Below are 288358 nucleotides of genomic sequence, written 5' to 3'. Positions count from 1 at the left end.
CCCCAGGAGTATAAGGGTGTGCAAATCAATATTGATAAGGACTGTTAGGTAGGAAAGGAAGTGAGGGGCGGATGTGGGAGAAGTTGCCATGAATGTAAGCAAAACACACTGTTTTAAATTCCCAAAGAGTCAATAAAACATCTTGGTGGCACACGCCTTTAATTCCACCACTTGGAAGGAAGAGGCAGGCAGATCTCTAAGATTTTAAGGCCAGCCTGATCTACACATTGGGTTCCAGGACAGCCAGAACTGTACAGCAGAACCCTGTAACAAAAAACAAAAACAAAAAACAATAAATAAACAAATAAATAAATAAATAAATGTAGTATGATTTTTTCTTTGGGCTCAGAATATATATATAACATATTTATATGCGTATATATATATTTACATGTACATACATACATACATACATATATGTATATATATGTATACAGCCCAGGGGTAGACTGCTGTCCCAGCATGTGCAAAAACCCCAATTTCAATCCTCAGAATGATATATATATATATATATATATATATATATATATATATATATATATAGTCTCAGTTCCAAATCATTTCCTTCCTCTCTTAATGCAAAGACCAGAAGACCGCCATCCAGATTCATCCAGCTCCAGCTACTGGATTATTTCTTTTCTTTTTTTGATATGGCCTGCAAGCTGAGAATGGTTTTTACCTTTTGAAATGAGTGAGGAAAAGAAACCAAAGGAAATGATATTTCATGGCATGAAAATTATATGGAATTCTTATTTCAGTGTCACAAGTTTTCTTGGACACAGGCACCTCGCTCAGCTACCCCGTGTCTGTGGTCACTCTCCCCCAAGGGCCGAAGTGATTGGCTGCAAGTAGAGGCATGTTGTTATGGCTCGCGAAGCCCGAAACAGTTGTGTCCGTGCCTTTGTTGAGAAAACTGTCTATTCTTGTCCTAGTGGGTCACACCCAGTAGTTTCCAAAGCTTTGCTGGAGACAGTGTTGCCCAGGAAGGACCCACTTCTGTTTGTGAGGCTGAGCAGACTTTTCTAAGAATCTTTGTGGAGCCTCACAAGTCTCATTTCCTCATAAGGTGAAGACGATGGAACATCCAGTGAATGTATTTCCCTGCAGCTGCCTCGGAGGTCTCCCAGTGATAAGCGAGAATGAAAGGCCTGCCTTTGGCTGCTGCCCTGTTACTTAGGGAATCATACCTCTCAGGGAAGTGGGAAGAAGAGCACAGAGGATAGATGCTGAGTCTATCATGGGGTGCCACTTCAACTCGAGACAGGAGAGCCTGCAGGGGCATGGTTTGCGGTGGAGGCATGCGGCAAAACCCAAAGCTCAACCCTGTGGAAGGACGGCTTAAAGGGATAAGAAGGGAAGGGGATGGGAAGAGGGTGTGGCCAGGGAAAAGGGGTGGGGATAAGGCCTAGAAGTTCATAGATGCCTTGGGTTGGGTGAAGATGACTTTTACCTTGCCTGCTCCTTTGTACCCTTTTGTTGGGTGAAGTACTGGTGACAACCCTCCAAGAACAATTTAGGAGTCTAGAGGCCTAAGAACGCTTGGGTCAGTCCTCTCCCTGGAGTTACAGAGGGGGCCTCTCAGACATGCATCAGGGCCATCAGACTTAATGGCCAAATTCGTCACGTTATCTCTGTTTTTAAATAAAGATGTATTAGAACAGAGCTATGCCTGATGTCTATGGCTGCTTTTGTGCTATAATGACTGAGCTATCTAAAATAGTGCCCAACTAACCCCCCCCCCCCTTTTTAGGACACGGTTTGCTAACCATTGCCCTTGATGCGGTTAGAGCAGAGAAGCAAGGAACAGAACAAAACTGGCAGAGAACTTCTGAGATAGTCCAAGATCTCCTTCCACAAAAAAACCAAAAAACCAACCAACAAACAAAAACCATAGCAAGACATTCAGAAAGTTCCCTTGCTCCTAAAATAGGCATCACATGGCCAGAGAGCAGCAGTTCCTAACCTATTGGTCACAGTCTGTTTTGGGGTCCAACAACCCTTTCACTGGGGTCTCTTATTAGATATCCTGCTTATCAGATAGCTACATCAGGATTCCGCACAGCAACAAAATGACAGTTATGAAGTAGCAATGAAAATAATTTTCTGATTGGGGGTCACCACAACATGAGGAACTGCTGTACTATAGGACTGCAGCGTTAGGGAGAGCGAGAACCTCTGCCATTGAGCGTCATCTGATCTGAAGTCGAGGGGAGGAGGACGGCTTTGAGATGAGGGCTCTAACAGCTTGGCCTTGGCAGAATGCTAAGTATGGCTCTCAGGTACCAAGATGAATAGAGGCCAGGGGCGAAAGACCGGTATCCTCTCCAGATTGAGGATATGCGTGGACCGGAATGCCCGGACCCCTCTCTTAGCACCTGGTTTCTACGCCTGAAGCATCCTGAACTTCTAGGATCCTAGTAGCAACCCCAGGAAAACGACGTGTCAAGACGAGGGACCAACACATCAAAGAGAGCCATCTTAACCCGGATGTCACTGTGTAGTAAGGTTCCTGCCATGGGAAAAAATGTCGGCTGTAGCTACAAATTAGGTTACAGAAAACTGGGAACTTTTACATTTGGTCCACCAGCTAGGAAGAGGAAACGGACGCGGCCAACAACGAGAAATTGGAAGTTGGTTTGCAGAAACTCTGGAGACCTCAGCAGTTTAAGACACAATGGCTCCTGAGTCTGCGACTCCGCTCTTCTTTTTAACTTACTTCCTACTCAGCAAAACAACTTAGACCTGTCCTCATCAGCCTCCTCTTACCTTAATTCCGAAGGTATGCTGTGCAGGTCCACATTTACCCAATAGGTGGCGCTAAGACAGACGTCGCAAATTCTCATTATCTGATGATGAACGAGCTAGGCCCCAATTAAAGTCCCTTCATTATTTCTACCCTCTGGTCTAATTGAACTGTTACTAAGTAGGTCCTGAGTGGTTTTACCTCCAGGCCAACTCTCTCTCCCCGGAGTGGTATCATGGAAAGAATTCCAGAGGAATCCTGGGACATGGATTTTGGCTCTCCTACTAATTGGATGTGTTGGCCAAGTCACTTAATCTTCCGAGTCTCGGGATCTTTGTCTTTAAAAATAAATGAATTGGACTTGTTGTATTTTTGTTTTCCAGGTTTTCTTTTTTAAAAAGAAAATTCTACACACTAGGAGACACCACTTCTCACCAAGCAACTTAATACACTCCAAGAAAAACAGGAATTCAACAAATGGGATCTTTGATATGAGGCTGTGGGGAATGTAACCCAGCACAGACTACGGAAGGGTTATTTGGCCATGTGTAGCAACAGTCCTAAAAGTGTATTTACTGCTTGGCCACCAATTTCATGACTGGGAATCAAACACAAAGAAATAATTACAGATGTATATAGCTAAGAAGACATTCAACAGAACAGAGTGTTCGATCCTTTGGAGGCCTGGCGTATCTTTGCTCAGCTGATTTTTAAATGTTCTTGTAATCTTTAGAAATATATTACAGTTTTTGTATAAGAAAACAAAACAGGAGCTGGAGAGATGGCTCAGATGTTAAGTGCACTGCCTTCCCTTCCAGAGGACCTGAGTTCAATTCCCAGCACCCACACGACAGCTCACAACTGTTGTAACTCTGGTCTCTGAGGATCCAGTGGCACCACGTGGTACACAGACATACAAGAAGGCAAAACACCCATAAAAATAAATAAATAAAGTTATTTCTTTTGAAAAGCAAAGCATAAAGTGAGCGGTGAGAGGAAGCAGCAGAGACTAGGGTACACTGGATACTTTTATGTGCTGAGACCCAACCTAGACACTTTTCTTTAAAAACATGAACACTAATTCTATGGGAAAATCTCTCATATGCCTTTAATCCCAGCACCCCAGAGACAGAGATGGGCAGACCTCTGTGAGTTTGAGGCCAGTCTAGGCTACTTACTGAGTTCCTGCTCAGTCAGAACTATATAGTGAGACCGTATCTCAAAAACAAAAGCAAAATCTGCTAGCCATCTCTCAGATAGATAGGGAGTTCAAGGTTTTGATGAGTCAAGCTTCTTGTTCAGTCGCCCAGTGCTGAACAATGGGAGAGGAGCTGTGTCCTCCACGTTACAAGGACCAAAGGCCTTCAGAGAGCCTAGAATAGAGGCAGAGGGAAGAAGAAAACACCCGTGGTAACTGACTCTGCCCCGCACTCAGAGTTGAGCCCTTTGGATCTGGCAAAAAACTGTTGCCCTTCCCATGGTTTTGCCAATCCTTTGTGCTGCTAAAAATGGAAACCTAAATTGGTCTGTGGAGACTGAGGCTTTCTGCTAGGAACAAGAAGTTAGCTGGGCTTTTATCTGTGGGAAGGAAATTCCATTCTGGAAGAGGAAGGTCTCCACAAGGAAACCCTCAAGCTCTGGGTCTACCTTAGTAGACGATGGGAGGGGCTTAGACGGTGGGCAGGGCTCTCACATTCATGGATTTGGGCCTTCCTCTGGTGGACAGAGGGAAGAAGCTGTGGCTGGTTAGCACTTAGGGAGAAGAGTGACAGCCAAGGAGAACCCAGTGTGGAGGTGAGGAAGGAGAGCTTTGTGTAAGACACTGGGAGCGTGAGGGAAACAGAGGGCCCAGTGATGGGGGATGGGGTCGTAAGCAAAGACTGGGATGTGTTTGGTCACGATGGTGAGCATCAGTTGCCCCTAGAGGACAAAGGTTCACATCTGAGGTAAGCCAGAAGCCTTGGGGAGAAGGGAAGCACTAAGTCCATGTTAGACATCAAAGAAACCATTCAGTTGGAAAACATTCACAAATGAATAAATAGGACAGCTATGGCCACACTTCTTGGAAGAGCACTGGACTCCGTGAAATCTGATGGTTTGGAAGTGGGCGTCATGTTTTTAGCATCTTCTAGAAGAAAACATGACCTCAGAAGATTGTTATGGAGTCAGGGATAGAGGTTTTTCTGATCTTCAGGTTGAACCCCAATATCTGACTCTGGGTTTTTATTATTTGTGATACACAGGGGCATGGGTTCTGTGTGATTATCACATTTCAATGACCAAGACTTACTCTAGCCTGCAAGTCAGCTAAAACCATGCAGCAGAATGTTCCTAACAGGGCTCACCTGTTGTGGGGACTCTCAAACCACAAGCTGTTGGCCTATGCCAGCGGGCTAGGGGATTACAACATTGCATCTTGTCCTAATGGGAAAAAGGCTTCCCCTCTCCCACTGACTAACTGGCTTGCTGTTTTTATTTCAAGATCAGTATCGAGAGAGAGAGAGAGTGATTCGGAGCTGTGTTCGCTCCTTGGATGTGAACATGACAGAAAGAACAGCCATATTAACCAAAAGAGCAGGTGGGGGACTAGTGGATTTGGCTTCTTCCTGGGTGGCCCAGTCATAGTGGGCAAGGGGAATGACTCTGGTGGGAAAGACTATTCACACTGTACCATCTGCAGACATCTTGTCACTGCCTTTCTCTTATGTTTGTGTCAAATGGAGTCCACGCTTGTTATCAGTCAGTAATAGAGTGTTCTAGAACAGCAATGACAAATACCACAAACTCAACAGCTTAAAGGAACAGAAACATTTCTCCCACGTTCTAGAGGGCAGAAGTCTGAATCCAAGGGTCTGGCTGGAGGCTGAAGAGGAAGGCTCACTTTGACTTCTCCAAATTCTAGCCAGTCTCACCAGTCCTCAGCATCCCCTTGCTGCGTCGACATCCCCCAGGCTCTGCCTCCACCTTCCCACACCCTTATCTTCTCTCTGTGTGGGTCTCCTTTACCTTCTCAGTTGTGGACTGAGGGCCCATCTAGATACACCGTGATGACCTCATCTCGGAATCCTTTATGTCATTACCTCTGTAAAGATCCTTTTCCAAATAAAACCATGTTGGTTGGGTTATGTTTAGACTTAAGTCGGGCGGGGGCATAAAATATTTTTATATTTACTTATTGTGTGTGTTTGTGTGTGTGAACACATGCAGACATGCCATACCACACATGTGGAGATCAGAGAACCACTTACGGGAGTCTTCCCTCCTTTGCCATGCGGGCTGTAAAGATCAAAGTCAGATTATCATCCTTGGCAGCAAACTCCTTTACCCACAGAGCCATCTCACCGACCTAAGAGAGTCTTTCTTTGAACTAAAGTGCTTGAAGATTCTTTGCAAATTCAGACTCCGTTCTAAAGGGCAAATGGTGGCAATACACCCAAAGCCACCTCAGTGTAACCAGAGCTTCACTGTGGCTGGAACATGGCCAGAAACCATTGCAGCTGCCCAGACTCCACTGTGTTCCCATTCAGCCCACATCAGTCAATCTCAAAGTGCTGGGTGGGGAATCTGCTATGGTTTGACTGTGTCCCTCCAGAGTTCATGTGTCAGAATCTTAGTCCCCATGATGTCATTTGTGACTTTATATGAAAAATCGAGGGGTTGGGGAAATGGCTCAGGCTGTAAAGTATTTGCTGTGCAAACATGAAGACCTATGTTTAAACCCCCAGCACACATGGAAAAAGTCAAGCACAGCAGGGTGTGCCTGTGACCTAAGCTCTGGGGAGGCAGAGACAGATAGACTCCTGGGGTACTGGCCAACCAACCTAGCTCATCTCTGAGCTCTAGGTTCAGTGTCTCAAAAAATAAGGTAGAAGGGCAATATGAGAAGACACCTGATTTTTATCTCTGGATTTCAAACACAGTGCCTATCTATCTATCTATCTATCTATCTATCTATCTATCTATCTATCTATCCATCCATCCATCCATCCATCCATCCATCCATCCATCCATCCATCTATCTATCTATCTATCTATCTATCTATCTATCTATCTATCATCTCTTTTTCTTAAACACACACACACACACACACACACACACAAGTGTGCTCGTGGTCAAATGCTCAGCAAATGCCAACACCATGATATGATCTTGGGCTTCCTAACTCCCCAAACTGCAAGCCAATTAAGATTCTGTTCTTTAGGGGAAAGGCAGGGAGGGGAGCAGAGAAACGTGTAGAGCTTAATAAAAATCAATAAAATAGAAAAAAGATTCTATTCTTTAAAAATTTCTTGGTTGGTCTCAGATATTTTGTTGTAGCAACAAAACAGATCAAGTGGGGGGGGGGGTTGAAAGAAAATGACCCCCAAAGTAGTGCTACTAGGAAGTGGAGCCTTGTTGTAAGAAGTGTATCACTGTGGGGGTGGGCTTTGAGGTCTCTTCTGCACAAGCTTCCCTTAGTGTGACAGTCAGCCAACTTCCAGTTGCCTGCAAGAGGTAGCACTCTCAGCTCCAGCACCAAGTCTGCCTGCATGCTGCCATGCTCTCTGCCATGATCATAATGAACTAAACCTCTGAAATGATAAGTGAGCCCCCTCAATTAAATGTTTTCCTTTATAAGAGTTGCCGCGGTCATGGTGTCTCTTCACAGCAATAGACACCCTGACTGAGATAGGTCCCATCTCCCACCTCATCACCGCACGATCCTGCCTCTTCTTTAGATGCCAGGCCACCAAGTTCCTCTCTCGAGTCACAGCAGCAACATCCTGCAGATCTTTACCTCTGGTCTTTCCCTCCCCCAATGCACCCTCGAACCCCCAAGCTAAGCATTCTTCCTAGGTGAGTACTACAATTTCTCAAACTCTGCTCGCTGTCCTGAGGACGCTGTCCAGGACACAGCTGCCCTCATGCCTCAGTGCCTTACACTCCAACTGTCCTCGTCCTCTGTGGGACAGAACCCAAGCCCACTGCCTTGCTTTTGGGGACTGAGGGATCTGCCCTCCCATGCTCGGTTGCATATGTTTGAGCCCCAACTTCCAGATCTCCAGAATGTGACCTTATTTGGAGAGTAGGTCTTTACATGAAAATGAATTTAGGATATCATAATGACATCATCCTCTGCCACCTGGGTGGGCCCTATATGCAATGACAGATGTTCTCACACGGGAAAGACACATATTTGACACAGAAATGTGCAGAAAGAAAGGCCAGTGAAGGTGGACCAGGGCTTAGGGAGATGCATACTCGGATGGAACTAACAGCGGCTGGAAGAGGCGAGGAAGGATTCTCCCAAGAGAAGGAGCTGACCTTGCTAACAGCTTGACTTTGGGTTTCTACCTCCAATATTGTGAGAAAATAGATTTCTACTGTTTAAAGCTACTTGGTGCATGGCCATTTGTTAAACAGCCCTTAAAAAAAAACCCAATCCCCATAGGAGATCATTTTTGGCCCCCAGTGTTTTTGTGACTATCTACCAAGTGCACAGGAGATTGAGTGTATTAAACTCCAGCTCCCAATGGACTACCCAACCAGAAGAGGTGCACCAGAGGCCCCTGGCCAGAGGGGGCGCCTTTCCCTTATCCATAGAGAGGCACCTGGTGATACAGAAGCATGCCTCATTCTTGGGTGTTCTTTTAGTTTTAATTTACTTTCTTAAAGTTTACTTTTTTTGAACTGAGAAGATGAAAAGGAGCAGGAACGGAGAGGTCATTTTTCCTGTCAGTTCCTAGACAGTCAGTCCTGGACGGACACCACATTTTCGTTCTGCTGTAGAAGATGTGGTTGCCCCCAAGCTGCTTCTCTTCCTGCAACTCCAAGGCTTAGGGGACAACGGCCCCAGCGCCACCATCTCTACTTCAGGAAAGCTTGTGGACAAACTGCGTGTCCAGTGTGGAGAATGTGGCGGAGAGATCGTGTGATTTCCAGAATCCCTTGGAAAGAGCGAGGTGGGAAAAAATAAGAATGCAGAAAGGAAAAGATAGTGGTGGGTGTTTTTGGGGTCCAGATGCTAGACCATCCCTCCAAGCAGCCTTCCTCTACTCACTGGCCACCAGCGACTTTGGTTCCTTCTTCTGCTCTGACAGATACGTTCATTCTTCTGTAGGACGGCTGTCTCTCACATCTCTGCCCCTCCTCATCTTGGAAACAAGGACTTCTCATTCATGTTCTCATTCCCTACCACAAAACAGGTGCTTGAAGGAGACCCAGGGAATGGATGTGCAGGTGTGAGCAACTGGCTTTGCCTAAGGCAGAGGGAAGGCACTGTCAGGGTGGCATGCAGTGTCCAAGAATCACCGAATAAAGGCAATTTCATGCCTGTCATAATCCTGCTTTAACCAGCCATCAGACGGAATTGAAGAGGGACCAAAATGGAGAACATCACAGGGATATTAATGTCTTACAGACACCCTATCTGAGCCCCTGTCTTTATCTCTCTCCTAATTGAGGCATCTGTGCCTAAGGATGTTTCTGTTTGGTCCAGACACACGTTCCACATGTCCAATGGGATGCAACGAACTGCATTCCACACAGACATACACATGAGCTCATGCAAGTCCCAGGGTGATCATCTGGTCCAGATTGAAGAGAAACTTGCTGGATGGAGAAAAACACATCGTGTATCAACTTAATACCAAACAGATTTTATGACGGGCTGGAGCTGCTTTTGATAATCCACTAATGTATCAGGAGGGCTAATGAACTAAAAAAGAACCAACTAATCAGTGTATCTTTGAGGTCTGGATAACGTTTGTCAGGTCATGGGGATGCTAGAAACACAAAAAGTCAGAGAGCTTAGGGGAGCTTAACCAAAAGCTCCCCTGCCCCCAACTGCTAGAAGCAATCCTGTCTACTGTAGCCAGTGGAATATTTTGCCAATTTATGAGCACAGACTTTTTTATTTTCTGGCTAAAAGTCAGGGTGGACTTTTCCAGAGACAAAGAAAGACTATGCCCTCTCTACTCCCATCCCTGATAGACAAGGGTGACCATGGATGCCACAGAAAAATGAGTCAACACCTGACAGTTTCCCATGTGACTGTCTCAACCCCTCAGTGACATCCTCGTCAGCCTCATCAGTGAGTGTTCCCCATGGGCTGTCACTCACCCACAGAAGCATTTCAAGGTGATGCCTCAGGCTGCACAGCATCTCTCTGAATTGAACACACACACACACACACACACACACACACACACACACACACACACGTGCGAGCGTTGCTCTGATGCTTCTCCCAACACCCCCTGGCTTTATAAGGGATAATGGAATGACGGAGAAAAGAGTGACTTTGAAATCCTGGTCCACCCCTTGCTGGTTTGAGCTGTGACAAAGCTACTCGGCTTCCCTGGCCCTGGTTCCTCACTGGAAAATAGACATGTCAGTGATGAATGGGCTAAGATTTGGAGCTGCTATCGAAAGCCAATTCTGGCTGGAGTGAGAGAAAACAGGTATGTGCAGGGTCAGACACTGGAGAAATGAGCCCAGTAAAGTGAGGCTGGGTGTCTTAATCCCCGGGAAAGGCAGGGCTTGCACAGTCTGTTGTTCCCAGCGGCGGGATCCGCCATTCATTGGACAGCTTCAAGTTCTTGTGGTTGGTCCTCAGAGGGAAGAAATTGAGTGGCCTGTGTCTCCCTGGCTTTCTGGGCTAAGAGCAGGGCAATCCCTGTGGAACAGCAAGTACCAAGCTGTAACCACTAAGATTGAGGTCTACCTTAAATGCCTGCCCAGAGAACACATGGGATTGTGGGACACACAGGAGTTTAATACGGTTTTATTGGCTTTAGTTCTTTAAGGACAGATGTTAACCCGGGGCAGGGAAGATTTGTGAGGGTGTCTCCTGGGAGAGGGATGGGAGTTGGCACCTGGAAACAAATGGAATTCTGTTAGATTGCCTCAGCACCTGAGGAGAAGAGGGGAGCACTCTGGCCCTCAGATGTCAGGGATCCAAAAGGCTCAGCTTCCTGAAATTAATTCATTGACAAACCCCAAGTTAATGTCACCCCAGACAGTCAGTTGTCCCTGTATTAGACTCCCTGATTCTATTTACTTTGCTTTTGCTTTTATATAGATTGCTATTGTTCAAGTATATATATATGTATATGTGTGTGTGTGTGTGTGTGTGTGTGTGTGTGTGTGTGTGTGTATGGATGTATTGTACATGTGTATGATTTTTCAAGACAGGTTTTCTCTATGTAGCCCTGCCTGTCCTATCCTTGAACTCACTTTGTAGACCAAGCTGGCCTTGAATTCAGAGATTTGTCTGCCTCTGCTTCCTGAGTGCTGATATTAAAGGTGTGTTACACAACTCCTGGCTAAAGGGTGTTTCATATTGTTTGGGGTAGGCGGGGGGAGGGGGAGGATAGCACAAGTCCCAAACTGGCCTCCATATCACTGGTCATCTGATCCTCTTACTCCCAAGGCTAAGATTATAGATGTGCATCACCACGCCCCAACTGTGTGTTGTTGGGCCTTGAACCCGGGGCTTTATGCACTCTGCCAAGACGGAAGAGCTACATCTTCCATCTGCACACTGCGTCTTGTGTAGATTCGTTCTATTTGAAAGGCTCGCTCATGTTTATAACGCCTTCTGCTCACTCTTGTTCCCCTCCCTCCCAATCCCATCAGCACCTCCTCATCCTTACCAGTCCCTTCCCCAGAGTCCTAACTTGGTTTTGTTTTGTGACCCGTTGTGACCGCTGCATTGGAACTGTTCCATCGGAGCCTGACTGAGTCACCGGAGAGCACAGAACTGAAAGTTCCACTCTCCCTGAACGTTAACAGTAGGACACAGTTCAGCGTGGGTGGGAGCTGAGCTCCTTCCGTCTGTACCTGGATGCAGATGAGCCTATTCTTGTGCAGGCCCAGCGCAGGCCTCTGCAGCATGTTATTTCATACGTGCAAAGACGGTGCCTTGCCTGGGAGATCTGCATTTCGGGTTCTCTCCCTCTGTCCTCTGTCTCTTAAATTTTTCCCTCCCTTTCTTCTTCAGTTTCCCTGAGCTGTAGCTATGGTGTTTAGGGTTGAACTTTCATCTGCCAATTACTCTCAGTGTGCCATGTGGCTCTGAGTCTCTGCATTTCCCACCATTAGTTAAAAAGAGACGCCTCTCTGATGAAGGCTGACGGTAGCCTATGTCTACAGTATAAACCTAAACACACAGAAGGTGCCTGTGTGAATTCGCTAAACAGTGTTCAGTTAACACCCCAGGGCCATGTGGCTTCTGCTTGTTTTTCCCAGGTGAAAGCGTGCACCTGGCATGGATTCTGTCCTGTGAAGCAGGTCTCAAATCCAAGCCGACAGTGGTTGGTGTCCCCTCCAACAGTAGTACCACTCTTGCAAAAATGAGCACGTCTTTCCTGGAAGGTTGTACAATGTGCAGAGCCAAATCTCTCGCTTGATGCGTAAACCTGCCACCTAAAGAGCCACGGAAGAGGTTCAAAACAGCCTTAAGTGGAAGACATCATCTCAGTAGCTTTGTTCACCTGGGATGTTTTAGCACAAGCTCCCCTAATAGGCTCTCATCAGCGTTACAAGGAGGTTCTCATTATACGGTGGTAGAAAGCTAGCTCCTGACAACCAAGGCAGCCATGCTGCTGGAAAGTGTGGTACTAACCTGATTAACCTCCTTCTAGTTAGGAAACCAGAGTCACAGATAAGAACCCAATTCATTGTGTGTAAGGGTTTCTTCTAGGGGGCACTGGTTCCTTAGTGGGAGAACTGTTTCCTAGGTGAAGGGGCCACGCATTTTCTCACTGCTGCTTCCTTTGTCCTATGGTTGGCAAGTAGGCGTTTAAATGTGACTCTTTACTTGGAACTTCTCTGGGTATGTAAAGAATTCCCCATCTTTTTTGCTCAGGATGTAGGCAGATAAGGAAGTGGTAGAGACTCATAGATACTATGTCTCTATTTGGCTGGTGTTGGGGAAAACACCCGAGCTGCTGGCCAAAGAAATAATCCCCTGTGCAGAGTGGGCAGCCAGATGAGTGTATCTTCAGAGGTCATCCACTCCTGCAACTGTCCCAGGTCAGAGGTGATGGCCATAGGGGGAAATCCCACTTTCAAAGGTTAACAACTGGTGGCTTAAGTAGAAAGTTCTGGGTATCAGTGAGTGAGTAGAATATTGCTATATAAATACGGAAAAAATATTTCAAGCCAGCTAATATTCTTAAGTACTAGGTACTGCCCGGTGTGACTCATCATTATAACGAACAGTAGTCACTCATGTTGTTCTTTCTCCATTCAGGTGCTGGGCACTGTTTTCAATATGTGTATTTTAATCTTCCGAGCCTGGATGTTTGCCATCTATTGAAATGCAGAATATAGGGTAAGATATAGGTCAAGGAAGGACGCGGTAAGTTATGCTCAGGCAAGACTTCAAGAACCTGCAGAAACATCTCAAAGGGAGCAGGCCCTGCATCCGAGGGAGTGGCGGCAGGGCTAGAGCCATTGGGGTGGTATCTTTTGGACAGAGGTGTGAGCCCTAGCTTAAAAGATGGGACCAGTTTCTTCCCTCCGTGGATACACACCACTACCCTTCTAGGGTCGGCGTTTCCTTTTTCTGTCTTGAATCCCATCTCAAATAGCAGATATTTTGATGAGCAAGAGGTCGTGGAAGAAAATACTGGGACTTCCTAACTCAAACCTTAAGAGAACAATCAGTTTTTCATCATTTCCTCTTTGACCACAGTGTGGGATGCAGTGCCATGCTACAAGGAAACCCAGGCTAGAATCCTGATAAGGAATAGCGTTGTCTTAAGCCACTAGTCTTAAGTAGTTCAATATGCAGTGAGAGAGACACGGGAATTAGTACCTGGTGTGGTCTGAATGTTTCCTTCAGGAGTTCCATGTTGAAACTCAGTTACCAGGGAGATGTTGTCAAGTGTCGGGGGCTCGAGAAGACAATTGGGTTACAGGACAGAATCCTAATACGTGGAATTAGCAGTCCTTTGAAGGGAATGGGGGAATACAGCAAGCTCTTCTACTCCTTCAGCCTATCACAGCACAGCATTCATCTTCCGCCTTCTGCCTCCTGCTATGCGAGGTCATGGCATCAAGATACCACCCGGAAGCAGAGACTAGTGAGTACCTGCGTACTCCTTGATCCTGGCTGGTTGATTCTGAAATGTTTTTTTTTAAAGAACAACACTTCATTTCCTATTTCTTATTATGTTTAAGTTATCATATTCTAAATAAATATAGTTTTCCTAACTTATGAAAAAAGTCCAATTTGTGACTAAGAGGAAGAGTGTTTTGTTTATTTGTTTGTTTGTTTGTTTTTTCAATACAGGCTTTCTCTGGGTATCCCTGGCTATTCTGGAACTCTCTGTAGGCCAGACTGGCCTTGACCTCAAAGGGACCCACCTGCCTTGCTCCACCTCTCAAGTGCTGGGATTAAAGACATGCACTACCATCACAAAGCAAGAGGAAGAACTTTTAATGTGTTGGTAAATATGTCCAAAGGTCACAGAGCAATCATAATTTTCCCACTGATCAAGGTCGTCTGGGCAAGGTTCACGTATGTGGGGACTTTATGATGTGACAGAACTCTAGGACTGAGAAATGTGTGTCTCCGTGTTTGTCACCCTTCAGAACAAACAGATGAGGAAAAGCTGTTGTACCATGTTACCAAAATTAAACAGAAAATATTGATACTATTCTTAATGAGCTGTCATCAATTATATTAATTTTTGTAAGACTGAGAACACGCAAGTTCACATTTCAAGAGATATTTTGGCTCAAGGCGGCTACAAATCAGGAAGAAATTCTCCAAGTAATATTTCTGACCAAAAAAAAAAAAAAAAGCTTTATTCTTTTTTAAAACACAAATCTTCACCGCATCGCTACCCATTTAATTCAGAAGCGTCTCGGAGTGGCTTCCATTGTTGTTTTAAATGTCCGCAGTGAGTGAGTTTGGTTAATCAGCTGCAACGGCGCAACCAGATACCACACAGGGAAAATGTCATGGCGGCAAACAGTGTATGCCTTCCGTGGTCTCTCGGTCATCTCCTATGGCATTTCAATTCCCCACACAATGCACTATTTATTGCCCCCTCTCCTTCACCGTCACAGCCTGTAGACACGCTCAGCAGCCTGAGACTGAGGTCTCTGCCCTCCCCAGTCCTGCAGAGGCGTTTCTCTGTAGATGACGTCTAATGCGGAAGCCTTCCCAACAACCATCCCCCGTTTCTTATGATAACCACGCAGTGTATGTGCGGATATATTCATAGAGATATCTCATTCTAAATACGTAATATGTTTTTATGAGGGGGAAGTCAGTTTTTAAAGTGTGTGTGTGTGTCCACACAGGTGCTATGGCCCATGTGTAGCAGTCATAGGGAAAACCTGGGTGTCTGTCCTACCTTCTACCTTGTTTTGGACAGCGTCTCTTATTGTGTATTGTTGCATATACCAGGCTAGCTAACCTGTGGTTTTCTGCATATTGTTATGTTTAGATCACAGAATTCCCCTCAAAACCAACTATGAGACCGAGTTCTGTATGTAAAAGCAAACAGCCTTTATTCTTATAATTTGCATACTTGGACTGTCTGTGTGTCCAACGTATTGGAATGATCGGAGAGCCCCGAGCTCACTTGGGGTTGGGTTTTTGTAGTAGCAAAGGTGAGGGTGAGGGATTTCTAAGGTTCAGGACCCCTGATTGGCTGACATTTGTCTGGGAGTGTCCTGGTGAAAAGCGAAGGGTGTGTGCTGGCAGGTGATCCTATCTACAATGGTTGGAACATTAGGAATTTCCTTTGGATGGTCTGTTTCTGGGTGGTGCCTGGGTAGCCTCAGTTTGTGGTCTTTATCAGAACCAGGTATTGCCTCAGGGCAAACTACTGAGACTCTGGCTTCTATTGAGCTTGTCTTGTCTGGGTCCTACACATGTAGCCTGCACCCATACACCTACATACTTTAGATCATCTCTAAGTTACTATGATACCTAATACAATAAAAAGTGCTATGTAAGTTACTGAGTTGCTTAGGAAACAATGGCAGGATAAAGTCTACACGTGTTTAGTGTAGATGCAACCATCTTGGTCCTGGCGTACCATCTGAGAGTGGCTGAATCTGTGGGTGGAGAATCGTTGATTAGAGGCCAGTACAGAGCAGACAGAAGAGGGAGATGATGCTCAGAAATAGCCTGGCTAGCTACTCAACATTTGGGTGTGGTATGATAAAATGTTTGCCTTATATGAACATATTCCCATCAACAGGCAGCCTGTGATTGGCGGCAACTCAGCAGCTGCCATTGGCTGAGACTTAGCTATCTGTTACAAAAGTGTTCTCATATGTTACAGTGCAATCTGTGTACGTACTAAGTCATGTTGTAGTTTATCATATAGTGACCCTAAGCGTGGAGACAGCTTTAGGCCAGATTCAGTGTAATTTCCCGGCGACACGGATTAGCGGTGGACACAAGTCTATGGCCTTATCACCCTGAACACATCTCCCCTCGCCTGATCTGAAGCCACGCAGGTTTGAGTATGGTCAGTGCTGGGACAGGAGAAAGAGCACCTATGCAGCTGTCTAAGATCTTCAGGCTGGCGATGAAGCACAGGGAGGCTGAGAGCAGCTGAGCAAGGAACTGCTCCATTTTCAGGCAGAATTTAGAGGTGATAGTTTCAAAATGAGACTGTTGGAGGGGAGATTTTCAAGTGATTTCATATTGGCTGACCCTCCGGGTAACAAGATACTCTCAAAGTAAGAAGAAATGACCACAGGGTAACGATCCATTTCAAAAGCTACCTAGAAAACACAGCCTCCAGGTGGAGAACAGATCAAACATATGGCTGTCAGACGGTTGAAATTCCAAAAGTTTAAGTGGTACCTATTAATCTCTGTGTTAGAAAAAAATAAAATAAATAAGTATGGGAACTTTCCAGACTTCAAAGTATATAGTAGTATCACTCTGGAAAAATTTTAAAGATTTATTTATTTTGTACCTTTCCTAAGGATTTGTCTGAACGTATGGATGTGCAGGGCATCTGTACAGCTGCTCACAGAGGCCAGAAGATAGCACTGGATACCCTGGAACTGGAGTTGCAGGCAGCTGTGAGCCACTTGATATGGGTGCTGGGAACAGAACCCAGGTTCTCTGCAAGAGCAGCAAGTGCTCTTGACTTGACTCCAGCCCCAACTCCCATTGATTTTAAAGACAGGATCATGCAGCTTAATCTGTTCTGCCTCAAAAAACCTGTTTGGACATTCTGTTGTGACATGAAGCTCAGGGTAAATATGAGCAAATGTCTATTCCTCTCAGATAAGACTAAAGAAATGATTCCTCTTGAATCTAGTTTGGCAAACGAATAAATTTATTATTATACCTGTAGGAACGGGAATGAGATGTTTCTTACAGGGGTGAACTGATCCCCTTGCCTCTGCCTCCAGAGTAGCAAGCGCCATCACGCCCAGTTTTATGCCGTGTTGGGCATCAAACCCAGGGCTTTCCGCATGCAAGTCAACTACTCTACCTATCCCAGCTCACACAGGCATGATCTTGTGGAGGGCTGTCCATGGCTAATCACAGCTGTTCTGATAAAGATGGCGACAGCAGCAGGGCATGGTGCTGGTTTAGAACACAGAGACCTTGCAATGGTTTTTAAAAGATGTATATCAGCTTAAACTTGAAGAGACAGATAATGGAAAATTAACAGAGATGCCAAGACCTCAGACTTCCTCCAAGCAGGGTCCAGGCCGAGAGAGCTCCTCAACTAAACACATGGGGCATTTGTTTTCTTCTGCTTGGCCTGGTTTGGGGCTTTTTTGAGGCAGGGTCTTACCACATAGCTCTGGCTGGAACTCAAGTGACCCTCCTGTCTCTGCCTCCTGAGTTCTGAGAGGGCAGGCGTGTACTGCCACACCCAGGTCACATGGTATTTCTTACAGGAAAGGAAGGGCAATTCAGAAAGGAAAGCCAGGAATCTACGGGGAAGAGCCAAGAGCCATGGAAAACTACTCACAGGAAGCAGAAACAGGCAGTCAATCCAGGGACATTCTCTGGCCCGGGAGTCAGAGCGACTGGTAACGTGTGCCCAGTCGGAGTTCGGAAATGCTAAGAACAGTGGTGCTTGCCCGCCTTGGGTGCTCTAGACTTTATTGCTTTAGTCTGCATCCTTTCCCAGAACTGTTTCTTAGTTTGTAGTACAACTTGCTGCTTTGATCCAGGTCTCGATGCCTCCTCCCAAGTCAGCATCAAGGAGCAGAGCAGAGGGTGTCACATCATAATGATGATAGCCTCGGCTTGGCGCAGACACCATCACAGAATGAGAATTTAGACAGGTGTGAGTTCGTTTTGCACATGGGCGTGTTAACCACTGTCTCAGCCAGAAGGTTAACTGTGGCAGATTATTAAATATGTCTGCCATCCATTCTCTCCGTGTGTATGAAATGCCACATCTCATAAAGATGTACCTCTCTTCCCTGGGCAACTGTCTCGACCAATGCGAAGCAGGAGAGCGGACATCCAGGAGTTTCAAATCTTTCTGTTTGACAAGCTCCGTTTAGAGCTTCAGGAAGCAGGACGAGGAGACCACATAGAGCGCTTTAATTAACAGGCTGTCAACTGTCAGTTCGACATGAGCTCCCAGCCAGTGGCCAGAACAAACTTCCAGCTGTATGTTAGTAAGGCTATTTCTGAACAACCATTCCTCCAGCTTCCTAGCCAATACCACAGACCGAAGAGCACCCAGTTGAGCCACAGGATCTTGGGGACAAGAATTTGTTGCAGTTTGAAACCACAAAGTTTTGGTTGGTTTGTTGTGGCAACAGGGGACTAAAACAGATAAAGACGAAAACATGGGGACCGGGGCAGAGGTCCCCGAGAAAGCATGTGAAACGCTCAGATAAGAGAAACCTTTGGGGAGACTGAGAATCTCAGGTAGCTACGAGGGCAGCTGAGACGGCAAAGCTGCTCAGAGAGAGGGGAAGGGAGCTATCAGTGACAAGCACACATGAAATGGGAAGATTGCCTCAAAATGAGAGACTTGAGCATCAGCCGTCTCTGCAAGCTCCAGAAAGACGAGGAAAGGTGTGGCAGCCAGCCCTCATCTTTGGTAAAGTGGCATCATCGATGATCGTTGCCAAGCAGCGTTGGCAGGGCCATGGCAGCAGAAGGCTGAAGACAGAAGTTGAAGCACCTAGCAGGAAAGGTGACTTGAGACAGACAGGAAACCTCAGGTGCAGGCGCCTCTTGTCACCGAGGTTCTCTAGAGGAAATGAGGGTAGTAGGGCGTTTGACAAACGGGGCCACGGGGTCAAGGGGAGCTTCCTACTAGCGCCTCGATACTTTCTGCTCCACCTGCAGGTTTGGCTTTTGGTAAACGGCCACCTTCAGACTGACGTGTGGCTGCGGCTGGGGGTGGGATGTGGATGTGATGGTGGTGGTGTGTGGAGCGAGGAGCATGGTGCTTGGGGTTCCGATGTGTCATCGGTCACTGAATAGCTCCAGCACTGTATTTCTTCAGGACCTTGCTTTTCCCCCTCTCTAGAGCAGACACCCTAGAAGACATTGAAAAGCCTTCAGGTTCAAATTTTTGTAGATGGTATAGTTGTATTTTTCCCTCAAAGTTAAAATCTAGGGTGGTAATATGAGCTGAATATTCCATTTTCTCAAACAAATGGCTCATAGCTACCACTGAAACTACACATAATAATATTCTCGTTCCCAGACCAGAACCGACGGTGTAGACCTTTGGTAGAGAGTACTCAGTCGGGCGCTAGGTCCCTCCTGGGGGCCTCCAAGGGACCAAAGCTACACAACATCAGTCACTGCAGATTTTTTTTTTAACTTTTATTCTTCTCTCCTACAATTACATCTCAGCTACCATTTCCCCTCCCTCTACTCCTCCCAGTTCATCTTCCACCTCCCCTCTCCCCCAGATCAACTCCTCCTCTGCTTTCCTTCAAAAAAGAAAGCAAGAAAGGAAGGAAGGAAGGAAGGAAGGAAGGAAGGAAGGAAGGAAGGAAAGAAAGAAAGAAAAAAGAAAAGAGCAGGCCTTCCAGAGATACCCACCACACATGGCCCACCAAGATACAAGACTAGAGTCCATTCAGAACAGAGAACCTTAGACATTTCCAACATCAACCAGGCCTAGCAAACTGAAACAGGGGAGCTGGAAGTGGAGGTTAGTAAGCAAGGATAGTGTCCTCAGAAGATGAGAGGTCCTTCACTCACGTGGGCTAAGGATCTCTGTCATTTAAGGTATTGAAAAGGCAAATGTACATGCCAAGACCTTCAGTACCCCTCTTCCCAAGGGCCAGCGTGCTCAAGCTTTAGTTTTCCCTAGCTATTGTCATTGGAGGCTATCATCTGCCTCAGTTTCTTTGATATTTCTGATTTATACTTTCATTTCTTTTTTTCTATGGGACATTTCAAAGTTTTGATACATTCATTTACATATGTGTGTTTATGCATGGGCACACGCTTGCCATAGCACGCATGTTGAGGTCAGAAGACAATTTGCTCTCTCACTCCACCGCATGGGACCCAGGGATCAAACTCAGGTTGTTAGGTTTGGCAGCAAGCACCTCTACCCACAGAGGCATCCTATGAACTCCCTTTGGGGCACTTTTTTCCTAGGCACAATTAAGAATCAGTGGTGGTCTCATCAAGCAATATCAATGTTTCCACCATTGGGAAATGTTCTTAGATGGGGAAAAGCTGCTGAGAGGAGGCCACCACATCCTGGTGTTGAGCTGCATCTTCCCAAGATGGAAGAGCAAAGTACAGGGATGCCAACAGCAGCTCCAGCCTGGTGTGTGGATGATTAAAGGATAAGGGTCCAGGGAAAAGGCTAGAGTGGAGTACACACCATCAAGAGATGGCGCAGTGGGGGCGCACACCTTCAATCCCAGCGCTCGGGAGACAGAGGCAGGCAGAGCTCTCTGAGTTCAAGATCAGCCTGGTCTACAAAGTGAGTTCCAGGACAGCTAGGGCTATGCGGAGAAACCCTGTCTTGAAAAGCCACACACACCACACACACACACACACACACACACACACACACACATGACACGCACACATGCATGCATACACACATACCACACACACATACATACACACCACACACACACACACACATGCACACACACACACACACACACACACACACCATAACACACACACCTTTATTTTCATTTGTCGCATCATAATTGTAGGACTAGTCTAGTCGGGTGCAACGTAATGTGTTGATTTATGTATATGTTGTCTAATGATCAAATTGGGGGCAATTAGCCTATTGTCACTAACATTTATCCTTATTTGGCAGCGAAATACTCAAAATCCTCTTCCGGTTTTAGAACATACGATTCCTTATGATTGACCACAGGCACGCTGTGTGCGGAAGGGCAGCGACACAAGACCCTTCCAACCGAGCTGAGATTGCCCCCTAGTCGCGAGTCTCTCTCTTTTGTTTCTTACAGCATTTCCATCTCAGATGCGACCACGGGTGTTTCTTTTCTGACTTACTACACGAGCTCAGTCTGTGCAGACACGGCGAGGTCAGGGCCTCACTGACTCATTCACCATCAGGTGGGCTTCTCAGATGCTGGTGACAGAGCAAATGAGATTCAGTGTTAGAAGCTGAAGGCACACGGAGGCAAGAGTCTGGCTTTTGTGTGTAGAAGCATCTGGTAAGATGTCAGCTAATTTCACCTCAGGAAAATTCTGGTCTGTCCATTTTATATCATTCCTGAAGAACCTTACAGGGGAAGAAATATACCTTCCCAAGGTGTGATTGAATGAGGCATAGAGCCTGGGGCCTGGGATGGAAACACCACTGAATGTGGCTGGAGGAGAGGCCAGCCAGGCTTCTAACCATTCCAGAGAGGGAGACAGTCCTCAATAAACCCTGGGGCTGACGGCAGCTTCTCCAGGAATAAGGAAATAAAATCAATTGTGTGGGGCAGCCCTTTGCCTTGCTCCTGGAGTTATTTAGTGCACTCTGATCCCTATGGATGCACCCCAGTGATGGACAGCTGGATGCCCACTGCAGATGAGGCTTCCCTAAGGTGCTTGGGGGACATGCCTACTCAAGATGGAAACACCAACGAAAATATGGCAAATATGCTGAGTGATTTGTACACGATTAAGCAATGTTTAAACAACGCAAGAAATGGCCACGCCTCCTCTGCAAAGACCCAAATGAAGTGTCTAATAAAAAGAAAATAACCCATAATCCCATTTCTTTTCTTACTTACAATCCTTGTAAGATTAGCAATAAAACACAAGCTTTTCCAAACCCACTCTACTGAAACTACATTTAAAAATAAAGCGTTCTTTCCTCACTAAAATGTTGTCTCATCCAATAACTACTGCAAGCAGCGAATCAATTCACCCAAGACTTCTGAATTTCCATACTGCTAAGTGTTGCCAAGTGGACTCAGTTATTCGTGTTTTGGGCTTCTTTACCCCTTCTCCTCCCTGAATGACACAGAGAGGACAACCTTTCTTTTATTATTGGAGCCATTTTTTAGAGACACTGAGAGGACAGACAGGGGAAGACAGGCAGAGACAGGGAGGCCTTTTATTGTTTCATCATGGGGCGTAGGGTGTGAGAGTAGCCTGAAATGAATTTGCCCTTCGTAATGGAGAAAACCCACAAATACAAATACTTACCACATACAAAGCATCCACACATGCTGTCTTGCTAAACCTCATGTCCCGAACAGTTGACTTTTAGGGATTGGTTGTTATCATAGGTTATATACTGCTCCTCTAACTCAAACATATGACTTATTACCATGGGTCACACACTGGAGATACGACGATATGAAACATGAACCCGGGTACCTAAAGGCACATATGAAATTTTCATTACACCCTTCTGGGGTAGATAACTACTATTGCCCTGTTATTCACAGGGTGGAATCCGGCTTGAACTTTGACTCAGTCTGTCTTGCAAACCCAGCGGTGCGAGCTCAAGAGCTGTCCTTACATACAAGGAACCTGGAGAAGGAACTCACACTGAGGGATAGGAGGACTGGTCTCAGCTGCAGATCTGTTGTTGCTGGGATCAGCAGAAGGTGGTGTTTGCTAGTCACATCCCTGAGTTCACTCACGGGGATTTCTGTTTGTATCTTCAGTGGTAAGCGGTGTAAAACTAACAGCAGCAAAGACAGACAAGCCACGGGGGTGGGGGGGTGTCATCCTAAAGCTCATGTATACTCATGGGTCACAAGTGACAGATGTCCCTCCCACCTCCTTTTAGGGCAGATAAGAGGGTCCTCCGCCCACCCCTTTCTCTTTTTCTAACTGGCCCCAAACTTGAACAATTACCCTTCTTCCAGTGAGAATGGAAGTTTACCCTAGATATCCACCCCATCCCAACCTGGCGGTAGATTTACTGGCTACAAAGTGACCTCATACCCTTTGCCATTGGTGGGTTCAAGCTGAATACGGGGGTACGGGGACTACCCCGTCCTCTCTATCCAGAAGCAACCTCCGCTCTCTGGATCCCATCACTGTGGCCTGTTCTGGATTTGCTCACGCAGTTACCAAATTAGAGTAAAATTGCTGAGTGGAGGAAGCCAAGAGAGTCAGAGGAGAGCAGGGGAGCCCTGGAACTCATCCACCTGGAAAGTGCTCTGGCAGACACTGTCCCTCTCCCAAGTTAGTCTCCCCATCTGCCGTATATTTGAGCCTTTTTATAACTGGGCACCTGGCCATCTAGAGTGAAGAGATGGCTTTGAAGTTTGGTGGTCTATGGAGCTAAGCTCTGGTTGGTGAAATACAAGCAAAGCTATCATGTGACAACCTCTTGGAGCCTTCTCTCTAAGACAGCTCAAGGATATCATCTATACCCTCTCTTCTTTCTAATGCCAGAAGCAGAAAGGCACGGATTGGGTCTCTAGCCACTGTTACAGCCCATAGGGGTCCTGCAGCTTGAGGAAAGGGCGGAATAGGAGCTGGAAGGAGCCTGGAAGATGAAAGTGTCTTCGTATTTTACTGAGTCCCGTTAGGACAGAAACCCCAAACTCCGTCTCTGGCCTCGCATGTGTGGAAGAGAAACAAATCACAGCTAAGTAACCTATTTGCTACTTTCCTCATTCCTGGGACAAAATGCCTGACAGGACCAGCTTAAGAAAGGAGAGGTTTACTTTCCCTCATACCTTCTGAGGAGACAGTCCATTCCCACGGGGAAGGCTTGCAGGAGTGGGGGACGGAAGCATGGTCAGGACATGGGTCAGGAAACAGAGCAGGCTGAAGTCTGAAATGGCTATAACCTTCCAAGGCCTGCCCCTGGTGGACTACCTCTTCCATCTAAGCCCCGTATCCCAAAGGTTTCACAACCTTCCAGAACAGTACCAAGAGCTAGGGGCTAAGAGCGCAAATGTGTGAGTCGGTGGAGGATGTTTCAGACACACAAAAGAGATGTATGTGAGTTTGAGCGTGTTTCTTGCATCCTGTACCGATCATATGTTTCCTTATCTTCTACTCTATCACCTGCCAAAAAATAAAACATTTCGTTCTTTTTGAGCCATATTTGATTGAATTTTCTATTCACTAGAAGCCAAAATCATAAAACTAATATATGGAATGAATACATGGAATGAAGCAGAGTTATCTTCCACTGGGGTTTGGAATCACGTAGTAGTTTGATACATCAATGATGGACACATTAGAATAGAGACGAGATGAGTGAAGGTACCCAACATTCCCCAGCGGCAGTTAGCAGCTAAAACTAAGGGAGGAGGGTTTGGTATGTAATTGAAGGTAGAGCACTTGCCTAGCATGTCCAAGGCCCTAGATGCAACACCCCCAGCATTAAAATAATAACAACAAAACCAAAGCAAACATCCCAAGCCTCCTAAAACCACCACCCTAAAAAACTAAGTACAAACCACATAGTAATCAATGTTGAAACTGAAAAAGGGATGATGTGGGGGTTAATGTCTGGTATCTCCAAGTCTTCTAAAATGTTCAAGAAATGCATTCCATTGACTAGAAGGGATAAAAAGTAATGGAATATGCTTTGTCACCATTAGATGCGATTGTTTTCAAGAAGCAGTTGATGAGGTTAAGGCTGAATTCCACACCAGTGAGGAAATAAGCTCAGAAAGGATTCACAATGGGCACCAGTTCGCATAACAAGTTTCACAATCTGAATCAACACCAAATCCCAATAAAAGGATATTTCGGCGTCATGATGTTTTCTTAATGAATGTTCCTGCCTTCTTCTAAACAAATACATCCTTGCTTTTTGCCAAGAATTTTTCTAGCAGTGGATAAGAAATTAAGCCATATTTACAGCAACACCCACTTACCCAAGATAACCTATTAGGAATGTTGGTGCCCGGAAGTTTCCTTCTAAATACGAATTCTCCGACTCTACAATCCAATCCTTCACTTTTGTGACAAATTTAAAACTTTTTATTTTTGAAGCTTAATCCACATATCCTTTTCAAGAACAAATAAAAATACATGAAATTTAAGTTAATTCAGTGATGGGATGGTCTAAATAATTCTTATTGTTGAATTGTTCAGTCTCAAAAAACAATAATCTTTCCAGTGTGAACCAGTTGGCCTCATCTTTGGAGCCCAAGTAAATCAGTAAACCTGGCAGAGAAAAGACACACATTTTTCCAAGGATGGGTCAGAAAATGTGTGATTTTTTCCCCCTGCAGGCTATTGGCTCACTCGCTGCAAAGAGAAAATTCTCTAGAGACTCTGAAGCACAACTGAATAATATCTAAGCTTGGGTGTTTATCAAAACTCTGGCAAAGCCAGGCCAGAAACGACTCTTCTAGAGAGGCTGCCAGCATTTGCTGTCTTCATAGGATTGGACTATCTCGGGAAGAGTGTATTCATGACTGGGGCCAGCTGGATCTAACTGGAGAATGCTGGGAAAGTGGCAGACAAGAAAACAAGAGGGACGAGTGTGCGCTGCTCGGAGCTGCAAGAGAGATGGAGAGTGCAGGGTCTGCTAAAAACCAAGTTGACTTGTTCCTCCCTTTCATTTCCTGGAAACAAATCCAAAGAGGTTTATCCTTCCTGCTTTCGGTAGGGCTCCAGAGAAGAGCCCCCGCAAGGCTGCCCTTCCTCATCCTATCATTGGCTCCTAGGCAGTAGGTTAGGGCTGCAGTATGCTGTGTATCTACCTCAGCCATTGCTAAATGACTGTGTGTCAACAAGCTGGAGGAAGCCGTGAAGCAACCTACAGTAAAGAAGAGTCTAATTATGAATCTTCTTCCTCTGAGCCACATACGGTGACCCTCAGCCATTTCAAAGAGGTGAGCAATAAAGCAGTTTGGAGAAAAGGATTCTGAAGAGCCAGTGAAGAATATTAATCTAACTCTGTGGGAAACACAGTTGATCAAAGCCCATCTCTTCCAACCTCCTCCTTTTGTGTGTGTTTTTGTGACACAGGGCAAAGAGGGAAACAGTATTTTCTAGACTCCCTTGCAGCTAGAGTTCTGGCAATCGTTTGGATTTTGCTCAGTAAAATCACTGTTAAAGGATTTGAGGTGGATGGTGAGAAGAATGCCGTTTATCTCTTGTTATTAGCATGAACCCGGATTGCACTCACTGGTTTCTTGGGAGGTTTGTGGCAAGGTTCAAACCATCTATCTTACAAGTATGAACCATTGTAGACACGAGAGCTGGCAAGTGGTGGGCTTCCTGATCATGGCACATTCCTGACCTTATTGGTGTCTTTTATGTCCTATTTACCCTATCTTCTTCTTCTTTTTGAAATTATATTCATTTATTTTTATGTGTGCAAATGCTCTATCTCCTTGTGTGTCTATGTACCATGTTCTTGCCTGGTGCCCTTAGAAGCCAGAAAGCGACTGAGCTCCCAAAGTCCAGTTGAAGAGTGGAAAGAGTGAGAATATGAGCAAAGAGGTCAAGACCATGATGGGTACACCCACTGAAATAGTCTACCTGAGCTAATGGAAGCTCACCAACTCCAGCCAGACAGGAAAGAAACCAGCATGGGACCAAACTAGACCCTCTGAATGTGGGTAGCAGTTGTATGACTGGGCAGACTGTGGGGCCACTGGCAGTGGCACCAGGATTTATCCCTACTGCTTGTACTGGCCTTTTGGGAGCCTATTCTTTTTAGATGGATACCTTGCTCAGCCTAGATATAGTAGGGAGGGCCTTGGACCTTCTCCAAAGCAATGTACCTTAACCTCTCTGAGGAGTGGATGCAGGTGGGATTGGGAGGAAATTTGGGGGAAATGAGAGAAGGGGAGGGAGTGGGACTGGTATTGGTATGCGAAATGAAAAAAAGAGATAGCTTTTTTTTCTTTTTTTTTAAAAATAAAATAAGCCAGAAAAGGGTATTGGATCCTCTGGGACTAGAATTACTGATGGTTATGAGCCATGTGGTTTCTGGGAATCAAACCTAGGTTTTTTGGAAATGCAGATAATGCTCTTAGCCAACTCTCCAATCCTTATTCTATCTTTTTGCTGTTATTTGAGACAAATTCTTCCTATGCAGACCAGGCAGGCCTTGAACTCACAGATATCCACCTGCCCCTGCTTCCTGAGTTTAATCCACCTGGGATTAAAGGTGTGATAATAAAGTGTTTTTAGAAATGGCAGCTATGGAAGGAACTTGCAAATTTGTCAATTAGCTTCATAATTATGCAAGATTTACTTGCTGCCCAATATCCCTGTGTTGCATTATAGCATTAACGGTTAATTAATAACTACTAAACTCAGCTTTCCTCATAATTATTTGTCATTTCTTAATAATCCTATAAGCTATCAAATGTTTGCTAATATAGCTGCTGTGTGTGTGTTGACATTGTCTCATTGTGCAGCTACGGTTGGTCCAGAGTTTGCTCTGTAGATTGGGCTGGCCTTGAACGTCCTGTGTCTGCTTTGCTGGCTATGGCACTTGCTTTGGTTTTTGCCCTTGACCCTGAGCCACATACTATAGCTCAAGGCCTGATCTACGCACCCTGAGCTACAGTATGGTTCACGAGTCGAGCAAGGGGCTGGTGATTGATTACACAGAGACACGGGTAACGCCAAGAATGCTCCCAAGAATGCCCCTTTATTGTGTTCCAGGGCAGCTTATAGATGGTCTCTTTGACTAATGACCACGCCCTAACTCTCAGCTGCAAGACCACCAGAAACCACTCCCCTGCCATCAGGTACTCCTGAGGGTCTTGTGCTCAGAGCAGCTGCAAGCATAGGAAAACAAGTTGCCCACCCCAGCAGGCAGGGGGTCACAGGAAATTCAGAGCCTGGGGATCCACAGTCCCCAGCAGCATACCTCTCCACAGAAATGCCCACTTCTAGTTTAGGTGTGGGTAAAGGGAATGAAGAGTGAGGGTGGAGTAGGAAACCGACTTAGGGGAAAGTTTTACCCTGCAGCCTATTTCTGAACCCACGACCTGTGAGGGGAGACAAAATGGGAGACAGGAAATGAAGCCAAGGTTCTAGCAAAGGAAAAGGTCCACTTGGTGTGAAATGGAGAAGCCTGGATGAAGGCAGACTGAGGCCTGCAGGAAAGGAGCTGGACTGAATGGTCCGGAGCTAGGGAAATCCAGAGAGCCGAGGAATGAGCAGAGCAGCTCTAGACAGGTTCTTCAGGTTGCTATAGTCAGCTGCTCCTTAAGTATTGGGACTCTTGAAACAGTCGTCTATACATGTGTTCAGTAAATCCAGCATTCCTTCCAATACGTCAGTCCCCCTTGGAAGAGCCAGGTAGTTCGTGTCCCCTTGGGTCCTCTTGGGTCCCAGTGTCACTGTTATACCTATCTCAGCTTCCTTGTTTGCCCCACGAACCCAATGTTCTGCCCTCTCTCCCTTTCTCTGCTCAAAGGGATCATTCAAGACACCATATAACTGACAGGGAACAGAGACAGCACAATGGTTTATAAAATAAAGCCATAGAGTTGATAGGGAGTCCTTTTCTCAAAACTTTCTTGGCTACTGTAGCCCTCAAAGAATTCTCTTTGGTCTCCGCTGTGGTCTGCATGTCTCCAGGGACTGACCTAACCAGAGTGGTGAGGGATGAAGAAAGGGCAAACATGCCAGCACATGGACACAGAAAGCTGGCATCGGGAGGCCTAGGCTATTGGATGGAGAAGCCAGGGCACCCTGAAGTCTCAGCATGCTTATTATATACAATTAAATAGGGAAGCAGGGGCATTGTATATGGCTGAACAAGGAGGAGAAGTTATTACATCCACTTAAGTAGGGAGAGTTATTACACACAGTCGACCAAGGGCAGAGGCTTGGCTGATCTTGGAAGGGTCAGTCTCTGCAGGGGAGCAATCTTCAGGTCATAAACATCTGAGGGGGGAAACGATGGGGGACACTTTCTGGACACTCCGTCAACATTTGCACCCAGACCCAAGGAAGGCTTTACCATCCCTCTGAGCCTCACCCTGTGGGGGCGGAAGACTTCTCTTTCCCATAGGTCTGAGGCCATCCTCAAATGGTCATGCTGCGTCAAACAGTACACATTGACTCAGGACTTCGGATTCTCCCTACAGGTGTCCGTACCATTTGTACCCAGCCTTATTCAACCATGTCATCAAGACCCTCCTTGATCTCCCCTGCCAGGTTCATCTCAGTGAATTCTTTTTGTTTTGTTTTGAGTTTACATTTTTTTCCTTCCTCTTCACCCAGCAAAATCTGCCCAGATGGCGCCTTCATTAAGCAAGATGGTCCATTAAATTGATTTGTCCCCTAAGCGACTCTTGGCCATTATCTCCTCAATCAGGGTAGAAGATAGGTTTTCATTTGTCCAGAAGCATGACAGAGGACACCCAGAGCTCAGATGGAGGGAGACTGTGTTTGTCAGCTTTCCATCATTGTAACAAATATCCAAGCTGGTTCCCTTACCTGGGAAAAAAGATTAATTTACCTCACAGTTTCAGTCCATGGTTGCCTGGTTTACTCACTTTAGGCCTCTGGAGGGGCAGAATGCCATGGTTGAAAAAAAAAAAAAACAGCTGGCCTTATGGTGACCAGGAAGGAAAGAGATAAAGAAAGGGCAAGCCTGGACCCCTATGAACCCCTAATGCCCTGCTTGAGAGCACACCCTAAGCGGCTTCACTAGGTTTCACCTCCTGAGACTTCCACCACCTCCTAGTAGCATCTTAGACCGGTGACCTTTGGGAAATATTTAAGATCTAAATCGCAGCAGTGGTTCTCTTTGGATGCCTCTCATTGAGATGGTTGGAGAGGAGCAGAGGCCAGATGAAGGAGGACTACGCTCACCTTCATCTCTGAAAGACTGAACATGAGCAGGCAGCTCTCATTTACTTTCCGCCCAGCTTCAGTGTGTCCCATGGTGGGTTAAGAGTCTTTGCCAGATCTTACAATAAACAATCTACAGAGTTGATGCAGTGCCCATCAAAATCCAAGCAAAATTCTTCACAGACCTAGAATGGTACTCAACTTCACATGGAAAAAAAAAAACAAACAGGATAGCCAAAACAATCTTGTACAATAAAAGAACTTCTGGAGGCATCACAACCCCTGACTGCAAAATCTACTGCAGAGCTACAGTACTGAAAACAGCTTGATATTGGCATAAAAACAGACAGGAGGAATCAGGAGCTCAAACAAGACCGAATCGAGACCTGGATATCAATCCACACACCTACAGACACCCTATTTTTGACAAAGAAGCAAAAAATATAAAATGGAAAAAAGAAAGCATATTTAACAAATGGTGCTGACATAACTGGATCTTAACATGCAGAAAAATTAAAGTAGATCCATATCTATCACTATGCACAGAACTCAAGTTCAAATGGATCAAAGACCTCAACATAAAGCCAGCCACACTGACCTTCATAAAAAAGAAAGTGGGAAGTACACTTGAATGCATTGGCACAGGAGACCACTTCCTAAATATAACCCCAGTAGCACAGACACTGAGAGAAACAATTAATAAATGGGACCTCCTGAAACTGAGAAGCTTCTGTAAAGCAAAGAACACGATCAACAAAACAAAACGGCAGTCTACAGAATGGGAAAAGAGCTTCACCAACCCCCCATCAGACAGAGGACCAATCTCCATAATATACAAAGAACTCAAGAAAAGGGTCATCAAAAGAACAAATAACCCAATTTAAAAAAATTGGAGTGCAGACCTAAACAAAGAACTCTCAACAGAGGAATCTAAAATGGCTGAAAGACCCTTATGGAAATGGTCAACATCCTTAGTTATCAGAGAAATGCAAATCAAAACAACTCTGAGATTCCATCTTACACCTGTAAGAATGGCCAAGTTCAAAAACACTGATGACAACTTATGTTGGAGAGGTTGTGGGGAAAAGGGAACACTCCTGCATTGTTGGTGTGAGTGCAAGCTGGTATAGCCCCTTTGAATGTCAGTGTGGCAATTTCTCAGAAAATTAGGAAACAACTTACCTCAAGACCCAGCAATACCACTTTTGGGTATATATCAAAGGATGTTCAATCATGCCACAAGGACATGTGCTCAATTATGTTCATGGTAACATTATTTGTCATTTGTCATAGCCAGAACCTGAAAACAACCTAAATGCCCCTTGACCGAAGAATGGATAAGGAAAATATGGTACATTTGCACAATGGAATACTACACAACAGAGAAAAATAATGACATCTTGAAATTTGTGGGCAAATGGGTGAAGCTAGAGAACATTATTTTGAGTCAGGTAACCCAGACCCATAAAGACAATTATCACATGTACTCACTCATAGGTGGTTTTTAAACATAAAGCAAAGAAAACCAGCCTACAAATCACAATCCCGGAGAATTTAGACAACAATGAAGAACCTAAGAGAGACATACATGGATCTAATCTACTTGAGAAGTAGAAAAAAACAAGATCTCTTGAGTAAATTGGGAGCATGAAGACCTTGGGGAAGGCCTGAAGAAGGGAGGGATGAGACAGGGAGGGGAGCAGAGAAAAAATATAGAGCTCAATACAAATCAATGAAAAGACAAAAGAAAAAATAATAATGCCAATGTATTTGCTATCATAACAGAAATGCTTAGACCCTACTGGTTTAATAAACCAGGCTTGCTTGAGGGCAGAGGATCCATTCGAAGTGTTTATCTGGTCTGTTCTTTTCCACTCCAGAACAAAATCTCAGCTGAGATGGTACAGCTCTCACTGTCATGTTTAGCTGACCAAAAGCCTCTAGGACCTGTTCAGACACTAACGAGGACTTCCCAGTGCAGTGACCACAACCTCAAAACTGCAGGCTCTCACCTGCTTAACCCTTGCCTGCCCTTCCACAAGCCTGTACTAGGCAAATACCTGCACTGGGCAAACAGGCCTAGATTTCTCCATCTGTCTCCCTCCGTTACTATTTGGTGATTATGGATCTTGGCACTCTAGCACAGAGGGCAACAGAAGGCAGAATAAAAGACTTATTTATGAAGTTGCCATAGGCATTGGCACCCCCTGGCATAGTGGGCACACATAGCTAACTCTTAGCCTCCCATCTCTTTGGAAAGCCATCTTCTAAGCAACCCCAGGGCAAGCTCTTCCTGTCTATGCAATTCCTGTCCTTAGCTGGATGAATGACACATCCTTCCCTTAACCCTGATTTCCATCAGCCAACACCTTTCCCTTGGGGTAAGGGAACAACTGTCATTTATGTCCCTTCTGGCACTGCTGCAGTTCCCTACCTAGAGTTCCAAGGACAATTCCACAACACAACCTGGGCAGAGAAAAACATTCTGCTGATGAGGTGCTATGGGAGACTTCATGCTGAGGTCAGAGAGCAATAGAGGAAAAGGGCAGGTGGGCCTGGCTACCATGAGGCTATCGTGGGTGAGTACAGGCTCCCATAGGCTCATAGGGAGTGACTCTCTGAGGAGGCCTTGTTGAGTAGGTGTAGCCTTGTTGGAGGAAGTGTGTCACTGGGGGGGTGGGCTTTGAGGTTTCAAATGCTCAGCCCAGGCCCACTGTCTCTCTCTTATAGTGATATTCTATTTGTGTGTGTGTGTGTGGTTTTTTTTTTAAAGATTCATTTATTTGTTATGTATACAACATTCCTTCCATGTATGCTTGCTTGACAGAAGAGGGCACCATGTGGTTGCTGGGAATTGAACTCAGGACCTCTGGAAGAGCAGTCAGTGCTCTTAACCTCTGAGCCATCTCTCCAGCCCTCTATTTGTGTTTTAATAAACAAAGCTTGCCTATAGATTAGAGTGCAAAGCTAGCCACACTAGTCAGCCATGCAGGCCAGGCACACACCTTTAATCCCAACAGCCACACTAGTTAGTCATAGAGGCCAGGCGGTGGTGGTGCACGCCTTTAATTCCAGCACTAGAGAAGAACGTAAGACGGGAGGAGACAAGAACTCAGGCTCTCAGTGTGCAGTCTGAGGTCTGGTGGAGAGCACTGTAATCTGCAGTCACATTGAGGACTGTGTTGCCCCTTTGTTTGTCTGAACCTTGGTAGAGGTAAGAACTCTCTAGTGGCTTGGCCGCTTTGCTTTTCAGCTTGAAGCCCAATATCTGTCTCTGGGTTTTTATTAATCATACTTCAATCTCTTTGGGCTGCCTGGTGATCCGAATGTAGAACTCTAAGCTACTTCTTCAGCACCATGTCTGCCTCTATGCTGCCATGCTTCCTGCCATGGTGATAATGGACTAAATGTCTGAACTGTAAACCAGCCCTGATTAAATGCACTCCTTTATAAGCGTTGCCATGGTCATGGTGTCTCTTCACAGAAATAGTAACCCTAAGACAGTAACTAATCACGGTGATAATGCATTTGTATTTTAGTAAATAAAGCTTACCTGAAGATCAGAGAGTAAAACAGCCACCCTGATCAGTCTTACAGACCAGGTAGTGGTGACACACACACCTTTAATTCCAGTAGCCACACTAGTTTGCCATAGAAATCGGACAGTAGTAGTGCACACCTTTAATCCCAGCACTAGAGAGAAATATAAGACAGGAGGAGACAGCTCTCAGTCTCAGTCTCATTCTAAGGATTCCAGGAGGCAGGATCACCATTTTGAACTGAGATAGAGGTAAGACCCACCAACTTAAAAGCAGAAAGGCTGTTTTGCTTTTCTGACCTTCAGGTTGAACCCCAATATCTGTCTCTGGGTTTTAAATTAATTATGATACAACTAATAACTCTTACCAAGATAGGAATCCCTACCCCTCCTAGAAGGCTGTTGGGAAGCTCTCTTCGAAAAGGACTTCCAGTTAATTTCCTCCCATGGGCCCCATGATTGCCACCCACAGAACTTGGGTAGATCCAACTATCTGCTTTCAGTGTTGGTAGATAGAAGGCAACTGGCATAGCTTCGGGCTTCCAAACTATTATTGCGAGAGTCGCACACAGGCCTGAACCCCAAGCTCTAGGGAAACTATCTGTGCGCGCAGCTTCTCCTAACTAGCTTCTGCCCCTCCCTGCTACAGGGACAGAAACTCTTGGCACTCCCACAGTGCACTACTATGCTCTCCATCCAATGTTTCCCAAAGGCTCCCACGTCAAAGGTTTAGTGCCCTCACGGTAGTGTTGCTGGGAGGTGGCACAAATGTTAGGAGGTTGGGCTGAGTGGAAGGAACTAGGTTGTTGAAAACATCTCTTAAAGAGGATATGTGGACCGTGGGGGACGTGACCACTGTGCAATGAGCATCTTTCCTCTGCCGTGTGCTTCTTCCAGGATGTGGGATCTCACTATGGGCCCAAAGGCAACAGGGCCAAGGAACTTTGAGTTGAAAACTCTGAAACCATGAGTCAAAATTAGACATTCCTTCTTTGAAGTTGATTTTCTTAGCTATCTATCCCAACCCTGGAAAGTTGACTGCCACACACACAGGAAGTTTGTTCTCCACTGGTCTCTCCTTCGGTCTCTTTTCCTTTTCTTATGCAGCCAAGGGACGGCTGATGAGTTAAAGCTGACCAAACAAACTTCGCAATGTCGTGGCTTATCCTGCAAGGTGTTTTAGACCTTCGCTTCAGATGTGGCTGCTACTGTCCCTGCTGTGCTATTCTCAGCCTTGAGGGTTTGTGGGAAAAATCTCTAAGATAGAGACCTCCCCCTTTTAACATCCTGTCTAAAATAAAGCAGTGTTGTGAACTGAAAATTTCCAAAGACAACCATTCCAGGGGTTTGAAAGATGAGTCTGCAGTTAGGAGCACTTGTTGCGCTCAGAGGACCCGGGTGCGGTTCCCAGAACCCGTAGAGTGGCTCACAACCAACAGTCACTTCAGCTCCAGGGGATGTGATGCCCTCTTCTGAACCCTGAGAGCGCCAGGCACACCTGTGCTGCACATCTACACACGCAGGCCAGACACTTGTACATGTAAACATTAAATAAATCTACAGTTTTAATAAATTAAGAAGTCGAAGGTATAAAACTCTACTAATGTTTTTAAAAGAAAGAAAGAATACCATAGCAAAGTTAGTATGTTATTCAGTTTAAAACTTTTCATCATATTCTCATTCAATAAAATGGATTGATTCAAAGTTTCCTGTCTGTGCCGTCCACCCTGAAAAAGACATACAAATCCATGTTGACAGGTTCCATTAGGTTGGCTCGGGCAGAAACACTGACAGTCTACAGTGAACAGACAGATATCACAGCAATGGCTGGGCAGGGCGCAGAGCTTCCGCATACTTCCGCCTACAGCTGGTCTTCATCGTATGGATGGCAAGGATGCTGAGAGAAACCAGTTGAAGAAAACCTCACCAAACTCCCACTGACTGTGAGTGAGCACTGACTTGAGGTGGGGAGGGTCACGCGCTCCTCTGTTGTTGAATCCCGGTCTACCGTTATGAGATCCATCAGTCAGCTGAGACGGTGCATTGATTTCTTTGTCGAAAGGACTTTCCACTCTGTTCTATACAATGCCACTTTCTTCCAAAATGGAAACAGCAGGAGGCATTCTGTCGTTGGTCAGTACCCTTGCTCTGTGTGACTGCCACACACATCCCTTCACAGTCTTTCTTGGCCACAAACTTGAGGACACACAGATCCCGAGATCCCGACTTTGATCCCCAATATCTCACTTAACTTCTTTGAACCCCGAATTCTGCCATACCTTCCCCATTTCATGTAACCTGTACCATTCCTGACAAATCAAGACCTGCCATAATACACATTATATACTATATGATATAGTTTGTGTTAGTCAAATTTAAAAGAAAATGCAGTTCAACATTGCACGTGTGTGCTGGCAATCTACTACACAGCAGGCATTAGGATCGTAAGCTGGAGGACCAACAGATGGTTCAGCAATAAAATCGTTTGTTCTGAAAGACTGACAACCTAAGTCCAATCCCCACATGGGAAGAGAAAACAGACTTCCAAAAGTTGTACTCTATCAAGTGTGCCCCCTCCATGCATGCATACATTAAAAAAAATCTTGATGGAGCCTGTGATATGGTTCCCCAAATAAAGTACTTGCCACATCAACCCTGATAACCTTGCTGATCCTCAAAACCCACACAGAGGTAAAATGATATGGAAGTCCCCTTTACATACTGTGATTACCATTAATGAATAAAGAAAACTGCCTTGGCCTGTTGATAGGTGGGGAAAACTAAACTGAATGCTGGGAGAAAGGAGGTGGAGTCAGAGAGAAGCCATGTAGCCCTGCTGGACACTGACGCTGGAACTTTACCTAGTAAGTCATAGCCTCGTGGCAATACACAGACGACTAGAAATGGGTTAAATTAAGATATGAGAGTTAGCCAATAAGAAGCTAGAGCTAATGGGCCAAGTAGAAATTTAATTAATACAGTTTTTTGTGTGGTTATTTCGGATCTGGGCAATGAGAACCAACAAGTGGCTCTCTCCTCCTACAGTAAAAGGAAAAATAGAGATCACAAGATGACACCAAGTTGTCCTCTGACCTCCACATGTGCACTGTGGCACATGCATCCCTCCTGAACTCACATCATGTGCATACACAATAATGATAGAGCTTCCCATCTACTGGGAAAGGGTAGCATGGCCAGAGAGTTGGGAGTCCAGACTGGATTCTCTCCTTAGTACCTGCAGACAGATGGATAACCTTCACCTCTGTTGACTTTTCCTTAAAGCAGATTTGAGACACAATCTTGTGAAGAGGTGTGCCTAACAACTTTAATGTTTATGGCAATAATCCCTAACAATGGAGACAGATGTTGGCCTCTGATATGATAAAAATTAGAAACGTAGACTGGCTGGTTTTATGTCAACTTGACATAAGCTAGAGTGTCAAGAGAGGAAGGAGCCTCAGTTAAGAAGCCTCCGTAAGATCCAGGTGTAAGACATTTTCCTAATCAACAGGGATGAGCCTAGCCCACTGTGGGTGGTGCTATCCCTGGTGGTCCTGGGTTCTATGAGAAAGCAGGCTGAGCAATCCACAAGAAGAAAAATCAGTAAGCATGCTTCTGCATGCTTCCATGGCCTCTGCATCAGCTCCTGCCTCCAGCTTCCTGCCCTTCTTGAGTTCCTGTACTGATTTTCTCTGATGATGACCAGTGATATAGAAGTGTAAGCCAAATAAACTCATTCCTACCCAACTTGTTTTTTGATCATGGTGTTTTGTAGCAGCAATAAAAACTATAACTAAAACAAAATACCATAAAAGTCTAAATTACAACCACTTAGAAATATATCCTTGTTTGATCCAAAGCTCTGTCTGCTGCTGAGATTCAAACACTCATCCATTCATGTTATTGGCTGTCTATAATGTACCAGACAGTGTGATGGAGCTGGAAGACAGAGTGGAAAGAAGAGCTCACAGGATCTCAACCTTAAACTGGTGTGGTGACTCACACATGTAATCCCAACATTCAGCGGGAGAAACAGTATACTTGTCTTGAGTTTGCAATGTAGCCTGGGCTACATAGTGAATTCTGGACCAGCCTGAGCTACAATGTCAGAGACTTTCAGGAAAAAAAAAATAATACAAAGAGGGAAGGAACTCAGCCCAGACCTCAAAACATGGTAACCAGCAGTCGTCTACGGAATGAGAGCCACAGGTCTACCAGACGTTTATTTGTGTGGATGGAGGCACCTCTTAGTTCCTTGTTCAGTATTATTCATCTGCCAGGTGGGTATAGGCGCCTGCCTGGCCTGTGCTCTGTTGTTGTTCAGCCAGCTGTGGCCCTGTGGGTGTGATCACCTGGTGGAAAACATGGCGGTGTCCTCTGACGCAGGCAGGCTGGCCTCTCACACGGTGGATAGACTGGGCCCACGTGTTGACGTGGTCTGACTTGACTGAGCAGGTGTGAAAGATGGAGAGGGGTCAAAGAAGAGCCTGCTGAGGCCCAGGGGACGGAGCGGCCACCCGTGCCAGTCTAAACACAAGGGACCAGGTGGAACAGCTGACTGGTCCACTCTCTCAGCACTGCCTCTTCTGACCTTGAACGACCTCTAGTTTCCACTAAGTTTGGTCATGCATCTTGCCTTGAGGAAAAGCCAAATCAGGCTCACGAACTAATTTATCTTTCCAGATTTCCTCCTCAGCTTTCAAGAAAAAGGAACTCTTTTATTGGGCCTCCCCACCTCTGTCTGCCTCTCCTGTGACTCTGCCTCGCCCACTCGGAAACTCGCCCACTCTTTGACACCACTGCTTTCTCTTGCCCTTTCATGAGGTAAGCCAGTTGCCATCGAGACCGACCAGAACAGTCCACTGAGCGTGGCTTTGGTGCTCCCTACACCTGAGCGCGACCTCTAACTGTGTCAGTCAGTGAACAAGCAACAGCTCCCGAAGTCTCAGTTTCACAGTCTATGAGACGGCCCCAGCCTCTACCTCATATGCTCACTGTGGATTGAGTAGGATGCTACAAGGAAAGCCCCCAGCAGGAGGGTGGCTGCGCTGAGTGGATATTCACGAACCTCCAGTCCTTGCTTTCTACCTGACAGGTATTTTGCTCCACTGTCTCATGGGTTTTCTCTGACACTCCATAGAACGCCAATCTCCCAGTCTTGGGCGGTTTCCTTCCCCATGGCCAGCTGTCACAGGTACTCTCTTAAGAACACTGGGTGGCCCTTCACAGCCCAGATCAGGACATTTTGATGGCCTCTCCAATGCCAACCTAAGGAAAGTTCCCACTCTGGTTGTTTTAACATCTCAGCTTTGACAGCTCTTCTCCTTCCCTTTGGGAAGGTGTCTCCAACCTTCCAAACCAGACGAGTGACTGACTCCCCCCACATCCTCCCAAGTCTGCCCTTATGTTTAGGCTTCTCCCTGCCTACAGTGTCAGCCTCCACCTTCCTTTCTGTTAGCATTCCATCCATCCCGCCATCCTTTCATGCCTATTTTGTTTTCACCGTACCCATGATGCTTTTCTGGATCGTTAGTTAGCATAAATTTTCTGAATCTCCATAGAACACTGTAGCCCCTTCTCTCACTTGGCACTGTGCCAGATGGGTTTTTTGGGGGGGGCGGATTCCCTTGTTTCTTGTTTTCTTGAAGGAATTGATTTCTTCGGGAGACAAAGAGCAAAATTTTACTTAACAAAGTAGTAGTTTATTTAAAGCTAAGCAGAGCACTCCAGTGAGCAATAGGTGTGGGCTGCCCAAGGCAGCCTTTCTTCACAGCGTAGAGATAACACTGTGGGGCTCAGCCTACAAGATTCTGCACTGGATTTTAAAGAAGTTTTATGAACATTTCATGAATATTTAGGGAGCTCTAGGTTTAAAATAGTGAACTCTGTAAGGAAACCTGGCTGCCCCATCCCTGCAGCTGCCAGGAGGTGCAAGCCCATCTCCCTACAGTCCGGGCAACTTGAATTATAATTGTATGTTAACCAGTGCTATGTTTGCTCTTACCTGTTCAGCTTAGCCATCTCATAGTCAGCCACAAGCCATTTTATCTATCTTCTTCAGAGTTTCCAACCTTGCCCCTAACATTTAGGGCTGGCAAGATGGCTTACTGTGTAAAGGTGTTTGCCACCAACCCTGATGACCTGAGTTCAATTCCTGGGGGCCCACATAGTGAAAGGAAAGAACCAACTCCTACAGGCTGTTCTTTGTTTTCCACACGTGTGCCCTGTAGTGTATGCTATGCACACAAACATTCTCACGTTCCACAATACACATCACCTTTAGGCTACTGGTAAATAACTTCAGTTTTGTGATACACAGATTAAAGATGTGAAAGGGACACCCAGCTACTAGATACAGCATAAGGCCTTAACAAGCCAGAGAGGACTTGGTTTCCTTTCTTCACAACTTACAGGGAACTTTTCCCTATTCGGAATGGAGGGCCCTGCGATCCTGGCTGCAAATGACTGAGATGGGTTTGCACCTGAGGAGAAGGCATCTGTTTCACAGACTGTCTTTAGACTGCATTTCTAGTAGGTGTGGCGCGATTCGCATTGGGTGAGAGTAGTTTGCCTTGTGCGGTGGCCGTGGTCTCTCCCCGCTGCACTGTGGAAGCTGAAGCATTTGTGAGCAGCTAAGCAGCAAGAGAGACTAGTCAACAGACACAGAATGGACCAGGACACAGAGATGCTTTTAATTTTTCAGGGGAGACAAGGACAGTTAAAGATGGCAGGTGTGCCATGGTTTAGAAGGAAGATTGACATTAGGATTCCTGGGGTGCCCTAGCTGTCTTCTCTAGTCCCCACGGGATTTAGACTGAGACGAATGAATACAGAAGAGACAGAGGTAGAGAAAGAGAGAAATGAATGGATGGATGGATGCATGGATGGATGGAAAGGGAGAGAAGAGAGAGAGAAGGAAAAGCTCAAATACATACAATTGATGCAGCAACGCAACAAGGTGATCGGCTGCCTCCTAGATGACCTTGCAAAGTCTCCAGGAAGCGATGAGCTCCCTGGGCCCCTTGTACTTCATCTGATAGGGTGATGGATCTGCCGCCAGCTGGCTACCCTGCCTTTTCACCTCTGAGTTGTATTTCATCAAAGCGGTTCTCCTTCCAAATCTTGTCCTGCTGCTTATCAGTAACTTGAGAGCCAAGTGGGCAGAGACGAGTGTACACCCAACATGCTGCAAGCCCGGGGTGAAAATCATCTGGAGGGAAGGAAGGAGGGAAGAAGGGAGGGAGGGAGGGAAAGAGAAATAGAGAGAGAGAGAGAGACTTACTGTCATTTTATCAATTGTATTGCGCTTTTTATTATTTCCTTTTACTTGAGACTCAGTCTCACGCTAGCTCTGTCTGCCCTGAAATTTGCTGGTGCAGAGCAGGCTGACCTCAAACTTGCAGTGAACCCACCCCCACGTGCTGGTATTGCAGTCGTGCACCCCCACACCAGCCTCCTCCTCCTCCTCCTCCTCCTCCTAGAAAGAGTAAAGGAATCTCAAAGGCACAAAGTATTCGCTCAAGACCACCCAGGAGCTAAGGACGACAGCCCTCAGACCCAGCGGTGGCCCTTCCTCCACTGTACTTTGCAGCTCCGTGGTTCTTTCACAATCTGTCCTTCGGATAAAGCTGATGACTGACAACTATACTCCAGCTTTTCAACAGTCTTTTAAATTCCCTAATCCATAAGAACTCGGTGTTCACCTGGGCACTGTGGTGTTCTGAGCTGGGTATTGGAATTGAAGTGATAATTGAGTAGCACCCAAATTAGGAAACAGAGGTGGTGCATATTTAGCGTTCGCGTGAGTGTTACTTCGCATGCCCAGGAGCATTAAAACTACATGCAGGAACTCAGCTTGCCATGGAATGATCAATCCCTGTTCTCTCTGTGTCTTCTTCGTCTTCTATTTCTCTCTGTCTGTTGTCTGTCTGTCTGTCTGTCTGTCTCTTTCTGTTTCTCTTTCTCTCTCTCTCTCTCTCTCTCTCTCTCTCTCTCTCTCAGATGAATGAAGGCCAAAGGCCAAGCATTGGGTAGGTGGAGGTCCTCATCTTTCCATCTCCTTTGAGACAGTGTCTCTGTCCTGTGGAAGCCAGACTGTCTGGCCATGAGTTGGAGATCCTGTCTCTCTCATCTTCAACTGGAGCTGCGCTAGGGTTACATACTCTTGTACTACTGTTTCCAGCTTTCAGGGGGGTTCTGGGGTCTGACCTCAGGTTGGCAGGCAAGCGATTTTAACCCATGAGCCATCTCCTCAGTGCTGTTTGACCATTTTTTAATCTTCTGTGCCCCTTGCCCTTCTTATTTAATAAAAAATAAAACCATTCTTTCTTGAAAAAATACACATTCCCTTATTAACTTTGAGCCTTCTCACCTGGAGAATAAAATGATTCCCTTTTCTTAGGATCAATAATTGACCCAGGCATGAACTTTGCCCAATCAGAATTATCTTTGAATTTTAATCTGCAGACACATCTATAGATTTACAAGCAGTCACAGACAGTTCAAAATGTGGGTGTGTTCACTAAAGCTCTATTTATGAAAACCAAGGAAGAGCCAGAGTTGGCCGTAGTTTGCTGACCCTTGAGTTATAGAACCAGTTGCTCTCAAAGCAGTTCAAAATGACGAGTGCCCAGGGATTCCAGCTGACTGACTGCTTGCCTCGAGTGCTCCAAGTCTGGGCTCTATACTCAACGTCACGTGCCCATAATCATGGCACTTAGAAGGTGAATCAGAGGATCAGGAGTTCAAGGTCATCCTCTACTACCTAAGGAGTTCAAGGCCAGCCTTGGGCTACATCAAACAAGCGCTGATATTAATATAATAATTTTTAAAATGCCAATAAACTGCAAGTAGCTCTCTGGGTCACAAACCATTTGCGCATAAATAGATCAGGCCGGCTCTGGTATCTGTAATATGTCAGAGTCCCAGACTCTGTCTCCCTGCTTTGCCATCCATAGAATCATGTCTTCATATATGTAGTCAGAGCTACTACCACGGCCATAGTCCAGACACCGGAAGGGTGAAAGGGTTGGGGAGGAGAAGCAAGGGAGAGACACATTCCTTTCTTTTACAGAGGACGATCAGGAACAGCACACAGCACTCCCTGTTGGTCCAACCTTAGTAATAGGACCATCCTTCATAACCACAAAAGGATGCTGGGAAATGGAAACTATATTCTGAGCAGTCTGTGGCTGCTCCGAGTTGATGGTGGACCCTGCACTGCAACGCTGAAGTCTAGGTGGTGCATTCCAACACCTGACACTCTTAAAAGGAGGATGGGAACAGCCCCAGAGTGCAATGACTGGCTTTCCTCCACCCTGACTCGGGAATGGTTTAGATACTGCTGCTAGCTCTGAGCAAAAGGCTGCTTAACCTCTCCTTGGAGGACGTGTGCGGCATGCATCGGAGACAACAGTCAAGGTGGTATCTGAAACAGGGGCGAGCACCCTTCCTGAGGAACAGGTGCCCGCAGGTGGGTCAGAGGGCACTGGGGAGCCTCACCCAACTTCTAACAGTAGGGTAGCAGGAGAGCCAACAGCTTTCTCCTGGACAGCCTGTGTCGTGGCATGTATCTATCACATGGCTTGCATCTGCATAGGCAGAGCCCTGCTTGTGTGTCCTGGTCCCACTTGTAGACTTTAAAGCCTATAAAAGGTTAGAGCAAACACCAGCCTTTCTAGATGTGCTCGATCCTCTAAGAAGACATCATCTAACCCTCCCCTTCTGAAGACACCAGTGGGGCCTCTGTGAATGTCAGGAACTAAGCATTTGAAATTCAAAAGAAGAATATTGATAGTTCCTGGCTTAAAGGGTTGGAAGGAGACACACGGCAGCCAGTGTATATTGGTTTTTGCCTCTAGCTCCTAAATCTCACTTCCACTGCCCTCTGTGGAAAATTCTCACATGTTTGAGGTGCAGCCTTCTCTTTATCAAAGAAACCAGAAACTCCTCTCCCTTTTTCTTCCATTCCTCACAGTGTTGAGGTAGTCATATGACTGGGTCAGCTGATCAGATGGTCTCTTTTCTCTTGATGGGGATATAAGAGACTTAACCATGGCTGTAGTCACAATGTTAATGGCAGGTCAAGCTGATACCAAGCTCATTTTCCCACGCTGCTCTACAGTCTTGCTTTGATTTGGGGAGCCTCTCATGATCTTCCAGTTAGTTTATTTTTTTTCCCTTAAGATGGCCAGAACTGGCTTCTGTGCTCAACAACCACACTCCTTGAATACAGAACTGCTGCTTCTGAGTACAAACTCAACAAACCTTCTCAGGCTACCTCCTCAAGAGAGGATTTAGGGTAAAGGCACAGAGAGTCACATGGGAAGTAGAGATAGAAGCCTAGAGAGGTAAGCATCCAGATTACAGGGGATTCTTCGCTGTCTTCCCAGACTGAGCTTAACTGTAGGTCTGACTTACAGGATGTGTCTGAAGATAACTGGGACAGTGGTCCCCTAGAGGTCTTCTAGTCTTGGGGAGTGCTTCAGCCAATCATGCAAGTCACTTCAAAGCTGAGATGCTGCTTCAGAACTTCCCAAAAGAGCTGGCCCTCCTCTGCCAGTCAGCCATCAGCCGCTGGCTTCCTGGGAAAGGCCTACAGTGTTCCCTGAGCTAAGTTTCCTCAATGAAGGTAGCTCCCAAGGATGAGGACTGAGGGCCCCTCTTTCTAGAAGGTGCAGGCGGGGACAGCACAGGGAAACACCTGCTCCGTCAGGTCTCTCTGTGGTCCCTACCCTTTCATTTCAGTCCTTACTGCTGAGGCCCGGAGTCATCCAAGCCAAATTGTTGATGATAGGAGGCTGGTGTGATCTGGCCTCTATCGCTTTATCTGAGGTGGCCTAGGAAAGTTTCTTGGCTTCACACTCAAAAACACCTAATTATCAGCTCTGCATTCGAGGAGTTTGGTTGCTGACCACAGAAGTCAACTCTGGACACGTTGAGGGAAAGAAATCTGTTTATTAGAATGATGTGGGCACTCTCAAATTCACAGGTCAGCAGCCATGCCAAGGTTGGTCCCCCCAACCCACTCGGTTGTGTCTCGAAAGAAAACAAGATCATAAAGGAAAGGCCGTATTCTTAAACCTGCTAGTTCACAGGGTCAGTGCGCAAGAGGTCACGGGGTTAAGTCCTGTTGCTGGACATCTGAGATGGCATGTCTGGTTTATGATCCAGGTAGAAATTGCATACACTGGGAAGAGGTATGTAAGGTGGAGTATGAATGTCTATGTTCGATAGACTATACATATAGATTATATATATTTCAGTATGTGTGTTCTGGAAAGCAACTTTGTCTACCTGGAAGTACCTGGGAAGGGTTCTCATAGATTTAAATTAGGCCTTGAAGCGTGAGCTCAGGGAAAGGCTACGCCCACCAGTGAGACGGTCAGTGATTTCAAGCAGCGGGAACCATGTATGCAAAGGCTCAGAGGTGAGGAAAAAGCTGGGAGAACCCTAAAGGACCTGGCCGTCTGCCACCCTGTGGGCTCTTCGCCTCTTACCCAGGTGCCTGGGAGGCGTCTTTGGCAGCTGTCCAGAGGGAACCCTGCCACGGTTAGTCATTGGAGGCACTCCCTGTCCCCACTTTCCTTGAGCCCGTGCCCACAGTTCCCCTGGGCTAAGCCAGGCTCCGCCTGATCCTGTTTGACTCCTGTGGTCTGCCAGGATCTCCACCAGGGGTGGCACGGCCCGGGGCCCCCAGTGCCTTCCAGATGACAGCAAGGTCCAGGTCGGTACAAAAGGCTGGTCTCTTCTCCTGCAGGTGAGGCTCCCGCTGATGTCAGGCCAGGCTGCGGAAGCAGGCTGCAGGTGTGGCTCCTGAACAGAGCTCTGCTTGTCCTCTCTCAACACCAAACATAGAAGGACTCCCAGAGGGATGCGAGGTTTCCATTGACAACCCAGAGGGGAAGTTCGCCGACTTCCAAACCATGGTGTGAATACAATAAAGGAAACATCTAGCAAAATTATACAATAACAACAACAACAAAAATACATCAGCAGATTTGCAAGCTAACAACTGGTGGGCATTTACGGAGCACTGAGCGTGTGCAAGCAATGGCTTTTAAGGAATTAAACCATGGCATTGTTACAAAGACCCTGAAACACAGGCCCTACTGAAGAGGTTAAGTAGCTCAGGCAGTCTCCTCTCCTTCAGGTTGTTTTAGCCCGGCATGTGATGATATATAAAACGCACTATCTCCTACAAGTTATTGACACAATGTTCCTTCATCAAGGTTGTCTCAGTTCAGTTTCATGTTATAGACTAGGGTCAATGCAGATGTGTATTCCTCCCTGACAGACAAGGACACAGATGCCGGCTCTAAGGGAATTACAAACCAAGTGAGTGCTGAGGTTGGCAACTCAAGTAGGCATCCTGATTCTTACTCTGGTCATCTTCCTACTTTACTCTCTAGTGGATTGGAATGTGTGTGTCCTGAAAGCACACTAAAGATCTTCCCAGGGGCTTGCTCTAGTTTGCCTGTTACTGTGATTAAAAAAAATTTGACAAAAAGCCACTTTGGGAAGAAAGGGTTTAAGGGGTTTATTTTATCTTACGTGTGTATTTTATCACTGATGGAAGCCATGGCGGAGCTCGAGGTGGGAACCTGAGGTGGAGGCCACAGACTAACACTGCTCACCATCTCGCTACCCCTGACCTGCTCACTTGACACAGTCCAGGCCCACTTGCCTAGGAGCCGCACTGCCTACAGTGGGCTGGGCGCTCCGTGTATGTCAATCAGTGAAGACGTTCCCACAGGCCAATCCAGTGTGTGCATTTCCTCAGCTGATGGCCCCTCTTCCTAGGTGGCTCTCTCTCTCCTTCACCTAAGTTGCTTTTGGTCTGACTATTTCATCACAGCGACAGAAATGAAACTGGAATGGGAACCATTGTAGGCTTTTAGATTTCTTTCACATCGAAGCAGCGGGATTTGTCCAAAGAACAAGAGAAGGCCTACGTTTTGCATCGACCTAAATATATTCACCTGTACTTTCTTGTGTTTTCCTCTGAGGTCCGAGGTTGCGTGACTTTCAGCCTTCATTTATCCTGGGGGTTAAGTCTTCTGTGAGGAGTGAGGAGGACACAGCCCTAGCAAACTCGCGACAGAACCAGCGTGACAAAACCCTCTTCATTTGATGTGGCAGACAAGGCCACTTGTATTACAAACACGGAGTCTGCACGGGATCCGACTGTGGTGAGAGACACACAGAGTAGAGTTCATCCGTGTTGATGTCACTGCCTTGTATTTTGTGTGGACCCTCAATTCCTTTGTTCCTTTATGACACCCAAATAGAAGCTGGGGAGAGGTCATTCAATCAACATTGGCTGACTGTAACATTCGCTTGTCTGTAAAGACCTCCTGTTGGTTTCTTGCAGTTTAGATTTACCGTCAGCATGATAAAGAAGCCCAGACAGTTGGAGCTTCTGACTCTCTCGGGTCACTGAATGATGAGATATCACAGAGTTTTTCAAACTGGTTACATCCCGGTGGTAGACTAGGAACTCAACTTAGTTCCTAGTTATAAAGGGATAATAAGCACTTTATAAAAGAATGTTACAGAGGAGGACAAGGTTAAGAATCCCATGGTGTCAGAGTAAGTACTGACTCAGGAATGTGCCATACTATGCTAATTACTTTACATCTCGGAGGCCAATATCTGACAAACTCGGCTCATGTTTTCAGAAAGTTGAATCCATGGTCATCTGACCCCACGCACTGGGGCAGAGCATCATGGTTGCAGAAGTGTGTGCTAGAAGCTTTGCTTTTCGGTGGCTTGGAAACCGAGCCAGAAGGTGGCTGGCACTCTGCTGCCCCCAACTCTTTATCTTCTTACTCTCTTGCTACCTAGGATGGTGACAGCACATTCAAGGGAAGTCATCCCCCTCAGCTAATTCTCCCTGAAATCATCCTAATAGAAACATTTAGAAGTGGGTCTCACCAATCTCCTAGGTGACTCTAAACCCAGTGGAGCTGACATGTATGTGCACATGTGTGAGTATTCCAAAATATTCAGACATGACCGATCCAGATAGAAACTGTCATCAGCTTTGGGGTAAGACTGGAGACAGCTAGTCTGGTAGGCTGAATAACGGCCCCTAAAGACATTAGGTTTTGGTTATTAGGCTTTATACAGGGCTACTGTATAAAGAAAAAAAAGGCCTTTGTCCATGTAGTTAACGGACTATATGAGATGGAGATTAGGTTATACTGGGTTACAGGAGTGGGGTATGCAATCTCAGGTGTTCTGTTATTTTTGCACATGTGTGTATGTGCAGTACACATGTGCATGTGTGCACTGGTGTGGAGGCCTAAGACTGACATCAGGTGTCTTTTTTAGCTGCTTCCCACTGAACACCACTAAGGCACAGTCATTTGCTTGGTATTTCAGCCAGCCTAATGAGCCAGAGTGCCCTAATGTTCCCTGTCACTGCCGCTTGTGTGCTGGGGCTGGATTGTATGTAGGATCCTGATCCCGGTCCTCACACTCATGGGGCAAGAGATACTGACTCATCTCCCCAGTCCTATGACATTCTTATCAAAGAAAGGTGAGGAAAATCTGAGCCAGGCAGAAGTGTGGCCTGTTAATAGTTAGGTTGGGCCCAGGGAAACCGACTTCAGGCTTAAGGCCTCCAGGACTGAAAGAATGTATTTCTGCTGTTTCAAACCACCGAGTTTGCAGGAATTTGTTATAGTACCACAGGAAACAAATACCTCCCCTGCACCTTCCTTCTGGTTGTTTTTTGAGTAGTTGGGGGACGTCCCAGAGGAAGCACTAGGACTTTGTCGGGAGGGAGCTGATGGGGGGATGGATAGCTCACTCAGTCATTCATCAATCCCCTTGGACTGTTTCTGTATTTTCCCACCTGCTCAGCTGCCCTGGTCTAGGCTGGCAAGCCTTCGGTGCTGTTTGCACATGTGCAGCAGTGTCTGGAAATAAGGTCATGGTGTGGGGTGGATTCCTTCTGTGGGTGACTGCTCAGAAGAAGGTCACTGACTCAGATAACCTAGAAGAGGCTTTGACAAACTCTTTTTTAGGTCATCGCCACCCTGTCAAGCCTAAGGGTTTAATATTCTCATGGAGGATCTATGGACTGCCAAGATCCCTTTGTAGACACAGAAGAACTTATGGACCTATGGACCCGGGTTTGAGACACTCGGCTAAAAGCTTTTCCTTCTAGGACATGCCAAGAAACCTGTCTCTTACACCTTAAGCCTCCACTGTGTGGGCTCACTTCTCAAGGGCTCTACCCACCCGTCCTCTCTCCTCCAGTTGTTCTTGGCACCTTCTCACCACCATATTACCACCCACACAAGGTTTCAGAGGAACCCACCCTCTGCTGTGCAGGCTGGGACCCACCCTGGCCACCTGTCCTCACCCTGCGCTCTCCGTTCTGTTCACAGACTTCTGCTCCAGCGAGTTCCCAGCCCGCTGTGGGCCAGAGACTCGAAGCACTGAGTTACTCTGGTCCTGGGGTCTTAGAAGCAATGCTGGTTGCTTGGGCTTATTTGTTTGTTCATTCGTTTTTGTTTTGTTCTTTAGCTTCTAGTTTTTCAAACAAACCAAACAAGAACTGCCACTGAGATAGAAGCAATGCCTTCCTCTGAGACTTGCACTTGAACCTAAAGCACCCTTGTCTTCACTGAAAACCCTTGTCGGCGTTGGGCCCTTTCTGCCCTGCGCCATCCGAGGTGGGTTGCTATTGATGGTGGTTATGCCTCTCTCGCAGCAGAAACAGCTTGAGCAACAAGCCCCTGGTTGCCTCCCAAGCCTTCCCACATATTTCTCAACTTAGGTCACACCTGAGCCAACTCTGCCTTGAGTCTGCCTGAAGTGGCTTCCCAGAGCTGAAGTCTCTGCGTGCCCCAGCTGTCCTCTGAGGAAAGACCATGTCCTGCACATTCACAGCCAATCATAATAGCGTCGAACATTACCCAAGCTTCTAGGCCTTTGCACGCTGTCATATCCCTCCGCTCACCTGACCCTGACACCTTCTCGGGAATTGTTTGTGTTTGCATAATCTCATTTTATAGGTTAAAAAAAAACCACTCAAGAGTTCAAAGGACTCATTACACTACTGGTATGGTGAAGAGCAGAGCTGGCCTTTGGACTCTATTTCCTGACTCCACATCCTATTCATGGCTCACTTCACCTCTTTGCCCTGTGCTTTCTGCACAGTAAAGCTAAAACTAAAGAAAGAGAAAAGAGATACTACTGTCTGTCTTTCCAACAGGGCTGTTAGCCTGAGTGCTTAGAATCATCCTTCCCCTGAGGTTGAATGAGTCTATATAGCAGACTTCCTCCTATGGGTGAAGTAGGTGAAACCTACAAACCCAGACTAGAATATGAGTCACTGAGACTATCTCCCTGGTACTTTGCGACTTCTTCAGTCCTGGAGAGATTGATGGTTGAATTTTTTTTTCTTTTTTTCAGATTGAAGTGTGATGTTTATTAAGTGGGTTATGGAAGGGAAGGGAACGGGAAGAAGAAGGAGAAGAGCAGAGACAGAGAGAGAAGAGAGGAGAGAGAGAGAGAGAGGAAGGGAGAGAGAGGGGGAGACAGAGAGAGAGAGAGAGAGAGAGAGAGAGAGAGAGAGAGAAGGGAGAGAAGGGAGAGAGAGGGGGAGAGAGAGAAAGAGAGAGAGAGAGAGAGAGAGAAGGGAGAGAGAGAGAAGGGAGAGAAGGGAGAGAGGGGGAGAGAGAGAGAGAGAGGAGAGATGGGGGAGAGAGAGAGAGAGAAGGGAGAGATGGGGGAGAAAGAGGGGGAGAGAGAGAGAGAGAGGAGAGAGAGAGAGAGAGAAGGGAGACAAGGGAGAGAAGGGAGAGAGAGGGGGAGAGAGAGAGAGAGAGAAGGGAGAGATGGAGGAGAGAGAGAGAGAGAGAGAGAGAGAGAGAGAGAGAGAAAGAAGGGAGAGATGGGGGAGAAGGGAGAGAAGGAAGAGAAGGGAGAGACCGAAGCTGCCTCTCTGAGAGGAAGATGGAAAAGTGATGGTTGAATTCTTAAGCCTCACTATTTTGAATTCAATCCTATGGATCTCAAAATCATGAGATCTGGAGTCAGACACACCAAGATAACAAGCTCATTTCACGACTGGCTGCGTCTATTCTTTCTGTACATCTTCACCTATTTAGAGGACAAGAACCCGAACCACCATTCTCAGAGATCCCTTGTTCAAAAGCTTTAGAGAATTTCAAGATGGCCAAAGACAAACATTAAAAGGGTATTGATGGGTACAGAGGTTCTACCTCCTTTTTCTCTTGTGCCTTCAATGTGCCCTTCAGGTAGACTCAGACTCATGTTCAAATCTCTCCCAATTACTGAAGAAAAATGAGCTTTGCCTCACAAGGATGGGTACACACAAGTCACGGATTTGGCGGATCCTTCCACCCTTGTGGAGAGCTGTCTGCATCACTGTGTCACGAGACCTTCACCACAACTCTTGTCCCCATTCAGAGACGTGAAGCTGGCCTGTGGTTCCATCGCCTGTGGCCTATTCTCAGTGGAAGTGATAGGCACGCAATTCAAGTACAATCATCCCACCAAACAGATGGAACTATTATACAGCTGAGGAAGGTGAAGTTCCGATGGGCGAGGCAAGTACCTATTCGTAGCCATAAATGCTGCCAGTAGGCAGCCAAAGCCTGGTCTCCAATGGCTTTCTCTCACCAGGATCCTTCGTAGACCTGTCCAGGTTCTTCCCTCTGCCCTTGAACCAGGAACAGAATGTAAGTGTTAGGAGGAAACCTCCATTGCTTGTTGAGTGTTGGGTCCTTATATGCTGACCTTCATAGTTCCCAGAAGAAGGCTGTTTATAGGGTTGACTCTGCCCAGCAGAGGACCTGAGATGAAAAGGCCAAGTGTGTTAAATCAGAGTCATTCAGAGCCATTCTTTACCATCCTTCTTGGGGAAGAAGCTCAGACTCGGGCCTAATGTCATAAGCCAGGGAACCAAAGGATGCTCTTCCCTCCTATTGTCTGACTCCCTGCATCCCTCTCACCTCCACCCACACCCATCTTCGCCTCCAGGCTTGGCATGCAGTCCAGGCCTGCCTGGTAAGCCCTTGCCTGTGACTCGCTTATCCTGGCCTCTAGGCCTCTGGCCATGGTGAAGAAATCAGAGCAGAAATTCTCATTGAGTGACCCAGAAATGATGACTCTGGGGACATTCCAATATGTATGGAGGAGGTAACTTTAGAAGACACAGCTGGATCTCCCAAGGCAGGCTGTGTGTTCCCTGGTTGCCACTATCCCAGAGGCAACCAAGCCTGTATAATTTAGATGATTTCATTAGCAAATTGTCCTAACCGACCCTTGGACAGATCACGGCCATTGTTTTCATTATGAGCAACAGCCTGTCAATTCTTTTCTCTTTAATCTTCTTTTGTTAGTCCCCCCCATTCTCTCTTTCCTGTGCTGCAGGAACCCATCTTGCCCTCCACCCCTGAGCCTTACCCCAGGACAACTGTTTTACTTTGTTTTTGAACTATGTTCCTTTGTGCCAGGCACTGCCTTATACATTCTCACACATCAATCTACTATTTGAAAGTGACCACAGGGTCACTAAAGGGACATATTGTCCTTTCAGTTCCACCCAGTAGTAAGCTTGCCCCAAACTGACACCAGCAAAAATGTGACTTTGAATAAGAGCGCATGACTCAAGCGTGCGTGGCCTGGTTCTGAGGGTGACAGGGTGAACGCGGGATCTGGTGTTGTCTCTCTGGACTTGGTTCTCTTTCATAGGTTGATTCCATTCTAGGGTTTGCATACCACACATGATCACAAGATGCCAGTAAGCGCCAGAGCTATCCCTTCCTTCCCAGGAGTTCTCAAGGGCCCAACTCAGTCCCATTTCTACTGATTGGCCTGACGGGGCCGTACGATTGTTACCAGCATCCTGTTTTGCTGGATGTGTGTCGAGTGCTACCCCTGAAATCAGAAAAGAGAGCCACGCAGTGAAGAGAAGGCTTAAACAGGGTTGTGCTGCTAACTGCTGCCCCCGCCTCACCAGTTGGCAATGTCTGAAAATACTCAAGGAAGGTTATCACATAGAAAGCTCTATTTTCCTTATTCCTAATACCTCTAAATAGGTACCTATTTAGGCACTGCTAATGGCTCCTCTTTTTGTTCCAGGTATGAGCACCAGTGACCCAAGGCAGTGTTGATACGCTTGCTGCCCCAGGCTTCAGTTGCCTTGTCTATAAAACACACACACACACACACACACACACACACACACACACACACACACACGGTGTGGTGAGACTTAGTGGAAGTGTAATGCCTGCAGAAGCCACCAGCTTTCACTTGGCACTAATGAACTCCAGCGCCCGTCTCTCGTGTTCAGACCCGTGCAACCAGTGCTGGCCTCCGGGTTGAAAGCTTATAGGAGAAAGAAGGAAACTGAGAGATCAGAGCTATTCAAGGAGTCCCTGACCATGCCTCAAGAGTCAGGGAAGAAGCTGGGAGTAGAGCTTCAGTAGGACCCCCGCCCCGTTCACAAGAGCTGAGTTTGGGAACTGACCCAACCCCATGACGATGGGGAGCGGCTGAAGAGAGCTCAAAAAAAAAAAAAAAAAACACAGCAACTCGCCTCACCTCAGAGCCCCGTCTCCTGTGAGAGACAGTCAGAAACTCCAACCAAATAAGGCCCCAAGCTGGGTGGGAACTTGCGTGCAGAGTGTTTATATAGATTAGAAGGTCTCTGTTGACTCACAGTTTAAACCTCCGAGGCTTTGCAGTTCATCAAAGCTTAATGCCCCGTTTCATGATGTTCCTTGCCCTTTGCTGAGTGGCTCCGTCAGCTCTTAGAAGGGAAACTTTCCCCTTCAGGGTACGTTTACCCTGTCCTGAGTCTGAAAGCCCCCGCCCCCTGTTGCTAAGGGCATCTGTTCTCTGGGCTCTGGAGCGGTGCAGATGTGGGAAGTCACCACACCGCATCTTTTGTTCTGCTCGTGGGGCAGCCAACTCTGGAACAGCTGCGGAGCACTCCGACTCCCGGCGGGAAGAAAGGGAAAGACGAACCAAATAAAGCCTAGGATGATGTGCCAGGACATAGGAGGCGCCCAGAGGCGGTTCTATTCATAGGAAGCTCACTCTGTGCCCCCCCCCCCCCCCCCCCCGTAGCCAGAGTTTAGGCTGATGGGGAGCGATGGTCTTAGGAACTGCTGGTGAAGGCCAAGGAGGGATTGTCTCAAAAACGATCCTGAAGATATGGCTTTGCCCAGTGTGAAATCCCACCAGAAACTTCTGCACAGAAGGAGGCTTCTGGTTGGGGAAGAGCTGGTGGATCGCGGAGGAATCTAAACTGCAAAGGGTTTTGCAATTGTCACATTCCCTGTCCCACTAAAAGTGATTGTGATTCTCAAAACAATGCGAAGAGAAATGGAAAGACAAGCAATAACCTGGAAGAAAATAATTATGAACCAAAGTCATGCTGCCATGATACTTACTTGCTTTAGGGATCATGGCCCAGTGGCGTACAGGAAGCAAATACATAAGATAAAATAATGGTAAATGATCAGCAAAAAAGTCAGACGTCTGTGGGATGTCAGCCCTGTTAGACTGCATAGTCAGAAGTTTCCTGTAAAGTTGCCATTTAAATTGAACAACTTGAGTTCCGTGAAACGAGAGGAAGGGCAATCATGCGAGGATTCAAAAGGAACACTTACCATGAAGAAACAGTGGCAGAGGCAAAGGCAAAGGCCTGGAAGCAGAAACAAGAGAATGAGCAAAATTGCTCTGTCAGAGCAGGGAGGGGTATCAGACTTGCAAAGCTAGGTGAATACAGGAGCAGACACAGGAGGTCTGGTCCTCTGTGGTATTGGGAGGGGGAGCAGCAGTCTGTATTCAAATGATAGCGGCTGATAAGCCTGTGAGAACCCTTTGCTCACTGCCCTGTGAATGGAAGCACCACAGAGTTCTTAGTTGAAAATAATGAAGTTGATTGGCTGGTTTTACTAGGAAAAAAAAAACAACAACTCATTTTAAAATTATATTGTAGGCCAGTGAGACCACCGGGTGGGTAAAGGAGCTTACTGTCAAACCCGAGGGACCGAGTTTGATCTCCAGGACCGACATAGAGAGAACCAACTCCTCTTTCAAATTGTCATCTGGCCTCCACAGGCACACTGGGACATGAGCACATGTGCACACACAGAGAATAAAATAAATAAGTGTGATAGCTTTTGTCCCAAGTAATGTTGGACAGCTCGTAGATGTTTTGAAGGTTCTGAAGAAAGAAAGGAAGGAGGGAAGGAGAAGAGAGGAGAGAGAGAGAGAGAGAGAGAGAGAGAGAGAGAGAGAGAGAAGAAAAGAAAAGAAACAAAAGTACAACTCAGGGTCAAGGGTAAAGCCAATTCCTTAAGCCACAGAAGCATCCGAATGCCCCCGAGGTAAGTGTGTGTGTGTGTGTGTGTGTGTGTGTGTGTGTGTGTGTGTGTGTGTGTACGCGCAAAATCCCTGGGAGATTGCCTCAGAAAGGATTTTGGCCAAAGCAGCCTTCTTTAGGTTTCTCTGAGCACCCGTTGGTGCCTCCCAAGTGGCAGAGCCTGGGCCACCATCTGAAACCCAAGTTGCAAAGCAAACTGGGAGCTTGGGTTTTCTAGGTTTTTAACTTCTGGGAGTAAGGCTATCAAAGGTGGAATTTCCCCAAACTTAAGGAAGATAGCTTTACAATATAGAACTAGAAAGTCAGAAAGGGAAGGGGGAAAACCCTCAGAATGGAGCGAGAACAAATATAAGTTCCAGTGGCTGCGTACTGGGAGGGCTCAGAGGGAGGAAAGGGCGGGGGGGGGGGGAATGATATGCTATAAATATCATTTAAATATCAAAAAAAATTTTAAAGATATATAAATTTCAATTAGGCTCTGGCAGTGATTCAAGTGAGGCATAACAGAAGGCTTGATGGGCCTGGACAATGTTACGTGATAGGAGGGTTCTCAGGGCAGGGCCCGCCGCCAGCAGCTTCCGGGTCTTCTGGGAACTTTACTAAAAATGCAAAAAATGTCAGGTCTCAGCCTGAACTCGTCTCTGAATCCTGAAGAAGGAGGGGCACAGCCACTGTGACACGCGTGTGTGTGTGTGTGTGCGCACGCACATGAGCATTCACGCATGTGTATGTGTGTGTCTGTGTATCTGCCTACCTGTCCGTGTGTGTCTGTCTGTGTGTGTAGGCCAGTGGTGGATGTTGGGAGTCTTTCATCGCTCTCTGAGAAAGGACGGAGAGGGAAAGCTGAGGACCGGAGAAGGAAAAGGAATCTCACACACAGCCCTCACACAGAACACAGAAGCCCCAGGAATTCCAGAGCAATCAACCATTGCTTAAGGCCTTCCTCCTTTCCAGACATAAACCAGCAATTTTCTAGGAATTTCACAAGAAACCTCATTTACATGATAAGGACAGGTTCACTAAATCCCTTGTGCTGGCCTAAGGACCCTGGCTTTACCTTATCAGATTCTGGTTCTACCCCAGGCACCTCCGGAGCCATCTTACTTATCTCACTTGCAAAAGGAAGGGGTGGGTGGGTTCTTAGCAACCTCTGAGATGTAACTTAAGAGCAACCAAAATGCTATACGTGGTTAATGATTGGACAATTAATTACTTACTGTGCCTGTTCAGCCCTCCGCAGTAGATCTTACTTTCTCCAGTTCTCCCTTAAAAAACACGTACCACCTCCAACGCACACTTAAATTGTCTTGCTTTCTTCCTGAGTGCCTCTCCTTCTTTTAACCCTTGTGCTTAAGCCTATTTTATATACCTTCTTATATATCTTTAATAAAACATCCATCTCTGCCTCATAAACTGGCTAATCCTGAAATTCTTTTTAACAACGAAGCTCTAAGTTAAGGTCCCTTAAAAATCCAGGAAACCTTCTCAGGCTGCTGAAGGAGTCAGCACGGCGGCCTGTCTCTATTCCCTCACTGTTGACATTCTCCACCTTATTTTGTGAGACATGGTCTCTCATTGAACCTATAGCTCACCGATGTTCCTAGGCTGACTGGCCAGCAAGCACCAGGGAGTCTCTTCTCCCTGTCTCCTGAGCACTAGGATTTCAGGACTGGACCACAGGTCCAGGTATTTGACGTGAGCACCCAGGACCTTGTGCTTGGGTGACAAGCACTTTCCCAACTGGGCCATTCCTCAGCCTCTGCAGTTGTCCCTAGAGGCCACCTACAAAGTCCTGTATGCTAACATCTAGTGCAGGGAGAGGTGAGGATACTTGGAAGTTCTCTACAGACCTTCTTGACGGATTTGACATGGAATTGGAGAAGACAGCAGGATCAAGAGAACACCTAGATCTTTCCTTGAGTTATTGATTAGACTCCTGTACCTTCTGTCAAGCTGGACAGACTAAAAGGAGCTAATTGGGGGGGACGAAGGTTTGAGAATTCTTTTATGGAAATACACGGTTCGTTAGGTACAGGGTGGAGCGTGAGAAGCAAGTGTACAGCTGGATGAGTGTGGGGTTTGGAGGAGAGATTTGTGCTGGGGAGAGAGGTAAGGAGGAATCAGTATTCAGACGGCACTTAAAATTGGTGATGTTGGTAGGGAAGGGCTTATGCAAAATACGAAAATGAGATTTGACGTTAAGAGTGTGTGCTGGACTCTGCCCAGAAGACTAACGTGGGGAGGTCAAGCAAGTGTGGCTATCAGCTCGTAGTCTGTGGTGTCAGAGAAGCAAGAAAGGGTGTTTCCAGGGAAAGGTCAAGGTTCACACTGATCCAACAAGAAACAAACGGAGGGCTCAGAAGCAGCGCAAAGACAGTGTTGCTTCTGACAGTCTGGGGACGGTGGAAGGTGCCAAGACCCACTGCCCTTCTGAATCCCTTCCCCTGCCTGAAGACCTAAGAGAACCCATCTCCCACAAGAGGAACTGGAGTTCTGAGCCACAGTCTGAGCATACAGGGAAGGGAGGCTCCCTGCTTCCAGTTAGGAAACTGTTCTAGAGCGGAGCAATGCCAACCTGTGTTGTCCACAGAAGACCTTCCTCCAAAAGAAAGTGACTTCTCCCTCTGGCAGCTAAGAAAAGGACGTAGAAGCAATTTTCCTTTGTATTTCTCCCCTGGGAATACCATGTGGCCAACTCTATAGACACATGAGGAGAAGGGCACAGTCTCCTCACTGGTTCCACCGTGAGAGTATCCGCCGGGAAAGGTCTGAAGTGGATAGAGTCAGAATGAAGTGAATGACTTTATCAAAGTCGAAGAGTTCACATCAGGTGAATTGTGGAAAGCTGAGAAAAGACCCAGATTGGAGGCCACTTCATTGTATTAAGTTTGTCCTTAAGAGGTCACCATACGCATCTACGTGGAGAGAATCGTTCTAAAGGATTCTCTCTACATAGTGAACATTCACCTAGCTGGATAACCGTTCTTAAAGCCTATTCTTGCCAAGGCCCACACTGGACGACCTTAGAGAAAACACAATCTCCTTGTGTTTTCCAAGCTGAAGGAAACCAAAACCAAAATCTCTCCAAGGATTAACATTATGCCACGTGCCCTAAGACATTAAAAAACTAAAACACAGCAAGCTCCACACACAACAGTGCTTGCAAGATAAAAGGCAAGGACAGGGACAATGATGGCCCCATCTTAGAGAACGAAAGGTTTCAGAAGGCCATTCTCTTGGTGAATGACTGTAACGTCTTGATGACAGTGTCAGGAAAACTCACCCCACCTTTGCTCTGGGCCCTGCCACGCTTGGTGAAAGTACACACTGCAACCTTGAGATGCTGAGATGTGTTTCCTAACCCTTACTGACAGCATCCCAATGGTAGACAACTCGTGTTCCCCCTTCTGATCAGCCCTGAGAACAATGCCAACCATTTCCTGAAATGAAAGCAACTAAAAATACTTTTTGATGATGGAGATGGTGCAAGTTGAGCAACTCTAGGCAGAATACGGAAACGATACCAAGAAGCACCCAGCCAGTGAATCGCACAGCCCACCTGGCTTTCATCTCCCACAATTAACCAAAGACTCAATATTTGGTTTTCCCTTTTCCTGGGGCCGCACTACATCTTGCTGTGTAGACTCAATCTAGGAGAGAAAAAAAATTTTAGTCAGCCATGACTAATGGCACATGACTGCATCAAATGGTTGCCAGCAATTTGAACAGCAAAATAGCATAATCTTTTCTTCTTCATGAGCCTCAGAGGAGCTCCAGTGTCTCAATGAGTGTTCCCCATTTTGGACACTCAACCATCTCTTTCGTATATATGACCAAATGTTATGATTGGATATATATATATATCATCCAAGGTCCTGCTTGCCTGATGCCATGGTACCCAAAACACTCTCCTCTCGGGGTATGGCCCATCTCCAAAGGAGGCCTCAGCCCTGCCATGAAGAACCCTCTCTATTTCTTTGCAAATAAATTTTTCCTCTTTGCCTGTCTGGAAAAGGTGGCTCGGCAGCCAACTCAGTGAGCAGTTCTGTGACTTAGGAACAAATATGTAGCAGGGTTGAGTCTCTCCAGATGTTGAGCTAAATAAGGCACAAGAGGATTGCCTGGATCCAGCAACACTTAAAGCCAAACTGGGAGCTGAGGGGACAGCAGAACACTCAAGAGGATAAACATGCAAGAGTCCCCTGCCTTATGCCACAAGCCTCACAGAGGGCAGGGGTCAGGATAAAGAGCCTACCCACCATGGGATTAAACATGACTGTTTACTGGCTTCCACTGCCCCACCCTGCAGGAATACGGTCGAATCCCGCACTATTGAACTCAAGAGTGGTTGTTCAACCATGTTGGCTGATGCAATGTAGACAGAGCTGACACATACCCTCCAGTCCGTGGTCTGCCATCGTAGACTGGCAATATTCCCAAGACAGGCTGCCCCGGAGCCCAGAGATCTAAAGAAGTCAAGCTGACTGGAAGTGTGATGTGCGAGCTACTGTTTTCAGATCGCTGTTATAGCTACCCGACCAAGCCTTGTCTCACAGGGAAGCCTGGGGACATCGCAGAGCTGGTACTAGGTAGAGCCAGAATGGCTCCCCGCTAACATTAACACACGCTTCACAAGGCCAAGGGTTACGCAAGTGTTGTGCACGAATCATCTCCATAGTCACAGAGAGCCTGTAACTTTTATATAAAGTTCTTACCCACATTTTGGATGAAGGGATGCCACAGCCTGTCTTCTGTTACTTAGCAAAATACCTGAAATCAGATCATGTGGAAAGAGTAGAGGTTTATTTGGCTTATGGCTCCAGAGACAGGGAAGCCTGTGAGTACTGTGCTGCCCTGTGCCTAGTACCGGGTAAGGGCTTCTTACTGCATCATAACCTAGTACGGGGTGTCACGTGCACAAACAGGGCAAGTATGTTCCTGCCCATTTATATTTCTCTTCCTATAATCCACTAATGCCATGTTGGGGCCCCACCTTCACATCCTCTTCTAATCCTAATTACCTCCCAAATGGCTCACCTCCAACCCCCATTAACATATGATTTTGAGGATTAACTTTTAGATGGTATAATCAAACCATAAGAAGAACATTTCAGCTCACAGAACTGGTAAGGAAGATGCAGATGAACCTAACCAGATGGCTTGTTATCACTAGTTTAAGCTCTTAATGACTAAGTCTATTCTGTGTCGTTCTTGGAGTTGAGAAACTGAAGGGGTAAAGTGAGTTTGCTAACCAGGAGGAGACCATCAGATGGTACACTCATACTTGGAAAGTCACAAGAAAGATGTCATCTGTCCCAAGTGATGACCAGTCATATGTCAGACCCTTTGTGTGTGAACCAAAGAGGTGGGAGGGACAGAGATTTTCCCATTGCTCTCTTAGCCCTGTTCACCTCCTTCCTCAACATGGAACTCCTACAAACCTGTTGACTCACAGTTTCCAGTCTCTCATGTCACTGCACAGCTGGAGACACAATGTGGGTGGTACCTACAGGACATAGGGAGACACAATGTGGGTGGTACCTACAGGACATAGGGAGGCACAATGTGGGCGGTACCTACAGGACAAAGGGAGACACAATGTGGGTGGTACCTACAGGAACACAGGCAGACACAATGTGGGTGGTACCTACAGGAGCAAAGGCAGACACAATGTGGGCGGTACCTACAGGAACACAGGGAGACACAATGTGGGTGGTACCTACAAGACATAGGGAGACACAATGTGGGCGGTACCCACAGGAGCACAGGGGCAAGAGAGGGTAGAATCTTTAGAATACAGACCTTTCAAGAAAGAGTGAACTCAGATAGACAGGGAGGGAGGAAACTGACCATGGTAGCATGCATTTGTGTTGGGGGCAGGGAGAGACAGGAGAAAAGAAGTAGAGACAGGCAGATGATTCCTGGGGCTCTCTAGCCAGCCAGACTAGCCTAATAAGCAAATTCTAAGTAAAAATGAAAGACCCTCACACACACACACACACACACACACACACATACACACACACACACACGCGCGCGCGCACGCGCGCGCGCGCATCACTACATAGACATGCACAAAAATAAATAAATAAATAAATAAATAAATAAATAAATAAATAAATAAGAAAGGAAGGAAGGAAGGAAGGAAGGAAAAGCTTAAATCTCTCTGGAATGCCTTAGATCTGAGCTCAGGGTCATACTTGGCATTGACTAGCTTTGGCACCTTGGGCAAGTTGCTTCTCTCTCCATATTGGTAAGAGATAATTTTGATGACTCATTCAATTTGTTTTGGAGGGGAAATGTGATCACCCAAGTTGTGTGTATGGCCTAACACTCCACAGTACCTGATGAGTGTTAGCAATCTCAGAACCTATCAGGAACTGTCGTGTGCGCGTTTTTGTCACACCTGTCCTGCCCTTTGTGTCTACCCACCATGTCCTTCCGCTCCCAATCCATAGGAACTGCTGGCCTCCTGGACAGATGTGTTTCCTGATATGACCTGAAAACAGGTCTTGTCCCTGGGATACGACTCGGAAATAGATTGTGAGGTTGGAGAACAGGGCTACATTGGAGGAGTGTTAAGGGTTTAGAAAACTACACTACAGTTCAGTTTTAGAAAACTGAAGAAATATCTTTGCAGAAGAAAATGCATCCCGCCCCAAGCACTGCTCTAGTGTGCATGTGAGTGACCGTCTTCCAGGATGCCTGCTCAACTCATAAGGAGGAAAAGAAGAAAGAGTCAAGATCCCCTAATCCCCCTCAAGGGCTCATGGCCAGTAGTCTAAAAATCCCCTAGGTCTTTCCTCCCGAAGCTCCTACCTAACCTGTCAGCAGAACCGCCATGGAGCCCAATCCAGTCTCTCTCTCTCTCTCTCTTTCTCTCTCTCTCTCTCTCTCTCTCTCTCTCTCTCTCTGTGTGTGTGTGTGTGTGTGTGTGTCTGCATGTGTGCGTGTGTGCAACTAAGTGTGGAGGCCAACATCAACCTCAGGTGTTCTACCAGGTGGGCTAGGGTGTATATGAGCCCCAAGATCTGTCTGTCTCTGTCTTCCCAGTCCTGAGTTTATAAATGTATGCATCATGCCCTGCTTCTCTTTCGTTTGTTTCCCCTCCCTCCCTCCCTCCCTCCCTTTCTTCTTTCCTTCCTTCCTTCCTTCATTCTTTCCTTCCTTCATTCTTTCCTTCCTTTCTCTCTCTTTTTCTCTCTTTCTTTCTTTTTTTCCTTCTTTCCTTCTTGTTTGTTAGTTTGTTCCCGAGACAGGGTCTCACAATATAGTTTGGATTGTCCTGGAACTCACCATATAGACCAGGTTGGCCTTGAACTCACGGAGATCCACACGTCTTTGCCTCCTGAGTAATGGGGCTAAAGTCATGTGCCACTATGCCTAGCTTGTTTGTTTATTTTGAAACCAGGCTCTCACACTTGCATGAGAAGCACTTCATCATCTAAACCATATCTCTAGCACTCCAATCCACTTAACATTCAATGGCCCTTTGGGGACCGTATCCATTCTATAACAATAGGTAGGAAGCTAAAACTGTGGGCTGTAGTTCCTGACCTGCAAAATGGGAGGACTCATACCTGCTTGACACTCCTGCAAGAATTACGAATGCAGATAAAAAGCATTCTTCTATGGAGAAAGTAGTCACCCAATAACAATTGCTGCCACTAATGGAATCTGCTACAGTTTGAATGCCAAGAGTCCCCCTAACCTACCACCGAAGTCCATCTGCTCTCCAGCATGATGCTTCTAGAAGGTGGAGAACTTTTACTGCACGAGAACAGATGAATGTGCCCTTGACTGGGACTGTTGGGACCTCAACTCCTGCTGCTGATTCACTTCTCAGTCACAAGATGAGCAGTTTATTCTACTCAGTATTTCTGCCATAGCAGACGGCCTTATCACAGACTAACGCATTGGGTCCTATCTTCCAGGGCAGATGCAGGTAAAACTCTGAACCCTGATCAACTTCTCTGGGGAAGCCACTTATCTCAGGCATCTGTTAACACGATGGGCAGCTGATCTGCACCGAACTAAGGTCAGTCTGGCATCTGACACCGTGAGTATCAGCTGGGCAAGAGTCATGTTTTGCAGGGCATGGTAGTGTGTGATCTATAGCCTCACCTGAGATGCTGAGACAGGAGGATTATCAGCTCAAAGGTTCTGTTGAAGAAAGAAGAAAGAGGGAAAAAAATCTCTTTAAAACAACTGGATATAGGTACTGAGAGATGACCCTGCAGTTAAGAGTACTTGTTGCTTATGTAAAGGACCTTAGTTCAACACACACACACACACACACACACACACACACACACACACACAGTGGTTCACAATCATCTGTAACTCCCAGGCACTCATGTGGTATGACTTCATGTATATAACATAAATCTAAAATTTTTAATTAGAGTTAATTAGAGTCTTGGCCATGAGTTTAAGAACCTGTCCAGTTTTTTCCATCATTCCTGTATTTTATATTTCTTCAGAAAAATAGAACTAGAATTTCTGATTAAACCTAGGTTTTCATGTGGGTGGCATTTATTATTATTTATTTAGATAATTTATCAGCAATAACTTATTAGTAATATATTCAGTTATTCAAGAATAATGAGAATACTTTAAAATAAGATTATACCTTAGGAAAATAGAAGCCAATATAAGGCAGGCTATTTTAAAAATATGGCATTGAATTTGTGCATGATGTTTGCCTCTCCTCCCATTGAATCTGCTTCTCAGCTCCTGACTTGGACTTGATAGTGCAATTCACTTCCAACAGGACAATAGCAAATGAAAAGAAAGAGAAGGACCCCTAAGTTTGCCTTTTCTTGCTTCCTTGAGATCATCACGTAAGAATGCTTACCTGAAGAAGCAATGTGGAATAAGAACAGACCAGAAAGCTAGTCTCTGAACAATGATCCCAAAAGAAACTAGCAAACAAACCATTCAGTTAATCCCGGCCCACATTTTTGAGCCAGAGTCATGAGCAAGTATAGTGGTTGTTTAAAACAAGTGTTGAAGTGGTTTGTTCTTCACAAAAGATAAATGATACATAAGATCAGGTTGTTTTATAAGGACCCCTGGGGTCCTAATAAATCCTCAGGTGAGTTCCACAGTCCTACTTGGGGTTGTTAGTAAAGGTGAACGGAAGCCTGGACCAATGCCACTCAGTGCTCCAAATGGATGGCCTGTGGACCCCAGTCTCAGTGTTCTCCAAGGTCTTCTCAGGCCTGGCTGTTTTACTAGCGCTCTGATCCAGTGAGCTTCCCTGGTAGCCTTCAGGCAAATTCGATTCACCCTTGTGCTAGCTGGAGTTGGTATCTGTCACTTGAACCCCATCCCCTGTTCTTGGTTAGCAAACATCACCTTCAAAGAGCTGTGAATGCTCTAGAGGAGATGAAAAGGGTCAGCAAGTGACTGAACTCCCTGTGTCCAGAGCACCAAGATTGTTTTGCAGAGGAGGGAGGGAGGAGGAAGTTTTACCGTCATGGGATGTCCCGAGCAGGAATCCTACCAGCTCAACTTTCCACTCAATTTTCCCCTTGATCCACAGACTCAGCAACTAGAGAGAGTTCTGCCAACACAGTAGACTTTGAATTATTCCTTGTTAGCTTGAATTCTAAAGCCATGTGTCATCTGCTAGGAAAAACCAGTAAGCAGGTCCCATTCTTCACCGCTGCCCTAAAGCTATCCGGATGCTTGAAAGACTGAGGAAGTGAAAGTCACTTTCTCCGATACCCCAGAGCACAAATAAGGTGAATGAGTGGTTTTCTTTGTGACTATTTTGTGTATGTGCATGTGTAAATGTAATGAGAGTATATGCATGCATGTGTGCATGTGTGCGTGCATGTGTGTGATGTGTGCCTGTGTGAGTGTATTTGGATGCAGATGTGCTCATGTCATGGTACATGTATGGAAGTCAGAGGACAACTCTGTAGAGTTGGTTCTTGCCTTCCACTCACACATGAGTTCCAGGAATGGAACTTGTGAAGTTAGTTCTTTTATCCCCTGAGTTGTCTCACTAGCCCGAAGTCTGTCTTTTAGAGGATTGCTGCTCCTTCTGCCAGGTTCACAAGCTTCCAGGGATTCTCCTGCCTCCATCTCCCACCTCTCCATAGGAATTCTGGGATTACAAGGGTGTGCTACTATGCCAGGCTTCACACGCATTCTTGGCACACACATTCAAGCTCAGGTATTGGCACATGTGTGGCAAGTGCCTCACCCACTGAACCCTCCCCAAGCTCTTCCTAGTGACGATTAGGACTTGGTGGCTCTGTCTCTTTTAAAGTTCAATCACTTTTGGGACACAGGTGATGGAAGGAAAAGCATTTTCCAGATTGTTTTTGCTTCTGCTAAGGAAGAACCAGTTTAGAGAAGCCCTCAGGAGAAACACTGCAAAGAGAAAAGAGGGGAGCAGCAAGAAGACGACAATGAACCAAATGCTCTTAACCACGCAGTCATCTCTGCAACCCCCAATCTGGTTTGAAACAACCATTGCGCTGGCCTGTGATTCTGTGAGCCAACCGTTTGAGCTGGGCACAGTTGAGTGACTCATCTGTCTGTTTCTCTTGGGCTCATTCTTCAGGTTGTAGTTATCTGGTCCATTCTTCAGGTTGTAGTTATCTGGTCTGTTCTTCAGGTTGTAGTTATCTGGTCTGTTCTTCAGGTTGTAGTTGTCTGGTCTGTTCTTCAGGTTGTAGTTATCTGGTCCATTCTTCAGGTTGTAGTTATCTGGTCTGTTCTTCAGGTTGTAGTTATCTGGTCTGTTCTTCAGGTTGTAGTTGTCTGGTCTGTTCTTCAGGTTGTAGTTGTCTGGTCTGTTCTTCAGGTTGTAGTCTTCAGGTCCATTCTTATTCTTTTAGTCACTTTCTTACATAAAATACAAACAAAAGAAATCAATGTTTGTTCTCACTTTACAAACGGGGAAACAGGACAGATGGGACTAAGGGTGAGGTCAGAGGTCACAGGAATCTTGATTCAAGTCTATCAGTCTTGTTGCCAAGCTCCTGATTTTTCTACTTTCTAGCAGTTTTTTTTTCAAGAAGAAAACAGTAGGAGCTGAGTTGGGGCATGGGTGAATAGTGTCATACCCCTTAATAAATGATTCCACAGCTTCCCCAGGTATCAGGATGTCTATTCTAGCACCTTCCAAAGAGACAAGGTATGTCAGAGATATATCTGTAAGGAATACGTCCCAAAGTCTCTCTCTCTCTCTCTCTCTCTCTCTCTCTCTCTCTCTCTCTCTCTCTCACACACACACACACACACACACACACACACACACACACGCAGGGTGGATTCTTTTAGTGGGTAAATTTGAACCGTTTCCTTTCTGGAATGATACCTCAGAAACTTTAGTGTGTTTGCAGAGTACCGTGACTGTCACGGGGAAGGATATAATACGCCAGCAGTCAGATGATGCCCTAGGTGACTGTAACAAAGTGTCCCTAAAGTACAGAAGTAAAGTGCAGGGTGGAGTTCACTTCTTTTTCATTTGTCCAAACCCAGAGCAGTGACCCAAGACTGGCAACTCATATCTTCTGAGATGATCCTCAGCTCTTAGGTTTCTCAGGCAGGGCAAGGTAAGCTGGACAAAGCTAAAAAATATGGGCTATACATATCTGTGCTTCATTCCATTGGCCTGAATTTGACCACATTGACTACTATATGGATCTATGACCTGCAATGTCACTCAAAGATCCATATGTTAAAAGCTTGTCACTCAGAGTGGTGCTACTAGGAAGGGATAGGACCTTTAAGAAATGGGGCCTAACACGTCTTTAATCCCAGCCCTCGGAAGCAGAGGCAGGCGGAGCTCTGTGAGTTCAAAGGCAGCCTGGTCTACAGAGCGAGTTCCAGAACTGGAAATTATTTTTAAAAAAAGTAAACAGAGATACTGTTTTGGGGTTTTCTGTTCTATGCTGCTGACTTAAGCCTAGCACACATTCAGCTTGCTAAGAATGACAACTCACTGCCACCTCTGCCTTTCAAATTTGAGGAAAACAAGTTCATAGGAGCTACTCTTTACGAGTAAAACCCAGGAGCTGATTGTTAAGAAAATAAAAAATGATCTCTTCTTCTGTGGGGAACAAAAAAAGAAAGAAAGAAAAGAAATGGGGCTTAGTAGGAGACGCTGGGTCATTGAGGACATTCCCTGGAAGGGCCCTAAGGACCTGGTGTCTTCTTGTTATCCCAAGCCATAAAGTGCGTGGTCTGATTTGCTTGCTCTGTTACTGCCATCTTACAATTCCACCAGTGGCCTAAAAACAATTTGTCCTCCTGATCACAGACTGAAACTCCTAAAACTGTGAGCCAAAGGAAACCTTGTCTCTTCATAACTAGACTTCCTTAGGCATTTGTTATAGTAGTGGATAGCAGATCAGCTCCTGGATATTCAGGATGCACACATATAAAGCAGACACGCGAGAGGCTGGGAAAGGCAGTCTTTAGTTAGATGTCTAAGAGTCTGGCTGAAACCCCTGAATCAAGACTCCTGCGTTGTAGTATCAAAATTCAAAATTCACAAAAGGATGTGCAAACACTAAACCATCAGCAGTTTCCCAAATGTGTCTATCTAATATATATATATATATATATATATATTATATATACACACACATATATGTATATGTATATGTATATATATGTGTGTGTGTGTCTTATTATATATTGCATCAGCCAGGGTAGGAGATCATGCAGCATCAACACCCCCACCACCTCATGCTAAAACGAAAGATCAGCAGTTGGGTTCTTAGACATACCCATGGGAGGATGGCCTAGATGTCTACCCTACTCTTTGGGAATAAGCTTGATGATGATCTTCAGCTCCTCTCTTGAAGGATGATCGACCACACAGATTAGACATAAGCCACCCTGCTAAGACCCTCCAAGATCATCATCTCAGCCAACCCAGAGTCAGCTGCAAGCGTGCGATGGACCCAGGTGAGTCAAGGCCAGGCTGATGACTCACAGCTAAGCAAATGTTTGTTTTACGCTTGCGTGTAGGGTGGCATAAGACATGCAAAAGCCAGCATAGTTATTTAAGCTTAAAGTGGATTTGCTAAAAGGTTGTATCCTTGAGAGACTCAGACACCCTGTGTCTTTGCCCAGATCACACCATGGGAACTGGTTTGCCAACTATACTGTTGTGCCTGCCACTGGGGACATCACTGCAGCTGCACCCTGACCTGGGCTGTAGCTGCTGCCACAGGGGATAGTGGCCCCAGGAAAGCAAACGGACCTGTGATTGCTGCCACCTAGCCACAGAAGCAGGTCATACCCAGGTGAGTCATTCTAAGAAGTATCAAACAGAAAGGAAAGGGCACTGAGTCAACAGAGCCATAGGCCCAGGCACGGGCATTTACCTGCTCACAGATCATAAGGAGGTTCAGCACAGAAGTCCTAAGACACGGGCAAAACCTTGTCACCAACCCTCACTGTGACATTTCAGTCACCTCAGCGCCATCCAAAATGCAAACACAGCCTGTCCCCTCATATTGTTCCAAATGGACTGAGAGAAAAGACTAGACCTTTATGTTTTACTTAAGGTTAATTGTTACGAAATATTAGTTGAAGATGTTTTACAACCATTTATGCTGTGGAATGTTTGTGTCATGATGCAAAGATGTGTTGCATTCTTTTAGGCTGCATTTGTTTAAGTCTGTAAAGCTGTGCTACTTTGCCTATCTAAAACACCTGATTGGTCTAATAGCTGAACAGCCAAAAGCTAGGCAGGAGCAAGAAACAGGCGGGGCTGGCACACGGAGAATTAAATAGGAGAAATTTAGGCTTGAGAGGGAGCAGGGCGTGAGGAAAGGAGAGGAGGGCGCCAGGGGCCAGCCACCTAGTCACACAGTCAACCACGGCAGAAGGAAAGAAAGACATGTGGAATAAAGAAAGGTAAAAAGCCCGGAAGCAAAATGTAGTTAAAGAGAAATGGGATAATTTAAGTTAGAAAAGCCGGCTAGAAATAAGCCAAGCTAAGGCTGGGCATCCGTAAGTAAGAATAAGCCTCTGTATTTATTTGGGAGCTGGGTGGTGGGCCCCTAGAAGAGTAAAACAAATAAATAACCACAGTTAATCACGTGACAGTGTCCAGGCACCTGGCGGTAGTGTCTCGTCTAGCAAAATCTCTAAACCACCATAATGTTTCTGACAAAAAGAAGCTTGTGGAAGGAAAAACAAAGTGATTCAGTGCACTTTGGTAAAGTGGGTGGACTGGGGCTTGGTCGCCTTCTCTGACTGGAAACATTCAATAAGAGAAGGCTGAGACGGCGGCAGTGAAGAAGGCTTGAGGAAGTGCTAGCGAGGTAGCCGGTGCTGCTGGCGATACTCTCTGACCCTCAGCACATGCTCCACTCACTCCACAAGGGGGACATAAAGGGAGGAAACGGAGTGCTTGAAGGACTGATCGTTAGTGTCTCCTGAAAACAGCAATTGCCCAAGAGGCCCCAGGTAATCAGCCAACCAGTTCGCCTAGAAAGGGTTCTGCAGGGGGTGGTGCTGGCCATGCTAACACTGGCAAAGCCCCCAGGAAAACCAAGGCCAACTGGTGACCTCTCCCAAGGCCAGTGATCTACATTGTGCTCCCTAGAAGGAGCGATGGAGAGCCAGGGAGGTCTGACCGAGGTCCTACTGCTCAGTCATTCATCTGTCCTCTTCAGCTGGCCATGTCTTTGAAGTCCCTTAGTGTTTCTTTCAGGCCTATGACACGGCCTTTGCTGGCCAGGGGAAGGTGAAATCACCCTTTACAATGGTGATGATGAGCACCCATGGTCTACCAAGTACTACCTAGAGCTAGGTGCTTTCCGTGGATTCGTTTATTTACGCTTTCCTATAGACCTAGGAAAGAGGCAGCACTATTGTCCCCATCTTATAGCACAAGCTGAGCCATATAAGGGGCTTAGTAACTCGACAATGTCACATCACCCTTAAGTCACAGGTCTATGCCATTGTGCACAGTTAGGTTCCATCCACAATGGGTGGTCCAACGGTCATGGCAGGGTGCCTGGCCTATGGATGGAGAGTGCCTTGCAATTGGCTTCTCCCACCCATCCCCCATTCCAGATGAACTATCAATTGCACTGGCAAGTGCTAGAAGCCTGGGGGACTCAGAAAGGAACAGCTGTGCAATGCCAGGGTGACACCAAGGAGAATATCAGGCTATAGGTCAGTAGGACTTGCTACCTGTCATCCCACATCACTGTAGCTCAACTATCAGAGCCACAAGCCTGGAAATCTGGCCAATGATGAGTAGGCCTCCAGCTAGGATTTGGAGGATCAAACACTCACTCAGCGGTTTCAAGTCAGCAGAAATAACTGGCTAGACTTTCCAAGATATCCTCTCCACACAAAAGCAAAGCCAATTGGCCTAAGGGAGCCGTAGTACCTTTTAGCCTCTTCCTGCCCACCCGCCCCGTAATTTATTTCTAGGCTACTTTTTATTTTAAAACAAAACAAAAACAGGCCTCAGGTTTCAGGATCTGCTGAGGGAAAAGCAGCAAAAGAAGTGAGGAAGATTATCTTGTTTGTTCTAATAAACACCCTCTAGCATCAAGAAACTTACTTCCTGACCCTCCGGGCCACACTAGGAAAAGGGCTTGTGTTTGCATTTTCCTCTTACAGGGAATGCTCAGTTTCCCCCCCTTTGACACTGACACTTTCACTTCCTTTGTTAGGGTCAAGCAGCCAACACACGGGTGGACGGGTGGACACTGCCTCTTTCCAGGGTTCTCGAGACCTGTTTCCAGAGAAGCCTAGCTGGAGAGTTTCTTTTCGTGATGACTGGGCTATTCTACCCACCACTGTTGAGGTGAGTGATTATCATGGATACCTTTTCTATGCTTCGGTTCAAGGCTTGTGTGTGTGTTACTGGGCCGGGAGCTCCCAGGCCCCACACATACTAAACATTCTACCATAGGTTTCTGCTCTTGGTTCAAGGAATAAGCAAATTCCTTTTTGATGTTCCTATCTCAGGATGTTTGGAATAACCATTCTCTTTGCCATGAAACCTCTGTATAGAATGTTCTATGGTCTCACTATCTCTCTGACTGGACCGGACATGGCACAGCTGAAGGAGGGGAAGGGGCTGCAGTAGCTGAGCTGTCTGTTCTCGGAGAGACTTCTTTCTCCCTGGCTCCCGAAGCCAACAGCACAGCCTCTGCCTCAGAGTCCTTCGTTCCCCTCATGCTGCCCTTTGAGACAAGCTTCCTTCTCCTCTATGTAGCCTCACAGAGAAGCACCAGGAGTTTTCTGGAGCCAAAGATACCCACAGTCCCTCAGGGTATGTATAGGGTAGATGTTTCTTTTTGATGTACATCTCAAAATGTACACCGGAAGGTGAAACCAAGGAAGACGGCTATTTGCCTAAAACCGGCCCCTTTCTTGAAGCCCTTGAAGCTGCTGGGCTAAACGAAGGACAAAAAAAAAGAGTTGACCTTGTATCTGCTCTCCTCAAAATGTAAACTAATCATGATATTCTAGCATCATTAATTCATTCATTCATTCACATGTTTACTATACAGTTGCTGAGTACCTACTGTATACTGGGTGTCTAGGAAGCAAAGCAAGTGTCTCCCAAGCAGTGAGGGAGTGAAATAAGAACACTTGAGAATGAGGGGTGAATTATATACAGACAGAGCAGGCAAGGGTGAACTACAAACATGGGTTATGAGTGCATACAAAATGATCCTGGGGTCTGCAGCATGGGTATCAGAAGGAGCGACTGACAGACCCCTCTACTGAACCTCGCTGTGATTTATTCTTCATGCCAAATGCCCATCTTTCAACATTGAAGCGACGACATTTAAGAAAAGCCAGGGGGAAAATGAATCTATGTTTTAAACAATGGAAAATAAAATCCAAAAAGGAAGTATAAGAAGCAGAAGAATACACACTGCAAAGTTCAAGGTCATCTGAGTGAGGTAGAATTTAGCAAATGTGAGTCAGAGCTAGCATTTTTGTTAGCTACGTTTTCACTAAACATAGTGAAACCCTAAATTTTAGTGACCTAAATTTAGGGTCACTATGGGACCCTAAAATTTCCTGAAGATTAAACTCGGCCTTTTGTTTTACATGATGTATGTTTAAGCAAGAGGCAGGGCTCTCTGAAGAACTGGTACAGTGAGGGATGCACACCTTTAATCCTAACACTGAGGCACAGGCAGGCAGGTCTCTGAGTTCAAGACCCACCTTGTCTATGTATCTTATTCCAGTCAGGGCTACATAATACAACCCCATCTTAAAAAAGAAGAGAGAGAGAGAGAGAGAGAGAGAGAGAGAGAGAGAGAGAGAGAGAGAGAGAAGCAGATTTGCGTTTAAGGTTTGCTGTCAGTAGCACTAGGCTGCAGACAAATCCTTACTGCTTCATTTCTTTGAGCCTCAATTTTACCTGCTCCTAAACTGAGGGTAATAACACTCTCCACTGGAGCTCAGTGGCTCCAAAGATATGAGATGTTGTGTATAGCTCACTAATGAGGTACCCAGGGAATAGCGGGCCGGGGTAGCTATCCTTTGGGTGGGGTTGGTGGTTTATAATAACAGGATTGAGTGGCCTGAACAGGACACTGAGATGCAGAGAACCTGCTCATGGGTTGTGACTCTCCTCTTAGTGACTGCGTGATGTTTTTTTTTTTTTTTTTTTAAAGGCATTTAGGCTCAAAATCCTGAGTTGCCTCATGCGTAACAGTGAACACGCTTGTTCCTTCCTAATTTTATTTTGATGTTCACTTGAAATGACTCTTAAATATAAACGTCGCGTATAAATCTTTCCATACTAGATAGCCTTTGAAAATTAATCTTGTTGGCTAAAATTCACTCTCCACCCTAGACTGAGAGCGTACACTGTAGAGCCGGGATTAGAACCGCGGTGGGACTCTTAGCACTCTTCAGAAGAAGACTCCAAAACAATCACGCATTTTCCACATACACCCCAAATTCTACAGTGAGGGTGGGGGGGGGGGCGGGTGTCTCAGCTCTGAGGAGGAAGGGAGCACTGAGCAGGCTTACAGTGAACAGTTCTGGAGGACTGTCCACCTAAGGGTGACAGAGCAGAAGATGAACAACCACGGGTTTCAGGTATTCACCAGAGAGTCAGCGTCCAGGGCCCACGAAGGCAGAGGAAGAGGAGCGGATGACCTGCTCTACTTCCGCTGAGCTTGACAAAGGAGGAAACCGAGGCTGAAGAAGAGAGGCTGCTTATCCCCCCGAGAAGATCCTTCTGCCAAGTGCGAGCGCATCTCCCTGGCCCTGCTGTTAGTCTTCCTAGGGGTGTACAGTTTGGGCTATATGATCTCCGCAGCGCGTAAGTGGGGAGGAACAGAGAGCAAGCCCAAAGCTGTTGGCTGAGCCACAAAACCTTTAAGTAAAAGACTGCAAGGCAGCAGGGGCCTGGAATCAAGATCTCAAGCTTCCTCCTACCCTCTGCTTTCGTGATCCCATGCAGGAAGCATGCAAACATGGGTGGAACTAAACATCTTGCCAGGTTTGTGATATATACAAACAGCTCCTGACTCACAAAGGAAAACGGCAAGAGAGCCCGTACATCCAAACAGCTGCCGCCATCCGCTGGCTCCCCTTACCCAGCAGCTGCCGTGAACTGTGTGGGAAAAAAAAAAAGCAAACAAAAAGAAAGAAAGAAAAGAGAAAGGAAAGAAAGAAACAGGAAAAAAAAATTTGGACCACTTGCAGATTCCACAAAGTTAAGGCAGAGGACAGGAGGAAGCTGTGGACACGGAAGTAAGGAAGGGAATGAACTCTTGGGATCCATCCTCCACCGCCCTGGTGACAGGGCTTGGCTCAGAAAATCCCATCCCAGGGCAGACGGCTCTCCCTCTCCCATCCACACAGCCAGGAGCGCACACAGGTCATATCCTGGCCTCACAGTGGTTTAGGAAGAAGGAAGGGAAGGACTTAATCAGAATATCAGATTTCTTGAAATGTTACTCTCCTTTATGACAGTTGAAACATCTACCTCATGGGTTCATACTAAAGAGAAAATTAATCAATAAATGAAGTCCTTCACACTCTGAGTCTAGGCACATCACCAGTCTTGAAGTTTTTTGAAAGAAAAAAACAATTCTTTTTATAAAGACTCCTATTTTACAGATTGGTAAATAGAGGTTCAGAGAAGTCACATGACTATATAGGCCTTGTAAGTTAGAGGTGGAGCCGGGTTTCATATCTAGGTCTTTAAAAATCTCACGACCTTACCAATGGTTGTAACGAGTCCTACCCATCCAGTATAGGAGATTGGGGACAGGTGATAACAAAGTAACAAGACTCTATCCCAACAGAGGGTTTTTCCTATTAAATGACAACTGTGCTCTGCTGTACTGGGGAAACAGGAATTCTGCATGGAGAACAGGGTAAAGTTAGTGCAGGAAAATCTGCGAGTGCCGGTCTGTAGCTGAATTTCTGGAAACAGACCTGTTCTGTTCACGGGCGGGAGATGTGGGGAGGAGGGAGATGTGGAAGAAGGAAATTTGGAAGGAACCACTAATAAACTCTGTTCCAGGTAAAATTTCATCTCAATCTAACCACACGCCCCGGAGACAGAAAATTTTGTTTCTCCACCTACTTCTTGCCACTCACGCCTCCTGATAACTCATTAGCACCCTCAGGAGGAGAGGGATGGGTTCCAGGCGTGTTTGTGGGTCTGTTGGAAGCCTGACGCTTCCGGCCGCCTTCTGAAATGAATTCCGTCAGAGAAACAAGCTGCAGGCGCTGTATTTGCAATCAACAGGACATGTAAACTCCCCAGGTTTCTTTGAGGGGACAGTTTGGGCAGCCGGGAATAGCAAAATCCAAAAAATGTCAGAAAGAGATGTAAAAGTCGCCAAGACCCTTGGTGAGTGTGGGGTGCTCCCCAGTGCAGCTCAGAAAGTGCGGGGGTTACGGAGACTGGAACAGAGCTTGGAAATGAACTGTGGGACTCCAGCGCTCGACAAGTTGGGAACTGTGCCGTGGGAGAAGCCAGGGGAAAGACCTGCTTACCCTTCAATACTGAATGAACTCACCTTTGAACAGAGGGTTGTTTGCTTTTTTTTTTTCCTGGCAAGCAGAGTATCTATACCTGTGGCTTCAGGGATTTTTGGTTTTTGATCCGAGGAAGGTTTTTAGTGAGAGCTGGTTGCCGGAACTCTGAATTCTGACTGCTGGGGTTTGAATCTGGCTTTCTGTGACTAAGGCTAGGTTCTTCGCTGACTCCTACGTCAGTGCCCCTGTCTTTATCATGTCCAAGGAGAACGTATTCCTTACAGTGCTCCTAGGGGGACAGAGAGTTCATGTGTGCAAAGTCCATCCTCTGACACGGGCATGGGGCAAACTCTCCATTCAGATGTAGCTCTTGCCACCCGGACAGTGAGCTGGGAAGCTCTGGCCTCTGGGAACTCCAGGCAGCAGCGATGTGGATGTGTTCGAACTGGTAATTCTCAGGGACAGCCAGCTAAGCAATTTCTACAGTTGAGTCACGTAAACACATTGTGTTGTGTCTTCACCTGTAAGGGGGCATTGGAGGCTGGACTTTAAAGCTTCTGTTGCTATCACGACTGAGAGACTTGGAGAATGACCTTAGAGAAAACTTGTCAGTGTGCAGTAGGCCATTGGGAAGCGGGTGTGGGGAAAGCAGGGCAGGGACTGGGAAGTTCAGCAAGCCAGGCTCTTTCCTCTAACAGTTTCTCAGTGTGACGAAATTCCAGGTTTTCATCGCCAACAGGTAAAGACACCAGCTCCCAAAGCCCAAAGTCAAAGGAAAACTCAGCTGAGTCGCAGGGAACAATGCCTTCTACAGACCCATGTTTTCTTGGCCCCGATTTCAATTCTGGTGGAAAAAATTCCCGGAGGCCGACGACAGCTGAGCTCCTAGCCTGGAATTCACAAGTGGAGAAGGGGAAAATTATACCCTGAGGCTTGGAGGGCGCCTGCCTGGGCAGCCTTCATTCACATAAAGGCGGGTTAGGGTGCCTGCCACCTGTCCACCTCCAGCCCGTGTAGCCAGGATGCCCGAGTGAGAGCGGGGTGTGGGCTCAGATGCTGAAAGGAACCTTCAGACAGTAAAGAACAGAAAGAGGTCTCTGCATCACCTCCCACCCCTGCTCCTCTTCCCTGCTGGATGACCTTTACCCCCACCCCACCCACCTCTCTCTCTCTCTCTCTCTCTCTCTCTCTCTCTCTCTTTCCAAAAATAACCTTCAGGAAAGTCCCATGTCTAATAAAATTGTTGACCTTTAGGACTGGTCAAAGAGTCATGCCATGAAGGGAGTTCCCTAGGGTCAGCGTCCCCATCTGGGTTCCTTTAGCCTACTCACCTCCACTCACTGGCTTACAGAGAGTAAACGCAGTGTGCTCAATGCACCACCAGACACCATTTGCTAAGGATGCCCATTGAGCAGAGGTTTAGCTGTGAACCCTGTTCTCTTATTTCCCATGGAAGGGCTCCACCCCCAGCAGCCCATCCTTACAGTCCCTCTACCCTGTCTGAGACTGTGGCTCCCCCTGGCATGAAAGGGGAAAGTGTCGATCATCTTGGGGGCCTCACTTTAAAAGCCAGAGGTGCAAAACTTACGTCAGGATGTCACCGTCTCGCTTTTACTTCAGCCTCAAGTGTAAGCTTGCCGGACCAAAGGCAGGATGCCAGTTAAACAGGAATTGCCACGGAGGCAACTTCTCTAATAACCTAAATATTTCCTGGGGTAGACTTACATGTTGTACAATGATATCTTAAGTATTACATGGAAAATACTTTTTTTTTAAAAAATGTCATTTCTAGGACATTCCCGTTTTCACTGGGCATGTGTGTTTTGTATTTAAGAAATCCAGTAACCATTTTTAAGAATAATTCCACACCACTGACGTTCTGAACCCTGCTTTAAAAGTGGGGAAATAGGACAAGGGGAGACTTTCTGTGAGCCTGGAACCACTGCGATTTTGAGTGGCTGGGTAGACAGAGAGAGAGGAGACGTTCCCAGAGAAGCACTTATTGCAGGACCAGTGGTAGTTGAACAAAACCACTTGAGGACCCCAGCCTTAAGCCACAGGATGGATCAAATGCTGTGGAGGACTCCAAGGCACCCTCTAAGGCTTCTCAACCTTCCTAGTGCTTCGGTCTTCTAATACAGTTCCTCGTGTCATGGTAACCCCAATTACACAATTATCTTCACTGCTACTTCATAACTGTAATTCTACTATTATTATTAATCATAATGTAAAATCTGTATTTTCCAATCTTAGGTGACCCTGTGAAAGGGTCTTTACCCACAGGTTGAGAACCACTGCGCTAAGGAGTCTGGGGAGTCCTTGTACGCCACATTTTTAAATAACGTTGATTCTCAACGAATGATTGAGTTCCCACGGTACTTGGTAGCTGATAAGCTGCTCTCCCGAAGTCTCTCAGACTCAAGCACCTTCCACGTCACATTGTGGCACACAGAGGGAGGGCTGCACCCATGCAGAAGGGCGATGACAGATGAGGTCACGGCACACAACTCCACAGGTAGCTTCGAAGCTGAATGTTGTATTCATCTAACGCACGAAGGAAACAAACGCACAAGGACTGGAGAGATTGGCTGGCTGGAGAAACCAGCCAGGCCTCTCTTGGCTGGCTAGCCTTCCAAGCTCAGCCTGTGCAGCCTGACGCCTCGCTTGAACCAGGCTGTCCTGCCAGACCTTAGAGATAGCTCTCTATGCCTCCTTCAGTGTTGTGTCAGGGAAGCAGTGGCCTTGGGAAGAGAGGAGGAAAGGGTGTGCTGTGAGACACTCAGGGGAGTATGGATGACCATCTCTCCTCCCCTGGAGAAAAAGTGCTCTTTATTTTGCTTTCCTTCCAAGCCTGGGGACAATCTGAGTTTGCACACAGGATGCCGAATGGGGTGTAGAGAGCTCACCAATGTCCAGGGGCCTCCAGGCCCTGAGGATAAATTTGCCATAGCTCTGGGCATCAGGGGACATCTTCCTCCCCCTCCCCAACCCGAGAATGCAGCCTTTCTCTCCAGTTCCTCAGACAGAGCCGCGGGAGGGCAGAGAATGGTGAACAGAATGATTTCTAATGAGCATGTGTACCGAGAAAGTCAGCTGCCTTGTAATTACCCCTTTTTTTTTCCTGACTGAGTGATAAATCCTCATTGTAGAAAGGTTTGAAGATCCTGAAAATTCTACCCATTATGGGTGAAAATTACCCATAATCCCCCCTCACAGAGATAGCTACTCCCCTGAGATTATGGTGTATTCCCTAAGAATGTATGATGACTATAATTGCTCCTATGTTTCATCTGTTGCTTTGCATTCGGCTTTCCCAAACCTAACAAATCATAATATTCCCCTCACGTCGGGAAATGCACGTCAAAGAGCCCATAGGCTTTGGTGACTCTTCAGGGAGACACTGAAAACGGTTGTCATTTATTTAACCATTCTCTTACCTGGACTTTGACATTGCACCCAGTGTTTCTCTGATAGAAGTAACGGTTGGCAAGGACTCAACCTATGTCTTTGTCAGACCCTTTGGCACCTGTTCCTTCCTGTCTAGAAGCTAACCTAAAATGGTATCTGTTCTGACCCAAGGGTAGGCGTCGTCTCGTGTGTTTAGTCTGGACTTGCTCTGTACAAAGCTCCATGTTTTCCAGAAGTTCCTGAATGTCACCCTGGTGTTTTCTGTCAGGGCAGAGGCTGCGCTTTCATCCGCTGCTGTTTTAGCTGGCAAATGCGGCTCTGCAGTTACCGGCCTGTTTCTCTGGAAGCGTTCAGGTTGCTCAAGTCACAGCCTGGCGGGAATTCTGTTCCCACAGGCAATAGCTACCAAATTTAGCTTTTAATCAAATCTCTGTCATATCATTTATCAGTAAGACACGGAAGTTAAAGGCTGGGGTGAAAACCTGCTAGCTCAGAGAGGTTAGTAGCAACCGGTTCTGTCTCTGCTAGAGTCTCCAAAAGAGAGTATCCTTCGGCTCAGTCAAAACAAAAATCCCACGCTACTCTAAGCCCCTCCCTACTACTTCCTGCATCTCTCTATTGTCTTACAAACACCCTACAACTCTCCGTGATTGCTTTCCATCAACTAGTTGCTAACTCAGCCTCCGGACCCAAGGTTGATTGTATTTAATGAATGCAAATACAAACTCAGGGTTCACAGTGTGATCAAATGTCCCATAGCAGTACAAGGTGAAAAGCCTCTACAGACACTTCTAGAACAAGTCCCAGTCAAGCAGAGGTACCGCTGTTACAGCAGAGTCTCAAGGCTGACAGGCCCAGGCTGGTGAACTCAGACTTGTGTTTAAGAGACAAAGAAGAAACCCAGGGACCAATTTCAGGCATCAGAATACTCACTGCACCAGGGCCAGGATGCTACAAGTCTTTAGGATGTTGCTGCTAGGAGTTTTCACGGGACCACTGCTTGCTGATTTACTTAATGACAATGTTGGGCTCCAAATTCCCTCTAAAAGTCAGCCTTAAGTGCTCTCAACTTGGACAGGGCTGGCCTTAAAAATAAACAAATAAGTTACATAAGCCCAAATTTTGGAGACTCGGGTTCTGGAAGCCAAGGCTGGGGCCAGGATAAAAGAATTCACCAGCCATCTTGTGGTTGGGCCTCACGTGCTGTTTGCTGTTCGTAGGGTGGAGCAGTGGGGAGATTTGGCTTCCAACTTGAATGCCAACACCGATTAGGGAAAAAATAAATAAAACAAGCGTAACTGCTGGCAATGATGCCAATCTTTCTGTCCTTTCTCTCCCTCCCAGTGTTGGATGTTCTGGGAGGTTCTGTGGTCTTTGAGAATATCATTTTTTTTTTGTTTGCTTCAGTACTGGCTGCAGTTGGAGGAAGTGAGGTGATTGTGGTGAATTATTTTTTGAAGACTTTTAAGGCTTCTCTGGGAAGACAGATGTCAAATTCCTCACCGTCACTGGGGTGAATGGAGCCACCTGTGTCCAGGGCTCTGGTAGGGCGCGGAGTCGCCCTGAACATCCAGAGTAGTGTGTGCAGTGCAGTCTCCCAGGAGGCCACTCATGCAATGGTTTGTGCAACACGAACCTGCAGGTCTTAGGAGAGGGAAGTGCTGAGGGCCTGGTGGAAACCATCAGGCAATGCTGGGGCTGGGATTTGAGGACAAAGTGTCCCCACTTGGTTATTAGCACAGTTAGGGGGTACTAGAGTCTTCAGAGGGTGGGCCTAGTCGATCATTGAAGGCACGCCACTGGGAGATGGATCGGGATAGCCGCCCCTTTTCCTCCTTGCTTTCTGGCTGCCACTAAGTGAGCAGCTTTGCGGCCTTGCCACAGATCCAAAGCAGTAAGGCCAACTGACCATGAACTCAAGTATCTGAAACCATGAGCCCAACAAACCTTTCCTCTGTTCATGTTGATTGTTGTGGACAGTCTGTCCCAGCAACAGAAAGCTGATTAACATAGGCAGCTATAACAAAATACTGTACTAAGTGGTGGCACACGCCTTTAATCCCAGCACTGGAGAAGCAGAGGCGGGTAGATCTCTGAGTTCAAGGCCAGCCTGGTCTGCAGAACAAGTTCCAGGACAGCCAAGGCTACACAGAGAAACCCTATCTCAAGAAACCAAAAAAGACAAGAAAAGGAAAAAAAAAAGGGGGGGGGAGCACACAAACAGATAGCCATAATAGCCTGAAAATGCTGATGTCCATCCTGGAGTACGGCAGAGCACTAGAAAATGCTAATGTCTGTCCTAGAGTTTGGTAGACCATAAGAAAATGCTCCACCTCCATCCTGGAGTACAGTAGAGCAATAGAAAATGTTCCACGTCCATCCTGGAGTTCGGTAGAGCACTAGAAAATGCTAATGTCCGTCCTGGAGTACGGTAGAGCAAGCACGCCCTTGTGTCCTGAGTAGGTCCAGTCAGTATTTGACACCAGCTAGCTTCCTGGAACACAGGACGATTGTGGCCAGGGAATCAGAAGGATTTTCCAAAGTCGGAGAGTGTGATGGTTTTTAAAATAGTGTCTGGATTTGTATAAAGCTACAGGCTGGATCGGAGCAAGTTCCTACTGTGAACCTCTTGTGGGGACAAGGTTTGTCAGTTTGTACAGATAACTTCTCCCGTGGAGAGCACTGCACACCAGTGGCTACGTTTAATATGATGACTTGTGCTTCAGAATAATGTGTGTTTATACCTCTAACAAATGGAGAGAAGTTCCCAAGTGTTAACAGTGACTATCCCAGCTGGCAGAATTACAAATGATATTTTTCTCCCCTTTGCTTTATTCTGTATTTATGAAATTTTTACAATGAGTATGCTTTAATAGTCAGAAAATTTTAGGGTTTTTTATATTAAAAATACTCTGGTGTTATTCAATTGGTACAGATAAGATATTGTGAAGCTTTTTAAAAATAAAAAAGAGCTGGGTGTGGAGACTCATGCTTGTAATACCAGCGTTTGGAGCACCAAGAATTCAAGTAACCAAGAAGAGGACCATGAATTCAAGACCAATCTTGAAGGGCTACAGAGTGAAGACATGTCACTATGCCCCCCTAATACACACACAAAGGGAAAAATTACATAGAAACAATAGTTTAAAACTTTTTAAAAAATGAGATTAAAACAGCCAGAAAATAGTGTTCGTTGACCACTTGCAGTCCCTGAGGAAGACACTCAACTGTGGCTTTTCAGGCATTACTGTCTTTTTCTTCCCAGTTTCAGTACAATGAGACTATTATTATGCCAGAGCATCATGGGTGGATGAGGGCCACAGAGGTTAAGTGACGTGTCCAAGGCCACGCATGTCACAAGGAGAAGAACCAATATTGGAAACCAGGACATCTGCCTTCCAAGGTTGTAGGCAACTCAGTACGAGAGGCAGACTAGGAGTCATCAGCATGGTGGTGTCTGGATTGGGCCTTGAAGACCCAGGATTCAATGAAAGACCCTGGAGACAGGAAGGAAATACAGCCGAGAAAGAGGCAATAACAGCCTGGTGGCAGTGCTAGACACATAGTCCCCCAAGGGTTAAACATCCCTTATTCAAAAAAACAAAGAACTGGAATGAGTGGGTGTGTAGCTCACTTGACAGATTGCTTGCCTAGCAGGCACGAAGCCCTGAGTTCAATCCTCAGCACCACACGAACCAGGCCTAGTGGTGCTTGCCTATGGCCCAGCCTTACCTACTTTAGTTCAAGACCAACCTGAGTTGTATGAAGCGCTGTCTCATTTGCTACCTGCAACTGTGGTTAGATGTGATGGCTGAATGCTGTTGAGCATCTTGCTTCTTTCAAAACCATAACCACACCATCCTTTTCTCTCCCCCAAGAACAGCCCAGAAAGCACACCTTAGCTCGGTGTGCAGCTCAAAGGAAGGAATAGGTGGGGAGGTACTGTGCAGTCTGCAGGGACCTTTGCCAGCTCTCAGAGAGAGCAGCCCTTCGCCAGCTAGGCCACACTGCTCTGCTCTGCGGGGAGCCAGGCCTCAGATGCATGCTAAAAGGATAAATGGGCTTTGTGGAGACAGTCTGGTGTGGAGAGAGGCGGAGAGAGAGCTCTGTGCCACTGGGACCCAGAGCTGCTGCAAACGTATTTGTTTAAACTAGGCTTTAAAGAAGACCGACCAAATTCTCCTTGGCTAACTTTGAACTAACTGAAGAGGAGGCTTCGACTAATGCTTGCATCTGTAATATAGAACACGCATTTCAGAACAGTGTGGCGTTCTTACACTGCAACAACCACCAGAAAAATGTGCCTGCTTGTCCTTCTGCATAAACACGGACTGAGTGTCTATAACGCGGAACTCTTTGAGATAGGAATGAGCGAGTTCCCCAGGACTTGTTTATCCAAACCAGTGTGGTGCAGACACAGGCATGGCATGACTGAGTCAATGCTACTGTTAGCACAGGCCAAAGTGGGGATCTTTATTTTTTTGTAGGTACCCTGACATGATATCTTCTCCCCCACTTTCTTCAGTTCCTCAACAGCCTACCACGGCCTGCAAGTACCTCTGCCCCAAAACTCTAAAATTATCCAATGAGTGAAAAATGTGTTTTCAGTGGTAGCAAAGGTTTGCCCATGCGTTTCCAGAAACTCTGTATCACCAAGGTTCTTGGAGGCTGGCCTGGCATCCGCATAGGCTCATATCCAGAAGAGCAGGAAAAACAAAGTTTAGTTGCAGTTCCTGAATTATAACCTGCACACTGCTCTGCCTCAGACCCACACTAAATGATTGATGGGCTTCATGGGAACAACATTCAAGGTTGGTGTGGAGAGAGGCAGAGAGAGCGTTGAGTTTGATTTGTGTGCATGTTGTTTGTTTTGTGTTGGGAATTTAATCTGGAGCCTGTGCATGCTGGGAAAGAGTTTGATCACTGAGTTATGTCCGCAGCCGATCTGATTTATCTTTTGAAACAAAATTCAGGAGAGCCTCAGCTGTTACCCTCGTATATTCTGACACATGCTCAAAACTGCTACTCGTATCTCTAGATCATAATGAATATCCTCCCCCACTTCTCTCAGTATTCCCTCCTTCTGCTGCCCAATTTTTATAGTTTACTTTGTACAGGCCAGGGAAGAGGGAAGAATGAGCTCTCACGTTCTTGTGGTAGCTGTCCCCCTCATCCAGTGCTGTCCCCCCATCTAATGCAGACGTGTCTTCCAGTGCTGTCCCCCATCTAATGCAGACATGTCTTCCCAGTGCTGTCCCCCCATCTAATGCAGACGTGTCTTCCAGTGCTGTCCCTCCTTCTAATGCAGACGTGTCTTCCAGTTCTGTCATCCCCCCCCCATCTAATGCAGACGTGTCTTCCAGTGCTGTCCCCCCATCTAATGCAGACGTGTCTTCCAGTACTGTCCCCCATCTAATGCAGACGTGTCTTCCAGTGCTGTCCCATCATCTAATGCAGACGTGTCTTCCAGTACTGTCCCCCATCTAATGCAGACGTGTCTTCCAGTGCTGTCCCCCCTTCTAATGCAGACGTGTCTTCCAGTTCTGTCCACCCCCCCATCTAATGCAGACATGTCTTCCAGTGCTGTCCCATCATCTAATGCAGACGTGTCTTCCAGTACTGTCCCCCATCTAATGCAGACGTGTCTTCCAGTTCTGTCCACCCCCCCCCCATCTAATGCAGACGTGCCACTGCTGGACCTGACCTAGTTCTTTAGAATCAGCTTTGCTCCGCAGTTCTGTCTTGGTTGATTTACTTTGCAGTGCTGGGGACTGACCCCTGGGCCTGCTGTCACATGTAAGGCAAGTGCTTTCGGCACTGAGCTGGACCCCAGCTCTACCTTTGATCACCCCAACAAATGAGATAGCTAGAGGGTAACAACTTGATCTTTGTGTGGAAAAAATGCAGTTTGGGGAAACTTTGTATTAGCGTATCTTAAACCTACATAGTCATGGGCTTCCTAAGGATAGCTTCACACGTGTCTATTTTTTCTATATTCAGCCCTGTTGTCCTGTCCAATTCCTATCTCGCTAAGATTCTTCCTCCTCCCACCAGTCCATCTACTTTCATTCATTCACTCATTATTTATTTATCTATTTTTGATAACCTACCAGGCTTCATTAGAGTTGCTTACAGAGTCCCGGGTTAGTGGTTATTGTAGGAATATGGCCTTCTGACCAGTCATTGTCTACAAAGCTGAAGAAAATGTGTTTCCCTCCTTTGGCACCCATTCCTAGTTCCTGATACTCAGGGAGGTGTAGAGCCCATGAAACCCTGCACGGGAAGACTTTAAAATGGATTTAAGCCTGGTCCGTGGTGCATGGGTACCTGGCCACCTTCTGTGTCCTCCCACCAAGACTCACAATTCATCCAAACACTTCAGAGGATGTGGCAGACGTTGCTTAAGAGGAACGATGGCCATAGCAATGGAGACCTCTGCACTGGGTCCAAAATGGGAACAAGAGATTGAATGTGACCCCAGCTATAGCAAAGTAGAGATTTATAGCCAAAGAGGGTGGAGTCAGCGGGTATGGGGGGAGGGTTTGGAAAGGGAGCATCAAGGAACTTATCTTCTTTAGACCAGCTTAATGGGACTGCAGCTGGAAGGGAACTGGAGAAATAACCCATGAGGGTGGCCAGACTCCAGTGGCTGGGAATTTTGATAAACTGATGTAGCAGGGTTCTATACAGACAGTGAGGAAGGGCCAAGGTCATGGCTCAAAAAGCAGAGGACTAAAAATGGGCGGAATGTGGCTTTGATCAAATGAGAGCATCGAGCCAGGGCCAGGCTGTGGGGCTGCTGCAGCTGAGTATGCTGGCATGTCCCTGAGTCACTCTAAGGTGGTGACGGTTTGTCCGGAGGAAGGATAATAGACAGCAAGCAAGCTGTCTAGGCAGAGCTTGCTACTGCTGTCTGCGGGTGTACTGCGAGTGTTTTAAGAAGGGGGTACATCTTGCAAGCGGGCTCCTTCTGTAACCAGCAGGATACCGAGGGTACCTTCCACGCTCTACTTTCTTGCCTCCTCTGTTCCCAGCTTCTCCCTGTGTCAGAATCTTCAACAAAGTCATTTGGGAGACAGCGGCCAGCGATGTTGGGGAAACAGCTCTTCCGTGGAGCTGCCCAGGGCCCACTTTGTTTTCCTTGTTGCTGTAAAGCAAATCACAAGGGCATTTCTGCCCAGGCCAAACATCTGAAATTAGAATTATGAGGTCTGATGCAGGAGGCCAGGAAAAATCATTTCTTGGGATGGTTTGATGCTTTCTGGTTTACAGCTTTTTTTACCAGCGACCTGCAATAGCAATTACCCAGCCTTCCTCAGCTCCTCCATCTCGCCTTCTGAATAAGCCGTTATACAATGACTCAGAGACCATGGCAGCCTGTGTCAAGAGGGTCACTGAATTCAATTCTCTCTCCAACTCAGCCCTGGCTTCTTAGCATCTTAGCATCCCCACAAGTAAATGCAATCTGCTTTTGGGTTGGACAAGGGCTGGGTACAGAAACAGGACGTGAGTTCTGAGGGCATGTTGGGACAGCGGGAATCTGATGAGCCTCTGCAGAGTGCAAAGGATAGAGTCATTTCATCCTGCTTCCCTGTGAAAAACAGATCAATGCAAAAGGAGTCCCAGTTCTAGCGTGTATTAACTGTGTGATTCAGGAAGTTTCCGGATAAGAAAATCAAAGCTTTCTGTGCCTTGGTTTCCTGGTAACATCAGCACCTATCTCATGGTTTATGCAGCTTATAAAGTAATTGTAGTATGGATGCTGTATGTATGTTTGATAAATACACTTGAAAAGAATTGTGTTTAAGAAAACCAAGCAGAGTCATCTAAAGGTCCATATTGACTGGTCATGCCCTACTACTCTTTCTTGTGACTACTCTTTCTTGCGGAGAAAGTCAAACTGTGGCACTTTGAGGCCAGCTTCTGGGGTCAAAGTCATTTTCTCTCACATTTTCCTGGAAACTAAGTAAAATTTGAAATTTTTTAGCACTGATACTTACTTTAAAAAGAGGTGCAAAGCAGGGTGGTGGTGGTGCATGCCTTTAATCCCAGCACTCAGGAGGTAGAGGCGGGCAGATCTTTGTGAGTTTGAGGCAAGTTTGGTCTACAAAGCGAGCTGTAGCCAAAGCTGTTACATGGAGAAACCCTGTCTAGAAAAAACAAACACAAAAAAGAGGTACAAAAACTGTAATTCTCATATGTTGCTTAGACTTGACTTTATCTTTTCAGTTTCAAATTAAATGGCTCCAAAGGTTTGAAATAAGTTAGACCATTTGATAGTCAGAAGGAAAGCCCATGGATGTTTTAGGTGAAACTTGTGGATTTACTAGCCAGGTAACACCCTAAGAATTCACTGCCCATAATGAACCAAACAACAACAATAACAATACAAAAGAAAAGACCACACATAGAAGCTTTGCTCTTAAGTCAGACCATCTCTTGTCAGAGACCATTTATTATTTATTATTGCTTATTTCTGAGTGCTCATTATTTACCTTTACACTTGTGGTGTCATTTTCTTATGTGAGTCCCTCACGTACACCCTTGTATGCCTGGCCACACTTTTGTGCATTTTGGAGTTTACCTGTCAGTCCCATGTTGGGCACCATTAGTCAGAGATCATTTTCAACAAAAATACCACTTGCCAGAGAAGGAGTATGGAGATGAGAAAATGTTAGTAAAGAATATGAAGATACGAGTAAAAATAAAACACAAACATAAGACAGTATTGGAAGGGAGTGTCAGTAAATACCAAAATTGCCTGCATTTAATTTTTCATACACTTGTATACACCAATATCAAAGGAGGAAAAAGGCAACAAAAGACTTCTTTAACACGATACAAAGGACAACAGTTAATTTCTTCACTGCTTTGAGACATCAAGTCATTAGCATTCTGTTGTTTATGCTGTGAAGCCACCCTAAACCCAGTATCCCAAGGCATCCACTCCCAAGCTCAAACCTCCTGTTACAAAAGAAGGAGCAGAAGTCTGCTTGTACATCCTGACTATCTGTCAGGGTGGAGTGGATCTCCCTGTATGGGCATCTTAAAGTCAAAAGAACCAAGTAACCACACCCTAGGTCAGGATGTGTAGCCCTGGTTGTTATCAACAATTTTGTGCAACCTCAAATTCTCTGACCTTCAGACAAGGTGGAAACAGGCTCACATTTTGGGGCCTCCACAGTCTCTGTCTTTGCATCTTTTCATCTGTCCTTTTGTTTATTTTCATTCTCCCTCAACATTTTAACCCAGCATGTGTATTTTTGTGGTAAAGTATTTTGCTATCCATGCATCTCACTCTGAGATGCATGAGTCTATGGTCTTCTAATTGTCTATAATAACATTTACGGGGCAGCCAGATGGCTCATCAGGGTAAGGCCAAGAGTGACAACTTGAGTTTGATCCTTGGTGCCCATGTGCTAAAAGGGAGAGAGTCAACTCCCACAAGTTGTTCTCTGACCTCCACATGTGTGCTATGAAATGAGCATGCCTGTATGCATGTGCACATACACATACACACACAAGGGGGAGATGAACAGAAAAAGTTTTTTAAAACATTTCTGTAGGTTTAAGTATTGCGAAATTATTAGTTGTACACAGTTGACAAAACCTAGCATAATTCTTTTAAGCTTTGAAACACAGCCAGGCATTCTTCAATGATGAGATACATTTGGAGAAATATGTTGTTAAACAATGCTGACATGAAAATATCAGCGTATTGTCCACAAACATACGTAGTCTAGCCCATACACACTTCTGCTATATACCCTCACCTCTTGTTCCTAGGATGTGAACTCCATCCTGCATGCTGTGGCATATGGCAAGAGCTTGTGCATCCAAACGTCTTTAAGAGTGGGTCAGGCACAGGAAGAACACCGAGTAGTGGGGATCTTTCAGACCCGTTAGCAAGCTCAAGAGACCATTGTTGCATACACAGTCCATAGGCATTAACCAACATGTCAGTAAGTGGTACGACTTGAAATTATACTAAAAGCAATTATCAGTGCACCTCAGATACAGATGGAGAGACCTCCTTGAACTGGTTCACATGTCCAGAAATGGCTGTTGCTGCCAGAAAGAGCAGCAAACTCCTGTTTCCCATGAGGGGACTGCAGAGATCTGTCAGTCACAGAAGAGGTTGGTGAGTCAGGAATGGGTCTTCTGGTACTCCTTCTGCACTATGTACCCCAAACACACAGTTCTCAAGGGTTAATCAGTTTGATTAGGTCATTCTCCATTTGCTTAAAGTAAAGAACCATCCAACAATTTTTCAGTCATCTTTCTGAGAAGCCTCTGAAAAGGCCACAATGGTTAAGGACCTAATCCTTCTCCTCGGGGACACCTTGTTAATTCTGTCTCAAAACCAGTTGAACAAAACAAATGTTTTATTTATGTTTGCCTTTTATCAGTGTGTTTCACTGATTTGGGGGACGGGTAGTTTTATTCTTTTTGTTCTTGTCACATCTAGGAGCAATTGGTCTGGTTCATCCAACTGATAACTGTTCAATCACATGAATTAATTTTCAGGCCAATTGGCCAAATTATACACAGCTCTTTTGTCATTGGAAGTATAGCTTCATTTCTCGTTTTATTTTAATATTCATTTTGAAGAACATTCTAGAAGTCACTGAGGAGAACGTTTCAACATGCATCATACTGAATGAGCATCAGGTTCACACTGATGGAGGCTGATGGAAGTGAGCCTGTAAATACAAAACTGGACTCAAGCATTGCTTCCTGCTATGTAATTTGCGAGAGAATGACACCCTGTGTTACAAAATCATGTTATTTAGAAGCCAGAAATGTGGTAGAAGGCAGGATATTCTGCCCTCAAGCTGGGAGTGTTCATACAACTCTGTGTGTAACTTTGGTGCTAAGTAGGAGATTGTGTTCAAAGTCAAAAATGCTTTCAATTGCTCTACCCTCGGATATTGTTTACCCAATAAAGTTATTTAATATAAAAACAAAACATATATGCATCACACTGAGACTAGTTAGGGCAGCATTTATCAACACTTAAGAAGTACAGAATATGTAATTTCATAGAACCAGTCTTAACCAATAGCACACACTATGGAAGATAACAGAATTTGTTTGTGTGCCATTTGTGGGCAGGGGGGCTGGGACCTGGCTCAGTGGGTAAATCGCTTGCTACATAGATGCAAGAGCCTGAGTTTGAATCCCCAGGAAGCCCATAAAGTAGGAGAGGGGAGCGTCTGTGACCCTAGAGTTCCTGTGGCGAGGTGGGAGGGAGGCAAGACAGGGGAGTCTGCAGAAGCCAGGTAGGCTGGTCTAGGATGCAGCACAGACCAAAAGGCTTTGTCTCAGACGAGCTGGAGGGGGGGGTAAGACTGCCCTGAGGGGTTCCCTCTGACCGCCATCCAAGCTCCATGCTCACACACACATCATACAGATCATAGGAGATTTTTAAATTCTTCCCATTTATATGCTTTCTCCAGGGTATCCTGGGCATTTTGGTGATCCCAGGAAACAGACTGGTTATATTTAGCAAGACTCCGTTCCATTCACTGTTGCCAGCTGTGTCATCAGGACTTCGGAGAGAAGGACAAATTCTACTGTTAAGGAATTAGACTTTTCTTAAACACACAAATTCCTTATACACACACACACACACACACACACACACACACGGGTTAGCGGTGCCATTTCTAATCAAATTCAGTCTTGGGGGCAGCGTTGTAGCATGAGGGCCGGCTTGTTGGGGTATCTGTTCCCACCCAGTACCCCACAGTAGGCAAGCCACAGAGAAAATCACACACAGGACTCCATAAGATTATAAACTGATTGACCCATTAGCTAAGGCTTCTTGTTAACCCTTGTAACTTATATTAACCCATTATTACTATCTATGTTAGCCACACAGCTCAGTACCTTTCTCAGCTGGGCAGGTTACATGCTGCCTCTTTGGTGGTCTAGGCAGGAATGGCAGAGGGAGCTTCCTGCTTCTTAGAATATTCCTGTTCTCATCGCTCCACCTCTACTTCCTGTCTGATTGACCCACCTATACTTCCTGCCTGGCCAATCAGCGTTTTATTAAAATACATAATTGACAGAATACAGATAATTCTCCCGCACCATTTCTCTCTTTTTTTTTTCTTAAACAAAGGAAAATACCCATAGTTCATTTGTTGGGAATGTAGGTGTAGTATTTCAGGCTACTTCCTGCTGGTTGGGGGTGCTGATAATCTTATGGGGAACTAAAGAAAATTATCATCAAGTCCTGACTGGAGTATCCTGTGAGTCTTGATCACTGCAGGCAGCAATCCTGAATCTGTTTTGGATGTAGAACTCTGTATCCAGGCCATCTGTTCCAACCGGAGATTTCTCAGGTGGTCTTCCTTGATCATACCTGATTTTTCTTAACTCAGAATGAATCCACAGCCTCTCATTTTCTGTGGAAACAAAAGCACAATCTCTTCTCCAAAGTAACATAACTTTTGACTTCAGTTTTGAAGTCAAGGTATTTTCAAAGTACCTATCTTGGGTTAGTTCAGCAGCATTTATAAACAAAAGTCTTTTAGCAGCTGTTGCTCCTTCCTCAGCATTCAAACAATTCAAAGAGAGCATAATAGCATACAGTATCAAGATTCTCTGTGTATTGTCCATCTTTATGTGGCTTTATCTCAACATCTATTTCTTTTATTTTTATTTTTAACTTTTGGCTTTTTGAGACAGGTTCTCTGTATATATCTTTGTCTTGGAATAACTCTGTATACCAGGCTGTCCTTGAACTCACAGAGATCCCTCTGTCTTAGCCTCCCCAGTGCTGGGATTAAAGGTGTTTGCTACCACACCTTGAACTCACAGAGATCTGTCTGTCTCTGCCTCCCAGGCATTGGGATTAAAGGTGTGTACCTCCACACCCTGAAGTCACAGAGGTCAATCTACCTCTTCCCCTTGAAGTCACAGAGGTCAATGTACCTCTGCCTCCCAAGTGTTGGGATTAAAGGTGTGTACCACCACACCCAACCACTCTCTTTCTTCTTTACTTTAAGAACTTTAACTTTTAGCCTGCATATATTTTTAACACACTGTAAACCATTTAGAGGTTTTCTTTGTCTTTGAATCTCTCTTTTTCTGACTACATGAATCTTTAAGGAGAAGAATAAAGCCGTGGCTTTGACGGGCTAGATCCAGCCCATTCCTTAGCTTTCCAGCCTCATGGCAGAGGTACTATTGGAGTCATTTTTATTGTCACAACTCTACAGTGTTTCAAGGTCCCTGCCAGCAAGCAAGCTGCAGCATTCTGCTCACAGACCACATTCAGTCGGACTGCCTGCCTAAAAGAGTCAGAGTTTGCCCTGGCAGGATGGCCCAGAAAGCCAGAATTTTAAAATGATGCAGCTTTTTTCCTGCTGTGGCTGAAAGCCGAAAAGCATGCGTTCAGCTTTCACCAACACCATTTAAGTGTTTCGTGGCAGGACCTCTTAATGAGCTGCAGGGTTTTGCAGCTAAAGCTGAGTCAGGACGCCTCTCTTAGATGAGAGTGCTTGCTTGCCTCTATCAAGCAGAGCAGACCTGAGAAATTGCTGCTACCAAGAAACCATGCACAATTCTGTCATTTTGTTCTAGAATTACTTCCCAAGCTGTCTCAGGTTTTATGTGGATGCAGTTATCCACGTTGGGTGCCATATGTAGCATGAGGGCCTGCTTGTTGGGGTATCTGTTCCCACCCAGTATCCCACAGCTGGCAAGCCACAGAGAAAATCACACGCAGGACTCCATAAGATTATAAACTGATTGGCCCATTAGGTCAGGCTTCTTGTTAACCCTTGTAACTTATATTAACCCATTATTATTATCTATGTTAGCCACACGGCTCAGTACCTTTCTCAGCTGGGCAGGTTACATGCTGCCTCTTCGGTGGTCTGGGCAGGAGTGACAGAGGAAGCTTCCTACTTCCCAGAATTCTCCTGTTCTCATTGCATCACCTCCACTTCCTGTCTGGTTTTCCCGCCTATACTTCCTACCTGGCCAATCAGCGTTTTATTAAAATACATGATTGACAGAATACAGATAATTTTCCCGCACCACAGCGTTAGTAGTTTTAATGATGGCTGTCCATTAAATGTCACCGCCTGCTATAGGGAGCATGATGTCCTAGCACTTTCTGTGGGATGACAATAGACTACCATGAACTAATTAACTACCATAGAAAAGAAACGCGTTTCTTATTGTCCATGCTGAGAAGTGCAATTCCAAGACGTCAGCTCCTGGCGAGGGTTTTCTAGCTCCACTGCCCAAGCAGGAGAGTCAGGTGGGCAGAGGAGCACGTGTGAGCAGGGTGGCCAGGGCGGGAACCTGCACTGCCGCCATGGGCAGCATCTACAATTGATACAAAGCAGTAGCTATAATCGATACAATCCCATTCATGAGAACAGAACCGTAATCACCACCCCCTTAGCTCCAGCTGAACACTGCTACATGGGGAAAAGGCTTTCAATACATCAAGAGAAGGGGACACATTCGCACCACACTGCTGGGTACCACTCATCCTGCATCCCACCCCCACAAGAGAAAGCTGAGTAGTTTGCCCTGCTGTGTCTAGAAAGAGCCGCTTCTAGCAATCACTGCTGGCTAGGCTTGGCGCCACCGCCGTCTCACGCATCCTCCTCGAGAACAGCAAATCCTTGGCAGTAATGCCAGTCTCAGATATGTGGCAACGCCCAGCGCCTCCACTCTACAACCTGTATTCACAAGGAACATTGCCTTCACCGACCAAAATACCTAGCTAAAGCTGGCCCCAAGGGAAATCCAAGAAGGGAAAGCCCAAGTCCTAGGCATGTTTCTGGGACTTTACTACTTACACCTACTTACATGAGGAGTCTCTGGATAGGTAATTCAAATCGCACCCAGGTTTGCTAGCCAGGAGCCTGTCACATGGTGAAGCAAGGCACCGTGATGACATGAGGAGTGCGTTGGGGCAACTGCCTCCTTCTCACATTAAGGAAAGTAGACAGAACCCTGGCAACCTGCATGAGAGCAGACGGGCCTCTCCTTCGGGCCTAGGAACAGGTATCAGAAAGCTGTCCTTACCCAAGCACCATGGTTAATTATCAGTAGGGGAAACCTCGGCCGGTCCACATGTAATTCTCTTGGAGAGAGGGACTTTTTCTTTTACTTTTTTTTTCTCCTTTGAGTTCTTTCTTTGAGAGAAAAATAGTCAGAAGCTACGTCTAAGGTAGGACGCCAAGCGATGCCTGGGGTGATGAGCAATGAGCAACTGCTGAGTGTGTTTGAGGTTTTACACATCAGTCTTTTAAGAAGTAGCAATCACCCAGGAAATGAAGGAAATGGCTCGTGTCGGGTCTATCACTCGGTGTTTCTGTTTCTATGTGGCCATACTTGCAAACCAAGGCCCCTTTCCCACGGGAACCCAGCAGGACCCATGTCGTCTTCCCTTTAGTGAGTGGTTTCTCCTAGGAAAACTCATTGCAGACAGTGTTCAGGGTCACCCAGGCACCCCTTCCTGCCACCTGAGCAAATCCAAAGCAAAGACTCAGCACAACTCATGTTGTCTCTATCCCATGGAGCTCTCCTGCCAGCTAACTGTCCACTGGGAACACTCTGAGAGTCAGGGGCCCAGCTGCTGACTGCTGGAGAGAACAGGCAGGCAGGCGCAAAGGTGACACTCATCTGTAAAGTTTGGCCTAAAGGCTCTTCCGTACATAGAAGACTATAACTTAGCTTGATGCCCAGCATTGAGACCAGCATTTATTGGAAGTGTCCAAGTCCCAGCCAATCACAAGCAGCCCAGAGAACAGACTGTGTTCAAAGTCTCTGAATCTCACTCCATTTTCTGCACATCACTTCTTTACCTCTGGCCATAAATACGGATTTATGTGGTTGGGAAGGACATTCTAAGGTTTTATTTTATTTTATTTTATTTTATTTTTTATCTAAACTGATGCTTCATTCTAGAAACACAAAGATAGTTATTATCTGTCCTTTAAAAGGTGCTGGGCCAACTCTGGGAGCCAAACTTTCTAAGGACACCATCTCTGAACCTGCCGTGGACCTGTTTTCTCATACTGCTACTCCCAGAACATGTGTTTACCCAACTTTATAAACAGGGCCATTTAGTATGGGCTCTTTTGTAATGACATTTTTTCACTTAACACAATGTTATATTTACCCTAATACTTTTATTAAACGTATGAATCCTTTCAACACAATCCAGACGTTGCCATTAATCATCAAATTTAATCATAGAAAAAAGGCTCTATAAAAATCCATCTATCAGATGATAATGCAGTATTTGACGAGCCATAGCATTTGCTACTTGCTCCTAAAAGTTATTAACATCCCATGGTCACATGTATGTCACACGTGTGCATGTACGTGTACATTATATATGTAATTATATGATTGGTCCTCACCATGACTTTATGAGGTGAGTCTGATTACTGTCCCACTGCCAGATGAGGAAATAGACACTCAGGAGCCACAGGGCTGGACTTGGGGGAGGCAGTCTGAAAATTCAATGTATTTGGCCACAAAGCTTGAGTTTAACCACCACACACATTGCCGCTCTGGCTTCTATTCTGTAATATGCAGACACGCTGTGGTAGGCAGAACACATGCCTCCCCAGTCAGATGTCCACACCCTGATTCCCCAGAACCCATGAAGGTGTGACAAAGGGAACTGGCAGGTGGGGACACAGATCTTCAGGCAGGGACAATGGTCCTGATCATCCCGGTCAGTACAGCGGCTCTCAGCAGTCTATGTGAGTGAAGGGGGTGGCAGGAAAGGCAGAGTCCGAGGATGGAATGGCAGAAGCAGACCTCAGAGTGAGGCAGTTGCTGGCTTTGAAGATGGAGGCAGAGGCCACGAGCCAAGGAATGCAGGCGACCACTGGAAATGGAAAAGGCAAAGCAAAAGATTTTCCCCTCGAGCGTTCAGAAAGCAGCGAAGCCCTGCAGGCGCGTTCACTCCGGTCCGAGCAGCCCCAAGCTGGGCCTTCTGGCCTCCCAAACTGGAAAACAGTTTGTTGTTGTTGTTGACTTCAGCCACACTGTTCACAGTAAATGATTTCAGTAGGATGGGGAATGAATCCAAAGAGCCAAGTGCTGATAAAAGGCATGGATCAGAGAAAAGATGAGCCTTCCCAAGACATTTTGTACAAGCCGACTGCAGCTGCCCACACGGCCAGGAAGCCCTCTGAGGGGCTGCGAGGCAGCAAGGGCTCTCGGTTCCGTATTCAGAACAGCAATGCCCTTCATCGGAGTTTTCAAATAAGTCAAAGTCATCCATGAAGTCTCAGTTTCGCTTTCATGAAGTTGACTTTGGTCGCTCGTTTTATGGAATTTCCCCCTGCTTTGTCTCGGGGTCAACATTTTTTTTTTCTAATATTCAAGAGTTTTCAAAACTTTCCCTTCGTTAACCTGTTCCGCTGGAGACCAGTTCTGCCCTGTAGCTCTCTGTACAGCGTTGGAATAGATTTCATTGCGATCACTGGTGTCTCCTGCAGGCTCCTTTGCCATCCTTACCTAATAGCAGTGGTTGCTGCTGCCTCGGCCTCACTGAAACCAGAGGAAGGTTTTGAATTAAAAACAAACAAAAGCAAAAAGCCTCACCATGTAGCTCCTGTCTTCAGATTCTGTCCCTGACTCCCTGTTGCTCTCCAGTGGTAAACCTGACACACAGAGCCACGTGGAATCAATTGCCTCTCATCTTCCCAGGCTTACCTGTTTCTCCCTACTCTCTCATGCTCAGGTCTTATCGAGCTGCTCATTGCTCAAAAACTTGGCAGGTTCCCCCTGCCTCTGCATGGTTCACTTCCTTTGCCAGGGGCATCAGTTTCTCCCTCTCTCAGTCGCACTGATTCTAGCCACTCCTTCTTTGGTTCACTGATTCATCTTGCTGAACTGGTGGACAGCAAATGTCTGCCTGGAGCGTTCTCCCTGCTTGCTTTACAGCCTCCCGGCCTCTGTGATCTTTCTCTAACTTCTTAGACAGACATTGACCCATCAGAACCTCTATCAACTGTCTCTTTGACAGTGGTCTTTCCCGTTGGACAACGCGGCCGTGTCAATCTCACGGAGCTGGTACTATTCACAGCGTCGCGTCAGAGGCCTCTGAGAGTCCTTCCCCAGTCCCTAAAAGACCCCACTGACAACACACAAGTTTAGATACATAAGAAAATACTAATGGAGTCTGAGATAGTAACAGTACCAATGACTTTGAAGTGCATACATAAGAAAATACTGATGGAGTCTGATATAGTAACAGTACCAATGCCTACAGAGTACATAAGAAAATACTAATGGAGTCTGGAGTCTGATATAGTAACAGTACCAATGCCTATGGAGTGCATTCATAAGAAAATACTGATGGAATCTGATATAGTAACAGTACCAATGCCTATGGAGTGCATTCATAAGAAAATACTGATGGAATCTGATATAGTAACAGTACCAATGCCTACTGAGCGCATACAAAGTGGCAGCTGTCTGCCAGGTAGTTTATGTATTTCTTTAATTCAAAAACTTTCCTATAAGGCAGGCACTATTTTGTCTCCATTGGTGGATGAGGAAACTGGGTTTATGAAGATGAAATTGTATGCCTAACACTGCCCAGCCCTTTAGTAACAGCCTCGCTGGATCAGACGACATGGGAGAGCTGAGAAGAACCACTGTAGTTCCTTGCGTTTCTCTTTTCTTGCCGTTTGTTGCCATGTTTTAAAACGTTTCTCTGAACTGCCAAAGTGACCTTGGCATTGAGTGTACTGGGTTCTAGGAACACATGTGCTCACCTAGGCAGCCATTCTTCAGAGAAGGGAGCCTGTCCCTAAGCACAGAAGAACATGTCTTCCTGAGGCAGTGGTTGCTATCAGTATTCTCGAGACACATCTCCTGTCCTGACTGAAAACACCATCTAAACTACCCTTGCGCCTGAGACACATCTCCTATCCTGACTGAAAACACCATCTGAACTACCCTTGCGCCTGTGTGAGCACCACCATGAAGCCAGGCACAGACAGTGAGTTCCCAAGGGACTCTCTTGGCTCACATTCCTGCTCCAGCAAGGAATTATCTTTCTGAATTGATTCGAACATTTGTCTCAGGCTTTTATATCATCCCAAGAAGCTAGGGATATCTTACACTGGTTCAATCCCCAGTGTAACAAACCAAGAAAACAGAAAAGATTAAAAAGAAAGTTGGATCTAGGATAGAACTAAACAGGATTGGCAAAATAAATAAATAAAGTTGGATGTGTGTCTCACAAGATCTAACAAACATAGCCTTAAGATCAAGAAAGAAAGGAGTGGTAGAAAGAAAGGAAGGGAGGAGGGAGGGAGGGAGGGAGAGAGAGGGAAGGAAGGAGGGAGGAGAGAGATTAAATTATTTTAAGAAGTGAATGCAGTGTTTTTCTAAAATTTGGGAGAAAGTGAAAATCCAGAAAGATTCAGGAGTGTCAGCTGAAAAAAAAAATTCTATGCCAAAGTTTGGAAATAATTCTCTGGACTGAGTGTTGCTAGCATGTGCCTTTAATTCTAGTACTCAGGAGGCAGAGACAGATGGATCTCTGAGTTTGAGGCCAGCCTGGTCTACATAGTGGGTCCCAGGACAACCAGGGCTACTGTCTCAAAGAAAAAGTAAAAGAAAGGAAAGTTTTATTTGATGCTTTGTGTTTGGTTCATTTGGTTTTTTGTTTGTTTGGTTGGTTGTGTGTGTATGTGTGTGTGTGTGTGTGTGAGAGAGAGAGAGAGAGAGAGAGAGAGAGAGAGAGAGAGAGAGAGAGAGATCTGTTCTGTGAAATATCAAACTACCTGATATCCCCTGAATGTGTACCCAGGAGAAATGAAACTATCTGCATGAGAAGTTGTGCCCAAAGGGTCCCAGCAGCGTGATGCACAACTACCTCAAGGTGGAAATAGTGAAACCTTCATCCGGTGATGGAGGATGAATGAATGGAATGTAACAATACAATGGCGTCTTCCTCAGCACTAAAGAGGATGAAGCACTGGTGCCTGCTGCAGCATTATGAACCTCGGAAACAGTATGCTAAGTGGAAACAGCAGTTTTCCCAAGGCCCCATAGTGCATGATTTGTTCTTGTCAAATTCCAGAAGAGGCAAATCTTCAGAGACAGACAGAAAACAAGTTAGTGATTGTCTGAGATAGAGCGAAGAGAATGGCTGTGACTGCTGATGGGTCTGGTGTGGTAGGAATATTCCTTGATTTAGTGTTATAACTTTTTACACATCTCTTAAATATAACAAAAATGCACATCTGTGTATGTACATAGACTGTACATAATATACAAAACATGACAGATAGTAGATAGATGTTGATAGATAAATAATCGATGGGTGATATATGGAGGGATAGATAGGAAGGTAGATGGATGGATGGATGGATGGATGGATGGATGGATGGATGGATGGATGGATGGATGTAGACAAATACAGCCATGTGAATATATCAGCTGGGAAATTTCAGTTATCTGGGGTTGGAGCTACATAACTTCTCTTCCTTTTAGACAAGGCATGCACTTAGTTTTCCAGTCTCTTCCACTCCTGTACCCCAACTCACAAACTCTGTGCACTTTCTCACACAGGTTCTCAGAGTTGGAAAAGATGTCAGTAGATTGCCATCCCGCCCTCCACCCAAGCCACCTGAAAAGGCTCCTCCTTCCTGATATCTCAGAGGTTCTGCACATGAACTCTCTCGCCTATTATTGTCGTTGTGTTATCACTATCACCACTGACAGCATTTCTATGATGATTCCAAATTTATAACCATTTGAAATGCTTTCTCTTGGGTGTCATCTGCCTAGGGATTGTCTATCATTGTCCTCATTCCCAAGATAAGCACGGTCAGGCTTGTCCAAGGAGGTAGAATTCAACTCCCATGCATTTTTGTAGGAAATACTTCAAAACCACACAAAATGAAATCATAAAACAGACACCAACACTGAGATGCAGCTGGTATGTGGCTGCTCACCCAAGCATCCTCAACATCACAGCTTCCTCATTTAGCCTACTCCAGACTCTGCCATCCTGGATGAGCCACCATTGCTGCTCTGTCATGAGGAACCCTTTTTCCATCACGATAAATCCATGCACAGGAAGATCCCTGGACACACAGGAGCTATATTGAGGAATCATGACCCAAACTGAGGAATGGTTTTCACTTTGGTGTTGTCTAACACCTGCACATGTTCTGTACCTCTCTGTCTCTCTGTCTGTCTCTGTCTCTGTCTCTCTCTCAGGTGTGTGTGTGTGTGTGTGTGTGTGTGTGTGTGTGTGTGTGTGTCTTTTCTAACACTGGCTAACTGTTAACTGTCTTTACAAAAACTCCCATCAGATTTCTTAACTGTTTCATTACACGGGCTGATTGGGAATAGTTGTATGAATAAGTGAACCTTAACCTAATTGGCCATTGGCAAGGTATGGTAAATGGTTTGAATGTTCCAAGACTGGTTACAGCGGGGGTTTCTGTTCAGTAGCTAGAGAGTGTGGAGTAGCAGGAGCAGTTCCCTGACTCCAGCATCCGCTTGCTGTGGTCCAGGTGCAGGTGAGCACGTCTGGCCTCTGTTCTGGCCTCTGTACCATGCAGGCAACCACACAGGCTGGACCCTCTGCCCTGGGCCTCGCCTGCTCCTGATGTGCTCCCCCATCCAGCCCAGCTAAGCAAGAGTCACCGGAGGTCAGGAAATTCTACTCATTTCACGAGATGAATGTAATCAGGAGCGAGAGGGCTGAAGAGCCAGCTCAACGTGAGTCATTTGGCTGAAGAGAACATTGTCAGTGGTCCTAGCAACACACTCCACTGCCAATAGCCATTTCATTTGATCTCTGAACCGATGCTCAAACCACAGGTTTCCTGGGCCTGCGGCCTCCCAGGAAATGGAACCAAACAGCGGCTGATTCATGCTTCCTCTCAGGGTGACAGGAAAAGTACCTGCTGCAGAAAGTGCAGCCAGCCTTTGCAGGCCCGCCCGAGCTGTGGCTTCAGCTCCTCAGAAGTCAGGGGCCCTATCAGTCATAGTCTTCCACAGAATGGGGGAGATGGCAAGGGCAGGGCAGGGGCATTAGCATTCATTGAGTACCTATGTTAAGTCAGCTTGACTGTACCAGGCTCGCGCTCTCTCTCTCTCTTTCTCTCTCTCTCTCTCTCCCTCCCTCCCTCCCTCCCTCTCTATCTCTCTTTCTTTCCTCCCTTCTCTCCCTCCCTCCTTCCTTCCCTCTCTCTCTCCTTTTCTCCATCCTTCCATCCATCCATCCCTTCCCTCTTCTGTATACATGTTTGTGCTGAGGTTCTAACTCCCTGTCTTTTTCACACAGCATCTGTGTACTTGGACTGACTTCTGACTACACCCACAACCCACATTTGCTTACTTGTCTGCTCCAGGAGAGCAGGACTTTGGACAGATAATAAATATAGATGGTATTCCTGCCAGATTCATGATCCGTTAACTCATTTATTTCTCACAACCTCATAAAGGAAGAGCAATAGTCTTCATTTTCCAGATGTGCAGAGAAAGACTTAGCTTACCCATTTGCCAAATCCCAGGAGGCCGTGCAGTCCCAGGCCACCAGCCTGACTTTCAACCAGAGAGACTGCTGCTTAGGTATTTAAGTAAATGAAAGGTCATGCCCACTTCACAGGACAGGACACTCAAATCCTTATTAAGGTACCCCAACTATAGGACCACCTAGAATTCAGGAAGCTATTTAGCCATAATGCTAGCATAACCTTGTCATTAGTTCTTAATGTGTCAAAGAAAAATATATAGCATATAATATACCATCCTAGCTGCTCCTGCGCATACAGTTTATGGCACTAAGCACATAAACTTTGTTGTGTAACCATCACCTCTTTTTTGTGTTTATATTTTGTTTTTTCAAGGCAGGGTTTTTGTGTGACAGCCCCAGCTGTCCTGAAACTCACTACGTAGACTAGGCTGGCCTCGAACTCAGAGATCCACCTGTCTCTGCCTCTGTTTCTGGGATTAAATGGGATTAAAGGTGCACGCCACCACATGCGGTTGAAATCATTACCTGTTTAGAACATTTTCATCTTCCCCAGCTGGGACTCTGTACCCCCTTAAAAACCCCATTCCTATACAATCTAAATAAGACAAACCGTTATCATGTGGATAAAGGAGAGGGGCAATTGAGAAGCCTGCCTTTGGAATGTGCCCCTCTTCTCTCCCATATGATGGATGTTCTTGTGATGTTGGAGATCTCAGGGTCTTTGAGACCCAGAGGGAGGAGCAGTGCTTGTATTCCTTTTGTCTTGTTGCTGTAACAGAATGTCTGACAGGAACTTAAAGGAGGAAGGGTTTCAGGGGATTTCGGTCATTAGACCAGAAGCCAGGATGGTGTGGCTATGGGACAATTCATGGTCAGTAGAGATGGTGGGGGGATCTCAGGTGAAGCTGCAGGACAGAGGGGGCAGGAATTCCCTGAAAATGGGCTCTCAACCCCAGATCTACGCTGTGTATGAATTTCCCGATCGTAGACCTTCTATCTCTACAACAGGACCTCTGCCACAGACCTGTGTCTTCAAAAGTCTGACAAATGTTTTCTTTATCAGGTGACGAGGATGCTGTGGAATCAGATAGCAATGCTGGTCATACCACCCGGGACAACACTGAAAACCACAGAACTCTGTGCCCATGGGGGCAGGGGTGATATGTGAACTCATTACCTTTTATTATTAATTTTAAATATAGTTTAACTATGCTCCAATGAGTATATGGGCAATACAAATTGGACTTGGTGGTTTGGGTTTTTTTTTTCCCTTTGGTGGGGGATTATGTTCCAAGAGTGGAAGAATAGCCCTGGTAGAAATTGGAAATGAGTGTAATCAGGGTGCATTATACGAAATTCCTAAAGAATTAATTTAAAAAACGCAAATCCAGGCCACTGCTCTCTGGACAGTCTTTTCTTACTTGTTCTTGTCTTCCATAAATGACTTTGGCTGAGCCTGCGACCTGGGAGTTAATCCTGGTGCCAGTGGCTGGGGTTGGTGCCTCCCGCCCTCCAGTAATCTCCTCACATCAACTTTGGGCAGTTGTCCCTTTAAGACTTTTTAAATTGCATTTTTATTTATATTTATGTGTGTTCTATACATGCATACATGCTGTGGCATGTGTGTGGAGATATGAAGACACCCTGTGGGAAGCTGTTCTCCCTCCTTCCATCGTGTGGACACTACGGGTCACACTCAGGTCACTGGACTTGGCAGCAAGTTCCTGTACCTCTTGAGTCATATTGCCAGCCCACAGTTCTCATTGAAGCCCTGCCATCCTTTCTCCACCTCAGGGGCAGAGGCTAAAGATCTGACATGTGGTGCATTTGCCATTAGGAGCTTGGAACGGTGCAGGGAAACAGGTTGGGGATGTGGTAGTAAAAACCTAGGAAATACATTTTCTAACACAGTTCCGAAACAGATTTCTCCTTTGGAAGGGATCACAGGCACTGTCCACAGCTTCCTCAGTTTCTCTGCTGTGAGTAGATTAGTGTCTGGTGTGCTGCAGCCGACTGTTTGTTCCTCCGGACTCTGTGTGATTGGTAGTGATGTCATTGCTTGAGGACCCTGGATCAGAGAAAGACAGCTGAGTCAAACAATGTCCAGAGCTCCTGGATGCCCCGAAACCTTAACCTGAGTCATTGGCTGCCAATGTCCATGGTATTTTTTCCTTATGGTGGTAGGTACCCACAAATCCGCAGGCTGTCCATGGTATTTTCTCCTTATGATGGTAGGTACCTACAAGTCCCCAGACTGTCCAGACAACAGCCAGGGTGCTCTTACACCTCAGAAGCCTCTGACCCCTGCCTTTGGTCATGTTGCTTCTCTCTGATCTTCTGGTACCTATGTTTCTCCTCTGACATGGTCACAGCAGGCAGTAATCTTCTCTTTTCCCAGCTACGGCTACACTGTAGGTAGTGTGAAGACAGATATCACTCCTACCTCTCCTATGTGATATATGTATGATGTTCCAAAATCAAATAGTACAAATGAAGGAAGGAAGGAAGGAAGGAAGGAAGGAAGGAAGGAAGGAAGAGTATCATTTTCTGTCTTTATTTCCAAGAACTTTTTCAGTGTCTGTCTATACTGTAATTTCAGAAATAATGTTTTAAGAAACTCATTTAACTTGTTACCACCCATGTCCAGAGTCTAAAGGTCCCGTTACCCCATAGGCTCTCTTTCCAAATGCCTGGTGCTTTTCTAGATCGGTGACTCAGACGGTTGACTGATTTTTGCCTCTGGGGTCTGGTTCTGGTTCTAATTGTGGTCCCAAACGTAGTGCAATTAGGATGCTGGAGATGGAAAAGGGATGGAGTGACTGTGCTTTAACTGGTGACATAGCTGAGCAGGTATTTCCTAACTCCTTCTGTGGTACTCACGGGTAAGAAGCATTTGCTCTTTCATGACAGCTCCCTTCTCATGTGCCTCAGCCTCTCTCCCCTCAGGGAGGTACTGGTGTGGTTCCAGGGCTGGCACTGGTGTGGTTCTAGGGATTCGGTGGGCTTTATACCAATTTCCATTTTCACCCTCATAGTTCCATTGCTCTGGAGTAGCTCTCAGTGCAGTGGATCGGATGTTCTGTGATGACAGACATCACCAAAAGTCAGCATTCCTTACATCTTTAAACACAATTAACTCTATCTCATTCCTACAGCCCAGAAAGTCAAGAGCTATCAAATTGTCCCAAAGAATGTGATTCTTGCTCAAGTCACACAAAAACTCACATTCAGGGCTTACGCCATTCAGAAATTCGAAGGGCTTCTATCTCCAACCATGGCCCTTTCTTCCTTTCTTTATTCCCCCCCCCCCTTGTTTTAATTTTTTTAAAACGGGATTTCTCTGTGTAGCTTTGGAACCTATCCTGGAATTAGCTCTGTGGACCAGACTGAGCTTGAACTCACAGGGATCCTCCTGCCTCTGCCTCCCAAGTGCTGGGATTAAAGATGTGCACCCCACTGCTCAGCCCCCACTCTTCCTTTTAATGATACCAGAGAATTGGGAAAGCACAATGTTTTGCTTTTTTTCCCCAGCAGCGATTTGATTAGCAAGTGTTGATTTCAAGCCCTTCCCAAACAGCTTCCTCTCTTTCTCCAGCTCCTCCTTGCTCACCTGACTCATTCCTTTGGGGTTATTCCGTCAGTTCCCCTCCCCTACCTCTAAGCTGAAGCTTGGGCTACCCTAGGCCTCCAACTTCAGAGTCCCATCTTCCCTCATGGTATCCATGAGCTCATCTGCACCGCAGTGGAGGCTGAGGTTTTCTGTCCCACCAGTCAGCCCTGTCCTGACAGCCCACTCCCAAATAACCACACAAAGATTTATCATTAATTGTAAATGCTTTACCAATAGCCTGGTTTTGTTACTAACCACTTCTTACATCTTAAATTAACCCATATTTCTTATCTATGCCCTACCACCTAGCAGTAGCATTTTTTTCAGCAAGGCATGTTCATTTCTGCTTCCTCTGCATCTGGCTGGCGACCCCCCACCTTGTGACTCCACCCTTCTTCCTCCCAACGTCCTCTCGGTTTGGCTCTCCCACCTCACTTCTTCCTTCCTAGCTATTGACCAGTCAGCTCTTTATTAATAGTAAGAGCAGCACATTCTTCACAGCGTACAAAGGGAGTGTTCTACAGAACCGTAGCACTAAAGGCCAGTTCTAAATCAATCTTTGCATCCCGCTTCTCCCCTCAGCTCTGGACCCGTGAAGCCAACCGTCTGCTTGACATCTGATAGACCCCACGATGGTTTAATGTGATTTGTCCTCTGTGCTGGTCATTGCCAATTTGACTAGGTGTAGAATAACCCATAAGACTCATCTCTGGGCATGTCCGTAAGACTGTTTCCAGATAGATGTAACTAAGAAGGAAAGATCCACCCTGGATATGGGCAGCACTATTCCATGAGCTGGAGGTCTTCCTGAATAAACAGGAATAATGCGGCCAACAAGATGGCTCAGTAGGTAATGGCGCTTATTGCTAGGGCCGACCATATGATTTCAGTTCGAGGAACCTACGTGGTTAAAGGAGAAAAGGTTATTCTCTGACCTCCATGGTGTCCCAGAGCACTGAAGGAGAGTCCTGTGAGTATATGTGGGACTCACTGTAACAGGGAGAGGTTTGACTTACTGTCTTCTAAGGCGTGGGCCAGCAAAACCACACAGGACGACATTCTGGGGAGCAGACCGAGGAGGCGTGGCTTTCATCTCCGCAAGGCTAGGGAATGAGGTCTTCAACACCTGGCTCCTCTAGCTTTCTCTGCCCTCACAGATCAATTCAGATCACTTTGAAGAGTGGTTGTGTGTGGCAGTCATGAGACTGAGGTTCTGGACCTGCAGTGACCTCTTCCTTGTGTGGCCTCATCTGTGTTGTTTAAACTCTCTGGGCCTTGAGTCTTTTTTTTCTTTTTCTAAAAAAAAGTGATTACATTGGGTCAGGTAATATGAGGATGCTTCCCAGCCCTAAGAGTCATGACTAATCTTTTTTAATCCCCAAGACAGGGTTTCTCTATGTAGCACCAGCTGTCCTGGAACTTGCTCTTGACTAGACTAGATTGGCCTTGAACTCAGAGATCTGCCTGCATCGGCCTCCCAAGTGCTATGATTAAAAGTGTGCACCAAGTCTGCCTGGCAACTAATCTGTTGTTTCTGTTGTGGAAGCAATTGAAGTCACCATTGTGCTTTGGGAATGCTGATAGCAGGACAAACTATCTTGTGCAGAGGAGAGGTGAAGGCCCTTGAAGGCAGGACCGGAAGTAGGGCTTGGAGCATTCTGCTGCATAGCCTGGGAGAGATGGAGACTGACCGAAGAGAGGAGGCCAGCCCTGCAAGTCTTGGGGACTCGCGGATGAGCTTAGCATCTGTACTGGTACCAATGTGCTTATGGGCATGGATGACTCTGCCAGTCATCTACCAGGTGTGGGATTGCTGGCTACCTGGTTGGGATGGTCTTGAAAAGAGGACAAGATGGCCGGGGGAGAGATTCACTGTTGTATCTGTCTTAGAAATGGTACATCTCTGCCATGAGACCAAGAGCAAAGTCCCACCATTACCACCCACTGCAAGATGTCTCTCCTCGATTTCCTCAGTGTGGACATTGGGGGTTCGGTTAAACACAGCACACGGAGTGTTCTAGTCAAGTGTGGTCGAGAGTCAATACTCAATGAATATCAGTAGAGCTCATACTTCTTTGCTATTGATGTGTGGCCTAGCTCGCCCCTACTGAGCTGGGCTAAAAAGTAGTCCTGGGCCTTGCCCTTGTGTCACTGAGACATAGTCAAAAAGCTGTGGGAATCTGGCAGCCTAGGAGCTGGCGACCTTTGCAAAGGGATGTGCCAAGATCTCAGCCTCCCTGCCAGGGGTGTCTCTAGAGGCAGTGTGGCAGTGTTAGGCTCACACAAAGGCCAAGGGCTTCCACCGGCCACCATGAGCTCAGGGATGGGGTCAGCCAGCAGGCCCTCAGAAGACACACGCAGCAGCAGCTCTTTGCTTGGTCTTTCCCAGGCAGTGGCCAGGGTGTGCCCAGCTGTGGAGGAGACAGATCGCTGTGCCAGCTGCTGAAGTGCAGGACAGTGCCTCGCCCTCCTCCCAGGCTAGGTGAGGCCGCATGGGGTTCGTAAGGCAAACAGGTGGGGCACCTTCAGCAATGGAGCCAAAAGCGGATTCCTCTTGAGCTTTTCTTGCCAGCCTTCCCCCTCCCTGACCCCCACAGGCCTCTTTAACAAACAAGAGAAAGTAACTTGGGTCTGCAGGGAAGATTTGGCTTTGTTTTGACAGAGCTTGCCCCTGGACCCTAAGTTAATCTAAAATGAAACACCAAAAGTTTGCTACTGATGTTCCTTAAAATTTCCACCCCCTACTCCCACCCCTTGTGAGATTTAGGATGTTCTAACATGCTTGTCTTGACTTTTCATTTTCCAAAATGGACTAAGTTTGGTTTGGGAGTTGTTTCAGTTTTTTTTTTTTTTTAGTTTGTTTGCTTGTTTTCGCCGTTTTGAGTCACAGTGAAAGCTGTGTAGGGAGAGGGACATGAGCCTTGGGGTATCCAGGTCCTCGCCTCCCTCCTTCCCTCCCCTCCGGAAGCTCACCAGGCCCGGATGCTTTCCGAGAGCTCATGTGTAACTTCCTTGACCAGGGAGGCCAGGCTCTGGGCTGACTTCTGGAAGTGTCTCTGGAAACTAATTCCCAGGCAACATGCCAAGAAAAAGATATGCATGGTGAGGAACTGACATAGTTTTTTAACACCACAACCCGCATATTTCTGCAGCAGCAGCCAATACAGGCTGCCAAGACCAATATTGATCTAGTTCTTCATCCAATCAACAAACGCCATTGTTTATAAGATGTCATTTTTCTTGGTTAAAGTTCAAAGTTAAACTCCAAGGATTTTCAAATCTATAAAAATAAGAGGCTTTCATACCCTCAAAAAATAAAAAAAAAAAAAAATCCTGGCCAATTTTCCTCCTTCATGGGTTTTCATAGTCATTAAAAGAAACTTAGCCAAGCAAACATTTTTTTCGGTCCTCCAAGTAGTGGTAGTTTTTAAAGGAGAATTATTCTAAAAAATCCACGTAAAAGTCCCCTAAATCTTTATACCTCTCGTGCATGTCACAGTTGCCAGCACAGGTGACTGAGGCTTGCTTTTCTGTCTGCAGGCTGCCCACCTGCAGAGCATCCTGACATAGACTCTCCTTCCCCACCCCCTACCCCCGTTCTCAGTGTGGAAATGATGGAGTCTTTACTAAGCCCTTTGGAGGAAGAATGGTCCTGTGGTTCCATTTCTGATTCTGAACTGGAAAATCTTAGCAAATGAGTGGCAGACACATGAGACTTTGTGAACCAACCCTTTGTGGTTCTCCTAGATTCGAATAAGTATCCACTTTTGGAAGCTGGTGTCAGCAATGACTGTTCAGGTTTAAAAGGTGAGGTTAAGGTGAAAAAAATACTGAGATCAACTTGGGCTGCTTCTTCTTTTTTTGGACTTTTGTTTGTTGTTTGTTTGTTAGATTGATTTTTAATGGTGTCAACAGAGATCATACCTTCTTGGCATCTGCCTTCCCTCAAAGGACCTGGCCAACTTGTGTGTATACATGGTACTACGTGCGGCGTAATTCATGGATTGATGTTGTAGTGGTTTGAACGAGAATGTTCCTGCATAGACTCTGGCATTTTAAACTTGGTCTCCACATTTGGAGGCACTGTTGGGAAAGTTTAGGAGGCATGGCCTTGCTGAAGGAAGTATGTCACTGACGGTGGCAGGGGTGGGAGGCTGGGGGAATTACTTTGAGAGTTCAAAAGACTCCCAACATTCCCAGTTTGTTCTCTGTTTCCTGCATGAGGTTCAAGTTGTAAGCTCTCAGCTTTCAGCTCCAACCAACATGTCTGCCATGTTGCCCCTGCCGTTAGGGATTATAGTTCTCTGGAACCATAAGCCCAAAGGAGTTGCCTTGACCACGGTGTTTTATCATGCAATAGAAAAGTAAGCAGTACAGGGTGGGTTCTCTTTAAACATTGATCCGCTCCTTTGGGGATGTCGTTCAGTTCACTTTTCTGCTTGGGAGGCAGTGGACTTGAGCATAGTTTTCCTATTCATGACCCCTTTTCACCTGGAAATTTTTTTTATAAGACCCTGTATACATAGGCATATAAAATTAGTATACAAAATACTACTAATAAATTATTAAAAATTATTTTAAAGCAATTCTTTGATATGTATATAATTTCACCATTTGTTAAAGGTAGGGAAATTTACATATTAATGAGATGGATGTGCTTGTTTAGCTTTAACTAAAGAATTAAGCGTTGTATAAATTTGATACTGCAGGACAGAGTGCTTCTTCAGTGCTTTTAAGAGTTGACCGATATTTTGATTTTATAATCACTAATGCCGGGAATGCTGCTTCACATAAACATCTCATATAAAAGGGCAGGAGCATGTTTAAGGGCATTTCAGAAATTGTTGGAAGTTCTGTCCTAATTGCGAGCCAAAATCCATTTTAATGAATTTTTTATAAAGCTCAAGTAATCAAGCCCAGCAGCGATGTTTGAAAGCAAACATTCTGAAACAATGCAATCCAAAGCTGTAGTCATTCGATATTTACATGTTGAGGAAAGATGATAGGAAAACATTAAGCCTCTGCTTTCTATAATCAGACTATCGTGTTTCTAGAGAGGCAATAGCTTCAAGTCAGTTCAAACACTGCCATTCCCAGCATACAACTGTGTTCAAGAGTCAGGGTGCTCCAGGTAGTGTTCGCAGGTATCATACTGTATGACCGTGTGTTTAGAACCAAGGCTGCACACTGTCACATACTACACCAAGGGCGAGTGTTGTCACAAACATCTCAGATTCATTACACATTTGATTTTGAATTAATTTAGGTGGTGTAGAATACTGCTTTAACTATGTAAAGATTGTTACATTTGTTTATGTTGCGTTGTTTAACAATGTAAAGATGTGTTTGCCTGCCTAAGACATCTGATTGTTCTAATAAAAAGCTGAATGGCCAATAGGTAAGCGATAGAGGGCTGGCAGCCAAGGAAATAGGAGGAATCATCTAGGCTTGAGAGAGAAGAGGGAGAAAATAGAACAAGGGAGAAAGAGAGGAAGACACCCGGGGTCAGCCAGCCAGGCAGCCAATAGACAGACAGACACAGAGTAGGAGATGCAGACTGAAAGAAAGGTAAAAAGTCCCAAGGCAAAATTGTAGTGAATGGAGCAGCGGGCTGCCTTCCCACCCTCCAGCTCACAGCTAGCTTTATCCGAAATAATTACATGGAAACTGTATTCATTTTAAACGTTGCTTAGTCCATTAGTTTTAGCCTCTTATTGGCTAACTCTCACATGTTGATTAACCCATTTTTAATAATCTGTGTAGTACCATGAGGTAGTGGTTTACCAGGAGGATTCTAACCTGCGGCTGTCTCAGAGAGGAGAGTCATGGCGACTACCTCACTTCCCTTCTTCCCAGCATTTTGTTCTGTCTACTCCACCCACCTATGTTCTGACCTATCAGGCCAAGCAGTTTCTTTATTAATTAGCCAATGAAAGCAACAGAAATACATAAGACTCTCCTACATCACAAAATGTAGATGAAGAGAAACAGGTTAAATTAAGTTATTAGAGCTAGTGGGATAAACATAAAATAAGACTGAGAATTTATAATTAATAATAAGTCTCCGTGTCATGATTTGGGAGCTGGTTGGTGACCCAAAAGAAAGCCTGCAACATTTAGTTCTGAACATGTGTTCAGAAATCTTCTGATTGTTGCCAGATTCTTTTCAACTGTCACATTTAGTTATATGAACTCCATATGGGGTCTTGACCCAACATTTAATAAGCTGGAGGTTAGATTATAAACAGAAAATGAGTCCTTTAGATGAGGTTTTCTATGCACAGACGTATGGTGGATTCTGAAGAAACGGGCAATCCATGACTCTGTGCACATATACACAGAGATGGAGTTCCGGAAGGCACGGAGATGCATCAAATATATGTGCCACCATGAAGCCGGAAGCCAGTTTGCTCATTTCTCACTCTGGTTCTGCAGTTCACATCGGAGAGAGCATTCCAGCTTGCCAAGTGCTTTATACCATTAATTTCCCCACAATCCTCAAGACAGCCCCACAGGTGAGCAGTCCTACAAAAGAAGGAACAAAGATAGGAGATCATGCATGACTTCACAAGGTCATGCGTCCCACATGGCAAGGCCAGCAAACAAGAGCAATGCTAATAGATGTTATGTTTGTTACATGTGTGACACTCTCCTATGTGTCATATATGAGGGAACCCATTTCTGTTCTCAGAATAGAAATCTTCTGAGAGATGCAACATCTTCCCTCCTCACCAGAGGCGACTAAAGAACAACCCATTGAGTCACTAAAAAGTAGCAGATCTCAGATTCAAATTCAGGTCATTTAAACCTCAATGGTCTCATCCAATGGTAACTAAAGTCCCAGACCCCAGGACAGCCATCTCTCTTCTTTTCTGGGCAGGAAATAAGACCAATCCATTGATCAAGCAGCAAAATTTCATGAATAGCCACCCTGCCAGAGATGTCACCATCTGTCACAAAGAACAATGGGCTCCCTGTGCCAATAATACATTCGAGAGTGGTACTGCTATTAAGTAAGAGAGAGACAAGCTCAAAGGGTTTTTAATTGTCTGAGGATGCCTTTACCACAAGCCAAACATCCCATTATGGGAAAGCCAGTTATCTGTTACTTCTATCAATTAGCAAGGACCATGATTTGCACAATTTTCCTGCTTAATTTTAGTCACCCTATAATCTGTCTTTTCTCTGAACTCTTGCCATGCGCAGTTCCTAGGACAATATTATATGGAATTACACTGAGCTTTGTGTTCTTACATAATTATTCTGCGCACGCCCATCCTGTCTCCCCAAACAAATCCTGATGCACTCAGCAGCCAGGATCTACATTATTCGTCATTCCCGGCTCTTCAGCCTCAGCCTAGCGTGGCAAAGGCAAGACAGAGGGTAGGCACTTAGTATCTGCCACTTAAATGACAGGCCCTGAATGAGTTCTCCGTTGGTCTTCAGAAGTATCTGCACCCATTCCACTGGCTGACTGAGAAATATATGTTTTATTATTGTTTCATTACAATTAGAGCTGTCAGTTTTCATATGGAAAAAGACTGTGCTGGTAACTGTTTAACAATTAGCATATTGAGGGTATTTTTAAAAGGTCTTGCAGAATTCCCCATCACACAAACGAGTGCTCTTATCATGACCTGTTTCAAGTCACTGGCATTTGTCCCACTCAGCGCCTGAAAGGTGAACACTTGACACTGTGATACGAGTAGCTCTGAACATTACGTTTTTCTCCTAAAGTGTGATTTTTGGGGAGTGAATGTGGTAGCTTTTGATTTTCTGTCTCAAAAAAAAAAAAGTCTTTCCTAGTAGTAGATTGTTTCCAGTTTGGTCTAAAATATGAGGGGCTGGATCGGGCTCTGACAGTTTGAAAGACAAACCATACAATACAGTCATCATTCACCTGGTCATTCCAAAGGTGGGTTGTAGATTTTATGTTCAAATGGATGAGGCTAAAAAAAAAATTAGTGAAGTTGAAAATTACTGTTAAGCCAAGCAAACAGCCAGAGAACCTTCTGTCTCTCTTTCCTCCCCTCCTGCCTTCTCCCCCACCCCACATCAGCATTTTATCGCTCTTGCTCAGTTCACTTGGGTGGTCCATGGTTATGAGGTCATCACTGAGGTAAGAAAACGCTTTTGAGGCCAAGGACCAGCCCAACCTAAATTCATGCAATAACCTCTTACAAGATATAAACCACTGTTGGAAGGACTTTGCTTCCGGTCCATCTTTTAGAAAACCCTTCTCCTTCCATTTTTCTTTCAGGGTTTGTGAGGATCATAATGTAGCAGGAAAATGACAGCTCTTGGCACTGGACAGAGAGTCCAGTACGGCGGACCGTTAACTTCCCTAGACTGTTAACTTCCCTAGCTGCCAGTTTCTTCCCCTCCTCCACAGGCTGCCCCCTCTCCTTTATCAAAACCCTCATTGTGGGAATTCTGCTTGGTGTGGTGCTGATGGTGGGTAGGGAGCGTAGAGAAGGGCTGTCCATCTGTGGAAACTGACTTCTTCCGAACAGACTGATGGAGCCTGCTGGGCACAGAGTGCTGTAGAAGACACTTTCAGTGGATTCGGAGCCGTTTCCACTGCATCCAAAATCCATTGCAAGGGTTGTGTATAAGAAGTTGGAGGACATTAAACGTTTTCAAAAGAAAGGTAATAACAGCCGTTTTTGTGGGGATGGTGAGATGGTTCAGTATTTCAAAGTACTTATTCCTCTTGCAAAGACACAAGCTTGGCTCACATCTGTAGATACAGTTTTGGGGATCTCACACCCACTTCTGGCCTCTGTGGGTACCCTACTCCCTTGTGGTACACATTCATAATTGCAGGCAAGCACTCATATATAAAATAAAGAAATTCTTTAAAAATAATTTATATTTAAAATATCAATGAGACTTTTAAATTTTAAATTCATATAGCAAAGCCCACTTTTTTAAAGAGACGTTGTCTCACTTTGTACCCCTAGCAGGTCTGGAATTTTCTATGTAGACCAGGCTTGCCTAGAACTTACTTTGTAGACCAGATTGACCTCAAATTGACAAGGGCCTCTGCTCCCAGAGTGCTGGGATTAAAGGTGTGTGCCAGGATGCCTGACTAAAGCCCATTTTCTATTGATTATATTTTCTTCTTCTGTTTTGCTTTCTGAGACAAGATCTTGCTATGTAGCTCAGGGTGACCCTGAGGTCATGTTCCTCCCAGGTCAGCCTCCACGGTGCTGGGACTCTAGGTGGGAGCCCCCAGGCTTAGCTTCAATTGTTTTTCAAACCCTGAAGCAAGCTTACTTTCTCTAACGCCCCTTGTGTCTAATTCAGTGACCCGTGGGGAATCCAGCTAGCAGTCCCATCCACCTGAGGGCTTCTGGGGTAAGCAACTTTCTCTGTAGCTTCAGCTTCTGCCCATTGTTCCCTATGGGTTGCTGCTTTTGTTCTGTATTTTTCCTCTTTAAGTGTATCCTAATCTCCTTGCAAGCAGAAGCAAAGTGTTTCACTTCCCCAGAGGCCCTTGTGTTTTGGGTGGAATCCCGTTCTCTCCAGAGTGGTAACCTGGGCATTGCTACTGCAGTCAGCGGAAACGACCTTGCTCAGGGTGTCTACAAACCCTCCACAATCTTACAGGAAGTGTGCCTACAATAGTTGCTTTTCCATGATGGTGGCAGGCTACCTAACAGAATCAACGTAAAAGAGGAAGGTTTATTTCAGGACTTAAGTGGCTCCAATACATCGCAAAGGGAACTGTATCGTAGGATGGGCAGCCTGAACTGTGTCAATGGGAGTATGAGGCACCTGGGTACCTCATGGTCTTGGCACTCAGCAAGCAGACAGCATAGCACCTGGCACCAGGGTAGGCGATAACTCATGAGGCTATTCCCTCATGGCTTGTTCTTTCCAGTTAGACCCCGCTGCCCTAAGCTTCCAGAATCTGCCTCCCCCTTCTAAAGAACCACCATCTGGGGACCAACTGTGCAAACACATAAGTCTGTTGGGGGCATCCTTACTATAAGCAAAGCGGTGTGGGTGTGCCCACTGGTATAGTACATTAATCTGTTTTATGTAACAATAATGAAATACCTTGGTTTGGGCAACTTCAAGGGAAGTTGTTTGTTTCAGCTCATGATCCTAAAAGTCCCGTGTTTAAGGCCCATCCATTCTGTCCCTTTTGGTGACAGAATCCAAAGAAAGGGGAGTGTCACACAGTAAGAGATAGTAAAGACCTATGCACAGATTCTGACGCCTCTCCCTTTTCTTAGAAAGTCCTCAGTATTAATCACAAAGCTCCACCATGATGATTTCTAACCTTAAAACTCCCCCAAAATCCCACCTCCACACACCAGAGTTGAATTAATATCTTAATATAGCAAATGGAAATGACATTTCAACATTTAAGCCCTTGGGAGACACAGTCAGACCACAGCAAACGTTTATTAAATTCTTGAACACATGGGCAATCCATCACTCTACTTAGATCCCCACCCACCATTATAAAATGACACCAGAATGAGTGCTGGGCAGCCAGCAAACCTATGAGGAATTCAAATTATAACTCAGAAAGAACGATGTACAACATTGTATTGACGGGGATTTCTTGGTAGTTATTTTATTGGAGATGCATTTTACATAGCATAGATCAGTTCCCCCAAATCCATCAGATTTTGATATATTTGCCAAGTTGTGTGACCATCACCCCTTGGTAATTAGCGTTAGTTAAGAGTCCCAGCACAAACACAGCAGTGACAGTAAGAGGGGAAAAGCTTTGCCCTCCAGAAACTTACTGAAGCAGCCACTAAGTAAGTGACAAGTAAGTTTACACTGCTATGGGTTGAATTACATCACCCTCAAATCCATACACGGAAGCTCCAACCCCTCCTATACTGTAGCATGAACTTATTTGGAAATGGGATTACTCCTGATACAATTAGTTAAATGAGGTCAGCCTGAAACAGAGTGGACTCTCGTCCACCATGACTGTGTCCTTATAAAGTGGGAAAATTCAGGCACAGTCAGATACATGTGGAGAGCATTGTATGAAGATGGGGGTAAAGGGGGTGTTGGAGCAGTCGCCAGGGGTTTCCACAGAGAGCAAGCAAGCAAACACTAGAATCTAAGAGCAGCACACAGAATACCTCTGTCCCTCACCAACCTCAAAAGGAGCTAATTCTGTGCCTGTCTTAATCTTAGACATCTGGTCAACCCACTTTTGGCACTCTAACAATCTAAAATATAACTAATATATACTCTTGTTTCTGCTGTAGCTTCCAGATGATTAATCTTTTTATCCCCACTTTTTTTTTTCTTTTGGAGACTTGGTCTCATGTAGTACAAGTTGTCCTTAAACTGACTATATAGTCAAGAATGATCACAAAATTCTGATCCACTTGCCTCTACCTCCTAAGTGGTAGAAATACTGGTGTATTAGTTACCATGCTAAAATACCACAACCAAGGCAACCCATAGAAGAGAAAGGATGTTTGGACTTATGGCTCCAGAAAGGTTAGAGTCCATCATTGGAGGGAACCGTGACAGCAGGAATGACAGCAGGAGGAAGGAGCTGAGGGCTCATGTCTTCAAACACAAGCACAAACCAGAGAGAATGATTTGACAGGGAGCAATCCAGAGACGTACTTCCTCCAGCAAGACCACACCCCTAAACCTCCCCCAGCACTAGCGGAGTGTGAGAGATTTCTGCAGTATTGCCACTGGTGGGAAAGAGGACCACAGAGAGGTGAATGAAAACTTGGGACAGTGCCAGTTCTGCGGGCACTGGGACTGACCCTGTGGTTTATTTTCCTCGCATATTGAAACATAGTAGAACTTGTGACCTGTGACCTTCGCAATAAGAATGGATTCTATTGGCTGATAAAGAGATCTCAGGGCTACAGCCTAGAGAAGGATCTGTGATAAGCATAAGGGTCGATTCTATTGATGGAGGATGCAAAATACGTGGGGCCCCTTTCATAGGGGCGTGTCTAGTCACTTGAGAGACAAAGCTCAGGATCAGGGCCTAAACAATGCTCAGGATTTGGGGGTTTTCAGGAAGCCTGGCTCACAGAATAGCAAAGCACCCCTGGGTTGTTTGTCACCTTTTCACTCTGGCATTCCAGGTAGTCGACTAGGCAGGCAGCATTCACTTCTTTCCACTGAAGAAAATAGGCCCCTTGAGAATCCTGTTGTTTCCAATGCTGATTCTAAGTTGTACTTCCTGTAGCTGGGGATGAAGGGCTCGAATTCCTGAGCCTGTGGAGGACATTCACATTTAAACCACCACAGCAGGTCCGTGCCTCCACACCTAGCTTAGGCAGTACTGGAGATGCACTCTGAAGACGCAGTTAACCAAACTGACTGGTGGGAATGGTGGCAAAGGAGAAAATGAGATTGTCTTGGGCTTTTGCGAACAGTTGTATTCTTTACCAAGATGCAAAGACTAGAAAACCACAGACTTCATCGGGGGTGGGGGGGGATCAAGGGACTGTTTTATCCATGGAAAAATTCAAAAGGACTCTTCAGAACTTGACTGAAATGTCTTTCCAAATACATTCTACCTGCTTAGGGTGGAAGTGAGCCTCATTTAGCATTTGCAAACCATTTCAACAACCCCTGAGATTCTAAGGGTCACATGTGGTGAAACGGGAAGTTGCTCTACTTTGGATGGGTCCCCTCCACCATACAAAGGCCAAGTTTGGAATCATTCCTGAAGTCCTGTGTTCACGGAATTGAAAACTGAGTCTCTGAAGATAAAAAGAAGGGTTAGATGAGGTCATGAGGCCTGGGCCCTCTGATGACATTAATAGCTCCATTAGAAGAGGGAGAGAGACTGGAGTCAGCACACTTAATCTGTCTCCATTCATGATGCCCTCAACCATGCTAGGATGCACAAAAGAGGACTCCGACTGGTTGCTGAGCCACACCCCTGGCTTCTCCGCTTTCAGAATCGTGAGCTAAATAAACAAGTTTTATTAATTGCCTGTTCTCAAGCACTTAGAAACACAAAGCACAGTAACCCAACTTGAATCCTCTAATTTTTTCATGTTGAGGAGAGTGGTCCCCATATTTGGTAGTGCCTCTTAGTGCATCTATCTCCCCACTCACACTCGCAGTCACACTCACCGTCTGCTCACCTCCTCAGTGTCTTACACTCTATCAGGAAATGCTTTGGGCAGCTTGTGGGCTGAGCTGGTGTCACAGTCTGCCCCAATTGAGCATCTTCAACAGCAGGGAAAAAAAAACAGATCTCAAAGAGGCCAGAGGTCTGATAGCAGGTGTCAGTGGGACACCTTGCCCCTCTCTCGAGGCTCCTTTCCCTGTCTGAGCTTATAGTGGGCCCATGTTCCCTCTGCTCCTGGCTGCATTGCTCCATTCCCGGCTGCTGTGTGCATATGGCCTCTACTGAGTGTGAATCCCATCTTTTGTCCTATTGAGAAGGCACTTAAATGGTGCATTTAGGACCTACCTGGCTGATCTCAGATGACCTTATCTCATGATCTTTAAGTTGGTTTTTGTTCTAGTTTCATTTTGTTACCAGAGTAAACACCCTGACCAAAGGCAATCTGGGGGAGGCATAGGCTCATTTCCACTTACAGGTTATAGTTCAGCATCGAGGGGAGTCAGGGCAGGAACTTGAGAGGCTAAAACCATGAAGGAATGCTGCTTGCTGACTTGTTCACAGGTTCATCTTAGCTAGATCTCCTTTACAACTAAAGACCGCCTGTTCAGGGAATGGGGTTGCCCTCAGTGGGCTGGCCCCTTCTACATCAATTAACAATCAAGACAACCCCACCCCCACCCCCCCACCCCCCCACACACACCTAAAGGCTAGTCTGATGTGGACAATCCCTCCGCTGAGACTCCCTTCTCAGATGACTCTTGTGTCAAGTGGACAAAGTTAAGTAGGATAACTACATCTACCAAGATTCTTTGTCCAAACCATACCACATCCACAGGTCTTAGATATACATACTTCTGGGGAGCCAGTGTCCAACTCCTCCAAGTGTGTCCAGGAGATGCAACCCCTTTATTCTGAGATATTTGGTAACTAAGACCAGAAGAAGGAGTATGAAAGGAATTGAGGGGAAAAGAGGAAAGTTAGAAGACCCTGAAGAGAATACAGAGCCTCCCACGGTACGTACCAAGTCAAAGCATGACACATGGTAAGACCAAGGGAAGCTAAACTGAACTCTACTGTGGAACCTCAGGCTCTGGGGAGGTATTTGAATTTGGAAACAGTGGAAAGCTATCAGATTGTATTGACCTGAAGGCGTTGGTGTACATTTGAGGGGCAGAATGGGTACTTCGTGGAGAACGGAGGTGAGAGAGGAGAAGTGGGGTTAGCCAGGCCAGGTGGGGTGTTCATTGGAAGTCTAAGAAATACACGGTGCTGGTCTCGACCAGATGAGCGGCAGAGCTATTTTAGAGTAAAACGGGTCGGTCCGAACACCAGACTTTATTGGATCTCGTCTCTCCCAGACACATATTTGATTAGTCATATTGAGGAAGGCAATATGGAAAGTCCGTGCTTTATTGTGGCCTGAAAAACCATTTTGAAAAGGAGTCAACCTTTCTAAATTATTCCAAAGGACTCCAAGAAGGTTTTGTTGAGGAGGAGTTCAGAGGAAACTTATACTGATTGGAGCTAAGCTCACTCTGAAAATATCCCTTCCTTTTCCATTCGACTGTGTGCTCTTGTGGCCTTGAAGAGCAGCCCTGGTGTAATTTGGAAGTTTTACTAGCCTCTGCATGGAATATGTGGCTATGCGGCTAGTTCAAGTATTTTCATTCTGTTATTTTTATGGCCTGAGCTATTTTAACCAATAGCCCGGTGCTAGACGGACACAGGCAGACCCCAGAAACCCAGTTAGGGTCTTTAGGAATCTGAGTGCCCCACAACTTGCAAGGATGTAGTTCTGCCCCCCAGGGTTCAGCACAGAACATCTGGGCTCCACAAGGAACTATGGAGTGGGCTCCTAAGCCACGGTAGAAAGAGCATCCAGCATTTGGTGATGCCATTTGCATTCAATGTAAAACTTGAAGTGGGTGGAAAATTTGCTAGTTGGAAAAAAAACAACAAAAATGCAAACCAAGTATTTGGTATTTTCACCCAATTCCTTCCACTATGACATATAACTTCTGAATTTCCACCTCCTCCTCACTAAGAGCCAGCCAGCTCCGTGACCAGACAACCTGGGTTGGCACTGAGCTTGTAGTACCATGGATTGAGTTCGTCTGCCCTCACAGTTCCCTCAGAGGACAAAGCCCAGGTCTCTGGATGTGTGTGACTCTGCAGAGTGTCAGCAGTCTGGACATGCTGGTGTGTTCTGTCATTTCTCCTGCACAGGAGATCTGGCCTCAAAGGCACTGGGAAAGGCAAGCAAAACAAAGCAGGGCATATCCTTTTCTGCCTCGCTGAAATGCTGCAGGCTCATGCTGATGGAAGTGCTGGTGATCCAGCCTCTGTAAGCTTTCTATGGGGAACTGGGGAGCCATGAGCAATCTCACCTCCTGACCTTCAGCAGTCCCCAGCTCTGCATCTGGGCCTCAGCTCTGCTGAAGTGAGGATTTGAGTTAAGAGACTCCATGGTAATCAGGGTGCCCGTCCCCACCCAGCTACGTGCAGACAGGGCTCCTCTCTGCTCGTGGGGAAATAACCACAGACAGATTCTGGATGATGTAACCAAGAGAGAATCGAGCAGATGATTCTAGCGACGGAAGTGAAAGTTGATCCCAGCCCTGTGGCTGAGCTTTCGGAAACTCCCTGTGAAGCACCCTGGAGCAGAGGACCCAAAGGCATGATCCTGCTCACATCCCTCCCCCCTATTCCAAGCAGAACTTCACACCGAGAACACTAAGGGATAAGTCCTTCCAGAACACATTCGTAAGCCCAAACAAGGTCACAGCACTGGGGCTTGGTGGATCCTTTTTTGCTCTCAGGGCTGTTGCCACTGCTGTTAGATGTGGCTGCAGGGCAGTTCCCTCTGGGCTGAACCTCTTGTCACTTGTGCTTTCCCTGCCATGGCATCCAGTTTGGTTTTTTTATACAGTGGCCATTTATTAACTCTCATGGTGGAGGAAAAGTCAGCTTCGACCAGGTTAAGTGCCTGGAGAAGTATCCACATGGGGCGCGGGACTGAGAGGCCAAAGAGGTGACATCCTAAGGAACCACAGGCCTCAGCACAGAGGAGGAATAATGCCCTTGCTTCTACTGGGTACCCCAAGAGTAGGCTCTTGGGGAACTCAGAAACAGCTGGAGAGTGGATGTCCCTGCCTTCACCTCTTCAGGGGTCTTCATCCTTTACTCCCAGCTTGAAAGATGCAGAAGGTCCCAAGAAGGACTTTGGGCCTTCATCTTTTAGTGATGAAAATCATGGTGTTAGATAGAATAGGTTTAGGGGAAAAAAATAAAATAGAGGAAAATAAGGGTGGAAATTCATTGGGTCAAACTGAGGAGAGAATTCTGGGCCTTTTGCTGTGTCAGTAGAAGGAGGTTATCTGTTCAGATAGCACTAGATATGGTGTTGGGGTGCTAGACATGCGAGACATCAATCTATCTGTGATAAGCAACAGCAAAGGCAGGAAGACTGTTGGCTCTTGGTATCAGAGGAATTGTTCCACGTTCACTCCATCCTGTTGTGTTTGGGTGTACTGCAGCACAGTGTGTCAAGCTAAGAGTGTATGGTGTATGACCAAGGGACCTGCTTGTCTCACTGCAGCCAGGAAGCAACATGAAAAGAAGAAAGAAGCTGTGGTCCTATTATCCCCTTCTGGGGCATACCTCCACGAGCAAACTTCCTACCACTAGGCTCTCACTCCCGAGGTTTCATCACACCCATAGCACCCTAGACAGATAAGTCTTTAACACATGGGTCTGCCAAGTATCGCTAGTCTTTTTTCTATCCCACCTGTCAGCTCCCAAATAACTACATAGAGACTTTTTTATTAATTTGAAAGCTCAGCCAATAGCTTAGACTTGTTCCTAACTAGTTCTTATAATTTAAATTAACCCGTATCTTTTTTTGTTGTTGTTGTTTTGTTTTTTTGAGACAGGGTTTCTCTTTAGCTTTGGAGCCTGTCCTGGAACTAGCTCTTGTAGACCAGGCTGACCTCAGACTCACAAAGATCCACCTGCCTCTGCCTTTTGAGTACTGGAATTAAAGGTGGGTGCCACCACCACCTGACAACCCATATCTTTTAATCTATGGTCTATCTACCACGTAGCTTTTACCTCTAACCCATTTTGTGTGTCTGACTCATTCCACATCTGGCTGGCTTCTTGTCTCTACCTTTCTTCTTCCCAGTGTTCTCTCTGTCACAAAAATGCTGCCTAGCTATTGGCCATTTAGCTTTTTATTAAACCAACCAGTGACATATACTCACACAATGTAAAGGAATATTCCACAACAACCAAGGGCATTCCATATGCAACCTAAAGTACAAGATGATTCAAGGATGATGACACTTGTGTTTTCTCAGCCCCAGGGTACTTGGGGAAAATAGACAAGGCCAAAAGTACTCGGCAGGAAGAGACTTTCTTAGTATCCATGTCACACAGAGGTGTGAGCTGTTTCTGCCTCTCTGCACCAGGTTACCAGACAAGCAGCCATATTCCAGTTCCTCATCTGACTCTATACCTTCATTATTTGAAATTTCTAAGCTTCAGGCATTAGATAAAGGGCAGTTGGGAGCATCTAAACTCCCCAAGCGTAAGAAATGAGCATGCGTGACTCCCTGTCACAAAAATGTCCCTGACTCTTTACATGTCTTTGAAATGCTCAACCACTCCTGAAACAGGTAGATGCTTCTATGATACACGGTCTACACCCAAGAGAAAAAAATACTGGAATGTATCTTCTATTGCAACTTTAATTTTTTTAAAATTTTGGCTAAATATTGACTGCACTCTTCCATTGGGCACTGTTGAAAGCCCTGAAATATATTAGTGAGAAAGAGGCAAAAGTCACAGCCTTATTGGGCCTTGCTGCAGCTGGTTTAGGGGATTGAGGGACAGTACAGTATAAGTGTTAGACTGTGGTCAGAATGCCTCCTGCCTGGGTCCCTCCACACAGAACAGAGAACAGAATGGTTTGCGTTGAACTGCCTTTCCACAGCCCAGACCTGTGTTTTTCTCTGAGAACCTTCATACATTCAGGCAGGACCACAGTTAGGATGGCCATCTCCATCCTTAGAGAAGAGGAACCCGAGGATGAAGGGGTTAAGATGTTTGTTCCAGACAGTCCACCCAGTACTAAGGGACAGAGCCAGGAGCTGAGCATTGCTGGCCAGTGGTTAGGTCACTATGAGGAAATTCTTCAGAGGCCCAACGCATATTTTGGCCCTTATTCCTATAGTATCTAGAAATTGCATCATCCACTGGGAACAGAGTATGTTTACTTGATTCTTGTGTGTGTGTGTGTGTGTGTGTGTGTGTGTGTGTGTGTGTGTATGTGTGTAGTGTGTGTGTATACATATATACACATTTTTCATTATTTTGTAACTAGGATAAACATTTTAATGCATCAATATTCATAGTCTTCCTCTTCTGTTTAGAATCTAGGCAGGAAAGATTCTAGTTTTCTGGGTCTTCTAGAAGGTGACTCATCAAAGAGAATCCCATTAGCAGACAAGCAGAGAAAGCTGAAAAGGTCAAGGAGGCTGAGATATCTTCAGAACTAAGATTAGCATGGGCCCATGAAGACAGGGACAGTATGATCCTTGCGTCAGAAATCTGCAGCAGATCTTGAAATTTGAAAAGTGAGAAAAGGAGACAGTGAATTTGGGGATGAAAGGTCAGCACGAAAAAGAATGCCTGGAACCTGGTAGGGTGTCAGTCCATGCTCGCTTATTGCAATGTTGAGTCAGTCAGCAAACGTTTGATCCTGTAGAGCAACATGGCCACCTCAGCAGTGGCTTCTGAAAGCAGCAGAGTTAGGAAGTCTATCCATAAGAGGCTTTGCGGTACATAAAGCACACCAGCCGTTCCCTTAGCAGACTTAAGTAGTAAGAACTTGATAAATTCTCACATAGTGGTTGTACTTTCATTGGGGCCATTCTTGGGGATTACAACGACAGGGTTTGGGCCGTACACGGGCGACATCTTGATGGACAGATACACTATGAACTCTATGAAATGCAAAGCACAAAGACAAAGGAGACACCATGACACCCAGGACGTTACACACAAGCGGACTGGGGTAACATCTGCCTCATCTTGTCAAGAGCGGAGAGAGTGGAGCAGAGCGTGCAGATGCTCAGAGGGAAGAACGGTCAACTTCTTCTTGAAGAACGGACAAAGAAGAGGTTCGGAAAGGCTGAGTTTAATTAGAGGAGCCAGTGCTAGCGATAGGTGAGCTGTGTGCTAAAGGGCTGCAGACTCGGTTAGAGTTCCATCCTGAAGGTCTCCCTCAGGCCCCAGTGTTAGAGGCTTCAATCACAGCCTGTGGCACTCTTCAGGGAGATGGCCCTTTCAGTCAGTGGATTCCACTGCGAAGAAGTTAGATCTTTGAGAACATACTCTTCTAGAGGATATGGGGGTTCGGCAGTGCTGGCGCACGCCTATGATCTCAGTACTCAGGAGGCAGAGGCAAGAGGATCGCTGTGACATCAAGGCCAGCCTGGGCTACAGAGTGAGACAACCAGGGCTACACAGAGAAACCCTGTCTCAAGAAACTAAAAACCAACCAAACAAACAAACAAAAACAAAAACAAACAAACAAAGATAAGGTAACCCAGTTTCCAGTTTCCTTCCTTTCTCCCCAGCTTCCCGGATGCAGCCAGCACTCTCTCCACTGTGTACTTCTGTCATGACATGCTCTGCTATCATTGGCTCAAAGCAATGAGCCACCCCACTGTAAGCTGAACCCTCCCAGACTGTGAATCCAAACAATTTTTTCTCTTTTCAAGTTCATTGCCTCATAGTTTATCCCAGCAACCAAGATACAGGACCCAAAAGCTACTTCAGTCTTGAAGCATTGAGTGCTTCTACCTTGGTGCATGCTCGCTAAATAGTCTCCCGATCAGGGCAGTAGCTCGATTCAGTAAATCGAGAGTAACAGGATTCTCCAGAAGTGGTCATGGGATGTTGAAGCCTGGCCTTACCTTCACCTGGAATGTCAACCTTTAAGGCATTTCTGGTCCTATTTGTTATAGCTCTTCTCACGAGTCCCAAAGAAAACCCTATAAAACTCACCACCAGTTTCAAGACCCCACTAAAGTAAGATATGGCATACAAGAAACAGTGGGAATTAAAAGGCAGTAATAATAACTGAAGCCTACAGTTGATCTAAACAATGAATGACAATGGTTAAATATTTCAGATAAATATCTGTCACACAAAAGAGACATAAAATATAAATGAAGTTCTTGATATCAAAGTTTTAAAAAGTTGAGACTATCTTTGAGATGAAAGAAAACAGAATTGAAGAGTGCGGGGCTGTTTGGTGGGAATGGAGGCTAGATGTCAGACACTGACGAAGTTACTCTCTTTTGTTCTGCTGGCTATGATGCTGGGGATTGAACCCAGATAGTGCATGCTAGGCAAGTACTCTGGCACCAAAATATGCCCCCAACCCTGAGTCTTTATCTTGATAGACAATAAAAGGTAAAATGTTTGTTTAAAAGACACAAGGAAAACTTCATTGCATTAAGCTAAGGGAGAGAAGCTGCATGGTCTACGGTGTTAATTCCAGGGCAGTCTGGGAAAGGCACCACTAGGGAACCAGTAGAGATATCTCTTTTTTTTCCTGGGAGAGAGGAGGAAGATAAGAACATAGAGGATTTTCAGCCCAAAGAAACTGTTTTGTATATTACAGAAATGTTGTAATGATATCCTCACCTTGCTTTTGTGGCTGTGATAAAATACGCTGACAAATACAACTTACTGGGAAAGGGAGTTTATTTCATCTTAGAGTTCCAGACTAGAGCCCATCATTTGGGGAAGTCAAGGAAGGAATTTCAAACAGCCAATCGCAGTACTTTCAAGAGTGTCTCAAGCGCAGAGAGAAAGTGAATGAATATATACTGGTGTACGTGCTTGTGCGCAGCTTAACTTCTCCAGTCTTAGGCAGTTCAAGACCCCTGTAGGGAATATTGCTGCCCCTAGTGGACTGGGCCTTCCTGATTGATTGATGAAGATAATCCTACCCAGACATGCCAGTGTAGACCAACCCAATGCAGACAATCCCTCACTGAGACTTGGCTCCCAGATTGTAGACTGTGTCTGATGGACAACTAAAGCCATGTATACACAATGGTATATACATGACATATGCCATATACATGCATTTATCAAAATCCATGGAATGCTCAACATGAAGAGTGAACTTAATATAAGCAAAGGATTTTAGTTCATAGTAATACGTCAGTAATATTTCATCAGATGAAGAAATTAGACATCAGTGAAAGCATTGGTAGTGAGAGGAAAATAGGGAGAAAGGTGTGGAAATGTGAAAACTAGTTGCTGCTCGATTTCTTTGTAAGCCTATACCTCTGTAAAAAAATGTTTATTAAGTTAAAATAATCAAGGACAAACAAGAATAAATTTGAAATAGGTTGTTCTCAACAGTCATGCCACTCCCTAAGAACAGAAAGAACAAAACAAGAAGTCTAGGGTAAGCCAATAAAAACTGAAAGGAGGAGTTTGCCCCCCCCCCGCAACCTCTATGGGTCTAAAGGGAGACGGAGAGTCCTAATAGCTCTGTGGTGCTCATCTGCGTGACCCTTGGGTCAGCCCTAACTAGATACTTTCTAGGAGCCTATAGGCATACAGTTCCCAAGGCTGGCATGAAGAAGCGTTAGCCTGCTCTTTTCTATGGTCAGCTTCTTCATCTAGAATACCAGGCACAGAGTGGTCTGGTTAATTTTATGTTGTGTTTAAGAGAGGGTTGTCACGGCTGCCATTCAGAGGCATCCAGTTTTCTCAGAATTAGGATGCACGAAGTGGTTTAGTGAAAAAAAAAAAAGCTGAATGCAATTTCAGTTTGTTTAGTGATAGATCCTGAGTAGAGGAAAGGCATGCCAGGATTCAGCACATATCGACTGAGTATCTTTTCAAGTATCATTTCCTGTTCAGAGCTGCAGAGACGTTGGGACAAGAGTGGTATATGCACCCATCTTTTGTGACTAAGGTAAAGCCCCGTACATGGCTCTTTTCCTGACTCCCAGGCTGTCACTTGTGCTACCCATCAAGGTGAATCAGAGTGTGTTTACCAAGCATCATGAGAATAAAACCCCTTCTGCTGCAGTCATTAGATCAGTATGATTAGCAGCCACATAATTCAACTTGGTTCCTTTCCTGCGCCCTTTGTTATAACAGAGACTTGGGGAGTTTCCTAAGTCATAGAGTTCAGGACCTCAGTCCTTCTACCGGGTTGCTAAGGGAACCCTGTGGTAAACAGAGCTGCTGTTTAGGTCCAGTACTGCCTGGTTCTAGCTGTTGTGGCTTGGCCAGCAGCTGAACATCTGTGTATCGTAGACGGATCATATTAGTGGCTACTTCACAGGAGTGTTGAGAGGCATGACTATGAAAACACTAACAAGTCAGACATGATGGCACATGCCCATATTCTCAGCACTTGTACAGCTGAAGCAAAACATTGTCGTGAGTTTGAAACCAGTCTGAGCAACATAGTGAGTTCCAGGCCAACCCAGGTTATTGTAGGAGATGCTGTCTAAGAAGAAAAAACAAAAACGAAAAGACAAGAAACAAAGAGAAAATAGAAGGAAGGAAGGAAGGAAGAAAAGAAGGAAGGAAGGAAGGAAGGAAGGAAGGAAGGAAGGAAGGAGGGAGGGAGGGAAGGAAGGAGGGAGGGAGGGATGGAGGGAAAGAAGGAAGAAAGGAAAGAAGATTAGTAGAGTTGAAACGGCTCAAGATGTGAGTCCACCAGGATCAAAGAGGGTCTGGCCTTTTCCTCTTCTCCATGAGGCGAGCGGAGCTTCATCCAGTCTGAATGCACCCATCTGTCCTTTTGCAGCTTGAGTTGCTTCAGCGCATCTGCATGGTGAGCCCCAGCATATGAGGACATGCCCACAGCTCTCAGACTCCGCAGCTTTCGGTGCAGATTTGCACCTGGAAAGCTTTGATCACCGCACACATGCAGGCTGCATACTGGCCGGTGTCTCCCTGCTGGCCCCTTCCTCCTCTTGCTGGTTAAATTTCTCAAGTGTCCCAAGAGAAGACCCCTTAGCATCCCTGTTCCTGCTGGCTTCTATCTCTCGGCCTTATGTCAGTCTGAGCAGGATGAACTATTCCCTTTCCCTCCCCCTGGACAGTTCACTGTTTATCCTGTTATTGTGTCCCTGCAAGTTACTGGGAACACAGCTGCTTATTCTCATTTTCTCCCACTTTCTCTCTCTCTCTCTCTCTCTCTCTCTCTCTCTCTCTCTCTCATCTGGAAGAGGGTCTTGACAGTGTCTCAAATGTATGCTTGTAGGCGCAAACCTGCCACAGCTCAGAGTGCTGACGTGCTCTACACAGGCAGCCTGGTCGCAGTTTCACCTGGGTTTGGCTCTTCAGCCGTTGATCCTCATTTTGCCGTTTTCCCTGGTTACTGAGCCTCAGACCAGCTCTTTCTGGTAGTGTTATTCGTTTTAACACACACACACACACACACACACACACATCTGTGCACACTCACACCCATGCACAGAGACTCTCAGCATCTCTCTGGCCTAGAATTCTAGGAACCATGTATCTCCATTTTATTGCCCCAAGCATTTGTCATTAACTGTTGCTTTGTTTTGAAATCCATGATTTATGCGGCTTTCAGCATTCCTTCCAGTTCATAATTTGTTCGGTATTTCAGAAAGCTCCCAGTTCCAGCCTTTATTTTCTGATTAGCATCTTACTTTCAAGATTTTGGAAAGCAAGAGAAGACAAGCAACACCAGCAACACAACCTGCGACTAATCAATACAATTCTAGGTAAGGCTAGAGTCTTAGCAATGGAATTTGACAAAATGCAAGGAACTGTCCATCTTTGGGGACTGCTGGGAGGGGACACCAGGAGCAACCATCTTCCTCCATTCGCTGGGTCTCTGGATAGCTTGACTGCGTGGATGCAGACCGTTCTCCGTTGATTGACGGTGAACACGGCCCAGCAGGACTTCCTACAGAAACTCTCTGTTACCTTATATTTTGAATACCCCGTCTGAATGGTTCCTTGTTTGAGCCCAACTTCTTTCCCCACCTCTATTAACTCAGCTTCACAGGGGGAATCAGCACTTAATAAAACAACTATTGGCCCATGGTCCAAGTCACAGGAGTCTTACGGCTCTTCTTGACTTTGTTTTTCTAAAAAGTACCCGTGACTGTGGCCAAGCAAATCAGCAAATACCCATGGGCTCCCTCAGGAGGAATTAAAGCGAGTTAGGAGTAGGGTGGAGAGCAGGCAGGGAGCCCGAAAGAAACTTAGTAAGTCTATGCTTCTCTTCTCTGCCCTTTTGGTTAGATTTTTCCAGAATGTACTGGAAAGTTCTGTGGTATTCGTAGGGGGCCTGTTGGCCCCTTGGTTGAGTTGGAGAGCAGCGGAATAAGCTCAGAAAGGGTGCTCCTTGAGATTTTTTATTCTTGAGATTTTTGCTTCTAAATTACAGCACCCAAGCCCTGTCATGAATGAAGATTTTCATATCTGGGTTCTGGTTGCATGACGTCTGTCTTCCACTGCAGATTCCTGGCCTCTGTATCAGTAAAGCTATTAGCTGGAGATTTGAAGCAATCGCACGTATGCACACACACACACACACACACACACACACACACACACACACACAGAGGCACAAGTGTGTGCGCGCAGTGTGACTCCTGCATTGAGAGGTACTTAATCCAATAACGCTCCCCTTTTTACTCCACTTCCTGGGAGGCAGAATAAAATCATGAAGAAAGACGCAGGGCTAGGTGTAACTAGATGTGGGCACATAGCCCAGATCTGCCACTTACAGCAGCCGTGCATCCTCTGTGAAGAGTGAATTCCTAGCCAGGTTAATAGTGCGTGGGTTTAAAGATAGTAAGAGCAGTGTGGAAGAGCAATGAGGTAAGTGACGTCACCACGGGACCAGTTTAGAACCCAGACAGCTGGACGGCGGGGCCCACATTCTTGGCAGCTCTGCTGCATCACTCCCTGTAGGATGGACGAAAAGACCATCGTGTGCTTGCTTATAGCAGCTCTGCTCTCCCCTGCCGAAGGCTAGAAACACCTTGCAGAGCTGGTTTTCCTAAAGTCCTGTGCATCACAATTCAAGGGGAAAAGACTTTTTCTGAATCAAAGCAAGATGACCTCGAACTTCGGATGTTGTGCCTCTGTCTCCCAAACGCTGGGGTTACAGATATGAGTACAAACCCACGCCTGGTTTATACAAATGCCAGAGATTAAATTCTAGGCTCCATGCATGCTGGCTAAGCACTCTACAAACTGATTCACATGCTCGGCCCATTTTTGTTCATTTGTTTTTTTAAAATCATACTTCCTGGCTGGTAGCTTGCTAACTGTTACAGGGATAGATTGGAGTACAGTCAGCGCCTGCTAGGGTTTCCGCCTTCTTCTACCCTGGAAGGATGGAGACCAGCGGTCCACAGACAGCGGTAAAAATTAGAGAGAAGTTACTAAGGCAGCACCTCCAGGGGAGGAAATGGGCCAGAGTGATGGGAAAGGTCAACACAGTGGCCAACCTTTTGTTTTTAACTCATGTGCATCCAAATGTAATGCTAATAACAATAAGAACATATAGCATATTAAGCAGTACGTGTCATGTGCTGGGTGTTTGAATGTACTAATGGCTTAAACAGTCGTCTAATTCTGTATCCTAGGCATTTGTTCCTGTGTATAGACGAGGAAATAAACCTGGTGAATTTAGTAATACCTTTATTCCCACATAACAAATAAGTGTCAGTCGGAGGTTGAAGTCGTGTTCTATCCTCTAGCCTTTGCTGCCCATGCGGAACTGATTCATTACCTACAGTCCTTTGTTTCATTACATGCTTTTGATGTTGCATGCAACCAACAGCACATTTTAATTTCCTTATAAATAAATTCCATTCATCTCTCTTCTAGTTTTTTTCTCCCCTCCAAATAGCCATTGGCTCTCTGTACTTTTCTCTGAACATCAAAATGGTCCGTTAACATAATTCATAATTTTAAAGAATGGGAAGTATAGCTTTGGATTTTAGTGCCTTGTAACAAACTATTGCTATGTTTGGATGATTTAAACAAAGTGCTTCATTTGGCTGTCATATCTATTATATCCCCCAGAGATGGCAAGGGAGGCACAAATGCGCCCCTCCCCCAGGCATCAGTCAACTCCATAAACATCATCAGGAGTGATGGGCGTATTGCCAAGTGGTGAGGGAATCTCTGGTGCCCCTCCTACCATTAAGTAGCTGTGGACAAATGGCTTGGATCTCTATACGCTTTGTCTTCTCCTTTGCTATCCACGATCCCTCTATTGTAGGGCTGTCATCAGGATTAGAAACCACGCACATAAATAGTTAAAAGTGAGTCCGCTCTCCTTTGTTTATTGTTACCTTCCCAGGCATCATTTAAGGTCGGTATTATTGCCACTGCATCAGTTAAAGGAGATAAGGCTTATAAAGACAAACGGTTTGATCTAGGTCCCACACAGACAGAGACCTCTGCTTTTCCTCCTCCGCACACTTGGCTCCTGTTGTACACACTGTGGTTGAATGAGGACAGCGCTTTTGACCGTGTCTAGGATCCTGAAGTGTTGACGAGCCTGGCTAGCTGGGATGCCCGCTTCCCCAAAAGCGGACTAGAGCATCCCCAGAAACACGTTTGAAAACTGCTGATGGAGGAATATGATGGCGTATAGACTAGAAGACTACAAGCCGGCCATGTATCACGATACACGTGTGTCATCATAAGGCCTGCTGGCTGCCTTTGTACCCCATCTGACCAAGCTCATGGAGTCGCTTTTCTTACCCACTTACAGCTGAGTCCAGTTATCTTTCTGGAATTGCACTCTCTGCCTTCCCAGACCCCTCGGCTTCGTTAAGATGTTGCCCCTTGTCTCCATTTCCCGTATGTCGTATTAACTCAGCGGCGGCCACCGTCTTCTGGCCTTGACTTCCTATTCAATTTTCAAAATGCCATTTTCCTGGGAGCCCCAAGGATCCTCTGCATTATTTTAACTCCTTTTCAGTTTCAATCTCTCTCTTCAAAACCAAAGTCAGAGCAAATAAAATAAGCACAAGTTATACCTCTAATGAAAAGCCCGGAGATCAAGCAAGGTCAAGGTTTCATTGAGACAGAAAACAAGAATCATCTTCAAAAGGAAATTGGAAAGCAGAGCTGTGAGGGCTATGAGCTGTGAAGCATCTTTTTTTTTTTTTTTCAAAAATCAAAGAAGGACAAGTAATGAGCCACGGGTTGTTCTGTCCCTATGGATTCAAGGAACCTTCTTATTAGGTCACACAGAATATTATTAACAATAACAAGATGTCTCTACATAGGCCTCATTTTCAAAGGATGTCAGAGCTCATGGCCCCAAAGATCATAATTGCTAAAACTAATGGTGTACTCCAGTCTGGGATTTGGAGGTGAAAAAAACACAGCTTAGAGTCGATAGAGGCTTCCTGTTTTGAATTTAGAAAAGTCAGTACAACCACAAATATTATTAGATGTGATGTTTATGGAGGGCTAAGAATATTAACCCAGAATGTTAGATTATCCAACTAAATGTTGGTTTGTACAATTCTAAATCATTTAGGCTACTGGACAGAATACTCATCTACGGTAGTTTCCTCTTCATTTTCTTGCCTAAAAAGGGCAATAGTGAGAAAATGACTTTAACCAGAATGTTCAATACGCATTCATTAAAAACCTGTGGAATGACAGCACTGGGCAAAGGCATTTATAGTGTACCCAAAGGAAACGGAAGATGAAACATACATGCTTGACAATTTAGTCCATGACAGAAGCATCAAACTGTGACAGGAGAAGGAGAGACTAATTTCCAGCAATGCAGCAGGACTTTATGCTCACTTCCTGGCGTCTCTTGGGACTCAGGGACGTGCCATCTCTCTAGGGGGAGTGTCCCTAGACAAACTCTATCTCTATTCTTTTCCACATCACCTCTTAGCTTAACATGTAATTTAATTTATCCTTGTTCAAACACTCAGTGCCACCTTTCCTCCATCTCCAAACAAGCCTTCTTAAGATCGGGGATGCTTGCAATTTATCCACTGCCAATTCCTTAACAGCCAGTGTTTAGCACATAGTAGGTGTTCATGGAAGCGTGGTCAGCAAAGTGCTGGGGTGAATTGTGTGTCAGAGTAAGTTTTGGCATGAGAAATTCAAGCTAGGTATAGATGGTCAATGTTAATTAGGAAAATCTTGGAGGAAGTACAGTGTTTCGGTTTTCAAACCAAAACCAATCAGTTTAAATCAAAAACAGCAATGAAAACGTTGTTTTTGAATTCTAGGCTGAATCCTGCTTCTGTTTTGTGACTAGAGCAGCATACTTTAACCTTGATTTACATGGATGTCTGAAGTACTGATGCTGGGGCCAAAGATGTGTCTCTAAATGAGTTTAAATAATTTTAAAAAATCAGGAAGATTGTATGCAGGCTTTTCTGTCCTGTCCGTCACTACCAAATACCCACACAGAGACTTAAAAGTTATAAATGCTCAGCCAATAGCTTATGCTTATTACTAACTAGCTCTTATAATTTAAATTAACCCTACCTTCTGCCATGTGGTGGTACCTGCTTTCAGCATGGCATGTTCATCTCCTGCTTCTTTCTCTACATCTCCTCAGGACTCCCCAGACTCAGAGCTTCTTTCCAGCATCCTCCTAGTTTGACTCTCCTGCCCAATCTCTTCCAGCCCAGCTATAGGGCAGTTAGTTCTTTATTAACGAATGAGAGTACCACATATTTACAATGAACAAAAAGATTGTTCCACAGCAGAGGATTTGCTGCATTGGTTCCTTTGTGCTACGACGACAATGCCTGACAGAAACAAATTAAGGGAAGAGGGGGTTCTCTTCTGACTCAGGATTTCAGGGGGCCTCAGTCCATGATCATTGCAAGGCAGGGAAGAACAGCGCACTTTATGGTAGCAAGTGAGTGCTGAAGGCTTTCCATGTCACAGGAGACCAGAAACCGAGAACAAGGAAGGTATATAACGTTCAAGGCCTACCCCTAATGACCTATTTCCACCAGCTAGGCTCCACCTCCCTCCTAAAGGTTCCACCATCTCCCAACATAGAGCCAGAGCCAAGGAACGAGCATGCAAAACATAATACGACAGGCAGCTTTTTTCGATTCAAATCACAAATTTTATTGTACTCTTTGCTCGGTCGCTCCTGGCCAACCCTGAAGCAGCAGAGTATGTGGAGGGTCCTTAGCACACTCATCCTTGTGGATGGGATATGATTGGGTAGCCTTCAAAAGAGAGGTCCCTCTTTTGCCCCTGCTAGGTCAGCTGCCTGCTCTCTCTGGGCTCTCAAATGCTACTGGAAAAGCTCTCTGGGGCACCTAGCCAAGCCTGCCTGCTCCCAGTTTAACACATACTCAGAAATGATGTCTTCCTGTCCCTTGCTCTTCAAGCAAAGAGTCTGCCCCCTCAGCCTCCTGCCAGCTAGGACTAGATCCTGTGAGCTAATTCCCTGCGGGGTGGGAATGACAGATTGTTGGCTGGGTTGACCTTTTGTTTCCCTCGCCAGCCCAGTGAGGCCCCTGGTAGGGAAACTTGGGAGGAAAGAGAACTTCTAAATAGCCAGTGCCTAGAATCTGCCTGAGCTTTTAATATACTAAATTATGTCATCTCCAAGCAGGTAGATGAGATTGCTCCCTTCAGAGCTGTTGTCAGAGGTAAAGTGTGAACAGGCTCAAAACCTTTCTGTGTTATCATATTGCCACAGTGGGTGAATAAGGCCAGAAATAAAATTCTGGAGTCTGAGGCAGACTTCGGGAGCAGAATTTCAGAGCATGAGGAGAGAAGACCTCTCTAAGCCCTGAGTGAGTTTGTGAGCTTAAGGGGGTCCACCCCTCTTACGGGTTCCATTTCCTCATTTGCAAAAGGAGAGAGTGTAAGAGCAGCTGCGTTCCTGGCTTTCTGCTGGTAAACCAGTCCAAAACGTAGTTGCGTAGATCAATGGTCACCCCTCTAGACCCAGAAGTTGGGAACAACTCTGGCTGGAAAACTGTCCCTCGGGGTCTTTCATGAGGCTTCAGTCAGATGTCACTTGGCGTCTGCAATCCTCTGAAAGACCATGTGGAGCAGCAGGACCTCTTTTAAGGTTCTCCAGCCACTCCCACACAAGCTGACTTCTCTCCAGTGGCCCCTCGACAGGGCTACTGCTAACAAGACGACACCAGCTTCAGTTAGCAAGTGGCTTAAGAGAGGTGGGTAGCAGCTACCTTAAGGCTATACAGTCCCCGCTGGGAAGTGCCATTGTTCCCACAGGCAAGCCCTAACCCTTTGCGGGAGGGACCGCATAAGGACCTCTCCGAGTCTTCTATGACAGTGTTTTCAGTTGTGGGGAGGACTGAAGGAAACAGCCTGTGTTAAATGCAGTAGTAAACACCACCTAAGGGTTATTACCGACCTGTTAGGCACCTACCTGTTCTCAGGTGGGTGCCCTGAGTTATCTTTTATTGGTTTTTAACAACCAGCAGCTACCTTGCGAAATACTCCACCTCACATTAGAAGCCAGCATTAAGAAACCCCAAATTCACAAAGTTCAGACAGAGTAACAAACACCAATTCGGGTCATTCATGGAGCTATTACTTCCTGGGTACTGCGCCGCTTAGAGCTGGCAGAAATTCCCGAAATCTTGTTACTCCCGGAGAACTCCTAAGCAGCCACAGTAACAACAGACGTCCCTTCCCATCAGCAAGTGTCACCAGCACATGTCACCTTTAAATGGTGTCCAGTTTATATTCTGCAAATGGTTCTGAGTTTATACCATGCAAAATGCTACTTCAAAAAGAGTAATTACAAGGTATAAAAATGGTGTTTTTTTTTTTAAAGTTTTGTTTTGTTTAAAGTTTTATGGTCAAATAAATTTGAAGAGACTGCCTAGTAAACCCTTTTCTGGAGACTTCCATTGCCTGCTGCGCCTGGTGTTAAAGGCTCTAGGAAGTTCAATTAGAAGTAAATACCCATGTTTAGTAGTCTTAAACACAGCCTTTTGCTGCTTCTTAGAGCCTCTCTTCTCTGTCTCAGTCCAAGTGTCGGCCTTCCACCATGGAAGGTGGGAGGGAGGGGTAGGGAGAACAAGGGCTTCATAAGGCTAAATTACAGCCTCCCACCTAGATCTGACCTCAACACAGGGAAATTCTCTGTCTCTGTGATTCTCCGCTCCTATCATGCTAGCACACACAACGTGCACTTGTTGGGTCATTGAGTGTTAGATAACGAAGCTGTCTAGCCTTGGGTTTGGGTTACAGAAGCTGGGCAGGGGTGGTGCACACCTCTCATCCCAGCCGAAGCAGGCTGATCTCTGAGTTTAAGGTCAGCCTGGACTACACATGAGGTCCAGGCCAGCTAGGGGCTACACAGAGAAACCCTGTCTGGGTAGGCTGCGGGGGGGTGGGAGAGTGGGGAGTTGGAATCTGGACCTGCAGCTTGACCCTTTGAGTTCCGGTCCCAATCTTAGCTCTACCGTAAGGAGCTTTTTGACCTTCTTCAGGTTCCTTGGCTCCCCAGGCTCAGCTCTTTGCCTATGAAACAAGGAGGGTAATTGTGATTCTCCTAGCTTTCACAAGGGGCTAAAACAAAACTAGGCATGTCCGGTGCGGAATACGGGCTCGGCACATGGCAAGAACGCTAAAGTTTAGAGTGTCGTTCAGACTGCTGGGGCCAGAGGTTACTGAGCTGCTAAGTGACAAAGTCAGTGGGTAACAGGCTGACTCGGGTCAAAGGCATGCTTGCCTCTGTCGAGAGAAAGGAGCTGCAGGCATTTTCAGGGCAGCTTGAGAGAGCAGCAGTTGGAGGCCGGTGGGTGGGGTCGAAGGAAGATATTTAAAGACAAGGAGGCAGGTGGCTGGGCAGATGGGGGCGGCAGGGTTTATACACCCAGGACAGCCGGTACAGCGAGTGACAGCGGCTGCAAGACGCCAGCTTTGTCCCCACAAAGCAGCAGGTGAAGCCACAGACCGTCCACACTCCAGATACCCCGAGAGAGCCCCGCCAGAAGCAAACACTTGGCAGGGATGGGAGGCCACATTTGCCTTTTTCAATCAATCAGCCAACAATTGAAGACAGTCCTTGAAGCAAATCTGTGCCTTCGCCCCCTGCCTGTAAGCCAGGAGCACACAGATAATAGTCTCCCTTCTGAGACTCCTCCGCCCTCCAGAAGCCAGAGGCAGCGCCGCCATGCTCATTCACACAGAAATGTATCTGACTGAGGGGCTCCTCTTTCTACTTTGCCATCATGGCAGACCCGCTTGGGTTTTGTATACCGGCCAAGTACTTTCCACATCATTCAAAAGTCTGTATCTGCTGCCTGAAGTAGGTTTAAGGAACAATCTGAGATTTCTTTCTGAATAAGCACTTAGTTGTACTTTTTTTTTTTTTTTTTTTTTTTTTTTTTGCTTTTCTTGGTTACTAAGGAGAAACAGTGACAGCAAGCAAACGTTGGTAGCACTTTGTGCAGAGCGGCACAAATATCTGTGGTGGTGACTGAGCAAATAGAAGTCACATTGTCAGGCACACAAGAGTCTCATTGAGGAAATCTGCGCTGAGACCGGCAACAGGTTGATACTTTAGGCTCCACTTAATCAAGGAAAATCCTTAGAAACTTGGCCCAAGGTGACCTGGATCTGCCCTAAGAGCCAGTGCCAGCTGTGGCTCCCAGGTTGAGAGAGACAAGAGCAGGCAGGGAAGGGAAACCTGGATAGACGGGAGCTTTGTTTACAGACGGGAGCTTTGTTTACAGGAAAATCTCCTCCGTGTAACTGTCCCCCTGGTAGTGTTACACTGTTTCAATCTCTGTTTTCAACCTTGGTCCCTTGAAAGTCAAAAGATTTTTTTTTTTTTTAAGGAAATGTAAAATGTAGTTTACAGTCCTGCAGTAATTTTCTTGTAAAGGATGTTATCCTAAGGAAAATCAAATCCTCTCTGGAGAAATTTAAATGGCTGAATACACAGAGTGAGTCCCCATCGGTCCTTCCTGCGAGCCTTGGCAGGTGACAGTGTTGGCGAAGCTATCTGTCCTTCCTCACTCAGAGTTGTCAGCTTTAGTAAGTAAAAATAGAGGGCAAAAGAAAACAAGAAAAGCATGCAAGCAAAAAATAAAAGAGTTGCCCAGTGAAAGTGAGTTTCAAAGGAATTACAGGAAATTCTTAATAAAACTGTCTTCCAAGCGTTACGTGGGACCTGCTCAGAACTACTTGTTTATCTGAAGCGCAGATACCCTACTCTGTCTTGTTTTTCATAGGATACTTTTATCTGTTTCTTCTCTCTTCCTTCTCACTTTTTGTCACTCACTTAGAGACCTGGCTCGTCTCTGCTTTCAACTTACTTTATGTGTCGTACTACTTCTGTCCCTGAACCTGAGGCAGACTTTAGAAGAATCCATCCAGGTTTAGGATTACAAAACAAGGCGTCAACTGAAGGATTAGCCTTAGTACCAGGACTAGCAAGCCCCCAGTAACTATGGAAACGGGGAAGGGTATGGATGAGAGGTAGCTGGGAGGGCATCCAAGGTGTGGCTTTGGTGGTAGAGTCCTTGTCCAACATGTGTGAGGTTCTGGGTTCTGTTCTCAGCACTAGAGGGGATCGGGGGGCCCAGAAGCCTGAGAGATCTGAAGTTGTCTTTAGTGGTAGGGCACTTGTCTGCTATGAACAAGGGCTTAGGCTCCCAACACTATCATCAATTAAATGATTAATTAATTGAAGTGATTAGGTCAGAGCATGTTGGAATGGGCTCTGCCTTAGTAAGGGAGTGTATGGATGTAGAGACATCTGTTGAAGCCATGCTATTTCAAGAGTGGGCCTTTTGTCCGTTCTCACCGAGCCTCTTCTAGAAGTCGTCACAGACAGTATGCATTAGTTTGGGACTCTCCGGCTTCTTTAGTACTGCTATAGATTGGGTCTTGAAGGTCTTCCGGAGCTCCATATGTTTAGAAGTATGATCCAGAGTGGTGCCACTGACGTTGACAAAGATACAGGACACATGCAATCCATCACACTGCGACACATGTAGACCGAGGAAAGTGGGAAAAGCAGGACCTCCAAAACAAATGCTCCTCAGTTCTGTGCCTGTTGGATCCCCACTAGACCTCAGATCCCTACAAGCTGTAATGGTGTCCTTTCTCTGTTCTTTCTCTAAGCCACAGTGTAGCGACTATGTGTGCTATTGGACCTGCTGACTGACCGGGAGAAAGGGCGGGGTAGCTCAGGACAGTGCCTGTTCTCTAAAACTATCCAAATATTATCTACTACCAACAGGACAGGCTTTTTTGTGTGTGTGTGATAGGAGCTCAGTGTAGGCTGGCCTCTACCACGTGATCTTCTCGCCTCAGTCTCCTGGTTGCTATAATTAGGTTCTGAGTCCGCCGTACCTAACGCAATCTCTTCACAATGCGTTTTTAAAGTAAGTAGGGAGGCCAGCTGTCTTTATTAATCTTCTCTTACACAGAAAAGTTTGCTCAGAGTAAAGCAGAAACTTCCAACAAATAAATGATTGCTACACTTTTGTGCTAGACTTCTGCTACAATAAATATGATGGTATACAGATATAGAAATATGATTATAATATATATTAAATGCAAAAGCAAGATGCTCTCAAGTAAATTGTTGGGATTATTGGTCTCATGGACTCAGAAACATTTTTCCACATAGTCTGTATACTGAGTCGTCATTTCCCCCACCCAAGACAGGGTTTCTTTGTACAAGAGAGGCCTGGAACTCACTCTGTAGACCAGTCTGACATCTAACTCACAGAGATCCTCCTGCTTCTGCCTCTTGACTGCTGGGACGCACCACAACTACTTTGTATATTTACTTTTTATAAAGAAAAATCTGTGTGGATAGAGGATAAAAAGAATTGGATAGAAATTTACCTGATGAATAAGAGCCTAGATCCCGTGGCTTTCGCTAGTCTCACAGAGAGCATTTGTTTTGGATTTCCTATTCTCTTGACAACTTTTGGGTTTTCTTTTTGGCCTTTTCATTTACCAGCTCTTTAGTGGGATTTTTCTTTTTACTTGATTCAATAACATTTCTCCATTAAATGGGGAAAGATTTTATTTCCATAATATTTTTCCAGTCCAGCATTTGGATTGCATCTCCAGTTATTCAAATAGGTTTCATTTCCTACAGCAAGATTTTAATGCTTTTTTCAGACAGATCCTAAACTTTTGTGGGTTTTTGGTTTTTTCTTTTTCTTTTTCTTTTTCTTTTTTTTTTTTTGGTTTGGAGGGTTGTTTTGTTGGGTTTTTTTATTTTTTACTTTTATTTTATTTCATTTTATTTATTTATTTATTTGAGACAGAATTTCTCTGTGTAGCCTTGGGTGTCTTGGAATTCTCTGTTGACCAGACTGGCCTCGAACTCACAGAGATGCACCTGCCTGTGCCTCTCAAGTGCTGGGTTTAAAGGTGTAAGCCACCACTGCCCAATTAGGTTTTGTTTTGTTTTGCTTTTTCTAAACTTTTCTTATTAAATATGCTCACAATGCTCTTTTAAATTGTTTTTGTAATTTCTCTGTATAACCATTACTCATATAAAGAGAGTTTGTTGATTCAAAGCATATTTATCTCGTCCTCGCGCTGACAAGTTGACTCTAGTATTCTTAATGGAGTCACTTGAGCATTCTAGCACAGTCAAGTAATAGTAATTTCCCTTTTCTTTTATTTAATTATTTATTAGTTGTCACTAGGGAGACTTGGCACAGTGCTGTGTGGTGGTCAGAGGACAACCCATGGGAGCTGGTCCTTTCCTTCCATCCTACGGGTTTCAGGGATCAGACTCATAGGGTCAGGCTTGGCAGCAAGGGCCTTTACCCACTGAGCCTCCTCACACTCCTGCCTTTTCTTTTCCCATCGTTGAAATCCTAATTGACTTTTCTTGTTTTATTCCAGAGTTAGTACCTCCCCATAAGTCAGAATGATAGTGACGACATTTGCTTACCCATTATTGAAGTCAGGAGTGTTTGCCCTTGGAAATCTATAGCCAAAACAAACAGTATCTATAGCAAAGAAGAAAGCCAGCTCTCTCTTGTGGGGATGCAACAATACCCTTATTTAGGATGTATGATAGTGAATAATACCCAAGAGCTAGAAATGAAGATTTCAAGAATTTTTCGTTTCTTGCATTCTTAAGGAAGCCATGGGCTAGGGGAGCCAGGAAGAATCTAATGTATCCATAATAGCAGATTAAGAGTTCAAAGATTAAGAACAGCTGGGGAGAGCAAGCGAGCAGGGTTCAGCAAGCAGGATTTTCTTGGGTAAAAGCCAGAAACCCCAGCTGGGAGGTAACCACGATGTCAAAATAGTTTTCTGCAGAAGCCAAAACGGGAATGTGAAGCACAGATAGGAAAGAGTCTCGAGGATTCGTAGAAAGTCACGACAAGCAGCTTCTAGACAGTCCTCCAAGCTTCCAAAACAGCTGTCATCCTCCTGGAGGGAAGTGGAGTTTGCTACCAAGGACAATGCTTTGCAGCTTGAGTGAGTAGTCAATACATTTTTAGATGAAGAAGAACAGATAGAGGAGCCACAGGCTCTCCAAGGAAACCAGCAAAGTCTAATATCAAAACAGATGACTTTTAAATGTCCCTTTAAATACCCATTTTATTGAACTGTAACCGCCATGCAGAAAAGTGTTCAAATTATACAGCTCCATAAACCGTTACTCATGTGTGTCTACCCTCACTTAAAAGGATCACAGAAATGCCAAAGGTTTCTTTTCGCTACTTTTAAACTCTGTAAATAAAGTCATGTAGTATATACTTTCTCGCACCCAGTTTCTTTTGTTCAACATGTTGACCAAATGTGTGGCTTCCTCCTTGCTGTCTTGTGAAGCAGTAGTTGGTTTCTCTTACCCTTCAGGGTATTTGGTCCTGTGATTATGCCACGGCTTTTTATACATTGCTGCCCATTGCATTGCTGGTAGCCTTTCGGGTGTGCCCTGCTCTAAGAGATTTCATATGTCTTGGGAAGAACATGCAGAGTATGTCTGTACTTTTAAGAATGACATTGATGGGGCACAGGTATTTTTGTGTTCAGCTTTCACGGCTGTCATTGGTTTTCCTAGTGGTCACACGTGATCCTGTTTATGGGGATTACAGCTGTTCTTCCGTCTCCCTAACCTTGGTTTGCCCTTTGCATTTAGCCATTCCGGCAGATGTGCAGTGCTATCACATTGGAGGTCTTTTTTTTCTCTCTCTCTTATTGTGTGAAAGAGCACATGCCACAATGCTTGGTAGAGGTCAGAGGACAGCTTTGCAGAGTTGTCCTCTCCTTCCACCTTTACGTAGCTTCTGGGGCTCAAACTTAGGTCACCAGGTTTGCACAGCAAGTGAGCCGTAAGTGTGAGCCCATACATTGCAATTTAAATTTCACTTCCCCATGACTAGAGGAGTGAAGGGAGTGTCGGGGGGGCTAGAGAATGAAAGCATGGCCCACTATACAACGCCTAGTGACACAAATGAACCAAAAATAAAGCCCACAATGTTGATTTCCTGAGACTTTTCCAATACAGTATTTCAGGATAGGCAGCTTATAAAAGCAGACACTTGGGGGGTTGGAGAGATGGCTCGGTGGTTAAGAGCACTGGATTGCTCATTCACGGGTCCTGAATTCAGTTCCCAGAAATCATATGATGGTTCACAACCATCTGTAATGAGAGCTAGTGTCCTTCCTGTAGGCACACAGGCAGGCAGAACACTGTATACATAATAAATAAATAAATCTTCAAAGAGAGAGTGAGATTTAAAAACAAAAACAAAAAAAAAAAAACGAACACTTGTTCAGTGTCTCACAGTTCTGGACACTAGAATCCTGAAATCAAGCTGTTTGTAGGGTCATGCTCTAAAACCTTAGGACGCCCTTCCTTGCTCCACCTGATTTAGGCAGAACTTCTACAACCCTGGACCTTTTTCGGCTTATTAACACATCAAGCCCCTCCTCCTCATCTCATGGAATTATCCTGTTTCTCCTCCCACATGGTTATCTATGTTTTCTTATGGATAGATGTCATCATGGCATAGAGACCTTCCCTATGCCAGAAGGAGTTCATAAGTAACTATACTCCCACAGTCCTTATCCAAATCTGGGCACATTCTGAGGTTCTGGGGTGTGATGGTCACTTTTAACTATCAATTTGACACAACCTAGAGTCACCTAGAAAGAGAGCCTTGCTCAAAGAAGGGTCATCTACATAGGATTGGCATAGGATATGTCTGTAGAAGAAAGTCTTTTTTATTTGCTTGTTTTTGTCTTTCTGAGACAGGGTTTCTCTGTGTGGCCCTGGTTGTCCTGGAACTCATTCTGTAGACCAGGCTGGCCTCAAACTCAGAGCTCTGTCTGCCTCCGCATCCCAAGGGTTGGGACTAAAGGTGTGTGCTCCTGCCATCCAGCTGAAGAAAATGATAATTAAGTTAATTAATGTGAGAAAACTCAGCCCATTGTGGGTGGTGTCATCCCTTAGGGAGGGGTCCTGCAGCATATACTAGTAGAGGGGAAAAAAACTGGGCATCACAAGCAAGCAAGAAGCATGCATGTGTTCGTTTTCCTTCAATCTCAATTGTGGGTGTGATGGGGCTGTCTGCTTTGTGCCCCCGCCACCATGACTTCCCTGCTGTGATGGGCTGCAACCTGGAACTGCGGGCAGAAATAAACCCCTTCTCCCCCAAGTAGATTTGTCGGGATATTTTATCACAGCGACAGACAGGAAAACTAGAGCAGGGGTTAGGTTACACCTTTGATATCTTGGAGGTAAGGATTCAACTCCTGGTACCTTCCTGCACTACTTAACAAGTGAGACTATAGCCCGCAGAAATGTTCTCATACATTCACTACTGTACATGTGTTTGCACACATGTGGAGATATATATACATATATATTCACACATATAAATGTCTATTGCCTCATTTTTCCTCTTAACATCCTACTGTGATAAAATATATATAGCACCAGATTTATCATTTTAAGTGCTTTTATATGTACAGTTCAGTGACTTTTAACATATCCATAATGGGCAACCTTCTCCACTCCTTTCAAATTTATCACAAACAGAAACTCTGTACCCATAAAGCAGTAACTGCCAGTTCTCCTCTTCCCTGGCTTTCGGTAGCCTCTATGCTGTGTCCATCTCTGCACATCTAACGGTTAGTTTTACACGCCTCATGGAAATAGATGCGTGTGATATTTGCCCTCTGCCTGCCTTATTTCCCTTATCCTGGGATTCAAGGCTCATCATTTTGTGATTGATTAATATTCCATTGTGCACATATGCCACACTTCGCTTATCTGCTCATTTGGTGATGGACATCCGGGCTGTTCCCAGCTTTTCAGCTCCAAAGAGCAAGGTAGCTATAAACAGCTGTAGACTAGGCTCTGTTTGGCTCCTGTTGCCAAGTCGGACACGTGTCTTTTGCCCCTCAGTAGATGTTGGCATCTTCTCAAGCCAGTATAAATAAGGTTAATGTATTCTTTGAGCTAATTGCTTTGTGTTCCTTGGTATGGTGTGAGGGAGACATCCCATGAAGAGAAACCTTCCCTTCCTTGAACCTCAGACCGTTTTTAGCACAAGTGTAACTCTTCTCAAAATGGAGCTTGTTAAACAAGTGGTAACATAGATTTGTAGGGCAACAAGTTTCCTTCACACTATGAATTTTTATCATGCTTGAGATTTTAAAAATATAGTTGCCATTGTTAACTAGTCAGCTTAATGACCAGGCACTAGTGGACCCGGTTAACCAGTGTTGGTACCACCATTTGCTATTGTGGGTTTTTGGTTTTCTGGCTTTCTTGGGTTGTTTGTTTGTTTGTTTGTTTGTTTGTTTTTGAGTGATGTCTTCCCAAGGGGGTAACACAAAAGATAATAAATCTGAATTGTTTCAGACTAAATGGTATCTCCCTTAACCAAAGGAATGAAGCCTTGTAAGTAGAGAGAAGAGAAAAAAGTGTGATGAAGCTGCATCAGAGGACTCATGTGGGAAACCCGTGATGATCCTTGCCTTCCGTGCATGACAGGCAAGGTTCAATCCCCAGCACTGCCAAAAAGAAATGCGAAGAGAGGAGGAAGAAAAGAAGGAGAGAGGAGGAAGGAAAACCAAAACACATTGAGTTAGGGTTACAGCACCCACATAAAAGCCAGGAGCTGTAGTGCACCCTGTAGGGTGCAGTGTACCACCCTGATACTGAGTGGGAGTAGGGAGGGTGACACTGGCTCATCCCAGGTCTAGGCTGGCCAGTCATTCTAGTCAAAAGGGTAAGTTCCCAGTTCAGTGGGAAACCCTGTCTTAAAACATAAGGCGAAGAGGGTAACAGAGGAAGGCACCCAATTTTGACCTCTAATGTCAGTACGTGCATACTCAAGAAAGCATACACACACACACAAGCATATACAAATTACAAGCAAACCAGAAACCCTGGTTCATGGACCACCATTCAGAAGGACTACTGTGATTGGCTACAAAATTCCTGTAGATTTTAATACTTTTGTTTGAATGTAATTTTCAGTTCTTTTTTGTTTCTATCGCTGCCTGGTTTAAAATCGTGAGCATAAGGAATTTGTAAATAGTTTTGTGTTCACTTTGAAGACTTGCTGAATGGAGTTACTTATTATTTTCGTTGAAGAGATTCAGGCATTGCCCAATCTAAAAAAAAAAAACAGCAGGTCAGTGCAGAAAATCCAAGCCAGGGTCATCATGATGGAAAAATGTCAACACAAGCAGCAAGAAAAGCACTTGGCTAGAGCACATCAGATTTTGGACTTGAGTGTGAATTCATATATAAATGTCTCTTTCCATTAAAGCTAGCCATGACCAGGTCATAAAAATGGGCACACTGGAAAGACAGGACCTCAGTGCAAGGCTTGGTTCCTTTCCTGCCTTGGCTGTACTAGCACTGGACTTCAGCTGCGTTTTCTCTCGGGTTTGATAACAAAGCCAAGCTTGCATGTTTGCTATAAGGATTACATCTGACATATTTAAGGCATCTGGGACATCTTGGGAGTATTCAGTGACAGCCACTGATGTTACAGGGACATCTGAGCTGGAGGTTCTTGGCACGGTCCCTGCGTTTTATGTCACGCTTAATACTTTTCCACATTTGGGGAAATATTCTGAGCTGGATAACCCAGGACAGTGCATGGAATCACGGTGCAAGCTGCCAAACTACAAAGGAGACAAAGCTTGAACTCTGAGCTTGGGCTCTAGCTCGCCGAGTGGGTTAGCAGATATTTCTGCTTAGCTAAAAATTTTTGAAAACAGCTATTTCAACCATCAACACAAAAACTATTTTCCAAGCCTTCTGCTTTTTTTATAGAGTATGTTTTATTGATTGGCTTCCACATTGGCTTTCAATCATTGGTTATGATTGAAAAAAAAAGTCACTGAAATGTGACCATTTGTGGAGAAGTAAACATGTTATCTATACGTGAAAATGAGCCACATCTACGTTGACTTCGGAGTGTAAACCGAAAGCTGGTCTTCGAGTTTATGAAAATTACGGAATCTGTTGTTTTCTTATACTTATTTTTCTACCCAGTGTGTAATAAGGGTAAATATCCTGGAACCTCAGAATTTACAAACAGGAATCTTATTTTAAGCAGACACATGGCCTAAAATAATGTTGATACAAAATGATTAGAATTGTTTTTATTTTTATTTATTTATTTTTTATAGTTTTTTTTAAGGCCTTGGAAATCTCTTTTCTTTATAAATCTCACTCTCATTGGGACTCTCACCTTAACAGAAACATTGCGTCCCAAGGTTGGGGACATGTCAGCTGTGCCTTCCTTAAATACTGAGGACTGTCCCTTTCTCCCCACCTCTCTGCAGTAGTGCTGCATGTACCCAGTACAACAGTACAACAGCATCCTAGCAGCTTTCTTGCTTCCACCCTAGAATTTTCTAACCCATTCTCCACACAATAGTTGAGATTGGGCTTTTGGAATTATAAACCAAATCATGCCGTTGCCTGTTCAGCACTCTCCAATGGTCTCCATAGCATGCAGAGCAAGATCCATGACTGCTACCGTGTGCCCACCGGACGATCTGGGCCACGCCTTCTTTTCTCGCCTCTGTCCGAACCTCTGCACTGGTCCGTCACAATGCTTCACATGCATGCTCTCTTCAAACGCTCCAAATATGTCCCCACATTGGACTCTCAGTTATGCCACGGCCTCTGCCCAGAAAGCTCTGCGTTTCTCTGTCTTGGTGAAGTAGTTCCCTGTCAATGGCCCCTTTGGTTCCTCAGAGAAGCCCTCATTCCCTGCACAGGCCGTGCTGTGCCTCACACTGTTTGGTTTGCTTCAAAACATTCAGTATTCCGACTCCCTCTTTATCATGTTGCTTGTGCTGTAGCTCTGGCCCCTCCCACCCCCGCTTGAATACAGGCTGTGGAAACGTCACACACGTCACTCAGTGCCTTGACACCTGCAGAGAGCAGGCTTTCAAACTGTGATTCCGTGAATGACAGTGGAAACCTACTGTGCTCTAGACCTGGCTTGGTTATCAGCAGAGTAGCCTCTTGGAAGTACTTAGCTTTCTTGAGCCTCAGTTTCTCTTTCGGCTGTGTAAGCTAGACTCCGTGGGGATTTGACAGTCCTGATTTTACATCCCATGGCTTGCGTATACTCTCGCCCTCTTTCGTCCCATGAATAGTTCTAAACCAGTTAGAAATATTTCTGCATAAACATGGAGATTCTAAGGATGTGTGATGGTCTCTAGACGCTGAACTGTCATCAGAACCACATGTTGTACTGTTTATTTTCCCTTGCCTGGCCAACCCCATTGAAACCACACCCTCCACCCTCCACTGCCAAGCCACAGCCCAGTCCTGCTTTTGGAAGTAAAAATGGGGTGGGAGGATCTCTGATTGCTGAAATGTAAAATTCAATCATCAATCAATCAATCAATTAATAAATGAGCTGCCCAGACTCTTGACTAGCACCTCGTTTCTGGGAACATTGGGGTGTGATTGACAGGACTAATGAGATGCCTTCGTATGAAAATGTCTCTGGAGACAACAGGGAAAAGTGATATGAAATTTAAGAGACAGTAGTAGCTCTCTGCTCATCTGGGGTTTTGCTTTCCAGGGTTTCAGTTACTCGTAGTCAACCACAGGCAAAGATATTATATGGAAAATTCCAGAAAGAAACAATTCATAAGTTTTAGATTTTTGAACTATCCTGAGTAGCATGATGCAATCTTGCACCACGCGACTCCATCTTGCCTGGGGAATGGATCGTCTCTGTCAGTGGGCTTGTGCTGTATGCTACCCTCCTGCTGGTAACATCCCAGTTAGCAGATGGACGTTTAGTGCTGTTGGGGAACGTTCCAGTAACCGCTAACCTACTTCCCGTGGCCCCGCAAGAGTCATAACACAGAGAGGGCCCAAGAACATACAACAGTGAAGGATAAATTAACTGCTGCTATATGGCAGTGCTGAGGGCATATAAGAAAAAACTTCAAGTTCTGTACAGGGTTCAGGCACCTCTGGGGTTTCAGACATTCATAGGGGTCTTGAAACATATCCCTGCAGAAAAGGGAGAGTAGTTTAATCAATGACAGACAATTTCTAAACTAGTTATTATATCCAGTCCATACATAATAAAAATAACTACCCTTGTACTCACTCCACTTGCAGCCACTTAGTTTAGAATAGGCCATTTAGAAATGTCCGCTTAGAAATAGCTTAGGGATTCGCTGGCAAGGCGGTACTTAAGCTGATATTAACTCGTCATCTGTGAAAAGCGACCTCAGGAAGTAGAAAGGGAATCTTCACGGTTAGAAGAGTTGAAGTCAGTTTTCATTATAAGAACAGATCTAAATTTTCTCTTAAATGCATATTGATGAACCAAGACTTTAAAACAGAAAACTAAATCAGGTTGATAGTTCGTGGCTGTAATTCCTGCATTTAGGAGGCTGATTAGGCTGATGAGGAGGCAGGAGGATTATCATGAGTTTGAAGCCAACCTGAGCTACACAGTGAGTTTCAGGACAGCCTGGGCAACAGGGTGAGACCCTATCACAAAACCCATCTTCTTTTAATAATGATAAATATAAAAGCTAGGTGTCGGCGGTGCATGCCTTTAATTCCAGCACTTGGGAGGCAGAGGCAGGCTGATCTCTGAGTTTGAGGCCAGCCTGGTCTACAGAGAGTTTCAGAAAAGCACAGTAGTTCCAAGACTACACAGAGAAACCCTACTTTGAATATATATATACATATATATATATATATATATATATATATATATATATATATATGCAAACCAAGAAAAGCATAATGGCAATATCTATGTGAGCAGGAGTCCAATGCCTTGGTTCAACAGTGAGAAAGTTGGAATTCACAGGGTTCAAAAGGCAGGCCAATGTCACGACACTCTTTAGTGGTAGGATGGAGCTAAACCTCTGGTCTCCTACTGGTAGTTCCGTGCATTTCTCCTTATATTATTTTGCCCTTCCTACGCCCATGGATACCAACAGCTTCCCACCGCATGTGCCAGCTATGGTGGGAAATGGTCGGTTTACAAAGCCTGACTGTGTTAAGATCCTATGAGGTTGACTATCCAGTTAGAGCCTCACGACTATAGAGAGTTGAAATGGAGCAGATCCCTAGCCAAAATCATTTGGGGCTGTCTTCATTCCCCTTACCAGTCATTCACTGTCCATCGCTGACTCTTATCCCTTCAGCTATCAGGGAAAACCTTTGGAATGCATTAACCTGGCAGACTGGTGTCTCGCACCGACACAAAGGCTAAGCAGGCCATTAGGCAGCAGCCAAGACTCACTCAGCCACTTGGTTTTGCTGTAAGGCGCCAACCTGACACTCCCACCGATGCAGTTGGGAAATGCCTCATTTGTACCAGCTTTTGTTCTCTGGCAATAAAAGTTCATGTACACGCTTCCGCGTTAGAATGTGTTACTCTTGCAACCCGAGTCGGTGTTCCCAGGCCATGGTCACCCGTGTTTGTCTCAGGATGAATGATCTCTTTGAGGTGACTTGTGCTTTGTGTTGACATAACCCAGTTGCAGAACATGGCAGACTGCAGTAGAACGTGATCAATGCATTCTCTGAGAAAGTCGTTGGAGAGTTAGTCATTAGGAAGCTGGAATAGTCATTACATGCCTAGCCCCGTCACTGGTCATTGTCCTAAGTGTTTATGTCAGATATTACACTGCATGTGTTAATCCACTGTCCTGTTTAATACCTACAATAGTTCTTTTATATTTGTCTTTTTGTTTTGTTTTTTCGAGATAGGGTTTCTCTGAGCAGCCACGACTGTCCTAGAACTCACTGTGTAAATCATGCTGGCCTTGAACTCACAGAGAATACCTGTTTCTGCCTCCTGAGTGCTGGGATTAAAGGCATAAGCCACTACTGCCTTGGCTACCTATAGTAGTTCTAACGGGTAGGTTATTTTCTGACAGGTGTTTGTCTAAGTCCACTATGTCTACTGTTATTTATTCTCAGAACAATGTTGAGGTATTATTGAAGTATTGCTGCTATTCCTACTGTACCAATGAAGTGACCACTCAAACTCAGATTCAAGTGTATGTTTTTAAACCATAAATAGCCTTCTATATGCTCACTCCACACTAACCCGTGAGTCTCTACTTTTCTGCCCCCAAATTCTTAGATGTAACCACCCATGGCTAGCTTGCCTCATCATTTCCCTGCATGCTCTGCTGTCTCAATACTAGCTGCTGTAACTAACTAATACAGTTAAAGACAGGGAAGCCAAAGCAAAGAGACCAGGATAGGGATCACCTGCAACTCAAATGATCTGGTTTGTCCGGGATTTGATTTTGATAGATTTGACTTCGAAGGACTTACCAGATATAGATTGGTATGAAAAGATAATCTCTAAAGCATTCTGAATTCAGTTCTTAATAAGAAGCTGCAGAGACATGTTTAGTTAGTGGGAAAGTGAGGAAGCACAGGCCACACAGCCGGGCCTTAGGACCAGTCTTCCTTTTCCTTCATGTTGTTGTTGTATGACAGCTCTGACCATCATCCCATGATAGTCTAGTTGTCTACCTACCTCTTATCTTTCAGATAATCAATCAATTACCTTCTTTTCTTCGTCCTCCCCCTTCTTTTTCTTCTTCCTTCTCCTCTTCTTCTCCCACCCGCTTCCTTTCCTGCCTGTCTCTAGTCCCTCCTACCCATGCTCCATCCTGCAAGGCTCATGGTCTAATACTTTAATAAAGATAGAACCTGTCTGGACCTTTTAGCTATAGCCAACAATCACATAGAACATAGGTGACCATTATGTCAAAAAAAATGAACCATGAGTGTGCAAACACTTAGCAGAGTTTGTCTGCATAAATACCATTCTGTTTGTTATACTCTAATAGCCCCAGTCTTATTTAAAAATTAAGCTTGAGGGTAAAACTTTAAAATAAAAGGTACTGCCAGCTCTTCTCTCATTATAGATGTTGCCAGTGTAGATTATTCAGTACTGAGCATCATAAACTCCTTTTTTTTTTTCTTTAGTTTGTCAAGACAGGCTTTCTCTGCATAACCCTGGCTGTCTTGGAACTCACTCTGTAGGCCAGGCCTCTGGCCTCGAACTCACAGAGATCTACCTGCCTCTGCTTCCCAAGTGCTGGCTGGGATTAAAGGCGTGCACCACCAGCCGGCTCACATCCTAAACTCTTGATCCTTCTCCATCCTCTTACTGAACCAATACCTCATTGATTGTATTCTTTTGTTTTGTTTTGTTGTTTTTTGAGACAAGGTTTCTCTGTAGCTTTGGAGCCTGTCCTGGAACTAGCTCTTGTAGACTATGCTAGCCTCGAACTCACAGAGATCCACCTGCCCCTGCCTCCTGAGTGCTGGGATTAAAAGCCCTCTGCCACCACTGCTCAGCTGATTTTATTCATTTTAGATGACTCAAGAGTACAAAAAAGGAACCGTCCTTTCTATTTTTACCCAGAAGTTTGGATAATCTGACATTTTTAAATGATCAGGAGGTGCAGTTGTAAGAAGTTGCTGTTTTATGATGGTGATGGTTTTCAAATCAATAGAAATAGTCCTACCTTTTTGCCTTTTAAAAAGTGTTTCTCCTTCAATTACTACCTTTTACACCTTTGCATTTCCCCGGGACTCTGGAAATGCTAAATCACTCTCTCAGCTCCCCTCTCCTTCTCCATGGAGCCTCCCTGGTTTCTCCAATCTGCCCTATCCTACCTTGGGAAAACCACCACCACTCCTTGTCTGTGCCATTTACACACCTGATCACTATGATTGCTTTTAGGGAAACTTAATATTTTACCTGTTTATAATAAACAACTCACGGGCAGAGAAAATTCCCTTGTCTTCTTCCTTTAATGATTTAAGATAGTACCTTGCACATAAATGGTAAAAGAAAAAGGGTTACACCAAAAAAGACATTATCATGGCCAGCCTACAGATACACCACTGGAAAAGCAAAGAAAATATTAGTTGGACTTCTACCCTGGAGGAAGCAATACCATGCAAAATAGCAAAGAAAGAGATTGTTTTAAAGGCAGAGGTAGAGAGAAATTAACGAGAAAATAAACCTCTAAGGAGTAAGATAAGGGCCAAGCAGGAGATGAGATAAACAGAGAAACAAAAACAGTTTTTAGTTGTTCTTTTTGGTTTTGGTTTTGTCTGTTTGTTTTAAGGGAGAGAGGATGGAGGCCGAAGAAAAGGCCAGGAAAGCACTTTTATAATCCCCTTCAGTAAATATGCTATGCCAACCAGAAGCACTAATTTGGGCTTTGGGAAGTAGAGAATGGGGAAGCTCAATCCCATGGCCAAGGTAAGAGAACTGAGAAAAATAAATAGTGGGGAAAGGGGAAGAGGAGAGGGAAGTGGCCGGATCCTTTTTTGGTTATTGAAATGATTCCAAATGCAATCAGTTTTCAACAACTTTGCAGAATCAAAGGGAAAAGAGAAAACCGCAAGGAAAGGAACTTGGAGTGCAAGTTCTATTTGTGTTGTTACAACGGAATATTTCACTCCGCTCTCAGGTCACTTCCACTTTCTGCCTTACCCTGGTAGCAGCAGCACAGACCCAAGAGGCACCCGCAGATGCAGAGTGCTCTGTCACACCAGGCGTGAGACACAGGGATAGAGTGGGGATTCGCACTCAGAGCCGGAGGTGCAGAGCAGAGGCAGAGGCTAGCCTGGCTTGTGGGAGGCGGCGGTTCTAGCCCCAGGACTGTTGAAAAAGGAAAAGGGGAAAGAACCGCAGGGATTGTTTTAGCGTCTGTAAAGGTCATCACGTGAGAACTTTCCAATCCTTTTAAAGCTGAACTTCTACACGACAAACCGAGCAATGTCTTATGACGGCCCTCGGCTTTCCCCATCCTCTTTTTCAAAAATTTTCACAGAACCATTTATTCTTTTTTTTTTTTCCTTCTGGTTTTTCGAGACAGAATTTCTCTGTGTATCTTTCTCTCTCTGACTGTCCTGGAACTCGCTCTTATAGACCAGGCTGGCCTCAAACTCACAGTGATGTTCCTGCCTCTGCCTCCTGAGTGCTGGGATTAAAGACGGGTGCCACCAGGCCCAGCTCACGCTTCTTTTACCTAAATTGAAACTACACAGTGAGGTGCAAGTGTAGTTTCCTGGGCCTTTAGGCCTTCCTCAGCCAGTTCTCACCGGCTCTCCAGAGCTTTCTGGGAGAACTCCTCCTTCTGGACCCGCCCCTTACACTGGCATTCAGCAGGAGACCATTCTGGAATCACGGCTTTTTGAAGCATTGCTATTCCTTCCTTGGGGCGTATTCCTTCTCCCGCTTGTAACGGTTAACCAAGGGCAGCTGTCTTCCCAGGCTCCACCTGCCACGAAATCCCCTCTGGGGAGCCTCATGGTTCAACATCTCCTGCAGTCTCTGGGCTGCGTAAGCTTCACTTGTTCAAATGATCATACGGTCTTCCCCTCAAAACATGTTCTCCTATGCTCCTAGGCCAGCATTATCGGCCACTGAAGTTCCCAGAATCCTCTAAGACATTTTTAGACGCTCCTGCAAACAGACTCGAAGTTCTCTTTGCCCAGAGTCTCCTTGTTAGGTACATCTTGACCTGTCCACTTCTTTTGATCCCCTCTGTCTTCAGAATTCCCTGGAGACTTTGTTTCCTCAAATTATGTCAAGTCCCCAATTTTACACTTTTTAATTAACCCTGTGCCTCACTTTTGTGATATGTATATATCACAAAATTATTTATATTTATATATTTTTCATATATGTGAATTATTTATACAGCCTATATGTTGACAGGCACGCAAAGTTGCTAACAACAAGCAGTAAAACACAGAGCACAGCTGCTCATCTAACTCACTAGTGCTAGGTAGGGCTCCGCTTATCTGTTCAGCTTTCCTGCGCGGATCCAGGGTGAGCCCAGACTCTCCCTAGATCATCAGCCAGCTGCAACACAGCTGAGAAGTGTAGTCTGTCTGTCTACCTGAGCCAAAAAACAAGCAGGTTGTGAGGGGAGCAATCTCTCCCTTACAGTTCCAGTGACGGCTACACTTTTTTCCCTCTCTTTATGGTTTTTTGAGACAGGTGTCTCTCTCTGTAACTCTGAAGCCTGTCTGTCCTGGAACTAGCTCTTGTAGACCAGGCTGGCCTTGAACTCACAGAGATCCACCTGCCTCCCGAGTGCTGAGATTAAAGGCGTGCGCCACCACCACCACCCCCACCCCGCTTTTTTTTTTTTTTTTGATACTACTGTATCATTAATGTCCCACCATACTTTAAACTCTTCAGGGACAAATGTGGTTTTATTCATCAATGAAGTTTTTATGATCTTCTTGGGAGTGGGGATGGAAGGTCTGTTGTGTTCTCTAATGCCAAGGGTTCCAGGCTGTGAGGTAGCTTGTCCAGAACCTGTCTGGAGACAAAAGCACAGACGCCTGACTTCCCAGAGAATGAGAGCTGGTGCCACTGAGTTCAAGGTCAGCTATCTCCGGTTGAGTCTGGGTCAAAAGTATTACCGGCAGAAGGGCTTCTTATCAAGGGTGTTTCCAAGATTCCTTGCATAATCTGAACCTCTCCCTCGGCTCTTCCTTGGAAAGCCCTATGGAGAATCTCTAGTAACCTTAAACCCAGTGCCTTCTGATCACAGAGGTGGTCATTTTTTTCTTTTCTCAGAAACTCAAGGTAAAGCTGAAGATGGGGAGTGCTTTCTTCCCAGGCCTCAGTGGGGTCCAATGGAGTGCCAGATCAACCCAGTGAAGTACATAAGAGGACTTCCTGCCCCCCATCCTACTGAGCGTGTGTGTGTGTGTGTGTGTGTGTGAGAGAGAGAGAGAGAGAGAGAGAGAGAGAGAGAGAGAGAGAGACAGCATCTCAATAGCCTGATAACAAACTCCCAGTTCAGGATCTGCCTTGGGTTCCAGCAGAATCATCCCTATGTTCCTTCCAAGGTCTTGAACACATCTAAAGAATTAGCTTACGTTGTGTAGAACTGTCGGTACTCTGTGGACACCTGAGTGCTAGGTCTCAAATGGCTAACAGAGGTGCCTATTAACATATCAAAGAGAACCCTGTCCACCAGACTCTCCTGGCAGGCATTGCCCTGTCACAGAGATGCCCTGGCTGGCACACCCTGATCCCTACCCTAAACTCTCCAGTCAGGGACTGGGCTGGATTTCCCATCCCCCCAGTTTCTCTGATTCCTATATAAGTCAGCTATTTTGACTATGGAGGTCTCTTGGCTTCTTGGCCTCTTGGTGACTTGGTCTGCGGCTCCTCTCTCTCTCTCTCTCTCTCTCTCTCTCTCTCTCTCTCTCTCTCCTCTTCCTCTCTCGCCCCTGCCCACCCCCCCACACACACCATGGCCCAGTTCACTCTTTCAGATGTCTCTGCCTGCGCTCTCTCCCTTCTATCTATAAAACCTCAACCCCTTAAGAGCAGTCGTGGGTTTTTTTTCTCCTTTTCTCTCTTTTTTTTTTCATTCACTGAGCAAGAAAAAAAACAGTTTCTGGGTGCATCCTATTGCTGGAGATAGAGGAACAAACTTCTAAGGCATGGTGGCATTGTGGGGAACTACAATTTCAAGAGAGGAGTAATAGTTGCTTACAGAAGTCAAAAAAAAAAAAAGAAATAAACACTTAAGAAAGGATAAGCCCCTAAACCAGTACATCATATTCCAAGAACTTCGAGGCAGTCTGAAGGTGCTGGTGCACATACGAGAGGGACGGGGGGGATGAGGGCGTTAGGATCTGGCCTGCCCTTCCTTCTTTGTTTTATTGTGGGTCCACGGAGAAAACAAGTTTTGTTTCTTTGCTCCTTTATCCTCCCTCTCCCCACAAATATTCTCCTTCCCTGTGTAAGGTTAGGAACCAAAAGCATCAGTATTGGAAATTGCTCTATTTTGCTTCATTTCTGGGCCCTGAGTCATTCTCCCCAACACCCGGGCGCCCTAAGGGAAGAGTCAGAGGAAATGATGTCACTCGCTTTGGTCCCTTTTTGTGAGCTTTGGGTTTTTTCTTTGGGCCAAAATTTTAACAAATCTGTTTTCTAATTAGCCAGCAAAGAGTGCCGGGGGAAATTAAGATGTGTGCCCTCTGCCTCCCCTTCCTTCTCAGTCAAGTACAGTACAGACCAGCCTCAAATCCCTGTGCAGCCGTGGATGACCTTGAACCCCTGATCCTATGACCTCTACCTCTCAAGGGCTGGGATTATAGGTTTGTGTCTATCACCCACCATGCCTGGTTTAGAAATTTTTTTTTCAAACTTTTCTTTATTTGGAATAAGAAGCCAAAAAATCAGTCTCTTATCTAAGGTCAAGCCTGGCTGAAAGAAAAGGACACAGCAGCCAGGTGGAGGGGTGGGTCCATGCAAGGGGTGGGGCGCTCAAGGGGTGTGGCCACGCAGGTGAACGTACACACCCAAGCCTTCTGTGTCATCCATTCAGCAAAGCTCTTCCTGTGAGATAAGTAAAAAGAAAAACCCCACGTTTGAGAAATGTGTCTTTGGCAGAGTTCATATATTTACTTGATGAATGTATGTTGTTTTGTTTTTGTTTTTTTTTTTTTTTGGTTTCGTTGATTGGTTTTTATGGAGACAGGATTTCTCTGTGTAACCCTAGTTGTCCTGGAATTTACTGTGTAGACCAGGCTGGCCTCAAATTCAGAGATCCACATGTCTCTGCCTCTTGAGTGCTGAGATTAAAGGCATGAGTTACTACCTCCCAGACAGTCCTTGGACATTTTGGACACTACCAGTTCAACTCTGCATCACTTTTGCTTTCTTCCCCTATGATATGTAGCTTCTCGGGCTCTTCTAGGAGTAAATCAGTACTTGGAAAGCTAAGCATGGCCTTGTTGATGAGGGTTGGGAGTAGAGTGCTCTGGAAGAGCTGAGCCAGGTAGACAGTGTAACGCCCCACACCTCAGTCGTGGTGAGTGACATGTACTTCTCTCCCTGCGAGGGAGCCACAACCTGTCTTGCCTTGTCCCCAACCAGACTTCAGAGAAGCCTCACGGGCTACATGGGCTGATGTTTACCCTTAGGAGGGACCCAGACCCTCAATAGGGAAGGACACACTTGTCAAAGGCTGAACTGAGCATGCTTGGAAAGAGGAAGACTCTGGCCCTAATGCACTCTACTGTTCCTTGGCCTATGCTAGCATGGGATGTCCATTAAATCCCCCACCTACTCCCTATTCTACTTTGAACAACTGACTCAGAATCTTTGGATTGGGACCTCGGAGATTTTTTTTTTTAGTTCATTTAACTTTATTTTATATGCATTGGTGTGAAGGTGTCAGATCCCTTGGAACTGAAATTACAGACAGCTGTAAGCTGTCATATGAGTCTTGGGAATTGAACCCAGGTCCTCCTCTGAAAAAGCAGTCAGTGCTCTTAACTGCTGAGCCGTCTCTCCAGGGCCAGATTTAAAACAAACAAACAAACAAACAAACAAACAAATATTTAACAAATATTTAAGACACTAGACTTCTGCAAACCTGACCTTGTCTTTCTGAGCACACTTCCTACCCTCTTATCAGGAGTAATTGGTACTGGGCATTTTACCTAAAACCTGGTGTCCTCTGTGAAAGCCAGCCTTCTCAATTTGGAAAAGTCTAGGAGCCTTCAACACACAAGCCATGACGTCCACTCATTTATTCTGTGTGGTGTATAGTCACACCATTATACATTGTGTAACCACACATGCACACATGAACACGGGCACAATGGGCATTTTCCTGTCTGTGCACACACACCTACAGTAGCTTCCAAGCCCCGGTGTTGCTGGTGCCTGGAATCATTAAATGCCTGGCATATCTACCACATAGTTTGAGACAGGGATTCTCACTGAACCAGGGTTTGCAGAGTTGGCTAGACTGGCTTGGTCAGGCTAGCCCCAGAGATCCTGCTGTCTCTGCTTTGTGGTGCTGAGATCACAGGCGTCAAGCACCACAGCCAGGTTCTTAGACAGATGCTCAGAATCCAAGGTCAGATCTTCATGCTTGCACATCAAGCCCTTCACCCAGGGAATCATCTCCTCAAACCCTCCTGCTACAAAACTGCTTGTGTTGAAACTCTGTTTCTAGGTAAAAATGAAGAAATGTTAGTCAGGAAGAGAAAATGAAAAGGCTAATTTTCTTTTCTAACACTAATGACCGATTTGGTAACAGATAAACCTGTGGTTTGCCTCCATTCTTTTCAGAATGATTCATTCAGCTCGGTTCCTCAACCCACCTGCTTAGAAACAGGGCTTCCTTTCCTGTTCTTACAGCGTGACAGCCATGTTTGAAATCATGAGGAAGGCCCGATACCAGGAGAAGGGTGACAGGCAGATATCCTGCTCATGATCTATACAATGTGGTCATCCTTTAAAGCCATACACTGCACAGTGAGCAGGTAGAATTCAGGTAGATTTGTGATATAAAGCACCCCCCCCCCCACCACACACACACACACTCCCAAGAGAACAATTCCTGCTAGGTTAGAACTTAGTGGTCCCTTCCCTGAAGGCATTAAATGAGTTTGAGGTTTTTCTTTCCTTTCAAGTTTTTCAAAGCAGTGCAGCATTGAAAGGGAAGCTTCACCCAGCAAAATGCACATGAAATGAAAATCGGCCTGCTTTTCCCAAGTTCCCTCGTGTGTGAGACCACCTTCGCTCGCTCCCACTTCCCTTCTTGCCCATTGCCTCGGTCTCGTTTTTTTTCTTTAAGTTCCCCATGAGTTAATTCACATTTCCTGATTGGCAAACCCCCGACTCCCACCTCCTTTTTCTTGGGTAAAACTTCCTGAGTTGACATTAAAGAGAACTCTTACCTCATCAGAGCTTTAAGGCCTAAAACGGCATTTAGGTTTAATTACACAAAGGCCCACGGCAGTTACCACTTTGTAAAAGTCAGGGGACATTTTCCCCCACCCCACACTCCTTGCTTTCCAAGGTTGGCTGGAGACCTTAGGTAGCAACCAGCAGAGCAAAGAGGGCCTTCCTTGGCTGGAAGCAGGAGCAAGATAAGTCTTTTCAGGCCTGGGAAAAGAAGCCTATGGCAGAGAGAGGCAGAGATCTCCGAGGCCATTTCGGAAGTTAGGAAAAAGAGGGCCTAAGCGACATTGATCTAGGGTTCCAGTTCCATTTCTGTTGCTGTGATAAGGCCAGCTTAGGGGAGAACACATTTGTAGCTCACAATCTGAAGTCACCACCTATAACTGCAATGAAGTCAAGGCAGCAGGGACTTCAAACAGCCAGCCATAGGACATCCACAGTCAAGGAAGAAGAGAAAGGACGTGCTCACTCGCTTGTTTGTGCTCAACCTGGTCTCTCCACTCCTATGTGATCTGGTACCTCTGGTCTAGGGAATGGTGCCACCCATAGTGGTCTAGGTCTTCCCATATCTATTAACTGAATTAAGACAAACTCCTAGCTGCGTGACGGTGGCGCAAGCCTTTCATCCCAGCACTCGGGAGGCAGAGACAGGTGGATCTATGTGAGTTCGAAGCCAGGCTGGTCTACAAGAGGTAGTTAGTTCCATGACAGCCAGGACTACTACACAGAGGAACCCTGTCTTAGAAAACCAATAGATAGATAGATAGATAGATAGATAGATAGATAGATAGATAGATAGATAGATAGATAGATAGATAAGCTCTCTACCTCCAGACACACCCACAGGCCAAGCCAATGTAGACAGTTTCTCACTGAGACACCATTCCCTAAACTGTTGACAATGAAATCTAAATTCAGGGAAGAAGTACCCTGGAGCCCGTCTGTTCCCAGAAAAACTTGCACAGTCTGTGCCTGCAGCTCTTCATACAGTCGTTATCCCACCTCCTCGGCTCTCTCCTAGGAAAGGGGGAGGGCTGGTCTCCAGAGTCAGACCACAGCCTGTCAGAACTCGGGTCACCAACAGCTCTCACCTCTGTGAAAACCAAGCACAGCCCAGACACAAGATTTCCATTTGTATTTTCCTGGGACTGCATCCCACCTTTCCTTCTCTTGGCCATGCTATGTCCTCTGTGGTTGGGGGGAGGCGTTTGTTCGCAGTCCACTCCTCCACCACGCAGGGGTCTTGACTGAGATGTAGTTCTCCTCCTCGCACACAGATCCATCCCAGTTGTTCCCTCCTCCTTTTCTCTGATTTATTTCCCTTTGTCGTCCCCTAACCTTCTTTCTACATTCATTCACAGGTTTCTTTGTGGCTTCTATGCACTGCCCTATCCCATACACAAACTCAGCTTTGAAAATAGCAGCCCCAAGAGCAAGAATGTGGATCGCTTTACCCATTGCTATATTCTTAGTGCCTAGAAAAGATGTGCAATACTGTTCTGTAGGTATTTGTTGGACAATGGGAAAACTGGGAATAGAATCAAGGAAGAAGATATGGGGAGTGTTTGTTGCTTAGTTTTTACCCAAAAGAGGGCTTTTCTAAAGTACGCAAAGGGGTAGAGGCACTTGGGTGGATAGGGAGATAGTTAAATTGCCATTAGATGTTTGCAATTAACCAACGAGTTCATGACATTTCAAGGGAAGAAACTGAAAGAATTCAGTTCACATAACTTACTAGAGATCAAACAAAGAAAAGACAACTGGTGACCTCAGGCATGGCTGCCAGAGTCTCCCTCTTCCCACAACCAGTCTCTATGACTTGTGTGGGGAAAGGCTGCTGTTTGGACTTCCTAAGCAGAACCTGCTGAAATGCTCATGACTAGGCCTGGCATGGCAGCATACACCTGTAGTTTCAACACCCATGAGGCTGAGGCAAGAAGTTCAGACAAGCTGGGGACAAAGGGAAATCCTGCCTCAACAAAGAGAAGGAAGGAAAACGGGTGCAAGAACTGTGTTCTAATCCCAGCTCTGCTGGGACAGATTGCCAGGTGGGAGTAGGCAGGATTCTGTTTTCCCTGGAGGTGGCATCGAGCATTCCTGAGCTATTTCCTCCTTCCCTCAGCCTGGCAAGGTAGTAAAGAAAACACTGTTCATGATGCTGAGGAAGAAATTAAAACCAGTAGGATGAGGATTCATCATGAGGTTAAACTATGAGGCAGGACAGTGGCCGGGAGGAAAACCACTCTGGCGGGAGGTGTCTTGACAGATAACAGATGTCACCTCCTCTTCTAACCACAGTTCCTATGGCCCCAAAGAGATGCTAAGAATGACACACTACTGTGAACGCTGTTGTTAATTTGAAAAGTTGACTTTGGGGTCTGGGTGCATGTAGCTCAGTAGTAGGTGTATGCTTAGCCCAGCATTCGTAAGGGCCTGGGTTCAAGCCCCAGCACTATCAGTAATGTCACCAACTCCTAAAGTCCTGCACTTAAAAACACTTTTCCTTCAGGCGACAGAAACAAAGCTCTAGAAAGCAGGAGCTGCCACCCGGGCTTGGGAAGTTCTGTGTCATTGCACAGGCTGGGCTGTCTGGGTGTGAGTATGGATACTACGTCTTTTGGTGAAATTACCTCCCTGAAGCAACACAATCCACAGGAATCTATAAAGACTATCTGTGGGAAGTCTACGGTGACGGGCAGGGGTGGGTGGGGGGTCCAGATACCCACTTGCTTTGCTTTTAACATGTCCAAACTCCCTTGATTTCCCACCCATGGACTTGCTTACTAGCAGAATAGAGTAATTTAAATGAGAAAAATACTTATCTTTGACTCATCATATATAGCAAGTATTTGATTGACGTTTATTGATGTGGTGGTTTGAATGAGACTGGCCCCCATAGGCTTATAGACTTAAATACTTGGTCATCAGAGTGTGGCACTATTTGAAAAGATTAGGAGGCGTGTCCTTGCTGGAGTAGGTGTGGCCTTTTTAGAAGGCAGATAAATGTCACTTTGGGATTTCAGAATCCCAAGCCAGGACCGATCCAAATGTAGAACTCTCAGTTCCTTCTCCAGCACCATGTCTACCTGCAGCTGCCATGCTTCCTGCCAATCTGATGATGGACTAAACCTCTGCAACTGTAAGCAAGCCCTAATTGAATGTTTTCAATTATAAGAGTTGCAGTGATCATGGTGTCTCTTCACAGCAATAAAACACTGACTAAGACAACTGAGTGCACTATATTAAAGGGGGGGGAACAACCTTGGGGGCTAGGGATGGATGTAGCTCAGTTAGTAGAGTACTTGCCTAGCATGCCTTAGTACCTGGCTTCCATCCACAGCACCCCATAAGCTATACATGGTGATACATTATCTGTGATCTAGCACTATGGAGGTGAAAGTAGGAGAATCACACGTTGAAGGCCATCCTGGGTTATATAGCAAGTTTAAGACCAGCCTGGTCTATATAAAACTCTAGTAAAACAAAAACCAAACAAAATAACGACAACAAAACCTTGTCAGGCTTCGTGTCCCTGTTGGTGCCTTTAGAGAGACCCCCTTTCCTTTGTGACGAAGGTGGTCAGATAGCTCTGCCCTTCTTCAGTCTATGAAGCTGCATATGATTTACCTTCCTAGTTAGTACAGTGTATTTGTTGGTACATCATTTTCTGCAAGAAGCCATACTTGACAAGATTTTGTTCTAGTCCGCTCTCTGTAAAGCTAACAGTCATGAAAACCAAACACAAACACTGATGGAATTGACAAGTTCATGATTTAGGGATTTCTGTCAGGCTGCCTACACCAACCAGGCACGAGCCTCTCTTCTCTCCTGGGACCAGTCTTGGGCTCTAAGCCTGAAGGCTGTGGGCCAGGGCTTGCCAATAGCTGGCCTTTGTGGGTTTCCCCTGGGAGTAGGGAAGGTCAAGTGTCAGCCTGGCCAAGCCATGAGTTCCCAAGAAAGTCAGGCCCACGCCATGGAAATTGTGACGTGTGAGCACGTGCACCCTTAAAGGACGCCAAAGGCCTGTCCTCCTCCCCAGGATGACAGTGATGAAGGACGGACTAGCCAGTCACTGTTGGTGTACTGTTTATCCTTACCAGCTCTTGCTTCTCCCCTCGGAGACGTGCCCTACGACCCTCGCTCCCAAAGCCCGGAGGAAGGGTTCTGCAGGCATTGTTAGTCTTTATATGCATTCATTTCCCCAAAGGCATCCATCGGGCTTTTAAAAGCTGGACTCAGAGTTGTGTTAACTTTCCAAGTTATTTTCATGTGACGTCTTCATGTTTTCCCCTTAGCTGAGAGAGAGAGAGAGAGAGAGAGAGAGAGAGAGAGAGAGAGAGAGAGGAGTGTGTGTATGTGTGTGTGTGTGTGTTTGTCTGTGTGTCTTGGTTTCCAACTGAGCTCCTTTGCAGAGTATCTACTGAGTACCTGCTGTATGCTAGGGACTGTATATAAATAAGACAACCACAACACTAACATTCTAAACAGGAATTCCAAAAAAATCCCTAGGTTTTTTTTAAAATCACAACTTCAGGTTCGTCTTCGATTTTTCATCGAAAGATAGGCTGCTACATGTAACTTTCTAGCAGCAAAAATCACAAATCTCCCCCAAATATGAAAATGGACTTGCCCAAAAGAATTCATTCAACTCACTAACTCATGAGCGGCCCAGTGATTCTGGGGGCATAGTGAAGAACAGATGCAAACGCATGAAATCAGCCATGCTGAAAGGAATTATAGTGATACATGAACCGCTGGCTAATAGCGTGCAGAGCCAAACGGGTAACGTTTCAAGTTGTCTACCCAAAACAATGAGATAAATTGCATGTGTGTTCCCAGGACAAGAGTCATAGGAGCTGCCACGGACAGAACATGCCTGCCCCGCTAACAGTTTTCTACAAGCTAATGTTTTTCTCTCTAAAAATTATAAAAATAAGGTAATCTGACCCAGACAATCAGAGGGGTACACCCTCATAGGCTCAAAATTTTCCCAGGAAGTCTGTGCCGTAGCACCTCTGATTCCACTGAAGGATGTCCAAGGTCTTTTTCCCAACTCTTGGTTATTTTCCCGATGGACTTTACAAGAGAAAATTCCACTCTGTTCCGGTTCCTGCCGCCAGGAGCTTGTGTGTATTAGGCATGCACCCCGTCACTGAGCTACAGTCCCCAGCTCCTTCCTTCCTTCCTTCCTTCCTTCCTTCCTTCCTTCCTTCCTTCCCTCCCTCCCTCCCTCCCTCCCTCCCTCCCTCCCTCCCTCCCTCCCTCCTTCCTTCCTTTTTTCTATTTACCTTTGAGGCAGATTCTCAGTAAGTTGCTTGGGACTCTTAAATCTGGGATTACAGGCCCAGCTGGTTTGTATCATCAAAGAGCCTCTTTTGGGAGCTGCGCTTATGTGACAACCAGTGGACGTCAGGAAGTTTGGTGGGTGGGAGGTGTATAGAATCTCCACAATAGAACTCTGGTTTTAGGGACACCAGGTGGTAGTGGAACACGCCTTTTTAATCCCAGCACACAGGGGGGCAGAGGCGGGCAGATTTCTCAATCGAGACCAGCCTGGTCTACCTAGGAAGTTCCAGGACAGCCAGGGCTACACAGAGAACGGATGTATTTTCGATTCAAATAAGCATTTAAGAAATGCAAATTACCCTGGGTGGGGTGGTCCACACCTTTGATCCCAGAACTCTTTGGGAGGAAGAGGCAGGTGGATCTCTGAGAGTTTGAGGTCAGCCTGGTTTACATAGTGAATTAAAGACAGGCAGAGCTATGTAGAGGCCCTGTTTCAAACCATTCTCCCCCCACACCAAAACAATATTTCAAATTATGACATATGAAATCAACTTTATTTAACATGTTTTATATTAGAATAGAAGTAAAGGTTGGCTGTTTTCTTTTCTTCTTTCTTTTTTGACTGTTTTCAGAATATAAACTTTTCTCTTTTGTTTTGCTTTGTTTTGTTTTTCAGACAAGGTTTCTCCGTGTAACCTTGGCTGTCCTGGAACTCACTCTGTAAACAAGGCTGGCCTCAAACTCACAGAGATCCACCTGCCTCTGCCTCCCCAGTGCTGGGATTAAAGGCGTGTACTATCATTGCTTTCTTTTTCTTCTTTTTAAAGACATGCTTTCTACACATGGAGGCTCTTTGTACATTTCAGTGTGTGTGTGTGTGTGTGTGTGTGTGTGTGTGTGTCCATGGCATGTGGCGGTCAGAGGACAACTTGCGGGAGGTGGTTCTCGCTACTCTCCGCTAGTCGGAAACTTGCCAGCCTCCTGCCTCAGCTTCATAAGCAGCTGGATTACAGCCTGTGTCTCTTGTCCTAGTTCCCTTTGCACTGCTACAATAAAACACCAGGGCCAAACGTGGGGAGCAAAAGGTTTACACAGTTTACACTTCCACATCACAGTGTGCACGAAAGAGACCTAACCTACTCCTTCATTCATTGTGTGTTAGTTAGATCGGGTCAGCCTTACCACAGAGTGTGTGGAATGACCGGCACTAACAATTCCGGAGCAATCCTGCTTAGCCATTATTTCCCTATTTAGGGAATCAACGGCATTAACATCTCCATTTAGAAAGAGGAAATGGGATCAGGTGGCTTTTGTCAGGATATTCAGCAAATTCTTTCTTAAGGCAGGGTCTCATTGTAGCCCAAGCTGACTTGGAATTTACTACCCAGTCCTCACTAGACTGGATCTTGTCGCATCTGCTTAACTCAGCTTCCCAAATGTTGGCTCGTAGGTAAGAACTATCACACCTTTATAATTTGAATTTTTATTTTCAACTCTCAAACAGAGGTTCTCAATCTGGGGATTGTGACCCCTTTGAGGGAGGGGGTTTGTATATCCGATATCCTGCATATCAGATAATTTACATCACGATTTATAACAGTTGCAAATTTACAGCTATTAGCGGCGATGAAAATAGTTTTATGGTTGGGGGTCAGCACAACAGGAGGAACTAAAGGGTCGCAGTGTTAGGAAGGTGAAAAGTCACTGCTCTTAAAACTACTTGGGACAGTTTATAAACTTTTACATAAAATGTGGGAAGGGCTTCCAGGCATGTGAGTTGATCGGATTACAACACCTGACCATGAATTTGGTTCCTATTTTTTCTGGGGGGGGGGGGGGAGAAAGAAACAGTGGTAGGTGACAGGGATTTCCCTTTCTTACAAGCGTGAGCCGCAAACAGTCCTTGTCTGGATCTGGAGTCAACAGGAGCCCTTAGTCAGCAACTTCGGTCATGCTTACTACAGCAGACACTCCTTATCTGTTAATTTTTTATTCATTTTACATACCAACCAGTTCCCCCTCCCTCCCCTCCACTGCTCCCCCCCACCTCTCTTCCCTCCCCGCCCCACAGAAAGGGTAAGTAAGGTCTCCCGTGGGGAGTCGATAAAGCCTAGCACATCAAATTAAGGCAGGATCAAGGCCCTCCCTACTGCATCAAGGTTGAGCCAGGCATCCCACCATAGGGAATGGGCTCCAAAAACCCAGCTCATACACCAGGGATGCATCGTGGTCCCACTGCCAGGAGCCCTACAAACAGATCAAGCCATACATTTGTCACTCATAAGCAGACGGCCTAGTTAGGTTCCATGCAGGCTCCCCGGCTGTTGGTCCCGAGTCCATGAGCTGCCACGAGCTTGGGTCAGCTATCTCTGTGGATTTCCCCGTTATGATCTTGACGACTCCTCGCCTTGCTTATATAAGCCCTCCTTCTCTTCAACTGAACTCCTGGAGCTTGGCCTAGTTACAGCAGGCATTCTTATACCTGAAATAATACCGAAGAGCATGTGCTTTGCCCATCATTTGGTAGGTAAACTTGAACAAGAGATTGAGGAAATACAGCCTGGGCTCCGTGTCTTCTAATTGCTTTCTAAACTGAGAAATAATTTGAGAGAATACATCTGACTGGGTGGCTAATCTTGCTGCCGGGCCATCCCAAGTAACAAAGAACTATTAGGATTTATTTAACTTGGCATCCTCTATTAAGAACTTCTAATTCAAATGTTCTCTATCACCCCTTTAATTGATGGCTTTGGATATCTGTTCTCATGAAACAAGGAAGGCTAGTGGACTGCTATAGGAAAATGCCAAACTATAAATTGGACTACAAAAATTCTAAGTGTGTGTGTGTGTGTGCGCTACGATTTTGCAACTTTACGAAGGAGACACCAATTTGCTCTTTTACTTTAGTCTACTTTGGCCTGCAGTGAGAAGCAACATTATACTAAAGCCTTGCCAAACATTTTCCCCTTAAAAGGAATTTCAAATATATCCAAGCTTCTTGCTAGTGACGACTTGAAACCAAAGCTTCACGTCCCATGTTATAGGATCCTGGGATGGATAACGATAGCCTGAAAATGAAGGGAAGGCAGGTGCAAACAGCTGTCCTTTCGGCCAGAAGAAAACTCATATGGAGCCCCACAAGCAGTATGCCCTCTCTGGAGCACCCACAGTCTGTCAGCTTCACAGTTCACCAAAAAGTACACCCTAGACAGTCCCCAAAAGTAGATGGTTTAATATATTTTCTCTTAGATTTATAGTGACTACAAATGTTCCTATTTATTTTGGAATCTCCTTTGTTCAGAATGGAATTCTAAATGAAAAAAACATACATACTGCTAGCTCTTTTCTTTTTGTTTGAGGCCAGTCGGTCATCTTTCAAGGATATAGGCAGATAATAAAGATAAAAAAGAAAATAACCCTTCATGAAAAAACAAAAGAAATTCCCTTGAACACAGTTTGTCTTGAGCAAATAAGTATTTGTTTAAAATGTTTTGCTTTCTGCTGATGACTTCTATGTTGATAATTTATGGTTGAGAAGAGTTGCAGAGAAGCAAATGAATGCATATGGAAAAGGCAGAAAATGAACATGAATCTTTCTGGAATAATCCAGAGTCCAGAAGCAATCAGGGCTGAAGAAGCTGTTGTGGAGAAGCATTGTATCCCCATTCGTATCTGGGCTGTGGGTTAATGTACTGCTAATAGACTTATTCAATATGACCTTTTAAAAATGATTTATTTTTTGTAATTTCACTCATGTACTTTGATCAAACACCCATTTTACCCTCTCTTATTTTTTTTTCCCTCCAACTGAACACACACACACACAGATATATATTTAGAATTTTTGTGGTCCAACTTATAATTTGACATTTTCCTATAACTCCCTCAACAAATCTCTCTCCTAATTTGCTACCTTTCTGTTTTGTGCCCTACTGTACTTAATCAGGGTGGCTTGAGGTGTTGAGCATGGCTATCTACTTGAGCAAGAGCAACTTACCAGTGACTGTACCAAGAAGTCCCAGTCTCCTAGCAACCATTAAACCATTAAATGCCTGTATAGCTCCTCAAGGAAGGGAGGGGTTTCATGAGCCTTCCCTCCACCCACGGTAGAGTGTTGATGCACCCAGTCTTATGCAGTAACAGCTGCTGCTCTGAGTTCATGTTTGCAAAATCCATGCCATGTCTGGAAGGCGGAGTCTCATAGAATTCCCCCTCAGGCTTATACCTTCTTTCTGCCCCCTCTTCAGTGCTACGTTCCCTGGCTTTTGATGGGTTGATACTGATGCCCCATTTAGGGCTGAGCACTCAACAGCCGTTTATTCTCAGCACTTTGACCAGTTATGAGTCTTCGTATTAAAATTGCCACTCACTGCACACAGGAGCTTCTCTGACCAAAGCTGAGAGCAGCACTAATCTGTCGATCACCTCCTAACACACACACACACACACACACACACACACACACACACACACACACACACACAATTAAGGGAGAATTAAGAACTTCAACTGGCACGGAGAAATATATTCTGAGGAAATGCGTGAATTGAATAGTCACTGGGAAGACAAGCTGGCTATGGTCCTCCATTCAGAGGAAATAGATGGTAGAACACGTAGGTACCCCTAAATTTATGGTTGGAAGTTTTATGTTTCTTTTGTTTGGTTGGTTTGGATTTTTCTTTCTCTGTGTAGCCCTGGCCGCCCTGAAACTCTCTCTGTAGACCAGGCTGGAAATCCACTTGCCTCTGACTCCCTGGTGCAGGGATCAAAGATGTACCCACACCTCCCACACCTCCCATACCTCCCCCAACCCCCGTTTGCTTTGTTTTTTTAAAGTTTTACTTTCTTGCCCCCTAGCCTTGTTGAGAATTGTCGATTTGTGCAGTTTTAATGTATACCATTTGATGGTTTGTTGTGCATGTATATTGTGAAATAATTACCAAGGTCACATTAGTTAACAGATCTGTCACCTCACAGTGGCACTGAGGACAACTTCTCCCTACGCCCTTAGCAAATTTCAAGTGCACAACACAGCCTGTTTACCTCTGGTTACTACGCTACACCTTGCGCCTGAAGAACGTGTTCATTTTCTTTTCTGTTTTTGCTGTATCTTTGAGACAGTAATCTTATTTTTTAGGGGGACAGGGTTTTTCTGTGTAGTCCTGGCTGGCCTGGAACTTGCTCTATAGACCAGGCTGGCTTCAAAGTCACAAAGATCCACTTGCCTCTGCCTCCTGAGTGCCAGCTAGGCTTAAAGGCAGGCACCACCACCGCCCTGCTGAGACTGTAATTTAATTAAAGTATTTCTCCACATCTTTCCTCCCTCCAAACCTTTCCATATCTACCCACTCCCCCATCCAACCATTCCCACTTCACCCCCTCTCCTGCAAATTCATTAATTCTTGTTTGTTGTCTAAGGGAAAGTGTGTACCTTTGATAGCATCTGCCCAGCGCCCTCAGCCCTTCCCACTGTTCTTTTACCTTCTGTGTCTCTGAATCCAACCTTTTTGAGCCCTCAGGTAAATGTTGGACAGTATTTGCTTTCCTCTGCCTGTGTTATTTGTGTGTTATTGTGGTTGTGGATGTATGGTCTCATATAGTATATATAGGTTGGCCTTCAGTGTTGGGATTATAGGTGTGTGCCACCATTCACTTAGTATAATGATTTCAAGGTTCATCTTTGCCTTTTCTTTTCTTTTCTTTTCTGTTTGTTTATTTGTTTTGAGGCAGTGTTTCTCTTTGTAGACCTGGCTGTCCTGGAACTAGCTCTGTTGTAGACTATGCTGGCCTCAAACTCACATAGAACTACCTGCCTGTGCCTCCTGAGTGCTGGGATTAAAGGTATATGCCACCACCGCTCGGCCATCTTTGTTATTTCAAGTATTAGGATCTCTGATTGCATTGTTTGTTAGGGTTTATTTGTTTATTTTTTTGGTTTGGTTTTTATACAAGGTCTCACTATATATTCCAATCTTACTATGTAACTCAAGCTGGCCTGGAGCTTAGAATAATGCTTTTACCTCCTCCACCTCCTAAGGGCTGGGATTACAGGCTTGAGCCCCTCATGTCCTGAGTTTTATAGAGAAATAATATTCTACTGTGTGTGTCATATCTCACCCTGTATGAAGACTTATATAGTAATATAGACAGAGAAATGATGTACAGTTGTTTGGTCTGGGGTGTGTCTGAGTGTTGCTGTGGGTTGAACCCAGGGCTTCATGTGTGTTAGGTAAACTCTCTCCCACCAGCTACATCCCCATCCATATGGCACAATTCCTTTCTCTCAGCTTACACAGCGCTGCTCGTATGTCTTAACTACCGTGGACTAAACAGCAGTAAACTCAGAGGAGCAGCTGTCTCTTTGAAATACTGGTTTTCTTTCCTCGGAATACACAATCAGGAATGGGAAATCTGGGTCCTATGGCACACAGCACGTTTGAATTTGTTCCTGGATATTTGGTGAGGTCAGAGCATAAACTACGAGGGGGAGAGTGGACAAGAAACCCGAGGCTGAAAAGATGGCCAGAAACCACATCTCAGAGGGTCTCACAGGCCTATTAAGGTCTTCTACAGGGGCCTCAGAAATCAGTCGGGTCTGAGCAATCTCCCTGTCTTCCCTGGCCACAGATGCCCAGGCTGCTCAGTCTCCGCTCAGCCAGCTGTCATGATCTACCCTATCTCTGGCATCTGGAAATGTGCCCTGGACTCCCAGCCTCTTTGTTTCCTGTAAAACACATGGTCTTTTTGTTAACAGATTCTCAATGCTAATTATCTGACGGCACAATGCTTGGGAGATGACAAAAATAATAGACACGTGTATGGGAAGTTTTAAATTTAAGGGCAACATGAAATCTGATGTTTCTCTCTCTTTTTCTGTGTGTGTGTGTGTGTGTGTGTGTGTGTGTGTGTGTGTGAAGGTGTTGGATTTTACTGTGAAGTCAGGCATTCCTTAAACCCTTCATTTCTGGAGTAGAACCAGAAAGAAGGGGAGATTCTTGTCTGTTGAGTTCTTTTGGTGGGGAAGGGAATCACCACAGCTGAGAACATCTTCTTTCAAGCTTCTTCTGGGGCTGGTGGTCCAGGCAGTGAAGCTCCTTGGAGGTCAGGCCAGTCATAAACTCTACTCAATCTGTATAGCCAAATTCATTGTCAAGCCTGGAAATACGTTTAAAATAGTTTTATTAAGGACAGTGCCGGTCCCATCATCAGAACAAGAGGAGTGGAAGTCACTGCTAAATTCTCAAGACATAGCCTGGCTCTCAGTGTAGACCAATGCGCCCTTTAGGAGACCTTTCCACGCTGTCTTCACTACCTCCCCCGCCCCCGCAACAGATTTATTTTTATTTCATGTGCATGTGAGTTTTACCTGTATGTGTGGGTGCCACATGAATGCCTGGAGCTCAAGGAAGCCAGAAAAGGGCATCAGATTCCCTGGAACTGTAGCTATAGTTGATTGTGAGTCACCATTGGGTGTTGGAAATCAAACCCAGGTCCTCTGGAAGAGCAGGCAGTGCTCTTAACTTCTGTACTACTGCCATACCTATGTCATGAGCCCCCAAGACTCTCAGGAATCTGAGTTCATATACAAAAGCAAAGAGTCTTTATTGAAAGCTTGAGCTTCGGATCTCTGTCCATTCCAACACAGCAGTTGGGTCAGGGAGAGCCTTGAGCTCAGCTATGGCAGGGTTTTTAAGGAGTAAAGGAGCGCGGGGGTGGGGGTGGGGGTGGGTGGATTCCAGATTCATATGAGGGTTGAACCCAAACAGGGAATGGTCCTAGCATTGCTATAAGGAAATTAGCAACCTATATAGAAGTTAGGTAAGCTACTTTTAATGTTCTGGAGCATTTAGTGCTTGTTTGTTTCAGCTCTGATTGGTCTCCCCAAAGGTATAGTCTGTGGCTTTCCCTGGTTATTGCAATGGGGAGGCCTAGTCTCAGTATCGTTAGTTTGCAGCCTGTCATGGCTGAACTGACGTTAAGTTAAGCCTCTTTAGCCACCACTCCAGTCTCTTCACTACCTTCTTCGGAAACTTTGTCTAAATGTCAGGTCAGATCCACAATGGACCCTATTGGAGCAGACCCATAATTGACCAGACCAGTGAGTTTACCAGTGAACTCAGTTTTACTACCTAGCCCCCAGCCTAGTCAGTGCCAGCAGCTACCAGAATGACATTCCAGTCATTTCCACAGGGCCACCAGTAGTCTTCTACGGGCAGCAATATCTTAGACCATGGTTATGAATTTCTTCATGATGCCAAAATTGTCATGGATGACTGGCTGGGAATGCTGAGAAACTGGCGGTACAAAATGCACCGTTGGTGACCATGAGGAGTTGATCACAACTTGTGTGCATCTCAAACACAGACATCAAGGGACAAAATGTTGGATCTTTGGCCCCACACTTTCAAATGAATGCAGCTTTCTCCATGGTAGTAGAAATGCCAGAGAGAGTTCCCCAATGTATTCAGCACCATCATCCCCCCCACCCCCTGCCTGTTTGATGAAGGCTGGGTCTTACTTCTTAAAAGATGCACATGGGTTTCCCCTTGAAGACAGGCTTCCTGTCCTCAGCCTTGGCTGTGCCATTATACTCACCATCGGTGGAATCACATTAGGGTGTTATATTGTACAGTTGAGATCAATTAAGGGTCACTATCGGCCACAATGTCCCCTTTGCTGTAGTCATAGCGGTGCTGGTGGTGACCAGCTCCCCTTCTGGGCGATTCTGCTGCTCTGAGCTTGGGAGCTGCTCAACAGGAGAAGATCTGATTGTCTGTCAAACAGGGAGTGGTGATTAGACAGTTCTCATTTTCCAAAGATCATTCCAGATGTCCTGGAGAACTGGGGGTAGTGACACATACCTGTAATCCCAGAACTGAGAAGTTAATGCTGTTTTTTGTTTGTTTGAGACAGGGCTTCTCTGTGTAGCTTTAGAGCCTGTCCCTGGCACTAGCTCTTATAGACCAGGCTGGTTTCGAACTCACAGAGATCCACCTGCCTCTGCCTTCTGGGTGCTGGGTTTAACGCCGTGCGCCACCAACACCCAGTGAGAATTGAGAAGTTAAAGCAGGAAAACTGAGTTTGCAGCTAGTCTGGGCCTAGTGAGACCCTGTTTCCCAAAGGCTAAAGCAGACATACTGTGGAAGACGGACTGCAGGAGTAGAAGAAGAATGTGGAAAGGTCAGAACTCCCTAGTAGGTCTACTCGAGTTGCCCATGGGATGAAACTAGAGGAACGGTATAATTATATAATGGCGGTAACACCTTTCACTGCTGCAGAGCTTATCAGACAAGGATAATTGAGTAAATGGGTTCTTCCCACTTAGACCCATTATCAGAGCTCCTGAATTAATGAGCCCGGTAAATCCAGAAAGACAGATGGAGGCGGTGCTCCTTCCTTCACAGAGGTCTTTTCCTTCGGATGGGTTGAAAGCTGAGTTTACAGGAACTGTTTGAGTCCTAGAACTGGCAGTTTCAGTAACGCCACCTTTAGAACAGAAAATGTGAGTAATCCTTAGCATAGCGATCTCCCACTGCAGTTACAGGAACGCAAGGCCGTCACAGTCACAGCCTACCTACCTCAGTTCTGTCAGTGCCCCCTTTTGTTTTTTTACAGCATTAAGTAGTTGGGAGGAGAGTTTAACATGGAGCTCCACTATTGAAGCCTGGAGCTGTGGATGGTGTTCTTATTTGGGGACTGTGTTAAACTCAAAACTAGTCAATAGTTTAGCAAATAAGGGCAAGTAGTATTTCTTCTCTTTTCTAATGCTTTATAAAAGCTCCAAGGAGGTTTGTCATAGAGAACAGTTAAATATCTCCATCCAATACCATTTTTTAAATGTTTTTATTCTATTTTTTCCTAAGTAGAGTATTTTCCTTTGCACCTATGATAAATTTGGTATTTGCCGTTGGTTCCCTACCACACCCTCTCTGATGATTAAGGTCAACAATAAAATAAACCCTTAATTCGGAGGCTGCAGTTCATTCTGTTAACAAGAGACAGCCATGGAAAAGAGCCCCGGTGCCTTCCAGATTGGGTTGTTATTCAAGCAGCGACTCAACGCGATCGCTTTCTTGGCGGACTCCTCAGCCCGAATGTAAGATGTGTTGTGGGCAACCGTCTGCTTATTTTCTTTCCTAGACAAGTGGTTAGCCATGTTGGATATCCTGTGTTTATGGAATTCCAGAAAGGCTATGTCATAGAAATCACTGGTGTGCGCGTGCGAACGCGCGAACGATTTATGGAGAGAAAGTGAAGGGAAACTGCTTGCGGAGAAATCCACCCGAGAGTGGTGCCGCCCACGAGGTGTTCTCCAAAGACGCTGGCCTGCACTTCCAAGCGCTTTATTGGTTGTCTACTTCTTAAGTAGCAGAAAGCAAACAATAGATCCAAGTGTCAAAAGCTGAGAAGCCAGGACAGAAAAGTCATGAAAACCAGACACGCCAGTTTATTGTCTATCATTTGAAACGTTTTTTTTAAAAAAAAAAAAAAATCTTGAAGCTGTAATTAAATGCAAGGAACCTTAACTTATATTTAAAAGTTCACTGTTTCCCATAAAATCTCAGAGGGCTCCCAAATTAGCATCATCATAGAAAATAAACAAAGACCACAAGGGAAAAAGCCTAGAATTTAATAGAAAGAAAGAGTCCTTTAAAAGCTTTTATACTTTTTTTTTAAGTTTTAAAAAAGTCCTGCTGCACTGTTCATTTCAGTGAACTTGACTTTGTGTGAGGAAGGAGACAGTCTTAGCAGTCCAGGCTTTTGTCTGTGATTTTAGCATCACGATTCACACGAGCACTAAAGAAACTGTTTGTTCTGGTTTCCATAAACCCGCTTAATGCCTTAATTCACCTGAACCAACCACTGACTGCTACAGGCCATTTTGGAACAACTTTCCCTAATTATTAAAGGTAGCATGTGCTTCTCATTCTTTCACATGCTGATCCTCGGAACAAAAACAAAAACATACCTCTCTCCTGTTTTCTATTCACTGCTGACTGTTGTAATGTAAGCAGGGCCTCTTTAGGGGAAAATGAAAATGGAGTTTAACCCACAATTGAGTCTTACATCCTGTGGTCTTGGAATTTTAAAATTTCATTCAAAACACACATTATAAACAAGCTCTCCCAAATGACCATCTAGAGAAGAATGTGGCAGAAATCCAGAAACAATTGTAATATTTGGACCAAGCATGAGCACAAATAGCCAGTGTGTGTTTTCACGAGGGGATTATGGTTTGCTGTTTCACGAACCCTACAGGGGATTTGTAGATGGGCAGAGCTAAATTCCATGTCTGCTGAGTGTCTCCAGAAGAAAACAATCCCTTAACAGTTACTGAAGAAGAGCTCATAAAAGGAGCTTCTTTGTTAGAAGCTGTGTTGGGTATGGTGTGTGTGTGTGTGTGTGTGTACACGCGCGCACGCGCGCGCGCATATGAAACTCAAAATCTTATGCATGCCAAGTGTAATGGTCTGTCCTGTCCCTTTAAGAGACAAGTCACGCCCCCCCTCAGCTGAGGCAAGCTGATCTTCAGCTTGCAGCCTGAGTTCCTTCCTTTCTGTCTCTGTCTCTCTGTCTCTGTCTCTGTCTCTGTCTGTCTCTCTCTCTCTCTCTCTCTCTGAAGCAGCTTCTGTCTCCCTGCCCGGGACTCACTGCCCCTCGTGGGCTCCTGCGTGGGACTGGCTGCCTTCGTGGCCTGCCATGGTATTGGGACCCGCTGCCCGCTGCAGCCACTCGGCAATCCACCACATTTTTACTTGAACGATAAAACCCTACCACTGAGTCACATTCCCAACACCCAAATAATCTTTTTAAAATAGCTCATATTTGTTGACTACAAACATCAGAGGAAACTTCCTGGCTTTTAAATGCCCATCAGTACAAGCTCAAAACTCTATGACCTGACACCCCATCTTTAGCACAACTTTGGAGACTGATTCAGGGGAGAAGGGTGATGGAGGAAGGACCACAGACATTATTACATCATTGAGTCACGAACATAGCTGCAGAAGCAGAGACACAAGTAGTGTCATTGAGAGCCCTCCTAGCAGTATTCAGGAGGTCGGGTGCTGAAGGTGGTTTCAATGAAGATGAAGTCCGGCCCTGTAGCAGGGTCAGGCCACAAAGAGCAAAGGTGGGTCGAAGCTGCAGAGAACCTCTTAAGTGTGCACACTGCCCTACGGGAGCAGCTCATCTCTAGCCCAGAAAAGGACTGAAAAGAGGCACTAAAATACTTTCACATGCACGCGCACGCGCGCACTACCGCAGCAGCATGAGAGGGAAGAGCAAGAAGCCAGAATCATTTCAAAATGGCTCCACCTCTTTACCGCCCTAGCAGAGTTTAACGTGCCGATACCTTGTGATCTCATTTTAGCCCCCAGTAAAATTTAGTGGTCTGTGAATTCATCAGCTCTTCAAGATTTGTTCGGCATTATATAGAGATTGACCCCAAATCTCATACCTAATTTTTAATAGCATCAACACTCAGAATAGCTCTGCAGCAACTGATAGGACCGTCTACTCTATAGTGAACTGCCTGTGAGTCGACCTTCCCACCTCTATAAAGCTTCAGTTTCGATTTTAATACACGATTCTGAGAAGCCTGGGTGGACTAATATAGCATCATAGGCCTTTTGGGTTTTAATCATCATGAAAATGCATCATATCACTGGGAGGGATAAAGAAAAATAGAGGTGGTTCTTAGGAGCTATGAAGCTCGCCAGGCACAAGCAGGAAACAGTAAGCGGCTTCTCAGAAGACGGAGCCAAGGTTGCCTTAGAGTGATCTGGTACTTATCATGAAAATGATAATTATCTCTGAATATTAGCACTGATGATGTGTGCCCTACGAGGCAAAAGGGAGTGGGCTACAGTACAGTCGTGTCTGAACCAGTGCGGATCTGTTCTGCCAAAACTCCTTCACACAACCCACTCCTCGTACTGCATTTCTTCGTTTAGTTTTATGTAGGTTATTTAATGCAAAGGCAGGCTCTGGGAAGCAGTAAAATGCCACAAAGGGGTTTTGGACTCAGAAAAGATTGTTTCAAATTGTCTCTCTGTCTCTGTCCTTCCCTCTCTCTCCCCTCTCTGAAATCCTGGAGCTTGAACCCAGGACCTTATCTCTTACCAAGGAGCGAGCTCTGCACAGGTCCAATATGTGTCTACATCTGACCTGGGTAGCCTGGGGCAAATCAGTTGAATTTTGGATTCTTATTTACCTTTCAAATAGGGATAAAAATATCCCAATTGCAGAGCAGGGATTTTGTGTGTGCTACAAATTCAAGGGAATGCGTATTACAAATGCTCATGGTTGCTATTGAGGCAAATAACATTCCTTTTCCTGCATAGCTTACACCAAAGAACAGCAAAAATATTTGAATCTATACTTCTGAAAGAGTCTCGTATCCACTGAGTGTGGAGTTTGCCAGGGGATTGAAAACTGAGGGCTATTGTTTTCGGCTTGTAGATTTGACAACTCTCCTATTGGAATTCAGACTTTGGTCATATTAACTGAGTCAGATTAATTAATTTACTGTTAAGTAAAAGAAATTTTTACAACGAAGCCAGTGGCCGGTGTGGGTTTCCCTCTCTCCCGAGCATTTACCATTGCTGTTTAATTTTTGCAAGGCTTTTTATCACCACTGAAAATCCCTTACATACGCTGTTCTTGATTTTCTGTCTTCATATCTGAATTCTTAATGCAAGTTCCCCAAGGACAGCCTCTCCTCCAGTTCAGCCCTGTCCTCCCCAGTTCCAGACTTATAGTAGATATTCAGTAAATATTATTTTCGAGTTAATGAATGGCAGGGGGAAATTCAATAAGATGAAAGGGAGGTAAGCTAAATGAAGCCATAAGGTTCTCGAATGAGGTGCATATTTGGTAAAACTGCCTGGCAGTCAATTCAGAAGGTTGTTCTGAGATAGAGTGAGTTTATCTGGTCCGTGACCTTAGGCAGATATCTTCACCACTAACCTTTAGAGAAAGTCACCCTAAAACATTCAGACAGAAAGGGATTCCTGATCTACTGACTGCTTTGTACCAGACGTGTGAGCTAAGTATCACTGTTACTATCCCAGCTTACAGATGATCTCAGGACTTACAGCGTATAAGCAAAGTTCCCAACAGGCGTCAAGTAAAACCTGACTTTCTTCCCTACATCACAATCTTCTGCTGGGTTGAGTCTAATGACTCAATGTATTTTTCAGGTGTGTGTGTGTGTAAATAAAACACACACAGTTTTATTTTGTTTTCTCCTTTGGATTCTTCGATTGCTGTAGGTGAAAGTTGCCTATTCTGTCCTGGGACTGACTGCTAGATACCAAATTGCTTATAGAATAATCCTGGAAGCAGGGTATGGTGGTTTAGGGCCTTTAATCCCAACACTCAGGAGACAGAGGAAGTTCAAAGTCAGCCTTGTCTACAGAGTTGGTGCCAGGATGTCGAGGCCTACACAGAGAAACCCTGTTGTGAAAAACAAAACAAAACAGACAAACAAAAATATTCCTAGAATGGTATTTACAAAACTCATCATAGGATTTTCTTCTTCTGGGGCAGAGCATGGCCGGAGTCTGACTTCTGTGCATTGAATGTTATCAGATAAAGGACAATTTTAAACTTTCATTTCAACTGCAGGGAACTGTAGCTCAGGGCTAGGGAATTTGACCAACTTGTGAGGTCTTAGGTTTAAACCTTGGCTGTGAAATACACAAATGAATAAATAAATAAATAAATAATTGAGACAAAGAGCAAAATATTCTTAGTGTGAGTGTCAATAACACATGGCACAAATGTAGACTATCAAGGAAAAAGAATTTAAAATGAAATAACATTGATTCTGGGCACTTGAAGTTAAGACACCATTTTTAACCAGATCCCAGAGACTTTTCTGCACATGAACCTTTGAACTGAGCTATAGACAACTCCTTGTAGGCCAGTTGACCTTTGACATGTGTTAGCCTCTCTAGACCACCTGCACGAGGAACTCCGTCCCCAACACTCAAAACCTATGACCATGTATGTTCAAACCCTTCTTTAGAAGGCAGCTTAACTTCTGCCAGCACCAAACATGCTTTGTCAGCAGAAAGCGATGTAGTCCCCAGCCCCATGACCGACAGATGTAAGCAGTCTTGAGTTTGTGTTTTTCTACATTACAACCCCAATTGATCCCAAAGCAAAGAAAATGTATTTGATCTCAACTAGGCTGGTCTTGTTCTAGGGGAAAAAAACCAAAACAACAACAACAAAAAAACCATCCAATTCTAGTAACCAAAAAAAAAAAAACAACCAAACCAAAGCCTCACTAAAGGTACACATAACGTTTACTGAAATGTATATCTTGCATGTCTTCTATTTTTGTTAAATCTAGCAAATATGAATGTTTTCTTCTATAAATTTAAATTTTCCATGTGCACATATTGTCCATTTAAATGTAACTGAGATTTAAAAAGTAAAGTTTTGTGTATGTGTGTGTTTCCTGTAACCGTGGGATTGTTAGAAGCAACATTGTCATAAGACTGGAACTCAGTGGAATGAGTGGAAGTTAAAAGATACTTAAAAAAATAATCATTAGGACTGGAGAGATGGCTCAGAGGTTAAGAGCACTGGCTGCTCTTCAGAGGTCCTGAGTTCAATTCCCAGCAACCACAATAGCTCAAAATATCTATGATGAGATCTGGTACCCACTTTTAGTGTGTAGGCACACATGCAGGCAGAATTCTGTATACATAATAAATAAATCTTAAAAAAACATTAAAGGGCTAAGTTTGCAAAGACAACTTTTAGAGCCATGTGCACTGGTGGAGGGTACAACAAAGAGGAGAAAATTGGAAAATATACTTCCTAAGAAAACTGTAGTCAAGGGTTCTCTTTGGGTCTGGAGCCTCAAAAGAAGAAAACAAAGGTCTCTGGAATCCAGAATATTTAACTTCCAGGCAGAACCTTAAAGGCACTGTTGACTCCATCTTCTCCTACTTACCTTCCACATTTAAAAATAAAAGAATTCTGCATCCCATCCATTTCCGATGCCATTCCTTTTTTGTTCCTTCCCAGAAGCAACAGCTTCCAGAAGTAGCCTAGACTGGTCTTCCAGGGAACTTTAGCACAGCCCGAGTAATTCCCCTTCAAATCACCCCTCCCCCAGTCCCTCTGGGCTGTACTAAAAGGTGGCAAAGAGAAAGGACAGTAGTAGGCCACCCATTGGGCTACAGAGAAAGGTTAGAACACAGCATTCAAATTGGAGCTCTCCGGAACCATTTGTGAGCGTTTAGGAAATGTTACTTCATTTCTCTGGGTCATAGCTTCCTTCCTTAATTTCTCTGAGCCATAACTTCCTTAAAGGGGTTGCAGAAGTCTTAGGGATGAAGAAGGAGCCACAAAGATCACGTCGATTAAAACTACCAGAATTAAGGTGGTAATTTATACTCCCACCCATTAATTTTTCTTATGATAAGCTGGGGAGGTGATTCAGTCAATAAAGTCCTGGCCAAGAGAGCTTGAGGTCTTGAATTCTATCCCAAGCACCCACATAAAACAGCCAGGTGCCATGGTGTGTGGCCAACACCTGTAATTCCAGGGCTGGGGAGGCAGGGAAGGAAGGATCCCTGGGGTTTGATAAGTAGCAGGTCTCTCCAAAGCTGTGATCTCCGTGTTCAGTGAGAGACTGTCTCAGAAAATCACGGCGAACAGTCGAGGAAGAAACCTGAAGTCCACCTCCAACTCCACCTGTATGCACGTGCACAGGCATCGCACAAACAAGACCATGCCACTTATGAAGTGTTAAAGAATCTGTCTGGAAAAGGATCTCAATTTTAGTGTGAGGATCAGGGACAGACCAACAAAGTGATGGCTGTGTTGTGGGTTTTCTGTGAAGTTCCTTTCATTACTTATTGTCCCTACTTGGATATTTGTATCAGCGCACAGCTCACCTAGGCAAAGCCTATGATGACACCGGAAACAATTTAATTGAATGAAATATAACTATCCCCTCCCCCTCTTCTCCCTTCCTCTTTTTTTTTTTTTTTTTTGCCTGTTCTCTTAACAACTTTATTAAGATGTATAAGCTGTATAGCTGAATGATTTAAAGTACATATTCAGGGCTAGGACCTAGCTCAGTTGGTAGACAGCTCACTGAACATGCACAAAGCCCAAAGTTCAGTCCTAGTGCTGGATAAACTGGGTGTGGCAGTACATGCTTGTAACCCCGGGGCTCTGAAGACAGAGACAGGAGGATCAGAAGCTGAAGTCAGGTTCAGGCACAGAGTGAGTGCCAGCCTGGGGTTTGTGAAACACTGTTTCAAAAGACAAAACAAACAAACCAGCAGACGTGCACATTCAGGGACCCTTAGTGTGTTTCCCACAGTTGTGCACTTGCCATTACAGCCGATGTTCACTTCTTCCCCCGCCCCCACTCACACCCTGCACCCTTTGGCAATCACCACCTATGCAGACATGCTCAGGTGAGACAGCCGGTCTCTTATCTATCTCCTGTCTTTACAGCTTCTCTTTTTCTAGTGTGATTATGGAATCACACTATACAGTACCTTGTAATTTGCTTCTTGCTCTAGAGCATAGGTTTTGAAGTTTGTAATGACTAGCAGTAATTCACCTTTTTTTTAGTAGCATAGTAGTCTATTTCTGGACACCCTACGCTTCGTTTGTGGATTCATCGGTTGGTGTGCATTTTCAGTTTCACACATTTAGATGTCACCAATAAGGCTACCATGAACATTTATGCTTTTGTATGGACATACATTTCATGTTTCTCAGTTCTCCTTGGTTACATACCTGAGCGTGAACTCCATGAGTCATTTAGAAAGTCTGCCTTAGCCTTTTGAGGAACTGCCAGTGTTTTTCAAAATGGCGCATCACTTTCCATCCTATCAGCTGGGTATGGGGGTTTCAATCCTTGTCAGTCTTTGGTCCTTGTTATTATCTCTTTTTTCTTTGTTGCTTTCTTAGTAGGTATGAGGTGGGTGTGGTTTTGATTTCTATATCACTGATGATGTTGCTGATGGCATGAAACACTTTAAAAATATGTTTAATGGTTATTTGCATATTTTTGGAAGAATTTCTAGTTATGTCCTTTTCTTTTGGGGTACTAGGAATTGACCTCAAGGCCTGGCACACAAGAAGCAAGGGTTCTATCACCAGTCACACCTCCAGCTCCACTTCCTTTTCCTACTTTTTTCCTCTCCTCTTCTCTCCTCTTCCCTCCTCTCCCCTCCTCTCCTCCCCTCCCCTCCCCTCTCCTCTCCTCTCTTCTTCCCTCCTCTCCCCTCCTCTCCTCTCCTCTCCTCTCCTCCCCTCTTCTCCTCTCCCTCTTCCTTCTTCTGTACAGGGATTAAACCTAGGGCTTCCTGCATGTTAGGCAAATACTCAACCAACTAAGCTATATTCCTAAGCTCTCCTTGCCCACTTTTAAATTGAATTGTCTTTTTAAAATGTGTGTGTGTGTGTGTGTGTGTGTGTGTGTGTGTGTGTGTGTGTACCACAGCACTAATGTAGAGGTCAGAGGACAGCTGGAGGGAGTCAGTTCACTCCTCTTACCAGGTGAACACTGGAAACTGAACTCAGGTCTTTGGGCTTGGTGGCAGGTGCCTTTCCTCACTGGGCTATCTCACCAGTTCGAGTGAGAGTTGTCTTTTTATTATTCGGTTCTAAGAACCTTTTACTTATTTTCTATACTAGGCTCATATCAAATGAATGGTTTGTGTTTTCACTTTCTATTTATTTTTATTTTGTGTGTAGTATATGCATATGTGTGGGTGCACTGGTGTGTGAAGACCAGAGAGTGTCACGTGTTTTCTTCAATCTTGCTCCTCCTTTTTCTTTCTTAATGTGTAACTAAAAATGTTGACACATTTATTTTGTGCTGGTATAGTTCTTAGAGTAAAAATTGAGTAAATAACACCGGTATTATTTTGGCATACTATAAATCTAAGATTCTCTCTCTCTCTCTCTCTTTCTCTCTCTCTCTTTGAGACAGGGTTTTTCTGTAGCTTTGGAGCTTGTCCAGGAACTCTCTCTATAGACTGGACTAACCTCGAACTCACAAAGATCTACCTGCTTCTGCCTCCTGTGTACTGGGATTGAATGTGTGCTCCATCACCGCCTGGTTCAGTCTATATATTTATAGGGATATGATTTCAGAGCTGACCACTTGGTATTAAATCGCCAACTAGAAGGCTCTTACCTAGGGAAGACTATTTATCCCCCTCTATTCTTGCTAATCCAGGGCATTCCTTAGTGCCCTGGAGTTCTTGGTCGAGGACTGAGGCCTCATGAGCTTTCCCCCTCCATGTTAGCATGTCTGATATTGGTGCCATCCTGTTCATGTCTTGTTTAAACAGTCAAGCTGATGAAGCCTCATGAGTGTGGCTTCTACCTTACTTTGTGGACAACACTGTTCTAATTACTAATTCTCAGCTAGACTGACTGGCCAGTGAGCCTTCAGAAACAGCTTGTTCTTCATTGTCCCAGTCCTGGGCTGGAATCACAGACTCCTGGCTTTTCACATGGGGGCCATGTCTGGAGTTGGGTCTCAGGCTTGCCACAGGAAGCACATTACACCGAGCTTTCTACCTAGTCCCCGTTTTCCTGTCTTGAGAGCATCCTTCAAAGCATAAAAGATTCTAATTTGGATGAAATCCAATCTGGATTTTGCTGTTCATTGTTGTTGCTTGGCTTTTGTTTTGGGGATAGGTTCTCACATAGCACAGGCTGGCTATGTGTTATGTAGCCCAGGTTGGACTGAAATTCCTGATCTCTCTCTTTCCCTACCTCCTAAGTTCAGGGATTGCAAGTGGGTAACATCGTGCCCAGTTTTATTATTAGATGTTTTTCACATGATAGCTATTAAACCATCGCTAATCCTGAGTAATGAGGGTTTCCAAATGCTTTCTTCTATGAGTGTGTGATTGAGAATTTATGTTCACATAGGGTCCAATTTTTAAGACTTATTTTTATTTATGTGTATATGTTTGTAAATGCTGTGTGTGTGTGTGTGTGTGTGACTGAAGGAGGGCTTTAAATCCCCTAGAGCTAGACTTAAAAGTGGTTATAGGTTGGCCAGCACGAAAGCTGGGAACCGAACTTGATCCTCCTCAAGAGCAGTTGAGCTGTCTCTCCAGCCCCCAGATTCACTCTTTTGTATATAGATAGCCACATAATATTCCTGTTCGTTTATAATAAAATGATTCACATATCTATAGTCCCTCAATAAAGGACTGTCTTTGAGTCATAGATTCTACTTCTAAGAGTAGAATGAGCATCAGTTATATTTTCTGAGAGTAATCTGTGTAAGGAAGAATGCCCCTTACTCTAGTTTTGTCCCTAGGATAGACCGTGATGACTGATGTCCTTGAGGAGGCCTCAGACAATGATGATGCAATGATACTTATAAAAGTTCACAAATTATATAACAAAGCATGCATTTATTATTTACTGCAGTGTTGGGGATTGAGCCCAGGGCCTCATGCATAACCAGCCGTGTACTCTACCACCACCCAGTCACATGCCCAGCCCTGCCTGGCATCTTTTAGAACAGAAAACAGTTGCAGGTTTGGCACACATCCTTTTGGAAACCCTGTACTGCGTAAAACGAAATACTTCTGCATGTAACCTGTTCTTGAGAAGTTATCTTTCGGTTTTTACGTCCTACTCTTTTTGCCTAGATTCTATGATTATTGTTTATTTTGGGAACTTGGAAAGTACCATGCAAATATAGATATAGCTACGCTAGTTAAAAATAAAGGGCTTAGATTTGCTGCTGAAGGAAAATATGATGCTCTCTGTAGGTATAACTGCTTGATGAACACCAGATTTGCATTTCATAAGAACATTTCTGGAGAAATTGAGAGTACATTGAAAACTAGGAGCCAAATGCTTTTCCCAGACAGTAATTTATAACTCTCAGTGAAGTCAAAAGTAATTCTGAGGGTAGAGTTTAGGCCACGTGTTTGGAAAACTGGAAGAAAAAAAAAGCATGAATAAATTTCCAAATCTTTCCAAAGTACTTAGAAGGGAGGCAATTTGTAGTTATGAGCTTGAGAAATGTTTTTTCCACTGGTGGAATATTCCTTCCACTTCGGTATAATTTATTTTACCTTTTACAGGATGCTAATCATGATAAAATTTAAAGAATCACTTAAGCAGCAAAAATTACATAGGACCATACCAGTTACAAATCCTAACACAATCCTTAATGATTCTTTTAAATCAATTCTCTAATGCATTTTCCAATGCCCTTATCATTAGAAGCTGAAGGTTTTCAAACATGCTTATTATATGCCAGGATGTCTGTGCTCATGGTTTATCCATAGTTCAATCGGAAATTACCAGAGACTTTTCCTTTTCTTCTTTTGTCTTTTGTTTTTACAAAAGTTTCAAGAACTCCTTTTTTTAAAAAAAAAAAAAATCCCTATTTGTAAGCCGAGTGTGGTGGCACACGCTGTTAGTTCCCAAAACGGGGGCAGTGGCCGGTGGATCTCTGAGTTTGAGGCCAGCCTGGTCTACAAAGTGAGTTTCTAGGATGGCTAGGGCCACACAGAGAAACCCCATCTTAAAACCCAAAACCAACCAACCAAACAAACAAATATCCCTATGTGTTGAAGCTGGAGTGACGGGCTCAGATGTTAAGAGCATTTGTTCCCCTATGGGCACTGGGCATGTTCGTGGTACACACACATACATGTAGGCAAAACATCCATGCACATAAAATAAAAATAAATCTAAAAATAGCGGGGTCGAGGTGGCACTCACCTTTAATCCCAGCCCTCAGAAGGCCAAGGCACGCAAATCTCTGAGTTTGAGGCCAGGCTGGTCTACAGAGTGAGTTCCAGGATGCCAGGGATATACCGAGTAACCATGTCTTGAAAAACAGAAAACAAATCTAAAAATAATTTTTAAAAATCCCTACATGTTGATGTCACGACAATTTAAAGTAGTTAATATCTAAAACTAGCATAATGTCAACAGCAACTATTGAAGGCGACAATACACAACTCTGGTAGTGATGTTTGAGGGGGCGATAGGTTACTGAGCTGAGCTTGACAGTGAGAATTTCAGAGGAACTATTTGTCATTGCTTGAATAGATGATTTCCAAAGCTAAGCTTATTACTCAGTCTGTTTTGGACAAAGATGTTAGCCACAACATCTGCAGGTGGATGCTTACCATCACTACACGATATACCAGCATTGAACCTTTCCAGTGGGCTTGCCTTGAAACTGACAGAGACCACCCTATATTCAAGATAGAAGCTTAATAGTAACACAGTCCATAGAAGAAAATGGAAGGTTTGGTTTTTTTATTATAATAAAATAATAAAATTATATCTATTGTTATAACTACAGCTAACCTTTCAAAAACCCTTTCTTTCTGTGTGTGTAAGTGATTGTGTCTTTGTGTTGGGGGTGTTTGTGCACGTTTGTGTTTGCACATGCATGTGGAGACCCCAGGTTTACGTCAGGAATCGCCCACTATTGCTCTTCCACAATCTTTCTTGTGGACGTCAAACCCAGCGCTCACCTGGCCAGCTTGTTCTGGGGATCCCCTTGCTCTGCCATCAGAAGCTAGAATTACAGCTGGGCCACTAGGCCCACCTGGCATTTATTTGCATGGGTTTATGGGGGATCCAAACTGTGATTCTCATACTGTCACGACAAGCACTTAACTGTGAAGCCAATGTCCTAGCCCCAGAGTCGACTTTTCAAAAGCAAATGTGCCAACTGAAAAATGAAATGCCATGACCTTACCTAAGGTCAATTGTTTCTAGTAAATTGCTTACCGTTATCTAACTTGATGCATGCCACAGAACACTCATCTAAGGGTTCAGGAAACAGAATGTGGAGAAATTCCCAGGGTTAGAAGCTTCCTGTGGACCTGGTAAGTTCATGAACAATTTCAAACCCTGTGTTCCCTGTTTGCAGATTAGGAAAAAATGAATCTGTCCACAGTGGGCTGGCTGGTTAGTGGTGAAGGCCTTGGCCCCAGCTGTTTCTTCAGACTGGATATTTAACACTAACATAATGCAAATCCCTTAACTAGTGCAATATATGATACATGACAAAGAGGGAAAGTCTGTGAAGTTATAGAATTTTAATATATGTCTCTATGAATGGGAAACTGGAATTTTATGATTCCCATGGTATTATTTTTTGTTTAGTGTTAACTGCCTTTATATTACTAGCATTGCAAAAAGAATAAAACAGGGGCTGGAGAGATGGCTCAGTGGTTAAGAGCAGTGACTGCTCTTTCAGAGGATTCAGGTGCAATTCTCAGCACCCACCTGACAGCTCACAACTGTCTGTAATTCTAGTTCCAGGGGACCTGACACCCATGGCAAGATACTAACACACACACACACACACACACACACACACACACACATATTAAACACATCAACCACACATGTAAACATTTTCTTCCCATTAATTTGCTGTTGAAAGCTCTGGCAGATTATGAGATTTGTACACACACTTTACATACATTTGATCCATTCATGCTGTACTTAGCTGGAGCAAAAGGCCTGCTTTCCTACTTGGCCTCCCAGCATAGCTGCACCTTAATAAGCCGTGCAAAAAAATGCAAACCAGGCTCACAAAAAAGACAAACTGCTAGGGTCAAAGACTCTTGTAAAAACTCAAACATAACTTGAAAGAAAGCATGGGCATTTGCTTTCCTTTCTCAGACTCACCTGAAGCCTGTTTCTCAAGTTCATTTTGTGACTCGCTTCCAGTGCTCTCCTTACTGTTGTCTTTTATCCGAAACAGGGCTTTTGTGTGTAGTCCCGGCTGTCCTTGAACTCACTCTGTAGACCAGGCTGACCATGAACTCAGAGATCCACCTGCCTCTTCTTCCTTCAGTGCTGGGGTCAAAGGTGTGCTCCACCGCTGCCCGGCTTCCTTATTCTTTTTTAATCTTGGAGTTAGAGCTCATGATCCTTAGAGAACTGCACAGTCTGATACCATCTTTTCAAGCTCTTTCAACCTTCTGAGAATCTGATTAACATACACTAGGACACAACAGAGATGCTGCTGTAAGCACAAGGATATAAGGATGAGGGAAAAATAGGCTATATGTGTACATACGTGTGTGTGTGTGTGTGTGTGTGTGTGTGTGTGTGCGTGCGTGTGCGCATATACACACACTTGAAAGCCAGTGCTTGACATTAGCTGACCTCCTCAGTTGCTTCCCATCTCAGGGTCTCTTTCTGAATGTGGAACTTGCTGATTCCCTTAGACTCTGACTAGCACACATGTTGTTCTGTCCTTCCCAGCTGGGATTACCTGTGTGTGTGGGTACTGTGGTATTGAACTCAGATCCTCATGATGTCTGGCAAACTAACTGAGCTATCCCCTAGCCCCAGGGAGTCTTCTTTTATGCGTGTTGTCGCCATCCCATGTGATTGACAGCTGGATGCCCTGTTTTATGTATATACTCAGAAGTACCCCCTGGCTACAAGGGTTTTCTCTCCATTACTTGAGGCATGTGAGTCTTTCTGAAATGATACTAAACAACTGTCATTTCTGAATGGGCTATGCTAAAGAAAGAAACTACCACTTATCTGGATAGTTAGCTATCTTAAAATGGGTTTTTGAAATGCTCACGCGACACTTTGATGTGCTTAAGGATTTCGGCAAGAATGCCAGTCGTGGACTGGCTCTCATGGCATTGCTCACGTACAGGGACCCTGTGAATCCCCGGAACAACTCGGTGAATTGGGCACTATCACCTACATTTTACAGGTGAGAGAGAGGTCTTGGAGGTTAGACCCATTCTCTAATGGCTTATAGCTCAGAGCTCAGTGCTGGGGGTACGGTTCATTAATGTGGGAATCTTAATTTGACTTGATTTTAGGTTAAAAGCACCATCAGCCTTGTTGGGAGGCAAAAGGAGGCTTGGGGAGGCTTGGTTCACACAGTGAGCTCCAGCCAGCCAGGACTCCATAGTGACACCCTACTGAGACAGAGGAGGAATAAAAGCAGTATTGAAGGTGACCTGTGTTAGTGAGCTACACCTGTTTCAACTGCCCACTGGACCTTTGCTCTTCCAAACTCATTCCTTTCTTATTTAAATGTTTCATTTATTGGGTTAAAAAAAGAAATTATATGCAATCACTCCTGGAATGAAAACCTCTGGGGCGGGGGAGGTGGTTCTCACACTTTGTTAGAAATACCTTTTTCAGATATTTAATCGCAGCATTTGGAGGCAGAGGCTGGCGGATCTCTGTGAGTTCAAGACCAGCCTGGTCTACAAAGCAAGTTCCAAGACGTGGCGAAACCTTGTTTTCCCCCCCCCCCCCCCAATAAAACAAAACAAAAAGACCAGGTGGTGTTGGTGGTGCACATCTTTAATCCCAGCACTCGGGAGGCAGAGTCAGGCAGATCTCTGTGAGTTTGAGGCCAGCCTGGTCTACAAGAGCTAGTTCCAGGACAGGCTCCAAAGCTTCAGAGAAACCTCAATAAATAAATGAAGGAAGGAAGGAAGGAAGGAAAGAAGGAAGGAAGGAAGGAAGGAAATACTTTTTTCCTTTTCTTTTTTCCTTTTTTTGAGGCAAGGTTTCTCAGTGTAGCCTTGGATGTCCTGGAACTCACTCTATAGACCAGGCTGGCCTCTAACTCAGAGATTTGCCTGCCTCTGCCTCCTGAGTGCTGGGATTAAAGGTGTGTGCTACCACCGCCCAGTTAGAATCACTTTCAAGCTGGAGTTGGCCACTGCATCAGCATGCCTGGCATCTCTGGTACAGTCTGTTCAGTTATACACACCTGCTCCATGACACAGGCTACTAAACCCACATTTAGAGTTTCAGCAATGCACACTAAACTTCTTTTTAACATGTGTAGGTAATTTGCCTGCATGTATGTATGTGCACCAATGAGCTTTATGTCTGAGGAGGCTAGAAGAGGGCATTATCTTCTATACATGGAATTACAGAGAGAATTGGGAATTGAACCCAGGGCCTCTGGAAGAAGACCCAGTGCTCTTAAGCCCTGAGACATCTCTCCAGCCCCCTTCCCACCCCTTTACAATTAAAACCTTTTAACTTTGGGATAGATAATATTGGATTCCATTATGGTGATTCCAAATAAAATTTATTTTTGCTAACTCTTCTCCTCCTCTGGCCTCCCCGTCCCCATGACCTTGCGCTTCCCTACTACCCGCCCACTTTGATGTCACCGGTATCTTACTGCCTGCCCCTCCTCTGCCTCTTCAACTCCTCCTTTTCTCCTTTCTGATTTCATATTGTATGCCCACACTTATACCCAGTGATATGCATATATATAAATGTAAGCTAGGAGCCACATACGAAAATTTCAATATTTGCCTTTCTGAGTTTGGGTTTGCCTCACTTAATCTATTTTCTAGACCCAGGAAGAGAGTCCCAGTATTTATCATCAGAAGTGTTGTAATATATAAGTAGCCTAACAAACGGGTTAGTATACTTGTAGCATAAACAACACAGAGTTGTATGATTAACACATAGGTGCAAATATACCCAAACAGTTTCCATAGAGACTGTATTTTTAATCCCACAAGCCACCCACAAAAACATCTATTTCTTTATTGTCCATTTACAGCATTTTCCTTTCCTGAGGGGCTCACATGGAAAGCAGGAAACTCTTAAGTATCGTTTCATTTACTGGTCTACCTCAAAATGGCTTTTTTCCCTCCCCCTTTCAAAGCATCTTCTTTTCAGCACTTAAAATCATCTCTACTCTGCCCTGTGAGAGACTCATTATCTCTCCTCCATACCCCTGCAAACACTGAGTATCAGGCAATGCTCCAGGAGCTGAGGCTTGAAGGATGAGTAGAAGTGGTCAGAGTCCTTATTTCCAACAGTCGTTATCATGAGGAGAGTTGGACCATAAACAACACACCAAGTGTCATCGGTAGTGCTTCCGATTGTGATGCCTTGAGAAAAACAAAGAATGTGAGAAGCAAGAACCATGGCAATCACTCTAGTGAAGGGTGGCCAAAAAAAGGCCAGGGTACAACATTTACCTAAAGACTTCAAAGGAGTCTTTCTTCCTCCTATGTGCGTAAGGGGAGAGCATTGCAGTTCATGGAAAGGGCACAGGACTGGAGTTGAAGGTGTTTAATGTGCCCCGGGAGTTTCAAGGAGGGCAGCAGGCTAGAGCTTTCAGTAAAGGAAGAGACTACTGGCTGGAGTCAAGGAGGTACAAGAATTTGGCAGTGAGCCAAACGCTAAATTCTCAGAGTCAAATGGGAAAACCACTGGAGTCCTTAAGAGGATGATGAGGAATGACCCACTGAGAAGAGACAGAGGGAAGCACGCATGGAAGAAAGGAGGATCACTTAGGAGACAGCCTGTAAACCAGGTGGGGAAACACGAGTGAGGCACGGCACTAGCTAAGGAGCTAAGGAGGTAGAGAAGGTTAGGATCTAGGTCTGTTTTGAAGATACAGCACTGTGCTTTGAACATAGCTCACCTGGGATCCCAAGTTCATTTGTAGTCTTGGTCTCCAGTAGTAATTTGAGAAGTGGTTGAACTTTTATGAAGCTGGGTAATTAGGGCATCGAGTCTGGCAACCAAACAATGATCCCTGGTACCCACATACTAGGAGACAATGGGTTCAGCAAGTTGTCCTCTGACCTCCACATGTATGCTATGGCTTGTGCACACCCACACACATAAAAAGGTTACCTTACTAAAATAAAAAATAGTCCTCTGTCTTTGGTTTCCAGCCTCCCAGTCGATGTGACCTCTTCTGTAGGCACATACTTCTGCTATTGTGACACCATCTGTTAAGGAGGACTGTTCACAGCCAAGCAGATGTTAGCGTCACGCTCCTGCACCCTCCAAAGCTGTAGCAATATTATCTTCCTTTCCTTACATATTGCCAATTTGAAAATAGACTAATAGATGTAACTAGCATGATTTTTCTTGCTGACTCAATTCTGGGTGAGCGATAAAAGGTAAAAGTAATTTCAAGGTCCTCCCCTTAAGTGAGAGCGAAGGAGTTGCCTTTATTGAGAAAGGAAAACACTGTAGGTGGAGCTGATGGGTTGAGATTAGGTTTATGACTAACAGGGTTTTCCAGCATCTCTGATGGCCACAGATCCAGCATTAGTGTCACAAACCTCACCACATCTGCACATCCTTGGGTTGATGGCTCAGAGGACATATTTATAGGCTTTTCCTTCTGCTCTAGATGAGGCTTGCTCTGACACAGCATATTAAAAGGCTGTACATTCCTTTTTACGTGAAGTGAACAACAAAAGAAATAGGCAAACCCACATCACACACCCCTACAAACCTTCAAAACTCAAAAGCTTGATTTTCCGTCCATAGTATAACCAGGAGACATTAGCTATTGGGGGCTCGCCGTCCTTTAAATGTCAAAACGCAATTCAAGTCCATATTTGTGGGTCTATGACGCCCGCCAGTAAGACATTAGTCCTATACAGTGCCAGTTTGAAAAGTGACTAACTGAACAATATTCTGACACCTCTTGGGCAAATAAATATTCTTGAAAGAAAGTGTGCATGGAAAACAGCAGCCACTAACGTAACTGATGAAATAGTACCTAAAATGGGATGCTTACTACAAAAAGCATAGAAGGCGGAAGGAAACAAAGCTGGCATTTTAAGTCATATGGGGAAGAGGGGCGGTAGAAACTGGCTTTGCTTGTAGAGATTCCTTTAAAGCGTTAGGAACAGACTAAGGGAAAGATATTTCAGATCGTGTCCTTGTAAGACAATGCAAACATGCAACGTAGCCAAGTTCAGTTTTCCCGGAGCCTTGCCCGGTTCACAAAGCCAGTAAGACAACTGTACAGAAAAACCACCCATTAGTAGTTAAGGGAATCTAAAGTTGTTGTAAAGCAAGTGGAGTGGAAGCCAGACTAGGTGACTCAGATGCATGACTCAAAGCCGACACGGGGGCTGTCTGTCAGCTCTCAGAGGCGGGGGGCACTGCGTCTGGCACATTTCAGGAAAGTACCAGGCTCGGGAGGGCGACAGGAAGCCTGCCTGGCGCGTGCGTGAGTGTGCCAGGGCGGCCTCCGCCCGCCTCTCCCCGCCACGCGCCCACCGCCCCGCCTTACGGGCCAGCCCGACCCTGCCTTCCACGCCCGGGCACGCGCGCCGGAGCCGCACGAGACAGACACCTGTCGGGCCCCCGCTCCGCGAGATTTAGGGCGCACCCCGAGCCGCCTGAGGATGGGGAGGGGTGTGTGTGGGGGAGCCCGTTCTCGCGAGGTTTGGGAAATTTCCCACGGCCAGTGTTGTGTCTGAGCCGAGCGCTGGAAGGCGGTCGGAAGGAGGTGTAGCGTGAGACTCGGCTGCCCGCATTGCGCACATGCGCAGTGGCTCAGGCGCGCGCCGCGCCAATCCTGCGGCGCCTCGGAGCGGGTTTCGGGCAGCGGAGTCCAGTTGTCCGTGTTTTGTGGCTCCCTGCGGGAGGCAGCCCCGGAGCTGGGAATCTCTAGGAAAGGGAAGGGCCGGGAGGGGGTTGGGGAGGGGGAGCGGGGAGGGAGGACAACAGGTAGGGGAGGGGCGGGGCTCGGGCCTGCACCTGGCTGGGAGCTGTCGCGAGCTCGCCGCGGGGGACAGTGTCAGGCCACCGGCGGGGAGGCTGCTCTGCAGTCCCCTACGCGCCGCAGCTCCCGCGAGCTGGCCAGGCAGCCTGAGTTCGGCGGGAAGCTCGCTCCCGAGTGCTGGGGCTTGAAGGGTGGCTCGGAGCGGTGGCTCTGGGGAGAACCATTCGGGGACTATGATGTGTGGCTGCGTGGTGGGCATCTGGTGTCGCCTCTGCCCGAGGCTGACCTCCTATTGCATCGGGGAGAAGCAGCAAGGGCCACAGAGCTGACTCCCCGAAGATTTCCGTCTGCAAAGCACGGGCAAGGGTCGGGTCACGCTGTAACCATGCCCGCGTCCCCACGTGTGCGGGGAGCGCAGGGGCAAATGAATGGAGACAGCTGCTGGCAGGTCCCTGGGTCCGGTCTCCGCCGCTCCGGCACCTGATGCCGACATTAGCATAAAGGAGGTGTCCAATGGACGGCTGAATGAATGAATAGGGCTGGGAACCCGCCGTGAGCGGGAAGCCACTTGGAAAACACCCACTTGAGGAGGCGTCTCAGCTAGGCCTGTGAAACGCTCACATTTTCCCAGGACCCCTCCTCCCGGCCCCGGGGCCCCGCCTCCTGACCCCTCCAGTCCTTGTCCCCGTAGTAATCCCCTCCGGTTTTCCTCAGTCTCCACGTACGTCCCCCGATGGCGCGTCTCAAAACCCGGATAACCGGAGCGCTCCCCATGGACTACACGGAGGGCTCGCCCGCAGAGGAGCGGCCTGCGCATGCTCCATCGCCGGGGTAGGTTTCCAGGGAAGGCTGCGAACAGGATCCCCTAGTCCGCGGGCGGCGCGAGGTGGCAGGCTCCCGGCGGCGGTCGAGCGGGGAAAGGCGGCGCGGGGGCCGGGTGGCAGCGATCAGCGAGGCCGAGGGAAGGGGCGGGGGAGAGGAGCAGGGAAAGGCGGCGGGGGGAATCTCGCGAGGGTTGGAGTTTTGGCGAGAGTTTGTGGAAGATGGCGCCTGTTGTGACAGGGTAAGTCTGAGGGGGCAGCGAGTGCTGGGAACCGGGAAAGTTGCGGGCGTCTGACTGCCCGCGGCAGGCGGCGGGTCCGGGCTGCGCGGTGCGCCTCAGCTCGGGATGGGGGGCGCGGGCGGCGACGCGGTGTCGCGGGGCGGTGCGGGACTCGCCGTGCGCCGCGGTGGAGCGGGCTCCGGCGCGTGAGGGCGGGCGGTGACGAGGCCGGCGGCTGCGGGCGGAGTGCGGTCGGCGCGCGGGGCGGTGGGCGCCGTGCCCGCCGCGCGCCCCCTCGGCGGGCCTGGCCGGGGAGCCAGCGCAGCTTTGTTCCCGGCGGCCCGTGTCGCCTGTCCGCTCCGTCGCTGTCCCCGGAGCCCGGGCGCTTTGTCTCCGCGCGCTGCCCCCCGCGACTCTGCCCCCGGCCCTTTGTTCCGCCGCCTTAGGCGCTCGGTGGGAGCCGCTGCGCTCCCCGCATCCCGGCTGCGTCTCCACTTCACTGTCCTTCCTCCCGTGCCCCTTTGTTGTCTCCCTCTCCTCCGGAGCCGGGTGACCTGCCACAGCCGAGGCACCAGATTCCTGCCCCTCTTTCTTCCATTGTCTTTCTCTTCTGTATCCCTTCTCACCTTTTTCTGTTTGGTCCTTAGTCACCCCCAGAGGCTTTGTCTCCCCTATCTAGTGGCTCACTCGCCTAGCATCCCCTTCCTCTCGCGTCACTGCTTGCTTGATTTATCCACTGCCCACTGTGTCTGTTGAACTGTCTCAGCCCCGGGGACTCCATCTGGTGCTTCTAAGTGCGCACAGACTCTACGGTTTGCTTTTGTTGTTGGAGTCTGGTAGATGCTTGGGGAATAACTTAAGTTTGCTCCTCCGCGCCCCTCCTTTGCTTCGCACCCCTTTCTTTCGGGATCACCCCAACACCACCCCCACGCTCCCTCCTTCTCTCCCCCGTGCGCTGTTCTCCTGGGATTAAAACGACTCCGATTTTCTTTGCCATCGTTCTGGACCCGTGATTGTTTTGCTTGGTAACAGTAGTGCTGGAAAAAGAGCTAGATTCCTGATGGTTATTGCCTTTCATTATTGCTTCTGCTGGCTCAGGCCAAGGGCATCTGTGGTAGCGTTGCACTTGGGTTACCCGAGGATTGATGAAGGGTATATTGTAAGACTGTTAGAAGTAGGCGCAGAGGTATTCCTTTTTTTTCTTCTCCTGTCGGTGTTCGAGAATAGTTCAAATATTCACAGTGGATATTCATTTGGTGTGAGTAGGAGGTGAGTGAATTTTGATGTTGAAAACTTGTGAATGTTGGGGTGGAGAATTGTATTCCCCCCCCCCACACACTCCACCCCCGGAATCTGGATCTACAGTTTAATTGTTTTCTTACTCCTTTATAAGGAAGAGACATCTCGCTTTTGGTAAATGGTTTGCCTCTTAATTTAAATTAGAGTTTACCATTTATGATTGTTTGAATTTGCAGTTCGTGATTTTTTTACTTCTGAATGTGTGGCACCTTGGGATCAGGTGCCGGAGAGCAGAGGGCAGTTTTGGTTTGATGAATACTGACTGCTTTTAGGATCTTTGTGGAATACATTAATTACAGGCAGTCAAAAGACAGTGATAGCTTTTAGTTTGGTTACCTTAAAGGTACTTCCTTCTGTTACAGGAGCTTTAAGTTATTTTCAGCTCTTATTGTTACGGTGATGTGAAGCTTGGGGTGATGACTAGGGGGTGTGGTGTAGGTTATTGTATACTAATGGCCTGAATTATTGTGCTAAGATTAATGTATCAGGGTTGTTAATACTGAATGTATTGTTCAGGAATTTTTTCCTGCTAGTTGGATCACTACGTTTAGAAGATACATTGCCCATAGAGTCATAGGCAGCTTCATCTCTTTAAAGTTGTACACAAGGGCTGTTGATGAGGTTGTAGAAGATGAGGTCTAAGGAATGTTGGCACTTTGGAAAATGTTGGCACTTTTTAAAAACGTGGTGATTAGAATTAGTAGGCTGAATTTTTTTCAGGGGAAATTTTTTTTTTTTAATGAATGATACATGAAGTTTTCTTGTGAGAATTTTCATTTGTCTCCTACTTAGAACATAACTTCTGAGGTTAAAATCAGGCGCACACTGGTTCTGACCTAAAAAGCACAGTGTAAATGCTTTGTAATAATGGAATGTAGTTTGCTTTGAATTGTGCAGAGGCAGGCAGATCTCTGGGAGTTCGAGGCCAGCCTGTCTACAAGAGCTAGTTCCAGGACAGGCGCCAGGCTCCAGAGAAACCCTGTCTCAGAAAAAGAGTGATCACATTAAGACACCATAAAGTGAGTTTTACAATTGAGTTGTATGGTTTCTAAGCATGGGAGACTTTATCTTAGCCAAAAGGCTGAGAGAAGTGATCATTTAAGAATTTTAATTAAATAAAAGACAGTGCCTTATCTTAGACAACAGTATATTTGGAAATATACGGGATGGACTGTGGCCGGAAAACTTTCTGAGTATTGACAATTTTAGCTTTAAATTTATTATCCCCAATGTTTGTAGGGAAACTGAGACTGGTTTGTCGTATTTTTTAGATTTATTGCACACTTCTAGAGCAGTCACAGTTAAATTTATGTAAAAGTTACTTCTTGTCATATACTCTCAGATTTCTCCTATTTCTTAAATGGATAAGATAAAAAACAAAGGGTATACTGCTATTGCCAGATGTAATTCATTAGATAACCCTTGGTATCATGGATGAGTAAGGCATTAGAAGAAAATGATTATGTTTTAAAGTTCTTAGATGTTATTAATTCTGAGGTTCACTTCATTTTTAGAAATAAAACTTGGCTTGAAAGCTTTATTTTGCATTTTGCTTCCTCCCAATACTACATTCATGTTATTTCAGCTAGGGGCAGTATTTTCTCATGGATTGACTAAAAGTTGTTATTTTTGGCATCTGACTTTGTGATTATTTCCAAGTTATTCTATTTCCTCTGCCAGTTTCCTAACTCTAGAATGGGAATGGAATAACTTGCCACATCTGCAGAGATGCACCCTGGGGTTTTCAGAACCCCTTTGGAGGAACAGTGTGCTTAAGATCTAGGAACTGTTATTGAAATGGGCTGATGTGAGTAGGTCATATTTTATAGGAAGTCAAGTAGGAGGTTATGAACTAAGTTCTTGGCAAGTTATAGGAGTGACAGTAGAATGAAAAGAAACCCAACCATGTATTATAGTTTGTATAAAAGATAGATCTTTCTTAAAAATTTAGAGGGAGAGGGTCAAGCAAAATAAGCTTGTGTAAGAGATTGAAGCTCTATTAAACTGAAGTGTAATGACACAGTGTAAAATCATGGGATGCCTTTATTGATTTCTGCATGTAGTAATACTTTTTAAAAGATAGTAAAGAATGTTTTCCCTGTACTCTTAGCCAGGTCTGTTAATAGTAATGACAACTTTTATATTTGGCCTACATTTTTTGATGCTTTGTCATATGCTTTCAAGAATATTTTCTGACTACTAGGACGTAAGTTTAGATTTGACTCTTGGTTTTAGGGAAGGTTTGTTTCTTTTTTTGCACTTGCTACCTACTGATGAAACCCATTGCTCCTTTGACAGCTGTAGTCAGGTGTCATCTGGTCCCCCTAGCAAGGTTAGGCTTCCACTTAAGAGTGCTAAAAACCTTTACTTCTGAACCAGTGAGAGGAGGTTGCACCATTCAGCCTAGGCTGGCCTGGTGGTTAAGATACTCCTGCCTGAACCTCCCCAGTCCTGGGATTACATGTGTGCACATAGCTGAGCCTTTCCTTCTTTCTAGTTACTAAGAACTCATAGTTTTACCGCCTAAACAACCCCTTTACTCTGTCTTGTCCTTAATGCCATAATACATGCTGACATCACTTCTCACCTATTTTTACCACAGGCCGCTTTCCCCTTCTAGATTTACCTTTAGATTCTCTAGCTTCCCCATGGCTAGAGCAGTGTTTCTGAACAGTGAATCAATCACTCTAGTTTAAAAAGCTTTCAATAGCTCCCCCTACAGCCCTCACTAAGAGAGGCAGCAGGCTAGAGGACTTTGAGGTCACATTTAAGCTTTGCTCTCTCTGTATGTGTTGGATTCCAATTCTGTTTTCCTTTTCCTTTACATCTCTGTAATAGTATCTGGCCTATCCTTTCCTCTTCCATCAATTGTAAGGTTATTCCTAATTCAGAGGGTTGTGAAGGTTAAGAGAGATAATAGTTGAAAGCGTTTATAGAATTCAAGGTATATACTTAAATCTTTGCTAGTGTTTCATAGCAGGTTCTCCATAGTTATTTATTTCATAGATGCCTTCTTCATCTTCAAAGCTCATATTTAAGAACATGGAGTGTTCCTGCATAGGCTCAACAGTTTAATGCTTCCCTAAACTTGAAAAATAGGTTATTCTTTGAGACTGAGGTCAAGAGACTAGTCTAATGAAGATATATTGGGCTAAGTTCCGTGCCCCTGCTGTGTTATTAAAAGATGGATGTAATTCATTTGGAAATATGTTACTAAATTGTAATGTAATTGAATTCAAATACTGTTAGTTACTTGATGACAGATACCATTTTCTATTAATCATTTATATATCTCAGGACTTGATAGGGAGTAGCCAAAAAATTTTTTAAACAGAAGACTTTACATTACTTTGAAACATGAATATACTGTGACTATATATATGCTATATATATACTGAAGTTAGTATATATAAATTTCTCATATATATATAATAAAGATACTTATGTATCTCTCACTTATAATTCTGTTAAGAAACTGATGCTGATGAACCTAAAGGAATTTTTAGCCTTGAGCTGTCAAATAGTATTAGAAAACATGGTGAGGAGCTGGGCAGTGGTGGCACATGCCTTTAATCAGCACTGGGGGAGGCAGAGGCAGGCGGATCTCTGTGAGTTTGAGAGCAGCCTGGTCTCCAAGAGCTAGTTTCAGGATAGGCCCCAAAGCTACAGAGTAACCCTGTCTCTAAAAACCAAAACAAAACAAAAATCCAGAAAATATAGTGAGGCTTATGGAAGGACATTGGGGCATTGTACACTGCTGTAAATTGTCCAAGAATGACAAATATAAATTTCACTTTGTGTTTTTATATGGTTGGTTATCAAGTAGCTCTCTCCATAGGTTATTTAGGTTATTTATTCATTTAAAGACAAGATTTTTGGTCTGGGAGAGGTAGCTTAGGGTGTGAATTTGAGTCCCAAATGCTGACATCCCAAGTCTGGGGAGGTTGACACAGTGGATCTTTGGAGCCAGTAGTAGGGCTCCCCACTAGGTCATCCTAACCTCCTTGATGAGTTCCAGACTCCAGAGAGACCTTGTCTCCAAAAAAAAGAAAGAAAAAGAAAAGTGAACAGTGACTGAAGAATGACACCAGATGTCCTCAGGCCTTCACACATGTATCCACATAGAGCACACACACTCTTTCTCTGTGCCCAGGCTGGCCTCAAAGTCACAATATTAGATCTCTGTGAGTTTGAGGCCAGTCTGGTTTATACCCAGGACTGTAAACAGAGAAACCCTGACTCGAAAACAAACAAATAAACAAAAACCATGATAATCCTTGGGATTATGTTTATGTAACCACCTTGTCCAGCTGGTTCTATTATTTTTAAGTGTTTCAATTACTTCTCAGATGCATAAAAATGTCCATGAAACCTTAGGGCATTGTATACTGCTTTGTTTTTGATCCATGCAAGGAATCAAATTAATGATTTACAGGAAAACTCATTTTTAGGAAGGATTATTTACTACTTACTTACAGTTTCTTCATCAGTAATGCTTTCATTGTTTATATCTGCCAGGCACATTGTGACTATGTTACATGTGAAATTATAAAGGTCCAGTAAAACAAAGTATGGGTGATCTGTAAATAGTAAAACATGGAGCTATTTTACTGTCAGTTCCCTTGGTAACCTCTCATGGACAGGGCTCAAGATACACTTTTCTATTGCATCCTGTGGTTTGTGGGTCATGTTTTAGGAAGGCAGCAGTGTGTTTAGTACATAGGACCGCAGCCCTTGAGATACGTGCTTTGACATTTTGAGCAGGCATATTTGGTAAATTACTGATTCACCAGGGATGTTGTCATTGAGTCATCCCCAACTTTGGGGTTTACTTCTTGCTGCTCATGGATCTGCTTGGACAACCACAATAATAAAGGAATGTTGACTGCCCAGCTATCTTTCAGACACTGATGGCATTTTGGATGCCTCTTATAGTCTGACATTACATCATGATGTTGCGTATGCCTCATTAGGCCTGCTGCTGCTTTAGTGAATGAAATGATAGTCTTAATGTGTTTTTCAACCATATACAACAGATTTATGGGAGTGGAGGAAGTAAAAGTGATGGTAATTGTCTATCTGTATACACATTTTGTTTGTTTGTTTGCTTTTGTTTTTCAAGACAGGGTTTCTCCGTGTAATAGCTCTGACTACCCTGGAACTCAGTGTGTAGACCAGGCTGCCCTCGAACTCACAGAGATCCCACTGCGTCTTCTTCCCGAGTACTTCAATTAAAGGCTTATGCCACCACTGCCTTGCCTGTATAAATATTTGTGTAAATTTGTTGGGTTGAGAATGCACAGAGGTACACACAGCATCTGTTGAGTCAGATTGGTGAGGTCTCTGGCATTATTGTGGGCAATTAAACTGTTTTAGGCTTATATATGAAAAGAAAAGACAGAAACCATTTTTTAGGCATCGTAAGTTACAAAGACTTGAACTGAATGTGCTGCCTGCATCTGATGGATGTGAGAGAATACACTAGAAAATCCCTCTGCCATGATTCCTCTTTCCTTTAGTATGTTTAGTTGACACTAGGGCTTTGCACTCTTAGTTTGATGATACTCTGAATTGTTAGAATAGTTTCTCATAAAAGTATCCTATCAAAGTGTTACTTTGTGTTAGAGAACCTAATAGAATAGGCTGCATTATGAAGTATAGAACCAGTGTTGTAAATTATAAACAGCCTTGCTTTGGACATACCTTAATTTATCCAGAATTCTAGGACATACTAACTTTAGACTGGTTTGCATTGGAACAAAGTGTTTCCCCCCTTTTCTGTAAAAGGTCACCTGCAGGTGTACTTGTTCAAATCGTATTTTTTGGTTCTAAATGTGAGAATAGTTCCCATGCCCCAAACTAGTTAATTCTCTTCCTAACCCTTCCGCCAATTGGAGTAAGCAGAAATACAGAGGTTCCGAGACATGAAGAGTAACTGCGAAAATGAGGTTGTTCTCCCTTAGAATATTTTATTAATATGTAGTAAAGAGACAGTTGTTGAGCACTCCTCAGTAAAGAACTCCACTGTGACAGTCTCTTAAAAGTATCCAGTGTGCTGTGTTGGATATGATTTAGTGGAAAGTGTTCAGATAACTAAAGTTTAAGAGAAATTGTGGTGAGTGCTGAGACACATGTATGGTGTTGGTAGACACACTGGTATCATTGATTATGTTCAATCAAAGGGGTGTTTATATAAAGATGGATGGGTGGTAAAGGGGAGTTTTAGTTAAGCCAGAAATGTGGTTTAGGACTCTCCGGAGAAACTTAATCAGACTTAAGTCAGGGGTGCATAGAATACCAGCAGGTTTTAGTTGATCCAAGGTTTGTTGTAAAGTAGATTGAACTTGGTGGTGATCATAAGAGAAACATAATAGAGGTCCATTTTGGGGATAGGCCTAGGAATGAAAAGTCAAAAACGCTTTTTGTGAGCCAATGTAGTATTGGGAACTGTGGAGTCAGTGTGCTGTCTGTTACTAAAGTAGATCTTTGATAATGAGCATGTTAGTTAATTTCAGTTCTCATGGTGTTGATTTGAGGATTGATTGAGGGATATAAAATAACCTCTCTCAGTTTTGGAAGTAGTAGACACTTAAGAAATAGTTCAGTCCCTATTGGACTAGAAACGAGCAGTGGATGCAGCAATTGGTGACCCGTTTCAGATTCACCATACTTTCCTTGTGATGTCTGTGCACGGATCTTGCTTTATAATAAATGGTGAAGTGTCCTTTGAGGTGGGGCGTGGAAAGAAATAGTTCAGTATCCCCCCTTTTGTACTGTGGAATTTTCAGGTAATGAGAAGGGGATATGGAAAAGAAGGGAGGTTAAGACATATATGTTGACATAATGGAAGAGTGAATGAAGTGAATAAATTTAAGAGAACCTATATATACAAGTGTTATTTAATTGATATCAGAATACTTATGCATATTTCTGCTGTGACAGTTAACCCTGCTCTACAGATGTTGATTTGTCTGAGTTACATCTGTCTACTCTTTTTGTGAACTCTTTAAGCCATTTTATTTGTAATAATTACATAGATTATCTCCCAGATTAGTACTTGCTGGATGAGTGACTGTGCTTGAAAAGGATTTAATAATATGTAACACTTGCCACTAGGTGGCATTTGTTTTAAGTGATAAATCTGGCATTCCACATAGAGTGGATTTTCTACTAATATGATCCATATAGAAACTGACTCTTAGATTAGATTCACCATTCTGCATCTCTGTACTGTATTTTTGAAGTAGAATATGAAAATATCACATAGAAAACCCAGAGTGTTAAAAAGTAGAAAACTAAACAGTATTAGACTAAATCCCATAGATACAGTCTTATTGTAGGAAAATTTTATGTTGGTAAAACATTAGTAAGATTTCTTTAGAGGAGAGTGTGGCAGTGTGTTTCTTAGAGGATTTGTTGACAGATGGTGAAGTGTAGTCTGTCCTGACATTGAGGTATGATTTTGTTTGTTTGTTTGTTTTTGACCCATCAGTTCTGAATTCTAATTACTGTTCTAGAAGTCTCTGTTGCTCAGCAATATTCCATTTGATGGTAGCTGTATCCTGGGCGGTATACATTGTATATAGAGTCTGTTAGATTCAGGGAACTTAAGAGCTGCTAAAGACCTTACTAATTTCAGGTTCTAAAATCCCCACTCATTTTAATAGTCATAGGCAGTTAGATAGTTCACAGGTGGTTAGACAGGGGTTCAGTGACTGAGATCTTTCTTGTTTGGTGTTTTTTGCGGGGGGCATATGCTTGTGTTGCTTTCACTCTTTTCTAGTTATTTATACCACTGGGCCATCTGTTACTGTCTCCAGCTCTTTCTTTGTGTACATCAAGAATGAAGCAAGGTCTCTAGCCTCCCAGGCCCAGTGGAGTGCCATTACCAGCTGTCAGGTCTTTCTCCTTTGCTGCCGTCCTATTTCATGTTTTCTTTTTGAAACAGGGTCTCAGTGTGTAGTCCACCTTGGCCTTGAATTGATTTTTAGCCCAGGCCGCCTCAAATTCACTACAGTCCTTCCTCAGCCTCCCACTTACTGGGATTACAGTTCTTTACCTCTATACCTTCTGTTTATATTGAGACAGAATTTACTATGTAGCTCTGACTTTGAGTTGCTACTGTAGTATAGTCTGGTCTTTTACTTTTCCTCTTGCCTTACTTAGTTTGCCAGTATCAGTTTATAGGCACTAATCACCATATCCAAGAGATCTTTTATTCTTGATACTACTTACAGTGCATTGTCTATTTCTTACTGAATAGGCAGCCTCCTAGGAGGGGCATGGTCTCCTTACTGCATACCTTCTTACCCACTGAGGACATAGTTACCCCCGCCTCACTCCCCTCCTCTCTACCATTTTACTTAGTTTGCACCTGGCTTTCCTTGGGAGAAGATGGAAGGGCAGAGGGTGACAAGAAAGATTTGCACATGGAAAAAGTGCTACAACTTTAAATTTCATGCTGAAAAGATGATTGCTTATAGACTTGATGAGTCTGTAGTCGTTAATCTGATGTATATGCTAAGACAATACTCTTAATTACGGAGTTATTAAATCTTTTGTGTCTGTCATTTCTGCTTATGCAGATTTCAAAGAAGTGAAATAAATTCATTTTGACATTCAAAGAGTGGTGATAAGATTTTCTTATTCACTTAAACAGCTTAATAATGAATGCCTTTATTTAATTAAATAGATTGCTAGTTCACTGGTAATTTTTTTAAACAATCAAATCTGCAGGGATTATTTATTTCATGAATATTGGCAATTCATTCTAACCTAGCCTTATCTGTTATATTCAGTGTACATTTAGCACACATAGTTTAGTGGCATGTCATTTATTTAAGCCTATAGTTTCTCAATTTTATACCTATAGTTTGGAAATTGTCAGTTGGTAAATTAGGTACTTGTTACATTCTATAAGAACTCACTGTAGACCAGACTGGCCTGGAACTCAGATCCTCCTGCCTCTGATTAAAGGCGTGCACCACCACCGCCCACCACCACCTGGTTGATTTTAAACCTAGATTTATTTGATAGTTGTGCCTTGGCTTTTTCCATAGTTACTTTGTGTTGCAGAACCTTTTCCTTCCTTTCACTGGCCTTGTGCCTGTGAAGCCAGCATTCTGCAGGCTACATTCCTAGCCATGGATGTTTTTCTTAAGGATTAATGTCACATCAGTATGTACTTGATTCACTTTCTGATTGAAAAAAACGTTACAAAAATTTAAAAACTTATATAAATGTATCTTATAAAGATACATTGTAGTTTTATAGGAAGAAATAACTTGTTAATATTTGTGAGTATTCTTAAATTTTTTTATAAATGCAAATGTTAACATTATGTTTTATATTAACTGTCAACAGATGTTGGAGGAGGCCATTAGTTAGTTCCTGACCGTTTAGCCCCGAAATAATCACACAGAAACTATATTATTTAAATCACTGCTTGGCCCATTAGCCCTAACTTCTTATTGGCTAACTTATATCTTAATTTAGCTCATCTCCATTAATCTGTGCATCACCATGAAGTCGTGGCTTACCAGCAAAGTTTCAGCATGTCTGTCTGCGGTGGCAGCTCCATGGCTTCCCCCTTCTCCCAGCATTCAGTTAGCTTTCCCCATCTACCTAAGTTCTGCCTTATCAACAGGCCAAGGCAGTTCTTTTATTAACCAGTGATATTCACAGCATATAGGGGAGAATCTCACATCAAACAGATAGCCAGCAATATTAAAAAAGATGAGGTTGGGGGACTGGAGAGATGGCTCAGTGCGCTCAGTAAGAGCACTTGTTACTGCTTTGGACCGGGGTTTGATTTCCAGCATCTACAGGTGGCTCACAAACATCTGTAAATCCAGTTCTGGGGTACTTGCCCTCTTCTGACCTTCTTTTGCAGCAGGAACAAGTGATGCAAAGAGTACCTGCTGGCAACACACCCATACAATGCAATGCAGTAATAATAATAAAGGGATCAGGGACTTGTTGAAGAGTCCTCAGATAAAGTCAGTCCTTAAGTACAGGTTGTATCTCTGTCTCATGGAAGTTTAAGGTCAGAGTTGTTTAACTTCACCCTCTGCTTTGCTTCTACATTTGGGTTGCACTTCCCCACCCTGTACTGACTGGCTTTGTATTTGTTTTTCCACTTAATGTTTTCATGCTGCTACAAGGGACAAGGCAGTTCCGGGTTTAAGTAAATGTGGTAGAAAACTTTAAGAAAGGGCGATAATATTTTCTATTAGATTGCTATAAAATTAACCTTTCTAGAAATGCATTTAAAGTTTAGATTTGTGTTTATACTAAAAACGTTCTGAAGTAACAGAGTTGATCTTTAAATTTTCTATTTAAAAATTTTAAGATAAGTGTTAAGCATTCTTGACATCCTGTTTCATTAGCTAATGCTTTTCTATTTTGTTTTCAGATCCACCCCTCTTCCCAAATTCCCAAATGACTCATTTTCTGCCAATAGATCAGTTTCTGGTCTTGTAACTGTTGTGTATAGGTAGAGGATGGTCTTGGGTAAGAATGACTGACTTGCTTTGTGACTGAAATTTCTGCACTTGAGAAATGGAGAAAAAGCACAGTTCTTGCGAGGACTGAACACAGCAAGAGGTTGGCCCTATGGAACTGCTTAATGTCCATCTTCTTTTCATTCCCTTATTTAAGGGGAAGCAGCTGCTGCCTCCTCTTTATGGTACCTTGTGACATCATGATCTCCTCTTTATACTCCTTACTTGATAAGTGTTAAAAATCCAGTTTTTATTTTGTGTATTGTGTGTGTATATGTGTGTGGTGGCAGCAGTTGGTGGGGGAAGTATTGGTTAGCTTTTATATCTTTGACTGACTGCAGGAGACTCTACTGCTTGTATATAATCTTTCCTTTGGTACTCCTCTATTTCAAAAATGTTATTAATTTTCCTTGTTTCCTCTTTGCTTTGTTACTTTGTGTTTTACTACTTTTGGTGTTAGATCTGTATTTTTAAAATTCCTGTTGTCTGCTCTGCAAAACAAGTTTGTTGTACACACTTCATGCATCCATGTCTACCATCGTGCTGTTGTCCTGACTGTTCCCTGGTTGGGGACTGTTCCCTGGGAAGCATTATCTGCTGTCTCTATGTGTAACTTCCTTCTGTTCTCATTTTTCCTTTTTTTTTTTTGTTGATAACCAAATCTTTTCATAGTCTTCAGGTATTTCTTACTTTTGTAAGAGTAAGAATATTTTTTCCCTCGCTGCTGCAGCTGCCTTATTAATGAGGTTTGCCTCATCCTGAAGTTAGTTAACTGTCACTTTCTTAACTACCTCCGCCATCCCTACTGTCACCCCAAGTTATTTCATTCTGTAGTCTGGGGCTATGGACAGCTTTTCCCCATTTAACATTTTGGGAGTTATAGTAATACTTGTTAACCTAGTTTTGTTGTAGACTGTGCCCATGAATTTTGGCTTGGCCATCTAGTTATTGCCTTGTATGGTGAGAGATGGCAAAATTATGTGACTGCTATTTTCATTCTGAAGTTTTGTTTTGAGTTTTTAAAAAGGTATGGGGGGAGGGGGAGCTAGAGAGATGGCTCAGAGGTTAAGAGCACTGGCTGCTCTTCCAGAGGTCCTGAGTTCAATTCCCAGAAACCACATGGTAGCTCACAACCATCAATAGTGAGATCTGGTGCCCTCTTTTAGTGTGCAGGTAGAACACTGCACACATAACAAACAAACATCTTTAAAAAGGGAAGACATGTGTATTAACTATAAACCAAGTCGTGAAATATATAAAGTTGTTTCTCTACACAGTGTAAGTCCCAACCCTCAGAGACAGTATGCTAAATGTCAGTGGGATAACTTTCTTTCCAACTTAGAAATTATTTTCTTGACATGTCTAATGTCTAGTTATAGATTTTGTAATTATTCTTACTTTTTTATTATTATTTCGAGACAGGATCCTTTAGCTCAGGCTGACCTGAAGCTGATGGGCTGCCCTAGGGGTGGTTTTGAACTGGCATCCTTTCTCATTGCTGTGGTTACAAAGTGAGCCACTGTGTCTGAGTGTTTTTTGACTTAGAGGTTTGAGTAAACTTGTGTGTGTTGAATAAATTCGACACATCTGGTATTTATAATACTGCAAAACTAATAAAATATAAAAGGAAAATTTCATAATCTTAAGTTAAACACAAGTAAAATTTTAATGTGTGTGTATACGTGTGTGTATGTATGTATATATATATATATATATATATATCTTTCAAATTTAAAACAAATTTAAGTCTCCCCCACCCCAAGTAATACATAAAAAATGAACAGCAATTGTAAAGCCAAAGAGGGTTTCCCTTGTCTCTGCCCTGTAGATGACCCTTGTTTACAGTTTGAAGTAGTTTTTTAGATTTCTGTGGCATGTATTGACTTTTATAGGTTATCTTCTCAAATTATGTGTTCTGTTGGTCCTTGCTTTTGTTTCTTCAATTGGAGAGTATTAATTAGGCAGCACATTGTTCTTCCACTTGGGTCATTAAGCAATATTCTATGTTGCTGTTGGTTGTCTGGGAGGTGTGATTTCCTGTCATTCTTAATGGCTGCTTGGAGGTACTTTCTAGCTATCTTATTTCTTTACACTGATACATCTGTGCATGCATGGAAATGAAAAGCATGGATATTTTTAAGGTATTTAATGTCTATTTACATTTTATTTATGAATTGCATTTATAAATGTATTTTTCTTTTGAAGTCTTTTTTTTCTCAATTTGTTTGAGAACTTTTCTTTTTCTAAGTGTAACTGTTTTTCTAGAAAGGGTGTCTCTGTGTAGCCTTGACTGACCTTGAACTCTAGACCAGGCTGGCCTTGAACTCAGATCCTCCTCCCTCTGCCTCCTGATTAAAGGTGTGTGCCTTTACCTGGCTGCTTTCTTTTAGCTTTTTACTTAATTGATTTTATTTTTGTTGAACAGAAATTAAGAATTTTTTTAATGTAGTCAGGAGTTTTGTGTTTTATCTTCTTTATCCTAGGATTATGAAAGCATTCTTTACTCACCACCCCCATGCTTTTTCACAATTAAAGAAATCTATCCCTTTAAACTGTTTGGGGAGGCATTTATTGATTTATTGGTTGGTTTATTTAGATAGGTATTATAGGATGTAGGATCTAACTTCTTTTTTATTTTATATGCATTGATGGTTTGCCCAAATGTATGTCTGTGTGAGGGTATTGGATTCCCTGGAATTGGTGCTGGGAATTGAACCTGGGTTCTCTGGAAGAGCAAACTGCTCTGAGCCACTATCTGTTTACCCCAGGATCTAACTTTTTTAAGAGGATAATCAGGTATACAGAATTTCTAGATCAGGGTCATTTAGAAACTTGACAGAAATGCAAATTTTACATGCTGCAGTTTGCAGACACTTGGGAGAGCTCCAAGAAGTTGATCTTGTGCCCTAGAGGCCTTGTCCACCTTGTCTAGGTTAAGACATTGGTCTTAGCAGCTCCTTCCTGCTTTCTCCATCCCAGTTTTTACCTTTTTGCTGAAATAGTCTTTACCGTGTCTACTTATGCTGCTGTTCTTTGCACCCCACCCTCCCCCTGGTTCCCACCACTCCAGAAATCACCAGTTTACCAATTCTCTTCCCGCAGTGGCACTTCAGTAGCCGTCATGCTCTTCATCTGATGCCAGTTATTTCTTGTACTTGGAGTCTTGGGTCAGTTGGGGGGCAGGGGTATTGAGAGACTGATTTTTGGGAAATTGAGATTCCTTCTTCCATGTGGGTTCTCAGGCTCGAACTCAGGTTTGGTAGCAAGTACCCTCACCCACTGAGCTGTCTTGCCTGTACCTTGGGGGGTTTAGTTACTTATTTTTTATTTCTTTTTTTAAAGACTAAAAAATTTTATGTCTTGTACATTTAACAAATTCTTATTGTTTTATTTAGAAATTCGGACTCCATTCTTAATCTGACCTGCTAAAATTACCCCCACTCCCCAGACGAGGTTTTTCTGTGTAGCTTTGGAGCCTATCCTGGAACTTGCTCTGTAGGTCAGGCTGGCCTTGAAGTCACAGAGAGATCTACCTGTCTCTGCATCCAGAGTGCTGGAATTAAAAGGCGTGCATCGCCGCAACCACCATCACCTTGTGACTCGCTAAATTCTATAATATAATTTGTAATATATAAAATGAAAATTTTCTGATCTTTTGAATGTAGCTGTTTTCATTTTTTAATTTTTTTATTGACTTTTTTCATATTATACTTTTTGTGTTTTCCTCTTCTCAAATTCTTTCCAGATCCTTCCCACATCCCTACCTACTCAACTTTATGCTCTTTCTCTCTTTAAAGCAAATATAAAACAAAAAATAAGAAACACCTCCCCAAATGAAAATCAAAATCAGCAAAACATTGATAAGAAAAAAAAGGCAAAACAAGAAATGAAATGAAACAAAAACAAACATGAAATAGAATGCCCACAAAAATACCTTTGAGTTCTTATGTTGGCCAGCATGAGGCCTGTCCTGAGGTGTAGCTAATGCCCACTTGAAAACTGCTTTTTCCTTTTCCTATGGGTATTAGTTATAGATAACCTCTGGGTTAGGTGTGGGAGCCCATGTCTACATCCCCTTCCCGGTGCTGGAACTCCTTCTGTCTTGAACCTGTGCAGATACTGTGCCTGCTGCCTCAGTTTTTTGAGTTCATCGTATATAGCCCTAGTTTGTCATTCATCACGTCTGGCTCTTTCCAGTCTTTCTTTCTCATAGGTCTCTGAGCCTTGAGGGAAGGAGTTTGATGAAGACATCCCATTTAGGGACCAGGTGCTCCAGAGACTTTTTGCATATTGTCCAGTTGTGGGTCTTTGTGTTAGTTTTATTTTTATTAGTTTTATTTATTTAAATTTATTTTTAATCATATGTACATGTGCGTGCAGAGAGGATACATGCACACATGTGAATGCAAATGCCTGAGGAGTTCAGAAGAGGGTGTTGAATTTCCTGGACCTGGAGTTATAGGCAGCGTTAGCAATCTGACATGGATTCTGGAACTGAATTTGGGTCCTTTGCAGGAGCAGTGCATGTCCTTAACCACTGAACCATTGCTCCAACCTCTCTTTGTTTATTAATTTTTTATTTTTGCATTTCAGTATGAGTTTTAGAGGCCATTTTGTGGCTGCACCCAACTATTGGTTATGGCATGCTAAGGAGCTTCTGTAGAAAGTACTTCAAATAGCATCTAAGTTAAAGGTATTACTATGAAGAGTCATTCAGTGTTCTCATAGTTTGATACTGTACGTATCGTTAATGACTTCCTGTTGCTGTTTAGAGGTGTGTGTGTGTGTGTGTGTGTGTGTGTGTGTGTGTGTGTGTCTTTAAGTTAATTCAGGCTAGCCACAGATTTATGTGCCACTATGCCTGTCTACCATTGATTCTCTCAGTTACACTGAAGTGTTTTTAATTTTAGTTGTATCTAAAACTGTTTTATACATGTCATTTTAAAGTCTTTGTTTTTATAAGACAGCAGCTGTGGATGTGGCTTCAAAACTGCTGAGCCCCGTAGTGATAAGCCTTTGTGGAGCAGTGAAAGGCTCCTTACAAAGTAGCCACAGCTGCAGTGAATGCTGTGCCTGTGGTTCTGGAGGCGGGGGATACACTAATCAAGTGAGTGTTTCTGCCTCGGTCATCTTAATGCTGCTCTTTTCTTTCTTTGCCTTGGAAGGAATTTGAAACATTTCTTCTTGATTATTTTAATGATTGTTTTTTTTCTCTCCAGACATATATTGTATGTGTAAAACATTCTGCGGGTATTCTTTCTGTCATCTAGTGGTGATACTCAGTTGCTGTGTGTGGTATATAGCATTATGGGTGACAAACACTACCGGTGTCCTCTGTGCAGTTATAAACATTGAGTTATTTGGCTGTTTTTCTATTTGAAAAGAAAAATCACTGTGATGGCTAATCTGACTTCCTAGACCTCAGGGATTGAAAGATTAGAGTTTCACCATAAATTTTTTTTAATCAAAGTAGTTGCTGTTACTTACATTTATTATATATATTTTATATTTATGTCAAAATAGAATATAATCTTCCCAAATTAAAGGAATCATAGAATTTATTTTATTTATTATAATCATCCATCTGTTTTTGAGACAGGGCCTCATTGTGTAGTCCTGACTGGTTTGGAACTCACCATGTAGACCAGGCTGGCCTTGAATTTACAAAGATCTGTGTTTCTGCCTCCAGAGTGCTGGGATCAAAAGATTGTGCTGCCATACCTTATCCACCCTTCTTCTAGAATACACACACACACACACACACACACACGACTATGTTTACTGTTTGTGAAAACCTTAGATCATATCCAAAGTCAGCTTAACATGATTTCATACTGTAAAAGTACTCAGTACTGAACATACTCTGGAAATAGATTATAAAGGAAAATAGAGGTTATAATTACTTAAATATCTAACTTAATTTAGTATTTGGTGTGTTAGTCTCGAACCCAGGATGTTGCACATGCTAGGCAAGCACTCTGTTATTGAACTGTACCATAAAACCTTCTCCCTTTTCTTTCTTTTTAAATAAATAAAATTAGTCTTATCTTTCCTAGTAATTAAAGTGTTTAGACAGTGACTGACATTTGATGTTACATTGTGTGGGATAGGTTTACAGAAGGATTATGGCGGTGGGGGGGCAGTTGAGACAGGGTTTCTCTGTGTAATCGTCCTGGCTGTCTGGAACTAGCTCTTGTAGACCAGGCTGGCCTCGAACTCACAAAGATCCACCTGTCTTTGCTTTGGAGTGCTGGGATTAAAGGTGTGCGTCACCACTGCCTGGCTACAGAAGCGTTTTTAATTCCTTATAAAATGATCAATTTTGTGAATTGTATTTGTTAACCATGCTTTTAGATACAAAAGCATTCCCAGTGAGTTACTTCTCATTCATTATCAAATTCTAACAACGGCAGTAGACTAGAAATGAGAATAATTAGCCAGAAAATATTAGCAGGGTAGAGATTCCTTTGTGTAACATTTAACTTTAATTTCCTGGCCAGTTCATGTGAATAATTAAAAATTTTGAAGCAGTTAAGATTGTGCTGTTGTGGTTGATTCCCTGCTCTCACCAGGGAAGTTGAAATACTATTTCCGTCAAGCAGTTGACTTTCCTTGCTGTTTCTGAGAAGTGCCTCCTCAAATTCATGTTTGTGTTAGGTGATTTCCTAACTATACCACTCAGTGTTCTTTGGGATGACTATGCCTGGTAACAGAATATGTTGTAGATATGTGCTTCCACAGTTGGAATTGTGCACGTTTAATCATGCTCCAGGGAAAGGAAGGCCACTTTCTTCACCTAATGGATGAATAGTCTTCTTCAGTCCCAGGTTATTTATTCTTTCTTCCTCTCTAGTCATCCTTTAATAAATTCCTTAGCTTCTTCTTTAACCTTTTTACTTACATCAACAACCTTACCCCTTAGGCAGTCTTCTTGTTAGCCTTAGGAGGGCTTTGAGTTTGGGATCCTCTTGCCTCAGCATCCTTGAGAGCTAGGATTATAGACCTATTGCTCTGATTGTGCTATTTTCATTTTCTAATTAATCAGATAACAACTTCTATTTAGTGTTCTGAAGGTGTCTTTCAATATAATTAAGATCGCTTTCATTGTGCTGGGGGAAGGCTTTCAGCATGCATCCATACTAAAGTTTACAATTATAAAACTTTCTTTTCAGTTCGTAGGAAGCTTTGGTAGAGATTTTATTTTAATAAGGCTACTTTACCTAGTTTTCAATGTGCTTGACTTTCTTTCCCCCATGAGAAAACTTTAAAAAAATAGAAATTTGAGATACCCATTCTCAAAAAACCAAAAATAAAAAAATAAATGAAAAAACAAAATCATTTACTATCTTGTAGACTAATTGAAATAGCAAGAAATGTTCGGTTAAACTCCTTTCCTGATGATACCTAAAAGCAATGCAGTGACATTTTGAGATAATATGAAGATCAATTGTATTTTGGGGAGAGACGGTAAGGTTTTATTTCTTTGATATAACTAGTTGGGCCAGTTCTAAGAGTACTCATTAAAGAACTCTTAAAACTTTGTCAAGATGGAGGAAAATTTCAGTGCTTTACATGTGTTCCAGGGAACGCTGGTAAGTAATATTTCCTAGGGTGAGGTGGCACTGAAGTAAATGAACTGAGGAGTTCAGTTATGCTGGGAGAAGTTTTGGGTTAGTTGATCAAGTGTTGTTGTTTTGAAGGCTGATTTAAGGGATGTAAGTTTGTGTTCATGGGAAGGAGAGGACACCCCCCCCCCCCACATACACACAATCATGCCATGTTGCTCCTCAGGTAACATCTGTAGTTTTTTGTTTGTTTGTTTGTTTTGGAAGTGTTTCTCGCTGGCCTGGTACTAGCCAAGTAGTCTAAACTGACTGGCCAGCGATCCCCAAGGATCTATCCGCCTATCTCCATTTCCCCAGCACTAGGATTGCAAGCATGTGCCACCATGCTTAGTTTTTAGTTTCTTGTACGAAATACTTACTGAACTGTCTCTCCAGCCTTGATTTCTATGTTTACGACTTCTTAATGAAATTCTTAAAGGTGGTTTTTACTCTCATCGCTTAATAAAGAGTCGACTGGCCTATACTTTGACAGAGTAATACATATTTACAGTGTACAAAGATAGTTACACAGCAATGGTGTTTCATAATAGCAGTAGTAAACTAATTAAGACACACCCATCCACATAAAATAAAATTTAAAAAAAGAACCTTTAAGGAGTAACATGCTTTATATACTGATTTTTAGTTAACTTAGGTAAATTATTTAAATATTTCTTTGCACAATGTGTCCTGCCATTTTGTTGATTAAAAAGTAAAATGTTAGCATTTATGTAGATCAGTAAATCACAATATTTAGGTGGGGAAAGTGGTTAGAGGGCTGTGAAGTAAAAGACCAATATTATTATGGTAATGGTAAAAGTACAAACAACCTTAGATCTCTGGGAATTGCTTGAGTCAGTTTGTTTGAAAATGCCCTCTGTTGAAAACAGTTAATACTGGACAACAGTCTTTCAAAATCTGTGCTTTCTGTAGCTTTTTTCACTAACTATATGTTTCTTTCTATATGGGGCTTCTGGTGTTTAATGTCAATGTGATGTGTGCACACATGTTCATGTGTGTGTGAGGGGTTATGTTTGCCAATATTTATGTGTATTAAGGCAAGAGGTAGACATAGAGTGTCCTCCTCTATCTGCACCTGGTTCTTCAGTCTTTCACAGAACTCAGAACTCACTTTTTCCACTAGACTGGCCTGTGAGCTTCTAGAATCCTCCTGTTTCTGCCTCCACCAGCACTCATGTTTTTGTGCCCATTTCTCACATGAGTGCTGGGATCCACACCGAGGTTCACATGCTTGGGCAGCAAGTAATTTACCTGCTAGCTTCAGCCCCAGCCTCAGCTCCCACTAGCTCCTTGTTTTGGTAGTGTGTTTATATATTTAAGATGCACATGCTTATAGGCCTATTGACTTTAATAGAATATGAATAGGTCACTTTAGTATTAACTCTTCTTGTTCTATTAGGAGATGGCATTTGCCAAGAACTGCCTTATATATGTGAGTAGAGTTGGGCGAGTTCTTCATACTTTGTTAGGGTCACAGGTTATTTTGAATTCAGAGTAACTGAATTTGTCTTAATGGTCACCATTTTAATGTATTTTCTAAGTAGAATTGGAGTTTGCCACTCTGTCCCAGTCTACTGGGGCTACCATCACAAAACTCCATAAACAAAGTGCTCTAAAATCAACAGTCATTTGTCATAGTTGCTGTGTCTGGAAATTCTGGGGTCAGGGTGCTAGCAGATTCAGTGTCTGGTGAGGGCTCTGTATCGTTCAGACCATGCCTGCAGTGCAAAGGCTCTAGGACCTCTCTTGTAAGGGCACCACTTTATTCTTGAGAGCTCTATCCTTAGGACTTAAAGAATTCTCAACATCCCACTCCCCACCCCACTTCAGCACTTCCCTTAGCCTCTACCACTACCCTGCCTTGTTGGTGAGGATTTCACTATTACATTTTGAGGAAATATTCAGACCAAAGCTTTCACACCATGTAAAGAAAAAAAATAAGCAGAACTGTGAATAAAGCAAAAGACATTTTCCTGCCATTGTAGTTATTATAGAAACTAACAGTTATTGTATCTAATGGAATATATAGTGCTATTTTATTTGTATTTTAATAAATAAAGCTTACTTGAAGATCAGAGTGCAGAGTTAAGCCACTAGGTGCAAAGTTAAGCCACTAGAAGCCAGGGAATGGTGGCACACACACCTTTAATCCTAGTACTAGTGAGGGAGATGGATCTCTGAGTTCAAGGCTATCCTGGGTTATACAAAATCAATCCAGAAACAGATCCAGATGGTGGTGGTGCACGCCTTTAATCCCAGCACTCTGGAGTAGAGGCAGGCGAATCTGTGAGTTTGAAGCCGACTTTGTTTACAAGAGCTAGTTCTAGGACAGGCTCCAAAGCTACAGCGAAACCCTGTCCCGGAAAACCAAAAATAAATAAATAATTAAATAAAAGAAAACTGGTCTAAAATGGGCATGCTATAGACACCATAGTGGTCGAGATGCAGTGTAAAGTTAACTGGACTTGGGAGACCTGGAATTTTTTACTCTGGTCTCCTCGTGAGGAGTATTTCTGGTTAAGTGCCTTAGTGATATGAGTATTGTCAGATAGAGATGGGCTTGTTCCTGAGTTAGTGTTACCTATACCAATTGTGAAATGCTCAAACCCTAATACTCTGGTGGTTAGATGTTTCTCTTTTAATTTACAATGAAAACGGTGACCTAAGAAGAGGAATCCAGGGGAATACTCTTTTCTTAAATTTGTCTCTACCTGGAAGTCACATGCACTTTTAGAGTGAGTTTAAGTCCAGACTCAACAATTACTGAGACACTGATTTTTGTTTTCTTTTGTTTTGTTCTAAGAAGATTGGAGATACAGCCCATTGGTAGAGAACCTGCTTAGTGTGCCCCAGGTTCAGTCATTAGCACTGCATGGGGGATGTGTATATTTGGTTTCGATTTTTTGAGACAGCATCTGAGTAACCCAGGCTGGCCTAGACCATAGTTAGCTGAGGGTAGCCTTGAGCTTATGTGATTGCCTTGTTCACCTTCTGAGTCCCAAAATTACAGGCATTCTTATTTTTATTTTTAGCATATGATTTGTGTATTACTTTTTTGGCAGGGGTGGTGGTGGTGGTGGTGGTGTTCATATTCTTGCTGTGTAACCTAGGCAGGCTTCAGACATAAAAACCTTTTTCTTCAACTTATGTATTGCTGAGATTATAGTAATGTGCCACCATGCCCAACTCTGTCACCTTTTAATGGTCTCTAAAGAATGTTTTATATTGAGATTCATGGTGGTTAAAAATTGAAGAAAATTCGAAAGACTAAAAAAACTTAGAAATAAGAGGCAGGTTATTGTATAGTATTTTCTGACTTTAGTTGCTTGCTTTAGTGGTTAAATTTTCTTTTTTTTCTTTTTTTTTGTGGTTAAATTTTCTTGCCCGTTATAAAGAAAAATATGATCAAAGGACAGAAAGCTTAATTTTACTGGCTTAAACAGTCTACATTTAAATAAGTCCATGGCTGTGCTAGAGTAAGGAACATACATCAGTATAGTGTAGATTGGAGTGTGATGCACACTTAGAACTTGAGTTGTAGTAGTCAGAGTTTGAAAAATCCTGTTTCATACCTTTTTTTTTTTTCTTAATTCTCACTGACATTTCTATGTGTATGTAAGAACAGTCCAGTCACTTCTGACCTTCCCTGCTGGCTGACTTCTGTCTACTGCTCTGCTGCCACTCTGAGCCAAGTGGTATAATGCTGTTTGTGGAATCCTGTTTTTTCTCTACTGCTCTGTGAACACTGCCTTCACCCCAGGTTTTCAGAAGGAGAAAGTATGGTACCTAAAAGGTGGTTAAACTACTAGAGGCTCGTTAGTTTACTACAGCCTTGTGGGAAAGACCTGGGATTTAGTCTCAGGCTGCTCTTGAGGCTATTCTTGTAGCTACTTTTACTGCCACTCTGACACCTTCTGGCTAGTGCTGGAGGTACAGGAATAATTATAACTGAGATGCTTCTTGATTTTATGGAACTTAAATGTATTTGTATTTATAAAAGTATTTATAATTTTGTATTCTGGATAGTCTAATATAAACAATATGCACTTTGGAAAAACATGATATATAGCTAGGTAATCTTGTATCTAGCATATTGTCATGTTAATGTCATTATTACTTGAAAGCTACTTTAATTTTGGGTGTACCATAATTCAACCAACTCCCCTTTGCTGGCAAGATTTTCTCAGGCCTATTCTAGTCAGTTTGAAGTCCAGAGAGGATTTTAGTACTCTGGCAAAGTTGATAATTTTGTTCTTGGTAGAAGAGTTATGACTTTATTTTAAGAAATTTGGAGTCTGTTTTCCTAAGTTTCATATTGAGTTTTCTTTATCTTGACAGGTTGTAAGAATAACATGGAAAACAGAAAAGCTATATAGTATAATTTTATATTTGATAGTTAAATGATTTTATTCAAATGAAGGGTTTGGCAATAAGAATCATTGGTAGATAGACAGTGACAGTGATAATTATTAAATTAGGACCCTTGGGGTATAGTTATCTGTTTTATCCTGAAATTGTCACTTTTCCCAGTGATCTTACAGCTAAAACTCGTCATAGGATTGGTATTTTCAGTTCCAGCTTTCAATTAGGCTCTTCTGTTTTATAGCCACAAAGTCCTTATGAGCGGTATTGGTTTTGCTTTGCTGGAAAAGAAATGACCAGAGTATGTTTGTCTGCTTGTGACTTTTATTGTTATGTATACTATATCCTCCATATCACTTGCAGGGATCCCCTTACACACACACACACACACACACACACACACACACACACAGACAGACACGCACACACATGCACACACACACACACACACACATTAGTAAGTTGTAGGAGTCTGGGTAGTAGAAGAGAATGGGAACACAGTCCAACAGTGCTCTTGATGATGTTAGCCAGGCTGTCTTAGGTACCATTCTCTCTTTCCTCCCCCTTCCCTGCCCCCCCTCTCTCACACACAGAGAGAGAGAGAGAACCTGCATGCAGAGATGAGAGAGAGAGAGAATATTTGAACACTTGCATGCAGAGATCAGAGGGCAACTTTGTAGAGTCAGTCTTCCCCTTCTGTCATGTGGGTCCAGGAGGTGCAACTCAAATCGTCAAGCTTGTCACAGCAAGCACCTTTATCTGCTCAACCTTCTCACTGGCTCTTGGCCCTTGTCAGACTTTTGTTTCAAGGACATACCTAGGTACTGGATTATAGAAACCTAAGTTCTAGTAATGTCAAGCTGGGAAGCTGATGAAAGCCTGTGTATTTGTTGCCAAGCTGCTGTCAGGCTCCAAAGCTTGCAGGTATCTCAGACAGGTATTAGTGAATGCACTGTCTCATCTGGAAAGAGTTAGATATTAACTAGAAGATCATGTTTTGTCGTTCCATTTTTGTCTGTTGTTATGTTTGCACTAATAAATATTCAGAGGTGCATCATTATAAGACATTTGTAACATTTACTAGTTATAATTTACTCTTTCATTTATGTAAGTGGAACATAGAGTTAAATTTTCAAGGAAACCCTCATTTTTTTTCTTGTGATATGTAAGGAATGGTTCATTTAACAAGTGTTTCTTTAATTCAGAAGGTAAAGCTCAATGTTTAAAAAGATGTTAAAGGCGTTTGAGATGTTAGAATTTCTGTTTCCGTAAAGATTTATATAACATTTACACATTTTCCTTGGATTAGTAAGTACCTGTGCTTCATAAAAGCACATACTTACTTTATAGACCTATTGAAAATGTTGGTAAATATTTTTAAGTAAATAATGCTTCAAAGTAGGAAAGTGTCAGCATAGGTACATTTTACCTTTGATCTAAAATAAAATTATGTTTCCTAGAAAGCAGTAAACAGAAAAGGTTGAAGATTTCTGATGTTGTTTCACAGGAATGGAATTTATGTATTTGTTTTCTATTCTGGAGAGTTGAAAAAAAAGGGAAGGATTCTTTGTCAGAAGAAGAGGACAGAGATAACCAACATAACTCATCTTTCTCTGCAAGTTCTTAGAAATTGAGCTGAAAGATAGGGTTTCTTCTCTGAGTTGTGTATGATGTACCCTTTAGGAGTACTGTTTTGAAATTGTAGACGAATACGTAATTTCCCAGCCAGTGGATTAGTTGCCCTGTTAATGGTGGTGGTTGTGGGAATGCTGGCCTCTGAGCACTAATAACCATCATCTTCATCAGAACAGCTGTGACTACTTTCAAGCCTCAAGATGGGGCTTCCTGATGTTTCTTTATAGAAGAACGGAGGGAAGGTCATCAGAAACTTACTTGGGATTCCAGCCGTTCTTCCTCCATCTCAGTCCCAGCTACATGTGTTTTAAAGCCTGGGAACTAGAGTATATAATGGTGGAAGGCTGTCTAAAGGGGAGACACCATCTCTCTGTGCCACTATGGAGAAGTTATTATCCATGCTGGCATTGAACTTTACTATTGTACAGCTGTTCAGGGGTCATTCTCGTTCTTGTAAGTCACTGCTTGCCCATGCTTTATAAGTAAGCCCAAGAAACTCACTGGCTTGCCAATTTGGACTTTGGAGTCATGCTTTAGACTACTATTGGTTGACTTTCTGATGGAATAGATGTTTGTTCAAATTTCTCCATAGCTGTTGTCTACACAGGAGTGTGCAAACATTGTTAGTAGGGAGACAGTGAATGATGAGAGCATATGTGTTTGGGGTTTGGAAGAGTTTCGTTTGTTTCTTCTTTTCCTCCAAATTTCTCCAGTCTAGCTGTCTCTTTTCTCCAGATGATGCCCCTTTTCTTCTGTTTTCAGTAGCATTGTTTAGCTTTTCAACATGAAGATCACCATGTTCTGCTTCATGATACTGGGAACTGTGGCGTTTGCATCTTCAGAAACATGTCCCTTTTCTTTGGTATCATCTTGTCTTTTATTTCAGTGAGCTTGTCCTTCCTAGCACACAGCTGAAGACAATAAAGCATAGTCTAATTTACTGGGTTCTGTAACTAGACTCAACAGAACTCCATCATCTTTTTTTTTAAATATTTACTTATTATTATGTATACAATATTCTGTCTGTGTGTATGCTGCAGGCCAGAAGAGGGCACCAGACCCCATTACAGATGGTTGTGAGCCACCATGTGGTTGCTGGGAATTGAAATCAGGATTTTTGGAAGAGCAGGCAATGCTCTTAACCTCTGAGCCATCTCTCCAGCCTGAACTCCATCATCTTTAAGATAAAAAGGGCATACTCTGACTGGACAGTGGTGTTGCATGCTCTTAATCCCATCAGAGATCTCAATGAGATCTACCTGTCTCTGCCTCCCTAGTGTGTCACCACCGCCTGGCCTAAATTTTTTTTAAATAATTTATCATTATTTTATGTGTTTTGTCTGCAGGTATGTCAATGTTAGTGAGCCAGATCCCCTAGAAAGGAGTTGCAGACAGTTGTGAGCTGCCATGTAGGTGGTGCTGGGAAGTGAACACAGGTCCTCCAGAGCAGACAGTGCTCTTAACCTCTAAGCCATCTCTACAGCCCCTAAAAATACCTTAAAAATATTTTTTCTTATTCATTTTTTGTTTTTACATCCCAACCAAAGTTTTCCCTCCCTCCTCTCCTTCTAGTTCCTTCCCTACCTCCCTACTACCCCTCTCCACAAAAGAAATTTTAAGATAACACAACTTTTAAAGTGTTCTGAGTAAGTGATGATGTTTCATTAAAACACAATTTTAACTATGCTGAATTTAATTTCTTTTAAAGATACTGTTTTAGGTGTTTGGATGTAGGATAACTCAAAAAGGACTTATTCACAGAACCCAGTTGATAAGTGGAATATGTTGGGTCAGGTCACTTTCTGTGAAGGAAATGAGGGAACAAGAAAAATTGGCACTTTTGAAAAATTCAGTGATGAAACACAATAAAATTTTAATAAAAATTAGAGAAATTGGGGTTCAACCTGAAGATCTGAAAAACAAAACAGCCAGCCACTGACTTTTATCTTGACCACAGTTTGAAATGATGTTACTGTGTGTTGAGAGCTGTTTCCTACCGTTTTATAGTCCTCATTAGGGCTGGGAGTAAAGATGTGCACCACTGGGATTAAAGTCATGCCCCACTTGGTTTCTCCGGCAACTGGTGTGGCTACTGGGATTAGAGGTGTGTGTCACCACTGCCTGGTACTAAGGCTGATAAGTGGGGCTGTTTTACTCTCTGATCTGCAGACAAACTTTGTTTATTAAAATAAAAATGAAATGCCACTACGCAATGAAGCTGCTCTTCTGTGAGCTGTCAAACTGCTAGGACATTAAAGGACAGATAAACAGGAAGTAGACAAGCTGTGTTCTTCACAGTACTAAACTCCTAGCTAAAATGAGCAAGACAGTTTTCATTGGTGATGAAGCCAAGTTCTCATACAGCCAGAGGGGCTCAAGTGCCATGAGCCCTTTGTGGGGAAACTGCAAAGAAATACCATGCAGTGTCATGGACGTTGCTTAAACAACTATTGTGTTATTACAGAATCTTTATAAACGGTGACTGTAAGAATGCAACATTGGAAAATAGTTGTTAGGGAGAGCCTCTCTTTTTTAAAAACTCATGATTATTGTAAACTGAAAATCCTGGGGCAGAACTGTGGGGCAAGACGTGATAGAATTCTTTTTCCATCACAGTAGTGGTGATGAAGGTGATGGTAGCAGTTGAGCAACTAAATTAACTAAATATGTATTACTTTAGCTTTATTAAGATTTCCATGTTCAAATTCTTGTGAAAAAAACTCGTGGGTGAGTGACAGAACAGTCACTGTGGTCAGTGACTGAATAGAGGCAGACAGCATCCTTAGCACGTGCATAGCAGGGTGAGGTGGGGCAAGTCTATCCATTTGAAAATTTCACTAGATCCCTCTTCAAAAGTTTTTAATCCTAGCCCTAGCTCCCAAACTTATTTTGTACCCATTAACAGATCTTATTCTGTTAATTCCCATGGTCCCGCTCCTGGTGAATAAGTGTTTACAAAATAAGTACATTTTTAATGATGGGTAAGTTTTTATAAAAAACACCTATCTTGTCATGGGGTAAGAGACATTATCTTATTTGCTCAACGTTTGATTTTTCAGATTGAATGAAAATATTCAAAAAGGTTTCTTTTTTGATACAGTCTTTGTTTCTACAAATGCATTTTTCTTATGAGTTAGATACTGGTGGTCTGAAAGAGCTGTTCTCAACCTGGGGGTTGGACAACCCTTTCACAGGGGTCACCTAAGGCTATTGGAAAACACAGATATTTGCATTACCATTCATAGCAATTATGAAGTAACAATGAAAATAATTTTATGGCTGGGGGTCATCACAGCATGAATATTAAAGGATTATGGAGAACCACTGGTCTGAAGGCTAGAAGTCTTCAGTCCTGACAGGAAGTGCTGCACCCCTTGCTATGTCTGTGCTTTGCATATGTTAACCCATGCATCACACTGACTCAGCATCCCATTTCACAGAAATGGAGACTGAAATTATAGAGTAACTGAAAACCCTGGGAAAGCAAGGTCTTTGCTAGAGCAAAACCTAGTAACTGGAGCCTTTCTTCACAGTGAAAAGATAGCCAAGTATGAGTTATTTATAGGGAAACTGATCTTTTTTTTCACATCCCACAGAAGAAAAACTAAGCTAAAACATTTCTGTATTTGGTATGGACAATTGTCATTTTATGGCTACGGGATTCTCCATTACTTTTCTGCTTCCTTTGACTTAATAGCTCTGGCACTCCTCAAAGCAGTCCTTTTCTCCTGTCTTTTGTTGCTCTCTTGGCTCTAGTGCCTCTGTTTCCTTTCCTGTATCTTCTTTTTGTACTCTTTAGCCATCCCATTACTTACAATTTAAACAAACAAAAGACTGCTCTAAATTCTTCCTGTAGATTAATACTGTTATCATGACTGAGGTCACAGGACCAGGCAGGTCAAATGAGAAGTGAGTATACAAACAAGAGGCAGTCATGAGGATGCTAGAAAAATACCATAAATCTTTAATGCTAGAAGATTGACCCAGGACAGAATACCTCCCATTTATTTATTTGTTTGTTTTTGCTGGTCTGTCTTGGTTTGTGTTTTGCAACTCTGACTGCATAAAGAGGTAGCTGAGACTCCTATCTCCTCCAAGGTCTTGTGTCTGGTGGGTGTTTGAATGGGAAGAAGGCAGATGGCCTTGGGTTCTTGACTAATAGGATTGATTCTTCAGAAGAACCAAACCAAGGACCAATGGAATGTCTTACTCTATTTTATATGTATTTCAGTCAATGTTTAATGTGGCTAAGACAAGCTTATAATACTGTCAGTTTGTCTCAATGTACATGTCTGCCTTAAAATTTGGCCAGCTTAAAAGGATAGCCTATGGTTCTATGTCTGGCTTATGTGGAGACAGTATTGTCTTTGTTTCTAGGCTTCTTGCAGTTATTTAGAATCTGTATTTGACTAACCATTAAAGCCAGTACCACAGTCATCTTCCACCCCCCCCCCCCAAGTTTATTTAACCGGATGCCAGTGTTCATATTTTCCGACTCAACTACTATAATTGATCCTTGGAATGCAGTTTTCATTTACTGATAAATGCTTTATTGGTTAAGAAGAGCTGAGCTCCCCTCCCCCCCAAAAATAATAAGCAAGATACGGCGGGTGGTTGATACAATGGGAAAAGCAAATGAACATTATCACAAAGAGAAAAGAGAACATTTTGGGCCAGAAAAGCTAAAGAGAAACAAAGAACATGGCTTCCTTATAGATTTTTTTTTTTTTGTGGGACTTTCTCATTGTCCATGCATCATTTGTGTGTAAGTAGAAGTTGGGGGATAGCTGGGCTGGAGAGATGTCTCAGTAGTTAGGAGCACTTGCTGCTCTTGAGAACACACTGGTTTGTTCCCAGCATCCACATTTGGTGACTCACAACTGCCTATAACTCCAGCATTAGGGGATTTTGATTCCCTGTTCTGGCCTCTTTGAGAGCCAGGTATGCAATGGTGCACATACATGCTTATATACAAAACACTCATACACATAAATTAAAAATAATTTTAAAAAGATGTAGGGGAAAGCTCTGCTTTGTAAGTTAAAAATACTACCAACTTTGAGGAGTGTTGGTGAAGCTTAAATGAAAGTACATGTAAAGATAGATTCTGTCTGTTGCTTTTCTTTCTGTTTACTCTGCTGTAAGAGGCCAAGTTAGGAAACAGTGGGAGGAGATAACTAGGAGAATTTCATCTAATCTTAGAGTGGCAAAGAATGGAGATAAAGAATTAATGACCTTTGTCAGTGAATTGCTGTTGTAGAAGTGTTGAGTGTTCTTGCCCATTCTTTTCATGTACTAACCAGTTGAATTTTTGCAAAAAATCCTGTTCAGAAATACTTCCTTCTATGGCTTCATTTGAGAACACTGAGCGTGTAGTTGCTTTTTTGTGTGTGTTTTGTTTCTTTTTTGAGACAGGGTTTCTCTGTTTATTTTGGCTGCCCTGGAGCTTTTTAGACCAGGTTGGCCTTGAACTGAAGTTGCGTTCTTGTTCTAGGTCACACTACTGGTTTGCACTGGAGTTAGCACAGAGCCCTTCCCATGACCATCATGATGATGATGACTCATCAGATGGCACTTTCAGGTCTGCACACTGACTGCCCTACTCTCCCATACAGATTGTCTTTCTTCTGTCCAGAGCGTGAGGAGGATAGGAAAAGACAAGTTTTTAGATGAGCAAACCATGGCCAAAATTCCTAGAGGTACATGGAAAAAACAGTTCATAAGATGAAGTAAATTTTCTGAAGAAGTTATTAATAAGTTTATGACCAGAACCTCTTTAATTTTTTTATTTAGCATAATTTTTTATTGAATCTTTGGGAATCTCACATCAGTCACTGCAATTCTGCTCACTTCCTAGTCTCTCCATGTCCTGTCTCTCCCCCTCCCCTATAGTCCCCCAATTGAAAATTTAAAAAACAAAAAACAGAACAAGCAAGGAAGCAAACAAGCAAAAAACAAAAGAAAACAACAACAAAGCCTCTTCTCTTCTCCATCTTTCCCACCTTCTCCAACACCTCTTCATTCATCCTGGTGTCATTAGGAGCTTTGGTGTATCACACTGTATACCCTATGTCCAGTCAGCTTTATTTGCATGTTCATCACAATGAACTGGTCTGGCCTTTGGTTTCTGGAACACTCTCATCACTGTATTCTCACCAAAACTTCTCTCTGGCAGCTGCCCCAAGTCATGGAGATCCTGTGTCTTTAAGTTGTATTGTATTTCTACTTGTTTAAGTGTTAAAGTTTTCCTTAAATAAGGACTTGAATGTTGTTCTTGTAGTCTGGCAAATCTCTTTCAAGAATGGTTTGAGAGTTCCTTTCATCTTGCTGGATACCGCCATCAAACTGAAGATATACAAAGAAAATGAAAATCTCACATCCTTTGTAATACATTGTAGAACAAAATGGGATTTTTATCATTGACACTGATAATTGTGTGTCTTATGTAGGTGTGTGATGTCTGTACTCACAGAATGATTTAAAAATGTGTACCTCATTCAGGATTAATGCTTCATATTTTGTGTGTATAGTCATACATGAGAACTGCTATGTAACCAGTGGATTCCTCACTATGCATGCAGTTTGGAGATTCTTTTATTGATGTAGATAATGTTCCATTGGATATCTTTATGAATGTCTTTACATGGACCAAATAAAACTACCTGGATGTAAATTTTTAGCATCGAAAGACTAGGTCAAAGATACACATCTTGAATTAGAATAGATACTGTCAAAGTGTCTTTCAAAAAATTACCCATATTTAAACTCTTAACTGTATGATAGTTTGCTTCTCTGCATGTATCCCAGGCCCGGGTATTAAGCTCTGTACCTACAGCAGTTACTGTAATTGAACTAATAATATAAAATTTGTGACAAGAAACTATCCACAAGGCCTGTTATGTACCATCTCCACAAATGGTTTCTGAAAGTTTTCACAACCAAATTATGCAGTCAGTAGAGTCAGGCCAACAACTTGATGAAATGGTGATTGCCTCTCTGGGCCTGGCCTTTTGTTCTGCTATAATACTAGTTTCTCTGAGTAGTCTCAAGATTATTACAGTAGTCACCTAAATACCTCAAATGAAAACATTGACCATATTTACATTGTTCTCATATATATGCATATGATAGGCACACACAGATGATCCTTGAATCATGAAGATTAGCTGCCAACATCTTATTTTTCTCTTAAACACTACAGTGAGTAGTTTTAGAAGTGAGAACATTCCTCTATACGGTTACTGTATAGTAATCAAAACTCAGAAATTAAAATTGATTTGATCTGTTATATTCTGATACTGTTAATTTTCTAAAGTCTTCTATGGTTGAAATACATTGCAAGGCATATGTTTCATGGTCCTGTTTTTGTGTCTTTAACTGGGTCAGTTTCTTATTTTGTCTATTTCAGAATTTGAATTTGTTCCTAATGTTTGGATTCAAGCTCTACATTTTCACCATAGTAGTATAAAAATAATATTGTTTTTTAGTGCTTTCTGTAAGTGGCATTCGGCATAATTTTTTTTTTGTTTTTTTTGTTTTTAACTCAGTCTCATTTAGTCTTTCTCTTTCCTTACTTTATGGGGAGCTGGCTTTCTGAACATGAACCCAGGGTTTCATACATGCTAAGTACACATCCTGCCACTGAGCTATACTCTGCCTCATTCAGTGATACAATTGGAGGAGTTTTCCCAGGTTGTGATAAACTTCTTTTTGAGGCTACAAATTTGAAGATTTTCTTTGTAAGGGCATACATTTTTTTTTTAAGCCCCCACCTATCCACCCCTGCCACTAGAACTTTCACCAGCCTCCTGTAGAGATACTTGAAAAGCCAGGTGCAGAGTGCAGTTGAGGAAATGGTCTTGAGCATATCTCTTTCCACTCCAGTGCATTGACACAAATTACTGGCAGGTTGTTAAAAGATGTTTGTAGTTGTTTTAAATTCAAAGAGAAAAGTAGAAGAGTTTTTAAAAATTAAGGAAAAAGTGCCTTTTCAGTTTTTCTGCACAGTATGCATAACAACAAGGGGGAGCATGCCTTCATCTGTTGTGCTCTACTTCCTGTCTTTGCCATCAACCCAAAGGATGCTTGTTCTATTAGGAATGTTCTTAGTAAATGTGATGGTTCAGGAGGACCTTGATCATCTGGATCATATTTGTTATATTACCCAGAACTAGTGGTTATACTGAGCCAAATTCTAGCACTGTTGCTTTTAAATTGACTCTTAAGGTAAGACTTGATTCAAAGTAAGTTTGAAAGAGGCTAACACACTCTTTTCTAGTTGGATCCTAGGATCAGAGAGCCAGGATATTGAGATCTCTCTATACTATAGCTCTTGATGGGTATTTTTCTCAAAGGATACATGACTTAGTAGGCTGTTTTCAGCACCTGTAGGTAAAAAAATGAGTAAACTGTTTAAAGATAAATCACATGTTTACTTAAAATGTATTTTTAAGACCGGGGATATTGTCAGTTGGTAGAGTATACACAAAGAAACTTTTGCTTTTATGAATTATGAATATGAATACATTAACATATCCCCCTGTACATTTGCCCTAATTGTGCGAAAGTTCCATAAGGGCTTGAGTTTGTTTAGTACCTTGTGCTCATTGATATTTGGGCATACCTGGACTTGGTCCCTAGTAGCTGCTCAATAAATAACTGGTGAGGGCCAAATCTGGTGCAAACATTACATGTGCTGATGCTGGTGACTTGTGGTTTTCCATCAGTTACCAAGCACACTCCCAGTCAGTACTGGCTTCATTTGTGTTTTATGCCATTTGTTATCACAGAATGTATACTGATGTATGTCATGTAGTCAGTTTCTCTTACTGGTTGGTGGTAAATGCATTGAAGATGTGAGTTAGGCATCTTTGTCTCACATTTTCTTTCTCTCTTTCTTTTCTTTTTTAAAGATTGATTTATTTATTATGTATACAAAATTCCTTCCATGTTTGCTTGCATGCCAGAAGAGGGCACCAGATCTCATTATAGATGGCTGTGAGCCACCATGTGGTTGCTGGGAATTGAACTCAGAACCTCTGGAAAAGCAGTTAGTGCTCTTAACCTCTGAGCCATCTCTCCAGCTCCACTTTCTTTCTCTTAAGTCATTGTTCAGAAACCCCAGTTCTTTATTATAGTTAAATACTGTTTATAGTTGTAATGTTTGCTGCTTTCTCCTGCAAATAATTTGTTGGTATTGGTTGCGTTGAATTCTTTTTAATCCCATTTCAACATGAAGCAAACAGTAAAATTAATAAAAATAGAATTACTTTAGGTCCCAGGATCCCATTGACAGAGATTTCCCCATGTTTTGTGCCTGTTTTTTAATTCATTAATATGCTTCCAAAACCAGAGTGCTATTGCCCAACGTTGGCTTAGTGGTATGATTACTAAATTGTTCTGTACTCACAGCATTTTTCTTGTTTTTTTTGTTTTGTTTTGTTTGTTTGTTTCTCTCTTTTTTCCTGTTTTAATATTTGAATTGGTTGGGTTTTGCTTATGTTGTTGTTGTTGTTGTTGTTGTTTTTAGTGGGAATTATCTTTAGGCCAGAAAAGATGTTGAGATGCTGAGATTTGGTAACTTTTACTCTTTTTGTACATCTGTGATTGTACATTTCCTTAAAACATTGGTGAATATAGAAAGAAGGGGATCTGGTGTAGGAAGAAGCTTCTTACCTCTCTTTCTCAGCAGAAAGGAAATATGTGCAAATGGAATGGGTTTACAGGTTTCTCTATTAGAAATTCTAAAGGATTGGAGACTGTGCAAGAAAAACGTAGCACTTCGTGCCCAACCCCCTCTTCTACTTGGTGGGTTTTGTGTGGCCTAAAGTTATACAAATCTTATGCCTGCTGCCAACTCTGCAAGGTTGTATATGAATCAGTTCTGTTATATGTGGAAGAGACTTTTTTCCTTTGAGTTATCTTCTATGTTTTTACAATTCCTCCTCCTCTTTGGCACATAGATCCCTGAGCCTTGAGGGGAGGGAGTTCGTAAAGACATTGCATTTAGGGTTGAATGCTGCACATTGTCTAGTTTGTGGGTCACTGTGTTAATTACCATCTAGAAGAAGCTTCTTGTCCCTAAACAAGAAGCTATTTGTAAGCGATACCTCCTGGGAGAGGAAAAATCAGTGTTCTCTAGTGGAGTGTTCTGGAGTATATCATGTAGTTTGGGCTACATGAGAGGGGGTTCGTGTGAACTTTAGAGTTAGAAATGTGAACTGTTATATATTTTATTGGATTTTTTTTCCCAGAAAACCTATTTTGTGAGCACCCTCTCCAATAAATGCTGCAATGGCATATTCATTAAAGAAGATCAGGATTGCATGCAACAATGATTGGACCTTTATTTTTTACCAAGCATAACAGCAAGGTTGAATGATGTGTGGTTTTTGTGTAAAATGTTACCAGGCCCAACAGGCTCCTTTTTTTGTTTGTTTGTTTGGTTTTTCAAAACAGAGTTTCTCTGGGTAGCCTTGACTGTTCTGGAATTCTCTCTCCTTCTATCTGGCCTTGAGCTCAGAGATCCTCCTGAGTGCTGAGATTCAAGGTGTGTCCAACCACTGCTGCTCATAAAATACATTTTTAGTTAAGATATAATTATATCACTTCGCTACCCTCCCAACTCCCCTCCCTCCAACTTCTTCTTTGTCCCCTTCCTCACTCTCAAATTAAGACTCAAATTTCCCTGATTATTTATGGTTTACACACATACATATACATCTGTACGCGTGTGTGTGTGTGTGTGTGTGTGCGCGCGCGCGCGTGCGCACACACACACACACAAATGCAACATGCTGAGTTGTTTTTGTTGATTGTGAATATATGTTTTCAGGGCCTGACACTGCATTAAACAACCAGTTAAGAGTCTCAGCCCCTAGGAGAAGCAAATTCTTTCAATCAACAGTCATCAGTTGCTTGTGGTTCCTTCTCTAGGAGTGTGATCTCATAAGGTTTTTCCCCCTTTGATGTTGTCATGTCTTGATAGTGTCATTATTTAGGCCTTGTTTATACATCCATTTCTGTGAGAGACTTTTACAGAAGGCTTCCTGGTGTCTGACTCTTTAAAAATCTTTCTGCTCTGTCTTCTGAAATGTTCTTTAAACCATAGATAGAGGAGCCGTGACGTAGATGTGTCCTTCAGGACTAGGTTTCCTACAATCTGTGATTTCTGTTTTGTGGTTTTCTGTGATAGTCTCCATGGTGAGAGATGCTATATGCTTATCTGTGGGCATACACTTATGAATGTAAGGATAAAATTTAGAATATAGTTACTAATTATTCAGCAGGCAATTGTACTGCATGATCTTTTTCACATTTCCTATGGGGGGTAGGCGTGATGTTATATTAGCATGCTATATTGATGATCTAATGAGTATTTATAGACGGGGTAGGTTAAGTACTGTGACTGATATTCACTTGTTAATCTAGTTTGGGCAGAATTACATTGTACCTAGGAATAAAATTTGAATTAGAATTTTTAGTGCAATGATTCTCTTACTACTTTATCATATAATTAACTTTTGTTAGTTCCCTAAAAGTACTTGCTGGTTTAGAATATTAGATTTGGTATGTGGTGGTTATTAAAATATTTTATTTCATTCCCCATTTTTCTATTTATAAAGTTTTTACTATTTTAATGCATCAGTAGACTTTGGTAATTCCTCACTTGTTTCTTTAAGCTATATAAACTCCATGTTCTTTGCAGCGTACTCTGTCTGAATCAGCTCCCATTTATTGCACTGACATGACATAGTGGTGCATTTGATTACAATCTTTGGTTTAAAAAAAAAATCCTCTGTGGAAAAAAAAATCCTCTGTGGAAAAGAATCCAGGAGCAGATTTTTGCCTTATACTCTGTAGCTGTAATTCATGAGTAGTAATTGACAAAAATAATTCTGTTTACAAAATCTTGGAGTTCTGATGTACAGCTTATGACTTGGTTTTCTCTTTTTTCACTGTGTGGGTTCCAGGGATTGAACTCAGGCCATCAGACTTGGTAGCAAGTGCTTTAATCCACTTCACCTCATAGGTCTGAGTTGTTTTTCTGTAAGATGCTTCTAAAGTTTGGTGTTGGCCTCATTTGATCATGACTCAGTAGATTTGTAAAGTCTGCCATTAGTTTTTTGTTTTGCCTTTAGATTTACTCTATGTGTCTGAGCGTTTGCCTGCACATATGCAGGAGTACCACATTTATGCCTGGTAGATAAGGAGGTCAGAAGACCTTGGACTCCCTGGAACTGGAGTTACTGTTGATTGTGAGCTGATGTGTAGGGTGCTAGGTATGATGCAAGAGCAGCAAGAATTTTAACTGCTTTGCTAATCTCTCTGGCCCCGCCGACTGCTATTGTTTTTAAGAACCTTGTATTGTGTGCTTGTTATTTCTGGGCACAGATGATAGTTTGGGATTTCTGTATTCACTTTTCATTGAGATTGTTAAGTCATAAGGGACACTTTCTGGTGCCTTATAACTTACTGTGGTATCTATCAGACAGCTTATTTACTTTATTTCTTTAATTGTTTTCCAGGAAGTTTGGTGAGCGGCCTCCACCTAAGCGACTCACTAGGTAAGCATTATACTAGCATTTAAACATTGATTGTCTTTGGAGATTCTGTCACTTTAGACACTAATACGAACAGTTAAGAATATACTTTAAAAATGAAAAAGTGAAGTCTTTCCAGAAACCTCTGTTGTGAAAACAACAGCTGCAGCTGTGTTTAACCAATCACACTTTGATGTTTCAGGGGGAGAGTTGAGAGATTTCATAGATACTTTTTGAAATGAATATTAAATACTACTTTTTCCCATTTTAAAGAAAACCTAAGATTTACTAACGTTCATGATATAAATACAGTGTTTTAGCTATGTAAGTTAATTTCTCAATCATATATTTCAAAGAATTAATTTAAAAACTCAGAACATTTTTGTTGAGTTGATAAGTAAAGAAACCCAGTGGTCTAAGGCCCAGTGTTGGCCTTTTTTCTTTTTCCTTCTAATTAATCTTTTAAGACAGAGGTGTTTGTGTGTGTGTGTGTGTGTTTTCTTTTGAACCTAAACTGGGACCCCATTTTATTATTGTTCTGCATCCTTTAAGCCTTATAATGTATCATGTTACCTTAGACTTCGGAGTTCTAGCCACATCCTTCTGGTTCACATTGATGACTGTTAAGGCTATTTATTGCCAAATAATTACTACTATTAAAATATTTATTAAAAACAATTGTGGGCCGTATGTTCTGGTGCACACTTTTATTCCATATTGTACTCAGGAGGCAGAGGCAGCCAGATCTCTGTGAGTTCAAGGCCAATCTACCTAAGTCCTACACCTGCCAAGGTTGCATAGTGAGACCCTGTCTTATGAAAGAAGGAAGGAAAGAAAGAAAAAGGGAGGAAGGGAAAGAAAACTGTATTTAAGAATGATGAACATTGGGCTAGATGGCTCAAAGGTCTTGTAAGAGCACTGGCTACTCTTCTAGAGGTCCTGAGTTCAATTCTCAGCAACCACGTGGTGGCTCACAACCACCCATAATAAGATATGGTACCCAATTCTGGCCTGCAGGCGTAGATGCAGACAGAACACTGTCTATATAATAGATAAATCATCTTTAAAAGAGAAAAAAAAGAACAATGAACTCAGACCGGGAGGGTGGTAATGCATAACTTTTATCCCAGTTCTCGGAGATATGACCAAAACTTAGGAAGAAATACCTAAAATTTCTTCCTGAAAATACTTTGTTGAAAACTTTCGAACTATAGATCCAAGAAACTCATTTAAGTCTCAAGTGTAAAAGGATGTTGAAGCACATTTTGGTCAAATTGATTAACACCAGTAGCAAAGGGGAGGGGGGACAAGGGACAAAGATGGATTTCAAAAGAACAAAGATAAAGATCACAGCAGGTTTTTCATTTGAAATTTTGCTACAGGTAAGACAGCTTTAGAGTATTCAAAAAGGGACAAATAGAGACTTTAAACAACATTAAGAACAAAGAATCTGTCATAAGTAGACCTGAAGAACATTTAAAGAAATTCTTCCAAATATAAAGGCAGTATTGAATAGAAAACTGATTCCTATTTATTGGTCCAGGAACAAGGAAGATATCATCACTGCAGACCCTGCAGATACCAAAGACAAATAAACAAATAAAAGTCCATTTAATAACTTCTGAAGAAATGCTTAAGTATCTTAAACTAGCAAACTGTCTTAAGGTTCTTCAGGAATAGTCTTATTTTAGAGAGACTAAATTTGTTATTAAAAGCATTCCAACAGAGAAACTGCAGGCATAGGCTCTCTTCACTGCTGAATTCTGCAGAGTGTTTGAGGGAGAAAATGCCATTAGATGATAACCTTTCTCTGATTTGGGAGAGAGGGTCTAGTTCCTGGTTCCTTCTGTGAGGACAAACTTCTCTGTTACCTCAGGTGGGCAATACTTGTAATGTTACTAAAACCATGAGAGAAAGTAAAACTAGACTAACATGAGCAAATATTTCTATTCAGATGTTCAGGAAAGGATTGAAATCTGCGTACATGAGTTCTAGAAAATGCAAGCTGCCCTTATGGACAGGTTACAGAGGAGTTGTTCTTTCCAACTTGGGAAGAGCAGAAAGGATTTCAGACTCCGAAGGACAGCTTTGGGGAACTGAGAATTTCTTGTGGTGGTGGTGTGGCGCACTCATGCTAAAACCACCATAAGGTATGCCGATTAGATCTCAGTAAAACTTTTAACATTTTAGTAACTTTTTTACATATAAGATATCCTGGGAGAGAAGCATATCTGCTGGGGAAGAATTCCACTAAGCTTTATTTCTCTTAAAAATCAACAAACGGCAGATATCTTCATTGCTGATACAAACTTAGCACAGCCCTCTAATAGCAAATGCAAATTGAAAACCAGTAACTAATTCTGTGGTAAATTAGTTTATATTGAGTGCAAACTTGGAATTGGGATTTTTGTTGTTAATTTCTATACTAAAATTAGTGCCATCTAATACTTGGAAATTGTATTTTTTTGTTTCTCCTTTGAAATAATTCTGCTTTAGGAACACAGTGTCTTATTTGGGTAAAAATATTTTAAGGAGTTGTCTCCACTGGGTATAGAGAGTATAATGTGGAAGCCATGTGTTCTCTTATAAGCCTACCCTGGGCTGTTCTTTTGTTTCCCAAAGTAAACAGTTTTGATGGGAGAGTCTTTCATTGGGGGCGGTGGAGTTCTTCCTATATAATTTAAATTTTTCATTAAAAGCACAAATAAATGGAGTAAGGACTATGGCACTATTCATCATGACTAAATTTGCCCTTTTAAGAATTATATTTTCTGTGTGTGTGTGTGTGTGTGTGTGTGTGTGTGTGTGTGTGTGTGTTACACTGTGCTTGCGGAAGTGAGAAGTCAACTTGAGAAAAGAGAATCTTCTCACCTTCTTTAGGTGGGTCCCAGGGATAGAAAGCTACACAATTCTTTCAGAGATAGTTTTGTTAATTTTTCCCTCCTTTAGCTGCAGACTAGTAGCTTCGAACTCAATTCTTGCTAGAATTTAACAGAGGATTTCCTTTGTAAGATTTGCCATGACTTTAAAGTTCATATAATTGTTAGAATGACTTTTTGTTATTCTCTTGCTTAGAATATCTTTTGTTTGTATTAGAAATAATACTTTTTAGAGAGCCTATCTCCCTTTCCTCTTATGGTAACATTGCTCTGTTCTTAAAAATCTTATGTGTGAGACATACGAACTATGTATTTTTGTTGACTCAAGCTAAGTCGATACCTGTTTTGAACAGTTTTTTAGTAGTCAACTATTCTCTGTCTGTTTAGTTTGTTATTGGGAAGGGGGTGTCATGCATCAATGGCACATGTCTGGAGATGAGAGGACAGCTTTCAGGAGTAGGCTAATCTTCTGTTAGGCTTGCAAGGCAGTCTCTATTTGCTGAGCCATTTCCTTCGCTTCTTTCTCTATATTTTTATGTAGTAAGATGCTACTCTTCTCTATATGTTTACATCGTAGGATGTTTTAATCCATTCTTTCTCCTGGTAGGTAAGACAATGCCGTTTATGGTTGGATGAAACAGCTCTCACTTTGAAGAAATAACAGAAAAGTTTAATTAGTAGCAAAATGTAAATGACCATGACCCAGAACATTAATTTAGGTTTTTCCAAATACAACATTCCAATGTGGAAGCATTTTCATTTTCCTGGAATTTTTATGATAATGGCACAAAGACAGTTATAACTCAAGGGATTATAAATGTACATTGATGTAGTCAGTTGGTGGTGGCACATGCCTTTAAATACCATCACTTGGGAGGCAGAGATAGGTGAATCTCTGCGTTTGAGGCTAGACTGGGCTACAGAGCTAGTTTCAGGATACTCAAGACTACGCAGAGAAACCCTGTTTTATCAAAAAGCAAACAACAAAAAGACCAAAAAACACATTGATGGAAACATCAGAAAAGCAGGTTGCAGCAAGATGGGGAGATAGCCTTGTATGCTTCCAGTAGCAAGCACTCTTAGTCCTTTGGTGGAAAACTAGGTAGCGTCTGTGAAAAGAAAGGGCTTTACTTCCTTGTTCCTGTTTTAGGAATACCATCAGCTTGTTTAGGTACACTATTAGTATTGAAGAGGCTGAATTTGAATTGCCTTGTGTGTGATAGTATAAAGATAAAAATGACAGCCTCTGACAAGAATATGAAGCTTCGGACTGGGAGAGACACTCAGAAGTCCTTCTGGAGTTCCTGAGTTCAATTCCCAGAAACCATCTCTAATGAGATCTGTTGCCCTCTTCTGGCCTGCAGGCATACATGGAGCAGAACACTGTATTCATTAAAGAAAAAAAGAATAGGGAGCTTCATTTTATAAGTGCAAAATGGAGTTTGAGGTACTCATCTTGGATCAGTACAATCTCAACTTTTCTTTCTTCAAGTCCACTTTTGAGACAGAGTTGTGTGGAAACAAACAGAAAAACCAAAAAAGTTGTTAAGGTTATTGTCAAGTACATAATATAATTTGCTGATTTAAGGTATATATCTTGTGTGTGTGTGTGTGTGCGTATACATATATACACATTCATTGTTTTATGTCTTCCGTTTTGAAATGTTTGTTTTATTGCTTAATAGATCAGCAAACTTTTTAAGTGCTCATGATGAAAACTTCATACACCATGTAAAGTATTGGCCTTCAGCAGATCTTCCATTTAAATGTTTTTATTCTTCAGGAATTTCATGCATACATGCAATGTATTTTGATCATTTTTCCTGATTCCTCTCAGATCCTTCACTCACTCCAGAGTTTGTTTTTAAATGAAGAATAATCCATCCCCTCTTGTCCATGAGGATGATTCTAAGACCCTCTCCCCCCAGTGGATTCCTGAACCTAAGGGTACTACTGCATCCTCATGTGCTGTTTTTCGTGCATGCACACACTTAGTAAGAGACTAAAGGGGACAATTACAGTGTTTTAATAAGCTGTGAAAATTCTCATCTTCTTAAAGAGTTGATGAGTACTAATATTTTGAGATCTCAATTGAAGGTGTACTGGTAAAATTGCAGAAAGCAGAACTAGATACAAGTAGACTGATTCTGGTCTTGAGCTCCTGTATCATGTTTTTCAATTAGTTGACTTTACCTCCTTTTCTCCCTAAAAGACAGTAGGTGATAGGTAACCTTGTAGTGGAATATTTTTGACTTGTGGTTGTCAACCCAAGGTGACAGCCTCATTCTCCACCCTCTACCTCAGTCTTTGTGAGTATCAGGAGATCTTTTATTGGCATCTGCTGAGTAGAAGGCAGATGTGGTGCCTTTAAGCATCCTTAAATGTAGGGCCTAAGTCTGCACAGCTGAGGTGTCTAGGATGTCAGTAGTACAAGATAGAAACCCTGCTGTATTTGGTGAACTATGTGTGTATTTTACTATGTGTGTTTCTTTGGAGTACACCATTACTTTTTAAATAGCTTAAGTTACAGAAAATAAATTACTAAGCCTTACTTGCCAGATAGCATTAGTATTAATGATTAACATTCAGTTAGTACATTTTAATACTCAATACTCTTTTCTGTTGCTGTGGTGAACACCATGACAAAAGTAACTTGGGAAAGAAAGATTTGTTTTATCTTACACTTTTAGGAAGTTAGGGCAGGAGCTCAAGGCAGAAACCTGGTGACAGGAAATGAAGCAGAGACCATGGAAGAACTGACTTGCTTCTCATGACTTACTGAGCTACTTTTCTATGAAAACTATGAAGGATTAAAAAATTACTCCACAGATATTCCCTCAGACAAGTCTAATGAGGCATTTCCTCAATTTGAGGTTCCCTCTTTCTGGGCATGGCTAAGTTTGTGTCAAGTTGACAGAAAATAACTATAACTATGCCATATTTCATTTCTTCTTCTTCTTCTTCTTCTTCTTCTTCTTCTTCTTCTTCTTCTTCTTCTTCTTCTTCTTCTTCTTCTTCTTCTTATTATTATTATTATTATTATTATTATTGTGAGAAGCTGTTTGGCAAATCCCTGTAGCAGAGCACTATTACTAGTGATTACTACTAGACTCTAGTTACTATTCTGTTTGTGTTCTAAATACTCAATGAAGGGAAAAAAAGAAAAACTCATGCAGCCATAACACCCTGAAGTACTAATAATCGCTTCTAGTACTAAACAGTAGTACAATGCCAAGGGCCTAGAATGCAGGAGCTCTTAGTACATTCTAGATGAACAGATGGATAGGTGTGCTAATAGAAATAATTCTGTTCAAGTTTGATTAAGTGCTCAGAAACACAACACTCCTAAGTCCTTTATCCAACATGTCTGCAAGGCTTTTGTGGAAGTCCCCATCCTCTTTCTCTCCTGCACCCTGTATAGTTAAGAGCTTGTAATGACTTTTAAAAGAGAAAACAGTACTGATATCTGTAACTTGCTGATATGAATTGCTTGTCAGTAATAGGCTTGTAGTCAAAACTTTTCAAGTATATAGCTGCTTTTCAAGTTTTCTGCCTGAAACAATTGTACAAATTTTGATAAGATGTTGGCTTTGTCTTGACTTTATGTTTATATCTTGTTTTGTTTGTTTATGTTTTTGCCTTTTTTTCGTGTATGCTAGGGAATCTTCCTCAGTCTTTCTTCCACTTTATTCCTTTAGGCCAGGGTCTTTTAATTAAATCCCAAACTTGCTAGTATGACTGGTCTTACTCCAGGGATCTCTTAGCTCTGCCTTCAAGGCTGGAATTACAGGTGGGTCATCATACTTACCTGGCATTTAAATGAATTCTAGGAATCCAACCCTCTTGGCAAAGGTTTAAATCACTGAGCCATATTTCCAGCCCCCTTGTTTTTTGCCCCTCCCCTACCCAAGTCTTATTCTCTGAACTATCAGTCATCTGCCATAGCAACATCTCTAATTCCTTGCTATGGCCAGCTTGTCCAGTCCCTGGTCATTTAAGGACTTACTTCAGTGCATGTCTTTGATTCCCCTACTCCTTGACTTAGGTAGACACCATGTTTCAGTGGTAGAGATCCATTCTCTTTGCCTACACTGTGCTTTCACTTGTCATGCCTTGCAATCTAAAAGATTTTTTTCTCGGTAAGAATACATCATTAAGGTTATCTCATTTGACCCCTTTAGCCACCCAGAGCTAAGTGGGTTGTGTTAGCTCCTCTTTTCAGATATGAAAATAAAAGCTGGGTGAGGCTCAGTGGCTTATCCAGGCAATTTAGTATGCAAGTGGCACAAATATATAATTCCCTACATTTAATAACTTTGACAATTGACAGCTTAGTATTATCATTTGGATATCCATCTGTTTGTCTTTATTTACAATGTAAGTAGAATAATTAAAATTAAGTAAGAATATTTGATTATCCTGACTTAATTTATTTGTTTTGTGTTTTGAGTCAGGGTTTCTCTCTGTAGCCCTGTCTGACCTAGATCTAGCTCTGTAGACCAGTGTCTTAGTTAGGGCTTCTCACGGCAACTTTGTTTTTGAGGTAGCTAAACTACCCAGCTCTGAGTCCTGACTCTTCTGTATCAATTCAGCAAAGTTACTTAACCTTTCCCCATTTCTAAAATGTGCTTGGTCATATGTCATCCTCAGGGTTGTTGGTTGTATTAATACTTGCTTAGAGAAATAACCAGCGCAGCCTCACTGCTCAATGTCAGTCTTTTTTTTCCTCCGAAATAGGGTTTCTCTGTGTAACAGTCCTAGCTGTCCTGGAACTAACTCTTGTAGACCAGGCTGGCCTCGAACTCACAGAGATCCACCTGCTTCTGCCCTCCGAGTGCTGGGATTAAAGGTGTACGCTTACGTTTTCAGAGGTTTAGTCCATTATCATCATGGTGTGTTGTAACAGGGCCGCTTGTTTGTTTCCTGGCTGCCTGGCAATTCAGACTCAAAATAATCACACAGAAAGTATATTATTTAAAACACTGCTTGGCCCATTAGCTCTAGCTTCTTATTGGCTAACACTTATATCTTAATTTAACCCATTTCTAGTAATCTATGTATCACCACATGGTTGTGGCTTATGGGGTAAAATTCCCAGGATCTGTCTCTGGCGGGACTACATAGGTTCTCTCTAACTCCTTATTCCTCCCAGCATTCAGTTTAGTTTTCTCTGCCTAGCTCTGTTGTACCCTATCATGCCAAGACAGTTTTCTTTATTCATTAATGGTAATCAAAGCATACAGAGGTGGAATCCCACACCAATGGTGCGACGTGGTGGCATGCAGGTGGACATGGTGCTGGAGACAGAGCTGGATGAAGACTTGCAGGAAACTGGAAGTGGTCTGAGATACTAGGCTGTATCTTGATCATAGGAGACCTAAAAACCTGTCCGTCACCACAATGACACACTTCTTCCGATAAGGCCACACCTCCTAATAGTGCCACTCCCTTTGGGGGCCTCTTTTCTTCAAACCATCACAGCCAGGCTGGCCTAGAACTCAGATATCTGCCTGCCTTTGCCTCCCAGAGTACTGGGTTTAAAGTATATATCATCACTGCCTAGTGACTTTTAATTTTGTGGTGTGTAAAACTACTCAAGAATTGAGATTCTGCTTAAACCCAGAGGTTTTGTTTTTTGTTTTGTTTTGTTTTTCTCTGTGTGGCACTTAGTTTGGTAGGATGATTAAGTGAATTAATGAACATTGATGTTTTTTATAAAACATTTGTTTTATAACAATGTTATAAAACAAAATTAACAAAAAATGTTAATAAGCATGTTATAGTTTTAATTTGATGTAATATTGAATTCTTTCAAAGTTTAATACAATTTCCAGCAATTTCATTTAACTTCTATTAATCTAATACTTTTGACAACATCCTTTTTGCAATTGTATATGTTTGTGTATAGATAGGTGACAGGCCTTTCTAAATCCATACATGGGACTGTTAGTTTGGGATCAGGCAGTAGTAATTTGGGTGATTTGATGTTTTGTTGTAACTCAAGTGTAAAGCTAGACAAACAAGATAAGCTATAGCAATGTAAATTTTTACTGGACGGGGGGTGTGTTTCTAGAACACATAGTTTTTCTGTGTAATAATAGCCTTGGCTATCCTGGGACTCACTTTGTAGACCAGGCTGGCCTCAAGCTCAAAAAGATCTACCTGCCTGCATCTATCTGCCTCCCAAGTCCTGGGACTAAAGGTGTACACCACCACATCCAGCTGTCAATCTTCATTTTAACAACCAAATGCAGAGTGAACGTGGGTATGTATTGTCCTTTGCACAGCATTCTTTAAGGTAGCTCATGTTTTTGTTTCTGTTTTGTTTACTTATTTAAAAAATGTTCATGGGCATTCCTCTCATCACAGATACAGTGAAAGATTTTGTCAGAAATACTATCCCAACAATAATAATATTTATATTTGATTTCAGAGAAGCTATGCGAAATTATTTAAAAGAACGAGGGGATCAAACAGTACTCATTCTTCACGCAAAAGTTGCGCAGAAGTCGTATGGAAATGAAAAACGGTAAGATTATTGGGGATTTTTTTGAGCAAATAGGTACTTACTATACAATTTGCATCTGGTTTATATTTATATCTGAGGCTATATTTATTACTGGGCTTATTTTCATTGTAGAAAATGAAGAGAAGACTTACTTCATAAAGGGGATAAACAGTGAACTATGGCAGGTTCAAGTCAGAAAAATTTAGTGAAGATATCTGGGCACATCCCTAATTTTAGAAATTAAGTGTTTTCTTTGGGATTATGTTCCACTGAGGTGACACATTAGCTCATTTGCAAGGCAGTTTTCCTTTGGCGATAATGTGTAATTTGATAAACAACTTCAACCTCCCCTTCCCCTGATGCCATTTTAAAAAGAAAGAGGCAGTTGTGACACAATTCTGTAATCTTGTAATTTTGTAAGCAAAGTACTCCTGCTGAGGCCAGGAGGACGACAAGTTCAAAGCTTCTGGGTTACAAGGTGAGCGCAAGTGCCTATGCGAGTAACTTAGACTCTGATTCAGAAAAGCCTAGGCCTGGGGCTGGAGCCATTGCTCTGTAGGTAAGAGCATTGCTGATCTTCCAGTGGACCTCGAAGTTCAGTTTCCAGTGCCTGTGTCTGCTCTGCCTCTAACTCCAGCTCCGGGGGAACTGGCATCCTCTTCTGGCCTCTATGGCTACCATACATATGTGACTTACACATGCACGCACACACATCTTTTTTAAAGAGGTCTAGGGATACAGTTTAGTAATAGAGGGTGTGCTGGCACACACAGGACTCTGAGTTCAGTTCCCACTGCTGTGGTAGGTATGTAGGTAGGTAGGTAGGCAGGCAGGCAGGTAGGCAGGCATAGTTGCACAGATAATAATACATAAGTTAAGGCTAAAAGATTATAACTGTAAATGTATCTTGAGGTCAGGTTAAGTTGAGCTTTGGAGCCATTGTAAAGAGCTCCCAACTTAACCCTATCTATACCTGATAGTTAAGTAAGTTTACCTGCAGCATAAACTGCGAATGGCAGCAGTGTGCATCTGTAGGCCCACCTGTTTTAGAGCCAAGTCAAGACGGTTACTTGAGCCCAAGAATTCCTGGGCTACCTTGCAAGGTCCATCTAAGAAAAAGAAGTAGAAATCTCTTTCATGCAAAGGTAATTAGTGAATGTTATTTCTGTATTGTCTTTTTTATAAAAGCTCTTATCTCATTGTGTTTAGCTTAATTAGGATTTTTTGTTAGTTGTTTTTTTGTTTCTTGTTTGTTTTGTTTTGCTTTTTAAATTGGTGTTAGACATCAGACCCAGGGTTTCATGCATACAGTGCACATGGTCTACCACTTAGTCACATCCTCAGTTCAACATAACTCACTCAGCTGCAGTTATCACAGGGTTGGGCAAGGCAGTGAGCAGAACCTGCCCCAGACCAGGTCATTATTGTTGCAGAATCTCATCTCTGTTTCCAGGAATTCTAAAGCATTGTCTTTCAGACAGCATTTTCTGTTAAGCATTTATGGGTAAAGATAACATTCTTGGGAGCTGGTACCAAAGTTTGTGGGATTGGCTAGGGAGGGGGCCTAACTATAGCAGAAGGAATTAAAAAGTTTGGAGACTGGATTGAAAAGAGTGGAAGAAATCTTAGAATATGTGACAAATGAAGTGACATATGAGCAAAATAGGAAATATAAATGTATAATTAAATACGGACTGCTGTGGCTTATCAAGTTATTGTAAGCATTTTAATGACTGCCTTTTACTGCAGCAGCCTATTTTTACCTGTTATTTACTATGGCTTAGTCAGTCCATAACTCTTGTTAAACACTTGAAGAATCTTAGCTTTTGATCCCCCCCCCCCAAAAAAAAACAAACCAAACCAAAAAAACCCTTGATGTTTAGTAAATACTGTCCAATATATTTTTAATCATGTGTTCTGTTAATGTTTCCAAGATAAACATGCTACTTCACAATACAGGAAGAACCCTATTGACTTGCTTTGTGTGTGTAAGGCACTAAGGCCCTCTTTAGTGCTTTACAGGATAGGAGATAATCAGGAAGTCTCTTCCTTGATCTCTGAGCTAAAAAGAAAATAAAGCTATTGAATTGATAATTATGACTAGTGTAAACAATATTTAGGATCCATACATCCTCCTGTTACTATTCAGCTGTCCCAGGTGTCTGCAGACTGGGGTGGTGAGGTGGTAAGGTAGAATGCCAGGGCTTTCTCATAGTAAGCAGGCTCTCTAAAGAGCTACAATCCCAGCCCTATTTTGCTTTAAGTGACATGTGAAACTTGGTCACTCATTTGTAACTAAACAGAAGTCGATGTGAATAACCAACTCAAGCTAAATGCCCCTTTGTTCATAAAGTTGGCACTTCATGGTTTGGGTATGTGTGTAGGTTTGTATGTATATTTGAAGCAGGGTTTCTCTGTATAGCCTTGGCTCTCCTGGAACTAGCTCTGTAGACCAGACTAACCTCAAACTTGTCAGGTTCAGGTTTTTAAATAATGAAATTCAGTGTATATATGTACTGTTTAACAGAAAACAGTTCTTAATTCTAGAGCCAACCATGAATGGTCATGGTTCAGGAACACAGATTAAGGTTGCTTCAAATGCTGTGTTCTGGTGTGAATATGATTTGTCAGGTTTTACAGCTATATAACAAAAAGTCATAAATCAAAAAAGCTTTTCATGGTTAGTGGGTTACAGGAAAGGTTATACTGCTGTCTGATGACATTCTTAGATTGGATTGGTGAAATCTAGTGATCTAATAATAATGTTCTAGCAGGTGTTACATGATAGTTATAGGACTCTTAGGTCAGGCACTGGTGGGCAGTGAATGGCTGTTGAGGAAACTGAAGATAGCCCAAGAGAATTGGTCCTGGATGTGCAGTGACATGGTGTGACCCTTTCTGGGTACTTTTAGTTCACACTGGCCAGTTTTCTAAGGAAAACAGAAGTGCATCTCACCGCTGAAGAATGCTATGCAAGGCCAGTTGTGCATTTGATGGGACATAGAGAGCTTGTTTAGCAGCTCCATTGACCCACAGAGGTGCTCTACCAATATTAGAGTAGATAATTTTAAGGGAAATGAAGATAAGGGACTCTAAGCATGCCTTTGCTCCCATTGGCTATTTTCTTTGGTACCAGAATTGGAATTCTACAACTTTGTCTAATTCTGGGTTTTTTTTCCCCCTTTACTTCTGTAGTTTTAAAAAATAGAAACTCAAATTTTTATTTTCCCATTAAGTGAAAGCCGAAAGGATATGTTATCACTGACTTACATTTTACTAAGTTAGCATCTAAGTTAGCAGTGTCAGGATCGAGGAATTGAAGATGCTGAGAAAAGTGTAATCCTCTTGAACATCAGTCAGTCTCATCCCATCCTTCCCATTGATTAGATGAGACCAGACTAGGCCTCACTGAAGCATGGGGTAAACTTGCTAATGGCTCCAAGCATGGGTAGTGCTTGTTCTGCTTTTCATTCTCTGGTATTTTGACAAAGCATCATGCCAATTAGTTTCTTCATTTACTCTTTTTTTTTAATTGTTTGTTTTAGGTGCTAGTGCAAGATGATCTATAAAAAAAATCATTGTGGCATTTAATTTTATGGTAGATGACTGAGACCTAGTGAGGTAATAAAAGGGTTTGTTAGTCTCTGTAAGAATTACAGAACCACAGGACTGCAGTGGCTTATCAAGTTATTGTAAACATTTTATGATTGTCTTTTATTGTAGTAGCCTGTTTTTACCACCTTTTATTTGACCATGACTTAGTCCATAACCCCAGTTAAACACTGAAGAATCTTAGCTTTTGACCACCCCCATATATAAATTAAAAGAATCGAAAAAAACACTTGATGTTATAGTAACTACTCTTCAATATCTTTTGAATCCTTTGTATTGTTAATGTTCCCAAGGTAAATGTTCTACATTACAATACAGGAAGAACCCTATTGGCTTACATTGTGTGTATAAGGCATTAAGGCCCTGCATGTGTGTGTATGTGTGTTGTGCGTGTAAGGTACAGATACCCTCCTGTGATGGGCTAGTTGTGCTGAGGTTCCCTTGTGGGTTAAAAGAAGTGGTGGGTCTGATCTCCACTCTGGAAAGAGGAAGGAAGGTTTATCTTCTTGCTTATCTAGGTTCAGTTCTTTAAAAGAGTTGCTAAGGCATGAGGTAACCTGGGGACATGACCACAGACACTTTGGCCATGTTGCTGTCATTAAAAATTATTTCAGTGACTAATGCTAGAAATATCTGGCCAGGAAATTTCATTTACTAAGCTTAAATTATTCTTTGTATTAGCATTTGTGCCTCATATTTAGTACACCCATTGAGAGTTGTCATCTGTTTTACTTTTTCATTAAAGGTCAGTATGATTCTTAAAAGATGAAACTTTCTAGAAAGATTGTGTTCTCTAAAGGCTGTGTTAATTTGCCTTATGATATTAATATTCAGCATTGTCTCCTGGTGAGCAAGCAGCTATATACTAGAGGTGCTCTGGGAACAAGTACTAATTAGACACTTAGACTCTTGATTCTAAAGTTACACTAAGGCCTGTGTTACCTGAGGTAATCTCTGTCAGGAGCTCCCAGATAGATGTTCAAGTGATGTCAAGTGATGAAACAGTGATGTTTGGGTTTTGTCTAACCAAACTTAATTGTCATATCAAACTAAATAAAAGCCCATTTTGAAACTATAGCTTTTTTCCCCATGTGTGTTCTCAGGATTTGAGGAGAAAAAAAATTGTTAAATCATTCACTAAATGAATGACTAAATTTTAAAACGAATAAAATCTTAAGTGTGTATATATCGCCACCAAGTGGGAGAGAACAGCATTGCTTGTCAGTTGAAATGCTGAAAAGGGAGAGAGAAGAAAGGCCACATTGTTCTGCAGCATACATTTTATAGCAGCTGTTGAAAGTCAGTTCCAAACACAGAAATGCACCTAATTTTTCTTTGGTTAACTATTTGGGTATCTATTCCATACTCCCTTTAATTTCTTTTATCTTCATTTTTGTATGTATATATATTTATATTTTATCTGATTATTGTATTACTACTAAACTATATGGAAATAAAATTTTAGTTAATTTGCTTTTAGGAGTGACAATTTGGGGGAATATTAAAGCTGTGATTTCATCTGGATCTTACAAAAGAATCTGTTTCAGTTCTGATGAATTTAATCTTTTGTTATTTTGAATAATTCTAGTGGCCATAGAAAAATAAACAGGGCAAGCTCATAGGCCAGTGTAGAGTCTTCATTTTTCTTGTGTGTTTGAAAAATTTTCAGGGTGGAATCTTGTTCAGTGGTTTTTGGGGATTTTTTTTGTGTGCGTTTGGGGGGGGGTTGTTTGTTTTGTTTTAGCCTTGGCTGTGCTGTTCTGGAACTCACTACATAGACCAGACTGGCCTTGAACTCACAGATCTGACAGATCTTTGCCTATGAACACTCGAAGTACCTGGTTCATTCATTTATTCAGTTTGCCTATACTATAGTCATTTGAGTTTTCAGGCCCCTTAAAGAGATAGGACATAAACATTTTAAGGTATGTACATGTCCATAGGCAAAAGTATATTATATATCATTGAATAAGTACATTATGCTCTACATAAGGATGATTTATTAGTTTAAACTCTGCTTTTTGTTTGTTAGGTTAAGATAAAGTCATTTTATATGGAGAGAACTTGGGAACGTGTATTTTTGGCACACAGCAGAACAAATCTGTTAGTAGTCATGGGCTGAAAGAATACAGTGTATTTGTTCTTTTGACTCAAGATGTTTCTCAGTCATGCATAGCAGGTGTTCAGGGGCGAAGATACATAAAACATGGTCTCATTGTAGAGCTCATATCAAGTAGCCTACTTATTCTTTTCCTCAGTTGCCTCACTTGAACTATTGTTTTAATGCTATTTCCCCGGGGAATTGCCAAATAAAGTTAAATGTAATTTACTAAGAATAACATTAAGATTAATGATGCTGTTTTTTTGATTTGAACTTAATTTGTAATCACAGATTCTGTGGTGATTATTGTGCTTTGTGTCTTGCATTTGCCACATTCCAACAGAGTAGCTCAGAGCCTTGAGCTGTGAATTTTCAAAGATAAAATGCTGAAAGCAGGAGTAACCTAACTGAAGGTATAACTCTCAGATTTTATTAGAGCAGATAAAGAAAGTCTTGATTTCAGTCCTTTTGACAGAATGATTTGTTTTATAGGTGACTTCACCAAAATGCTTTGTTAGGAATGAACTTCATTGAAGTATGATTTTTGAACTCATATATATGGAATATATGAATTTATATATTTTTTAAAAAATGAAGTATGACCTTGAATTTAATTTTTCCCTGCCTCCCTTTTATTTACAGATTTTTTTGCCCTCCTCCTTGTGTGTATCTTATGGGTAGTGGTTGGAAGAAAAAAAAAGAACAAATGGAAAGAGATGGTTGTTCGGAACAAGAGTCACAACCCTGTGCATTTATTGGAATAGGAAATAGTGACCAAGAAATGCAGCAGCTGAACTTGGAAGGGAAGGTAAATTCAAAATGTACATACTGCACTCATTTTTGCCGTATTTATTTTAGTTGTTTTTGTATCAGTGTTTATTGTATTTTTCAAGTGTTTTTAAAAACATTTGCTTAAATGTGTATTATCAGAATCAAGAATATACCTGCAGGACAGGTATGGTCTGGTGACTCATGGAGCTTTTGTGTTAGCATCTAAAGGCAGCACCAGGACACTTTTCCATCTTCTTGGCTGCCTTAGCTGTAAGTCAGACTTCATTAGATGCTAATAGATTAGGAAACAAGTCCCTTATTTTCTGTCTGGCAGGATTGTGTTACTCAGATATTAATGAAAATATGTCCCTCAGCTTTGGTTTGCTCTATTCTCTCAGTCTTCATCTCTCGCTGAGAAGTGACTGCTAATACAGGGTAGATAGAGCATAGATCCTGGGTATAGTGACCCTTTGCTAACCAACACAGCACCAGTGCAGGGTACAGGTCACTCAGAACGGTCTGTCAGCAAAGCCAGTAGACAGACCATTCTCTGAGTCTGAACAAAAGTCGCAATTCAGGAAGATAGTTTGTTCATTTATTATACTTCCTAATGCTCACTATTTTTCTTAATATTTAGAAAATGGTTATGATCTCAGAGGCTACCTAGTTCCTTAAATAGCATATTAAAAGGTATTTCCTTATTTAGTAAAAACTGTTGGCTAGCTTGCTGTATGTTTGACACTAGGATAGGATGACCTACAATGTTGAGGGTCGTGAGTTAAGTGTTAGCATTACTAAGAAGCCTTAAAGCTAACCTTCAAATCTGGCTATTTGTATGTTATTACGTTTTTATAGTTTTTAATTAATAAGGCATGTTGACCAGTAGGTTTGGTATTATGTTTATTATAATAGTGAATGCTTATTGTAAAAGAAAATAGAGCTGTTAAGCCATTTTAAAGTATGACTGTTGAGCTTAAAAAATATTTTACAGAGGGATTGATTTATTCTCCTGGACACCATCACATACTCTACACCTAGATATTCAATTCTTTAGTGAGTAGATCAGTAATAAAAGCCAAGGACATAGTTACCGTATGTAACTGTGTTGATTGAGCTTCAGTCTCAATTTACCCAGTTCTATCTTATACAAGTTGTGGACATTGGTAGGATGCAAGCACACATGTGCATATGAGGAGGTAAAGGACTACTTAAAGGAGTCCTTGTCTTCTCTCTCCTACAGTGCAGGACCCAGGGGCTGGTCTGAAGGCTTGGCATCAAGTTTCTGTGAACCAGCTTCTGTTCACCTGGTTCATTGATGCTAGCCAGTATCTTCTCTTGCTTCATGCAGACTATACGCAATTATGTTGGCACTCAAAATTAAGTGATTTTTTTTTTTAAAGCCTTCCCACTAGGATGTTGTCCCCTTGTTTAGATACATATCTCATTTTGTTCTGTGACTGTTTTGGTACATTGACTTTATCCTATGTTTCAAAGCAGAACAGTTTCAGATTTGACCTTTAGCTAGTATTTAAAAAATACGTTGGGCCTATGTATGAACCTGAAGATTCTATATTTCAGTACATAAGATAGCTACTGCAAAGGGCTATTGTATTTTGCTTTTCTTACTGTTGTCTCATTTTGCCTTTTACACAAGAGCTTCCAAAATTTAGAATATTCAGGATCACTTTTAAATTTTCTTATGTAACTTGTTATAGAGACATAAACTACTACAGTATTTTTATCTTCTACTAACAGTACATAATTGGTCAATTTTAAGGATAAGAACCTAGAATTGATTACTTTCTGGCGAGTTGTACTCATTTTGAAAGGAATACACAGCAGAAGTAGTTGAAGTGAATTTTGGACATCATTTACCCTGTTTGGTAAAGGATGTCAGTATTTTGGCCTGGGCTCCCACTGTTCTCCGTGAAGGGAAGTGAAGCAGTATAGCATTTTAAAGTATTCCTGCTTTTCTGCAACTGGGTGTTTTCTCTTATATCTTTAAACTTGGTTCCTGTGGTAATGGTATGATATAGTCTATCTATTTTTAAAATAGTTCCTTAGTATTTTCTTTAAGATAGGTAATGTTTAATGCTTCCTTTCAGCCGAGCACTTGTTCCCACAGCATTCAGCTATATAAAGAGAAACATTGTAGGAGCTAGTTTGAAAACTGCAACCAAAAGTTTTTTACACAATTCTACTAAGTAATGATAGCCTTATTACCTTTGTTGCAGATAATCATCAGTTTTTAAGTACAAAAATCAAATAATTGCTGTAAAATTGAGTGTTAATTCTGTGAAACATGTAAAGCTATATAAAACAAAGACTTTAAAGAGAGAAAAAAAATAGGCTTTTTTGGGCTTTGTAGAGTAAATGTAGTCATTTTTGTGTATAACTAAAACTGAAATATTCAAATTAATGCCTTTGCTGGTGAGCATATTGTAGGTACTTGGAGGAGTGTCTGCCTATGTTGCGTGTTCTGCTTCTCTTGGTCCAGATGATCTTGTCGGAGCCAGCTACATCCATCTCTGTGGATCTTCCCTCACAGTTACACTTGGGAAGACCAAGTCCTCAAGCACCGCTTTCTTTGACCGTAGCTGCCCCTAGATACTTGGATTATCTTCTGTGCAACTTTTTTGAGTTGATTTAGACAATGCTTGCTTCCCTGTACTATGTGGACCTGAATTTTCTTAAAAAAAAAAAAATCAGGGTACCCTGACTTCTCTTAGGACTGGAGAGGGAGGGGGAGTGGGAGGGAAATGGGAGAAGGTGAGGAGGTGGAAATTTTTCATAAATAAATAAATTAAAATAGTTCTTTCTGTGTAATATACATTTTTTATAATGCATACATGTATATACCTATATGCAAACATGTATTATGTATTGTAAGTTATGTATATATGAATGAATTTAGGGAGCATTTATGTAAGGATAAGCTTGACCCATTATCCCAATTTCTGGAAGTTGTATTTATGAAGTTTTCTGAATACATTTTCAGCACCTTCATGACTTAGGTAGATGTTATTATCTTTTGACCTTTCTTTGTAGTAATACATTTTATTCAAGGAATATTTTTGTAAAGTACACAAATGCAAGGCTAATAAATCTTTGTATTTCTTGCAAAAAAAATCAAGTTGTGGAACTGGAATAATAGATGTAATACTTTCTAACCACCCTGAGGGCAGCTTTGTTAATGGTTGTAATGTTCAGCTCTCATAACTGAACACAGATTCACATTCTTGTCCAGCTTCAGAAGAATCTAGTCGACACTGGACTAAGTCCAACTTTCTGGACTAAGCTTCCTGTTCTTGCCACTTAAGCTAAGTTTGGTCTGTCCTTGCTGACCTCTGTCTTCTGAGGAGGCTCACCTTTCGTGAATTTGCCATTCCCCATTGTTTGTTTTGAAAACTCCTTAAAAGACTTCTCTTTAGAGAGCAATGCTAGCAGTTCATTGGGTGACCCATCAGTGTGATACTCATGCTGGGTCAGATGAACCATCCATTCTGAGCTGAAGGTGCATAACCTCAAGGCTTTGCTATTAACACCATTTTTCTTTTTGTTCACAGAACTACTGCACAGCTAAAACATTGTACATATCTGATTCAGACAAGAGAAAGCATTTCATGTTGTCTGTAAAGATGTTCTATGGCAACAGTGATGACATTGGTGTGTTCCTCAGCAAGCGGATAAAAGTTATTTCCAAACCTTCCAAAAAGAAGCAGTCATTGAAAAATGCTGACTGTATGTATGCTTGAGTTTCTTTACTTGTTCCCAATTCTCACATTACATTAATGATACCAACTTTTTAGAACTTAAAGGTTGTTTTGTCAGTAGCCAGTTCATTGATCACCACTATTCTTTTGGCCTTTCTGTGTTTCAAATTCAAGTGGAAAATAAGTAGTGTCTGGCCTAATGAAGTGATTCATTCTCAATTAGTGTTCTGAGAATCTTAGTTACTTCATTAGAGTGGTTTCTTGCTGTTCCAGGGAAATGGAAGTTATTTTCTCCTTTTGTCACAGTGACTGGGAGGCAAGATAAATGTTAAACACCTGACATGTGATGATAAATGACCTACAGTGCTCAAGGTAGTTCCCATTCCAAAAGAATCTGTCCTTCCAGAATGACAGAAGTACCCATTTCAAAAAACATTATAGTGAGCTCTGGGAAGCCAGGTAAGACAGACACTAAACCAAGCATCTAAAGGTCTCTGCAGCAGGAACTGCTGTCTCATTGGCAGATTGTTAAACTCCAAGGCTGTGTACTGTCTGTGAGTAGTCTACATTTTAACATGTTTGAAATTGGTTGGCTGACTTTCCTTAACTTTGTTGCATAAACTTTAAAATTATGGAAAAGAAAGAAAATATCATGGTGTAGCAATCTCCCCAACCTCAGTATTTTCACTAATTTTGTTTTATGGTCAGTCACAAACAGCACCTCTTCTGTTTCTAACTGCTGGAGTATTTTGATGTAAATCTCCAACATCCTATCCTCAACTAACGTTTCTGTAATAGTGACTCTTAATGCATAACTTTCGTTTTTTTTAAAGCATATTTCACAAAGTTGACAGTCCTTTAATGTCATTTAATATTCATGAGTAGATTAATCATAGTATTTCAGCAATGCCTTTTTTTCTATAATTGTTTGGTTGTTATGTTTTGTTCCATTTTTAGTGAGCTTGTTCAAACAAACCCCATAAATTAAGCCCCATAAATTTTAATCTGTGATAGTTTCTCTATTCTTCTCTCCCTGTCCCCTTTGAAAAAGTTACTTATTGAAGAAGCTGGATCATTTAAATCCTATGGAATTTCTACTCTGAATTTGACTTGTCCCTTGTTCCTCTGCCTCCTGTTTTTCTATGGCTTGGTAATGAAAGACTTGTAAAATGAGCTGGTCATTCTTACTGCCCTAAAAGTCTTAGAGATCTGGTTACCCCTCTTTTTTTTTTGTTACATTAAGACTGTAGTAAGTTCAGTTTAATTTACTTCTAATGCTCCTCAGAAACCTGTAAATCAGTGGTTCAGTGACTATTACTTCATTGAGGACACAAAGTACTGATTTTCTTATTCTTTTATATAGCTTTCACATATTTAGATGAGGGGGTTTTCAATGAAGAACTTCAACATAACAACTGTTAGAGATTTGATAAACAATTGATTGCTTACTAATTTTCAGATTAATAATATTTGATAGTGGCCAGTGAATTTTCTTTTTTAAAGAAAAGGTCATTTCTCAGCCTTTGACTAAAATCAAGCATAAAAACTTGTGGATTTTTATGTTATATGTATTTTACTCCATTCAGTCTTTGTTCCTATCATTTATTTAATGTGGAAAATTGTAGACACACTAAAGCAAACAGAATTACATAATAAATGGAAATCCTAACTTCAATAGTGACCTTAATTTCTGACTAGTGTTATTTCATCATGTTAATTCATTCTTTTACTTCAGTCTGCTTTCCTCTCATTTTTAGTTTGATGTTATCTCAGACCTATTTGCTTCATATGTAAATATTATCATGTGGCTACAAAAGGTAGAATTTCTTATTTTTTAATAGTACCATGATCATAAGAAAATAACATACAAAGCAAGCATAAGCAGAAATACTTCTAGTGTCATCTAATGTCCTGTCAGTGTTCAAATTTGAAATGGTCTAAAATAATTGAATTTTTAGCCAGGTGAGTCAAAATTCAAATTTACTGGCTAGTACAATAAATAGACAACATTGACATCTACATGGATATTCCTTAATCTGTGTTCCCATGCAGTTAACCTTAGGCATTAGGAATTTCTGCATTCAGATTTTTTAATTTTATTCTTTTGGTGTAGTTCAATGTATGTTCTATAAATTGGTATTGTTTAGAAGAAGCAACACTAGTAATAAGTGGAAAGACAGACTTCACTTATTACTGTTTTAGGAGAAGAGATTTTAGTATAGAGTCATGTTCACTTTCAATATAACAATAGGAAGTTCCAGTTTTCAGCCAAGGAGGAAAATGAGGGGCTCAATGGATGGAACAATTACTAAGAGAGGAAAAAAGGGGGGGCAAGGTGGGAAGCAAGGACAAGGGAATTTTTGCTAAAGCAACCTAATAGGAGTCCCGCTAATGATAGCCAGAGTGATCCTATATCCAAGGAAGAGAAGGGCATAACTGATCTGCTACCACCTCAGAGAAGGTGGTGATGATGCCCCAAGATGAAAACTGATAGAAAGGAATGCTGGGAGGAGCCCCTCTGAAGTTGGTTCAGGGCATGTTTGTCATGGTCAGATTGTTCTTTCTTTGTTTTGGAAAGGTAAGGCCTCATTGATGGCCATATGCTCTTGTGCTCTAGGTCATGTGACATCTTGTATTCAGGCAGTTTCCAGTTCAGATTGCAGAGGGTTGAGGCTTTGGTTCGGGGAGGGGTTGCTGTTCTCTTTCTTTTTTATATTTTTAACTTCTTTATGAGTTTGTATTGATAGTTTTGTAGTGCAAAGAGCATATTTCACTTTTAGAATATTTTCTTAAGTAAATTTGCTTTCCATATCCAAAGTACATCTTTATTTTTTTAAAATTTTACTCATTTTATACATTATAAAACAGGTATTGTTTTCATACAGTACAACACTTTATGGTATTTGGGAGATAGCAGAATCCCTAAAATCATAATGTAGTGATACTGGCTTTGGTAAACATCCTTCTAGAGACCTTGCTACCCATATTTTACAGAGTGGGATGAAAGCATGTGTAGGCACTTCTGCGTTCACACAGAAATGTGTATGATGCTTAGCAGGACCACAGTGTATGGAGTGTCTCATGGTTGGCCTTTTCATTCAGTAATATTCTAAGAATTTATGTGTACATAATTTAAATGGGGAATATTACTATAATCAATTTAATCAAGTGTCTAACATTAGACATTTGTTGTTTTAAAAATAATTTAACTAATAATCATCACTACATTAAGTCTACTGTGTAACTCTTTTGAGTAAAGTGTTAGGAGCTGAATAAAGGGTACAAAAAAGTTCTTCGAATTTTATTTTTTACTTCTGTCTTTTGTAAAACCTAAACTAAGTTTAAAAAATAAAATTAATTAAAAAAGAAATGAAGCTAGCCGGCAATGGTGGTTAATACCAACACTCAGGAGGCAGAGACAGATGGATCTCAGAATTTGAGGCCAACCTGGTCTACAGAGGGAGTTCCAGGACAACCAGGGCTACAGGAGAAATCCTGTCTTGAAAAATCAACAAAACAAATAAGAAAAGGCTGAAACTAGTTTAATTAAAAAAAAGAAAAAAAAGCCCAACCATTTAAAACTTTTTTTATATCCTTAAGATTTGCTATCCTCTATCTTAGAAAGCCAAATAAAATTTTTGCCAACAGAATCTGTCCATTGTTTGTATTATTGTAAAAATATTCATGATTTGCCAAGCAGAAGTCCTTTGTTTTGTGAACCTCTGCCTCAGTCATATAATATAGGAATCTCCTTGTCTTTGCAGTGTGCATTGCCTCAGGAACAAAGGTGGCTTTGTTTAATCGGCTTAGATCCCAGACAGTTAGTACCAGATACCTACATGTAGAAGGAGGAAACTTCCATGCTAGTTCACAACAGTGGGGAGCATTTTATATTCATCTCTGTGAGTATAAAAATATGCATCTGATATTTTTAGTGTAAAAATAACACTCTCTTTGGGGCATAAAATGTATGAATAGTCATTTTGTTGTTTTCTTAAGCATGTACTAAATTTTAAAAGACAAAAAAAATTTTGTCTATTTTTACACCTGCTCTAGTGGATGATGATGAATCAGAAGGAGAGGAGTTCACAGTCCGAGATGGTTACATCCACTATGGACAGACTGTCAAACTTGTGTGCTCAGTTACTGGCATGGCACTCCCAAGATTGGTAAGACTTGGCTTTACTTCAATGAATATAAGGTAGAAACAAACCAGGAAGGATGGAGTTCAGTTTTTATACTTTTTAACATGAAAATAATAGTATCTTGGTTATCCCATGTTAGCCATTGCCTCAGTGCATAAGTACTCGTAAAGAATTAGTTTGTTAAAAAGTTCATTGCTGATGTCAGTCTCATACACAATTTTAAATGAATTAATGTTGGTTTCCTTTTTGACTGTGTCTGTCATTTTTTCTTTAATGTTGCAGTTATACTATATTATTTTTTTATATGTGTATCTGATGTAGGTGAATGTAGGACCAAGTTTTCAAAAACCTACAAATACAAGCTTAATTTTTACTAGGCTACTTGACTAATATCATTTGTTTAAAATAGGTAGAGTTGATAATTTCTTGCTTTAGGAACAATGCACAGGATTTGTGCCTTTTTTATTTATTAGGTTGTGAAACTGTAAAGACATTATTTTACCCCTAAGTTGAAAAATTCTAAAATTCTGCTTTCTAGAATAGTTAAGTTTAAGATGCATATTAAATATCATAAATGGAAATGTTGATTAGGTGTGACATGTAATGTCACTATAAAAAGTCTATTAGACCAGATGTAGCTCTAGGAAAAAGGTCCAAGTCAGGTACTTCAGAGATTGTGAAGTACTGTGGTGAAGAAATGCGTGAAGGTCACCTCTCTGGAGGTTCTTGGTCTGGTTGTGGCCTTGGAAACTGTGGAAACTTCGAGGCAAAAAGTTATAGGGCAGTGGTTCTCAATCTGTGTGGTGGCCTCTTGGGGGTCGCATATCAGATATTTACATGATAATTCATAATTAGCTAATTAGTTATGAAGTAACAATGAAGTGATTTTATGGTTGGGGTTACCACAACATGAGGAACTATATTAAAGGGCTTCAGCATTAGGAACATTGAGAACCGCTGTTTTGGAGGCTTCAGAAGACTAGACTGTGAGGACAATGTCTTTCTTTCTCAAGAACTGAGAAAAAGGCTTAGGAAGATGGAAGAAACTTACTGTTGATTTTGAGATGAGTGTCTAAATGTGCTTGTATGCTGTAGGAAGCAGTAGTTTCCATGGAACTTAGTGACCACTTTTTGTGTGTTGTGTCATTTAACGCTTGCTAGCACACAGTCTTTCATGTACCCACATGGGTTCTATAGACTATCTAGACTTGTGGTTCTCAACCTTGTGGTGCAACCCCCAGGAACTGTCAAGTGGAAGACCATCAGAAAACACAGTATTTACATTATAATTCATAGTGGTAGCAAAATTACAGTTATGAAATAGCAATGAAAGTAATTTGATGGTTGGAGGAGTCAGGTCACCACAATGTGAAGAACTGTATTGAAGGGTCACAGCATCGGGAGGTTGAGATCTAGATTATAAAAGTTCTAGAGTATAAAGGAGGTGCGATCAGACAGCCTGCTTTGGGTTCCCACTCTCCTTCTCAGTTATTAAATGCAGATTTTAAGGACTTTGCTACTTCTCTGAGTCCATTTTCTGATGAGTGTGTTTGTTTTGAAATATGAAATGTTTGATCCTGCCACAATATGTCTGTCTTTTTTGACTAGGACACTCAACAGTAGCTTACTGTAGATGTTCCATGTGGCATTTAATTTGTATATTATTAAAAAGGTCAACAGAAAGTGACAATGAAAATACTTCTGTCCATTACCAACATTCACAATACCAATTTGTTAAAAATGCAAAATATTGAGCCACAAATGAGTCACAGTGGGTTAGGCATTTTTAGTTAAGGACTCCAGACAATTTTTGTGTACATTAATGTTCAAAAAGCTCTAGTCTAGACAAAAAATGACGGACTGCTCTATTTCTTAATGTATTCTTTGAAGGGGTGATTTCCACATTATATGTTTATAAAATTTATATTGATACCTTATTGCTTATAAATGTGTAATATGTAGGTATAAAATAAATGACTGATACATTATTATGTAGTATCTTCTATGGACAGTGTACAAAGTAAAAACTGCATGCAGATGATTTAAATTTTTTTAAATTGTTGAAATACAGATAATTAGAAAAGTTGATAAGCAGACAGCATTACTGGATGCAGATGACCCGGTATCACAACTCCACAAATGTGCATTTTACCTTAAGGATACTGAAAGAATGTACTTGTGCCTTTCTCAAGAAAGAATAATCCAATTTCAGGTATGTTATACAATGACTGAAATCCAAGCTATACAAATAAGGCTGGGGATACTGCCCAACTCTGTGTTTAGTCCCCAGATCACTATGGCTGTAAAATTTGCTGAAAAACTGCTGGATTAGCCATTTACGGAGACATACTTCTTATTGGCTGTTAATTATATCCACTTACGAGAAGATGGGTTCATATGTTTATCTTAGGTCACTGATCCTTTAACACACTACTCTCAAGCATGCCCATGACCTATCTCAAAAATAACCCAAAACTAAGAGTATTCTTAGAGAACTTTGTTTACAAGTTCCAGGATTGTTAATCTGCCCCATTCAGAGAGCCTCAGAATATCTAGTAGTAGAGCATTGTGAATCCTCCAAAATGATGTATAGAAACATACACTGTGTATATAAAGCATTTAGCAAGAGGGTTCAGATCTTCATCCACTTTCCAGTAGGGCCCCCAGTGGTAAAACTGACGTGGATGGATGCTGTAGTAGGATAGCTGTGGTTTCATGCAGAGGGATGGCTCCATACCACACGAATAGCTGTACTGGGTCTCAGGCCATGTTTTGTAGCTGCTAGTTCAGACTTTGTTTCCTCCTGCTAGAAGTGCCAAAGCTCTTAACTAATAGTTCTGCAAGCTCAAGGGTCTCCCATGATTCCCTTTCTTTGGGAGTCCACTTGCATTTCACATCACTGAAACAGGTACTGATCCGTTAGTGAAATTATATAGTAATGAACCGCTTAGTGATTACACGTGCCTTTAATCCCAGTACTCGGGAGGCTGAGGCAGGTGGATCTCTGAGTTCAAGGCCAGCCTCATCCACAGAGAGAGCTCTAGAACAGCCAGAACTACACAGTGAAACCTTGTCTTGAAAAACAAACAAACAAAAGAACGAAAAGAAAAGAAATTCTATAGGAATAGGACACTCTTGAATGATTTCTAAGACTTATTACTTAATTTTTCACTGAAGAATTTGTGGTCTAACAAAAATTACTGCCTGTGGGGCTTCATATTAATGTTCTGTCTACATTCATTTAGGAATGTTGGGGATTAGGTGTATTAGGATGTTCCCAGATTTTTCCCCCCTAAATTCTCTCATTGTTAACTGAAGTCTGTGAATGTTACTTGGTAAATTTTCGTATACTGCTATGTATATAAAACCAATGTATGGACATTTGCTTTCCTTAAGGCCACTCCATGTCCGAAAGAACCAAATAAAGAAATGATAAATGATGGAGCTTCCTGGACAATCATTAGCACAGATAAGGCAGAGTATACATTCTATGAGGGAATGGGCCCTGTCCTTGCCCCAGTCACTCCTGTGCCTGTTGTAGAAAGTCTTCAGGTGAGCCCACTTAGTCACAAAGTGACTTGCCTTTACTGCTGTTCTTAGAATAACCTGCTATAAACTTACTGCCTTGTGATGCTGATCATTCTGTATACTATTGATAGGAAATAAAAATGGAAGCAGCGTATTTACATGGAAGAAAGTTTAAATCACATTGAATGTTATCTTGAAATAGTTTCAAAGTTGTGTCATTTAACAGAAATGTTTTATAAATCTGAACTTAAATTAACCTTCATGAAAATGAAAGCAAGTATAACCTAAGTTGTGTTCAGTGGAAAGTGAAAAACTGTCTTAATGTTGTGGTTTCTCTGATTTGCAGTTGAATGGCGGTGGGGACGTAGCGATGCTTGAACTTACAGGACAAAATTTTACTCCAAATTTACGAGTATGGTTTGGGGATGTAGAAGCTGAAACAATGTACAGGTACTGCTAGAACCTGTTCTATCACCCAGGGTTGGCAGGGTATGGGCAATGCAAAACTGCGCTTTGCTTAGAAAATGCTTCTAAGTGGAATGTGTTTCCTCCTCAGATGTGGAGAGAGCATGCTCTGTGTGGTCCCAGACATTTCTGCATTCCGAGAAGGTTGGAGATGGGTCCGGCAGCCAGTCCAGGTTCCAGTAACTTTGGTCCGTAATGATGGAATCATTTATTCTACCAGCCTTACCTTTACCTACACACCAGAGCCAGGGCCGAGGCCACACTGCAGCGCAGCAGGAGCGATCCTCAGAGCCAGCTCAAGCCAAGTGCCCACCAACGAGTCAAACACAAACAGCGAGGGAAGTTACACGAACGCCAGCACAAATTCTACCAGTGTCACATCGTCCACAGCAACCGTAGTGTCCTAACTACCGTCTTTTTGCTAGGACTTAAACTGACTTGAATGCGGCAAAAAGTTGAGAAAAAAAAAAGGAAAGAAAGAAAGGCAAGGATAAAATGAACAATCTTTTGTGGTTTCTTGGGAACTTTTCATACCAGGTGATCTATTCAAAGCCCCATTACCTGCAAGTGCTGATGTGAAACGCAGAAGCCACAGTAAAACGGAAAACTTCAAAATGTACAAACTGTTGGAAATCACGGTTTTCAGCTGTCTCTCTCTCTCACACACACACACACCCCTCTTTGGTTGGTTTTTGGTTGGTTTTGATTAAATGAAATAGATATGTGGCTGGAGTACAGGTTAAGCTAGAAGACACAAATCTTAACGTAGTTTTTATGGACCAAGGGACTTGCATAAGCTTTAGTAAAAGGTACATTTTCACCATGCCTTTTTTATATCACAGTATGTAGTATACCTTATTACCAGTAGGCTGCACTCTCCACCCCTTTGAGCTTTGGCTCTAAAGTACATTCAGGTTCAATCCTGACCATGCTTGTTCAATCTGAGTACCGAACACTTCCAGGTTCTTTTGGTCTAAGGCTGGAACTTTTTTAAGCTGAAGTCTTATGACTTTTTCATAAGTTGGAATTATTTTGATTTCAGCAAATCAAATTTTGTAAAGGCCTGCATATTTTTTTTAAGATTATATGAAGTCTGTGCAAAAGCTTTAAAAAAATGCCTCTGCCTTGCCTGCAATACATGCAATGTATGTTAACTTAGTCTATTCTCAGATACTGTTGGTAGTTATTTCTGTTTTCCTTTTTTTAAAAAAAATGTATTTATAGTGGTAATTCAAGAGATTCTAACATTTACGTGGAGTTCAGTGTGACCATTTAGTCATTTCTGAGTTAATGGCACAGAACATCACCATTTGAAGGGTTTGTGCCTCTTTGCCTGTTCATCAGTTTTTCTGTGTTCCAGGGTTTGTTCAGGTTTCCTTCCTTCCCCAAATCTTGTACATAACTTGTATTATGTGTAAGTTAAACATTTTATCTTTAACTTAGAATGTTCCCAGTGCTTAAATTTAACAGGGTGTTTCCCACCTTGTTGGCAAATGACAAAAAATATCATGAGAATTATTTGCTGCCAAGATGGTGCGCTTAGGTAAAATGAGGAACAGTTTCTGCAAGATGATTTATTGTACTTCACTTCCTTTTTTAGCCTAGGCAAGAACTTCATAATTCTGAACATAAGATCATAAGATGGCTTTTATTAGATGATAACTAAATAAACTGAACTAAATAAAATAGCCAGAAGACAGTACCTTAGAAACAGATAGTTGTAAGTTTATAAAAATACAAATGTAACTTATATTTTCATTTCCCTTTTTGCCCTTTGTTTATTTTTCCCTAGAAGAAATGTTCTGTCCATTTTTTTTTCTTTTCTGTTAAACTTTGATTGCATTCAGGCTTGTGTGTCAGCCTTGTATGCTAATATTGCCAGTTTTATTTTGCTTCCATTCCTGCACTTTGGTGATGCCTTGTTCAGTTTCTTGGGAATTGCAGCAGACTCATTGGGCTACATTTAGTACAGGAACCACATGTGTGTGTTAAAGGACACAGTCTAGTGATGCCATTCTCTTTTGTAGAGTAAAAACTACCTCTAGATTGTGGTAAGCTTTTACTGTCCCTTAAAACAGGAGCCACAAGTACCTTCTGATGCAAACTGTAACTTCTCCAGCATTTTCGGTGTCTTTCTCACTCCCTGGACTTCTGAAAGTTTTCATGTAGACTTGTTAAGAATCCTTTGTCAGAGCCTTGTTTTCCATCTCTGCTGCTTTGTTGCCCACTGTTTCCTGAAGACTGCTACTGTAAATGCCACTCTGAACATCTTTAAGCTGCCTCCTCCTCGGTTTTTCAAGGGGAAGGCCATCTGTAAAATGTGCTGGTTAAATCTGTGGCTGTGACTTTCTGTCACTGCCATCCTTCTTAATCACCCCCGGGCTGTGCTCTGCTCGCCATTTCTCTTCAGATCTGCTCCAGCCAGTCCTCCCTTCCTCATACCTTCATTCTGCCTCAGTGGTCAAGGGCAGAGCTCACTGTGGCCTTACCTACCTTCGCAGTAACTCTTCTAATCTTTCCTCCGAGCACCAGTCCCCATTTGTGGTGGAAGCAGCACCTCAGGCTGTTCTGAGCCTGAGCGGTCTCCGTGTCGCTGTGCTGTCCCAGGTCACACATCTCTCCTTCTAGATTTGGGATTTAGTTAGAAAGCATTAAGGTAGCTGAGAACAGATGAGATGCTTTTGAAGAACAAACTATTCCTTACCTAGGTTTGTTTGTAGCTTACAGTAACTGTTCAAGTTCATGGCTTTATTAAAATGAACTTTGACTTTTTTAAATGTTTATATCTTATTTCGGTTCTTTTGTTTATTTTGATAAGAATTGAAGTAACTAGACTATAAGTCGTTTTCCGGTTTTCTTTTTTTACAAAGTCCAAGAATGTAACAATAAAGGCATCTTTCCTATGGTTCTATGCCAGAGTCCTACCACAGAATAGAGTGAACTGATATGTCTGTTTTACCATGTTATGATAGTTCTTTTGTCAGCTGCTTTCATTAAAAGTCATTTTTGTGGATTTGTAAATCATTTTTAATACATGGTGTATGGGAGTCTTGCCCCCCATTTACTCGGAATGTTTCCTCCCAGATGATGCTGTTACAGATGCTGGGTATTTGCCCTCATGAAGACTTCTTAGAACGGGATTTCTTCAGTTGCAGTGTTGGTTTGTGTTTCCATTCTGTTTAGAATGAGTCTGCACAGCTTTCAAACATACCTAGGTGCAGAACCTGAGACCCAGCATATCTTTTAGCTCCTTAAATTTGTCAAGAGAAGGGGAGACAGGCTATAAACTGAAAGTATGGGATAGGGGATGCCCTTTATGCTTGTAGAGCTGAGCACAAGTGGGATTTTGAACTTGCTGTCGATGGCTCTGAAACTGGCAGCTTCCTCATGCTCAGCTGACTAGTGGAGTCATCCATCTGTCACTCTTGCTGCCATCTCTTACGGTTTTGTACCTTTCTGTTTTGTAGTACTGGGGTCAAATCCCGGGCCTCAAGCATAGTTGCTAAGGCTTTTTGTTTGTTTTTTCCATGAGATAGGGTCTCACCCATGTAGCCCCTCAGGGCATTCTTGAACTTTCCTGCCTTAGTGTCCAGGTGCTGGGATGCCAGGTGTGGCAGGAGGCCACCACTGCTTTTGTCTTTAGAGAAACTGGTCTATCTGTCCAACCACAAAGAAATTCTAATGTGATTTTTATTAACCCAACTAGTTATTTAATCAGAAAATTTGTTGGCAGGGATTCCTATTTGAAAGAAAATGCTATTTGATTATTAACGAGGTTAATGGACATTGTTTTCCAAAGCAGCTGTGTTTCTGGTGAGTACTGAACAAACGTGTGGTTTTCTGTGTCACTTTTGTTTTATTTTTCAAGCACTGTAACTTGGGATGGATGGTTAGAAACAATAATATATAAGGGTTTCTACTTAACCCGTTCAGGACTGAGCTGTGTCACCTATTAATTTTTCCCTTTGTCGTGATGTTTGCCAGCGTCCAGTACTGTGTCAGTCCCGATGTAGGTTTATGTGAAAGCTCAGTTTTAGCTTATTTCTTGTACCTTGCAGCATGCTACACATTCAGTCCTTAAGGGGTTTACTTTACAAACTGTGCGCCTGTAAGGGTTATTAGCAATAAGATAGAAAATTGAGCAAGTTTATACCATAATTTTGTAGAAAAAGAATCTGCTCAATTCCATATTTCATCCATGAAAAATCTGCAATACGGGCAGTTTCTAGGAATAAATAAAAAGGAAATGTAAACCGTTGTAAATGTCTTCTGTGGGATGTGCCTGATGCATGTATTATCGTCTTTGATTTCAGAATACTTCATAATGATAAAATTAAATTCCTTATTACAGTTTGTGGACTTAGAATGTTACCTTGTCTTTTAGATGACATTGAAGTAATAATTAGGTTAAATTAGTTTCCTTTTCAGTGTTTTAAAAAGTGATTTTCTTGTGTTTGGGAGTTACTCAGAGGACACATCTCTCAAGCCAACCCCAACAAAACTGGAGACTGCTTTTATCAGTGGCTTGCTTTTCTAGTACAGAGTTGTCATTTTGTATAGAACACCAAAGAAACATAATGGCAGTTTATGCCTTTGGGGGCTCCCCAAAATAGGGCTGAGTATATTTACTTTATGTATTATTGAGACAAATATAAAGGAAGAAATTATACAATTTCTGATCTCAGGTTTAGTGCTTCCTTGACCTTTAAAAAGGGAGTTGTAAGAATTTTGATAAAGAAACCTTGCTATAATCGTTTCTTTCTGTCTTAAGAAGTGATTTAGTTGAAATTTGCATTGTGAAGTCTTTAAAGGTTGAGACTGTCAGTAGGCCATTTGCTTTATAATTTAGCGTAGCAAGCTTATGGTCCATACTGTGAATGTGTAGTATGTGATCTCTTCCTGAGCAATCTTGAAAAGATTGGTTTTAATATATTGTGTCTTTGGCTATTATTGATCCCTAAATGGTCCCTGATTACAATAGTACAGAAGGCAAGCTATTTTACATTGCACACACAATAACATGAGTGATCATAGAGGGAAATCTCCAAAAAATGGGTAAATAACATACAAATTGTACACCATAAAAGAGTCCCTTAAAAAAAGGTTTACCAATAGGAAACAACTGATAAAGGCAGATGACGCTGTTACATATCTAATGCCCATGAGGTGACTGACTCACTCCAACCTGGGGTTAACACCTAGAGCACAGGCCAAGAGAGAACGTGAGAAAGGAACCCAAGACCCTCTCAGGCCAAGAGAGAACGTGAGAAAGGAACCCGAGACCCTCTCTGTTTGGGCCCCTGTGCACAGACTCTTTTAAGTTAGGGGTAGGATCACTGACACTCCTGAAGTAGGAGTATTCATCAGGACTAAGGTGCTGCGATGTCTGTAAGTGCAGGAAACATGGTGAGTCTTGGTTTCTTAACCCAAGAACTGCAGATAAGCTGTAATACAAGAAAGGTGTGTGAGTGGCATGCATACTGAATGCAAATAGGTTATCTTACAGCTGCTGGAATTAGTATTGACTTTGGGGAAGTGACAGTTAAAATCTGATGCTCTGTAAGCAGATGTGAGTGGGAGGTAGGTGCAGCGTTGAGGTCTTTTTGGCTCAGTGAATGTGCCTTGTGTTTATCACCCCTATGCCACTGCTCGGTACACGCACACACTGGTCATTGTTCTTTATCCAGACATGCTTCCTCCCAGTGCTGGACAGATTTGGGCTCCAAAGATTTGCTTAAGTCCCAAACTGTCTAGCTTACCCCCTACACACACACACACACACACACACACACACACACACACACACGGAGACTGTGAGCAGATTATTGTTACAGTGGCCTCTTAAACTGATTTCCTCTGTCAAAAATTCTCAGTGGCATAATAATGTTTTGGGAAATAATTGGAGTTTTGGGGACAGATGGACAATTGCCATTGAGAGATAAGATAGATGCTCTACTCTTGGGATTTATTTTCCTGAGAGAGCAGTGCCGATTCATAAATTGTGAGTGTGCTGGTGGCTGATAGGTTCCAAAGGCACAAACGGCGTAATCCTTTGTAAATAGAGACTGAGCTTTTGTTTCCTGGCTACCCAGACCCGAATAAAACAGAAGCTATATTAGTTATAACACTGTTGGGCCAATGACTCAGACGTATTTCTAGCTAACTCTTGCATCTTAAATTAACCCATTTCTATTAATCTGTGTATGGCCATGAGGTTGCGACTTACCAGTAATTAATGTTCTGGCATCTTTCTCCTTGGGCGGCTACATGGCGTCTCCTTGACTTCCACCTACTTTCTCTCTGTATCTTTGTTTGAATTTCCCACCTAGCTTTACTCTGCTAAGCCATTGGCCAAAACAGCTTTATTCATCAACCAATAAAAGCAACACATAGTCACAGCATACAGAAGGACATCCCTCATCAATCCCTGGGAAGAGCTTCAGAGGAAGGGTAAGAAAAAAAAAGGGTATTCATTTTTTTTTATGCTTTTGTTTGGTGGGGAGGGGGTCTCATGTAGCCTAGATTAGTCTCATGTTGAGGATGGCATTAAACTCCTGGGGCTTGTTCCATGTTTAAGATTGGTGACATGTGCTGCCATGCCTGGCCTCCCAGTATTAAGACTTATCTTTTAGTAACCAGGACTTGGTTCTGTAACATTCCAGGCCCAGAGTTCAACTGCGCAGTCATCTCCTTCTGGAGACGACTCTACCTAGTACTGCTGCTGTGACAGCTTCCCAGAGACTGAGTACCAGTGTTGGAGAATGGTTCTCACAGCTTTTGAAAGTGGAAGTCCAAGATCAAGGAGCCAGCACAGTTGGACTCTGGTGAGGGTCTCTTTCAGGCTTTCAGATAGCCAGTTTCACTGTGCTCTTATACTAAGAGAGAGAACAGTCATAAGTTCCGTCCATAGGGTCTTGTTTAACCATAGTTTCTCCCCGAAGACTCTTGCCTCCAGATACACACTTTTAACTGTTTAGATGATAAATTATCTGCCTGCTGATGACATTTCCTGCCTTTTTAAATCGTAGTGGTGGTTTCTCAGTACATTAAGATGGTGTATAAACTTGGGCCAAAGGGACAAGCAGAGAGGCAGTCTTTATGGAGAAGAGTGGAGACACTGTTGAGTAGCAGAATGCTTCCCTAGTGTACTTGATGCCTGGCATGCTCCAGGACAAAGGGAAAAGTGGCAGGGCAAGTCACATTCGTTGCCACTTATAAACTGGGAAGTTACTTTCCTAACCAACTTGAGCTAGACTGCCTATTTTAGAGAGGAGACTAGCTGGGAACTAGTTTTCTCAAGGTCAGATTTAAGTTAGCTGGGGTGTCACAATTGTATTAAGATCTTCCAGAGATATCCTCCAAAGTACCACACTAGTTTTTTTCCATCATAATTGTCAGAACTAGGGACCCGGAATGACTCCAGATAGTGGTGTGGAGAGTTGTGTCATCTTTATGGAGATGAACTTCGCATCTCACCTGTGAAGAACACTGGCCTAGAGAAGGTGAAGCGTGCTCCTGTTGTGGCAGATTCAAAACTGCCTTCTAGCAGTGCTGCACACGTGTGATGCTCATCTCTGTTCTCTGGTGAAAATAGCAGGTCGTCATCAGAAAACTGTATTAACTGGAGGTAGCTATCATATGTTGCTCGACTTCATGTTGGTCTTAGGAAAATCAAAACAAAACCCTACCAATATGCCATTATGTATTTTCTACCATTCATCTAGCATATGAAGTTTAGTTGAGTCTTTCTCCACTAGACTTTGTCTCGTGGAGGTGGAGGGCAGTCTGTTTGAGAATATGCTGGAGGCTGCTCTGTTCTGGCCTGTGCTCTGCCTGCTGGGTTTAAGATTCTGTTTGACCTAGGTCCTTCAGGGTAGTGTGATTCTAGAGTGCAGGGCAGATGTCTGCTGCTGCTTTTTCCCTCAAAAGGAATGATAATGTTGGTTTTTGCATGTGGTACTGCAGATTAAAAAAATCATCTTGTAAAGGATAGAGGGTCGCTCCTCTATCCTTCAGTCACCTCGGGATTCACCATTGCAGGTAAGAGAAATGGGCTGAATGAGCTTCCAGGGGCTGACTAGTTTCTGTGTGAGGCTAGGGTTTCCAGTTGCAGATGGGAAAATGCTGAGGTTGCTAAGGTAAGAGACTGCTTCATGCTGAAGTTCCTGTGAATCAATAGACCAGGCAGCTTGTGGAAAGGAGGCCCAGATCTAAAGGCACATGCTGAAACTCAGCCCGTGCCTTCCAGCTTTCTCCACAAATGTCCCTTCTATATACAGCAGGCCCTTGGCAGTGCTGGCATGCATTCCCCTGATTGTAGCTGGCAGATGAGACCCTTGAGTGACTAAGCTGGAGCAAACTTGGGAAGTCAAGTTGGCCTGAGACTCAGAAAGAAATGTCACAGGAAGAATGAAAGACAACAGAGTCATCCCAATTCCAACCTCTGAGGTTATTGTGTGTAAGATTCCATAGTGAGATTCCTAGTCTCTGCTATCTACACAGCATCGGTGGCTATTTGTAGACCTGGCTTATTTCTAAACAGTACCACAGCTAGGTGCTTCAGATCCAGCCAGCAGTACTGTAGATCCCTGCCTGGCACAGCTACTTGTCTGTGGAGGGAGAATCAGGAGGCATTTCTAGGAGAAAAGGCAGCACATAACTGCCGCAGTCACCTATTGGGCTATGGAGAAGGAGGAAAAAAGGTTATAGTTTGAGCCCTGCATTGCCTGTCCAGAAACGACTCCAGTATGTATAGAGGAGTCCCCAGGTGGGAAGAATTAACTGCAGATTCTCAGAAATGAAAACCTGGTGGTCCTAAGCAGATGCAGGACTGGTTGACGGAACAAAGGAATGCACTTCAGTGTCTTCTAATAGTTTCAAGTAGCGTTTTCCAAATCACTGCAAAGTAGCTAGCAACCAGTTTGAAATTCAGTTTCTCTTTACCCAAGAGAAGGCCTCATATCTGATCACACCTTAGCCAGTCCGTCTCCAGGGTTATGAATGTTACTTTTCTAAAAACTATTCATTCTTATGCATGACCAGTTAGGTGCCCCAAGTGTCAAGACACCACAGCTGTTTAGTATCTGAATGGAAAGTACCCAGAAGTTAAAGAAACTTTTAAAATCTTTGGCTTGAAAGCAAAACATCAACTCTTGTAACTGGATTTTACAAAACTGAGGACAGTTTTTACTAACTTAGAGTCTTAAAATAAAAAGGAAGTATGCAGTAAGAGTCCATGGGCTGACCATGTCCTAGGCAGGGATACTGTTGCCGTGAGAAGACACCACGGCACAAGGAATCAACTTGAGGGAAAGGTTTAGTTTCTTTTCCTGAGGTGTTTTTCTTAATTGAAGTTTCTTTTCTCTCAGATGAGTTTAGCTTCTGTCAGGTTGACATAAAAGTAGCCAGAACAGCATGGCTGTCTGATACAGGGTAGGGTTGGGATGGGGATTGCACAGGATTCTCCTTGCGGCCTGGGGCTTGGAAGGCCATGTGTATTCCCTTCACATAAGTATAGGCATCTAGATGACAAGAACCTCAGGGTGGATGTACTGATGCCTGGTGAGCTGAAAAGCAGAGTCTTAGAGGCAGTAAAGGGGCTGACGGAAGAGAACTGAATCGGAAAACACAGAAACACACACACATCCAAACCACTGCATGTCTTGGAGGCCTGCACTGAGCATGAACACAGCGAAGTCTTTTGGAATGGAATGTTGACCTTTTCCATTACATGGTTTGAACACTTGACTTCTCACTGGACCAGCAGTGAGAAAGATGACCTGGCAGGTGCTGATGCTGAAACATATTTCTAGAGATTGAAGCATATAAGGTATGTGTACTTTATGCTTTTGAAGTGCGGGGGCAGGGGAGCTGCAAACGACTGATGTGGTAGCCTGCGACATGCATTCCTTGTCCAGCAAGAAGGAACGATCACAAAATCAAGAGTCCTTCTCAATCACAATTTATTGGAGCCACTAGGTTGAAAAGGGGAATGGGGAAAAGGGATGACGAGAGAGAGCGAAAAACCCAAAGGCAGCCGCTTTTCTAGGGTGAGAGGCTCGAATGCTGATTGGTTGATGCCATTTTGCTAGGGCCCAAGGCCACAGGACCAAGGCTCTGAAATGTAAAACAAAGGCCCCAAGCACTCTGGCCTGCGTGGCAGCATCAAAGGATTTGTATACCTCCAGTCTGTAGGACCGCTGGCACTATCTCGCCAAGGCGACATCCTAGCGGCTCCTTACAGCTCCTCCTTTTTTGTTTTTAAGAGCAATAAGGCAAAACTATTTCCCAATCTGGTCCCCACCTCATGATGTGTGGACCGATTAAAGGAAAGAAAAGCAAGACACACCCTTCCCGTGCAATGGGACAACTACTTTTCTGGGAGTACAAGGGCTGTGTCTGCATATCCTCCATCTATGAATACCTTTCTCTGTGCAGTGGGACTATCTGGTCCCTTGAGGGTGCAAAGGCTATGCATGGCTAATTGCCTATGAGCTCTTTAAGGCTGAGAGCCAAACTTGGGGTGAGGATACACATTCCAAGGCTGCCAAGGCCTGTGTCACAAAGACCTTGTCCCTCCTCATTTGGGCTAGCAGGTGGCACACACAATCAGAGACATACAGCACTTCCACCTAGACACAGCATGCCAGGAATATCTCTGTTCCCACCCATTCCCAAGGAGGGAGAAAGGCAGAATAGAGTCAGTCAGAAAATTGTTTAAAGGTAAGAGGCTGCACAGGGTGCTGCTCAAGATAATATTGTGAAACAGCTGCTCTTTACATCGCCCAGGGGGTCATCTCTGCTGCCTCCGCACGATTCTTCCACAGCAGGACACTCAGCATCCACTGGGTCATCTTTCTTCTTTATTTCTCTTGTCAGTCTCGCTGGCATCCAGATTGGATCTTCATGATTCTGAGGGAAAATGCAAATTGCATCCCTGGATCTGGTAATTACCAGATCCGGTCCATACCATTTGTTAATCAATACATCTTTCCACATGACCAAATCTCGCTCCGTAGAGCTATCAAACAGGGCATGCCTGTCTGCTGCTGTTTTTTCAGCAATATTTTGAATTAAAAAATTAAGTGTAAAGAGTGCAAGAGAAATCCTTTCTCTGGGGGAAGCTGCTACAGCTATCCCCCCCCTCTGTTTTTGTAAAGTTTTTTAAAAATTTTTATTTGTTTTTTTTATGATACCCTGGCTCTGAGGGTTGTATGGTAGGCCAGTGGTATGTTTAACTTGTAATTGCTTGTAAAAGGCTTTAAAGCCTTGTGAGGCATATGTCGGGCCATTGTCGGTTTTTAAACGACTTGGCTTTTTTCAAGCTGCCCAGGCCTCTAAGCAATGTATTTTTACATGAGTTACCTTTTTTCCTGCCAGTGGGGTGGCATGAATTATTTTAGAGCATGTGTCCATCGACACATGAATATATTTTTGTTTGCCAAACTCCGAGATGTGAGTCACATCCATTTGTCAGAGTGAGTTTGACTTTAACCCCCTGGGATTTACCCCAATATGTGGGGGATGTAACATGGTTATGCAGGAGAGACAGGCTTTTATTATCCTCCTGGCATTTTTCCTAGAGATTTTAAACTTTAAGCGAAGTGTATTCGCTGGAACATGATAGAGCTGATGGAAATCTCTAGCTAGCTGGAGTGAATCTGTAGCCCTAAGGGCGAGTGCTCGAGTAGCACCATCAGCTTGAGCATTGGCCTCTGCCATAGGTCCTGGCAAGAGAGAATGGGCTCGAATATGAGCAACATAAAAGGGATTTTTTCTTTTTAAAATATGTTTTTGTATTTGTAAAAGAACATTAGACATTGTACTTGAGCTGCGAATTGAGGCTGCAACCTCAAGAGAGGCCATAGCATTGACCATATATTGTGAATCTGAAATTAAATTAAATGGCTCAAGAAATCTCTGAAACACCTCCAAAACCATCAAGCATTCAGTGACTTGGGGGGAATCAGGCTGAAATTGAAAGACCACAGGTTTAGCATTTCCTGTCACCAAAGCCCCTTTTCCAGTCTTTGAGCCATCTGTATAGATAGTTAAGGCTCCTTCTAATGGGTGGGGCGAGGTAATCCTGGGAAAATATATCAAATTTTTCTCCACAAAATTTATTAAGGGGTGCCTTGGCACATGATTGTCAATAACATTTGGGAATGCACAAAGCAGGATAGCCCAGCCATCTACCGTGGCTGTCAAAACTTCTACCTGTTCCCTCGTATAGGGAATTATCAACTTGTCAGGCATTTTCACAAAGTGGGTTAAGCAAAGCTTTATTCCCATTAATGCTTGGCCAGCCACCAATTCTGGATAATATTGAACAGATCTTGTTCCTATGGAATTTCCATGCATCCACCAGAGGGGCCCATCTTGCCATAACATTCCAGTGGGATAATTCTTTGTTTTGAGAATGTATAGCAAGATTGGTAAGGATGGATTCACCCGCTGTAATTGAGCTGTAGTAATAGTAGATTCTACCCTCTTAAGGGCCTGCATTGCAGCTGGGGTCATGGCTCTAGGTGAACAGATATCAGGATTGCCCTTTAAGATGGAAAACAAAGGCAAGAGCTCAGATCGAGGTATATTTAAATATCCTCTAATCCAATTTATATCCCCCAGCAACTGCTGGAAATCATTAAGAGTTTTAAGGTGATGGGTGCGAATAAGCATTTTTTGAGGCCTGATGCTTTTAGGGGTGATTACAGTCCCCAAAAATTTTACATGGAAGATGTTTGTACTTTATTTGAGGCTATGTGGAGTCCTTGCTCCTCCAAAAGGGATGTAACCTTTTGGAAAACTTTCTTTAGGGTTTCCTGGTGGGGGGGCAGATAACAATAAATCATCTATGTAGTGGACAATTTTCACAGTAGGAAATTGTCTCCTAACAGGACTCAATGTTACATCTACATATAACTGACAAATTAATGCACTATTGGCCATCCCTTGAGGTAAAGTTTTCCATTGAAACCGAGCATTGGGTTGCTCATTGTTAACTGATGGAAGAGTAAACGCAAACCTTTCCCGGTCCTGAGGGCATATGGGAATTGAAAAGAAACAGTCCTTGATGTCCAAGGAAATTACCGGCCAATTCTTTGGTATTGCTGAAAGCAATGGGAGGCCCTGCTGGGCTGGGCCCATGACCTGTATCTGAGCATTGACTGCCCTAAGGTCATGCAGTAACCTCCAACCTCCAGAAGCCTTTTTAATCACAAAAATAGGCGTATTCCATACAGAATGTTCTAAATGTCCTAGTTCTAACTGTTCTTGTATTAATTGTTTTGCAGCTTCCAGCTTTTTCAAGGAAAGGGGCCATTGAGGGACCCATACCGGCTTATCTATTAGCCAAGGGATGGGCATTGTCTTTTGTCTGGAAGCCACAGCTTCAGTGGCCCCTATGAAAAACCCAAGCCTTTTCTATCTAACTTGGAGACAGTCTCAATAGGATTCTGTCTACCTTGGAGACATTTATCAAGTCCCTTATTGGGAACATAGCCCTGACGTGCCATCATTTGCTTACTGGTGTCAGAGTAATCATTTGTAAGTCTCAATCTCATTTGAGACTGCATATCCCTGCCCCGTAGGTTGATGGGTGCCATCATTTGCTTACTGGTGTCAGAGTAATCATTTGTAAGCCTCAATCTCATTTGAGACTGCATATCCCTGCTCCATAGGTTGATGGGTAAATCAACCATAAAAGGCTGAAAAGTCCCTTTTTGATCTTCTGTTCTCCAGACTAACTCCTTAGCATTTATATGTGGCGTTTGTGCATACCCCAGCCCTTGAAGGGACTGGGAGGCCTGTTGTAAGGGCCAGCATTTTGGCCATGCTTGGGATCTGATGATACTTTTATCTGCTCCAGTATCCATCAGGCCTGAAAAAATCTTTTCTTCTATTTTTAAATTTAAGATTGGCAGCTGATCAAGCTCCAAGGATAAACAAGCCAAATCTACTCCTATGGGAGCAAGGCCTTTTTTGTCCTTTAAGACAAGCCCCTCTGCTGGAAGCTTATTTTGCCCTGAAGGCAGAACTAAGAGCTGAGCTATTCTGTCTCCTGGGGCGATGGAAACTACCCCGTATGGAGAATGGCAAAGAATTTTAATGCAGCCTTCATAAGCAGGGTCTATGACTCCAGGATGGACTATCAGGCCTTTCATAATTGAGGATGAATGTCCCAAGACTATGCCAACAGTATCTTGTTCTAACGGTCCAGATACGTTAATTTCTATGACCTGAACTCCCATATCCTGAGTTAATACCAGTTCGGAGGTGGCATAGAGGTCCAGTCCTCCGGAGCCTTTGGCTGCCCTTCTTGTTGGGACGATGGAGTCATATCGGGGACTGCCATCGAGTTCTGAATTGCCCCAAATATTTTTGGGCCCTGGGTGCACGGGCCCCTCAATCCGTTTTTTGGCAATGACTGAACAGTCTGAGGAATAAGTTGTCCATTTATATCCCTAACTGATCTGCATTCATTAGCCCAATGTTTCCCTTTCTTGCATCTGGGACAAGTGCCTGGCTGCCTCTGCGATGTTGCAGCTGAGAGCCCTGAAGAATCTGAGGCATTATGACTATTGGGACATTGTTTTATGAGATGCCCCAACTGTCCACATTTAAAGCATGCCTTTCCTTTATCTCCCCTGGCACCTCTGGCAGCAGCAAGCACAGCAGCCGCCAACCCTGCATTGGTTAGAGGTCCCCCAACTTTATGGCAGGCTTTGATCCCGGCTTCTAATCCCTTTCCCTTTACTGGACCTATTGCTCTTTGACATTCCTTGGTGCTCTGCTCAAATATGATCTGTTGGACAAAAGGCAGTGAAATGTCTAAATTCCCAAACATTCTTTCAGCTGCCTCTGTCATTCTAGCCACATAATCAGAGAATGACTCTGAAGCACCTTGAATAATCTTGGTTAAGTTACCAGCTGTTTCACCTTTATTAGGGAGTAATTTCCATGCTTTATAATGAATATCACTAACCTGCTGATATACCTCCCAAGGATAATTATTCTGATATCCAGCAAATGCCCCGTCCAAGAAACATATCAGCCGTCCACTCTGGGTGGTCGCCTTGTATGTTAATGCGCTCTTGGGTCTGAGCCTTGTCCTGGGCTATAGATTTAAAGTCCAGGAACTGCCCTGCTGGAAGAGCTGCCCTTGCAATCTCCTGCAAGTCTGTAGGAGTCAGCACTACTGCAGAAATCCTTCTCAATAATGCGGTTGTATAATTGGCATTTGCTCCATAATTTTTTGTAGCTTCAACCAGATCCTTAAGCTGTCTGTATGAGACTGGTTCATACCACCTATTATGATTCTGTGGCACTTTAAAAACAGGAAAGGCAGCAGCCAATTGTGACCATGTTTGCCTTTTTATGAAGCTGTGACCTTCTGTAGCTACCTGCTGGTACATGGGTGGAGGGGCGGATGGGGGTGGAGCAGAAGCTACTGGCTCCTCGTCTCTTCTGCCCTTCATAGTAAACACATCATCCTTGCCCCGCCTCCAGCTACCTCGCTCTTTCTCCGATTTAGCAGCTGTTTTCTCAAGCTGCTCTTCCTCCTCTGACAACTCTAGATCTATAAATTCTTTCATTACTAAACTTATGGGGCTTCTCTTCCCCTTTTCTCTTTTTTCTATTTTCGGATCCTGATCTTTTGATTTTTTTTCTTCTTTCTAGGCCTATCCTCTTGTTTCTCCTTCTGATCTGATTCTGAAAAGCTGTCTTGATGTTTCTGTAATGCCTTGCGACCCTGTTTTAATATCTCTATATTACGTTTTTCCTTCAAGCAGTCCCGCACCATCCTCCAAAAAGGAAGTGTGCCCCTCCCCATCTTTCCTTCTGCTTGTTCCAAATCCCTGCCTAGCCTATTTCAAGATGGCAAAGTTAGATCACCTGAAGCTGCAAACCAAGGTGAGACATTCACAATGTCTTTTATGATTGTAGCGACAGTGCTGGAAGAGATTTTTAAATCATGCTGTCGCAAAAGTGCCTGGATTGAGCGATAAATCTCCCTGGGGTTTGAGGTGGCTCCATAAGAATTGTCCATGGTGCGCATTTACCCCCGGGCTAAAGAAAAAACCTCCTTTTTTACTTACAAGGAAGTCTCTTTAGAAAAATGCTGCTTGATCTACTGCAGACTTAGTTTTACTTTTGACTAGAGCTGCGATCACCACAGCAAAGGCACTCACAACCTGTTTAATCGCAGCGCAACCCAAAGCAGCAGAGAGGAACGAATGCAAACATTACCATTCTGAATCAGCCTTAGCAATCAGCATACATCTGGAGGATTTCCTGACATCAGTCACCGCTCCTTGTGTTGAGTTCTGAATTCTGCTCCCTCCTTGGCTTGTTCAAATCTGGCGTCCCGGGTTTCGGCACCAAAATGCGACACGCACTCCTTGTCCAGCAAGAAGGAACGATCACAAAATAAAGAATCCTTCTCAATCACAATTTATTGAAGCCACTAGGTTGAAAAGGGGAATGGGGAAAAGGGATGACGAGAGAGAGCGAAAAACCCAAAGGCAGCCGCTTTTCTAGGGTGAGAGGCTTGAATGCTGATTGGTTGATGCCATTTTGCTAGGCCATCAGGACCAAGGCTCTGAAATGCAAAACAAGGCCCCAAGCACTCTGGCCTTTGCGGCAGCATCAAAGGATTTGTATACCTCCAGGCTGTAGGACCGCTGGCACTATCTCGCCAAGGTGACATCCTGGCGGCTCCTTACAGTAGCCAATAGAATAACGTGTTACAGAATCAGTTTGATGTACTGTAACTAGCCTGGGGATTCACTGTAATACTTCCCCACAGGTCGCACAGTCCTTTCCCCCTCTGCTCCCCTGCAACACTGCCTCCAGGATGACTCCTCTCTGCTTGATCTACCGGAGCATTGTACATATAGGAGCGACTCCCAAATTCATGGGTCCTGCCCAGGTACCAATGATACTGTTCCTCAATAAGACTGCAGTGGGCAGTAAAAGGTGAAGATGAGCTACTCTGGAGATGGTTTTAGGGAACAGTGTCTGCTTTGTTGTATGTGAGACAATCAGCGCTCATACCACCAGGGTTTCCATGTGGAAGAACCCATAAAAGGAGACATGAGTGCAGTCTCATCAGCAAGCTTGCTAAGGATTCCACACTACGTCATAATTCAGTGTTCTGACAAAACACCTGACATCAACAACTTAAAGGAACCAAGATTTGGGTTCTTGGCGATTTCTGTCCTTTATCCTTGGCCATGTTGATTTGATACCTGTGATATTCTCAAGTCTGTGTCACTCCCCCCTGGGCACCTGCCAAATTACATTTCCACACTTGTGCAATGTTTTACTCTTTTTGAGGGGCCCACCATCCAGCTCCCAAATAAATCACACAGGGTCTTATTCCTAATTATTAATGCCGGGCCTTAGCTTGGCTTCTTTCCAGCTTTTCTAAATTAAATTATCCTGACTACCTGTTGCCTCTGGGCTTTTTCCTTTTCTTAGTTCTGTGTATCTTACTTTCACTCTTCCTCCTTGGTTTGCCGGGCGGCCGGCCACTGACGTCCTCCTTCCCTTGTTCTCTCATTGCTGCTTCTCTGCCTTTCTCCTTCTATTAACAGCACCGCCAGCACCGCCTATCCTTGCTCCTGCCTTGCTATTGGCCATTCAGTGCGTTATTAGGACCATCAGGTGTTTTAGACAGGCAAAGAATCACAGCTTCACAGAGTTAAACAACTGCAGCATAAGTAAGGTGTAAGTCACACACCTTCCAATAATCTTTCCCAGCACACACCCGTTTGTCCCTGTCTGTACGCTTGACCTCTTTTCTCATAGCATTTACTGCACCTGACCTTATCTGTATTCACTTGGGCTGTTTCTCTCTCCCACAACTAGCATTAAAGCTTCTTGGGACTGGAGACATCATTTTGTTTCTTGTGTCTCCAAACTCCAGCCCAGTATATGGCACATGGCAGATGACCCTTAAATATCACACCAACTTCATGAGCACGTGTGTTTTTAGGATGGTAGGTTTCATCAGATGTGACAACCCATTTTGCTTTCTTTCTTAATAGAGAAACTACCCTGTAGTGCTTCAGTGGCAGAAGCATGTATTTGTGTCAACAATCACCCAAGTGCAAGAAGACAGACAGACGGACAAGGATATAAATACTGGGAGTGAGCTGGGTGGTGGTGGTGCACGCCTTTAATCCCAGCACTCGGGAGACAGAGACTGGCAGATCTCTGTGAGGCCAGCCTGGTCTACAGAGCTAGTTCCAGTACTCACTCCAAAGCTACACAGAGAAACCCTGTCTAGAAAAAAGGAGTGAAGGGATTCTTGTCAGTCAAGAACGTAGGAGCTCTTGGTGGTTGTGGCAAAGAGGATGTCTGAATTAAGTGAGAGAACCAGGTAAGGGTCCCATACCTGGAGAAATAGTTGACTTAGTTCTATTGCCTTTATTCTTTCCTGGGTAATTTCCAGTTACTACTTGAAAGAAAGTAGGGTTTGGGGATGTTTTCACAGAAGTTAGTCGCTATTTTGGGCAATGCTTTAGAGCAACAGAACTGACAAATATATGTACTAAAAAGAGAATTTATTAGGTTGCCTTACACAGGGGCTGGGTGGTCTGACAGCAGACTGTCTACGCAGTGGGGAGCCAGAGAATCCAAATCCATGGGCTGCTCCATTCAGGAGTCTAGATGCCTCAGTAGTCCCAAGCTGGTGCTGATGGCCTGGAGGGTTCAAGAAAGGAAGCTTGGGGACTGATGATAATGGAGGATGGCAGGTGCGGTGAAATAAACAGACAGATGACAGCCATGTTGGGCAGGTCACAACCATCTGTAACTCCAGGGATCCAACATCTCCACTAGCCTGCAAGAGCATCTGTGCACATGTACAAACACACATACACACACACAGACACATCAATAATAAACTTTCTTTAAAAAATTATTTTAAAGCAATTCTTTGATACATCTATACAATTTTACTAATTTTAGATTTTAAGTATGATTTTTTTTGTCTACATGTACATATGTGTATTATGTGTGTGCCTGGTGCTTGTGGAGTTCAGAAGAGGGCATCTGATCTGGAACTACAGTTATGGATGGATCTTAATGCTAAATTTTACTATTTAGTAAACATTATGACAAATTTGCATAATAGTGGATATGCTTGTTTATTTTTACATAAGTATTAAATATCTGAATATTTGATACTGTAGGATGCAGAGCATCGTCAAGGCTTTTCAGGCTTGACTGATGTTTTGATATTATGATCGTCAATACTGACAACATTGCTTTACATAACTACATGGTAAAATAGCAGAAGCATGTCAGAAAGTATTGGAAACTGTGTCCCAGTCCCAAGCCAAAAGTTACTGATTTTATTGTTAACCTCAAGTCAGAAGCTCAAACAGCAATTTTTAACACGTGTTTGCTGTGTATGTGTGCATGGGGGGGTTGTCATAGCCACAGCCTACACGTGGTGGTCAGAGGACAACTTGCAGGAGTTAACTTCTCCCTTCCATCATGTGGACTCCGGGGATTGAACTCAGGTTTCTGGGTTTGGTGACAAGCACCTTTGCCCTCTGTGCTATCTTGTGGGCCCTACACACAACAATGTTTAAAATCAAGCATTCTAACCTAATAAAATTCAAAGTTATATTAGTTGAACACTTCTATGTTGAGGAATGGTGATAGAAAAATATTAGGCTTTGCTCCCCATAATTAGATGTTCATGTGAGCAGACAGTCTTGTATGCACAGTAGGAACACTGCAGTTCCGAGTACAGTGGTCTTCTGTCTGAGGCAGTGTTTCAGGCAGAGTTTGTTGACTTCATGTGATATTGATGACATGAACAGGGCTAAGTTTGCATGTATTCAAGAACACAGCTGCTGAAGCAACACAGAAACACACAGATTCCTTACATACTGGATTTTGGATTAAGCTTTGCTTGTTTCACATCCAGAAACCCTTTCCTGTTGCTCACTGTCTCTCAACCCCACATTCGGTTACATGACCCCATCTGGAAGGGCCACCCAGGGACTGCATTCTAGGTTCTGTGTGTCTTCTCCTACTCACCCGCCAGTCATAAATTACAGCTCTATGCCTGTGCCCTTGTTCCCATCTCCCTCCTTCCTTTTCCCTACAGTTCAGACTTTTTGTTTAAGTCATCAATCAAAACCCATGGATTTGGTCTGCTGTTCATTCTTGATAGTACAGAAGACTAACTGAAACTCTGAAAGCTTAGAATAAAATTAAGGGATACTTTAAGATATTGGGGTAGGCATAAAATTTTTAGTAGAACACTGATAGAAGAGAAACTAGCTTCAAGTGTCAACAGGTAGGGCTATATCAAAATAAAAGATTTATGCCGGGCAGTAGTGGCACATACCTTTAATCTTAGCACTCGGGGGGCAGCGGCAGGTGGATCTCTGTGAGTTCGAGGCCAGCCTGGTCTACAGAGTGAGTTCCAGGACAGCCAGGACTACTCAGAGAAACCCTGTCTCTTGAAACAAACAAACAAAAGGTTTCTGCCTAGCAGAGGAAGCAGTCAGCAGAGCAGACAGCCCACAGAAAGGGAGAGAATCTTAACCAGCTACCCTTGAGACCAGGCTAATGCTTAGAGTTTACAAAGAATTGTAGAAAGTCAATACCAAGGACATAAAATGGCCAATCGATAAATGGGGAAGTGAACTGAATAGACACTATTCAAAAATGGAAAGACAAATGGTCAACGGCTCTCTTAAAAAGTGCTCAACATCCTAGGTCATCAGAGGAGCACAAACAGAAACAACTTTGAGATTACCACTTCACCCCAGTCAGAAAGTCTTCATCAACAAATCTGGCAAGGAGTATTGGAGAGGTTGTGGAGAGAAGGGAACCCTACTCATTGTGGGTGGGGTGCAAAATGAAACAGACATTATGGACATCAATTTGAAAATTTCTCAAATTAGAAATAGAACTACCATATGACCCAGTTCTTTCACTGGGCATATGTTCAGGGAACTCCATACCCCACCATTAGAGATATTTGCACCCTCGTGTTTGCTGCTGCTTTATTCAATATAGCAAAGAATTGGAATCAGCTTCACTGCCCATCAACAGATGGATGAATGGATAATGAAAATTTAGTGTATATATATATTTATATTAAATGATACATAAAAATACATATGAATATATACCACTCCACTCTAAAGAAAATGAAGTTTAAAAGTTTGTAAGAAAATGCATGGGTTTATGGTGTGGGAGAATTGTCTATATTCTGTCAATCATATTTTAATAAAACGCTGATTGGCCAGGCAGGCAGTATAGGCAGGCAGTATATATATAAGCCAGACAGGAAGTAAGGGTGGAGCAAAGAGAACAGCAGTATTCTGGGAAGCAGGAAGCTCCCTCCACAGTTCTGCCCAGACCATCAGAGAGGAAAGATGTAAGCTGCCCCACTGGAAAAGATACTGAGCCATGTGCTAACGTAGATAAGGATAATGGGGTAACATAAGTTATAAGAGCTAATAAGTAGCCTGACCTAATGGACCAATCAGCTTTATAACTTATAGAGATCTCTGTGTGATTGATTTTCTCTGGGACTTGCCGGCTGTGGGGTACCAGGCAGGGACAGATACCCCAACAAGCCGGCCCTTCATGTTACAGATGGCCCTCATGTTACAGGTTTTAGAATGTGTAAGGTCACATGATCTCAGAAATAAACCTGTATGTTCTATTGCACATGCAGAATCTGACCAACACTATACGCACATATGTAAACAAATGTGCATTTGGCTAGAGCATAGCATGAAGAGAAGAGAGGGAGAAAGTCTAAGTGTAAAGGGTGAGTAAGGACTGCAGGTGACAGACAGGGTTATGAAAGAGAATATGAAGCTAATTGTTTTTCTAGTTCTAATTCTATCACGAATGTTTTTCGTTTTGGTGGTGGGTGAGTGCAAAAAATATATTTTGTACTGGAAGTCTAAAATTGAATGTGAAGCTTCACAGCTTCCAATTTTTTCCTTTTATTTTTTTCTTCTCTCATACGTTACGTCCAGACTGCAATTCCCCCCATTCTCTCCCCCTAGTCTGTCCCCATCCCACCTCCTCTTCCCCCTAGATCCATCTCCTCCCATCAGAAAAGTGCAGGCCTTTTAAGGACATCAACCAAACATGACACGTGAAGCCACAATAAAACCAGGCACACACCATCGTTTCGAGGCAGGACAAGACAACCCAGTAGGAGGAAAAGGGCCCCACAAGCAGGCAAAAGAGTCAGCGAGAGACCTACTCCCACTGTTAGGAATCCCACAAGCACCCCAAGCTACCTGGTCATACAAGTACACAGAGGACTCAGGCCAGACCCCTGCAGGCTCCCTGATCTCTGCGAGCCCTATGAGCCCTGGTCAATTGATTCTATGGGCCGTGTTCTCATGACATCCCTGACCTCTCTGGTTCCTCTTATCCTCTCCCCGTTTTCCTCAGGTTTCCCTGAACTTCACCTAATGTTTGGCTGTGGACTCTGCATCTGCTCCCATCAGTTGCTGGATGAAGTCTCTCTGGTCTCTGTGATGACAATTCTGCTAGGCTCCGGTCCCAGAGCACGCTGCCGGCAGGATATACTTTAGGTTGCAGGTTTTATGGCTGGGTTGATGTCCCAATTCCTCCACTGAAGGCCTTGCCTGGTGACAGAAGATGTCCAGTTCAAGTTCCATGTCCCCTATTACTAGAGTCTTTCCCTGAAAGTATGAAAACTAAATAGTATATAGGGTACACTGTAATTAGATTCCCTTTTTATAAAAAAGGGAATTTTTTCTTTTCCTGAAGTTCTTGAGTGCATTGCTTTTCTCTGGTCCATTTTCCCCACAACCAACTCTTTATTTCAGAATGCTCCATCAGATCCAAAATTCAAAGTTACTGAGTGTATCTGGCATTTCTTAGTGCTGGAGATCAGTAGTGAACACCTTACATTTGGTGAAAAATCTACCATACCTACTTTCCAAATACTTAGATGTAGACCAAGAATCACTGTGCATGTTTTCTTTCTTTTAATGCAAACTCTCCCTCCCAGAGCCCCTGATTTGCTGTCCTGCACCCTGTGTGTGGCTTGGGCTTTGTTCTCACAGTTTACACCTTTGTTTGGATTTGTATTTTCTCCTCTGGAAGATTTTAGGATATTTTTTAAAAAATTCTTGTGTTTTTTTTATATACATAGTGATATACATTATTTGTGTTTCTATACATCCCACTCCCAACACAGGTCCAGACAGTCACTGGGAGTACAAGAATCTCAGTGGTGGGACCTCTTGTTGCTTCACTGAAGAATTCTTGTTTTTTCCGTTTCTGGATTTCCTACCAGCCAGATCGCTGCCCCCACCCCTTCCATCCTGGGTTAACTCATTTTTTTCTCATCTTCCTCATGTCTTCCATTTCTTTTTTTTCTTTTTATTTCATTCCTGAAGAATTTTCCTTTAATAGTTTTTGGATATCACCCGCTTCCATTTTTCCTGTCTCTCCTCTTTATTCCCAAAATATGGATGGGCTGGGCGGGGCTTGGTTTACTGAAGTCCATCTGGATTTACTAACTGATGCCAGATGGGAGGAGGAGATGGGAACCCCTGTTTCAGGTGTCGGAACAAACAGCAAATTCTTTCCCCAGCCTTGAGTTTGCTCAAGCAGGCACTCTGGGAGGAAGGTCATCGTAAGGTTGTGGCTTTGAGTGGCCAGGAACTGCAAGTGTTTGCTCAGCTCCATATAGGCCAATGGGAGGCCTGGGGGAGAAGACAACTGAGGGCTTGGGTAAGGGTTGGTTCAAATAGAGCCTTTGTCACCCTCATTTAACCTTTGACCTTTGTTGGCAGCTCTGTGTGCGCCTCATTCCTCACTTCTCCATGTCTCTTTGACCCTTTAGTTTCACAAGTGACTGGGAAAAGTATATTTTAAGCAAAGCCCAAAGTCAGAGATTTGGGATGACGTTTTTGCAAGAAAAATACATGACAGAAAACTTTAATTAGTGGACATAGTCTCAAAGGAAAGACTTTGGCTCAGTATGAAAAGATCAAGAAATGAATAATGCATATGTTTGTTAAATTAAAACATTGCACTCCATTAAATTTTATCCACCTTAGCTAAATCTTTTTCTTTCATTTCCCCTGATCCGGGTTTGATTGACAAGCACAGGGCTCACCTGAAGTGACAGTGTGTCGCCCGTATCCTGAGGTTCAGGCACTGGTGAGAGCTCTGGATGCTGCTCTCCTCAGCCTCCTGAGCAGCCCCAGAAGCAGGAGCTGGTACCTCTCTGCACAGGGAAAAGTGCTGCCTTGAGTACTTCCTGGCAGGCGCTGCAGCATAGATGCAGTGGGACCGATGCGCAATGTGGATGCAGTGCAGACCCAGGCTGGTGCAGGTCCAAAATCTGTTGCTTCCTTATACCGACATGCTCATTTGTATGCCTGTGTACTTGTGTGCGAAGGCCGGAGGTCGATACTGCCTGCCTTCCTCGTTAACACTCCACCTTGTGTTTTTGAGACAGGGTCCCTCACTGAACCTGGAGCTTGCCTATTTGTCCACACTGTCTGGCCAGCTAGTCCCAGGGATTTCTCTTGTCTCTGACTCCCCAGTGCTGAGATTGTAGACATGTGCCAATGGTAATTCATTCATTCATTCATTCATTTTTCTTCTTATGTGAGTGGTGGGTGTTAAGTCAGGTCCTCATGGTTGGTGGTGAACATTTTACTTACTGAGCCAGCTCCCCAGTCCCTACCGGAACGCATTTGTTGTGATGGATAAGAGAACAGCTTCATGAGGTCAGAGCCTCCCCAAGTCCCCTGACCATTCCCAAGTTTTGTTCTCAATCCAAGCCCGCTTTGCCAAGTCAAGTTGCCCTCTAGGTTTGCTCATTCCATAATTTTGCTATCTTGGAATGGGCCCCTGGATCCCAAGGAGAATTATCAAATCCCTGTACAGGGGTCGGGTTTTGAGCACAATTTCAGAAATGGCACAAGTTGTCAACAGGGTGATTGAATCCAGGCAGGTTAGTCTTGCTCCCTGTGGGCTGTCACCTGACTCTCTGCTGCCTCCCTGTGGACTGTCGTGGGGATGATCGTCCCTGTGCTGTGCTGAGCAGGACTCAGGGGAGTCACAAGCCATCAATAACGCCACACTGAGTGTGGATGGAGAGCTTGGACACAGAGCAGATGTTTGCCCCCACTTACTCTAGACTGGCAGTTACCAGACCTGACCTGAAGAGTCACGTGAGGTTCGACCACAGGTTTCTAGGATTTGCTTGCAGTGTCTGACGCAGGAAGGATGTTGGATCCAAGAAGTGACATTTTAGAGATGTTCCAGGTGGTGCTGATGCTGACGCAAGAAGCCCCACGTCTCAGGGTGCTGGCCCATGTCAGCCTTCTTGAAAATCTCTCTCAGTTGACTTGGTACACTTTGTGACTCCCTCCTCCCAAGAAAATACAGAACCACCTGCAGTGTGTGGAGCACTGTAAGGGGCAAGACATTGAAATGGATCTTTCTTTCAAAGGCCAGCCCTGTTGGTATAGAAAGTGTGTCATCACATCCTCACACATGTGTTGTTATACTTTGCTCTCATTTATTCCCCCGCCCTGCCCCATTGCCTGCACCTGAACCCCCAGCCTGGTTCTATTCCCTCCCACATTAAGCCTCCCCTCTGCTCTCTTACCATAGATACACTATGGCCTCTCTGTTTCCCACCTCCACAGGCTCTCCTCCTACCCTCGAATGATCGTCTTTCTAGTTTCCTGACCTATGCATACACTGTGAAGTACACGCGTGTGTATTTACATACTGTTCTGGTTAGTACTTTGTCAGCTTGACACAGGCTGACAAAGTTTCAGGAAGTGTAGTTTCAGTTGAGAAAATGCCTTTATCAGATTCCCCAGGGCAGGTCTGTGATGCATTTTTTTATTTTAATTAATTAATTAAGTTTGGCTTTTGAGACAGGGTTTCTCTGTGTAGCTATGATCATTCTGGAACTCACTCTGTAGACCAGGCTGGTCTCGAACTCCCAGACATCCACCTGCCTCCGCCTCCCAAGTGCTGGAATTAAAGGTGCGCACCACCACTGCTGGCCTGAGGTATTTTCTTGATAAATGATGGATGTGGAGTAGCCCAGCCCCCTGGGGGTGGTACCACCCCTGGTCCTGGCTGCTATAAGAAAGCAAACTGAACACGTTCTTGAGAGCAATCAGTAAGCAGCATTCCTCCATGGCTTCTGTTCCAGTTCGTGCCTCCAGGTTTGCGCCTTCTCCCAGTGATGGCTGCGATATGGATGTGTTAGCCACATAAACCCTTTCCTCCTCCGGCTGCTTTTGGTCATGGTGCTTCACCACAGGATTAGAAACCAAACTAACACACACACACACACACACACACACACACACACACACAATTTTAAATATAAGTTCCACATATGATTAAAAAAAACGCGTGGGTTTTGTCTCTCTGGGCCTATCTTATTTCTCTTAACAGGGTTTTGGTTTCTACCCATGTTCCTGTAAATGTTCAATTTCATTTTCTTTATACAACATGGATTCCACTGTGTATATATACCACATTATCTTTATCTGTTCACCAAATGATGGACAACTAGGTCAGATCCATTCCCTGGCCGTTATGAATATGCAGTTAAAGACACAATGTGCAAGTGTCTCTGGTGTATATTAACTCAAAGTCCTTCAGCTCTGTACCTAAGGAGTGGTATAAACGGGGCATATAGTAGTTTTATTTTTTAGGATTTTAAAAAATGAACCCCTATAGTCACTGCACCACTACAGAGAAAGAGGCAGGTGATCTCTCTGAGTTCCAAGAGTCTCAGGACCACATAGAGAGACCCTGTCTCAAAAGGCAAATAACTTACAAAGAAGAGATTTTCCTACATCCTGTCCAGCATTGGTTTTCTTGGTGACAACCATTCCGACTAGGGTGGGATGGAATCTCAAGGTTGTTTGAATTTCCTAATGGATAAGGATATTAAATATGTTTTTCCTGAATATTTCTTGGCCATTGTATTTCTTTTGAATAAACAACATTTTGAGGGTTACCTATTAACTCACTAAGCCATTTGTTGGTTGGTTTGGTTTTCTGGTGATCGATTCTTGCAGCTCTTTCTACAGCTGGGTATTTGTGTCCTGCCTGCTGTCAGCTGACAGATCGCGTCCCTTACTGCAGCCTCCTCTTCACTTCGCTGATTGTTTCCTTTTCTGTGAAGACGCTCGAGAGTCAGCGGGGACAATCTTGACCCTGGACTGGAGTCAAAAGCATGAGCGTGGATGTGGGAGACCCGAGTTCCAGACCCAATCATTCCCTCTTGCTTTTTCTGGCCAGAGGCAGGTCAGGGAGCAGAGACGACAAACGCCGAGCTCAGGAAAGAACGACAGGCATGCCCTCTCTGGTGTAGATAGACAATCCACTCCCAGGAAGATGTACTCAGATTTTGAATTTCTGAGAACATACACATTTCACCCCACAGTTACCCCTCGGTGGAAGTGTTTTCACTTGAGTCCTGGGGGCTGAGGGGGCGTGACGTGAGGCAGAACTTCCAATTGAGTGCAGCCCAGAGACAGGCTGAGTTGCTGCTCCTGATAAAGCCCACGGGTCAAAGACACAGAATATCCAGAGCCCTGGAGTTGATAACAAGAGGAGGAAATGGGAACTGTCCAAGGCCCTTGCCCTCCAATGAGAGCCTTCCACCTATCGCGAAGGAGACCACCTTCCCAGGGGAGCAGGTGAGGTGACCAGCAACCACTTAAACAATGATATCATTGGCTTCATCACCTGGAACTCGAAGGCGTGCTAGTCCACGTGAGATAAGGCGGGCTTGAGGGAACACAGGTGCGTGAGATCCCACAGATGCAGGAGCACTTAGAGTCCAGGCCCTGCAGGCTGTGGTTCTCACACAAGGCGAGAACTTGAGAGCAAATAACGACAAAGATAAATTTTCAAAGAGTCCCAAAAGCAAATGTTGATGTTAGTCAGATTCCTTTGAACCAGCAGGAGGAAGTGTGCAGCCAAACACACGAGACCGCATGTCGGCTGGGCATCCGAAGCGATTAGACATATTGATTGTTCATTTACTTTTTTTTTTTTTAGATAATCAGGTGGCAGGTTGATCATAAATTTCATCTCAATGAGCAGAGCCTTAAATCTGGGGATGA

General features: G+C 43.6%; 1 protein-coding gene and 2 long non-coding RNA genes across 5 annotated transcripts; 1 reads left to right on the top strand and 2 right to left on the bottom strand.

Moving 5' to 3' along the window:
* Positions 1-70519: 70519 nt before the first annotated feature.
* On the top strand, positions 70520-264457 carry Rbpj (recombination signal binding protein for immunoglobulin kappa J region). Of its 3 annotated transcripts, none has more exons than XM_085691895.2 (11): positions 70520-70626; positions 232468-232506; positions 241795-241890; positions 248225-248390; positions 251920-252094; positions 255831-255968; positions 256123-256235; positions 258283-258423; positions 259608-259763; positions 260086-260189; positions 260296-264457. In XM_085691895.2, exons 1-11 carry the CDS (start codon positions 70595-70597, stop codon positions 260609-260611), a joined length of 1476 nt encoding a protein of 491 aa, XP_085548021.1. In that variant the 5' UTR covers positions 70520-70594; the 3' UTR covers positions 260612-264457. The 3 variants fall into 3 exon arrangements, with proteins under 3 accessions (XP_085548021.1, XP_048270741.1, XP_085548022.1); XM_048414784.3 differs by lacking the exon at positions 70520-70626 and adding an exon at positions 194167-194306; XM_085691896.2 differs by lacking the exon at positions 70520-70626 and adding an exon at positions 194423-194538.
* On the bottom strand, positions 94398-96033 carry LOC146893856 (uncharacterized). Its single transcript, XR_015002558.2, has 2 exons — positions 95907-96033; positions 94398-95741 (listed from the first exon to the last, which is right to left on the bottom strand). It is a non-coding gene; the product is annotated as an uncharacterized LOC146893856 (long non-coding RNA).
* LOC148121168 (uncharacterized) lies at positions 190472-194041 on the bottom strand. Its single transcript, XR_015738577.1, has 2 exons — positions 190975-194041; positions 190472-190884 (listed from the first exon to the last, which is right to left on the bottom strand). It is a non-coding gene; the product is annotated as an uncharacterized LOC148121168 (long non-coding RNA).
* Positions 264458-288358: the final 23901 nt, after the last annotated feature.

This window comes from Myodes glareolus, chromosome 8, assembly GCF_982192425.1.
Source record: "Myodes glareolus chromosome 8, mMyoGla1.1, whole genome shotgun sequence".
Taxonomy (NCBI): Eukaryota; Metazoa; Chordata; class Mammalia; order Rodentia; family Cricetidae; genus Myodes; species Myodes glareolus.
The sequence above is the reverse complement of the archived record's forward strand: the minus strand, read 5'-3'. Positions and strand labels throughout refer to the sequence as shown.

Coding starts and splice junctions, on each gene's coding strand:
- Rbpj (XM_048414784.3), top strand. CDS start 194,209: ATGGCGCGTCTCAAAACCCGGATAACCGGAGCGCTCCCCATGGACTAC. Junction 232,507..241,794: donor CCACCTAAGCGACTCACTAG/GTAAGCATTATA, acceptor ATTTGATTTCAG/AGAAGCTATGCGAAATTATT. Junction 255,969..256,122: donor AGCATTTTATATTCATCTCT/GTGAGTATAAAA, acceptor CACCTGCTCTAG/TGGATGATGATGAATCAGAA.